Source organism: Hemitrygon akajei, chromosome 15 (genome assembly GCF_048418815.1).
Source record: "Hemitrygon akajei chromosome 15, sHemAka1.3, whole genome shotgun sequence".
Classification (NCBI taxonomy): Eukaryota; Metazoa; Chordata; class Chondrichthyes; order Myliobatiformes; family Dasyatidae; genus Hemitrygon; species Hemitrygon akajei.
In genome coordinates, this window is record NC_133138.1 from 47211591 (window position 1) to 47495131 (window position 283541).

The 283541-nt window shown below is 41.0% G+C and overlaps 5 protein-coding genes, 1 long non-coding RNA gene and 1 other non-coding gene across 13 annotated transcripts in view; 2 read left to right on the forward strand and 5 right to left on the reverse strand.

Annotated features, from left to right (window-relative positions):
* LOC140739591 (protein Wnt-8-like) overlaps positions 1-475 on the reverse strand; it is a 3428-nt gene extending 2953 nt beyond the window's left edge. Inside the window, exon 1 of the mRNA XM_073067990.1 lies at positions 446-475. Within this exon, the coding sequence (XP_072924091.1) occupies positions 446-460 (15 nt within the window). The 5' untranslated portion in view covers positions 461-475. The remainder of the gene's footprint in view (positions 1-445) is intronic.
* A 34655-nt stretch (positions 476-35130) lies between these two features.
* LOC140739321 (heterogeneous nuclear ribonucleoprotein D-like) lies at positions 35131-43355 on the forward strand. Its single transcript, XM_073067505.1, has 8 exons — positions 35131-35425; positions 35831-35999; positions 38119-38277; positions 40215-40346; positions 40426-40531; positions 40608-40781; positions 41020-41111; positions 43026-43355. Exons 1-7 carry the CDS (start codon positions 35256-35258, stop codon positions 41091-41093), a joined length of 984 nt encoding a protein of 327 aa, XP_072923606.1. The 5' UTR covers positions 35131-35255; the 3' UTR covers positions 41094-41111; positions 43026-43355.
* A 146-nt stretch (positions 43356-43501) lies between these two features.
* On the reverse strand, positions 43502-82297 carry LOC140739320 (5-phosphohydroxy-L-lysine phospho-lyase-like). 7 transcript variants are annotated; one of them, XR_012101602.1, is made up of 13 exons: positions 81873-82297; positions 78336-78454; positions 71148-71307; positions 59564-59638; positions 57977-58064; positions 57767-57883; positions 52897-52979; positions 52080-52305; positions 51400-51554; positions 51231-51320; positions 48650-48680; positions 46822-46952; positions 45603-45658 (listed from the first exon to the last, which is right to left on the reverse strand). XR_012101602.1 is itself a non-coding variant. In XM_073067498.1 (12 exons), the coding sequence occupies exons 1-12, from the start codon at positions 82289-82291 to the stop codon at positions 45624-45626; spliced, it is 1698 nt and encodes a 565-aa protein (XP_072923599.1). In that variant the 5' UTR covers positions 82292-82296; the 3' UTR covers positions 43502-45623. The 7 variants fall into 7 exon arrangements, 6 of the variants coding, with proteins under 6 accessions (XP_072923599.1, XP_072923601.1, XP_072923603.1 ...); XM_073067498.1 differs by lacking the exon at positions 48650-48680 and having other exon boundaries at positions 43502-45658; positions 81873-82296; XM_073067500.1 differs by lacking the exon at positions 48650-48680 and having other exon boundaries at positions 43502-45658; positions 82129-82214.
* Positions 69440-70942, forward strand: LOC140739322 (uncharacterized). Its single transcript, XR_012101603.1, has 2 exons — positions 69440-69812; positions 70772-70942. It is a non-coding gene; the product is annotated as an uncharacterized lncRNA (long non-coding RNA).
* Positions 82298-97915: 15618 nt separating the features above from the next.
* Positions 97916-243340, reverse strand: LOC140739323 (uncharacterized). Its single transcript, XM_073067506.1, has 18 exons — positions 243239-243340; positions 240927-241283; positions 235373-235442; positions 215701-215745; positions 193591-193598; positions 184934-184960; positions 161357-161383; positions 152715-152741; positions 150577-150675; positions 133080-133124; positions 117102-117191; positions 116750-116830; positions 114353-114406; positions 111889-111915; positions 108662-108715; positions 107523-107609; positions 103059-103097; positions 97916-99990 (listed from the first exon to the last, which is right to left on the reverse strand). Exons 2-18 carry the CDS (start codon positions 241206-241208, stop codon positions 99988-99990), a joined length of 1065 nt encoding a protein of 354 aa, XP_072923607.1. The 5' UTR covers positions 241209-241283; positions 243239-243340; the 3' UTR covers positions 97916-99987.
* On the reverse strand, positions 113912-113984 carry trnav-aac (transfer RNA valine (anticodon AAC)). The gene has a single exon. It is a non-coding gene; the product is annotated as a tRNA-Val (tRNA).
* A 4491-nt stretch (positions 243341-247831) lies between the features above and the next one.
* LOC140739324 (dual specificity protein kinase CLK4-like) lies at positions 247832-267882 on the reverse strand. Its single transcript, XM_073067507.1, has 13 exons — positions 267748-267882; positions 263277-263428; positions 262945-263197; positions 261726-261816; positions 261144-261210; positions 254055-254165; positions 252382-252548; positions 251528-251622; positions 251299-251428; positions 251137-251219; positions 249796-249875; positions 248442-248532; positions 247832-248306 (listed from the first exon to the last, which is right to left on the reverse strand). The coding sequence occupies exons 2-13, from the start codon at positions 263426-263428 to the stop codon at positions 248178-248180; spliced, it is 1449 nt and encodes a 482-aa protein (XP_072923608.1). The 5' UTR covers positions 267748-267882; the 3' UTR covers positions 247832-248177.
* Between the last annotated feature and the right edge of the window lie 15659 nt (positions 267883-283541).

Sequence of the window (283541 nt, forward strand, 5' to 3'; positions counted from 1 at the left end):
ACGACCAATTAGGCGAATGGTTGGGTCCTTATCGGCACCAGTAAGGCGAACGATTGATTTCGCACAACTTGTGAACCTCTACGGAGCCAGGTGTAGTAACACGTCTGGAATAATTACTATTCATACTGCATTCAGTTTTATGCACTTTAAAGTTCCAAAACATTCAACATGTTGGTAAAGTTACTACTAGTTTTTTTTAAATGAGGGGGTAGAAATCTTTCACCAACTAAAAAGCAAAGTGTTAGGGGGCGCGATGAAAGGTCCTTGCAACCTCGTAAAATATTACTGGCAATTCCAGTGATTAGTGGAATGCTGCTGCATCTGCGAGTGTACGAGATCCAATAAATAAAGTAACTTAAAAATCGACGAACAAAAAACATTTTAAAAATAGTTCATATTGTTTAAAGCTCTAATTCGTAAAATAATTCAAAATAGTATCACTCACCTTCGGTCCAGTCATCAAAAAGTTGTTTACAGACCTGTAACGAGAATGTTGTGACTGTTTAATTTGAACACTACACTTTTCCCTACACAATGAAATAAATTGTTAACTTGTTGCAAGGCGAGCTTACCATGATACGGCTGGAGTAACGAGCACCAAACAAGCAATTATTTCAGCGAGTTTCATCGCTTGTTAGGATTCTGTACTTTTTATTTATTCTTCTGGACTCAAAGGACCGAGCGTGGAATTGAGCTCTGAGGCAGCTGCTCCACTTTTTATATGGGGTGCCCAACGGTCAGGAAAATTACTTTTGTTGTAAATTAACCAGTTCGGAACCGAGAAATGTGTAAACAGATAGCGCAACCAATCGCAGACAAGAAAGGCCATATAATGAATTTCAAAAGGTTGTTGTTAGCACTTTATCACCAATAGTCATTTATTGAATCTTTCACAATGAAGTTAATCTCATGTCATTCCCTCATAAGATTTAATCCTTAATTAAATTAGTCACATTACAAGGTGTTTGTTTTAACTTTAAAATATATTAGCTTGTTTCGTGTTACGAGAAATCTTACTTGTTTCATCCTGGCAGTGTGATTATTGTAACAATTTACGCATTATTTTTCATTACTTTCTCCCAGTTATCTTTACTAGAAATATCGTTAATTGGGAATCATGTAACAACTATAGACAGGTTATTTAACTTGCATCTGGCAAGTGAGCGGAGTTGCGTATTGATTTAGTTTCGATTACACTGCCGAGGCTTTGTTCTACCGAAGAGGATTTGGGAGTCTACGTGTAATATACTACCCGTCTGGCTAAAAAATGCTGGAATTTTGTATATTTCCAGGCTTAATGGCGAATCCCTTACTCATTCTCATTTTGAAAGGGAAATGTTAAACTTGCAAACAACATGGCGCCCGTGTAGGAAAAATATACAGTTTAAGTTCTGGTACAGTACTGGAGTATTGAAAGTCTGCTGCTAAGATATCAAATTAATCAATTTATCTATTCGTGAGTTGTAACGGTCTCAAACTCAAATTCCCACATGCGCTGATCAACACTTATCCCAATCAACATATTAAGAATTGGCTGTTCCATGAAGAGATTGTAAGTAGCAACTTCTAAAGAAATTGCCCACTTGCCCGTATAGAATAAGAAAGTTACTTAGTTTTGTTACTCTGACAATCTTAAGCACGCTGTCACGCGCGACTCTAATTTTTAGATGGGTACATTACGTTTAATGCACTATTTTGACAAATTATATTAGAACGGTTATCGCAGCTAATTGGAGGAATCAGATTAAAGAACGTCGACCTGAAACTTGTCAATATTGCCAGCAGCTGATGGCTTTATTAGTTCAAATACAATTAAGTTTTAGCTAACGGTGCGAGACCATTCCAAAAGTAGTCTCACACAAATTGACTTCATGCTGGCTTCAACATAACTGTGGCCCATGTCAAAGCAACTAAAATGCTTGCGCTAAATAAGATTACAAACTATGCCACCATTAATAACGAATAGCTGGGACGATTGGTTTTCAGCGAATAATCAGGATCACGGTGAGTAACATGGAGATCTGGGGAACCTGGAGGGACAACATTTTTTCGGAGTTGTTCAATGGGCTGCATCTTGCTTTCTGGAAAAACGAAAGACCCCCCAAGTAAGAATTAGTTGGCCGTGATATACATCCTCGGGCTAGTCTGACATCTCTGGGATGCAGTAGCTCAACTGGATAATGTATGAAAATGTACTTCCATATGTACTCGCTTTCACGCCGCGAAACACTGCGCATTAGTTTGTGACTATACTTTGTCTGCAATCTTCCAAGTTTTATCTTGATTTTAAGATTACACATCAGCGTCGTTATTTTAAGATCTATTAATATTACGAAATGATTAACAATCAAATTAATGCATGTTCCACTAAGGCAGTTGATATTATTTACAAATTACGGCCTTAAACTCCCATAAGACTTAGAGATGAGTTTGATTATGTTTAACAGAGAAATCTACAGCACATTACAGACCCTTCGTCCCAGAATGTTGTGCCAACCATGTAACCTACTGTAGAAACTGCTTAGAATTTCCCTACAGTATAGCCCTCAATTTTTCTAAGCTCCACGTACCTATCTAATAGTCTTTTAAAAGACCCTATTGTAACCGCCCCTACCACTGTCGCTGGCAGTGCATTCCACGCACCCACCACTCAGAGTGAAAAACTTACCTCTGACGTTCCCTTGTACAGTACCTACTTCCAAGCACCTTAAAACTATGCCCCCTCGTGGTAGCCATTTCAGTCCTGGGAAAAGCCTCTGGCTATCCACACATTCAATACCTCTCATCATCTTATGCATCTCCAGCAAGCCACCTCTCATCCTCCGTGGCTCCGAGGAGAAAAGGCCAAGTCCTCTCAACCTATTCTCATAAGGCACGCTCTCCAATCCAGGCAACATCCTTGTAAACGTCCTGTGCACTCTCTCTATAGTATCCACACCCTTCCTGTAGTGAGGTGATCAGAACTGAACAGAGTACTCCAAGTGGGGTCTAACTAAAGTCTTATATAGCTGTAACATTACCTCGTGGCTCTTGAACTCAATCGCACAGTTGAAGGCCAACGTGCCATGTGCCTTCTTAACAGGAGCTTTGAGTGTCCTATGGACATGGACTCCAAGATCTCACAGATCCTCTATACTACCAGGGGTCTGACCATTGATATTATATTCTGTCTTCAAATTTGACCTACCAGAATGAACCACTTCACACTTATCTGGGTTGAACAACTCCAATTTTTGTGTCATCAGCAGATTTACTAACTCACCTTTCTACTTCCACATCCAGGTTATTTATTAACATCACAAAGAGGAGGGGGTCCCAGAACAGATCCCTACAGAGAACAGTGGTCACGGACCTCCATGCAGAATATGAACCATTTACAACCACCCACAACCACCCTTTGCCTTCTGTGGGCAAGCCAATTCTGGATCCACAAAGCAAGGTCTCCTTGGATCCCATACCTCATTACCTTCCTGTTGAGCATTGCTTGGTGAACCTTATCAAATGCCTTAGTGAAATCCATATACACTTCATCTACTGCTCCACCTTCATCAATGTGCTCTATTACATCCTCAAAGAATTAAATCAGGCTCCTAGGCATGACTTGCTTTTGACAAACCTATGCTGACTATCCCTAATCAGATTAGGTCTCTCCAAATGCTCATAAATCCTGCCTCATGATCTTCTCCAACAGCTTGCCCACCACTAAAATAGGACTTACTGGTCTGTAATTTCCTGGGTTATCTCTACTCCTTTTCTTGAACAAGGTAAAAACATTTGCAATCGTCCAATCCTCTGGTCCCGTCCCTATTCATGATGCAAAGATCATCGCCAGAGGCTCAGCAATCTCCTTGCTCGCTAGCCTGTCAGGGTCCGGTCCGAAACCGCGTTCCGGGTTTTGATCCGGTTCGAGGGCTCCGGACTCCGAGTCCTGCAGTTGTCCCTCCCGTCACCCGTGATCTAGTTAGGACCCTCCTGGTTCAAGGAGGCACACCTGTAACTCATTGAGCTGCAGGTGTTTATAAGGGGCCTTGGGACGGGGACTAGGCGGGTGGTCGTTTTGTTCTGGTTCCCGTTTTCCGCCGGCTCTGAACTCTGCTTTGCATTCTGTGATTCCGCCCGGGCTCAGATCTTCTCTTCATCATGCTTCTCTGCCCCGTGCCTGTACTACCAGGTTGGTCCGCTCCCCCACCGTTCTTCCCATGCGCTGGTCCCGCTTCTCCGCTCGTTTGTTTTGTTTGCGCGGTTGCGCTGTCTGCCGGCCGTTTCCGAATTTCCCGTTGTCACGACTGTTGTGTTGGTCCCCCTGGACCTATGCCTATTTCTACCCCTAGCCTCCGTCGGGAAGGTCCGGCCGACCTGCCGCTGCCTGGCGGTGGTTCCGCCCCGGCCTTCTCTTTCGCCCGAACCCTGGGATAGTGCCCCGCACCCGCCTAGGGGTTCGCGCCTTGCCCAGGCCTCCGCTGTTTCCGCCTGGGGGCGTCCCTACCCGGGACATATGCGGCCCGCCCAGGGAGGGCTCTCCGCCAGCTTATCTAGCCTGCCTGAACGAACCCCAACTTCGGGAGCCCGCTCCGCTCTGCCTGCCTAAACTCTGTCTACCTGAACCCCAGCTCTACCCTTTAGTGCCATGGCATCCCCATCCTGTCCTCCCTCTAGTACTTCAGTGTCTGCGTCCTGCGTTTGGGTCCATCCGGCCCTCTTGACATAGCCACAGTAGCCTGGGGTAAATCTCGTCCGATCCCGGCCACTTGCTGTTGAAGCGGACGCTACTGTTGTAACTTTAACCCATTCGTAATGGTAAGGTTTAATTCCGATTTGACTGGAACTAAAAATAATTTTAGAAACTAGATTAGAATCTTTCTGGGGAAAAATGCAAGATAGGGGATGAAATATACACATCGTCGGAGAAGTTGGATAAATATTTTATCACCAGTAATAAAAATGCGCAGTATGAAATTGTACCAAATATGTCGCTTCAAGCATTATTAGAACATTTATTCACCAACTACAATAGAACTTTTGCATTCCTTATATAGAGTGTAATTTAGAAGGGTCACAGCGAATTAGGTGCATTTTTAATGGTTGCATCGCGTAGTGAAAAATTGAATTCAAAATTCCATGACTGGCCTCATCTCGTAAACTTGTCATTCTGGTTCACTGAAGCATCTAATAGCACCTCCTTTAACCTCCCCTAGGAGAACCATGGCGCTATGTTTAGTCTTTATTTCATTCTCATTGCAATTTGTTCTCAAAGAATGCGCAAAAAGTTAATTGTTCTGTCAAATGCTAACGCGTGGACTGTCTAGGGCAGGCGTTGTCTGACTGTTTAGCCAATCGAGCGCCATCAACAGAATATCAAATATGAAGTCATCATGTTTATGGATTAAATAATTTACCATTGGGAAATTTTTCGGAGCTTTGATGGGTGGTGGTTTCAACGGAGGTCTCTTGTTTTCGCGTAGTTCCGGGATTCTGCTGAAGTAAACACAATAGATCGAGATCCACGTTCACTTTTATGAAACTCAGCTGTACAAATTTAATAACTTCCTGCCCGATATCCGCCATTAAAACTATCAACCATATTGCCTACGTTCTGTCTTTACCTACATTATCTCATCCGTCCTACAAACGAAATCTTCAACAATATTGTTAACTCAGCCAGAATTATATCAGCCTTTGTTACCGCGGAGTTCGGTTGTAGGGTGGAGAAACTAGAATACGAATTCTACCCGAGAGAATGCTACACAATTAGTGTGGTGACTTTCAAAACAAAAACGAAGCCCATCCATTGCCATTTTGATAAACTGGGGAATAATATTTTGCGGCTAATTTATCCTGGAGCGACAGTAGGATCTTATTGCAGATAATAGTTGCAAACCCTTTTGCCGATGATTGGAAAACGCTTCGGAACACAGGCCACAAAAGGTGAAAGTTTTATTTTATATACGTCACAAACTCTCACGATGCAGCACTCATGCTTCCATCCACTTTATATAAATTTTAAACACTGACAAGGTCTACAACTCTCTATCGTCCAATCCAATCATTTAAACCCGAGTTTCAGCCGTACCTGCCTTTAAATTAACACCTCTTTAATCTGTTTCAGTCATGTATCAAGATTAAACAGCTGAGTAAAAATGTTGAGAGCACAAAGTGTTTTACAAGCATATACAATTAAGCAAGCCGCGTTCCTACGTAGCCAAACTCGCACAGATTGTATTATAGGAAGTTATAACTTTGAAAATAATGGAATACTTGTACTTTTATTGAAATACAGGTATGCCAAAAGAAGTTTCACGCAACTGACCCTAGTTCGGATTTAACGCTCATCACCTGTTCAAGATAATTAAGGAAAGGGTTTTCATCTTTGCATTGAATTCTCAAATCGCTTTTATAGATGCACGGTAATTCTAAATTTTAAATGCCAAAATTTAGATATTTAACCTGTTCATTAAAGGTTTTAGATGCCTAGGTGTTATTATTGAGAGGAAGTCGATCTAATGTAATAGTCTCTACGCCTAACTAATACTTTAAACCCACCCTAGAATTCATAGTAACGAAAAGTGCGGTTCTGCCAAAATTTACTTCTGACTCTCACTTTGTTTGATTAATTGCCATGTAGATTTCTATCAGTATTTTGTGGGTACTTATCTCATTACGGTTTTTGTAAATGCGCCATTCTCCGCTCTAAAACGTTAAAAGTCGTTACACCAATTTAAAGAGGCCCTGAATTAAAGGGGATTGTGATTGATTTCAAAATTGATAATTATTTACATTTAAATTAAATTTCTATAGTTGTGAAGTGTAGTTGATACCTGTGGTTTACGTTGGGCGTCTTCAAAACTCCTACTCTAATTAAATTTTGCCATATTCAGACACGAATTTTCCATGAATTGAATTTATACGGATAATTATTCTTTTTTTTGGGCTCATCATATCCTTTGATAGTGAGGAACTCGCTATTTGAAACTAATTAGAAACGGCAAATCTTCAAGACTTCAAGGGAATCGCGGATCTCGAAAACCCCAAATGTGTTTCAAACAACACTTTATAAGTGTGAATTTCTATTCTAATCCCGTTAAAGCAAAGAAATTCTCTCGTTAGCATAAACTGTTCAAACGTGTTATGGGACAAATGGGCAGATTTAAAACTTGTTGCAGCTCAACGGCTGAATTTCAATATGATAGAACCTTTTCCATTCTATTGTGCGAGAATGCGGTTGATCATAAGTGTTTCCATTTCAAAGTTAACTTACGAATAGAAGAAAATGAAGTTTGTAATATGCACCGATCCATTCTGAAATATGAATTTGAAAAGTTAACGTTCTGTTTTTGAGATTTAATGGAAAAAATAATGGGAATAAGTATTCTTGAGTTTTAATTGGACTTCGACCAATTAATTACGCAAATTAATAAATCTAAGTATTTCTGATGTCCTTAAAAATTGTTACTAGTAATCATGCATTTGCAAAATAGAAAATTAGTATAGGTTATTTAGGACCTAATTTGTGGTATTGTATGCAGTTCTGGTCACCTACCCACAGGAACAGTCATCAGAGTACAGAGAAAATGTACACAGTTATAGGGAAAGGTTAGGACGTTATTCTCTGGAGCGTAGGAAAATGAGGGGTAATACAGATGTACAAAATTATGAGGGGTATAGAGAGGGTAAATGGCAAAAGGCTTTTCCCACTGAGGTTGGGCGAGACTAGGGGTCATAGGTTAAGGGTGAATGATGAAATATTTAATAGGAACCTGAAGATGAATCTACACTGTGTGGAATGAGCTGCCAGTGGAAGTGGTAAATACGAGTTCGATTGCAACGTTTAAGATAGGTTTAGATGAGTACATGGATGGGAGGGCTACGGTCCAGGTTCGGCACGGACTGGATATGCCGAATAGCCTGTTTCCCGATTAAAACGTTAGCCGTTGATTTTATGATAGAGAATCGTTTATATTTTTACTACAGCCGCTGTTATTTTGAGTTTAAACAAGCCAAAGACCTTATCCAGCAACATACCCAGCATCTGCAGGATCTCTTGTGTTTATGATTTTATCCAGTGTTCGGCGCTCATAGATTGGGAGTCCGGCTAAGTCCACTTGCCCAAGACTGTACTTCGTTGTCTGGAGAGATTGTTATATAGAATCGTGCTGCAGTATGTATTAAATAAATATGCTTACTGCCTGTTAAGCCGTTGGTATTTAGGAAGGCAGTGAAGGGCCTCCATCTGTCTGCCCTTGGCCATCTTCTCTATTGTGCCCCAAGTGTAGTTCAGGATCCTTATTTCTGTTGTCTTTGGCCTCCCGCGTTTCCTCCGTCCTTCGGAGGTCTAACGAAGTGCTGTTAATGATGGAGTTGGCCTCATCACGTGTCCATTCCCTCTCCAACGTTTCCTCATGATGATTGTGGCCATGCCCTGGTGATGCCACTGAAGGAGTAGGGGGTGGTTGGAGATCTTTCTTGGCCAAAAAATAGTTTTCCGGAGGCTTGTGGTGTGGAATGTCGATAGTTTGGCAAGGTCGCGCTCTCATGCGCCAGCTTCCGACCTGTGTAAGAATGTGGAAAGAGCGCAGCTCTGGTACAGCTTCACTTTGGTGTGGACGCTGTACTTGTTTGAACCCCATATGTTGTTCATTTATCTGAAGACGTTTCTTAAATAAATGTAGCGAGGGGGTCGTATAGCATAATGTAGTACCATCTGATGCTCGCCGTGTCAGAATCAGATTGTATGTTGGCGAGGACGGTAAAGTGTAAAGGAGGGTTAGGTAACTTAGGTTATCATCGGCATTGTAGGTCCTGAGAGGTAGGTCCTGCCTAACCTGGCGTTTGGTAGCTCACACACCATCTATGGAGGGAAATTAACAGTCGTCGTTACGGCCGAGATCCTTTATCAAACGTCGACTGTTCATTTCCCTCCATAGATAAGTGCCTGATCTGCTAAATTGCGCATTTCGCTTATGCTGCACCAAATTTCAAGCACCTGCAGAATTTCATGGGACTTGTGGCGTTTTGGAGGAGGTAGCTGCTTTGTTTTGTTTTCGCTTCCCGTACATCCCAGGCTTTGTTCCTGTGTTTTATTAGGAAAAGGCAGTACCTAAGGTGTAGTGTCAGCCGACGCTAACTAATTCCAAATGGCAAAATCGCACATCCAAGCTCCAACGCAATTAGTTGAAGGCAATATATGGGATATTATAGGAAATCCTTCCTTTTGGATGAGATGTTAAACAGCGACGCTATGTGGTACCTGCAGTGATGTGTTAGGGTCCTGGCTCTCCCTCCAGTTGAGGGGAATTCAGTGTTTCGGTCAGTGGACACGACTTCCTCAACCGCGGAGCCAGATTGGCAATTCGTATTATTTTGAAGGGGCACGTGTGAAGATGTTTATTTTAACCTCACATAATTAGGTAAGTCCATGAATGAGATCACACTCAGGATGGAGGAGGAATATCTTGCATTCCTTCTGGGTAGACTCTAACCTGATGGCATGAACACCCATTTCCCTAACTTCCGATAATTGACCCCACCCCTTCACCAGTCCCCATTCCTGTTTCCCTTTCTCATCTTGTCTCTTAACCTGCCCATCACCTCCCTGTGGTTCTCCTCCGCTTCCCTTTTTTCCATGGTCTTCTGTCCTCTCCAATCAGATTCCCCCTTCTCCCCCCTATCTTTCACCAATCAACTCTCCAGCTCTTTACCCTTCCCACTCCCGGTTTCACCCATTACCTGCCACTTTGTACTTCCTCCCCTCCCCCCACCTTCTTTCACTGATTGCTCCCCTCCCTTTCCACTCCTGAAGAAGGGTCTCAGCCCAAGACATCAACTGTTTACTCTTTTCCCTGGAGGCTGCCAGAACCACTGAGTTTCTCCAGCAGATTTTCTCATCTTTTAGATAAGTACAAAAACAGGAAATGTGGAGTTTTAAAAGTCACTTTCAAATAATCAATGGGATAAAATTTATTTGGTAAATACGTCATCTATTTGTGCCCGTCATTCCTTGATACAGTTCAAGGTAGTGCATCGAGCGCATATGTCTAAGGACAAATTAGCCTGTATCTTTTCCAATATTAATCCTATTTGCAATAGATGTAATATTGAGGTGGCTAGTTTTATACATATGTTTTGGTCTTGTATCAAGTTATATAATTTTTGGAAAGAAGTCTTTAAAACCTTATCAAAAGTCTTGAATTTGGATCTACAACTGAACTTATTTACAGCAATTTTTGGGATCATTCCATTGGAAGCAGGAGATAATCTTTTTTGGCTAGGAGAGCCATTTTGCTTAATTGGAAGGATTCTAATCCACCTACTGCTATTTATTGGCTTACCTCCATGTCCTGTTGAAGTTTAGAGAAAATAATAACTCGGACATTTGATACATCCTTTAAATCTGAGGAAACTTGGCAACCTTTTATTCAATATTTTCATATGCTCTGATCTATGGCCCTTCCAGTTACCTTTTCGAAGTGTTGGATTTGATCAGAAAGTTTTTCCTTTTTTCTTGCTTTCACTCTGTTTGAGCTGCCCAGTTCTTTTTTTTTGGTTTGTTTTTTTGTGTACATTTTAATTAGAAAAGTTTCTTTATCTTTTTTCTTATGAATAAGAGAAGAATCAATTATCTTCTTATATACTATTAGATTAATACTATATGATTTTGATCATGTTTATTTTACCTTTTGTATGAATTGTTATATATGTTTATATATGTGTACTCTTTTATTTAACTAATAAAAAGATTGATAAAGAAAGAAAAACTGGAAATAACACACAAAATGCTGGAGGAACTCAACAGGTCAAACAGCATCTATAGAAAGATGTTTCATGCTGGGACCCTGCATTAGGACTGGAGAGGAAGAGGGCAGAAATCAGAAGGAAAGTAGGGAGGGAAGAAGGGAAGTACAATCTGGTAGACCAGGTGAGGGTGTAGGTGGGTGGAGAGGGGAAATGATGTAAGAAGATGGAAGTGATAGGTGGAAGAGGTAAAGGACTAAAGAGGGGGAATCTCATAGAGCACTGTCGGCCATGGAAGAAAGGGAAGGAGGAAGGGAAATGGAGAGAGGTGATAGTAGGTCATAATGGTGAGGGAGAAGAGGTGAGGGTAATCAGAATGGGGAAGGGGAAAAGAGAGAAGGGGGGAGAGGAAATATCTATGTTCCCTGCTGTGGCCTCTTCTACACCCGTGAGACAAGAGGTACAAATAGATGGAGAGCCAGAATCTGTCTCCCATGGAGGGTGGTGGGGGTGTCTTAAAATGAAATTGATGAAGGTAGAGTAGTGGATGTGGTGTGTATGGATTTTGGTAAGTTTGACTTGGGTTTCTATGGTAAGCTCATTCAGTTGGTCAGTAGACTTGGGCCACAGGGAAACTTGGCTGCATAGATTCAGAATTGGATTGCCCACAGAAAGCAGAATAAGATAATAGATGGAGCGTATTCTGCCTGGAGGTTAGTAACCAGTGGTGTTCTGCAGTGGGTCATGTGGAACCCCTGCTGTTTGTGACTTTAAATATGTATACACACAACTTGGATGAGGAAGTGAAAGGGTGGGTTAATAACTTGGCAGATGCCATAAAGGTTGTTTTGTGCGTAGTGTAGAAGGGTGCTGTAGGCTACAATGGGACAATGATGGGATATAGAGCTGGGTTGAGAAGTGGCAGATGGAGCTCAATCCAGAGAAATGAAGTGATACACTTTGGAAGCTTGAATGCAGAGAAGATTGTTCATTGCAGTTAATATTGCTGTTCAATAAGACACTGGTTAGACCACACTTGCAGTATCTTGTGCAGATTTGGCCACATCATGGGAAGGATGTGGAAGGTTTAAAGAGGATGCAGAGAAGATTTACTAGATGTGGTCAGGAATAGAGAGCATGTCTTATGAATAAAAGTTGAATGAACTAGAGGTTTATGCTGTCGAGTAAAGGATGCTGAGAATTAACTTGATAGAGATGTACTGTATAAAATGTCAAGAGGCATAGGTGGAATGGACAGCCAGAAACTTTATTCAAGGTGGCAAAGGCTAATATGTGAACCTGAAGTGGGCCCGGATGATTTCCAAACTGGAGGAGCAGGGAACAGGCCACACTTGCCCCAAGTGCATAACACCTCATACCTGATGACCAAGCTTTTCCTGAGAACACTGAACCTGAAGACCAGGTTCTTCCCAGTCATTGAGAGGGAGTTTCCTCCCCACAGTCCTAATTTCTGATTACCTTCCCAATCTGCTCTAGCCAATACTTGTAGCACAGCTCAGCCCGTTCAAACCAGATCTCCAGCACCCTCAAGTGCTGAAAGGGATACTAGGTCAGTTGCACCAATTGGGGAAGAACATGGCCTCGTTTTTCCATGTGGTTAACTCTGGCCCTCGATGCCAACTCCAAATGGACGCAGATGCTGATCAATCTGCAAACCAACATTAGATTCAAGCTAAAGACAATGATATGTACAGAGTTTTCACTTGGGTCCCTACACTGCCTGGCAACATCACCCTTTTTTCTCTGGTCCTTCCTGATGGCTTTGGGAATGGCTCTATATGGCACACAAACAAGACAGGGAAGATCCTGTCAGTGACAGTTGGCAGCCCTGCCTGACTCTGGACTTGACAGGGAAGCTATCAATTTTTCACCCATTAACTTGGACTGCACTACAGATGTCTGTGTAGAGTAATTGGACCCAATTCCTGATTCCCTCCCCAAAGACCAGTTTGGAAAGCACATCCATCACGTATGCATGTTGTATCCTGTCAAAAGCTTTCTCCTGGTCCAAGCTGACTAGGCAGGCATCCAACCTTCTCCCTGTCCTGCACGTAGGTGATGGTGTCCCTGAGTAAAGTGCGACTGTCAATGGTCTTCCTTCCGGGTACAGTACAACATGGATTTAATCTGGGTTTAGCTTGTTTCCAATGGCCTTGGACAGGATCTTTTATTCTACATTCCATGGTGGCATAGCAGTGAGCATAATGCTAATACAGCTCAAGGCACCAGAGTTCAGAGTTCAATTCCAGTGTATTCTGTAAGGAGTCTCTGTACGTCCTCCCTGTGGAATGTGATTTTTTTTTTCCCCCAGGTGCTCAGGTTTCCCCTCTCAGTCCAAAGACATACCAGATAGGTTGATTGGTCATTGCAAATTGTCCTGTGATTAGGTTAGGGTTAAATCAGGTTTTCAGGGGTTGCTGGGGCAGCACGGCTTAAAGGGCTGGAAGGGCCTATTCTGCACTATTGCAAAATAATATTTTTAAAAATGAAATTTAACAGTGAAATGTGTCACTAATTTCTGACATCAGTCCCTTCTGCCCATTGTAACTGATGACCTCGTTGATGCTGACATGTTGTACTTTTCCAGTAGGCCCGGGCCCACCCGGTTCTACAGAACCAAGTATAACTCATCTGCTGGAGTTTTATTCGAGTCAGCTCCTCCAGGGGTCAGTAGTTGATCCATACTCTCCCGTTTGCTGTCGTCTGACACCCCTGTGATAGAGGACAGGAAGTTCTGGAAGGTTGTGGCCTTTCAGTTGTACAGATTGGCATAGAAGGAGCTGCAAATCCTCTATGTCCATCTGTGAGGATACTACTGATCTGTCCTCTTCCTTAAGGCTGTGGATCACAGAACTCCCACCCTCCCTCTGGTGAACATTTTGGAAGAAGTATGAGCAGGTTTCATCCTATTCCATGGTGGGGACTTAGAATCGAAGATGATTTTGAGGATTCGGTGGTGGATAGTTGGGCTTCACCTGTCGTAATTTCCTTTGACTGGAATTTTCACGGTTCCCTCTGACCCTGCCTTTCTTTCTGAGCCTCTTGAGGATGAAGAACTTCTTGCTGTTCCTCTTGGTCGCATCTCACCAGTGGTCAGGGAAATCAGAGGCACCTCCAGGTACTCCTATCTGCATACTCCCTCTTTAGTTCCTTAATGTTTTGAGGTCAGTAGCTTGATGTTCAGCTTCCATGTCCCCCTGTCTACCTTCTGGTCCTCCTGTTGAAGACAGGAGGCTCCAGAAGTCGATCCGGATGTGGGCTAAGCTGTCCGATTGTGACCAGGTGTTATGGGTGTTGCACAGCTTGATGACTTGAACAGTTTCCATCAGGAATTGGGAAGTGCATCAGAGTAAACTAACCAACAGGCTTCCAGTTGAAGATTCATTTCCCCCTTTTTGAACAGGAGTGGGATTTCCAGTCCTCTACTATCACCCATATACAAGGATTACTGGGATATTGTTATCTAATGATATCTCATGATATTTATCCTTGCTTCACTTGAAACCAGGGATGCAGCCTGCCTGGATGAGACAACTTGCTCATTTTTAAGCATTGTCTAAGCATTTAATAAATGACCCCAAAACTTTCCATACTTCTACCATTTTCCTTGCACCCGACTTTGCTAGTAAAGAATCTGATCATATGCTGGGGCATTTTAAGATAGAGGAAGAGCTGGTCTCTTAAAGAACATTAATGTGATAAGTCTCCAGGACCTGATATGAGTCTCATGTCATTGGTTGGAAAGCTATTGGAAGTTATTCTTATGGTTTGGAGTTGTGTGCATTTGGAAAGCAATGGCATTTTGCATGGGAGGGCACGTCTTTTTGTGATTTTTGAGAAGGTGAGAGTGATCAAGGAGGGTAGAGCTGTGGATATTGTCTACATAGATTTTTAATAAGGCATTGGACAAGATTCCTCATGGTAGACTCATCTAGAATATTATGATGGATGGGATCCATGGTGACTTGGCTGTTTGGATTCAGAGTTAGCATGCCCTAGCATAGAAGACAGATTAGTGATTCATGGGGATTATTCTGGCAGGAGCTCTGTGTCTACTGATGTTAGCAGGGATCCATATTGAGACCTCTGTTCTTTGTCTTGTGTATAAATGACTTGGATGAAAATGGGGATGTGCAGATGAGTAAATCTGCACGTGACACAAAGATTGGTGGTTTTGTGAATAGTGCAGAAGGATACCAAAGAATACAATGGGTGTTATTAGCTTAAAGAATTCAGCCCAACATCACAGGTTGAAAGGCTTGTGATGATCGATGCTCTATCAGTCTTCTGCACTGTCCTCAAAGCTTGCTTTCATACGCAGCTTTATATTAATAAACTTGAAATTTTTGCGTTTGTTTTTTAACTTGTGTATGGTTGAATACCCATTACTGAATTTTGTGCCATGCTTACAGAAAAGTAAATTGCTACCCTTTGTTTCTATCATTTAACCATCTCTCTATCCATGCTGAAATATTACTCATAAACCCATAACTGCAAATGTGTTGTACCCTTTTTATTTAGTGCCTTCATAAGATTTTTGAAAATCTAAATGTGTTGCATCTACCTGTTTTTCTCAAATACATTGGTTGTAATATCAAATTGAAAAATTCCTAATCTTCCTTTCATAAAACTGGGTTGACTCTCCAAACATATTATGATTTTCTAAATGTCTTGCTACCACATCCTTAATGATGGCAGGTTAACTGGCCTTTGGCTCCCTATTTTATCTCTTTTACCCTTTCATATATATTAATGTTACATTTTCTGTATGTTACTTTTCCAGAAATGTTGCTTTAAAATCTTTTCTATGTCTATTCAGCAGACAGATGTTATGTATATAGGATAGTTTTATCTATTTCCACACCCTTCATGCATGACACAAGGTGTACTCATGAGATTACTGGCTAATGGTGCAGTGGCATCGTACTGGATTTCCTGGGTCTGAATTCGGCCAGCTCCTTGCAGTTTCCATCTGTGCTGGGTTGAATATTGATCTAGCAACTCAGCCTTGTAAAACAAAACAGGTAAAAAATGCTAAAAAAAAATGGCAAGGTTGCCAACTGATGCGTCACAAGGTGCAGAGAGGAACAACAATCATGAGATTAGTATGTTTGAGATTGTTTTAACATCCTTTTATTTATATTCCACTAACTTCTGAAACCTCATCTACTTTGTCAAAGGTTCTCAGTTGGCCCATGAAATTTGTCTGCTCATTTACGGAACCATTCCTATTCATCCCTCAGAAATAGTTTGTACCTTCAAAGGTTGTTATGCCCACAATCCTGCACATCTCCCAGACAATCTATCCACTTATTCTACTGCTGGACTCTGTATCTGTGTGAGTGCCACAGGATATTCTGTACTCTATATAGCCTGAAGTGAAGCTAATAACTACTCACACTGAAACGGAGCTGATATTTGTGTCAGCGGAAGGCCTTCCTGAATGTGGTTATCCTGGGAACAAAAGAACACAATTTTTTGAATGTGATGTCTTGAAATCACTCACCTTCTCATAATTAAACATGTAAAGTGGATTTATTTAATGCTTTGCTTTATCAAGCTATTTATGTTGTATTTTTTCTATATTTTTTACAGTGTCATTGAATCAGTATCTCCATTTGGATATTCTTGTTCAGGAATAAGCAGGTAATACCAGGCTGGCAGTGTTTTTGGCTGATGTCCCAAACTCTGCTGTTTAGGCTACATAGAAAACCTACAGCACAATACAGGCCCTTTGGCCCACAATGCTGTGCTGAACATGTACTTTAGAAATTACCTAGGGTTACCCATAGTCCTCTATTTTTGTAAGCTCCATGTACCTACCTAGGAGTTTCTTAAAAGACCCTACTGTATCCGCCTCCACCACTGTCGCTGGCAGCTCATTCCACACACACCACCGTGTATATATAAAAAAAAAAAAAAAAAAACAACTTATCCCTGACATCTCCTCTGCATCTACTTCCAAGCACCTTAAAACTGTGCCCTCTCGTGTTAGCCATTTCAGCTCCGGGGAAAAGCCTCTGACTTTGAAGTTTTCTTACTCTATTGTTCCTTATTGATCCTTGTGGGACACGTCTGGCTCTGTTCAGCTCATTTATAACAAGGTCAATAATGCTATAGTGGAAGGGAGGTTGCTTTTAAATCCTGAGCAGAGATGTACTCAGTCATGTCAGTCCATAGCCTCCTCTACTGCCATGATGAGGCCACACTCAGGTTAGAGGAGCAACATTTGGATTAGCCTGCAACTGATGGCATGAACATAAACTTCTCGAACTTCTAGTAATTGCCCTACCCCCTTTCACCATTCCCTTTTCCCCTCTCACCTTATCTCCTTACCTGCATATTTCTTCCCTCTGGTGCTCCTCCCCTTCCCTTTCTTCCATGATTTTCTGTCCTCTCCTATCTCCCAGCCCTTTACTTCACCCTACCCCCTCTCTTGGTTTCACCTATCATCTACCACCTTGTACTTCTTCCTTCTCCCCACCACCTTGCTCTGACTTATCTTTTTTTTCCAGTCCTGATGAGGAGTCTCGGCCTGAAACATTGACTGTTTACTCTTTTCTATAGATGCTGCCTGGCCTGCTGAGTTCCTGCAGCATTTTGTGTGGGTTGCTTGGATTTATAGCATCTGCGGATTTCTTGCGTTTATACTCAGTGTGTCTGTGTCTCCTTAAAAGGAGTTTTAAGTGAAAACATCATTAAAATCATTGGGCACCATGGTAGCATAGCAGCGTGATGCTATTAAAGCTTGGGGCATTCCAGATTTTGGAGTTCAACTCTGGTGCTGTTTTGTAAAGATTCTCCCATTCCCATCCTCCCTGTAGAATGCCTGGGTTTTCTCCGGGTCCTCTGGTTTCTTCCCACAGTTCAAAGACATACCAGGTAGGTTAATTGGTCATTGTAAATTGTTCCGTGATTAGGTTAGGGTTAATTGGGTTTGTCACGTGTTGCTGGGGCAGCACAGCTCAAAGGGCCAGAAGAGCCTAACCGTGCCGTCTCACTAAATAAATAAATAAACATTTTGGGTTATGGCGGTGCTTTGGAAGGATAGATTACAGAGCTCCTCTAGGGAGGCTATTTGGGTGGAATTGAGGAATGGGAAAGGTGTAGTAACACTGATAGGAGTGTATTATAGGCCACCTAATGGGGAGCGTGAGTTGGAAGAGCAAATGTGTAAGGAGATAGCAGATATTTGTAGTAAACACAAGGTGGTGATTGTGGGAGATTTTAATTTTCCACACATAGATTGGGAAGCTCATTCTGTAAAAGGGCTGGATGGTTTAGAGTTTGTGAAATGTGTGCAGGATAGCTTTTTGCAACAATACATAGAAGTACCGACTAGAGATGGGGCAGTGTTGGATCTCCTGTTAGGGAATGCGATAGGTCAGCTGACAGATGTATGTGTTGGGGAGCACTTCGGGTCCAGTGATCACAATAGCATTAGCTTCAATATAATTATGGAGAAGGACAGGACTGGACCTAGAGTTGAGATTTTTGATTGGAGAAAGGCTAACTTTGAGGAGATGCGCAGGGATTTAGAGAGAGTGGAATGGGTCAAGTTGTTTTATGGGAAGGATGTAATAGAGAAATGGAGGTCATTTAAGGGTGAAATTATGAGGGTACAGAATCTTTATGTTCCTGTTCGGTTGAAAGGAAAGGTTAAAGGTTTGAAAGCGCCATGGTTTTCAAGGGATATTAGAAACTTGGTTCAAAAAAAGAGGGATGTCTACAATAGATATAGGCAGCATGGAGTAAAGGAATTGCTCGAGGAATATAAAGAATGTAAAAGGAAACTTAAGAAAGAGATTAGAAAAGCTAAAAGAAGTTACGAGTTTGGTTTGGCAAATAAGGTGGAAGTAAATCCGAAAGGCTTCTACAGTTATATTAAAAGCAAGAGGATAGTGAGGGATAAAATTGGTCCCTTAGAGAATCAGGGTGGTCAGCTATGTGTGGAGCCGAGGGAGATGGGAGAGATTTTGAACGATTTCTTCTCTTCGGTATTCACTAAGGAGAAGGATATTGAATGGTGTAAGGCGTGGGAAACAAGTAAGGAAGTTATGGAACCTATGACAATTAGAGGTGGAAGTACTGGCACTTTTAAGAAATTTAAAAGTGGATAAATCTCCGGGTCCTGACCGGATATTCCCCAGGACCTTGAGGGAAGTTTGTGTAGAGATAGCAGGAGCTCTGACGGAGATCTTTCAGATGTCATTAGAAACGGGGATTGTGCCGGAGGATTGGCGTATTGCTCATGTGGTTCCATTGTTTAAAAAGGGTTCTAGAAGTAAGCCTGGCAATTATAGACCTGTCAGTTTGACATCAGTGGTGGGTAAATTAATGGAAAGTATTCTTAGAGATAGTATTTATAATTATCTGGATAGACAGGATCTGATTAGGAGTAGCCAGCATGGATTTGTGCGTGGAAGGTCATGTTTGACAAACCTTATTGAATTTTTTGAAGTAGTTACGAGGAATGTTGACGAGGGTAAGGCAGTGGATGTAGTCTATATGGACTTCAGCAAGGCCTTTGACAAAGTTCCACATGGAAGGTTAGTTAAGAAGGTTCAGTCGTTAGGTATTAATGCTGGAGTAATAAAATGGATTCAACAGTGGCTAGATGGGAGATGCCAGAGAGTAGTGGTGGATAATTGTTTATCGGGATGGAGGCCGGTGACTAGCGGGGTGCCTCAGGGATCTGTTTTGGGCCCAATGTTGTTTGTAATATACATAAATGATCTGGATGATGGGGTGGTAAATTGGATTAGTAAGTATGCTGATGATACTAAGGTAGGAGGTGTTGTGGATAATGAGGTGGGTTTTCAAAGCTTGCAGGGAGATTTATGCCGGTTAGAAGAATGGGCTGAACGTTGGCAGATGGAGTTTAATGCTGAGAAGTGTGAGGTTCTACATTTTGGCAGGAATAATCCAAATAGAACATACAGGGTAAATGGTAGGGCATTGAGGAATGCAGTGGAACAGAGATCTAGGAATAACAGTGCATAGTTCCCTGAAGGTGGAGTCTCATGTAGATAGGATGGTGAAGAAGGCTTTTGGAACGCTGGCCTTTATAAATCAGAGCATTGAGTACAGAAGTTGGGATGTAATGTTAAAATTGTACAAGGCATTGGTAAGGCCAAATTTGGAATATTGTGTACAGTTCTGGTCACCGAATTATAGGAAAGATATCAATAAATTAGAGAGAGTGCAGAGACGATTTACTAGGATGTTACCTGGGTTTCAGCACTTAAGTTACAGAGAAAGGTTGAACAAGTTAGGTCTCTATTCATTGGAGCGTAGAAGGTTGAGGGGGGATTTGATCGAGGTATTTAAAATGTTGAGAGGGATAGATAGAGTTGACGTGAATAGGCTGTTTCCATTGAGAGTAGGGGAGATTCAAACGAGAGGACATGATTTGAGAGTTAGGGGGCAAAAGTTTAAGGGAAACACGAGGGGGTATTTCTTTACTCAGAGAGTGATAGCTGTGTGGAATGAGCTTCCTGTAGAAGTAGTAGAGGCCAGTTCAGTTGTGTCATTTAAGGTAAAATTGGATAGGTATATGGATAGGAAAGGAGTGGAGGGTTATGGGCTGAGTGCGGGTAGGTGGGACTAGGTGAGATTAAGAGTTCGGCACGGACTAGGAGGGCCGGAATGGCCTGTTTCCGTGCTGTGATTGTTATATGGTTATATGGTTATATATGGGTACCTTTTGATTTTTCTTTATCCTCGTAGAAGTGCAGGTACAGCTTAGAACTAAAATTTGTATTTTACTACATTTTCAGCACTAATAATATTCACGCCATTGAAAAACTAAATGAATCAAATCTCAAAATTTGAATAAATATACTAAGGTATTTTGTCACTGCTTAGTCATGATATTGTGTATATCTCAACATGAGAGAATTTCTTTCCTCTAGAACTGATATATTGATAGACCTTATTTTTAACTTTTCTGATTCAGATAACAATTTCACTTTTATTCACCCTGGGGGCTGAGGGGGGAAAAATAATGCACTTAAACTGTGGTGAGTAAATTTTGAAAATCCTATTTTCATTTTGTATTTCTTTGTTTTTGTAATGGATCATCAGTATGATATTTAACCTTCAAGCGTGTGTGTACATTTTGTACATTGCCTTGAGAAAGTATTCCACCTCCACAGCTCTTTTCACATTTTACTGTCTCATTTTCTAAATTTAAAATATATTGAAGCAGGATTTTTTGAAATAATCCACAAAACATTGTGCATCATGTCAAAGCAAAAGAAAAACTCCAAAACCTGTCAACAATTTACTAAAAATTAACCAAATTGTTAAAAACTATTCATCCCCTTTGTAATCACTACCGGTATTCTAGTTTTCCTCAAGTGCAATACTGTATACTGTGGCGACCCACTTTCTGCACAGGCGAACCGGCTCACAAATAGCCAGCGCGCGGGGGTGGGGGAGAGACTTTGGTGATGCACATCTGACGTCATTTCCGCCAGGAGAGGGCGGGCGCTAGGGATTAAATCCCGCCGCTGCGAAGTTTGAATAAACTAGTCTCGAAACGACTTACCGACTGCGTGTCGTTATTTCAGCGCTGTGTGTAGCACATGGCTACAATATTACCTTACCCGCTCACCCAGTTTGTAGATGTAGAAAATTGAAGAATCACTACTTTCAATGAATTCTTAAGAATGAATATCCTCTCTCTATAAGGTCTAAGTCTAGTAGATTTTCAACAGACCAAACCAAAATGAAGACAAAAGAGTATTAAAGGCAATCAGGGAAATGATAAAAGTAAAGCACAAAACTGGGGAAGGGTACAAGGTAATCTGAAAGGCACTGAACACACCTCGAAGCTCAGTGTAGTGCATGGTGAAAAACTGGAAAAAAATGTGAAGCCATAGCCACAGTCTATATCAGGCTGCCCCTCTAAACTTAGTCACCGGAGAAGAACCACTTGTAACAGAGGCCACTGTGACGTCAACAGTCACTGAGTGAACCTCTGTCAGTGGCTGCAGCTGGAGATGAAATTCATGTCTCCACTGTCTCTAAGGCCTTGCATAAAAAGGTATTTATGGAAGAGTGGCAAGGAAGAAGCTCTCCCTTTTAAAAAAAAACATCCTTGCCCATGAAGACTTCGCAACATGTCACTTAGAAGATACTGTAAAGATATGGAAGACAGTCTAGTGGTTGGATGAGACTAAAGTGGAACTTTTTGACCTTAACACTGTGGTACCTGTGGTGTAAATCTAATATTGCACATCAGCCAGGTAACACCATCACATCTGTAAAGTTATGGTGGAGGTAGTATCATGCTATGGGAATACTTTTCAGCATGAACTAGAAATATGGTCAGGATTGATGCTAAGATGAATGCTGCTAAGTTTTGAGAGATTCTGGCTAAAAACCTGCTAGCCTCTGTCAGAAAGCTTAAACTCAGGCAGAAGTTCATTTTTCAGCATGACAACGACCCAAAGCACACTGCCAGAGCAACCACGGAATGGCTTCAGATGAAGAAAATTGATGGTTTGGAGTAGCCCAGAGTCCTGACCTTAACCTGATCGGACATTTCTGGTAAGACCTCAAAATTACTATCCATCGCTGTTTCCCAACTAATCTGGCACAGCTTGAGCAATTTTGTAAGGAGAAATGGACTAATCTTGATCCATCACTTTGTGCAAAGCTAATGGAGACTTATCCGAAAAGACTACTGGCTGTAATAGCTGCAAGAGGTGGTTCAACTAAGTACAGAGCAAAGGGGGTGAATAATTTTGAACTGCTGACATTTCAGTTTTTGAATTTTAATTTTTTTATGCTTTATAATTTTCCTTTTTTGGGCTCTACTGTGAAAAAAGGAGCATGTGAGTCATAAAAATTCTCAGTTAAATTGATTAAAATTCCTCATTGTAATTTGTGTGAACAAAGGGTTGACACTGTACATGGCTGACCTGTAGCTCATCCCACTGACCTTAATGTCCAAGATATTTGGCTTAACATATCTACTGATTACAGTTTTGAAACTTTCAATAAGAGTCCATGGTCTTTTAGAAGAATTTTCCAGATTTCTATTACCTTTGTCTAAAGAAGTATTTCTTGATATCAGACCTGATCAGACTAGCTCCAGTTTCAAATTATATGGATTTTATGGCCAAAGACTTTATCTACCCAACACGGTTAAATCTTTTTATTGTCTTAAACACATGCATGTAATAATATCTTGGGTTTTTATTACTTGAGGGAATACAACCCAATTTTAAGCAGGTTGCCCATGTGATTCATGTATTTAAACCCTATATTAATTGTGAATTTGTCCTGTATCAAGGTACTTTATCTTGTAGTGCAAAACTAGATGTATTACAATTCTTGGCAGTGTAGAACTTCACAAAATCATGGAATGGTCACAATAGAGAATTTTTGAAACCTTTAATCCTTTGAAAATGTTTTTGGAGTTTTAATCAACTTTAATCTGTTACTTCCTTATATTCTCTTTTCTCCCCCATAGAAATAAATTTGTTCCAAGCCAGCAGATGGGAAGACACCATATCTTATGTCATTGTTTAGAAAAGGAGATGAGCAAAAGGTGGTTAACTATCAGCCTGTTAGCCTAAGGTCTGTAGTTGGGAAAATGCTTGAAGCTATCATCTGGATAGTAGTGATTCCAAAGGGCAGACACAGTATAGATTCCTGAAGGGCATGTACTGTTTGACAAACTTACTAGAGTGCTTTGAGTATACTATGAACACAGTGGATAGAGGATGCATGAAGTTGGGGGGTGATGAATTAGCATGGATAGAGGATTGATTAACCAATTCAAGGCAGAGAGGTGTTTCTCTGGTTGGCCATCAGTCGTGAGTGGAGTGCTGCAGGGGTCGATGTTGGGCCTGTAACTGTTCATGGTATACATTAATGCTTTGTAAGAGAGGTCTGAGTGTAAGTTTGCTGATGACACAAAATTGAGTGGAAAAGCAAATTATGCAAAAGGTGCGGAGAGTCTGCAGAGAGATATAGAAGGTTAAGTGAGTGTGCAAGGGTCTGTCATATACAATGTTGGTACATGCTAGGTCATCCACTTCGGAAGGAAAAATAGATCATATTTAAATTGAAAAAGACTGCAGATTGCTGTTGTGCAGGGGGGCTTGGGAGTGCTGTACAGGAATCACAAAAGTTTGGTTTTGCAAGTGCAACAGGTTAACAAGAAAGCAAATGGAATGTTGGTCTTTATTGCTAAATGGATTGAATTTAAGAGCATGGCATTTATATGGCAACTGTGTGCAATTTTGGTCTGCTTACTTCAGGAAAGGCTTAGGAGGCTGTGCAAGGGAGGTTCATCCTGGAGATAAGGTAGTTAACCTATATGGAGAGATTGAGTCACCGGGGCCCGTATTTGCTGGAATTCAGAATAACGAGACAGGATTTTATAGAAACATATAAAATTATGAAAGGGGTAGGTAAGAGAGAGGCAAGAAAGTTATTTCCTCCGATGGGTGAGACAAGAACTAGGGGACATAGTCTCAAGATTCAGAGGAATAGATTTAAGATGGAGATGAAGAGACATTGCTTTTCCAGGAAAGTAGGAAATCCGTGGAATTCTCTACCCAGAGCAGCAGTAGAGGCTACCTGATTAAATATATTTAAGATAGTTGGATACATTATTGCATAGCAGGGGAATTAAGTGTGTGGGGAAAAGGTAGGTAGATGGTGCTGTGCACGGTCTCAGCAGCCTCTCTGACTCCAATCAATGGTGAAATTTCTTGTCTCGTTTATCTTTTCTGTGATGATAAAAATACTGCTTATCATAAAGAACACTAGAATCTGCAAGTCGACCTCACTAGCGAGCGGGATAACAAAGGTGCTGTGTAGTTATGGCCTTGTGTGTGGGGCCTTGCTCCATGCTGTGACCTACAATGCTACTCAGGAAAGCAGACATCAGAACCGATGGGCGAAGACGCAGAAGCACAGTAGGCGCACCGGTATCTGAACGAGATTTAAACTGACGATTCTACTCTCTAATGTCCGATCGTGAGAAAATAAGAAGGATTATCCTGTCTCAGTGTCTGGGCCAACGGGAGATAAGGGACTGCTACAAATGTGGCTCCATGACACACTCCAGACTTGGCCATCCATTTAGAGGACTGATCTCCTTCTGGGCAGACAGAAATGCTGTGACCTCCAGTAGGAGGTCTGTGTGCCTTCATTAATAAGGTGAAGTGGAGGCCCTTCTACTTACGGAGTTCACTGCCGCTGTGATTGTTGCTTTCTATGTCCCTTCCCACCCCTGTGCTAGTGCTGCAGAAGAATTGCAGGAGCTTTAAGGCACATCTGCAACTTCAAAGCCACTCGCCCTGATGGTTTCTTAATGCTGCTGGTGGCTTCAATCATGCCAACTTAAAAACAGTCCTGCTAAAGTTCTATCAGAATATCAAGTTTGCTACCAGAGGAGAGGATATATTAGGCCTGGACTATATCAATGTTTGTGGAGCCTACAAGCTGCACCCACTGCCCTCACCTCATTTTCTGGGACCATTTTAATAATCCCTGCATATAGACCACTGGTTAAACATGTCCACCCATGTAACAGGGCGATCAGAACCTGTCCAGAAGCTGGCACCTCAGCACTGCAGGACTGATTTGAAAGCGCGGACTGAGTGCGCTCAGGGAGGTGGCTACCTATAATCATCATGTCAACATTGATGGATATGTGGGATTGGTGACTAGCTACATAGGAAGAATAATTGAGGATGTTATTGTGAATAAACACTACACTGCCAGAGCAAATCGGAAACCACAGCTGACTATAGAGGTCCGTGCACTGCTCAAGGATTAGGACAATATTTTCAGATCATGGAATAGGATGACTCCAATGTCAGCAAGAGCTGTGCTCTCGAGTGCCATTAGGAATGCAGAGCAAGAGTACTCACAGAAAAACTCAGACACCTTTGTGACACTAGGGACACACAGCGCATGCGGCAAGGTATACAAACTGTAATAAGTTACAAACCTACCCTGTGCATCAATGACAGTGACACCTCCCTTCCTGATAGGCTGAATGCCTTCTCTGCACAATTTGATGCAGTGAATGATGTGACATTAAGGAAAGCCCCCTCTCCCCCTGAGGAGCAGGCTCTCTGCCTGGTCACAGCAGAGGTGAGGAGCATCCTAGCCAGGGTAAGCCCACACAAAACTGCGGGGCCATTCAGCATGCCTGGTCGGGTGCTGAAGGACTGTGAGGCTCAGCTAACAGATCTTAATGGACATCTTAAATATCCCATTGTAACAGCCCACTGTCTTTGCAGGCTTCAAGGTACCCACCATCATTCTGGTGATGCGAACCGGCCTAAATAATTCCTGTCCAGTGGCACTGCCCTCAACAATCAGGAACTGCTTTGAGCGGCTGGTAATGGATCATATAAAATCCCACCTTCCAGCTACAATGGACCCTTTCCAGTTTACCTACCATTCACACTGGTTAAGGAGGGTGTACAGGAGTGAGATAAGCTAACTAGTGGAGTGGTGCCGCAGCAACAACCTGGCACTCAACATTCATAAGATGAAAGAACTGATTGTGGATTTCAGAAAGGGTTGGATGAAGAAACACATACCAATCCTCATCGAGGGATCAGAAGTGGAGAGAGTGAGCAGTTTCAAGTTCCTGGGTGTCAAGATCTCTGAGGATCTAACCTGGTCCCAACATAAAGAAGGCAAGACAGCAGCTATACTTCATTAAGAGTTTAAAGTGATTTGGCATGTCAACAAATACACTCAAAAACTTGTATAGATGTACTGTAAAGAGCATTGACAGGTTGCATCACTATCTGGTATGGAGGGGCTAATGCACAGGACCGAAAGAAGCTGCAGAGGGTTGTAAATCTAGTTCACTCCATCTTGGGTATTAGTGTACAAAGTACCCAGGATATCTTCAGGGAGCGGTGTCTCGGAAAGGCAGTGTCCATTATTAAGGACCTCCAGCACCCAGGGCATGCCCTTTTCTCACTATTACCATCAGGTAGGAGGTTTAGAAGCCCGAGACACACACTCAGTGATTTTGGAACAGCTTCTTCCCCTCTGCCATCTGATTCCTAAATGGACATTGAACCCTTGGACACTACCTCACTTTTTAAATATACAGTATTTCTATTTTTTGCACTTTAAAAAAATGTATTCAATATTGTCATTTAAAAAATTGGATAGATATATGGACAGGAAAGGAATGGAGGGTTATGGGCAGAGTGCAGGTCGGTGGGACTAGGTGAGAGTAAGCGTTTGGCATGGACTAGAAGGGCTGAGATGGCCTGTTTCTATGCTGTATTTGTTATATGGTTATATACATATACTGTAATTGATTTACTTTAATATTATTTTTATTTTTTCCTCTTCTATATTATGTATTTCATTGAACTGCTGCTGCTAAGTTACCAAATTTCATGTCACATACCAGTGATAATAAATCTGATTCTGATGATACCATAGCCTCAGCCCTCTACTCCATCCTGTCCCACCTAGAGAACCAATGTCTTATACACCAGGTTATTTTTCATTGACTTCAGTTGACGATCATCCCTCGGAGGCTAGTGGGTAAACTGTCCTCATTTGGACTCAACAGCCCTCTCTGTAATTGGATCTTGGTGTTTGTGACAAAAAGATCCTAGTTAGTTCAAGTTGGTAGCACCAGCTCAAGTTCCATCACACTAAGCACTGGTACCTGCCAGGGTTGCATGCTCAGCCCACTGCTGACTCATGACTGCCATGCCACAGCCAGCTTAAAATGCATCATCAGGTTCGCTGATGATACAACAGTGGTTGGCCTCATCACCAACAATGATGAGTCAGCATACAGAGAGGAGGTTGAGAGGCTTGTTAAGTGATGTGAGAACTACAACCTGAGGCTACCTCAACACTAGACAGGATAAATCTGTAACCAAAGCTTTTTCTCTTCATTTTGTTCCTCCATCCACACGGAAATGGCGTTTTCCTCCCCCGAAAACAGAGCTTTTCTAAAATTCCCTCCAGAGTGTGTAAATTTGATAACGCTGCATTGGGCAGAGTAGTGTGGATGGGGTAATCAGATATTTTTAAAATCGCTGTCATGACATGCTGGAACAGATGGCAGCATTTCATTGTTTTCTTGAACACAACCCCCACACAACCTCACAATTTTAGAACAGACAGCAACGAGACTGAAGCCAGAAGAGTTAGAAATGTACTCACCAAATACTTTGACCCATAACTTACTGAATAAATAAGTATACTCACTTTGCCCTGTTTTCTGTCCTTGTTTGTATGAAGGTGGTTTATTTATGCAAATACTTCTGACAATAGATGTGTAACAGCCTAATGTAACATTGTATGGAAATACAAGATAATACTGATGCAGATATGTTTTATACATTTATCAAGGTGCTTTATTAATGCAACAGAGTTAGTCAGTTTTTCAATGTTCATCGTCAGCTGGGTCATACTGTCTGTGAACCCTGTCGGTTGCCTCCAAGTGTTCCAGTATTTGTTTTTTTTAGTTTTAAATCCCCCTGCACGAGAGCCAACAGCTGTCTGGTGTTTGGCAATTTCCTTAAGTTTTTCTAGTCTGTAACTGCACAAACACGCACGTTCACAGCGAGATTTGACACCAAACATGTCACTTGTTTTCTGTAGATGTGTCCTGTGCATGCCCAGTAGAAGGAGATTTGCCCAAATGCCCATTTTAATGTGGACAGAGGTATTTTGAAAAATGCTTGGTGTGGACACCTATCGTTTTTACGTAAAACCGGCATTTTCAAAATTATCCAGTCTAGTGTGGACGTAGCCTGAGTCACAATGTGGACAAGACAAAAGAGATGATTGTGGACTTCAGGAAGGCACAGAACAACCATTCTCCATTGTACATCAATGGTTCTGCTGTAGCTAGAGTGAAGAGCATAAAGTTCCTTGGTGTGCACATAAATGCTGATCTACCCTGGACCCAGATAGAGTCCATAGAGGTGAGGCAAAGCGGCATCAACTTCATGGACCCTATACAGATTACAGAGGTGTTTGCTAGCCTGAGGCAAATCAGGGTGGATAAATCCCCAGGGCCTGACAAGGTATCCCCTTGGATCCTATGGGAGGCAAGTGCAGAAATTGTCGGGGCCCAAGCAGAGATGTTTTAAGCATTCTTAGCAACAGGAGAACTACCAGAGGATTGGAGGATAGCCAATGTTCTGCTTTTATAAAAAAAAAGGCTCTAAACTTAAACCAGGAAATTACAGGCTGGTGAGTTTGACATCAGTTGTGAGAAAGTTATTAGAAGGTATTCTAAGGGAACAGATACAGTTTTTATGTATTTGGATAGACATGGACTGATTAAGGATAGTCAGCATGGCTTTGTACATGGTAGATCGTATCTAATCAATCTTGTAGAGTTGTTTGAGGAAGTTACCAGGAAAGTGGATGAAAGCAAGGCAGTAGATATTGTCTACATGGAGTTTAGTAAGGTATTTGATAAGGTCCCGCCTGGAAGGCTGGTCAAGAAGGTTCAGTCGCTCAGCATTCAGGATAAGGTAGTAAATTGGATGAGACATTGGCTTTGTGGGAGAAGCCAGAGAGTGATAGTAGGGGGGTGCCTCTCTGACTGGAGGCCTGTGACTAGTGGTGTGCCACAGGGATTGGTGCTGGGTCTTTTTTTGTTTACCATCCAGATCATTGATATAGATGACAATGTGATTAAGTGGGTCAGCAAATTTGTGGATCATATCAAGATTGGGGGTGTAATAGACAATGAGGAAGGCTGTCATGGCTTGCAACAGGATCTGCATCAGCTAGAAAAATGGGCTGAAAATGGCAGATGGAATTTAATGCAGACAAGTGTGAGGTTTTGCACTTTGGTAGGACCAACCAAGGTATGTCTTACACAGCGAACAGTAGGGCACTGAGTATTGTGATAGGACAAAGGGAGCTAGGAATACAAGTCCATAATTAATTTAAGGTGCCGTCACAGGAAGATAGGGTAATAAAGAAGGCCTTTGTTGTATTGCCCTTCACAGATTAACATAATGAGTACAGGAGATGGGATGTTGAAGTTGTATAAGATGTTGATGAGGCCTAATTTGGAGTATTGTGTGCAGTTTAGGTCACCTACTTACAGGAAGGATGTAAATAAGGTTGAAAGAGTACAGAGAAAATTTACAAGGATGTTGCCAGGTCTGGAGGACCTGAGTTATAAGGAAAGATTGAATAGGTTAAGACTTTAGGTTAGGTGTAGAAGACAGGTATATAAAATTATTAAATTATGAAGGATGTAGATAAGGTAAGGGTATAGACAAGCAAGCTCTTTCCATTGAGGTTGGGTGGGACTACAACCAGAGGTCATGGGTAAAGGGTGAAAGGTGAATAGTTTAAGGGGAATGTAAGGGGAAACTTCACTCAGAGTTGTTAGAGTGTGGAATGAGTGGTGCATGCAAGCTCGATTTCAATGTTTAAGAGAAGTTTGGATAGGTACATGGATAGTAGAGATATAAAGAGCCAGGTGCAGGTTGTTGGGAGTGGGCAGTTTAAATGCTTTCTGTATGGATTAGATCAGCCAAGGGCCTGTTTCTGTGCTGTACTCCATGACTGACAGTGCCTCATTAGTCAAGAAGGCACAGCAGCATCTACATTTTCTGAGGAGACTGATGCAAGACTCCCCACACCCATTCTAACAACTTTTTTCAGAAGCACCATTGAGAGTGTTCTGTCTGGCTGCATCATTGTGTGATATGGAAGCTGTGAGGCATCAGACCACAAGACCCTATACAGAGGATAGTAATACCCGCTGTGAGGATCATCAGAGTCTCCTCTCTCTCCCCCCCACCCCGTTTGTGACACTGAGATCGTTGTATATGAAGGGCCCAAATCATTGGAGAGGATCCCTAGCACCCATCCCACAATCTCTTTGACCCAAAGAGGTACAGGAGCATCAACACTAGGCCTGCCAGACTGGGTAACAGCTTCTTCCCTCAGGCCGTGAGACTAATGACTGTCCTGCCACCAATGAGGGCTCGTTAAGACAGCGAGCTGTTGCCTGTATTTTTTTTCTGTTTACCTGTGCAGTGCACTACATACACTTCCAATCCTATTTTATTAACTTGTTTGTGGTAATGTTTAATATACTGTGTGTGATAAATGTTTTGTGGGTGCACCGTAGACCGGATAGATGGTGTTTTGTTTGATTGTATGTGTGTACAGTCAGATGATAACAAATTTGAACTTGGAAATAAGTCAAGTCAACATTTATTGTCATTTTGACCATAACTGCTGGTACAGTGCATAGTAAAAATGAGACAACGTTTTTCAGGACCATGGTTTACATGACACAGTACAAAAACTAGACTGAACTATGTAATAAAAAAGACACAAAGCTATACTGGACTACAGACCTACACTGGACTGCATAAAGTGCACAAAAACCGTACCGGCATTACAATAAATAATAAACAGGACAGTAGGGCAAGGTGTCAGTCCAGGCTTCGGGTATTGAGGAGTCTGATAGCTTGGGGGAAGAAACTGTTACATAGTCTGGTCGTGAGAGTCCGAATGCTTCGGAGCCTTTTCCTAGACGGCAGGAGGGAGAAGAGATTGTATGAGGGGTGCATGGGGTCCTTCATAATGCTTTTTCCTTTGCGGATGCAGCGTGTAGTGTAAATGTCCGTGATGGCGGGAAGGGAGACCCCGATGATCTTCTCAGCTGACCTCACTATCCGCTGCAGGGTCTTGCAATCCATGGCCAGTCCAGCCACAATCTTATGAATGGTGAAACACTCTTGAAGGCCTACTCCTGCTCCAATTTCTTATGTTATGTTTTATCTTTTTTAGTAGCTGAAATCCTCGGTTCTGATACCTTGTGATATGTTTTGAAACTGTTTCCAGGTATTTATCATGCTTTTTACAATAGGGTGATCAGAACTGCACACTGTTCTATGATATGTAGAAAATACTCTTTTTAATGCATCTTTAATGTCACAGAAGTCCCAATTCTTTTCATCAAAGCACTGTCATAGAAATTTGCTACAGTCATGTAAAGAGATACTGGGAAATACGTTTGAAAGGTTTGAGAAAGATGTGGTTTAAAATGCCATCATAAGGAAGGAACGAGAATGAGTGAAGCAAGAGGTTTAGGGGCTCCAGAACTTCATAAACTAGATCAACTATTTAGATGAGGGGATCAGATGACATATTTCTAAATTTGCTGACTGTATAAAAGTAGGTGGGATAGTTGGTAAGAATCCACAATCTCTGCTAATGGAAAATAGTGATAATAAATCTAATTCTGATGTAATGAGGCTTCAGAATGATTTAGACAAGCTACATGAGTGGGCAACAACTCAGCAAATGGTACAGTATGTAGAAAAAATGAGGGTTTCCTCTGCAGTACATTTCCTAAACAGTGATGTATTTAAAAATATTGTTGTTCTAAATGTCCCTGAAGATGCAGCATGCAATTAGGAAGGTTTGTTAGTCTATCAAGGATAGCTGTCAAGGAGTTTCTATGGCCTTGGTGAGACTACACCTGGAGTATTGAGCATAGCTTTGATGTGCGAAATAAGTGGGTAATCATTTAGGATTGAGACGAGGAAAGTCGTTTTCACCCAGGGGCAGGTAATCCTTGAGATTCCATAGTCTGCAGGACAGTGGTTGCTCAGTTATTTATTCCGTTTGAAATAGAGATTGGTTAATTAGCACAGGAAAATAGTAATGAGGTGGATGATCAGCTTTATCATGTTGAACAGCATATCAATCATGAAGACCCAGGTGCTTTCTCTCGTCTCTAGTTCTTATTTCATATTGACGTCATAGTCCTGGCATACACAATTATTCTGACTCCGTTGACTTCAATGGAACCAGGTTTCAGATGCCAGTTACTGCCATTCATAGGCACTATTTGTGCAAGCCCCAAGGACTAATTTCTACCCCTTATGTGTCAAACACATGAAAGGAAATGCTAAGATATTGGGCAAAAGATATTGTATTTCTATGTTATATTGACTGTCCTGTTGTACATACTATTTATTACAAGTTACTATACATTACACATTTAGATGGAGTCATAATGTGAAGATTTTTACTCGTATGTGAAGGATGTAAGAAATAGTCAATTTAATTCAATTTAGAAGGTAAACATGGGATATATAGTATAATCAGTGATTTCCCTTCCTCCACCATTGAGGCTGCCCCCACCTGCATCTCCATTTCCTAAACATCCACGCTCACCCTACCTTCCCACCACATTAACAGTTCCTTTTGTCCTTACCTACCATCCCATGAGCCTCCGCAACTTCCGCCACCTGCAAAGGGATCTTACCAGCTAACATAACTTTACCTCCCTCTCTGCAGGGATCGCTCCCTCTGTGATTCCCTTGTCAATTCATCCCTCCCCACTAACTGCCATCCTGGCACTTATCCCTGCACATAGCCAAAGTACTACACCTGCCCATTTTCCTCCCTCGTCTCCATTCGGAGCCCCAATCAGTCCTTCCAGATGAGGCTGCACTTTGTCTGTGAATCTGCTGCGGTTGTCCATGATGTCCGGTGCTCTTGATGTGGTGAGATCTTCATCAAGCCTCTCCCTCCCCTCTGCTATTCCCATCCTGGCCCCTTACCTCCTCTCACTTGCCTATCACCTCCCCCCAGATTCCCTGCTTTTCTCCTATAGTCCACTTTCCTCTCGCATCAGATTCCTTCATCTCTAGCCCTGTACTTTCCCACCCACCTGCCTTATTAGCTTCCAGCTACCCTCCTTCCCCTCCCCCCCCACCTTTTTATTCTGGAGTCTTTCTCCCCCCCCCCCCCCCCCCTTCCTTTCCAGTTCTGATGAAGTGTCTCGGCCTGAAAGGTCGACTGTTTGTTCATTTCCATTGATGCTGCCTAACCAGTTGAGTTCTTCCTGCCTTTTCTGTGTTTTGGATTTCTAGCATTTGCAGAATTTCTCATCTTTATAAACTCATGAAATTGGATTAATATACAAATGAACAAAATCAGAATTGGGTTTAATATCACCTGCATAGGTCATGAAATTTGTTGACTGCAGCAGCAGTACAATGTAATAGCGAAAAAGCTGCGAATTACAGTGTGTGTATTAAATAGTTAAACAAATAGTGCAAAATTAGAAATAAAAACAAAAGTAGTGAGGTGGTGTTCATGGGTTCAATGTCCATTCAGAATCGGATGGCAGAGGGGGAAGAAGCTGTTGCTGAATCGCTGAGTGTGTGCCGTCACATCTGTACCTCCTTCCTGACGGCAGCAAGGAGAAAAGGGCATGAGTGTGATGAGGGTCCTTAATGATGGACGTCATATTCTTGAGGCATTGTTCGTTGAAGATATCTTGGATACTACGGAGGCTAGTGTTCAGCACGGAGCTGACTAATTTTACAACTCTCTGCAGCTTACATTGATTCTATATAGTAACAACCCCCTCCACCCATACCAGGCAGTAATGCAGCCTGTCAGAATGCTCTCCACAGTACATCTGTAGAAATTTTCAAGTGTGGCTGGAGACGTACCAAATCTTCTCCAACTCCTAATGAAATATAACCGCTGTCATATCTTTGTACTAGCATCAATGTGTTGGGTCCAGGTTAGATCCTCAGAGAGACTGACACCCAGGAAGTTGAAATTGCTTGCACTTTCCACTTCCGATCTCTCTGAGGATTGGTGTGCGTTTCCTCATCTTACTCTTTCAGAAGCTTTGGTTTGACTGACATTGAGTAGAAGGTTGTTGTTATGACATCACTCAACTAGGTGATCCATCTTACTCCTAATGCCCTCTCGTCACCATCTGAAATTCTGCCAACAATGGTTGTATGGTCAGCAACATTATATGTGGTATTTGAGCTGTGCCTAGTTGCACAGTCATAGATGTAGAGCAATGGGCTAAGCACACATCCCTGAGGTGTGCTAGTGTTGATCATCACGGAGGTGGAGATGTTGTTTCCGATCCGTACGGTTTGTGGTCTACTGGTTAGGAAGTCGAGGATCCAGTTGCAGGAGGAGGTACAGAGGCCTAGGTTTTGGAGCTTTCCGATTAGAACTGTAGGAATGATTGTCTTAAATGCTAAGCTGTAGTCAATAAACCCCATTCTGACATATGTATTTGCATTGTCCACTTAAAATCAACTTCAAAAGGATAGAACCAAAGAAAATAAACTAGATAAAATGTACTGAAGAGTTAAAAGGGGGTTCACCAGATTTTGTTAAAAACGGAAGACTTTTTATAACCGCTACAGAAATTGCACTTCTGCATTGCGAAATATCATTTACAGCAGACTCAGAGAAACTTTATAAGTAACTTGTGCGGAGGAAATTTACTTTAACAAACAGGAAAACGTAATATTGATTTGTTGATCTGTGGAACCAATGAGAGCTGTGTTTATTGCGCGGTGGCAGGCACCGGTGTCTATATAAAGGGCCGAGAACTAAAGCGAATCCACACAGTTGGCAGTGGCGTCGCAGCGATCCGTGGTCGTTGTGGGAATTAATTCAAAGAAAACTCTTTTGTAATTCCCGGACGAGCGAAGGGGAAAATGACCGACGTGGAGCAGCAGCAGGTGAAGGGATCCCAGAACGGTCATTTTGAAGAGGGAGAGGGTCCGGATGCGGGCGAGGAAATGATGGCGGATGGAGCCGAGGCTCCTACGAGCGCCGAGATCGAGGGCTCGAAAATCAACGCCAGCAAGAATGAGGAAGACGCCGGGTAAGCAGGCCGTGGCCTAGCGATGCCCCATGCCGGCCCGGGCCCAGCACACCTTGACTTTGAGGCTGGGTGGAGAGGCCGGCGCTCGCATGCGGCCCTGTGGCGGTAACAGCATGGTGCCCCAGGGCACTGCCGCCTTCCAGCGCAAGGCGCAGCGCGGCGTTACCCAGCTCCTGGCTCTCGCGTAAACGAGCCGACATTTCTTGTTGGGTTTAAACAAAGATGCGGGAGAGGGCTTCCATCTCTGCCTCTGTAGAGGTGGCGAGCGGCCCTGCGCAGCCGGCGGCGGCTTCTTTTGTTCACTCGCTGCCGCATCTTTGTTCGCGCCATGTGCTTTCCTGGACTGGGGGAGGGGAGCAGCACACGCTGACAATTGCTAGTCTTTTCTCCCTCTGTCCCCCATAGGAAAATGTTCGTGGGAGGTTTGAGTTGGGATACCAGTAAAAAAGACCTGAAAGATTATTTTTCTAAATTTGGTGAAGTTGTGGACTGTACAATTAAGATGGACCCCGCAACGGGAAGGTCGAGAGGGTTTGGATTTATCCTCTTCAAAGATTCTTCTAGCGCCGATAAGGTAAGATTGATAGGCTTCGGTTGTATGTTTTTTTGCACATAGGATGAACTATCCAACACAAAGGTGAAAGGATTGTGGTAAAATGCAGTTAGTTGGTAGTTGAAAGTTAGTTGGGTTGTGCGGGTTTTATAATTATGTAAAATTCTGGAAGCATAATAGTTGAAAAGTGAAGTTGACATACAAAGTGAAGGGGACAACGTGGAATGCCAATAAGAATGCTTTGCCGTGTACATAGAAAGTCTGATGTAGATGGAAGGGTATTGTAATTTTCTATACAATTAGATCTCTGTAGTGCGTGGGGTCTCAGCCCGAAACGTCGACAGTGCTTCTCCCTATAGATGCTGCCTGGCCTGCTGCGTTCCACCAGCATTTTGTGTGTGTTGCTTGAATTTCCAGCATCTGCAGAATTCCTCGTGTTTGCTGCATAGTACAATTGTATTTCCTTGTAATATGGCGACCAGAAAAGTTGTGGCCTAACTAGATTTTGTGTTCTAGCATAAACTTTGCTATTTGGTGCTATGGCTGAAGGAAAACATCAGCTGTGCATTTTGATTGTACGTCTGCCCTGCTGTCTTTAAAGATCTGTGGACACATCATCAGTTCTGTATGTATCCAGGGATTTCAAAGAAAATGCGATTTTTTTTTTGGAGAAAAAGATGGTCTTAAAATGACACATTCAAGACCAAATGGAATAAATCCTTGAATTTTAGTAGTATTGTAGAGAATATTGCTGTCTGATACTTGAATGTATTTTTGAAGAGGCTACTGAAGCAGTAGCAGGGGAATGTGTATAGATGTTCATGTGGAGAAACTTGGCCAAAGTTATTGGGGTTATAAGAATCTTTGGATCTTTTTGGGGAAATCGGTAAGTGATAGTTGATGGCTTCAGAGTTGTATTGATAGGTTTGTCTTAATTGAGCAAATCAATTTTCTGCAGACAACATTGTAGAATTCTGATATCGTTACTGCTGTAAACACTAGGCTCCCTTTGAATGTAGATTTTGGCCTGCCTACCTAGCTGAATGTCTGGTGGGTGATGAGATTACTGGGACATACTCTGATTTAAGAAATATGAATTCAGACTTATTATCACTGCCATATATTGTAAAGTGTTATTTTGCATTAGCAATCCAGTGTAAAAGGCCAGTAATAAGTTTGTGCTCATGGACCATTTGGAAGTCTGATGGAAACTGTTCCCGAAACATTGTGGGTCTTCAGGCTCCTGTCCTGCCTCTCTGATGGTAGTAACAGGAAGAGGGCATGTCCCAGAGGGTGGGGGTCCTTGATGGGTGGACATCTTGAAGATGTTCCATGATCGAATTGGCTGAGTCTACGGCCTCCATACATGGTGGTGATGCAACCAGTCAGAATGCTCTCCACTATACATCTAGAAATTTGCATGTCGTTGACAGATCAAACCTCTTCAAACTGAACTCCTAATGATGTAGATTGGCTGTTGTGTCATCTTCATGATTGTATCAGTGTGTTAAGCCCAAGGTAGATCCTCTGAGATGTTGATGACAAGGAACTTGAAACTGCTCACTCTTTCCCCTGCTGACCCTTCAGTGAGGTCTGGTGTGTCCTTCCAACTTCCCCTTCCTGAAGTCCACAATCCTTATGTTGGTCTTGCTGACATTGAGTTGTGACACCACTCAATCAACCGGTCTTGTATCTTTGTCATCTGAGATTCCGCTAACAACAGTGGTATCATTGCAAATTTATAATTGGCATTTGACAGCCATACAGTCATGTAGAGATAGTGGAGTAGTGGTCTAAGCATGCATCCTTGAGGTGCGCCTGCTTTGATTATATTGTCAGTGAAGATGACATGTTTACTGATAATCATGTAAATATGTTTGGTTTTAAAAAAAACCTTGCATTCTGTATCTAAGCCACTCATTTTATGAAATGTCATTTTAAACAGTTATAAGTGAAAATAAACATTGAAATCTCCAGGGATACTGCTTGACCAATTTGGTGCTCTCTACATTTTCTGGTTTTGTTAGGATTTGTAATATCTGCAGTTTTTTGTTTGCTTTGATTACGGGTATAAGTAATGCTAATTCAAACACTTTGAACAAGGTGCCTTGCCTGTTTTTTTTTTGTGTATATATGTTAGGTATTGGAACAAAAAGAACACAAATTAGATGGGAGAGTAGTTGATCCTAAAAGAGCAATGGCCATGAAGAAAGAGCCTGTAAAGAAAATCTTCGTTGGAGGCCTTCATCCAGATACTCCAGAAGATAAGATCAGAGAGTACTTTGGAAGCTTTGGTGAGGTTGGTATTTTGATAACTATTTAAAATATTTTGTATTGCCCTTGAAAATGGGTTATAGGAATGCTTTATAGACAGCATGAAAAGCTGTTGGTGCTTTATAGCTAAGTTACAACGAGGCATTTTGTAATACTGACTGAAAATGTATCTTTCAGTCCCACTGCAGTAGTACCGACTAGAGTTGTAAACAGGTCTTCTTCCTGCTTGCAGGCAGTGACTAATGTGCTACTATAGGCATTAGTAGACTAATGTGCTACTATAGAACATTCACTGTTCACAATATCTCAATGATTTTGATGAAAGCTAAATTAAGTTTGCAGACAATGTAAAACCAGAGTGGGAGTGAAGTGTGTAGTGATGGAAAGAGGCTCTGATGTGATCATAGGCAATTGTTGCTAAATGTATGGCAGATGTATGTAAGGTAAGGCAGATGTGAGGTTCTCCACTTGACTCATAAAGGTAGATCATTACCTGAACAGAGGTAGATTTGATAAAGAAAATGTGCATGGAGACCTACGTTTCTTTATATACAGAATACAAACTCTACAAGGGTCTCAATGAGACCAAGATTTTGGAGGTTTAAAAGGGTTTCAAGGGTTTATTTTTTCCATCCTGAGGGGCTGTAGGTGTAAAAGCTATTAACAGGATGTTAGTATATAGACAAGCACTTGAATCACCAAGGTATTGGTTTACTCTTGTCAAATGTATGGTGAGAAATGTTTTGAAATGCATCCATACAGATTATTTCATCACATCAGTAGGACAAGAGGAAGGTAATAAAAGGATGCAGAATGTACTGTTATAATTGCAGCAAAAGTGCGGTGTAGAAAACAAGTCTAAGGCCATGATGAGGTAGATGTGAAGTCAAAAAGTCCTTAACATAGAAGAGGTCTATTAACGGTAGGTAGGCTGTCATTGAGCCTGTCCAACGCATTCAGGCTTTGAATCCCAACCCTCTGCCCAGTTGGGATGGAGTGGGGGGGGGGGGGTAAGAGGAGAGGAGCAAATTACTGGGTTGGGAGGCTGCTTTACTACCTAGCGACGGGTAAGCAGGAAAATAGAATTATTATAAATAGTGCTTTATGGACATGGTGGCTGAAGGACCTAATTCTGTGTGATAAAAGGCTTCTGACATATGGGGTTTTAGGTGCACTATTGCTCTTTATCTGAAAAGAATTCTTTTGCTGTGGAGTAAGTGCAACAGATGCATACAAGACTGATCCTGAGATGGCGGAACTAAAGCAAAAGAAGTGATTGGGTTAATTAGATCTATTAATGTTCACTGTAGCAGAATGAGAAGGGATTTCAAACTATATCAAGAAAGTACTTGAGACTTGCAGGATTAGGCAGACTGTATATAGAGAGTTGTTGCATTGTTCAGAATCTAAAGCTAGGGGCCATAGTAGAGTCCAGGAGGATTCCCACATAGTGATGTACCTGTTGTATTCTCTACCAGCGAAGGCAGTTGAGCCTAGTTATTAAATATATTTGGGGAGATGGATGCATTTTCTTGATTCTAAAGGAATCAAGAGATTGCAGAAATAGGAACAGTTTACTGAAATGGGTCATCAGTTATCTTGTTGAATGGTAGAGCCACCCAAGGACTGAATTTCCTACTCTTTTTTGTATTTTTAAAATAAGTTGTTTGTAGTACAAATTTTGCATTTGGAGTAGGTGTAGTTTTTTTCAAAAAATGGATTCTACATTTGAACCAGTTGTCAACAACTGAGTAAAGCACTTGGATATGCCTATCATATAAGAGGAGTGCTTTTGTGACTGTGAAATGTACCTTTTGGACAAAAAATAACAATTAATGCAAGTAGTCTATAAATGCATCTAATTTTCATCCATCCCTTAATAATTGTGCTAATACATTCAATCAGATGTAATGAAACTTTAGATATATATTTATCAGTGCTTTATTGGAATCTTTAATCAAGGTGGAATCAATTGAACTTCCAATGGACAGTAAGACCAATAAGAGAAGAGGATTCTGTTTCATCTCATTTAAAGAAGAGGAGCCAGTAAAAAAGATCTTGGAGAAGAAGTACCATGATATTGGAAATAGCAAGGTAGTAGCAAGAAAATGCATCTCTTTTCAAGGCAATTCTGTTGCATTTTTGATATTAAAGTAGGTTTTTGTTAAAACAGTGTGAAATCAAAGTGGCTCAGCCGAAAGAAGTTTATCAACAGCAGCAGCAATGGGGAGGCAGAGGCAGCTTTACAGGAAGGGGCAGAGGTAGTGGTCGTGGAGCTGGTGAGTTGCAAATTTATAGTGTTTTAAAGTGAGGGATAAAATTGTGTGCTTACATTTGTCTCTTACTGAATTTAAGGTCAAAGTCAGAACTGGAGTCAAGGATACAGCAGTAATTACTGGAATCCAAGCTATGGAAGCAGTTATGGTTACAACGGGCAAAGTGGCTACGGTACATATGGAGGCTATGATTATACTGGCTATAATTACAATAGTGGTTACTATGGTGGATATGGACAAGGATATGACTACAGTAAGTATATTCATAACTGCACTGCAGCAAAAGTTGATGTTGCAGAAACATGCATTTTTACATTTTTAATTTACTTAGCTGGAAATTACCTCTAGGTTTGTTCCATTGTTATTTCTGCACTAAATATTGAATAAAATTCTATTTTATTAATAAATTATGAATTTATTACTGGCTTTGTTTTAGAGGGGAAAAATTGCTTTTTGAGACAAGCCATTTAATCTAGCTTGTTTCTGTTCAGATCAGAGTAATGGTAGCTATGGGAAAGCACCGAGACGTGGGGCAGCTCATCAAGGTGGCTATAAACCGTATTAGAATGGAATCTGAATGCAGGTATGTGGAAATATAAGGTTTATATTGGAGCCTAATTATTAAAACACACATCCTCCTAGATATTTGTAGCATTTTTAAAAAGCTTATGACTCTAAATTGATGTTTAGAACAAGGCACTGGATGCCTTTGGAACAGGCTGTTGCAGGATTGGAAAGAGGAAAGACAGTTGATGTGCATTTCTTTTAAGTTTTCCTAATCTGTTGCAACAAATTAATTGCTTGCTGTAATAGTTAATTTTCAGATCCTCACTGAGTTGCATAACAGTTGGTGCAAATTTTGTTTTGTGAAAACTTGTATGGACGTAAATGAGAATTATTTGTGGCCAAATTAGTAGAGTTTGGCTATGTTTCATGTTGCAGTCTATTTTAATTCATGATTTTTTTTCATTTTATTGCAGAATACTGTGTATTCATGCAGTGCATAGAACATGATAGGATAGGAACCTACTACCACCAAAGTATAAAATAGTAAGCGTGCATATGGCTCCATCCGACTTACGTAAAATTCGCCTTGCGGAACGGCTTCCGGAACCGAACTCTTACGTAAGTCGGGAACTTTCTATACTAGGTATAGTGTAGCCAGAAACTTAAGGGTGTTCACTATAGATTTTAGAATGTTTTTAAAATAATTTGGATGGTATGAATTAAACATTGTATTTGTGTGCATGTTTGGGCCATTCAAAGGTCTAGCTAGTTAATATTGCTCAGCAACACATGCTTTTGACAGCATTTGATTTATTTTCATGACTATAATTAACATTGTCCCAATTTATAGCAGAGTAGACCACGCACTTTAATTGGTACATTGTACTGATGAGTAGAGTGTGAAGTCAACCTGAACCTTTTTTTTTGTAGAAATAAAACATTTTTTGTAGCAATTTTTTTAAAGCTTGGATTCACAACTGTTTAACTTCTGATGTGTTCTGCACAATTAGGTCTAAAAACCTTTTATAACTGTTTGGATGAACAACTACAACATTCTCCAGGTTTAAAAACATAGAGAATGTCACATGAAGATTAAGTTAATAACTTCATGTAAAATTAATTGGATTTATTGTCCCTGAGCAATGAAATGGACTTTCGAAGAACAGTCATTGCTGTGAAATTTCAACTATTTCACCCATAGCAAGATAAAGGACTGTTGAATCAGATCAGACAGCAAGTAAGTAGTTGAGAATTGCAAATAATACTGGTGAAGAAGTATTTGGTCTGAGCTTGTTTGCCTGTGTTGACTTGTAGAATCTCTACCTTGTCCGGGGTAATGTGTTGTGATTTTTTTGAAAAAATCATTGCACTTGATTACTATCTTGTCCAAAAATCATGTTTATTCCAGATTAGGTATTGAGATTTCAATAGTTACCAATGAGAAAATTGTTTTGTCAATAGAGTCCAGCGGAAGTGAGGGCAAGGCAAGTAAAAATGTTTTGAAACATGAGCAGAAAATACTGAAATATATTTGTTTTCAAACATTGTTGCTTTTGAGAAAGATACTTGTAGAGAGAGGATGCTTGTGTTAAGGTGATCTATTTGGTTGTCAGGCCTTCTGTCTGGATAAATTTGCATTCTGCACTTGGATCTATATTTCATGGAAGATCTTTATAATTGAGGCATGTGGTATAGTTCCTGCACCCAGATATTATCAATGTAAAACTCCTTAACCAAGTTTTTAAATGCTTACACTTTTATTTTGAAGCTAGCTTGGGAATTTATTACAACTACAATAAATCTTTTTAAAAGCTTTAAATAGTTCATAATTGGCACTTTATTAAATGGTGGGAGAGAGATGCTCCATTTGAGGTATATGGTAAGTTTATTTGTGATTAAGGGGGGCATATGAAACTATAAACATGAGGCAGCCTTGTTCCAATTAGATTTATTAATTTAAGGACGCTTATAGTTTTCCTTTGCTTTACAGGTCATCAACAGGGCAAAATCTTACACAAGTCCTCTCGATGCAACTGTGTTGCATTTGGGACTAATTTCTTTGAACTGTTTTCATCCTGGATGACTCCCCATAATGTACAGAACAGACTTGTAGGGAAACTTTACAGCTTTTAATTTTGTAGTCTGTCTTCATGTTGTACATTTCCTGTGATGGAAGTGTTTTTTACTATACTTTTTGGTACCCAATGGATGCTGATAATGTATTATGTAAGTTTGTATTTTACCTAAAATTACTGGATTTGCATTACTGACTTGTTTATTGGATTAGTCAAAGTTCCTGAATTAAAGTTCCTTTTGTGTATTTTGGTTGAATGAATTTTTTTTTACTAAGTAACTTTAAGGTGTCACTACCATTTGTATTTATATGCATTAGATAATAATTCAAACCTTTTACACTAATGTGTACTTTGACATTTGTAAGGAAACTTTCTGATGCTTGCACCTGTGTTGGGTGAATGAATGATTTGGAACTGTCTACAGATGAACAGTTGAGCACATCAATTTCAAAACTGGGATGATACAGTAATGTGAATATATCAGATGATTCTGCTAACTTCTGAAAACATCAAAATCAGTGTCTTAGACTTGCACACTTCTGTTCTTAAAAGAAATAATTGTGTGAAATCAAATATTTCACAAATCTTGTAGTTCTTCTTGCGTTTGTCATATAGTGGCAATCTCAGAAACGTAGAAAACCTACAGCACAATACAGGCCCTTTGGCTCACAAAGTTGTGCCGAACATGTCCCTACCTTAGAAATTTCTAGGCTTACCTATAGCCTTCTATCCATGTACCTATTCAAAAGTCTCTTAAAAGACCCTATCGTATCCGCCTCCACCACCGTTGCCGGCAGCCCATTCCACGCACTCAACACTTGAGTAAAAAAAACTTAACCCTGACATCTCCTCTGTAACTACTCCCCACACCTTAAAACTGTGTCCTCTTGTGGCAACCATTTCAGCCCTCGTCATCTAATATACCTCTATCAGGTCACCTCTCATCCCCTATCACTCCAAGGAAAAAAGGCTGAGTTCACTCAACCTATTCTCATAAGGCATGCTCTCCAATCCAGGCAACATCCTTGTAAATCTCTGCACCCTTTCTATGGATTCCACATCCTTCCTCTAGTGAGGCGACCAGAACTGAGCACAGTACTCCAAGTGGGGTCTGACCAGGGTCCTATATAGCTGCAACATCACCTCTCGGCTCCTAAATTCAATCCCATGATTGATGAAGGTCAATACACCGTACGCCTTCTTAACCACAGAGTCAACCTATGCAGCAGCTTTGAGCATCCTATGGACTTGGACCCCAAATTCCCTCTGATCCTCCACACTGCCAAAAGAGTCTTACCATTAATACTACATTCTCCCATCATATTAGACCTACCAAAATGAACCACTTCACACTTATCTGGGTTGAACTCCATCTGCCACTTCTCAGCCCAGTTTGCATCCTATCAATGTCCCGCTGTAACTTCTGACAGCCCTCCACAACACCTCCAACCTTTGTCAGCAAACTTACTAACCCATCCTTCCACTTCCTCATCCAGGTCATTTATAAAAATCACAAAGAGTAAGGGTTCCAGAATAGATCCCTGAGGCACTCCACTGGTGACCGACCTCCATGCAGAATATGACCCATCTACAACCACTCTTTGCTTTCTGTGGGCAAGCCAGTTCTGGATCCACAGAGCAATGTCCCCTTGGATCCCATGCCTCCTTACTTTCTCAATAAACCTTGCATGGGGTACCTTATCAAATGCCTTGCTGAAATCAATATACACTACCATCTACTGCTCTTTCTTCATCAATGTGTTTAGTCACATCAAAAAATACAATCAGCCATGCTGACTATTCCTAATCATACCTCTCCAAATGTTCATAAATCCTGCCTCTCAGGATCTTTTCCATCAACTTACCCACCACTGAGGTAAGACTCACTGGGCTATTTCCTCCCTTTCTTGAATAAAGGAACATCTGCAACCCTCCAATTCTTTGGAACCTCTCCTGTCCCCATTGATGATGCAAAGATCAGCAATCTCCTCCCTCGCCTCCCACAGTAGCCTGGGGTACATCTCATCCGGTCCTGGTGACTTCCAACTTGATGCTTTCCAAGAGCTCCAACACATCCTCTTTCTTAATATCTACATGCTCAAGCTTTTAAGTCGGTTGCAAGTCATCACTGCAGTCACCAAGATCCTTTTCCATAATGAATACTGAAGTATTCATTAAGTACCTCTGCTATTTCCTCTGGTTCCATACACACTTTCCCACTGTCACACTTGATGGGTCCTATTCTTTCATATCTTATCCTCTTGCTCTTCACACACTTGTAGAATGCCTTGGGGTTTCCCCTAATCCTGCCCTTCAAGGCCCCCGTGGCTCTCCTAATTTCCTTTTTGAAAGTGAATTTCACATATTTGTTTTTTAAATGCAAGATCAAAGAAAAAAATTATCAAATTTAATTAGGTAAATAATTGAAATTGTATTGAAACTAAAACTATAAGAAATGCATTAATGTGACACTGGTGCCATTTCCCCCCCCATACTGACTCAGCTCCAGAGGTTCAGTTGGCTTCTGTTGTGTCAGTCATCTCCATTTCTATAATAAATATTCAATAAATCTTTAATAGTTGGAAGCATAAACAATGTAATCAGTTTTACTGTAATTAATATTGCCTACTGATTAAAGAGGTATTCTTTTTCAATTTGGTACGTTAGCCTTAATAGCTAGCTAACTTTGGAGCTTTGAAAGGTAAACCTAATACTCATGAACATGAAAATGCCGTAAATGATGAATTGGTACTTATCAGAGCACCTTCCAGGCTTCTTGTCAATGGTTATTAAATTCAAGTTGCCCTAACCAACTTGGTTTTACATTCTTCATTCTAACCATTTGTTACCTACTCGTCCAAAACAGATCTGTACACTGCAGATTGAGTTCTGGTGTATGATCTGTATACATGAGCATATGACATGGATCACTTTGCAGATGTAATTCCTTATTTTGAAGATGGTGGATCTATGAACCTTTGTTATTGTATGTGACTTGACTAAATAGATCAACTGCAAACTTGAATGTAATCCATAAAGCACAATTCAAGTACTGTAAACTGTACTTTCCTACAAAGGCCTATCCATAAGACAAAGGAACAGAAGTCAGCCATTCGGCCCATCGAGCCTGCTCCACCATTTCATCATGAGCTGATCCAATCTCCCTTTTAGTCCCCTTCTCACCATAACCTTTGATGCCCTGACTACTCAGATACCTATCAATCTCTGCCTTAAATACACCCAATGACTTGGCCTCCACTGCCGCCCGTGGCAACAAATTCCATAGATTCACCACCCTCTGCCTAAAAATTTTATTTGCATCTCTGTTCTGAATGGGCGCCCCGCAATCCTCAAGTCATGTCCTCTCGTACTAGACTCCCCCACCATGGGAAACAACTTTGCCACATCCACTCTGTCCATGCCTTTCAACATTCGAAATGTTTCTATGAGGTCCCCCTCCCATTCTTCTAAACTCCAAGGAGTACAGTCCCAAGAGCGGTCAAATGTTCCTCATATGTTCCCTCTCATCCCCAGAATCATTCTAGTGAATCTTCTCTGAACCCTCTCCAATGTCAGCACATTGGAGCACTATCCTTGAGTTTCTTTCACCCAATTTCAAGAAAGGTAAAAGTGGAAAATATTACATAGCATTCTATTTTTAAAAAATCATACACTTGATGAGTGCAGAAGGTCATTCAGTAAAATACTTGCCTGTAAGTAGTTTGTCGAGTTTTTCCACAAGAAATTCAGCATCCTCAACAGTGAAACACATGGGGGGTTTAAACTTAAGGACATTTCTATCTGGTCCATCACAGCTCAGTATGATAAATTCTTTCTTGAACCTAAGTGGTAAATGAACAAAATGTTTGAGCTGATTTGATTCCAATGACATTTGCTGATTTTCTACAACCATTTTACTTTCATCCCTTATCCATTTAATGATCCGTTTTCCCATCCTAACTCTGGACTTCCCTATTCATGTTTCACTAATGTTACAAGGATGACCCATTAATAATACTGATTATTTTTATTGTCTCAACTAGCAAGCATGTAAATTTACAGAATAACTAACTGCTCACTCACAAGGTTTCCCTGACCCTCCATGAACAGTCAAAGAATAGAAAAGATAATTGGGGGGGGGGGGGGCGTTGCGGGGAGAAGGTCTGTTAGCCAGGTGTTCTTTGAGATCCTGATCTAATCTCAATATGCCTGATGGGTCAGCTGTATCTATAGTGGTTGGTCTCAGGTTGCCAGTGTTTGTGCCTGTGCTCCCAAACTTAGTCTTTTCCTATTAGGTCAATCCATGAATTTTCAATTTTGTTGGCTTGAGGTCATGTGACATGTGTTTTAATTCTCAATGGATGTACAACAGGGCTACAAGCAGTATCACTTTAACTTTTCCTTTAGCCTTGGGTGATTTTTTCCCCCCCCAACTCAAGCCAGGTTACCGAACAACTGGGCCCAGCCAACCAGATCACAGGCTGTTCCTTCTGCAAACCTTCCATTTTGTATAGTAGCTTCTTAACTGAGAATTGTCTCAAGTTTAGCAGATCATTAACAAACTGTCCATGTTCAACTGCAGAAGGTCACAGTGCAAGTATCAATTCACCAAATAGTTCACATAATGGCAATTGCAAGGATAGTCTCACAAAATGACCACCTCCATTCTTGCCACCACATGGCTTTGTTCGTTTACTGATTTGTAGATTGTGGTTCTTTCTGGCTAACATTTTTTGAAAAAGAGTGGAGGGCCTGCTGAGATGTTATATTGCGCATGAATTTCCAAAACAAAAAAAATTGCACGTGCACCTAACCTCACAGCTGTCATGTTTGGGTTCACTGTGCTAAGGGACTTGATGCTAGTATCAGTGACCCTGGATAGATCTTTTCAAGCTGTGAAAGGGCAGTGATTAACTGGATGTGGAGCAAATGACTTTAATTTCTGACTTGGGGATGGAAAATATTGCATGCAACAGAAAGGTATGAATGGTTTGGTTCTGCAAGTGCTATCTTTGCCAGAGTCCTGGTTACTTCTGATTTGTACTACAATCGGCCCTCCTTATCTGCGGGTTCTGCATGCACGGATTCAACTAACTACTGATCGGGAAAACCCGGAAGTTGAGAATTGTTAGCCTCGTGTCTCGTTCGTTCACTACGTGTGTTGTGAGCAATATGAAGGAGTTTCAGGCTGGTAAGGGATGGTGGGCTAGCTATATAAAGCACTACAGCCTCAAGAACTTAAGATCACAGGAGAATCGGGATCGGCTGATGCCGAGGCAGCATCAGCGTTCCCAGAACAGCTGCTATGATTGCATCTGTAATGAACATGTACAGACTTTTTTTTCCTTGTCATTATTCCATAAACAATACAGTATAACAACTATTTACATTGTATTAGGTATTATAAGTAATCTAGAGATTATTTAAAGTATACGGGAGGATGTGCGTAGGTTATATGCAAATATTAGGCCATTTTATATAATGGGCCCCGGAACCAACCCCCCCGCGGATAAGGAGGGCCGACTGTATTAACACTTACAAGAGGGTGCTTTAAGTACTCTTGTAAGTACCTGAAGGGTTGAAAAACAAGGAAATCTCAGAAGTGATTAATTAAAGTAAAGAACATTGTAGAGTGGTTAACATTTCAGATCAGTTTCACTCTCCACACATAGTGCTCAATGTGCTATTTCTAGAATTTTATGTCTGATAGGAAATGCTGAGGTTGGTAACAAAAAGATCAGAATAGGTGGTCAGTGGTCAAGGGCAATTGGAGAATTTATTTTTAATGGGGGATAGATTATTAATATCTGACTAAATGCAGCTGGCTGTGGTTTGGTTCTATAGATCTGGTCTCTTATGACCCAACAAAAAGTAGTAGTATTGAAATAAAATTTGTACCATTTATTCAACTAATTAAAAATTAAGGTGGGTTATTTGGAGTGAAATTCAATCTAAACTAGGTTCTCAATCCAATTGGAACTGTGAAGGTCTGAGAGGTGAATTAGCTTCAGTTCAGAGGGAAACATCATTCAAACTGGTAATATGACATGCCAGGTGAGAAATTTAATTTACAAAACATGTTAAAAGTACAGAAATCCATCAAGATAATGCCTAGCTTAGCTGAGGGGAGTAGTTAAAGATAATATGTAATCAAAAGAATGGGTTTCTAACATTGTGGGAAGACTAGTAGGTCCGAGTACTGGGAACATTTTAGAAGTAGGCAAATCAAAGTAAGAGCACTACTGAGAAATGAAATGTTCGTACTGGTGTCTGAAATTGAAATAATCAAGGCAAATGAGCTCAGTGTTGGCAGAAGGGAAAGAATTTATATTGGCAAATATGGAAATGGCAGAGAAATTACACCTCAGTGGAAATTACTAGTAGAGAACTGAGCACCCAGCAAGATTGAGGAATGGAGGCAAGTGGAATTAATTTAAAAAAATAGATTGATGGGCTGAAACTGTTAAATTCCAAGGATATAAGATCTCAATCCAGAATTTTGAAGGATATTGGATGCACCTTTTAAAATTCTTTTATATAGTCTCTAATATTTTCTGCAGACAGGGAGCAGCAAATGTGACTGCACTTTTTTTTTACAAAAAAGGAGGGGAAAATACTAAATGGAAAAACTATCAATCTGTTAACAAATGTCTGTAGAAGAGAAAACATTAGAATCTTTATTGAAAGGTGTAAAAATGAAACACCTAGAAAATAGGAGGATTGAGTGGCCAGCATTGGTTTAAAGATTGATTAATCTATCGGCATTTTTGAATACTTGTAAATCTTCATGATACTATAGACAAATAATGTACCTAAAGGCTCTAGCCACAAGAGTAAATAGGTAGTTTACCTTCAAATACTAACATTTTTAGTACATGTAATGGTGTATTATGAGTTAATGTGTCTGCTTAGGGGCTGCAGCCTGCAACATTTTTAGTGTTAAGATCTTTTATTAAGGCCTGTTTGTTAGGACAAAAGGAGCAGTTAAGCTTATAAATTTGAGCCAGTTCATGGTGTTCTGCAGAGGTCAGTGTTGGGACCACTTCTTTTTATGCTGTATATAAATGATTAAGATTATGCAATAGATGGCTTTGTTGCCAAGTTTGCAGATGATATGAAGATTGGTGGAGGGGCAGATAGTGTTGAAGAAATGGGTATGATGCATAAGGACTTGGACGTGGCAAATAAAATACAATGTTGGAAAATGCATGGTCATGCACTTTGGTAGTAGAAATAAACGTGTGGACTATTTTCTAAATGGGGAGAAAATCCAGGAATCTGAGATACAGAGGGACTTGGGACTCCTTGTGCAGAACACCCTGAAAGTTAACTTGCAGGTTGAGTCGGTGGTGAAGAAGGTAAATGCCATATTAGTATTAATTTCAAGAGGTCTAGAATACAAGAGCAAGGACGTGATGCTGAGGCTTTATAAGGCACTGGTGAAGTTTCACCTTGAGTATTGTGAACAGTTTTGGGCCCCTCATCTTAGAAAAGATATGCTGGCACTGGAAAGAGTCCAGAGGAGATTCACAAAGATGATTCCAGGAATGAAGGGGTTATTATGTGAGGAACGTTTGATGGCTCTGAGTCTGTACTCACTGAAATTCTGAAGGATGAGGGGGAAATCTCATTGAAGCCTTTCAAATGTTGAAAGGTCTGGACAGTAGATGTGTTAAGGATGTTCCCCATGGTGGGAGCGTCTAGAACAAAAGGGCAGAGCCTCAGGATTTAAAACAGAGATGCAGACAAATTTCTTTAGCCAGAGGGTGGTGAATTTCTGGAATTTGTTGCTCATGCGGCCAGGTCGTTGGGTGTATTTAAGGCAGAGATCAATAGGTTCTTGATTGGACATGGCATTAAAGGTTACAGGGAGAAGGGCGGAAACTGGGGTTGAGGACATTAAAACAAGGATCATCCATAATTGAATGGCGGAGTGGACTTGATAGGCCAGATGTCCTAACTCTTCTTATGTCTTATTGCCATAAGAATTTCATCACCCTAATGGGCAAATTTTAAAACTATAGGTGGAAAGTAATTACACTTAATTTTAGACATTCAAAAGAAGGGGGTTGAATCTGTAAACCAGAATGACATTTTCTCTACAGATATATTTGCAGTACCTTGCAACTAAGTACTGGGCTTCCTCAGTAGCTGGTGTCCTCTGCTGCTGATCTTTTACAAGCTCCACTCCGATAAATAAGCCAACACCCCTTTTTAGATATAAAAGAGCTAATGAGTCAATTTGACATCAAATATAATTAGAAATGATTTTATTGATCAGATCTGTACCTGACATCACCGATGATTGGATGTTTGTTTTTTTGATCATTTAGCAGATTCAGCAGGTAAATACCCACTTTTGTTGCATTTCCACAAAGATCTTCCTTTTCAATGACTTCTAAAACAGCAAGTCCAATTGCACAGGATACTGGGTTTCCTCCAAACTGTAATACAACAGTGACATAAGCTCTTCAGGTTGCTCTGTTTCACTCTTGACAAATGCTTCCCTTCCCACAGCACCTTTGGAGGACTGGCACACCCACCCAGATGTTGCATGGGATTAAAACCCTTTCTGTCTCAGATAATGTGTAGTGTAACATGTCCACTGATTAGCATGGATGAGTTGGGGTAAATGGTTTCTTGCCAAGCTGTACCATTCTATGAACATAACACTGAAGCTAATTGTGATCGCTAGAAAATGAACTGCAATTATAAAGCAAATGAGATTTCCTGCTCTGAATGATTCAGCTAAACGGCATAAACTCGAGACCCTGAAAAAGCAGTTAAAGGTCTTCAATTAATTTCAATAAATCAACACTCTAATTCAGGGTTGTTTTCTTCTTCTTATAACATATGCAAAAACTAAAGTTCCTAAGAATCAACCTGTGTAAGTTTTTGTTCAAGTTAGCAGTTTCATTTGATACTGATTAGTGGATTTTCTTTTGTAAATGTAGCTACACCACACTTACTGTATTAAAAAACTCCACTCCAGTTGCTGCAAATGCATCTGCAATTTCTTTGGTTGTAGCAACACAGGCTAAAGGATGCCCATTTCCTATGGGTTTCCCCATGGTTACAATGTCTGGGAAAAAATCATTTCCTTCCAGCTGGAATGCCCAAAAGTGCTTGCCAACTCTTCCAAATCCAACTTGGATTTCATCAGCAACAAACAATCCTCCAGCATTCCGAATTTGTCTGTAAGAGAGAAATTGATAGAAAGCACCTAGCCTGGCCATAGCTGTATAATACAAAGTAAAGAACAACTTTGCCTGGTCCCTCAAAGCAGGAAGATCTTAAGACCGTAAGAAACTAGAAGAAAGTTTAACTTCAGGGTCTTTTTTCCATCTTTTGATACTGATTTCCAGCTATAGCCTAAAATAATAAAACTGCCAAGTCTAGAACTACCCAGATAGCTTGCAGTCAAAAGGATATGCATTTTAGAAGTTTAAAAACTAGTTGGTTAGATAAATATTGTGAAATTGAAATGTTACACTTTCATTTTTCTTAAGTTTATTCTTTGAATCTTATGGTAGGTGTGAAGTGATGTCTTGCTTTTGAGGACTGTATTGATATACACTGAAGATGTTATTCAGAACTTACTGATTGTAGATCTCAATGGGCAGATTTTTGCATTAAAGTGTAAGGTAAGAACGTTAATCCCTTTAGAATACCAAGAGATTAAAGGGAAAAAAAATCTAGAAATATTTTGTAAAACTCTATAGAGAACAAAATGCTTTAAAGAAAGAATGTGAGGCCCACTTAGGTAAAGTAATATTAAGTACTTACTCTGCTACCTTCTGGAAATATCCTGTAGGTGGAATTATTTGACCTGCAACACTTGGTAAAGATTCAGCAAAAAATGCTGCAACCTGGATTGGTGGAAATTAAAAGAAATTCATTGTGAAATTATGAAAGTTGAAAATCAAGCACCTTTAATTCTTATACACTGTCAGTTATCAATTCTTTACATAAGTCATCTTGGTTATTTCCATAGTGGCTCATTGTGTGATGTGTGTGAATCCCATAAAATGTCTTTGTCCAGAGTTTGAATGAAGTGTCTGCTGAATTGATTGATGTTAATTGGTGCAGCATGAGGCACTATCAATTATCTCAAACATTGTGACAAATATCTGGGAATTTCTATTACTGCATTCCTATACACTGACTTGTGGAGAATTTGTGATCAGCACTCACTGACGACAGGATCATAGTCAACTCTTTGGGACATTTTCCAGATCATCCTGGGTCCCAGCTTTCATCTGTTTCTGGTAGCAGTGCTGCTTCCTGGATTTTATGGTGGATTTCCACGTCCAGTGATGTTCTGCAGGGAAAACTTGTTTCTGCTACATATAAATATTTGGGTGAAAGTGCAGGTCAGTAAACTTGTAGACAACGTAAAAATGGCAGAGTTGTGGATAGTGAGGAAGGTTGTCAAAAGAATACAGTAGGATAAAGATCAGTTGGAAATACAGTGGGGAAATGGCACAAGAGTTTAATCCAGACAGGTATGAGATGTTGCACTGCTAGTGGAGAGTATACTGTGGACAGCAGGATCCTTATGCACACTAATGTACAGAGGGATCTTGGGATGGAAGCTATCGGCAACACGAGCAGATGGTACAGAAAGCATATTTGCCTTCATCAGTCGAGTGGGGGGGGGGGATGCTGAGTATAAAAGTGAAGAGGTTTTGTTGCAGCTGTACACAATAAAGCCACATTTGGACTTTTCTGTATAATTCTGGTCATCACATTACAGAAATATATGGATATTTTGAAGGGGGTGCAAATAGTATGTCAACACAGATACTGTGGGCTGAAGGATCTGTTCCTGTGTGGTGCTAATCTATACCGAATGACCTTGCTGACACAAATCAGACATACAAACAAAAACCTTCCAAGTGATACCACTGACTGTTCCTACCCCACCTACCTATAGCACTTTACATGGATCATTACTTCTCATTACACCAATCCATTCTTAAGTCATCTCCAATACTCCTTTCTATTATAATCAAGGAGATGCAACATCTGCCCCTTCTCCTACCCACTACTGAGGAATCAAAGCTGCTTTCCAGGTAGGTCTCCTAACTTAAAATTCAGTGCTTGTAGCTGCAATGTGGCCTTCATTCCATTAGGGGCAACAAAGATGGAATGGGTTATTATTTTGCAGAATACCTCCCTTCAGTTTCATAACATGAACACAAGATTCTGGTCAGTTTGCTTTTAAATTCTCCCTGACACACCTATTTTAACTCCAATCGCAGCTGGAGGTAACATTTCATTCCAACAATGAGGGGCATGGGCAGGGCCATGATAAACTCCGCTGTAATAATAGAAAACTCCCACGAGTAGCATGGGATACTTTAATATTAAATTAAGTTGAAAAGCAAAAATACAGGAAGAAAAAATAAGTGCTGCTGATCATTTGTAACTGTAATCTTGCAGTCCGTCAGCGTGTACTTTTACACTCAAAACAAGAACTCTAAGCTAGTGAAAAATGTGTTAAAAAAAAAGTGTATATTTAAAAGCTATCAGTTCAACTATTCAGTCAGGAGGGCAAACATTTCCCACTTGCCTATACTGTATCAAGACATTGGATGCATCTATCTTTTCCCCAAGTTACGCACAATGCTGTGGCTTAGTGAATGGTTTGCAAAAAAAAACTACCTTGCAACAATTAGAAAAGCTAACATATTATAATTTATTGTGAGGCACAGTGAATATGTAAGTAGGAAGGTTATACTTAAGATACAGAGTACTAACTAGATCACCACTTGAGTTCTGCATCCAGTATTACTTTCCTTATTTAGAGGTTGTAAATGCTATGCCGAGGTTTACCAAACTAGTACCTAGTTATCATATAGTCAAAGGAGCTGGAATTTAGAAGAGTGAGTAAAGACTTGAATGTATTATATTGATATTTTGAGGGACAGACGTAGAGAGAGTATTGCCACTTGTGGGAGAATATAGAACTACAGGTCACTACTTAAAAATAAGGAGTCACCATTAAAGGCATAAGTGAATTATTTTTCTCTGAGAATTGCAGGTCTTTAGAATTTTCTTCCTCAAAGGGAAAGGAGGCAGAATCTCTGAACGGATTTAAGGCCAAGGTAGACAGATACCTGGTTTGAAAGGTTACTGATGGGAATGTGGAGCTCAGATCTTTCACAATCATATTGAATGGCCTGAGGGGATTAGTTTTCTATTCCTGCTCCAGAATCATACTGACAGCCCAAATCTCAGTCTGCTACAGGGTTCTACTGAAGCCCGAGGACAAGCAGCTTAAGCTTCTGGACTCAACATCAAGTACAATTTCCGATTATGATCAAAGCACCTTCTCTTGGATAACAAGTGCTGCTAATGATTCTGTTGCCATGTACAGCTCCTCCAGATAATTTATTTTGTTACCTGTACCATTACTGTTCACTCTTGCCCAAACTCCTGCCCCTTCACTCATTTTCTCAGCTTTTTCCTCCCCTCTGTTCTCACCCAGAGCATATCACATCTCTTAACCTTTTCCTGTTCTAATATATCTCTCTCCGCAAAAGCTTCTTGACCCAAGTATTTCTAGCTTTTCCTGTTTTTTTGTACACAAATGTGTGGGTAGTCATAGCTGACTTAACTAATCCTGCAAGTGCAAGAAGAACTGAATAATAGTTAAGAGTAAATATGATGAAGGGTCTCGGGCCAAAATGTCAACTGTTTACTCTTTTCCATAGATACTGCCTGGCCCGCTGAGTTCCTCCAGCGTTTTGTGTGTGTAGAGTAGTGGTCACCAACCTTTTTAAGCCCAAGATCCCCTACCTCAGCCTTAGTGAAAGGCAAGATTGACTCCAAATCGATTAGTTACATGTATGTGCACCGGGGCAGAAAAGACCGGAAGTAAAACCCTGCAACCCGGAAGTAGAAATAATGTATGAACATCAGAGGACACCACCCTTTTTTTTTTTGCACCGTGGACCAGTTTAATATTGGCAATATTCTTGCGGACCAACCGATTGGGGGGGGGGAGGTGTTAAACACGACTGGAATACAGCGATACTCGAAGCAGGTTCCTTATGTCCAGTCTATACCGCAATTTAGCTTACGTGGCTCTCAGCTTCTGTCCCGCTTGCTCACGTTTTTTCTGCTGAAAAACTCAACAGGTTTGTCCTTAAGTGCAGGGTGCTTGGACTTAAGGTACCGAAGCTGTTTTCAGTGCTTCATTGCCTCAATAGACAGCCTCCTGCCCGTCCGCCGCCAGATGCCTTGGCCAGGTGCGACTGGTCGTGGGTGAGGTGAGAGGACAAGGTCAAGGCTGGAGGTCCCCATGCCGGGGCCACGGCAGTCGCAGTCTGGAGAAAGCGACCAACCGAGCCAGAGGTGCGACAGGACCCCCCCCCCCCACCCCCCGTAGGATATATTGGCCGACAAAAGTTTGTTTCAGTTGGTCGCAGCGGGATAGCTGCTCTGCTACTTACGAAACCCTGAAACTGAATTAAATTGTCTGCCAATATTTTGACACCGGATTCCCCATGGACATTCGGTGTGCTGAACAGGTTTAGAGGCGGCGCCCATCTGTCCACGATCCAGGCCAGTAGCAACAGCACTTCCTGCCGGCCGCGCGAGGGTATCACTGTAGTTCAGTGACTGATGACCTCGCGTGGGTTCAAGTTCAACAGTGGGCGTGACGGAATGAGGAAAGGTGCAGCTGACTCACATCGTTTCCTCGTGGCCCAGTGGTTAGGGACCACTGAAGTACACTGTGTAGTGCGGGGGAGTAACACACATGCGCACTGGGCAGAAAGAACGGAACTAAAACCCCGCAACCCAGAAACAATCTCTCAACAGTATTTGTGTATTTTCATTTTCTTTTTGGGATCTACTGGGAAAGTCTCAAAGATCAACTAGTCGATCGCGATCGACAGGTTGGCGACCACTAGTGTAGAGAGTTCACAGCAGCCAGGAAACATGTCCTTTCAGAGTTGGAAATGTACCTCTACTGTGTTGGCAAACACAAAAATAAGATTGCATTTAATAAATGATAAATCTTTTGCATGAGCAAATAAGTAACCAGACGCACACAGGTACCCAGTGCTCTATGCTAATGGGGTTCCAATAACATGCAAACTAATAACATTAGTGTGAACATCTATTTCAGATACAAATTGTACTGTAATATTCACATAATTTAATCATGCATATCTCGATTAGGACTCCCGCCTGACTTTGATCTGAGTATGTGGTGGTGTCATGGTAACATGGTATTTTGTGATTACAGCTCGGGGTGTTGGAGTTAAATTCCGCTGCCGTCTGTAAGGAGTCTGTATGCTCTTCCTGTGACTACATGGGTTTCTCTGGGTGCTCCCGGTCCAAAGAGGTACCGGTTTGTAGGCTAATTGGTCATTGTAAATTGTCCTGTGATTAGGTTAGTGTTAAATAGATGGTTTGCAGGGTGGCACAGCTCAATGGGCCAGAAGCATCTGTTCTGCACTGTACGTACAAATAAATAAACAAACAGATAATAAACACTGCCAACATTTTGCCTGGAATCTGGAATGGGAAAAATAGGCAGCTATAATTCAGTGGGACTTTTAACCCCAGTTTTATCCTGTTAGTAAGGAAAATATCAGGTTCCATAATTTTAGGGAAACATTTTTTCTCTATTGTACCGTACCTTGTGATTTTTCCTTTCTATTTCATCGATAACTTCTTTCACCTCACTTGCATAGGCCGATGCTGGATCAGGATGATCTTCCCTGTACTTCCCTCGGTAGGTATCTGGAATAGGAACCTGCACAGATAATATATGTTTTTTACAACAGGCAATATCACAATATAAATATTCCAATAAATAGCAGCATTTAGTTAACAGGCTTCAACATACCACATGAACCCAATCCTTTTGTGGCCTCAGTTTCCTGAATTTGTAAGGACTAATGTCAATCAATGAATTAAGATGTCCATGGTAGGCACTTGAACACAAAAATATGTATTGGTTATGGAATCTAATTAGTGTTACATCAGGACAGAAATGTATTTCAATGCATTATACAAACATTACAGACTAGAAGCAGGGAACACACACAAACTGCTGGAGGAATTCAGCAGTCCAGGCAGCATCTATGGAAAAGAGTAGACAGTCCTCCTTATCCACGAGGGATTGGTTCCAGGACCCCTCGCGGATACCAAAATTCACGGATGCTCAAGTCCCTTATTCAACCTGTCTCAATGCGGTGGACCTTAGGACCAAGCGGAACCCCAGACCTTATTTAACCTGTCTCAGTGCGGTGGACATTAGGACCCAGCGGCAGAGATCTGAATCCGCAGTGTTTCTGTTCACGAAAATAATCACGATCACAATTGAAAATAAAGTGGAAATAATAAAGCGATCGGAAAGAGGTGAAACGCCATCGGTCATTGGAAAAGCATTAGGCTACATTGGTCAACGATCAGAACAATTTTAAAGGATAAAGTGAGAATGGATCTGCCCCAATGAAAGCTACAATTATTACTAAGCAACACAGTGGTTTAATTATTGGGTTTTGGGTTTTTGATCCTCCATATTAACCCAACACAGTGGAGAGCGCACTCGGGAGCGATCTGTCACTTCTGTTCCTAAGCCCGGCGCTGAAACATACGTTCATAAGTGTTTTATATGCATAGAAAGGTAAAATATATACTATATACTAAGACAAACGTTTGACTAACTGATGCTAAATAATACCGGATGTACCTGTTCCGACTTACTTAGTAAGAGAACTTATGATTTTTAAAATCCCGATCCACGATAACCCACGCACATCCTCCCGTATACTTTAAATCATCTCTGTATTACTTATAATACCCAATACAATGTAAATGCTATGTAAAATAGTTGTTATACTGCATTGTTTAGGGAATAATGACAAGAAAAAAAGTCCATACATGCTCGAACAACAAGTGCTGGAAGAGCACTTCTGGGTTTTCGCGATTCACGGTTGGTTGAATTCGCGGATAAGGAGGGCCGACTGTACAATCAGCATTTCGGGCCGAGACCCTTCATCAGAGTCATGAAGAAGGGTCAAGGCCCGAAATGCTGACTGTACTTTTTCCCATAGATGCTGCCTGGTCTGTTGAGTTCCTCCAGCATTTTGTGTGTGTTGCTTGGATTTCCAACATCTGCAGTTTTACAGTTGTTTGAGATTAGAAGCAGGAGTTGGCCTTTCAGTCTCTTGAACTTGCTCTACTATTCAATAAAATGACTGATCTGATTGCAACCTCAACTCCACACTCCATCTACACCCAGTACTCTTTCATCATTTTGCTTATTTTGTGTCCATTTCCCCTCTGCCTTAAAAATGTTTATAGCACTTTAGGCTCTGCAATGTAAGTGCAGTGCCATAAAAGAGAGAAGAACCAAAACTGAGAACTCACAGAAGAAAACTCATTTGTTCATGTATATTTACATATCAATTTATTTCAGGCAACTTACTTCTCGAGGACCACAATGTCTTCATGCTGGGTGTAATGTTGAGCCAGCCTGAGGGCAAGATCATTTGCTTCTGATCTACAATGTCATTAAAACAAAATAAAGTTAATTTTAAATATTACATCATAATAAATCGTTATTCCAGAAATTATCATGTTTCTTTAAAAAGTTAATTGTGCAATATTACATTCAATGAATACATTAACCATGATGTCACGTGGTTTTGCCATTTTTCTGGAGAAAAATCAAGGAATATTTTTAATTTTTTTCATTAAATTTCGAAAATTGGGCAGGAGCCACTTCTACTGGTTTGCCTCTTTAGCAACAATTCCTAAAGGTTCCTAATAATACATGCATCCAGTTCCTCAGGAGCCGGAAATTGCATGATCCATGTGCAGTGTGGGGGTGTGGCTTATTTGCCAGTCAAAAACCGCTTCTGCCATGTCGATTGTGACTGGTGGATCTGAAAACTGAAGCTACTCTTCCCATTGGTTGGCTTGTGTGCCAAAACACCTAGTGTCCAGATACAAACAGGTTGTACCCCAGGTATAAAGAATAACATGTGTGGGAGGTTTCCTCTCACTCTCCTCTGTCTCTAAAGCATGCTTCACAGAACCATTGGGAAAGCATGCTCTGTGTGCAATTTTCAACCAAGTACCTGTGTTGAATATTCAGTTCTGTCATTTGTTTAACATGGGGGACTTTAAATGCTTAGTAAAATTTTTTACTGTTTGTAAATACATGATTAATATGTTAATATATTAATATAATCATAGACTCCTCCAACTCACTCACCAAACCTGTGAACCTGTTTCCACAATACACCTCATCAACAGGGATGGGAGAGGTTCCGGAGGATTGGAGGGTTGCAGATGTTGTTCCCTTATTCAGGAAAAGGAGTAGAGATAGCCATCCAACAAGCCAGAGTTTTCAAGGGCATTTTCAACCTCTCACTGCTATGGGCAGAAGCTCCCACTAGCTTCAAAAAGGCAACAATTATACCAGTGCTTAAGAAGAATGTGGGCTGCCTTAATGATTATTGCCCAGTAGCACTCACATCTAGTAATGAAATGCTTTGAGAGGTTGGTCATGACTAGACTGCCTCAGCAAGGAACTGGATCCATTACAATTTACCAATTGCCACAATAGATCAATGGCAGACGCAATCTCAATGGCTCTCAATGGCTTTAGACCACCTGGACAACACAAACACCTACGTCAGGATGCTGTTCATCGACTATAGCTCAGCATTTAATACCATCATTCCTACAATCCTGATTGAAAAGTTGCAGAACCTGGGCCTCTGTACCTCCCTCTGCAACTGGATCCTTGACTTCCTAACCGGAAGACCACAACCTGTGTGGATTGGTGATAATATAACTTCCTCACTCACGATCAACACTGGCGCACCTCAAAGGTATTTGCTTTGCCCACTGCTCTACTGTTTGTATACGGATAACTGTGTAGCTAGGCATAGCTCAAACACCATCTACAAACTTGCTGTTGATACAACCATTGTTGGTAGAATCTCAGGTGGTTATGAGAGGGCGTACAGGAGAGAGATCTGCCCACTAGTGGAGTGGTGTCACAGCAACAACCTGGCACTTAATGCAAGTAAGACGAAAGAATTCATTGTGTACTTCAGGAAGGGTAAGACAAAGGAGCACATACCATTCCTCATAGAGAGATCAGAAGTGGAGAGAGTGAGCAGCTTCAAGTTCCTGGGTGTCAAGATATCTGAGGATCTAACCTGGTCCCAACATATCGATGTAGTTATAAAGAAGGCAAGACAGCGGCTATACTTCATTAAGAGTTCGAAGAGATTTGGCATGTCAACAAATATACTCAAAATCTTCCACAGATGTACTGTGAAGAGCATTCTGACAGGCTGCATCACTGTCTGGTATTGGGGGGGGGGGGGGGGGAGGGCCTACTGCACAGAATTGAAAGAAGCTGCAGAGGGTTTTAAATCTAGTCAGCTCCATCTTGGGTACTAGCCTACAAAGTACCCAGGACATCTTCAGGGAGTGGTGTCTTGGAAAGGCAGCATCTATTATTAAGGACTTCCAGCACCCAGGACATGCTCTTTTCTCACTGTTACAACAGACATTAGGTGCAGGAGTAGGCCATTCGGCCCTTCCAGCCAGCACCACCATTCAATGTGATCATGGCTGATCATCCACAATCAGTACCTCGTTCCTGCCTTCTGCCCATATCTCTTGACTCCGCTTTCTTTAAGAGCTCTATCTAACTCTTTCTTGAAAGCACCCAGAGAATTGGCAGAGCATTCCATAAATCCACAACTCTCTGGGTGAAGAAGTTTTTCCTGAACTCCGTTCTAAATGGCCTACCCCTTATTCTCAAACTGTGGCCTCTGGTTCTGGACTCCCCCAACATTGGGAACATGTTTCCTGCCTCTAGAGTGTCCAATCCCTTAATAATCTTATATGTTTCAATCAGATCCCCTCTCATCCTTCTAAATTCCAGTGTATACAAGCCCAGTCGCTCCAATCTTTCAACATATGACAGTCCCACCATCCCAGGAATTAACCTTGTGAACCTATGCTGCACTCCCTCAATAGCAAGAATGTCCTTCCTCAAATTTGGAGACCAAAACTGAACACAATACTCCAGGTGTGGTCTCATCAGGGCCCTGTACAACTGCAGAAGGACCTCTTTGGTCAATTCAACTCCCCTTGTTATGAAGGCCAACATGCCATTAGCTTTCTTCACTGCCTGCTGTACCTGCATGCTTACTTTCAGTGACTGATGTGCAAGAACACCTAGATCTCGTTGTACTTCCCCTTTTCCAAACTTGACACCATGCAGATAGTAATCTGCTTTCCTGTTCTTGCCATCAAAGTGGATAACCTCACATTTATCCACATTAAACTGCATCTGCCCACTCACCCAACCTGTCCAAGTCACCTTAACATCCTCCTTATATTTCACACTGCCAGCCAGCTTTGTGTCATCTGCAAATTTGCTAATGTTACTTTTAATCCCCTCATCTAAATCATTAATGTTAATTGTAAATGGCTGCTGTCCCAGCACCGAGCCTTGCGGTACCCCACTGGTCACAGCCTGCCATTCTGAAAAGGACTCGTTAATCCCTACTCTTTGTTTCCTGTCTGCCAACCAATTTTCTATCCATGTTAGTACCCTACCCCCAATATGCTGCTCTAATTTTGCCCACTAATCTCCTATGTGGGACCTTATCAAAGGCTTTCTGAAAGTCCAGGTACACGACATCCACTGGCTCTCCCTTGTCCATTTTCATAGTTACATCCTCAAAAAATTCCAGAAGATTAGTCAAGCATGATTTCCCTTTCGTAAATTCATGCTGACTTGGACCGATCCTGTTACTGCTATCCAAATGTGCCACTATTTCATCTTTTATAATTGACTCCAGCATCTTCCCCACCACTGATGTCAGGCTAACTGGTCTATAATTCCCAGTTTTCTCTCTCCCTCCTTTCTTAAAAAGTGGGGTAACATTAGCTACCCTCCAATCCTCAGGAAGTGATCTTGAATCTATAGAACATTGGAAAATGATTACCAATACGTCCACGATTTCTAGAGTCACCTCCTTAAGTACCCTGGGATGCAGACCATCAGGCCCTGGGGATTTATCAGTCTTCAGTCCCATCAGTCTACCCAACACCATTTTCTGCCTAATATGAATTTCCTTCAGTTCCTCTGTTACCCTATGTCCTCTGGCCACTATTATATCTGGGAGATTGTCTGTGTCTTCCCTAGTGAAGACAGATCCAAAGTACCTGTTCAACTCGTCTGCCATTTCCTTGTTCCCCATAATAAATTCACCCATTCCTGCCTTCAAGTGCCCAACTTTGGTCTTAACTAATTTTTTCCTCTTCACATACCTAAAGAAGCTTTTACTATCCTCCTTTATATTCTTGGCTAGCTTACCTTCTGTGGTGAACTACATATACCTGTCTGGACACGCCCCCCTGCTGACTGCTCCTGTGGCTCCTCCCACTGACAGTGGCCCCTCCCACAGACCCCGGTATAAAGGCCATTGGGGCCTGAGCCCTGCCTCTCAGTCTCCAGGATGTAGTGTGGTGGTCAATTGCTGCTTGTTCTTTCTTCCAGTCAATAAAAGCCTATATCTCACCTCACGTCTCAGAGAGTTATTGATGGTGCATCACCTTCCTACCTCATCTTTTCTCACCGTATTGCTTTTTTAGTTATCTTCTGTTGCTCATTAAAAGTTTCCCAATCCTCTGGCTTCCCACTCACCTTTGCTATGTTATAATTCTTCTCTTTTATTTTTATACTGTCCTTGACTTCCCTTGTTAGCCACGGTCGCCCCTACTCCCCTTAGAATCTTTCTTCTTCTTTGGAATGAACTGATCCTGCACCTTCTGTACTATTCCCAGAAGTACCTGCCATTGTTGTTCCACTGTCATTCCTGCTAGGGTATCCTTCCAGTCAATTTCAGCTAGTTCCTCCCTCATGGCTCCATAGTCCCCTTTGTTCAACTGTAATACTGACACTTCTGATTTTCCCTTCTCCCTCTCAAATTGTAGATTACAACTTATCACATTATGGTCACTACCTCCAAATGGCTCCTTTACCTCTATTTCCCTTATCAAATCTGGTTCATTACACAACACTAAATCCAGAATTGCCTTCTCCCTGGTAGGCTCCAGTAGAAGCTGCTCTAAGAATCCATCTCGGAGGCACTCCACAAACTCCCTTTCTTGGGGTCCAGTACCAACCTGATTTTCCCAGTCTACCTGCATGTTGAAATCCCCCATTACAACCGTAGCACTACCTTTGCGACATGCTAACTTTAGCTCTTGATTCAACTTGCACCCTTTATCCAGGCTACTATTTGGGAGCCTGTAGATTACTCTCATTAGGGTCATTTTGCCCTTACAATTTCTCAGTTCTATCCATACTGACTCTACATCTCCTGATTCTATGTCACCCCTCGCAAGGGACCGAATTTCATTCCTCACCAGCAGAGCCACCCCACCCCCTCTGCCCACCTGACTGTCCTTTCGATAGGACGTATACCTTGAATATTCATTTCCCAGCCCTGGTCCTCTTGCAGCCATGTCTCTGTTATTCCTACAACATCATACTTGCCAATTTCCAACTGAGCCTCAAGCTCATCCACATTATTTCTTATACTTCGTGCATTCACATATAATACTTTTAATCCATTACTCCCCTCGCTTCTCACATCAATCTCTGTTGCACTTGACCATACTCTCCAATCCCTTCCTGAGCTTTCTGCCCCTTTAATTCTGTTGCCTTTCTTAACTTTTCTTATTCTCTCTTACCCTTTAACTCCATCCTTATATTTCCAGTTCGTCTCCTCCCCCCCACTTATTAGTTTAAACACACCTGTGTAGCAGTAGCAAACCTGCCTGCCAGAATGCTGGTCCCCTGCCTGTTAAGGTGCAACCCGTCTCCTTTGTACAATTCATCCTTACCCCAAAACAGATCCCAGTGGTCTAAAACCCTGCTTCCTGCACCAGCTCCTCAGCCATACATTGAGATCCCATAGCTCCCTGTTCCTGCCCTCACCAGCACGATCAGGTTACCATCAGGTAGGAGATACAGAAGCCTGAAGGCACACACTCAGTGATTCAGGAACAGCTTCTTCCCCTCTGCCATCCGATTCCTAAATGGACATTGAATCTTTGGACACTACCTCACTTTTCTTTTTTAATATACAGTATTTCTGTTTTTGCACGTTTAAAAAAAATCTATTCAATATACTTAATTTATTTATTATTTTATTTATTTTTTTCTCTGCTAGATTAAGTATTGCATTGAACTGCTGCTGCTAAGTTAACAAATTTCACGTCACATGCCAGTGATAATAAACCTGATTCTGATTCTGATACTGAAATTATAGACCAGTGAGTCTTACTTCAGTGGTTGGTAAGTTGATGGAGAAGATCCTGAGAGGCAGCATTTATGAACGTTTGGAGAGGCATAATATGATTAGGAACAGTCAGCATGGCTTATGAGCCTGAGTGATTTTTTTGAGGATGTGACTAAACACATTGATGAAGGTAGAGCAGTAGATGTAGTGTATATGGATTTCAGCAAGGCATTTGATAAGGTACGCCATGCAAGGCTTACTGAGAAAGTAAGGAGGCATGAGATCCAAGGGTATATTGCATTGTGGACCCAGAACTGGCTTGCCACACAGAAGGCAAAGAGTGGTTGCAGATGGGTCATATTCTGCATGGAGGTCGGTGACCAGTGGTGTGCTTCAGGGATCTGTTCTGGGATCCCTACTCTTTGTGATTTTTATAAATGATCTGGATGAGGAAGTGGAGGGATGGGTTAGTAAGTATGCTAATGACACAAATGTTGGAGTTGTTGTGGATAGTGTGGAGCATTGTCAGAGGTTACAGCGGGACATTGATAGGATGCAAAACTGGGCTGAGAAGTGGCAGATGGAGTTCAACCTAAATAAGTGTGAGGTGATTCATTTTGGTAGGTCAAATATAATGGCAGAATATAGTATTAATGGTAAGACTTTTGGCAGTGTGGAGGATCAGAGGGATCTTGGGGCCTGAGTCCATAGGACATTCAAAGCTGCTGTGCAGGTTGACTGTGTGGTTAAGAAGGCATACGGTTTATTGGCTTTCATCAACCGTGGGATTGAGTTCATGAGCTGAGAGGTAATGTTACAGCTACATAGGACCCTGGTCAGACCACACTTGGAGTACTGTGCTCAGTTCTGGTCACCTCACTACAGGAAGGATGCGGAAACTATAGAAAGGGTGCAGAGGAGATTTTCCAGATGTTGCCTGGATTGGGGAACATGCCTTATGAGAATAGGTTGAGAGAATTTGGCCTTTTCTCCTTGGAGCGACAGAGTATAAGAGGTGACCTGATAGAGGTATATTAGATGCTAAGAGGCATTGGTCGTGTGGATAGTCAGAGACTTTTTTCCCCAGAGCTGAAATGGCTAGCACAAGAGGACACAGTTTTAAGGTGCTTGGAAGTAGGCATAGAGCAGATGTCAGAGGTAAGTTTTTTTTTACGCAGAGAGTGGTGAGTACATGGAATGGGCTGCCGGTGCTGCTGGTGGAGGCGGATATGGTAGGGTCTTTTAAGAGACTCCTGGTTAGGTACATGGAGCTCAGAAAAATAGAGGGTCACGGGTAACTCTAGGTAATTTCTAAAGTAAGTACATATTTGGCACAGTACTGTGGGCCGAAGGGCCTGTATTATGCTGTAGGTTTACTATGTTCTATGTCAATTGATGATTGGAGCTGATGTGATTGGCAAGTCTGTTGTCCAATTATATTACATCAAGAAGGAGAAATTGTAAATGCTGGACATGTTTGACAGAAACAGAATTGTGGTTTGGGTCATCACATTTCCCTGGGAAGAGTTGGAAATGAAACTAAGTCAAAATTTCAAAAATAGACAAAGTGGATGGTGAGAATTAAATGGAATGTAAATTAGTTCATTATTATCACATGTACCGAGGTACAGTGAAAAATTTGTTGTGCATACCGTCCATACATAACAGTTCACTGAGGTAGTGCAAGGTAAAACAATAGCAGAATGCAGAATAAAGTGTTAGTTACAGAGAAAGTGCAGTGCAGGCAGACATTAAGCCACAAGGTCATCAAGAAGTACTTTGTGAGGTCATCTTATGAATGGTCCGAGAGCACCATCTCATTATTCTTCTATGGCATTATTTATTTTTGTATGCACGTATATATGATTATGACTTTTTAATGTTTAATGTCTTGCAATTTTTGCTGCACAAAACTACAAATTTCATGACATATGTCAGTGATAATGAAGCTGATCCTGATTCAGATGGCCGCAGGCCTTGCTAGAACATTGATTGTGATGGTGAGAGGTGCCACAAGAAGGGGTATAGTCATTGGTGGAGATGGAAGAATGGACCAGAGGGAATGGGGACTTTGGAATGATGACGATGTCTGGTAGTGGCAATTAGGCTAATTGATTTATTTATTGCGAAGGCTGGTGTGGTGAAATGTGGAAACAAAGGGACCCAATCTTTGTTCTGGGCAAGTGGAGAAAGACTGTAGGTAATGGAATGGCAAAGGGCCCTGCCACTAAGGTAAAGAGAACACATAATGGGGAATAAAGGACAATATGTCACAGGCACAGATGTGGAAGGTATCATCATCTGAACAAAAGGTGGATAGAACTGAGTCCCTATATGAAGTGTGATGAAAAGGCAGGCATCTTTCCCTTCCTTCCCCTTTAGCATTCCAGAGATATTGTTCCCTCTACAAAATTCTAGTTGTTTCTTCTGTTTCCTGTTCCCCTTTTACTGCACAGCTCACACAACTGCAGACGCAGCTTCCCCTCTTTTGCCTGCTCTTCATGTCATCTGGAGATCCAAACAGCGATTTCAGGTGAAGCAGTGGTCTATTCATGCTTGCATTTGCCATTCAGCACACATTCTCACAACAAAAAACAAATAGATTGGGTGAATGTTCTTAGAACATCAGTTCAGATCAGTAGAGTGACCCTGAGCCTCCAGTCAAATATCACTTCAATGCTTCATCCCACTCCTACTCTCACTGTCTTCAAGCTTCTAATCTGTCCAACAAATCAGCATCCAGTTTAGTACATTACAGCTTTTAGTCCTTCATGCTGAGTTCAACTACTTCAGATAATTGCCATTCCAGTGATGTACCTCACATTGTCTCTTTATTCTCTTTCCTCCTGTAGTATCTAGCAAAGAATTTGTGCCCCAGCTGGTAAGGTGTACATTGCTTATTGTTGAGCAGAGTCCATACAAAACATGGATATAAAATTATTTACAGAATTATAAAGAATACATAGACTGTCAGTATCCTATTCTCACTATTAAAACATCTAGTACTAGAAGGCAAGTATTTGAAGTGAGGAGGGAAATGCAAGGTAAGGTTTTTTTTAAACAGAGAATGATGGGGGAAGATGTGGTGGTAGAGACCCATTTAAGATAGGCACATGAATATGCAGAGAAGGGAGGGATATGCTCGATATGCTGGAAAGAGGGATTACATTAATTAGGTGTCAATAGTTTAAGTAGTTCAGCACAACATTGTGGATCTGTGCAATACTGTACTGTTTTAATATAAAGGCTGAGAGTTTCTACTTTACAGTTGAATAAATTGATAGTATTTCCATAAAATCTACTTTCTATGGTTACTTACTGGATTTATGATTACTAAGGTAATGTTTTCTAGTATATTCCATGGTCTAGTTTCTTATTGAGGTGTTGGATGAATGGGGGGGGGGGGAGAGGGGATCACATGGTGCTTTAAATGGAGTTACAATTCCCAGTTCAATGAGGCTACACAGAGAATGACGAAGCAGGAAGGATCTGGCAACAGTAGAAATCAATTCCATTTCCAATATATACACTTGCCCGTTTTCCAAGGTTGAATTGAAACTACAAAAAAAACTTTGTATTCTTTTTTTTTTTACAGAAAACCAAGGAGTTTCAGATAATTTGTCATCTTGTTGACAGGATTGTTTGCCAATATGTGAAGGAGTTAAATACTGTTACTGAATGTGGGAAACATTTGGCTTGAAATTATAATGACAAGAATTTTTCTAGTAAAATCCATTATAATAAAACATGGCTCCTCCAATTAACTCACATAAAAGAGGATATTTGAAGTTCATTCTCTTGTCAATGGCCACCGAATTGATCTCAAATGAATGGTTTTATGATATAAAAAACCTGAACCATCAACTTTTAAAAGACAGTTGAACAGAGACATGGATAGGTAAGGTTTAGAATAGTGGTTGCCAACCCATCGATCACAATCGACTAGTTGATCTTTGAGACTTTCCCAGTAGATCCCGAAAAAAAAAAGAAAAATAAATACACAAATACTGTAGAGAGATTGTTTCCGGGTTGCGGGGGTTTAGTTCTGTTCTTTCTGCCCAGTGCGCATGCGCGTAGCTCTCCTGCCACGTGACTACACAGTGTAATTCAGTGGTCCCCAACGAGGAAACGATATGAGTCAGCTGCACCTTTCCTCATTCCCTGTCACGCCCACTGTTGAACTTGAACCCACGCGAGGTCATCAGTTGCCTAAACGCAGTGATACCCTCGCGCCAGGGATCACTATTTGGCCTCGGGTAACCGGTCGGCGAGAAGTGCAGTTCTTACTGGCCTGGAGCGCCGCCTCGAAACCTGTTTAGCACACCGAATGTTCATGGGCAGCCCGGTGCTAAAATATTGGCAGACAACCTAATTCGGGCTCAGGGTTTCGTAAGTATCAGAGTAGCTATCTCACTGTGATCTACTGAAACAAACTTTTGTCGGCTGATAGATCCTACAAGGGAGGCGGGCGGGCGCCCTGTCACGCTCCTCGCTCGGTCAGTCGCTCTCTCCAGACTGCGACTGCCACAGCCCCAGTACCCTTACCTTGTCTTCTCACCCCATACACAACCAGCCGCACCTGGCCAAGGCGTCTGGCGGCGGGCGGGCCGGAGGCTGGAGTTTGGGCCGGGAGGCTGTCTAATGAAGCATAGAAGCCCTCAAAACTGCTCCGGTACCCTGAGTCCAAGCACCCTGCACTTAAAGACAAACCCGTTGAGATTTTTCAGCGGAAAAAACGTGAGCAGCACGGGACAGAAGCTAAGTGCCGAGAGCCATGAAGACTAGTAAGGAACCTGCTTCGAGTATCGCTGTATTCCCGTAGTGTTTAACACCCCCCCCCCCGCCCCCCACCGTTAGCTGGTCCAAAAGAATATTGTCAATATTAAACCGGGCCACGGTGTAAAAAAGGGATGGGTACCCCTGCTGTTTATACATTATTTCTACTTCTGGGTTGTGGGGTTTTATTTCCGGTCTTTTCTGCTCCAGTGCGCATGCGTGTAACTAATTGATCTGAGCTTGATCTTGCCTTTCACTAAGGCCGAGGTAGGGGATCTTGGGCTTAAAAAGGTTGGTGACCACTAGTTTAGAAGTTTATGGGCAAAATGCTGGAAAATGGACTAGCCTGGTCTGGTAAGCATCTTGGTCAGCACCAACTAGTTGTCTAAAGGGACTTTTTTCCCATGCTGTATGACTCAATGAGCGGCAACAAGTTAGAAGAATGAGAACAAACTACAGTATATATTTTTCCACTTTGAAGCAAATGTTATTGTCAGAACATTATTGCTAATGGGTGCGTGCTCAGTTTCGGCATGCTTCTCTCACTAATCCAAGTGATGTGTTTTTTAAAGCTCACAGCTAAAGCATAAAGACAAACAGTCCTTTGCCAAGGTACCAACGAGCAATCCACAACAAGAAGTGACCCCCACTGATGCTACAAAGTTAGTGCCTTCAGGGAAGAGAGACCATACCTGCAAAACATTTTTGGAATTTAATAAAATCAACTACACTATCCTTGTCAATGTTTGTAATGAAGTTTGGTAATGTTTTCATTGAAGTAAGATACCTAGAATAATAGCAACATTTCAGTGACAATAGAATTATACCATGGATGCATTCAGAGTTACCAGAATTCATGAATTTAAACTAGCTACCATTTGAGATGATTAGTAATATTTTCACATTTTTTAAAAGCACGCTTAGCAAATTTCAAGTATTAAATTTTACCCTGAGTTCACAAAGTAGAAAGCCGATAGCTTCGGTGGCAGTGTTTCTGACAATTTCTTGGCGTACTGGACTATATTGTCGTGAAGAAAACGTGAATTTGTGTTCAGTATTGCCATTTGTGCTGATCCAGCTTTCACAACATCTGGGTGACAATGTCCAACTATGAAAGGGAAAAGAGATTGAAAGGTTAACATGCAGCTTTGTAATATTGGTAGAAAGCACACCAAAGTGCGAAACTGCACCACCATTTAATGGTGTTAAATACCATTGTGAGTCTCCCTTAAACTATTAGAGAAATTGACAGAGTTGACATTTCAGGTCTAGACCCTTTTTCAGGACTGGAGAAAAAAGTCAGAGTAAGAAGGTGGGGGACGGGGAGGAAGAAATACAAGGTGAACCGGGGGGGGGGGGGGGGTGGGGAAGTAAAGAGCTGGGAAGTCAATTGGTGATAAAGGGCTGGAGAATGGGGAATCTGATAGGAGAGGACAGAAGGCTATGGAAGAAAGGGAAGGGGGAAGAGCACCAGAGGGAGATGATGAGGTAAGGAGATAGAGTGAGAGAGGGAAATGGGAATGGGGAATGAAGGAGAGGGAGTGGGCCATCACCAGAAGTTTGTGAAATCGGTGCTCATGCCATCAGGTTGGAGGCTACCCAGCCGGTATACAAGGTGTTGTTCCTCCAACCTGAGTGTGGCCTCATCGCGACAGTGAAGGAGGCCATGGATAGATATGTCAGAATGGGAATGGGAAGAGGAATTAAAATGGGTGGCAGCTGGGAGATTCCGCTTGTTCTGGTGGACAGAGCATAAATGCTCAAGGAAGCAGTTTCCCAATCTACATCGGGGCTCACCAATATACAGGAGGCCACACCTGGAGCACTGGACACAGTATATGCCGCCAACAGTTACCTCACCTGGAAGGACAGTTTGGAGCCCTGAATGGCAGTGAGAGAGGAGGTGTAGAGGCAGGTGTGGCACTTGTTCTGCTTGGAAGGATAAGTGCCAGGAGGGAGATCAGTGGGGAGGAACGAATAGACAAGGGAATCGCGTAAGGAGCAATCCCTGCACAAAGCAGAAAGTAAGGGGGGAATGAAACATGTGCTTGGTGGTGGGATCCTGTTGAAGATGCCAGAAGACCCAGAGAATTATGTGTTGGATGCAGAGGCTGGTGAGGTGGTTGGTGAGAGCAAGAGGAACTTGGGGTGGCAGGAGGATGTGGTGAGGGCAGATGTGCGCAAAATGGAAGAGATGCCGGTGAGGGTAGCATTAATAGTGGAGGAAATCCAAGTAACACACACAGAATGCTGGAGGAACTCAGAAGGCCAGGCAGCATCGATGGTAAAAAAAACCTGAGTCGACGTTTTTGGCTGAGACCTTTGGGCAGGACTGGAGAAAAAAAAGATGAGGAATAGATTTAAAAGGTGGGGGGTGGGGAGAGAGGAACACGAGGGGATAGGTGAAACCTGAAGGGGGAGAGATGAAGTGAAGAGCTGGGAAGTTGACTGGTGAAAGAGATACAGGGCTGGAGAAGGGGGAATCTGATAGGAGAGGTCAGAAGGTCATGGAAGAAAGAAAAGGGGGAGGAGCACCAGAGGGAGATGATGGACAGGGAAGGAGATAAGGTGAGAGAGGGAAAAAGGGATGGGGATTGGTGAAGGAGAGGACAGCATTACCAGAAGTTTGATAAATCAAACTAATAAACCACTGCTCAGTACAAGAGGACATGGCTTTAAGGTAAGGGGAGGGAAGTTCAAGGGGGATATTAGAGAAAGGTTTTTCACTCAGAGAGTGGTTGGTGCGTGGAATGCACTGCCTGAGTCAGTGGTGGAGGCAGATACACTAGTGAAGTTTAAGAGACTACTAGACAGGTATATGGAGGAATGTAAGGTGGGGGGTTATATGGGAGGCAGGGTTTGAGGGTCGGCACAACATTGTGGGCCGAAGGGCCTGTAATGTGCTGTACTATTCTATTCTAAATCAATGTTCATGCCATCAGGTTGGAGGCTACCCAGATGGAATATAAGGTGTTGTTCCTCCAACCTGAGTGTGGCCTCATCACGACAGCAGAGGAAGCCATGGATTGACATATTCGATTGGGAATGGGAAGTGGAACTAAAATGGGTGGACACTGGGAGATCCTGCTTCTCCTGGCAGACGGAACATAGGTGCTCAGCGAAGCTGTCTCCCAATCTACGACCAGTCTCACCGATGTACGGGAGGCCACTTTGGGAGCACTGAATATATGACCCCAACAAGTGCTGACTCACCTGAAAGGACTGCTTGGGGCCCTAAATGGTAGTGAGAGGGTTGGTGTAGGGGCAGGTGTAGCACTTGATCTGCTTGCAAGGATAAGTGCCAGGAGGGAGATCAGTGGGGAGGGACGAATGGACAAGGGAGTCGCACAGGGAGAGATCCCTGCGGAAAACAGAAAGTGGGGGAGGGGGGAGGGTAAGATGTGGTTGATGGTGGGATCCCGTTGGAGATGGCAGAAATTCCAGAGAATTATGTGCTGGACACAGAGGCTGGTGGGATGGTAGGTGAGGACAAGAGGAACCCCATCCCTGAACTGAATACTGGAAGCTGGAAATGTGTACTAGAAAGACGGTGATCGTCTGAAATGGAAAGCATTTATTCACACTTCCTTCTAGGTAGTTGTACATATTTAGGGAGTCAGAGTCGAACTAACCACTACAAATACAGCACCCCACTACCAGTTTGTGACAGTAGCCACAGATAGTCTAGATTAAGTTTCTGGTCATAGGTGGCTCCATGGAAATTAATGAGGGCAGATTTGGTGATGGTGATGAGATTATTGTTTATGAAGACAGTCATTGCTTCATACTTGAATGACACAAATTTTACTTACCACTTATTAATCTGTACAGATTGTTACCTAGATATTTTTACCTGTGAGCATGGACTGCTTTGTTATGCGAGGAGTTGTTAATGGGATTAAAAATGGTGCGGTCATTATAAAGATCCCTACCTGACTTGGTGACAGAAGGAAGATCACTGATAAAACACTGAAGATGGCTGAATGTGCACTGCTCTGAGGAACTCCTGAAGTGATGTTTCTGGGCTTAGAAGCTGGACTCCCAAACCCACAACCATTTCTCTTTGTATGATGCCCCTTTCCTCTGACTACCCTTCACTGTGCTGAAAACGAAGAACTATTACAAGCAGGTTAAAGCAAAACAGGAGAATTCGATTTTTAAAAAAATCAAAAAACTATAGTCTTTCTGTTGCTGGATTTAATATTAGTTGCATTAGTTGAGAGAGTGGCCTAGAAATTAATTCACGCAACTCCTAGAATAGCATTGTGCATCAGAAAGCTGGAGTGACTCTCAAGATACACATACAGTAAAACACAGGAGGAATTCAGCTGGACGGGCAGCATCTATGGAGTAACTCTGACCATAGATATGGACAGGTGTCCACTTGGAAAATTGACTCCTCATCTTTTATCTACCCCAGAATTTTTCTTCCCTCCAGTGTGAGTTCACCTCAAATGACTTCTAGTAGGTATGCTAGAACAAAGTCTCTGTGATAAGAGTCTGAACAAATCAACGGCTGTTATTTACCCATTGAACAGCTGGACCTACTAACCCATCTCCCCTTTAAAGCACCACTCACACTGAACTCTTTGTCCCCACCGAATTCTCTGACTTCCTGCAAACTTAGGTGCACCCTCCTGGAATAAATTCTATGTGATGGGCAGGCACATTATAACTCTCAACCTCATGACCTCTATATCATTCCAGCTTTGTGCCATATCCCTCAGTCTGTTGCATTAGTGAATTTACTGAAGCTTTATTCCTGTGGAACAAAGGTTTTATCTACCTTTCCTTCAACCCAGAGGAGCCAAGTGTGCACAGGGATTTGCTTGTTGATCTGACTGCACATTCCTGTCTACCCACGGTAACTTTTCACTTCTTTGCTCATCAAGTATTTTTTCTGCTTCATCCTTAAAAGTACCAGATGTCAATTCCAATGTGCTGGAGAAAGGTTCTTCCAAAGAGTCACAGCTCTTGAGAGAAAAAAGTTTGGCCTTGTCTGGCCATTACATGGGTGACTCATAATTTTTAAAGAGGGACACCTTGTTTAAGGCTCCATCCTATTCCCAGACCCACTCCTCTTTTCCATATTTCTATGTAGATGCCCATTGTAAGTGTATTGGAACATCTTGGCTAAAAGTGCAGCTTATTCTGGTGCATATTTTTGAACCTTAATGTTGTCTGAAACGCCCTTTCAAGCCTCTCAGTTCTCAGTCTCAGAAGCAGTTTCAGTGACAGGTTACTATCGATGCAATGCTCCTCAGACAGGATGAAGAGGTCAATACTCCCCAATGCCATTAGGCTTTACAATTCTACCTCCAGGACTTAAGGACTTTTTAAAGCTATTAATGCTTTTTGAGACGGTGATTTAGATGCATATCATATTTTTTTACTGAGTTAAGTATTGTATGTAATTAGTTTTGCTACAGCAAGTGTATGGGACATTGGAAAAAAAAGTTGAATTTCCCCATGGGGATGAATAAAGTATCTATCTATCTATCTATCTATCTATCATTCTGCGCCATTTAAAGAAAGAATAATCAACTTGAATTGATTCAAGTACAAAATGCAGACATGGCAACGTCACCACCTGCTCATTTACACTGAAGTCCTCCTCACAAAACTGGGGACTGGGTAAATTCTTGCATTGATCAAACAACACCCTGGCAGTTGTACTGTCAGAATCATACCTCACAGTCTCCTTCATCACAAAACCCATGAAGTCTCGTGGAGTCAGGTCAAAACTAGGTAGGGATATCTGCTTCTCATTATCAACTACCATCCTCCTTTATCCGATCAGTCAGTGCTCCTTCATGCTGCGCAACACTGGAAACAGCAGGAGGTCTCAGTGGGGGCACTCCAATTCTTCACCAAGGTTTGGTAGCAACACAACAGGTGATCTGACCAACTCACAGTGAACGCAGCCACCAGACTGGATTTGTGAGTGAACCAACAGTACAGATAAACCGACTTGATCTTGACCTCCGCAACTGACTTAGGGCGTAATGTGTCCCTGACAGCATTTGTAGAGGTGATCACATACACTCGATAATCACCTTACACCCTGTACCTATAAAGTGCCACTGAGTGTATGCTTGTGGTCTTCTGCTATTGTAGCCCATCCACTTCAAGGTTTGATGTGTTGTATGTTATTTGAGTAACTGCCACCTTCCTGTCAGCTTGAACCAGTCTGGCCATTCTCCTCTGACCTCTCTCATTAACAAGGCCTTTTCACCCACAGAACTGCCACTCACTGGATGCTTTTTGTTTTCTGCAACATCCTCTGTAAACTCTCGAGACTGTTGTGTGTGAAAATCCCAGGAGATCAGCAGCTTTGAGATACTCGAACCACCCCATCACGCACCAACAGTCATTTCCATGGCCAAAATAACTTAGATCACATTCCTTCCTCATTCTGAACAACATCTGAATCTCTTGATCACACCTGCATGCTTTTTGTGCATTGAGTTAATGCCATAAGATTGGCTGATTAGATACTTGCATTAACGAGATGTACAGGTGTACCTAATAAAGTGGCCACTGAGTATAGTCCTCATGGAGACAATGTCCTGTTATCGCACCAAGGAAATCCTCCACTGCACTACATAGGTAAGACCATGAACAGATGTGGCATAGATAGGGTACTGTGGACCACAAGCAGCAGCAGAATATATATTATCATACTTTCTAACTTCATAGCGTGGCATTTTCCTCTTTCTACTGTTACTATAAACCAGGCTGGACTCCTGGCTTGAGGGTGAAGTGCAGAAGATCAAGCTGGGAGCAGCACCACGGCTAACCAAAAATGAAGTATCAGCAAGTCTGCATGGCTCACGTGCTAGAGCTAAGTATTTGAAAACCAGTGGATCAGACCGAAGTATCCAGCAATGCACAGTGGTGAAGTGAACAGCTAACAGGAGCAGTCTCTTGCCGTCACAGAAACTAGTCTCCCAGCACTAGATACAGTAAATGTCGTGAGACCAAACAACATCCTAGATGTGATAGTAAAGATCTGTACCTCTGTCTCAGCTATTGCAGTACAGTTATAACAGTGGCATCTATTAATCAGCTCAGTATGTTCCCATTACAAATCACAGGACGAATCTGATCCAATGTCAGAGCTGTCAACTGCTTCTTACTCACCACCAACCTGCTCGCTGATGCCCAATTTGGGTATTGCCTAGACAACTTAACTCCAGATCTCATCACAACCTTAGTTCAAACAGGCTGAATTCCAGAGTTGAGAGGACGGAGTGTAACATCCAGGTATTGTGGTGAAAGCTGAAGTCAATATACATTAAAGGGAAAGCATTCATGGGAGTACCTTCACCAGAAGGGTCGCACTGGTTTAAGGCAGCAGCTCACCAAAACAAGGATGAACAATAAATGCCAGCCATGACAGTGATATCCAGATCCCAACAAGGAAAATATTGCTGTAAATGTTTTATAACATATTAATTTTAATATTAGCGGTTCACAATTTGTTTTAATAGTTATTTCATTCTTATGCTTCTTCAGTTCCATCTATTCCCAACTTATCTCCTCCTTCAGCTTGATATGTCCTATGGCCTCCTTTTTGGTTTTTTAAATAATTAAGTTGGCTTTATATTCTTGCAGATCTCTCATCTGACCAATTTCAAACCTTTGCCATTTTTCCTTGCAGTAAACACTGGTCTAATTCTGATTCAGGGTAATCCAATCTGTCATTGCAACAGGATACAGGAGTGGGGGGGGGGGGTGGTGGGCAGCAGCCTCAAGACTCCCCTACTAAATAATGCTCCATCAACAGACTATGGCAAGGTCTGTTACCCAAAGAAAGCAAGATGATCGTTATTGTTTTTGATAGAAATATTGAAAAGGACTGTTCCTTCACAAATATGAAGTGCAGATAGCTGTTCAAGCACAAGGGTGCTCTACAACCAAACAGTCTGTAGTCAGTGTTCACACACACCAACGGAGGTCCCCTGGATCTGAGAAGCAGAGGCAAACCACAAATAACATGAATTCAACTTTTGAATAAGCTACGACTTTCTTACTCTGACACTCTGCACTGCACTGAGTTCTTGGGTAAATGGGAATGAATAGGTAACTTTCAGAGATGTGCCAAATTGTCATTCAAATAAATAATATTCTTACCATGAGCAACATTGTTAATACAGTCCAGGTATCTTCTTCCCATTTCATCATACATATACTGTCCACGAGCACTGACAATCTTGATTGGATCGTCTGGGAAAAAAAGCCTACAAAAAGGCCTGAAAAGAAAGTGCAGAGAATTATTTTCAAAACAAAATTTAATCTTTTTAGATATACTCTTATTTATCAATTAATTTTTGGCATTATATTTCTTTGTTCTGCATAACATAATTAAACTAAAGGTAAATTTTATATATGCTGTTTCCTTTCCGAAACAAATGAGTGAAATCAACTATTTTTTTAAATAACTAAGAACATTAAAAGGAAGCAAGAAACAAAAGCATTTAGAACAGGACTCCAGAGTTTAGTGCCTTGCCAGTGGTAGGGACAGCTGCCTCTGGAGAAGATTGGTGGCATTAAATTCAACGTATTTAAGGACTTCAGATAACTCAGTCAACATCTGAAGGTGATTACAGAGGTAAGGAGGGATGAGGGCATACATAGAGTGTGCTGAAAACAAAGATGACAATTTTAAAGCTGAGCTACTGCCTAACTCAAGTTCAAGTTAAAATTCAGGTTTCTTGTCATTTAACTATATACATGTATACCACCAAATGAAGCAACATTTACTCAGACCAAGTTGCACAACAGATAAAGTAATACTACCACAAATGGGAGTTTGTGTAGATCAGGCTGATGGGTGAGATGCTCAGTGGTAGGGTAAGGGCTGCAGAGAACTTTAGATGTTAAATATTCAAGCAGTAGATGAACTGAGGTAGGTGTGATATCACAGAGCTGGGAACTGATAACTTAAGGTACCAATAGCTTGGTTCAGTTTCAGACAGTTGCTTCTCACTGTATTCCTTGAGAGTTATTGCACTGTGATCATATCCATTATGCTTCTACAATTCACGCTGCACTTTGTGGAGCAATTTTTCATCTACTGGAGGCAGGCAGTGGAAGGTAACTTTAATTATGGCAGACAGCAAGGAGGCATGTGCGTTTATAGGAATACACATCCATCCACATGTACGGTAATGACCATGCAGAAATCCTGGTCTCCAGACACAGAACATGGAACAACACAGCACTGGACAGGCCATTTGCCCTATGGTGCTGCACTGATCTTGACAATGGATTATACTAAACCTCCTCCTGGGGATCACCCCTATCCTCCATTCACTTCATATTCATGTGTCTATCTTAAACATCACCAAACCCCAGATTCTACTACCACCCTTGGTAATACACTCCAGGCACTGACCACAGTGCGTTAAAAAACATTGCCGTTAAACTCCCCCCCCCCCCCCCCCCGCCCCCTTAGCCTTAAAAGTATGTTCTCTGCTGTTTAACATATGCTGGGACAAAGGTTCTGTCTATCTATGTCTCTGATCATTTGAAATACCTCTTAACCTCCGACACTCTAGGGAGAACAACCCAGGTTTGTCCAACCTTTCTGCAGAGTTCATACCCTCTAATCCCGGCAGCAACCCGGTGAAGCTCCTCTGCACCCACTCCACAATCTCTACATCCTTTCTGTTGTGGGATGACCAGAACTGAGTACAATACTCCCAAGTGCTGACCAACTAGTTTTATTTAGCTGCAGCATGACTTTCCAACTGTTATACTCCCCTCCCCACCAATGAAGGTAAGCATGCCATGTGCCTTCTTTACCACCTCATCCGTCTCTGGAGCCACATTCGGTGAACTATGGACCTGGACATCAACTCTGTACCTCAACTGCACACTTTCTTCTTTCATTTGACCTCCCAAAGTGCAATACCTCACAATTAAGCAGATTGAACTGCACCTGACAACTCTCAGCCCGTTTGTACCTAATCTATATTCCACTGTATTCTCTTATAATCCATAACTCCGCCTCAGCAAAGTGCTAATCCATCTATCAACTTGGGTCCCAACAGCAATCCTTGCAGACCACCACTAGCCATGGACCTCCAGCCAAAGTAACAGCTTTCCACCCTTCCTGTCTTCCTAGGGCAAGCCAGTTCTGAATCCAATCTTGCTACTCATCCTAGATCACATGCATCTTTACCTTCTGAATCAATCTACAAAAGGGAACTTTTCAAATGTCCAAACAGATAGCGTCCAGTGCCTTGCTTTCATCAAGTTCCTTTATCACCTCCTCGATCAAAGTTTATAAGGCATGGCACACCCTGCACAAAGCCACTCCGACTGTCATTAAGCAGGCCATGCAAATGTGTATAAATCACACTCCCCTGTGCCCGCTCCATTCGTTTCCATACCACTGACGTGGCTTATTATTACCTGGATTATCCCAGCTTCCTTTCTTGAACAGATCCACAGCTCCAATCCTCTAGGACCCTGCCTGTTGCTAGTGAGGAAACAAAAATCTTTGCCAAAGTATCATTTAGCAAGCAAATCACAGTATGGACTGTATGCAAATACTCTGGCAAGAAAATCCTTCATTACCCTACAGGCCCACTACATATGTTTTGTGAGAGTGTAGATGAACAAGAGTGAAAAGGATCAAACCCAGCTGTTAAAAATGAATACCTCTATATATAAAATTCAGTGTGCAGATGTTGTCACTGAGCAAAACACTGCAGAGTGCGAGATTTCTGCACACACTTGTCATTACAAATCACAGGGAAAACTGCCACTAAGTACTCATTTAATACCTCAGCCACTTGCTCTGACTCCATACCCTTGGTTACCCTATTTTTCTTAATACAAGTATAAAATGCCTTGAGACTCTCCTTAATCCTGCTCGCCAAGCACATTGCAGGGGTCCTTTTAATTGCTTGCTTCACCAATTTCCGGCGATACTTATATTCCACAAGGGCCTTCTTTAGTCAAATCTGTGTGACAGCTAGTATGCAGCGGTAAAAGAAAGCACATACAAGAAACCTCTATCTACCCTATCAACACCATGCCTCATGTGAAGGGCTCCAAAAGGAACTTGGGTTCTTGGACATGACGGCCTCATGGCGCAATCGGCACAAAACCACCAGCACACAGAACACAGCAGAGGGTATATCTGCGTCTGGGGGAATAGCCAGAAGTGGAAATGTCTTCACAGCCTGGCAATCACTCAAGAATCAGTAAATCTGACACGTCAGTGATTCCCCCATGGCCGCGCAGCCTCTGACCTCCAGCGGAGTTTGCAAGTCTCCCCAGTTGGCCTCGCTCGCAAAGACTAGTAGGGTTAATCGAGCATTCCAAATTACTCAGGTGTGGCAGAAAGATTCATGGAAATTGGAGGGACTCTCCAGGAAGAACAAACAAGCAGCGAATTGCAAGTGTAAAACGCCTTATTTCTGTTCGCCAACCACAGTTCATGGGCCCGAGTTGACGTACCAACAAGTCTTCTTTTGTATTTTTAAACCTAAAAAGATGGAATGAGTCTCCCTAACTCACAGCTACCTGTTTGTCAAGATGCCCCAAATCCCACCTCTCACGATGAAAATGGTGACAGATGCCCCTCTACTTCCACAGATACCTCCAGCCCACTCTGCGTCTGCGCACCGATAAAACCGCGCGAGAACAAGCGCTTACACAATTAATTTCTTACGAAGGGCCACGGTCTGGCTTTTATGGTAGAGTTCAGATGCCATGTTCGGACAGCTTCGTTCGTGCGACGCCGTACAATCGTCCCAAGCGAAGGAGCAGGAGCGCCGCAGTGCCGAGGGCGGTGTGTGTGTGTGTGTTGGCAAGGGCGAGTGAGACAGGCCTTGAATAGAGATCCGGGACTGTAGGGCAAACCCGGTCCAAGATCCACTGTTGTTTTCACCCCGATTCACAGACAATTTACCTCCAACGAAGCACCTCCGAAATGAAATGTTGACGGTTTCTTTTCCAAAGATGCGGCCTGACCTGCTCAGATTTCCAGAATTTTCTGTGTTTATTTTTTTAAATATGTAATTTAGCGAAGAAAGCCCCGCAGCCGAAACGCCCTCCGCTGGCTCAGTGAGCATTTTCAACGGGCCCTCTCTCCACTTGCGAACCAGATGGGCTTGGCAACTATAATCGCTGCGAAATAGTTTTTTTTTAAAAAAAGAGATAAATAACGAAATTAAAATGTCCCCGTTGGCTTGAGTTGGGGATAACTATGCCACTAAATCATTAGTTTATCTAAATATTCAACTCCTGTGCCAGAATTACTGGGGCTCAGTACATGGGCTATGCCCCTTTCTGACTGACCAATGATAGATAGATAGATAGATAGATACTTTATTCATCCCTATGGGGAAATTCAACTTTTTTTCCAATGTCCCATACACTTGTTGTAGCAAAACTAATTACATGCAATACTTAACTCAGTAAAAAAAATATGATATGCATCTAAATCACTATCTCAAAAAGCATTAATAATAGCTTTTAAAAAGTTCTTAAGTCCTGGCGGTAGAATTGTAAAGCCTAATGGCATTGGGGAGTATTGACCTCTTCATCCTGTCTGAGGAGCATTGCATCGATAGTAACCTGTCGCTGAAACTGCTTCTCTGTCTCTGGATGGTGCTATGTAGAGGATGTTCAGAGTTATCCATAATTGACCGTAGCCTACTCAGCGCCCTTCGCTCAGCTACCGATGTTAAACTCTCCAGTACTTTGCCCACGACAGAGCCCGCCTTCCTTACCAGCTTATTAAGATGGATCTGCTGGTCTTGGCTTTACACATCGCTCCTCTCTTATTGCCTACCTAGGTGGGACAGTAAACTGGAGTGATAATGTTACATTTCACACACATTTCCAGTGAATGCATGTACCATGCTTTGATGCAGAGTTGGTATTGGTACTCATGCCTTTCAGATTGGGTTTGCAAGAAGGCCAACATTAGTATGTAGAGGTTCAGGTGCACAGAAAGGGCTGGGCTTTCCCATGACAACTCAGCAGGTGATTTGTGTAGTCCCAGCAGCGTAAAGAAAAAATGAGTTACTTAATGGGCCACAGAATATCAGGATGGCATAATGGGAAAGAGGGAATGATGCTTGTACCATGTGAACGGTTGGTTCTCAAAGGCTAATCAAGTGTTGAAAGAATTTGGTAATTACAGTAATGGTAATTCAAACCGTTCTCTGCTCCCAAAGCTGTTCGCCATTCCGACGAGAAGATGAGAATTAGTGATAAAGAGGCTAATGTTACAGATGTGGACCAAAATAAGAAACTAATGACAAGCAAATTGATCCCATCTGAGAGATAAATGTGGACTAACAGGCCAGCACTGGAAGCTGAGAATGGAAGAAAAATTCTCAGCCACGCTACTCGTGACAACCCTCTCTAGACGGGTGCCAGTAGATTGGCCGATTATCACACAAACAAACAGTACGGTGTTTTGTAGCAAAGGGCCAAGACTTCGGAAGTGCCTTAATTTTGTGATAGGAGGACCTTAATTAAACCTCAAAGGTGTATAAGGCCTCAGTCCCAAGAAACTAGGTGAGATATATTTCAGAAAGATGCATGAGTCCAGAATGTTGTGAAGAGCAATTGCAAAGCAGGGGGCTTTATGGAGCAGTTGCCAGGGATGAGCTGGAGATTTTGTGGGAGAAGTACAGGGTAGGATTATTTTTGGTCGAGGAAACCAAGCTGTGGGGTATTTTGTACCCGTCATCTAGCCCCAAGGTGTCTTAACTCATTCTCTTGTCATTGAATTGGAACCAGTCAGTCAAAAAGAAAAATAATGTATGTTCAGAGTCTCTGAAATGTACCACATCTAGTTTCATTCTCTAAGCCCATGTTCTGGAGCACAGGTGCACAGATTTGTTTTGCCTTTGCCTACATTTTGTATTTTTTTTCCCTTTGCATATTTTTACCAAGCACCAGACAAAACTTTGAATCCTATCTCTTCCTTCTGAATAAAAATCTGTTTGCCATTATTCTTAAATTACAATCTATGATATACTTTATTAGTGGCTCACTAGCCATATTAATCTATCATTAAAGACCCCCAATCACCCAGGACGTGCCCTCTTCTCATTGTTACCATCAGGAAGGAGGTACAGAAGCCTGAAGGCATTCACTGAGTGATTCCGGAACAGCTTCTTCCCTTCTACCATCCGATTCATAAAAGGACTTTGAATCCACGAATACCACCTCACTTTTATTATTTCTGTTTTTGTATTATTTTTAATTTAACCACTTAATATACATATATACTTACTGTAATTGATTTACTTATGTTTCTGTGTTATGCATTGCATTGTACTGCTGCTGCTAAGTTGATGACATATGCTGGTGATAGTAAACCTGATTCTGATTCTGAAACTGATAATTTTTCTAACATTTTAAAACCACAAAATTAAGGTTCATAGAGGTTCCTACTTTGATATTGTAGTCTATTACTCACATCTGAAAGGTCATTATTTTAATCCTTTTGACACAAGTAGTTTATTAAGCATTAGCCCATGGCAGTCTTTTTTAGTTTTAAACCTCAAATTTAATTTCAGTTTAAGATAGTTACAATTTACCAGCAAAAACCCTTCTCCATGTTCTCAGATTTATACTCGATAAACCCCTGCATAAGTAAGTACACACCACTATCATTACTTTTTCTTTTGCACCATCCATCTCCTTAAAACTCTCTGAATCCTCATCAGCAAGTGCAAAAAGCTCATGGGACCTAAGCACAGTTTCCTTCCTTCCTTAAAATGGAGCCCTAAGCTAACTCTACTTTAGTACCCATGTCCTCCCCCCACCTTTCTAGGAGGTGGCTCTTTTTGTTGGTGCAACCTACCTTCTCTTCCTCTTTTAACCATTTTATTGAACTGCTGTACCTTATTTCCCTTCCAGCCTCCATGATAATATTGCAGCAGATCTCTTTACTGTTTATTTCACTTAAAATGTGACCACTTCCACTCCCTTCAACATAAAAATCAATTTTTGAACACTATGTTCTTGCAGCTACTTACCTAAGCAAAGCCTGTCTCTCTAGTTATGTGCTTTCTTGTACTGAACACAGGACCAAATTTAAAAAAAAAATACTACCTCAGGCTTTCAAGAACCACAAAATCAGAGCCAAGAAATATTGATTCATAAGCAAAATCCCCTTTGTCTTAATTCTCAAGTTTTACTTGTTCATGAAAAAAACCATTAATAACTGCTTTATGCTTTTATAACATATTACTTTGCTAACATCTATTAGCCACATCAAGACAGCCTGATCAAAATACTCGTTGTAACCTGAAATTGGTCAGATTATACTGTTCCTTTATATCTTTCCTGACATCGTCTCAGCACATGACCTATTCTAACAATACCTCTCCCACGTGTTTTCTGGGACAATGGCTGCCCTCACTCAGATTCAATTTTCCCCACCTATTTACGTAGCAGCATCTTCAATAATGGCTTAACTGATCCCCATTGAACTCTGGATTCTCCAAGGATCAACATCATTAATTCTCTTCTCCTTTCCAACTATTTCCTGAGGTTGACACCAACAGACTGCCACTACAGTGCCCTATCTGATACTGAGCTCAGACACCATAACTTTAAGGGTATTGGCTATAAGTAGAGGTTGGACAGACTTGGATAGTTTATTTTCAGTAACCTGCTGTACTTCCTCTGCTGCTTTCCTCCCATTTTTTCCAACTCTAGATTTAGTGTGTGGCTAGGCACAGCTCCAATGCCATATCCAAGTCTGCTGATGACACAACTCTTCTGGACCATATCAGAAGTGGTGATGAATCAGAATAGAGGAGGGAGGTAGAAAATTTGGCTGAGTGGTGTCATAGCAACCTCTCACTCAATGTCAGCAAGACCAAGGAACTGATTATAGACCTCGGGCGAGGGAAACCAGAGGTCCATGGGGCAGTCCTCATCGGAGGATCAAAGGTGGAGAGGGTTAGCAACTTTAAATTCCTGGGATTACTATTTCAGAGGACCTGTCCTTTGCAATTTTGAAGAAAGCACAGCAGTGCCTCTTCTTCCTCAGGAGTCTGCGGAGATTCAGCATGACATCGAAAACTTTGACAAACTTATGTAAATGTTTATTGACTGGCTGCATCTCAGCCTGGTATGGAAACACTAATGCCTTTGATTGGAATATCCTGCAAAAGATAGAGGATTCAGCCCAGTACATCACAGGTAAAGTTCTCCCAACCATTGAGCACATCTACATGAAATGCTGTCATAGGAAAGCAACATCCATCATCAGAAATCCCCATCACCCAGGTCATGCTCTCTTCTCGCTGCTGCCATCAAGTAGAAGGTGCAAGAGCCTCCGGACTCACTGCACCAGGTTCAAGAACAGTTGCTACCCCTTCACCATCAAGCAATTGAATAGAAGGGGATAAATACACTCACTTGCCCCATCATTAGAATGTTCTTACAATTAATGATCTCACATTAAGGATCCTTTATCTCATGTTCTCCTTATTTATTGCAATTTAATTTGTATTTGCATTTGCACAGTTTGTTGTCTTCTGCACAACAGGTAGGATGGTAGGATGAGTGAGGGGGTCCTGCGTAGGGAGTTCAGGGAGTTAGGTGCGAAGCTGAAGAGCAGGACCTCCAGGGTAACAATCTCAGGATTGCTACCTGTGCCACGTGCGAGTGAGGCAAGGAACAGGAGGATTATAAAGATTAATACTGGCTGAGAGGATGGTGTAGGAGGGAGGGCTTCAGGTTTGTAGATAATTGGGCCTTGTTCCAGGGAAGGTGGGATCTGTTCCGAAGGGACGGTTTACACCTGAACTGGAGCGGTACTAAAATTCTTGCAGGGAAGTTTGCTAGAGCTTCTTGGGGGGGTTTAAACTAAATTTGCAGGGGGCGGGGATCCAGAATGTGAGAGAGGATAGTGAGAGGAAGAATAAAGGACAGGTGGGGACTACACGGTTCTGGAATATTAAGTGTGTAGTAGAGGAAGGTGGGGCGGAACAAGTGATAAGGAGACTCGTGTACAGAGGGATGGTCTGACAGAACATGGAGTTAAATGTGTTGAAAGAATAAGTAAATGTAGGAAAGACAACAAAATTCTAGGGGCGTATAGCCCGATGGGAGTTCGGGGAGCTGGGTTAAGCACAATAGGCAGCGATTCAAACAGAGAGAGGAGAAATGGGTTAAAAATTCTATATCTGAATGCACGAAGTGTCAGGAATAAGGCGGATGAGCTTGAAGCCCAGGTGCGAATGGGTAACTATGATGTTGTTGGGATAACGGAGACATGGCTGCAGGGAGATCAGACCTGGGAAATGAATGTACAAGGGTATACGTGCTATCGTAGGGACAGAAATGTGGGCAGAGGGGGTGGGGTGGCCCTGTTGGTGAGGAATGAGATTCAGTCCTTTGCAAGGGGGGACATAGGGTCAGGAGAAGTAGAGTCTGTGTGGATAGAACTGAGGAACAGTAAGGGCAAAAGGACCCAAATGGGTGTTGTCTACAGGCCACCAAACAGTAGCATGGATATTGGGTGCAAGTTGAATAGGGCGTTAACATTGGCATGTGGCAAAGGTAATGTCGCAGTAGTTATGGGGGATTTCAACATGCAGGTGAACTGGGAGAATCAGGTTGGTGCTGGACCACAGGATAGGGAGTTTGTAGATTGCCTACGGGATGCATTCTTGAAACAACTTGTACAAGAGCTGACCAGGGACAAGACTATTCTGGATTTAGTGTTATGTAATGAACAGGATTTGATAAGCGATCTCGCAGTAAAGGAGCCATTAGGAGGTAGTGATCACAATATGATAAGCTTTTATCTGCAATTTGAGAAGGATAAGGGCAGCTCGGAGGTGTCAGTGTTGCAGATGAACAGGGGAAACTATGGAGCCATGAGGGAGGAGCTGGTCAAAGTTGACTGGACGGATAGCCTAGCAGAAAAGACCGTGGAACAGCAATGGCAGGTATTCTTGGGAATAATGCACAAGGTGCAAAATCAGTTCATCCCCCAGAGAAGGAAGGATTCAAAGGGGGGAAAGGGGCCTCAGTGGTTGACAAAGGAAGTCAGAGACTGCATAGCATTAAAAAAAAGGAAATATGACAGAGCTAAGGTGAGTGGGAGGACAGATGATTGGGAAGTTTTTAAGGAGCAACAGAACTTAACTAAAAAGACAATACGGGGGAGAAAAAATGAGGTACGAATGCAAGCTAGCCAGGAATATAAAGGAAGATAGCAAAAGCTTTTTTAGGTATGTGAAGAGAAAGAAGATAGTTAAGAACAATGTTGGGCCCTTGAAGAATGAATTGGGTGAAACTGTTATGGGAAACAGAGAAATGGCAGAAGAATTTAATGAGTACTTTAGATATGTTTTCACTAAGGAAGACACAAGCAATCTCCCAGATGTATGGATGGGCCAAGGACATAGGGTAACAGAGGAAATGAAACAGATTGACATTTGGAAGGAAACGGTGATGAGAAGACTGATGGGACTGAAGGCTGATAAATCCCCAGGTCCAGATGGTCTGCACCCTAGGGTACTAAAGGAGGTGGCCCTGGAAATTGCGGATGCATTGGTAATCATTTTCCAATGTTCCTTAGATTCAGGATCAGTTCCTGAGGATTGGAGAATGGTTAATGTTATCCCACTTTTTAAGAAAGGAGGGAGGGAGAAAACAGAGAACTATCGACCTGTCAGCCTGACATCGGTGGTGGGAAAGATGCTAGAGTCCATTATTAAGGATGAAATAGTGACATATCTAGATAGCAGTGATAGGATTGGGCCGAGCCAGCATGGATTTACCAAGGGTAAATCATGCTTGACTAATCTGTTGGAGTTTTTCGAGGATGTAACCAGGAAGTTAGATGGGGGAGATCCAGTGGATGTAGTGTACCTCGATTTTCAGAAGGCATTTGATAAGGTCCCACATAGAAGATTGGCGGGTAAAATCAAAGCTCAGGGCATCAGGGGGAAGGCATTGACATGGATAGAAAACTGGTTGGCAGATAGAAAGCAAAGGGTAGCAGTGAATGGGTGTTTCTCGGAATGGCAGGTGGTGACTAGTGGGGTGCCACAGGGCTCGGTATTGGGACCACAGCTGTTTACCATTTACGTTAACGATTTGGATGAAGGCATAGAAAATAACATCAGCAAATTTGCTGATGATACTAAGCTGGGTGGCAGTGTGACATGTGATGAGGATGTTAGGAGAATTCAGGGTGACTTGGATAGGCTGGGTGAGTGGACAGATACTTGGCAGATGGCATTTAATGTGAATAAGTGTGAGGTTATCCACTTTGGGAGTAAGAACAGGAAGGCAGATTATTATCTGAACGGTATAGAGTTGGGTAAGGGAGTAATACAAAGAGATCTCGGAGTCCTTGTTCATCAGTCACTGAAGGTGAATGAGCAAGTGCAGCAGGCAGTGAAGAAGGCTAATGGAATGTTGGCCTTTATTACAAAGGGAATTGAGTACAAGAGCAAGGAAATCCTCTTGCATTTGTACAGAGCCCTGGTGAGACCACACCTGGAGTATTGTGTACAGTTTTGGTCTCCAGGGGTAAGGAAGGACATCCTGGCTGTAGAGGAAGTGCAGCGTAGATTCATGAGGTTAATTCCTGGGATGTCTGGACTGTCTTACGCAGAGAGGTTAGAGAGACTGGGCTTGTACACGCTGGAATTAAGGAGATTGAGAGGGGATCTGATTGAAACATATAAGATTATTAAGGGATTGGACAAGATAGAGGCAGGAAATATGTTCCAGATGCTGGGTGAGTCCAGTACCAGAGGGCATGGTTTGAGAATAAGGGGTAGGTCATTTAGGACAGAGTTAAGGAAAAACTTCTTCTCCCAGAGAGTTGTGGGGGTCTGGAATGCACTACCTCGGAAGGTAGTGGAGGCCAATTCTCTGGATGCTTTCAAGAAGGAGCTAGATAGGTATCTTATGGATAGGGGAATCAAGGGATATGGGGACAAGGCAGGAACCGGGTATTGATCAGCCATGATCTCAAAATGGCGGTGCAGGCTCAAAGGGCCGAATGGTCTACTTCTGCACCTATTGTCTATTGCACTCTGGTCGATCTATCATTGATTCTGTTATCGTTAATATTCCATAGATTGCTGAGTACACCCACAGGAAAATGAATCCTAGGGTTGTACATGGTGTACTTTGATAATGAAATTTACTTTGAACTTTGAACAGTTCCCACCTTCCCCTTCCCTCCACAGACAGCCAGTTCATCAAATCTCTGATCACTCTATCATAACCAGCTCTGGTTTTATTCACCCATCATGTGTGCTTGTTAACCTACAATAACTCACTGCCCATGAGCTCTGCATATGAACTCTTCAAGTTCAACTTGAAATTTGATAGGGAGAAAGTAAAGTCTGATGTAGCAGTATTTCAGTGGAGTAAGGTATGAGAGAGGAGTTGGCCAGAGTAAATTGGAAGGAGCTGCTGGCGGGGATGACAGCAAAGCAGCAATGGCACGAGTTTCTGGGGAAAATGAGGAAGGTTCAGGATAGATGTATTCCAAAAATGAAGAAATACTCAAATAGCAAAATAGTACAATTGTGCCTGACAAGGGAAGTCAAAGCTAATGTAAAACTAAAGAGAGGGCATATAACAAAGCAAAACTTAGCAGGAGAATAGGAGATTGGGAAGCTTTTGAAAACCTACAGAGAGCAACTACAAGAATTATTAGAAGGAAAAAGATGAAATATGAAAGCAAGCTAACAAACAATATCAAAGTGGATAGTAAAAGCTTTTTCAAGTATGTAAAAAATAAATAAAGAGATCAGAGTGAATATAGGATCACTAGAAAATGAGGCCAGAGAAAGAATAACAGGGGACAAGAAGAAGGCAGATGAACTAAATGAGTATTTTGCATTAGTCTTCACTGTGGAAGACACTAGCAGTGTGCCTGATGTTGTAGTGTGTGAAGGAAGAGAAGTGAGTGCAGTTACTATTACAAGAGAGAAGGTGCTCAAAAAGCTGAGGGTACTAAGGATAGATAAGTCACCCGGACCAGATGAACTGCACCCTAGGGTTTTGAAAGATGTAGTGTTAGAGACTGTGGAAGCATTAGCAATGATCTTTCAAAAATCTTTGGACACTGACATGGTGTCAGAGAACTGGAAAATTGCAAAAATCTCTCCACTCTTTAAGAAAGGAAGAAGGCAGCAGAAAGGAAATTATAGACCAGTTAGCCTGACTTCAGTGATTGGGAAGATGTTGCAGTCAATTGTTAAGGAGTACTTGGTGACACAGGACAATGTAGGACAAAGTCAGCATAGTTTCCTCAAGGGAAAATCTTGCCTGACAAACCTCTTATAATTCTTTGAGGAGATTACAAGTAGGATAGATAAAAAGGATGCAGTGGATATTGTATATTTGGACTTACAGAAGGCCTTTGACAAGGTATCACACATGAAGCTGTTTACCAAGTTACGAGCCCATGTTATTACAGGAAAGTTACTAACATGTTTAGAGCATTGGCTGATTGGTAGGAGGCAGCAAGTGGAAATAAAACGACCCTTGTCTGGTTGGCTGCCAGTGACTAGTGGTGTTCTATAGAGGACGGTGTTGGGACCACTTCTTTTTATGCTGTACATCAATGATTTAGATGATGGAATAGGTGGCTTTGTTGCCAAGTTTGCAGATGATACAAAGACCTGTGGAGGAGCAGGTAGTGTTGAGGAAACAGGTCGGCAGCTGAGGACTTAGACAGATTGGGAGAATGGGTAAGAAAGTGGCAAATGAAATACATCCTTGGAGAATGCATAGTCATGCACTTTGGTAGTAGAAATAAATGTGCAGATTATTTTCTGAACAGAGAGAAAATCCAAAAATATGAAATGCAAAGGGACTTGAGAGTCCTTGTGCAGAACAACCCAAAGGTTAACTTGCAGGTTGAGTCAGTGGCGAGGAAGGCAAATGCAATGTTAGCATTAATTTCAAGAGGTCTTGAATACAAGAGCAGGGATATGATGCTTTATAAGGCACTGGTGAGTCCTCACCTTAAGTATGGTGAACAGTTTTAGACTCCTTATCTAAGAAAAGATGTGCTGGCATTGGAGAGGGTTCGGAGGAGGTTCACAAGGATGATTCTGGGAATGAAAGGGTTATCATACGAGGAACATTTGATGGCTCTGGGTCTGTACTCACTGTAATTCAGATAGATGAATTGATACCTTTCAAATGTTGAAAGGCCTAGACAGAGTAGATGTGGAAAAGATAGTGAGGGAGTCTAGGACAAGAGGGCACAGCCTCAGGATAGAGGGGTGTCTATATAAAACAGAGATTTATTACAACAGAGATTAAAACAGAGAAATTTCTTTAGCCAGTGGGTAGTGAATTTGTGGAATTTGTTACCACAGGCAGCTGTGGAGGCCAGGTTGTTGGGTTTATTTAAGGCAGAGCGTGATAGGTTCTTGATTGGACATGGCATCAAAGATTACAGGAAGAAGGCTGGGAATGGGGTTGAGGATGGGAAAAAAATGATCAGCCATGATTGAATGGCGGAACAGTCTCGATGGGCCAAATGGCCTAATTCTGCTCCTCTGACTTATGGCCTTATGTTTTAGCCTTTCATTTCCTAACTTTTTTCCTAGCCCTGTGACCATCTGTGTTCCATCAGCTCTGGGAAAACTTGCAGCTGCATAAAACTTTGGTTAGGCCATGTTGGAGCATTGTGTGCAGTTCTAGATGCTGCATTACAGTAAGGATATGGAAACTTTGGAGAGGACGAAGAAGAGATTCACCAGGATGTACCTTGACTAAAGACAGTAAGCTATAAGGAGACGTTAGACAGACTTGGACTGTTTTCTCTAGACTGTCAGAGGCCGAGGACTCATAACACAGGATTGTCTAAGGTACTAAAAGGCATAAATAGGGTTGATACTTCAAGCTCATTTTCCAGAGAGGACATGACAGATTGTAGAGAACATAGCTATGAAAGGAAAGATGAAAAATTTTAAGGAGATTTATGAAGCAAAACCTCTTCTTACATTAAGAGTACATTATTTATATTTGTATTTGACAGTTAGTTGTCTACTGGTCCTGTTTACAGTTACTGTTCTGTAGATTTGCTAAGTATGTCCACAAAAAAAGGATCTCAGGGCTGTATGTGGTGACATGTATGTCCTTTGATAATAATTTTACTTCAGAATTTGAAGTAAGTATTAAACTTACTTAAGTAAACCATTCTGACTTTAGAAATGTAGAACATAGAAGCTATTATTAATGCTTTTTGAGTTAGTGATTTAGATGCATATCATATTATTACTGAGTTAAGTATTGTATGTAATGAGTTTTTGCTACAACAAGTGTATGGGACATTGGAAAAAAATGTTGAATTTCCCCATGGGGATGAATAAAGTATCTATCTATCTATCTATCTAAAACCTACAGCACAATACAAGCTGTACCAAACATGTTCTTACCTTAGAACTACCTAGGCTTACCCATAGCCCTCTATTTTCCTAAGCTCCATGTACCTATCCAGGAGTCTCTTAAAAGACCCTATCGTATCCGCCTTCACCACAGTCACTGGCAGCCCATTCCACGCACTCACCACTGCGTAAAACATTTACACCTGACATCTCCTCTGTACCTATTTCCAAGCACCTTAAAACTGTGCCCTCTCATGCTAGCCATTCCAGCCCTGGGAAAAAGCCTCTAACTATCCACACAATCAATGCCTCTCATCATCTTATACACCTCTATCAGGTCACCTCTCATCCTCCATCGCTCCAAGGAGAAAAGGCCGAGTTCACTCAACCTATTCTCATAAGCCATGCTCCCCAATCCAGGGAACATCCTTGTAAATCTCCTCTGCACCCTTTCTATGGTTTCCATGTCCTTCCTGTAGTGAGGCGACTAGAACTGAGCACAATACTCCAAGTGGGGTCTGACCAGGGTCCTATATAGCTGCAACATTACCTCTCAGCTCCTAAACTCAATCCCACTATTGATGAAGACCAATACACCGTATGCCTTCTTAACCACACAGTCAATCTGTGCAGCAGCTTTGAGTGTCCTATGGACTCCGACCTCAAGATCCCTTTGATTCTCCACACTGCCAAGTGTCTATATTCTGCCATCATATTTGACCTACCAAAATGAACCACTTCCCACTTGTCTGGGTTGAACTCCATCTGCCACTTCACAGCCCAGTTTTGCATCCTATCAATGTCCTGCTGTAACCTCTGATTGCCCTCCACACTATCCACAACACCCACAACCTTTGTGTCATCAGAAAATTTACTAACCCATCCCTCCACTTCCTCATCCATGTCATTTATAAAAATCACAGAGAGTAGGGGTCCCAGAACAGATCCCTGAGGCACTCCACTGGTCATTGACCTCAATTCAGAACATGACCTGTCTACAACCACTCTTTGCCTTCTGTGGGCAAGCCAGTTCTGGATCCACAAAGCAAAGCCCCCTTGATCCCAAGCCTCCTTACTTTCTCAATAAGCATTGTATGGGGTATCTTATGAAATGCCTTGCTAAAATCCATATACACTACATCTACTGCTCTACCTTCATGAATGTGTTTAGTCCTATTTTATCATGTGCTTCAAGTACCTTGAAACCTCATCTTTAATAATAGACTCCCACCCACTGAGGTCTGGCAAACTGGCCCATAATTTCCTTTTTTTGCCTCCCTTCTTAAAGAGTGGAGTGACATTTGCAATTTTCCAGTCCTTTGGAACCATTCCAGTATATAGTGATTCCTGAAAGATCGCTACTAATGCCACCACAATCTGTTCAGCTACTTGTCTCAGTACCCTGAGGTGTAGTCCATTTTGTCCAGGCGTGTGGCACAGGCAGCAATTCTGAGGTTAGTTACCTGGAGGGCTTGCTTTTCAGCTTTCTACCTAACTCCTTATATTCTCTCTTCAGCACCTCATCACTTTTCCTACCCATGTTGTTGATACCAATATGTAGCATGACTTCTGGCTGTTCACCCTCCACCTTTAATGGACCTGATCTGAGACATCCTTGATCCTCTCCCTCTAATATCTCCTCCTTCGTATTAAGAGGATACAAGATTTTCAGAAGTAATTCAGAGGGGAATAAAATATTAGGGTGATGATATTGGTCACCGAGACCATCAGAGAGAACTACTGATATGTTAGAAAGATCATCAAATGAGACGGCTTACCTTGATCTAAGGAAACAAAAGGCAAACACACAGTTGGGAGTATACTTTAGACATCCAACAGTTCATTACAAATACAAATGCATAGTGTAGGCACATTTCTGACAACTGGAAAAACAGCACTGTGCTAGTTGTGTGGGATTTCAATTACCGGAATATTAGTTGAGATACAAACAGTCAGGTTTAGCATTCCGCAGAACTTCTTCAGTGAGTGTGATGGAGCTAGAAAGCAGCAATCCTGGATTTAGAATTAGCAATGGAAGCTGGGCAGTTGCAAGAGTAATTAGTGGGAGAGCATTTCACGCCAAGATTCTAAAAGTGACAGTGTGTTAATTCTACATCCTTCCCCAGGCTTGTTTCTGCAGCATGAGAGGAGTGGCAGTTTTGATGAGGTTGATCACATCCAGAGAATGTTTTCTCTTGTAGGGTAGAGCAAGGGGACACTTTTTTTTTGGAAAAAAAGACAGGGATAAGTCATTTCTTTTTCCTCTTTCAAAGGGTGAAGGGTCTTTAGTGGAAGCACAGTCTTTAAAAACTTTTATGGAAGAAATAGATAGCAATATGATAATCAAGCAGGTGAAAGATTATAATTAAATATATGGAACGTTACAAACAGATCAGCCACAATCTTATTAAATGGCAGAAAAGGCTAGAAGGACAAGTGTCCTACTCCTATTTCTAATTCAGATGTTTACAGTTTTCTGTAAAAATAGTTTGGAATTATGTTAGCATTTGACAACAATTTAAACTGCAATTAACACATTAGTGTTAACTGGACAATTATTCAGATTTTTATTTTAAACACTTAGAAGGCCTAATTGCCAATTTCTAAATACATTTCATGCTATAGAATACAAAGTCTTAATTGGTTTTTGTAGAAATCAATCATTATTGAAACAAACTAATTATTTGTAGATGTAGTTCTGAGGGAACAAAGCTCATCTTTATTTTTAGCTAATTTTAGTTATAACTCAAGTCCAACAGTAATGAAATTAACATCTATTACTTTGCATTTAAAAAAAACTTTTAAATGTTTAATGCACTATGATAAACAACAGCAAATATTTTTAGTGTTCTATGAACTAAGAAGCTACAAGATACAACATAAAAAAGGCTGTACAATATACTGATTATGACATAGTATGAGATTTATGCAAACCAACATGTATGTTGTTTGCAAGAACCAACTTGTCATTGGATAGCAAGATGCAAGCTGTCACCAGGGTTTGGTTCTGAGTATTTTATGGCTCATCTCACACAATCACTGCTACATACAAGGAATATTGACTCTGTATTGTGAGATATAAAATACCCATTAATAATGAACACTTGCTGTTCATCTTTAGTATTTTATGTACAGTGAGTTCCATTGTGACAAAACCAGGGTATACAAGCGAAGATTAAAAACAGCAAATTGGAATATCTTTATTTCTTATGTAAGACTTCCTTTGCAACTCAAAAAGTTTGATGATATATAATCCCATTTGATGGTTTGTTATCTTGCTATTTCTCATCTTGAGCAAGTTGTTCCTTCCATGGATTCTTGCTTTGAACTAGAGTAATTTTGAAGTTTTTAGATATTTATGCTGATCAGAATAAGAAACTGCATTCCAAGTTGTTAAAATACTATGAAGATCTTCTTAAGTATTTGTTCACTAAACAATCATTTTACCCGACAGACCATTTTTGAACATTGATGAGCACAGAATTGAAGCTTCTCAGGTGAACTTTGTAAGGAAATTCAATGTATGGATCTTTGGTAGATGTCTTAGCAACTTAGGTGAAAGTGTTTTCAACTTTTAACATGGTGAATATTTTGTTAAATGTTCCCTAGGCATAAAGCAAGGTGATAGGTTGGCAGACCGAATACAGGTTGAGTACCCTTTATCTGAAATGCTTGGGGCTGGAAGTGATTTGAACTTCGTACTTTTTCTGATTTTGAAATATATAATGAGATAGCTTGGGATCGCCATTATTTCTGACTCTAAACTTATGTACTACCAGTAAGCAGTCTTTGTCTTACACTTGTTCATCACAAATACATACTTAACAGTAAAAATTATTAAATATTTGTGGTGGCGTGTTGGGGAGGAAGCATTAAGAAGAAGGATGCCTCACGTCTTAATAAGCTGATAAGGAAGGCGGGCTCTGTCGTGGGCAAAGTACTGGAGAGTTTAACATCGGTAGCTGAGCGAAGGGCGCTGAGTAGGCTACGGTCAATTATGGAAAACCCTGAACATCCTCTACATAGCACCATCCAGAGACAGAGAAGCAGTTTCAGCGACAGGTTACTGTCGATGCAATGCTCCTCAGACAGGATGAAGAGGTCAATACTCCCCAATGCCATTAGGCTTTACAATTCAACTGCCAGGACTTAAGAACTTTTTTTAAAGCTATTATTAATGCTTTTTGAGTTAGTGATTTAGATGCATATCATATTATTACTGAGTTAGGTATTGTATGTAATGAGTTTTTGCTACAACAAGTGTATGGGACATTGGAAAAAATGTTGAATTTCCCCATGGGGATGAATAAAGTATCTATCTATCTATCTATCTACAATGAAGATAAGTGTGCAGGGTAATAAAAGCAACACAGCCACATTGGGAGAATACCCAAATCAGCTACTGAACAAACAACGACAGGCTTTCAGTCTCCACCTACAATGCCGTGGATGATCAATAGTTTATAGTACACTATATTTTTATTTTACTTTTTAAGGTTTTATGTAAGGTATAAAAACAAACAGTATGTAGTCTTTGTTCTGGTGTTAGATCTTCATCAGTGACAATCTTGTCAAACTCATCAATGAATTTCTCTGCTGCTTTGTGATCAGCAGATGCTTTATCTTTAAAATTGGTAAAATCTTAAAAATTTTTTATGCTGTGCCTTTTTAAAAAATTCTGCAAACACCCTGCTGAATATTCACAATTACCTTCAATTTTCAGTTCATCATGATAGATTTGTTCTTGATTAGCCAGGCCATCAAAGGGTATGGGGTGAAAGCAGGGGAGTGGGGATGACTGGAAGAATTTGATCAACCCCTTATTGGATGGCGGAGCAAATTCGATGGGCCAAATGGCCTACTTCTGTTCCTATATCTTATGGTCTTATGATAGGTCTTTGCTTGTTTTATGATCAGTATACCATTAAGTGGCACATCTTCACTCCGCCAATGAGGAATTCACTCATTCAATATATACTTAAGAACCGCAATTTTCACTTTATGCAGTGTTTTTCTATTTATTTAAATTAAATTCTGTTCATTTCATCCATGAGGTCACTTCTTAGAATTGTCTGATCTTAGACTTCTCAGACCTACGCATCACCCGGGAACCTTCCAGTGCTTTGTAGAACTATCCATTTATAATGGCATGTCAGCATGCAAAAATATTTTGCATTTTGGAGGTTTTTCTGCTTTGGATTGTCAGGGGTAGTCAACCTGAAGTACTTTAAGTCCGATTGAAGGATAATTTGGATAATTTCATCTGCTCCATACTAGACATGTCACACGAGAGCCTGTTCCTGAACCATTATTTTCAGCCTAAATTTGTTCCTATCATAATGAAATTGAGGCAGAGATAAGCTGAGAATCTGAAGAGATCTTCAACTTTAGAAAACTCTGCACTAAAGCAGCATTGTTGTTGATAAACAGTATCTGCTGATTTTTGTGGCCAACTCTTTATGAGATGAGAACTCTCACTGATGTCGAAGGTGGCAATGTGAATACAGCCAGAGGCTGATATACTCATACAACTTTAGAGCTGATAATTCAAAGGTGAAAAATTTCCCTAACTCCCAAGGCTTTTCATGAAGAATTGCAAAGATTGGCAGTATTTCCAGTGTTTGGCAGCTCTGAAAGCTCCTATATGTAACATAATCAAAATGATACAGGTATTGCAGAATGCAGTGCTGTTAATTGAACCATTAAGTAAAAGCAAAATCTGAGTTTATTTATAAAAAATGATCTGAATTAATCTTGATTAATATGTCCAGGCTAGCACTAACTGCAGTTTATATGATCATATTCCTGGAATAGGTCCAGGTGTTGATAAATATGGCCCGATCAAACTGGCAACTCCACTTAGAAGCAGAACAAGAGATGACACCGAGGAATACAACTCTCCAGCTATTCCTGAATTTGCCTGAATGGGTACAGGTAACATAAACATGGAAAGCTTTTCAGGATGGATATCGTATACATTTCCCTGACATTAAATGTACCTTTGAAAATGTTGTTTTGTAGCAATTGCATCTTCACATCAGCTCCATGCAAAATAACATCGTTGAGAGGGTCAAACACTCATTTTCATAATTAGACTCCCACTATCACAATGCCTAGAGGTATCTCCAGAAGTTACTAAAACAGTCTTCAATTGAAGTTATATAATGCACTAGTGCTTTAATATCCACAACTGGAATTGTAGAATATATATTTTTTATCATAGCTAACATGTCATTTTATTCTTTTCACTTTTAATAAAAATGGATAAAATGAAAATAAGGAATAATATTCTGTTCCATACAACCCGATCCTTGTCCAATATGCAAGGCTCAACACGTTATTAGTTGAAGTTCTGTACAATATGGTGAAGTGCTAGTAGAATGTACACACTCTTGCTTGATGATTAGTAATCACTGGGAAAGAAAACAAAATAATTGGTTATAAATACAAATTACAGCGCCTCTGTCCACTGAAGGTATTATCAGTCACCCAAAATTCAGGGCAAGTTGGAAAAACCCATTGACATTTCCATCGTGCAGAGAATCTGAATCATAATTATTTCATTAAGCAATACAGACTGGTCCCGGGTTGTGCTGAATCTTAGCCATGCCATCAATTAAAAATACATGAATGTGGCACAATCTTTGCACAATCCTCTCAAAATATCACTAATCACTTTTCATTTCTTTAAATGTTTTTAACTTGCAGTAACTATTGTATTGTAAGTAATAAAATAGCCATTTTACCAACAGCAACCTCCCAGCTAGACTATTAATAGAAATGCTTATTGAGGAATAAATATTCCTAGCACACTTTGGCTAACTGACCAGTTCATCCCCAAAGTAGTATACTGATTTTTATTTAGTACCTCCATCCTAAAGCAAGCAAGATTTAATGTCTCATCTGAAAGATGGAATCTGCACTTCCTTGTGCAGCACTGGATAGATAGTCCAGATGTAGATTTTTAAATCTCTGGAGTGGGATCCAGAAACCTCTGACATGAGCAGCACTTCCATAAACTGAGTGACTGCTGGGAAAGATAAATATTCAGGAAATAGGTAGATGGAAATTGGGCAGAAACCCTATTTAAGATTGCAAGCCAGCAGAAGATGTTTAAATGCTATTTTACATGCAAGTCTCTCCTTTAAGACCTAAAAATAGATGGGTGATCATTTGAATAAATAATTCATCATCACATTGTTCAATACATTTAATGATCAATAGTAACATGGGTTACCAGTGAAATAACAAAAACTATTTATTAAAACCTTGATTCAGTTTCAATTTGAGTGATAAGTACTCTAAGCTCAAATAAGAGTTGGAATTTTCTAATCTGCGTATAAGATTTGAAAGATCTTTCTAGTTACTTAGATATTATCCTTATACTCTTGCTGTTGCAGTTATTTTAGAATATTGCCATATTGCATAGAAGGCAAAACAAAAATAAGATTAAAATGCAAGGAGTAATCAATGTCAAGAATCCAGTCAAAATTAATTCCCTATTTTAAAGATAACTGTCCAAAGTTACCATAAAGTTTGATTTTATATATATCTGAATAAATTGAATTACATAAGCCTAGAACTTCTGAGTAACACCCACAAAATGCTGGAGGAACTCAATAGGTCAGGGAGAATAAAGAGTTGATGTTTTGGGCCAAGACCCTTCCTCAGGACTCATTCATGGATTATCAGGATTTCCAGCATCTGCAGAATCTCTTGAGCCTAGAACTTCTGTTACAGAAAATTTAGAATGAAACATGGCTGGGTACTTTGAGGGCGTGTGGATGTTTGATCAGGATTTCTGTGCAAATATCGGCTGGCGAGCATGTGAAGGTGACTTCAAAGAGCAGCAAATATTTGATCGGCACCTATAGTTGAAATTCCTCCATGCAGCAAGGCATGTGAATGCTACAAGCCTTAGGTTGGCCCTTAACCTGAGAACTGAAGCCTACACCAGTATTAGTGATAAAGTCTGTTTCATTTCCCAACTCCTGATGATTTCCTCAGATTCCCTGATGCCTCCCCAAATCACTCTACCTCTCTGATAAAAAAAATCCACCCCATTGGGATCTTTTCCTCAATCATATCTCCTGATCTCTGCCATACCCATGTCTATATGATTGTCCTCCAGATCATCACCTCCTCCTGCCCCCTTCCCTCCTCCACTGTTGCTTTATGAATAGGCTTGTACATGTGATAATGGAGTTGTTCACCAGTCCCCTGCTGGGAAGGATGGGTTTGAGGATCTAGAAAAGCTTTGCACAATGTTTGCATGTTTGTTGTACTGTGAGAAACTGCTGTTTTCACAAGTCAATGGGCATGAATTATCACACAGGCTTAAAAGAAAGTAAAGTTGCGTGCCTAAACTGCCTAGTAAGCTGCCTCGGTTTGCCACAGTACCACAAGTAGTTAACCTGGATCATCTGGTAGATAGACATAGGTGTGCTTTGCTGAAGTTACTACATTGAACAAGGTAAAGAGGTTAAAAACGCCTGCAGAATGAAACATGGTCGGGTACTTTGAGTTGCTGTGGATGTTTTATCAGGATTTCTGTACAAATGGAGGAAAAGGCATAAAAGGCTGGTTGATATAAGAGATAACATGAGAGATCTGTTTGATTTAGGTCCCATTAACCAATTTACTTGTTGCAGGTCATATCTGTGTTGAATAACCAAGGGAGTTTTCACTGTTGGATTGGTTAAGTAAATTTGAAAGGCCATTCCCATAACATGGTTGCAGTCAATCCAAAATGTTCATTGGCAATATCTTCCAGCATACAGGCTTTTAGACAGAATTGTTGATCCATCAGGAATTATATGGTGCATGCTAATTAGCCTCCACTGACGGGAAGGAAAAAGAGTTTGCCAGTAACTGGGCATTTTTCTAAACCTGTGCCCAATGGCATGGGTGTTAATAATGCCCTATTACCGAATACTCCTTGTAACATTACATTCTCTTCACACAACCTCTGCTGAATTACAAGCTGTAGTCAGTACATGGATTCACCCTTTATTTCCAGCACCCTTAGCCAATCCTAAGGCTTTTATCTTTGAAGTTCTTCAATGGGGTCACGGCTGATTGTATCATTAGCACAGTGATGTTTATTTAGTTCCATAGTGTCAATATAAAAGTAAGTGCAGATTGTACTTGAGATTGTCTCAAATAGCCTGAATTAAATCTACTCATTCTACTTCAAATCCTAAATGCCATGCAGTTGAACTAAAGATCAAATGACTTCATAATTCTCCCAAGAATTCTTTTATCAAGGCATTACCTTATGTAACATCTTATTTTATCCATTGCCTTTATATGTTTGTTTGAATTCACTAGATTTGGCCAGCATTTTGCTCATTCCCTTCTTGTACATTTTGAACAAGTCTTGACCTTCTGTTTAACACAATAGGCTCATTTTCAGAAAACGAAGAAATAACTTCGTGGTTCAACTGTTCCTGTTGGAATTAAGGAAGCTTAAGAATGTTACCTTGTGCCAACATCCTGGAATCGGCAGACCATCAGGGCCCTGTGGTGAAGACAGATATGGGAATGTAAGGAAATAATAGATTAACTGACCCTGATGAAGTCACACATTTTCTTTCTAAAACTCTTTATAGGAATCATTTGAAAACCATGCCATTTTCTGAAGACTATCTTTCAGAAAGATGTTTAGATCCTCAAGATAACCAGAAACCACTGAGAGCTGATCCAGCGTGCTTGTAAAGAGATCTGGTATTGGTGTTGCATGAAGTGCTTTGAGAGGCTGGTTATGGCCAGAATTAACTCGTGCCTGAGCAAGGAACTGGACCCATTGTATTATGCCTACTGCAACAACTGGTCTACAGTGGACACAATCTCACTGGCTCTCCGCTCTGCTTTTGAGCACCTAGTCAACAGCAAAACATACATCAGATTGCTGTTTATTGATTACAACTTGATATTCAATACTATAATTCCTTCAATATTAATCATTACATTTCTAAACCTGGGACTCTGTACCTCCCGGTGCAACTGGATCCTCGACTTCCTTATTGGGAGACCACAGTCAGTACAGATCAGTGATGACATCTCCTCTTTACTCACAACACAGGTGCATCTCAAGGATGTGTGGTAAGATCACTGCTTTACTCTCTCTACAATCATGACTGTGTGGCTAAGATAGCTCAAATGTATTCTATAAATTCACAGTGACACCACTGTTGTTAAAATCCTAGGTGTGGACGAGGAACGATCCAGGAGTGAGGCAGATCAGCTGGTTGTGTGGCGTTGCAACAACAACTTTGCATTCAGCGTCAGCAAGACCAAGGAACTGATTGTGGTCTTCAAGAAAGGAAGTTGCATGACCCCCCATCACCCAGGACATGCCCTTTTCTCATTGCTTCCATCAGGATGGAGGTACAGGACGCTGACCCTGTATACATATACATACATACACACGCACACACACTTACTTAAAGGGAGCCTTTTTCTGGTTGGCTGCTGGTGACTAGTGTTCCACAGGGGTCTGTGTTGGGACCCATACTTTTTTACGTTATGTGTCAATGATTTGGATGATGGAATTGATGGCTTTGTTGCAAAGTTTGTAGACGATATGAAGACAGGTGGAGGGGCAGATTGTTTTGAGGAAGTAAAGAGGCTACAGAGGACCTAGACAGATTAGGAGAATGGGCAAAGTAGTGGCAGATGGAATACAGTGTCGGGAAGTGTATGGTCATGCACTTTGATGGAAGAAATGAAAGGGCTGACTATTTCCTAAATGGAGAGAAAATACAAACTCTGAGGTGCAAAGGGACTTGTGAGTTCTTTTCCAGGATTCCCTAAAGGTTAATTTGCAGGTTGAGTCTATGGTGAGGAAGGCAAATGCAAGTTAGCATTCATTTCAAGAGAACCAGAACATAAAAGCAAGGATGTAATGTTGGCATTTTATAAATCACTGTTGCGGCCTCACTTGGAGTATTGTGAGCAGTTTTGGGCCTCTTATCTTAGAAAGGATGTGCTGAAACTGGAGAGGATTCAAAGGAGGTTCATGAAAATGATTCCAGGATTAAGTGGCTTGTCATATGAAGAGTGTTTTGATGGCTCTGGGCCTGTATTTACTGGAATTCAGAAGAGTGTGGGGTGATATAATTGAAAACTATTGAATGGTGAAAGGCCCTTGATAGAATGGATGTGGAGAGGATGTTTCCTATGGTGGGAGAGTCTAAGACACAAACATCAGAATAGAGGGGCGTTGTTTTAGAATGGAGATGAAGAGACATTTCTTTAGCCAGAGAGTGGTGAATCTGTGGAATTTGCTGTCACATGCAGCTGTGAGGTCAAGTCTTTATGTATATTTAAGGCAGAGGTTGATAGATTCTTGATTTGTCGGGGAATAAAGGGATACGGGGAGAAGGCAGGAGACTGGGGCTGAGAGGCAAAATGGATCAGCCATGATGAAATGGTGGAGCAGACTTGAGGGGCAAATGGTCTAATTCTGCTCCCATATCTTACAGTCTTATGATCTTACTGTAATTCACAGGTTTTTTATTATTATGTATGGCTGCAGCAAAATCAACAAATTTCATGACATATGCTGGTGATATTAAACCTGTTTCTGATTCTGTTAAACACATCACATTGTTAGTTGCAGGTGGAAGGTTGCAACGGGAACAGCAATACAGAAGACTATTGAAAGAAATTTGTTCAGCTCCAGCCTGTCGCTGAATCAGCTAAATAAACAGCCAAAAACTTTCAATGCCGCCAGCATTCAGAGACATTCAAAGACCATTTAAGCCATTTAAAATAATTCAAAGATGAATAAAGTTAAATACTTCAATATTTTTAAAAGCACTTAAATAGATTCGTTAATAATAAAAGTTAAGAATATTAATACAAAGCTTGATTACTTGCAGACAGCCTCCTTCAATGATATCAATGGAGAAAATCTCCAGATGCAAGATCTAACCTGGTGAAAATTATTCAGAGAATTGGGCCCAATTCATCCATGCCAACCACGATGGCCATCTGCACTAATCCCATTTTCCCCATATCAAGCCTGCAAACCTCTACTTCTTTCCTATCTAATGCCTTTTAAACATTGTAATTATATCTGGCATCTTGTTCCATATAATTACCACCGTCTGTGTGAAAATCCTGCCCATCAGATCTTTAAATTTCTCCTCTCTCACCTTAAACCTATGCCTTCTAGTCTTAGACTGCCCCACCACAGAAAAAGGATCTACTTACCTAGCTGATTGGGTCCTCGTGATTTTATAAATGTCTATAAATTCACTCCTCAGCTTCCTGTAATTCAATGAGAATAAACTCAACCCATCCATTCTATAAGTACAGGTCTCCATTTCAGGCAACATCCTGGTGAGTATCCTCAGCAGTCTTTCTAATGCTTCCACATGCTTCTTGTAGTGCAGTAACCAGAACTACAGGCAATAATCCAAGTGCAGCCTGACTAACATTTTACAGCTGCAACATGATGTCCCAACTCTGATGCTCAGGTGCCTCAGCATTTGAAGGCAGGCATGCTGAAGGCCTTCCTCATTACCCCGTACTCCTGCATAACCATTTTCAATGAGTATGAACTTGCATTCTGAGGTCTCTTTACATCAACATTCCTAAGGTCTGCTGTTTACTGTATACGTCCTGTTAGTAATTGCTGTCTCAAGGTGCATTACCTCACACTTGTCTGGATCAAGATCCATCTTTCCAAATGATCTATGTTCCTCTGCATCTTTTCATAACTTTCTATGCTGACTACCACTCCACCAATTTTTGTTAGCAAACTAACTAATCAGTCTACCTGCATTATTATCCAATTATATAAAAGACAAAATAGCCATGGTTGTAGCATCAGGCCCTGCAGTACGCTGATGGTTATGGCCAGAAAAACACCCCTCGACCATGACCTTCTTCTTCCCAAAACCAAGCCGATTCTAGATCCAATTTGCCAACACACCTTGGATCTACATGTCCTAATGTTCTGGGCTAGCCTTGGTCGATTTTGAGGTGAGGCAGGAATTGAACTCTCACAATGCTATGGTCCAAGCTGTTAGAAAGTGCAGGATTTAAGTTCTAAGATTACTTCTCTGAGATTCACCTCCTTTTTGATAACTGTTAAAGTTTATCATACCAACCCTTCAGTGTTAAATTTAGCTTAATAATATTCCAGTGACTTGGCTTGGATGTTTCATTCACCCTATAAGCCACCACAAAATTGGCAAATGTAATATACATGGAAACTGTATGCATGTCCTTCATCCAAATAAAGAAACGTTTTAACAGAAATTGTGGACTATTATAGTCAGCACCATTACAGCTAGTAGTATTATTTCCAGATGATAACAATAATAATTCATAAAAACAAGTGTTATTATACTGAAAGAACATACTGTGTAAAATGCAGAAATACTTTTTGAAGATAATGTCAAAACTGAAAGATTATGGCTATAGGCTGGGGCATTTTTCTGTTAAAAAAAACCTTACAGATGACCTAAAATCAATCTTTAAAATAATGTGTGTTTCCACCATGTGGAAGAATTAGGGCCTGCAGAATCAGGATAGTTAATTATAAATCTTTTGGTGAATTAAGGAAAAAGCTTCATTATTCAGATGTTTAAAGTCATTTCTGTTAGACCAAATCACAGCAAGCAACTTAGGTCCTTCATAAAGGAAATTGCATGAGATTACAAGGGAATAGAAGAAAATGCAGAAGACTATAACAGGGAGAAGAGTAATTGGGCTAAATAGCTTATTTTAGTGATAAATACATACATTAGGCAAATTCCATCAGGGAAAAAGACTTGTCAAAACCACTTCCCTTCTAATGGCTTATCTGGCAGAATAGTTAAGAGTGTTATCAATGTTTTACAATACAAACCTTTAAAAAAAAAGTTTTTTTTCCTTCAAACATTATAACTTCCTGAAGGATTTTCAGTAAGAGAGCACAGAAATCACGTACCACTGGACAAGGTTGGTCTAATCCAGGAGGGCCTTGATCTCCCTTCTGTCCCTTGGGCCCTCTTTTGCCTGGATGACTTCTTTCACCCTGTGAAGATAATTGTAGAGTGATCAAGAAATAAAGGACGACTTGTTTGTAATTTAAACTCAATCAAATGTAACATGGATGCTGCTTACTTCAGAATTCATTTATTGACATACACTAAATATGCATATTAATGTCTACTAATGGTTACAGTTTTATTATTTACCGTAATTTGCAGTAGTTGCAGCATATATTATTAAAATGTAGCTCAATTGATAGGGTTTGGACTTGCGTGGAATTGCAGTTTAGTAAACTGACCAATCAAGATTAACTTGCTCTCATACAGCCATAGAGTCAAAGAACACTACAGCACAGAAACAGGCCCTTCAGTCCATCTAGTCCGTGCTGAACTATTAATCTTTCTAGCCCCATTGACCTGCACCTGGACCCTAGCCCTCCATAGCCCCCATCTATGAACCTATCTAAATTTCTCTTAAATGTTCAAATCAAACCTGAATCCCCCACTGGCAGCTCATTCCATACTTTCAACACCCTCTGAGTAAAGAAGTTCATCCTCATGTTCCCAGTAAACATTTCACCCTTAACCTCTCATTCTAGTCGATGATTACTTTTAGAGATTATTTAGGGAACGGTATTTAGTGTTTTCTTTTAAATCAGTATTAATTCAAGTTGTCCTAGTCTTGGTCCTGCATCTGAAAATCAGATCTGATTCCAGCACACAATATCAGCTTACACTCTTGAGACGCAAAACCCAATCTTTCAGATTTTTGTAAAAACTCAATTGCACCATTCAAAATAAAAACTTTTTCCTGCTAATTTTTCATCCATTTTAAGGTCATTGGAGCACTTCTCTGTAAACAAATTAGCTAGGTCATTTCCCTATTTTACAATGGTAAGTGTACTTGAAAAACCCCTCACGGGTTGTGAAGCACATAAGAAAGTCCAAAGTTCATAAACATGGCTTTTTAATTGCAGATTCCTCTTCAAGTTGTAGTTGCACTGTCATTCAGAGCTGTGATGTTATTATCGATTAAAAAAAAACTTATTTTGTAATTAAAGTTATAATTATAATTTATTTTCATTGTATCATTTACCTTGTCTCCTTTTTCACCTCTGTTCCCCTTTTGTCCTCTGGGCCCTGGAAAACCCTGCAATATACGTAATTGTGCAGAATGCTTGAACACGATTAGTCAATATGGCGAATAATATCAGTCACATAACTCTCCGAAATGGAGTCATAGAGCTACAGAGCAAAAATAAGTTGTAATTTAATACAAATGTTCTGAATCTTTATAAATACATGGAGTTTAGATCTTTAAATAGTGGAATGTTTGAATACTGAGATTAAAATTGGAGGTTTTGCTTCAGGAATTTAACACACCAGGCACTTGGCAACTCTAGTCTGCTAATGAAAATGGTAGACACCAACAGATAATATGGAAGTGTTCTCCAGGGTTCAAGCATATGTCTTTGTTTAAGCAATGGCAAACAGATTGCATTGGACTACAGAAAAGTTAGTTAAATAACAAGCTGAGACTGTTTTTCTGGTCACAAAGGAGGTTGATGGGTTATTTTATAGGTTTATAAAATTGAGGTACATAAATAAACTAGATAGTCAGAAACTTTTTTTTGCCAGGGCAGGGTAGTGTAAAACTAGGGGGCATAGGGTTAAGGCGAGAGGGAAAGATTTAAAGGGAATCTGAGGGACAAGTTCTTCACACACAGGATAGTGGGTATAAGGAATGAGCTGCCAGAGGAAGTGGTACAGGCAGATACAGTTATGGTTAAAAGGCGCTTGGACAGATACACGAATAAGAAAGGTTTAGACAGATATGGATTAAATGTAGGCAAATGGGATTAGTATAGATAGATATCTTGGTTGGCATGGACAAATTGGGCTGAAGGGCATGTTTCTGAGCTGTATAACTATAAATCGATAAACTTAAGAAACAAAGTTAATTGAAACAATGCAGCTGGTATTTCCAGAAAATGCAAATTATGTTATGTTTCCCTATCTACTCTCATTTTTTAAAAACATAACTTTTTCCCCTTTTGGACAAAAAACTAACACCAGACTGTGGGGAAGCTTTATTTACGATGGCTTGGTGAAATGCTCTGTGTGCTGAGGTCAAAAGGGAATTCTGACTTTTGGCAAAACACTGACATACTGAATATAAAGTCTCCCTCACAAAAAGATATTCTGTGTCTGTAATAAGGTGAACTGCAGTTTGTTTTTATGAGGATAGCAGCACATCTGAATCTTGTTTGGCAAACCACAGGGAGTCAGTCAGTAAACATTCACTTTGGGTCCTCTATGACATCATGTGAATTAATTATTCTATAACCAGCATCCTCACAACATCTTCCATTATGTACATGTCATAGGAAATATTTTAATTCTTTGCTAGATATATTGTGTCAAAGTGAAAATCTGTACAGTTCCAGGTTTTTGATACAACTCTCTAAAAGAAGTAATTTCAGGTTGTATCGATTTCCAGAATCTGTTTAATTAATAAGCTTGTGTTCCAATTTAATAAATTACTTTAAACATGCAGACAGTATGGGAAAGTATTTAATTGGAGGAGGGCAAATTATAATGAAATTAGGCAGGAACCGGGGAGCATAAATTGGGAACAGATGTACTTGGAAGTGCATGATCAAAATGTAGAGGTTGTTTAGGAAGCACTCTCTGGGGGTTCTGGATTGTTTATCTCATTGAGTCAGGGAAAGGATGGTAGGGTGAAGGAACCATGGTTGACAAAAAATGTAGAAGATCTAGTTCCAGAAGAGGAAGAAGGAAGCTTACTTAAGGTTCAGGAAGCAAGGAACAGACAGGGCTCTGGAGAGTTACAGGGGAGCCAGGAAGGAGCTGAAGAATGGACTTAGGAGAGCTAGAAGAGGTCATGAGAAGGCCTTGGCAAGTAGGATTAAGGAAAACATATGAAGAACAGGATGATGGCCCAAGTGAGGGTTAGGACTATTCGAAGATAATAGAGGAAACATGTGCCTTGAGTTGGAGAAGATTGGGGAGGTCCTTAATGAATACTTTGCCTCAGTATTCATTATCAGTGAGAGGGACCTGGATGATTGTGACTACAATGTAAAATAAGCTGATATGCTTGAACATTCTAACGTTACTCAAAAAAAAAAGATGTGGTATAACTTTTGAAAATAAGTTCTAGTTACGAAGATAGATAAGTCTCCAGGGTGAGACGGGATATACCCCAGGTTACTATGGGAAACAAGGGAAAAGATTATTACACCCTTGGTGATAATCTTTGCATTTTCATTGGTTACAAGAGTAGTACCAAATGAATGGGACATGTTATTCCTTTGTTCAAGAAAGGGAGCAGGATAACCCAGGGCAATATAAACTCAGTGAGTCTTACATCAGTGGTGGGCAAATTATTGGACAGTATTATTAGAGACAGGATTTATGAGTGTTTGGAAAGCATAGTCTGATTAGGGATAGCTGGGCTGAGAAGTGGCAGATGGAGTTCAAACCAGAAATGTGTGAAGTGATTTACTTTGGAAGGTTGAATTTGAAGGTAGAATACAGGATTAATGGCAGGATTCGTAGCAATGTGGAAGAACAGGGGGATCTTGGGATCCACATCCGTAGATCCCTCAATGTTGCCTCACAAGTTGATAGGGTTGTTAAGAAGGCTTATGGTGTGTTGGCCTTCAATAGTCAGGGGACTGAATTCAAGAGCCACGAGGTAATGTTACAACTCTACAAAACCTTTATTAGACCACAATTAGAATATTGTGTTCAGTTCTGGTCACCTCATTACAGCAAGGATGTGGAAGCTTTAGAGAGAGTTTAGAAGAGGATTACCAGGATGATCCTGGACTAGAAGGCATGTCTTATGAAGATAGGTTGAGTGAGCTTGGGCTTTTCTCTTTGGAGGGAAAGAGGACGAGAGGTGACTTACTAAGGGGTACATGATGATAAGAGGCACAGACAGAGTGGATTGCCAGAGACTTTTTCCCAGGGTGGAAATGGCTAAGACAAGGGGACATAATTTTAAGGTGATTGGAGGACACTACGGGTGGGGGGGGGGGGGGGGGATTGTCAGAGGTAAGTTTTTTTTACACAGAGGATGGTGGGTAAGTGGAATGCCCTACCAGGGACATTTAAAGAACTCTTAGACTGGTGCATGGATGAAAGAAAAAAATGAAAGGTTATGTAGGAGGGAAGGGTTAGATTGATCTTAGAGTAGATTAAAAGGTCTTCACAACATTGTAGGCTGAAGGGCCTGTACTGTGCCATAAAGTTGTATTATTTATGCTCTATAGTATAACGTCAAAAGATACTTACATCTAATCCCGGTTCACCCGGTTTTCCCTGCATAAGAGAAAGGAATCAATTGCTAAATTTCAGGGCTAGCTATCTGGTCTTAAAGTTCAAAGTAGATTTATTATAAAAGTACATTTATGTCACCCTATACAAACCTGAGATTCATTTTCTTGTGGGCATTCTCAATAAATCCATAATAGAATAATAACCATAACAGAATCAATGAAAGACCACACCAATTAGGATATTCAACTACTGTGCAAAAGATGACAAACTGCGCAAATACAAAATAAATAAATAAACAAACAAACAAACAAGCAATAAATATTGAGAATATGAGATGAAGAGTCCTTGAAAGTAAGTCTATAGATTGTGGGAACATTTCAGTATGGGACAAGTAAAGTTGAGCAAAGTAATCCTCTTCAGTTCAAGGGCCTGATGTAATAACTGTTCTTGAACATGGTGGTGTGAGTACCTTCTTGAAGGCCTGACCTGGGTGGTGGGGTCCCTGATAATGGAAGCCGCTTTCCTGCAACAACACTCCATACAGACATGCTCAATGGTGGGGAGGGCTTTACCTGTGATGGACTGGGCCATATTTACTTCTTTTTGTAGGATTTTCCACTCAAGGGCATTGGTGTTTCCAGACCAGGCGGTGATGCACCCAGTTAATATACTCTCCACCACACATCTATAGAAGTTTCTCAAAGTTTTAGATGCTTGCTGAACCTTTGCAAACTCCTAAGGAAGTAGAGATGCTGCTGTGCTTTCTTCATCATTACACTTGTGTGCTGGGTCCAGGACAGGTCCTCCAAAATGATAACTCAGAGGAGTTTAAAGTTGCTGACTGTGTCATTTTGCACGTAAGTGTAATTATGAAGATTCTTATTCTTTGCCTCAACAAATTTGCTTTAAAACAGTAAATTTAGCAAGCCTGCATATGTCACAGCTAAAATTAAAGAAACCAACAATCCAGAATACTCACATATATAAGAGCAGGCTCACTACTCAAGCATTCCCAGAGATGGCCTAATTCTAAAATGAAGTTAGTGTTGGGAAAATGATGCTACTGTGCATTAACCTAAGCATCTCCTTATGCACATAGTACCAAATTTTGTGTGATATCGCCTGTGCGAAATATTTTATGGCTTTATGTAATTATTTAGCTCCCAATTCAAGTGTGCCTGATCAAGCTGAACATATCAAAGGAGTTTGCCATTGTGTTCATTTAAAATATTTCCAGATATTAAAGTTTGTATGTGAATTGTGCTGGAAAATAGCACTGAGGTAAAAGGTGAGCCATTAACTCGATCAATGATGGAGCTGGCTTGAGAGGCCCAATGGCTTACTAGAGTCACAGAAAGAGACCCTTCAACCCCTGCCAAACCATTTAAACTGCCTACTCCCTTCCACCTACACTGGGACCATAGCTCTCCATACCCCTTCCATCCATGTACCTATCCAAACTTCTCCTAAACATTAAAATTGGGCTTGCATTCACCACTTGTGCTGGCAGCTCATTCTACACTCTCAGGACCCTCTGAGTGAAGAATTTCCCCCTCATGTTCCCCTTAAACTTTTCACCCTTAACCCATGACCCCTGGTGGTAGTCCCACCCAACCTCAGTGGAAAAAGCCCACTTGCATTTATAACCCAATTTATAACCCTCATAATTTTGTATACTTCTATTCCTGTTCCTGTTTGCAATTTTATTGTTTCTTAATGGCGTCCACTCCTGGGGCAAATTGACCCAAGTTGTCTGTGTCATTTGGTGAAAACTGTAATCGGACTGGAGGTGGAAAAGCCAGTGACATGAACAATCCATGAATGAATGTTTCACTCGTAGTGCTGAAACGATCCGCGAGTACAGCATAGCTACAGCAAAACGGGTAGTGGGGATTATGCCTCGTAAGTGTTGCCACGCTTCCGGTTACGGTTTCAGGAATGAGGGAGAAAATCCACAAACTCCTTACAGGCTGAGCGGGAGTGGAAGGACGCGATGCTAATTGCTGAAAAGCAACAGTTCCGCACCGCCCAAGAAAACTGTTTCCGCCCGGTTTCGAACCGGGGACCTTTCGCGTGTTAGGCGAACGTGATAACCACTACACTACGGAAACAACCACGCCGGTGAAATCCTCTATCAGATAGAGAAATGCAGAAAGGGCACTTGCAACTACTATCTGAACACGACTAAACGCTTCCAGAGGTCAACATCTAGTGAAAGAAAGTTCTTTTTTAAAAGAGGGTTTTGTTGTGTCTTGGGTAGTGTCTAAAGCTGGAGTAAGGTTATGCGGCCTGCAACTATTGATTCAATTTTGCTCACAATGAAAACAGCAGCAGGTCTAGAACAGTGAGGGCAGACGGAGACTTGTCTGACCAGAGAAGAGTTCAGATTGGAAGGAGTGGGAAGCACAAAGATGCAATAATGCAAAGGGGACAGGATGAGCAGTTTATAGTTCTTGTATCCAAGAACTTGAATTCTTACCTTTTCTCCCTTTTGACCAGGGATACCTGGAAGACCCGTGGAACCAGGAGTTCCCTTTAAAAAGGACATGCCACATCATCATTAACTAATTTGTCTCTCATCTTCTACAACTTGCAAAACATTTTTAGGTCACATCATTTATTTACGTTCAGCATTACTAAGAATAATTATTGGATGCCTCCACACTGAGTAACTACATCAAACGGGTAAGAATCTCCCCTTGAAATGCACAGAAAGAAAACTAGACACATTCTGTAAAAGGAATTGTATTAGTCCTTATTATTTAAATATATTGCTCTAAAAGAGAGTTTATAAAAGGTTGAATTTTGCAAATGCTACTGATAATTTTAGTTTCATGTGCATATCTTTAAAATTTATTTGGAAAAATCCTTTTAAGAGCTGGCAGATTTTCCACCTTTACAAGGAGACCTCAAAGCTAGAGTGAGAATCTCCACTGACCAGACAAAATCAGAAGAGACAGCATGGTGGTTGACTAATGTCAGAGAATGGGCCAGGTAATCCAGGTGCCTTTGTGAGTCATATGGTGAAAGTCGAATGTCTGATCTTCCTACTGCCTCATGCTGTGTCCCTGATACACTGATGGTCAGAACTGGCTGACCTTTGTACAAGCAAATGACCTCTACTACAGGCAAAACACTAAGATCTTGCAGACCTTAGCACCTGAACTACGGCAGACCTTGCTGAATGAGACCCTCGGGAAGAACAGAAACTCTCTCATGGTCTGGGACTCCATTGGGAAAGAAAGGTTTTGCTGGAGATAGCTCAGGGAAGTGTAGATCTCCGAAGCAGCTTATACAAAATATGTCTGTAATTTCTGTTTACCGTATAATCCCCGAATCTCTCAATGTGTTTCTTCCCAGCTCTCTGTAAATAATGGAACCTCAAGACCCTTAATTTGTGTTTCCCTCAGGGCTCTGTAGAGATTAAGCTCCAAACCTATTGATGAGACTCTCCTCCAGAACTGTGCATTTATTGTGCACCAGCTCTGTATACAAAATCACTAAACCTTTCAAGGTGTCTCTCTGCACCAGTCATCTGTATACAAATGCCCCAAGCCCTTCAGTGAGTCTCTGCCTTAGTTTTCTATACATGTAACTCAAAATCATTCAATGTGTCTTTCTGAAGATGATTACCTAAAGACAGATCAGTGCACTCAAATCATTTCTGTAACACACAAGGTTTGCCAGACAAGCTGACTGCTCAGCTGTTTTGGGAGTTTGGAAAGGACGTCAAGGGGTGAAGGGACTGCGGATGTCGTGATTGTAAGTATGCAGTCAATAGCAAGTGAGCAGCTGACTAGATGATCTGACTCAACACATTGCTAAGTAGCATCGTACTGGACGACCAGTCAAGAATCTCCCCATAAGAACAGACACAGACTTTTTAGCATGACAAAGAAACACACAGATAAAATTCAACAAGTAAGAATGGGAAAACTAGTCAATAAAAGAATGGCTTTATTTAGTGAAAGACACATGAAACTGCTATAAAACTCGGTTAATCTGGCAGACTTGGGATACTAGAGTTGCTAGATGTCCCAGACAATCAGATAATAGTCTATCATTTCTCAAATGCACATTTCATTCACATTTACTTTAAATCATACATAGCAGAATAGTATTTTTTTGAGTGAACATAAAGAGTATGAAAAAGAGAACCAGACTGATTAGAAGAGAGTGCAGTCAACTGAAGCAAGTAGGTCTCCATTACTTGTGTACCAAGTGCCAATGCACCCCTCGTGACACATCAGTGAAACAATTGAGCCATTGGGGTGGGTGTGCAACGATTGTGTGTTTGATTGAAGGACTGCGCCGGGCAAAGGGAGGTGACCAGTGGATTACATTTTCCCCCGTGTGAGGCTGCAGTATTGAGAATTTCAAGGAAAAATGTCTAATTAGTGTTCCACTTTCATATTGCTCTCAGTCTTCTGTTTCTCCTCATGAGGAGATTATTGTTTAGCTCCTAAATTATTCTCCACCTCCATTCCTCTCCCTTGTGCACCACACCATCATAATTCTCAATATCCTTGTAGGCAAATACTGTTTAGACTTCTGATAGGCCATGATACTGTTTAGGCCATGTCAACACGTGTTAAATGTGCTAAATGCATGCAGTGAAGCATGAAACGTGGCACTGTGCAGATAGATCTGTGTTGGGTGTGAATACGTTACCGTTTGTATGTGCCGACCCATCCTGTCCCAACCCATTCCATTCCACAGAGTTAAAACCCTCTTCACTGAATTAAACTTGCAACTGCTTATGAACCAAAATCATTTTCTGTATTAACTATTCTAACAAAATAATAATATAATGTTTAGATGTTCAGACAAACTTCAGTTTTCCCCATTTATTAAAGAGAGATACTTGTTCACGTACCTGTACACCAGGGAATCCTTTATCACCTTTTTCACCAGCATCACCCCTTTCACCTTTAACACCTTTCAAACCTTGTTCGCCCTAAACAGAAAGCAGAAATAATCTAATTTATTTGCTGCATTAACCAGAGATTTAAAAATAGCAGAACTGTAATTAGGTAACGTTCTTTAGTGATTTTAGGAATGATGCACATCAAGAGTCAGCTTTAGAATAGGAGAGATAAATGTGGACAACCGTAAGAGAATAAGAGTTGGAAATTCAACTGGCTAGTGTGCTCAAAGGTGCCTACTATACTTTGCGTTATTAGTTACTCAAGCTGAAGTTATACAATTGTTTTGGGATTGATACTCACCGGTGGACCGAGTGAACCAGTTTCTCCTTTGTCGCCTTTCTGCCCTGGAATTCCTGGAAGTCCCAAGTCTCCCTTACGACCCACTATACCCTAAAATGTATGTGACAAAACACCAGAATTGGAAGCTCATGTTTACCTTCACAAGGAGGGATGTAAATATCAAGAGCACTGAATTTTCATGTTAGATCAGAGATTGCAAAATAAATCACGGGGGGGGGGGGGGGTGGTTGGTTGGCAGAGCATTGGCAGGCACCAAATGCCCATAGATAACTGGCCTTCTGGTCATTGAGTTGCTTGTTGGGGAGGTGGAGGAATGGTGACATTGCCTATTGGTAAGGGGGGCCGGATGTGATGAAAATCCGGCTCTCAGCAGGTTGGAAGATGCTTGTTGGGTTAGGAGAAATAATTGAAAGCCAAGACTGTCGAGGCGACTCTGTGCCTGGGAAGAACAAGGCACTTCTCTCACTGGTTTAACCTCTGACCAGTCAGGGTTCCTAATGTCCCCCTGCAAGTCTGACAAATCACAATTCCCGTAGGTGGAACAGGTCCCTGGAAATTTGAATCACTCTCATACTATTTTTTTACGATTATTTTAATTTTCCCAATGGTGTACTCATCTTTCTCCTAGTGATACTTAGATCAGTGCATATCTGCTTTAGCCAATCAAATGTACCAACTCTAACTGGACATACTGTAATACTAGAGATGTTGTCACTCAAGTCCCCATTCTCATCATAGACCACTCACCAGTGACTGCCTGCCCCTGTTAAGTGGAAAAGCAGCATCTTTTTTCATTAGGCATTAGGATGATTCTTCCCATCCACTAAATGATGAATTTTCCAACTCCATGTTATAGCTAGTTAACAGCAGTGCCAAAAAAGTTAATCAGCATGCCTACTGATTATTCTACAGAGCTGACCTTGGCTTTATCATGAACAGAGATTATTTCTCAGAGATGACGGCCAATCTATATTTATTCCTTGCATTGGAGCAAGTTGATAAAAGTGTTTTATCTCTGTTTTTTGGAGACACAAGGTGCTGGAATCATGAGTAAAGGACATACTGCTGGAGGAATTCAGCAGGTCAAGCAGTCTCTGTGGAGAAAGAGGGATTGGCGATGCTGAAGTTCAAAACCCTGCATCAGGATCACAAGTGTGGAATGGAGACAGACAGTATAAAAAGAGGACAGAGAGGGGATGGCACTGGAGCTGATAGCAGAGGAACAGGGTGAGGTGGGGGATGCTGGGTAGATGGAGCCAGATGGGGGAGGGTGAAGTTTTAAGACAGAAGCTGGTTGGTGATAGGTGGAAACAGATAAGAAGGCAAAAACTTGGGCAGTCCAATCACAAACAAGAGAAAATCTGCAGATGCTGGAAATCCAAGCAACACACAGAAAATGCTGGAGGAACTCAGCAGGCCAGGCAGCATTGTTTCGGCAGGGTTTTGGTCCGAAATATCGACTGTACTCTTTCCCAAGCTGTTGCCTGGCCTGCTGAATTTCTACAGCATTTTGTGTGTGTTGGCTCAAAAAATTGGGCAGAGTGAGGCAGGTGGGAGGAGTGGTAAATGGAGCCAAATAGAGGGGGGGGGGGGGGGGGAAGGTAGAAAAAGGTTGTGGAATCAAATAAGGGAGAGATGATGGGCAAATGGGGGTAGACAAGGGTGAAGAAACCCAGGTGACTAAATGTGCGGTAATAGGCACATGGACCAATGTTCCCTCTGAGGTGAGCGCGCACACACATCTTTTGCTCCTAGCACACAAAGGAATTTGAACTGCACACAAAGGTTGTCACCCTCTACCCCGTTGGCATGTTAAGCATATTTCCTAATCGTACACAGTCACATTTCCTTTTATGGTTTCTGACGTGGATGGTGTTGACAATGAGGAGTTTGCGATGATTTGTCTGCAGATTTTAGAACTGGCTTACAATACTGTTTTTATTGAAGAAATGATTGATTTCAGTATGTCAACTTCCAAAGAAGCAAAGGATGTGGAGTGTAAAAGAACCACCAGTTCATTTAAAGCAGAATGGCTTAATGGAACAGTAGAAACTGCTACACTGAAAACTCATGAGGTCAGGAACGTGCAGCTACGAGAGATATTTATGTACAATACAGAAACTGATGTTACCAGCGTGTATTGTCATGATGCAAAAGTTGCTGGAGAATTTGTAGGAACTTGACTTTTGGGAACTTGATTTTTTAAAGTGTTACCTAGCAAGCAGATCACATATGGATGGTGTGCAAAAGCTCCAGCAAGAAAATCCTTCATTACCCACTACAGGCCTGCTACGTATGTTTTGTGAGAGTGCAGATGAACGAGAGCAAAAACGATTAAACCCAGAGGAGATCAAAGTTCTTATTGACAAGTGTTTCACTTGCTGTTAAAATGAATCCCTCTATATATAAAATTCTTTGCGCACGTGTTGTTGTCACTGGGCAAAAAGTTGCACAGCACAAGAGTTTTGCGCACACTGGTCATTACAGATTAGAGGGAACATCGACATGGACCCAGGTGAGGAAGTGTAATTTGGGGCAGGTGGCAAGGGAGGAATTGAAAAGGTAAATGAAGGAAGAGTTGGAAGGATAGGAGTGGTAAAGGAACACGGAGTATAGAGACCTGAAACTAGAAAATTCAATGCTTGCATCATTAGGTTATATGCTTCCCAAGTGGAATATGAGGCACTGTTCTCCTAGTTTGCATTTGGCCTCACTGTTCAGGCTGCCAGATTTAAACGGCTTTGGAGACGGGCTGATTCAAGGCCAGTGCCCCTGACTGAGGCATCGTGGGTGAACACGGAACATTGGGAGCAGTGGTTTGGCTGCTGGCTACGTGTCCAGAGCCCCGAGCTCTCTGGGCACAGAGCTCAGACAAAGCAATGCAACAGACTTTTAACACCATAAATCAGTGAGTTGCTTGCTATGTCTCCCCTCTTGCTGTGAAATGGGATCACCTCTTTTTCCCTCATTAGGGAGAGAGAGAGCCTGTGGTATGTTGAATTACCAGGTGAACGAGTAGTCTTTGGGGTACTGCAGGTCTTTGTCTTTGTTGATGTTTTGCTGCACGCTTGAGTGATCAGTGGGGGGGGCACCGATAGTTTTTTTTGCTGGTGGGGGGTGATTGTTGCTTTGCTGCTGTTTGTGCGTGGGAGGGGGGAGCTGTGGGGGGCTTGGGGTTTTAACGTTTAACCATCCTTTGGGGCACTCCTCCATTTTCGTGAATGCTTGCAAAGGAAAAGAATTTCAGGAAGTGTATACATTTCTCTGACATTGAATGTACCTATTGACCTATCGCTCCAGAGGGAAAGGTTGGGGTAGAAATGGGGCGCGAGTTGAGACGACATGCAAGAAGACCATTATGAACAAAACAGTCACCTAATCTACACTTGGTCTCATCGATGTAGAAGAGGCCATATTGAGAATGTAACATGCAATTGATGAGGCCTCACTTGCAATGGGTGTTTATATCCCTGGATGATGGCCAGGGATGATGGCCCCCTGGATGATGGCCAGGGATGATGGCCCCCTGGATGATGGCCAGGGATGATGGCCCCCTGGATGATGGCCAGGGATGAAATATAGGAACAAGTGTTGCCCTAAGCCTAACACTCCTCTAGCTGTTGCAGATCCATAAACAGGATTGTACTGGTAGACCTGGAAGTTCCTGCCTGCTCCTACTCCACTGAATTTATCTCTTCATACATCAACACTACCTTGTCTCCTTTTGTCCAGTCCCTTCCCACCTACAAGTGGGACACCTCTCAAGCCCCCTGACAAAGTGACTACTTTTCAATGTGTTGCATAGGGGGACCACTGGGATGAAAGGTAAGGATGAAAAGAACTCTAATATCGTGTCCAGGGAGAAGGGGGAAGGGAATCAGTGCAGATTTGTGTGAAATTAAGGAGATAAGCATGAGAACTCATTCTACTATGGCAGAGGGGAAGCACACTTCAGTAAAACGAGGATAACTCAAACGTTCTACAGCAGAAGGCCCCATTTTGAAAACAGATGGGGCCGGGGTCGAGGAACTGTGCAAGTGAGATGGCTTCCTTACTGGAGGCAGAGTGGGAGTATAGTTGAAGAAGTTGTGGGAATTAGTGGGTTTATAAAAGTTCTCAATGGAAAGTCTGTATCCTGTGATGGAGACAGAGAGAAAGAAGTATCAGAGGTGGTGCAGATGCATTTGAAGGCAGCGTGGGCCGTGGTGAAGGTGGTGATGAAATTGATTAGTTATGCACAAACATACGAGCCAGCTCCTATGTAGTGATGAAGCTCTTGGGATGGTTCTGGAACAAACTCAAATCAAGGACTGTAGCAACCTGCAAACCAAAAGGCAAGCTACCTCTTTGAGAAAGATATGGACAACTCTGAGACCTTCCTGATGGAGATGTTGAAAGATTGGTGCTTTAGGGCCTAATGAGCACAAATGCCACATTCACCTCAGAATGTTATGGGAAAGGAAATGAACATTTTGTGACTAGAACTGAACATTAGGAATGACCTGGAAGTAATTTTTATCTGTCCCATCAAAATTTCTCTGAATTTAACAAAGCAGGATTGAACATTACTCTGGCAATCATGTGAAACAGCAGGGGATAGATAGAAGTTAAAATTACATCTTGGTACAATAAGGTGCACTCTTCAAAGATTTGGGAAAATGAGTAGAGGACATCTGGTCTATTTCATACCTATATCATCTCACCCATTACCACCAGAGAATACTTGATCTTGCAGAACAAGGGAAGTAGTCCATTACTTAAATGGTTAATCTTCAGGAGCACTGTGAAGATCACTCCTGATCTATGGTATTTGAAACCCTGGGATACCTGGGGCACCAGGAGGACCCTTGACAAATTGCATGTACGTTTTGGTAGAGATGCTCCTTTGATCGTCTTCCAGCTCCAGTGCATTGAAGGAAGAGAAAGTCAATGTTCATAATCCAGAGCAAATGGGCTACTTTACCCTGGATTGTGCTGAGCATTATGTATTGTTTGCACTGATATAAACAGGGTGGAGAGCATTCTATATTTGATGACAATAGGTAAGTCAAGCACAGCAGAATTTGTGCCCAAAAATGTACTCTTTTGGCGTAGTCCTTATGTGGTTGCTTCAAGCAAGGTTCTGAATTGGCCAACAATTACAATCATCTTCCTGTGTAATACGTAGAGTTTTCTCCCTCGAGTTATATTGACATCAATTTTGCTAAATCCTCTTGATGCCAAGTGTTGTCACTCTCTGATGGACTGGATTCCTATTCTCTTCACCCACCTCATTCTCCTCTCACCTCACCCTCACCTCCCTGAGGAGTTGACAATGACTTGCCGACTGTCCAGTAGTGGGTTTAGAAGGGGCTGAAGAGCTCTTCACCTGATCTGCAGACTCCTTCACTTGTAGGCAAGTGGTGCTTAAGGACACAGTGCCCTCCAGATGCTTGGCACCTGCATGTTCCTGTAATGGACTCAAGATTGTAGTGAAGCTGAGTGGTCCTACACATTGGCAAGCAACTGTCTATTGATAGCACTGTTGATAATGTTTTTCATCATCTTGTTGATAAAGAGTGGGGAGGTAATGAGTGATTTTTCTTGCTGGTTTGTGTGAACTGTACTTTCCACATTAGCCAGCAGATGGCAGTGTTGTAACTTGGCTAGAGGTTCATTTGGCTCAGACACAAGACTTCAACTTCAGGCCAAGGTGAATTTTGGGCTAGTGACTTTGATGCATCAAGTGTTGTCAGCATTTCTTGATTACACATAGAGTGAAGCAAATTGGCTAAAGATTGGCTTTCCTCGTGCAGGGATGATTCAAGGAACCAGAGTTGTTATTTATGCATTTATGCACTTTTTATTCCATAGCTGTACTTTAACATTATCATTTACTCATTGTATTTGTTGATAGTTGATTTTTGTTGCAAATTATGCCAACGTAGCTCGACAAATTCCAAACACATGTAAATGTATATGGTGATTAAAGTTGATCCTTAATCAACTTTAATGAAAGTTGATGAATGAAAATACATTGACCTTTTTTTGCCTATGCCACTTTCTGTCAATGTTGAAGATGGAGACATCTGCAAAGCTCCCTTGATTTGTTTTATAATTGTACTGAGAACACATTTTGGCAGAACTGGGTCTAGCCTTTTAGAAATGAGGCCAATTGTATATTTTCTTTGGAGCTGAAGTATTTCACAGGTCTAAACTAGCACACCTGTGATAAAGGACCTCTGCGCATGAGCGACAGTTACTTCTGTCTGCGCCAAACTCTCTTGTGTAATTTCAGCTTGTCATCAAAACTACTGACTTAGCTACTGCTGTTTGCCCAAATATAACATCATTGATATTAGGTTCCAGTTGAATTTAAAAGAAACATTTTTGGAAACCATGAATGGGGCAATTTCACACTTAAATGTTACATTTTGTATACTTAAGAATTTACATTAAATTTGCTTGTGTGTTAAATCGTACAGGAATCTGGCCGAAGGCACTAGGTTCATAAAGGAATGAAAACCAGGGTACTGAGACAGATTCTTCTGTAAAACAGATTAATGACTAATGGCCTCACCTGGCCTTTTGCTTCTGGTTCCAAATTTCTATGATCTTGGAAAGTGCTCAATTGAAGTGATCCTGTAATCTCTTTATCATCTGATCAGGTGAAACATTTTTTTGCCTGGAACTGTCATAGTAGCATATGTATCAAGGGGCATCTCTAAAAATAGAGGCTATTGCTTTCGTATGTTCCCTTAAGGCCTCATTTTGAGCAGACTCATCCCTCTATTGCTCTCAACTATATTATTTGAATATTAACACCTTAAATCCATTCTGGCTCATGTGACCTGGAGTTTAGAAATAGGGAAGTATTGTTACAATTATGCAGAATTTGGCAAGACCACACCGTACACTCTGGTACACTCTGAACAGTTTGCCTCATTATTAAGAATAAATATAATGCCATTGAAGAGAGTACCAGAGAGATTTGCTAGGCCCGGTCCTCGGATGAGAGGGTTGTCTGAGCATGAGAGACTAAAGTAAAACTAAATCCATTATTCTTTGGAGGTTAGACAAATGAAGGGTGATCTTACTGTAGCACAGAAGGTCATTAAGAAAACTCACAAGGGTAGATGTCAAGATGTATTCACTAGAATGTCAAGATGTAATCACTAGTGGGAGAATCTTAAAGAGATATAGCTACAAATTAGAGTCATAGAAAAGTACAGCACAGCAACTGGCCCTTCAGTCCATCTAATCTATGCTGAACCATTTAAACTGCCTATACTCATTGACCTGAACCAGGACCGTAGCCATTCATACCCCTACCATTCATATAGCTATCCAAACTTCTCTTAAGCATTGAAAGTGCACCACTTGCACCAGCAGCTTGGACCACACCGTTGCAACCCTCTGAGTGAAAAAGTTTCCCCTCATGTTCCCCTGAGACTTTTCACATTTCACCCTTAACCCTTGACCTCTAGTTGTAGTCTCATCCAACCTCAGTGAAAAAAGCCTGCTTGCATTTACCCGATCTATACCCCTCAGAATTGTGTGTACCTCTATCAAATCTCCCCTCAATCTTCTAGTTCCAAGGAATAAAGTCCTAATCTATTTAATCTCCCCTTCTAACTCAGGTCCTTCTCCAGACCCAGCAAAATCCTCGTAAATTTTCTCTGTACTATTTCAACTTTATTTATATCTTTTCTGTAGGTAGGTGACCAAAACTGTACACAAAACTCCAAATTAGGCCTCACCAACATCTTTTACAACTTCAATATAACACCCCATCTCCTGTACTCAATACTTTGATTTATGAGAGCTTTCTTTATAACCCTCTCTACCTGTGATGCCACTTTCAATGAATTATGGACTTGTATTCCCTGATACCTTTGTTCTACCACACACCTCAGTGCCCTGCCATTCATAGTACAAGACCTACAGTGGTTGGTCCTACCGGGCCAACACTTTGCATTTGTCTGCACTAAATTCCATCTGCCATTTTACAGCCTATTTCCCCAGCTGGTCCAGATCCCACTGCAAGCTCTGACAGTCTTGCTCGCTGTCCACTACACTTCCAATCTTGGTGTCACCCACAAACTTGCTGATCCAGTTAATCACATTATCATCGGGATCATTGATATTCGTGACAAACAACAACAGGCCCAGCACCGGTTCCTGCGCACTCCACTAGTCACAGGCCCCCTGTCAGGGTGGTAAACATCTACTACCACAGCCTGGCTTCTCCCACAAAGCCAATGTCTAATCCAATTTATTATCTCATCTTGAATACCAAGTAACTGAACCTTCCTGACCAATCTCCCACTTGGGACCTTGTCAAATGCCATGCCATCAAAGTCCATGTAGACCACATCCACTGTCTTGCCCTCATCAACTTTCTGGGTAAGTTCCTCAAAAAACTCTGTAAGATTGGTTGGGTATGACCTACCACGCTCAAAGCCATGATGACTAGCCCTAATCAGTCCATGTCCAACCAAATACTCATATATCCAGTCTCTTTAGGGATTTCCAATAACCACTGATGTCAGGCTCACCAGTTTATAATTTCCTGGTTTATGTTTAGAGCCTTTCTTAAGCAGCAGAACAGCATTGGCTATTCTCCAATCCTCTGGTACCTCACCTGTTGCTAACAATGATTTAAATATCCCTGCAAGGGCCTCAGCGATTTCTGCACTTGCCTCCCCCAGGGTCTGGGGGAACGCCTTGTCAGACCCTAGGGATTTATCCACCCTAATTTGCCTCAAGGCAGAAAACACTTTATATTCTTTAATCTGCAAAGGGTCTATGAAGTTGATGCTACTTTGCCTTGCATCTATTGACTCTGTGACCATCTCCGAGTAAATACAGATGCAAAAATATCATTTAAGATCTCCCCCATCTATCTTGGCTCCACACACAGATTACCATTCTGATCTTCCAGAGGACCAGTTTTGTCTCTTACAATCCTTTCACTCTTAATGTATCTGTAGAAGTCCTTCACCTTGTCTGCAAGGGCAACTTCATGCCCTCCTGATTTCTTCCTTAAGCATTCTATTGCATTTCTTGTACTCCATAAGCACCTCATTTGTTCCTGTCTGCCTATACCTGCTATGCACCTTTTGTTCTTAACCAGGGCCTCAACATCTGTTGAAAACCAAGGTTCCCTAAACCAGTTATCTTTACCTTTTATTCTGACAGGCACATACAAGCTTTGTACTCTCAAAATTTCACTTTTGAAGACCTCCCACTTACAAAGTACACATTTGCCAGAAAACAGTCTGCCCCGATCCACGTTTGTCAGATCATTTCTGAAACCATCAAATTTGGCCTTTCTCCAATTTAGAATCTCAACCCAAAGATTAGACCTATCTCTTTCCCTAAATACCTTGAAGTAAATGGCATTATGGCTTCGTAATTACTAGATGCAGAGTGTTCCCCTGCACAAACTTCTGTCACCTGCCCTGCCTCATTCCCTAATAGCAGATCAAGTATCACACACTCTCTTGTCGGGACTTCTACATACTAATTAAGGAAATTTTCCAGAACAAATTTGACAAACTCTTTTCCATCTAGTCCTTTAACAATATGGGATTCCCAGTCATATATGTGGAAAGTTAAAATCACCTACTATAACACCCTTATGTTTCTTTCAACGGTCCGTGATCTTTCTACAAATTTCTTCCTCTAAATCCTGCGGACTGCTGGGTGGTCTGTAATATAGCCCCATTAAGATGGTCGTACCTTTCTTATTCCTCAGTTCCACCCGTAAAACTTCACCAGATGAGTTGTCTGGTCTGTCCTGACTAAGCGCTGCGGTGCCATTTTTCCTGACTAGTAATGGCACCCCTCCTCCTTTAATCCCTCCCCTCTGTCGTGTCTAAAACACCAGAACCCCAGGATGTTGAGTTGCCAGTCCTGCTTCTCCTGCAAACAAGTCTTACTAATGGCCACAATATAATTCCACGTGTTTATCCATGCCCTGAGCTCATCAGCCTTTCCTACGATATTTCTTACATTGAACTATACATACAGCTCAGGACACTAGTCGCACCATGTTCAACCTTTAGATTCCTGACTTTGTTGGAGATCTTAGCAACATCTGTCTCCACAACCCCTCTGATAACTGTTCTGACACTCTGGTTCCCATCTCCCTGCATCTCTAGTTGAAACCCCACCATGCAGCACTAGCGAACCTTCCCGCTAGGATATTAGTCTCCCTCCAGTTCAGGTGCAAACCATCTCTTCCCTGGAAGAGAGCCCAATGATCCAAAAATCTGATGCCTTTCCTCCTACACCAACTCCTTAACCACATATTAAACTGTATAATTTTCCTAGTTGTGGCCTCACTAGCACGTGGCATGAGTAGCAATCTTGAGACCACAACCCTGGAGGTCTTGCCCTTTAACTTATCACCTAACTCCCAGAACTCACATTTCAGAACCTCATCGCTCTTCCTACCTTTACCATTGGTACCTACATGGGCCCTGACCTCTGGCTGTTTACCCTCCCACTTGAGAATGCCGAGGACTCGATCCAAGATGTCCTGGACCCTGGCGTCTGGAAAGCAACATACCATCTGGGATTCTCATTCTCATCCACAGAACTTCCTTTCTGTTCCCCTAACTAATGAATCCTCTAACACCACAGTGTGCCTCTTCTCCCCCACTTCCCTTCTGAGCCACAGAGACAGAATCAGTGGCAGAGACCTGACTGCTGTGACCTTCTTTTGCTAGGTCACCCCCCACCAACAATATCCAAAGTGGTATACCTTTTGTTGAGGAGAATGTCCACAGGGGTATTTTCCCCTTTCTGACTGTCACCCAGTTTCCTGTGTCCTGTAACTTGGGTGTAACTACAGTGCCTATAAAAAGTATTCACCACATTGGAAGTTTTCATGTCTTAATTGGTTTACAGCATTGAATTACAGTGGATTTAATTTTTTGACACTGAGCAACAGAAAAAGTCTCGCTCGCATCAAATTGAGGACAGATCTCTACAAGGTGATCTAAATTAATTACAAATAGAAAACACCAAATAATTGATTGCATTAGTGTTCACCCCCCCCTTTAATAAGACACACCAAAACAGCACTGGTGCAGCCAATTGGTTTTAGATGTCACATAATTAGTCAAATGGAGATCTGTTTTTGAAGACGTGTGTGAAGTCAAGGAATTTCAACTGATTGTAGTATAAATACACTCTTATCTAGAAGGTCCAACTGCTGGTGAGTCAGTATCCAGTCAAAAACTACACCATGAAGACAAAAGAACACTCCAAGCAACTCTGCAAAAAGGTTATTGAAAAGCACAAGGCAGGAGATGGATACAAGAAAATTTCCAAGTCACTGAATATCCCTTGGAGTACAGTTAAGTCAATCATCAAGAAATGGGAAGAATATGGCACTGCTGTAAATCTGCTTAGAGCAGGCTGTTCTCAGAAATTGAGTGACCATGCAAGAAGGGGACTTGTGAGGGAGGCCACCAAGAGACTATGACAACTCTGGAGGAGTTACAAGCTTCAGTGGCTGCGATGGGAGAGACTGCACATACAACAACTGTTGCCCAGGTCCTACAACAGTCACAGCTTTATGGGAGAGTAGCAAAGAGAAAGCCACTGTTGATAAAAAAAACTCACATGAAATCTTGGGTAGAGTTTTCCAGAAGGCATGTGGGAGATGCAGAAGTCATCTGTAAGATGGTTCAATGGTCTGATGAAAATAAAATTGAGCTTTTTGGCCATCAGACTAAACACTATGTTAGGCGTAAGCCAGACACTGCACATCAAAAACACACCATCCCTCGCATGAAGCGTAGTGGTGGCTGCATCATGCTGCGGGGATGCTTCACGGCAACAGGCCCTGGAAGGCTTCTGAAGGTAGAGTGTAAAATGAATTCAGCAAAATACAGGGAAATCCTGGAGGAAAATCTGATGCAGTCTGCATGATAACTGTGACTTAGGGAAAGATTTGTTTCCCAGCAAGAAAATGACCCCAAGCATAAAGCCAAAGCTGCACAGGAATGGCTTGAAAACAACAATGTCCCGGAGTGACCAAGTCAGAGACCAGACCTCAAAACAATTGAGAATTTGTGGCTGGGCTTGAAAAGGGCTGTTCACTCACAATCCCCATGCAATCTGACTGAGCTTGAGCAGTTTTGTAATGAAGAATGGGGAAAAATTGCAGAGTCCAGATATGCAAAGCTGATAGAGACCTATCCACACAGACTCAAGGCTGTAACTGCTGCCAAACGTGCAACGACTAAATATTGACTTGAAGGGGGTGAATATTTATGCAAGCAATTATTTTGTGTTTCATATTTGTAATTAATTAGATCACTTTGTAAAGATTTGTTTACACTTTGAAACAAAAGGGACTTTGTTGATCAGTGTCAAAAAAGCCAAATTAAATCCATTGTGATTCAGTGTTGTAAAACGATAAAACATGTAAACTTCCTAGGGGGTGAATACTTCTTAAAGTCATCGTACCTCTCGATATGTCCTGTCTATCACCCTCTCAGCCACCCGAATGATCCGGAGTCCATCCAATTCCAGCTCCAACTCCTTAATGTGGATTGTTAGAAGCTGCAGCTGGATGAACTGCTCGTAGTTGAAGTTGTCAGAGACACCAGAGGTCTCCTTGCCCTCCCATATCCCACAAGAGGAGCATTCCACTATCCTGCCTGGCATCTCTAGTGTTCTAACTGAGCAAATATAAAGAAGGAAAAGGAATAAATAAACAGTGGGGGATAAAACCTAGCTACATCTTTTCGCTTTCTTGGACTGAAACCTCAAAATCCCCACTCTGCCTATTCCAAAAAATGGTTGCTCCACTTGCCCCTGCCTTATGTTAATTGTTTTCTTGCCGATTAATCCCGATCGTTGATTGGCCACGGCTCAAAAAGGTGAGTCGATGCTTTAAGTACTCAGTCAGCGAAGAGCTACGTCTTCTCATGCTTGGATCTCTGATTGGCCGCTGCTCGAAACACCAAAGTGGCACGAGTCAATGTCTTATGTACTCAGTCACTGAAACTGAGTAAGCTATGTCTTCTCACACTTCAGATCTCAAATTAGAGTGCGATCATTTAGATTGGACAGAAGAAAATGCTGGAAATGCTGCAGGTGTTGGAAATTCAAGCAGAACACACAAAATGCTGGAAGAACTCAGCAGGCCAGGCAGTATCAATGGAAAAGAGTAAACAGTCAACGCTTTGGGCAGAAGTGTCGACTGTTTACTCTTTTGCATAGATATTTCTTGGCCTGCTGAGTTCCACCAGCATTTTGAGTGTGTCAGTTAGCTTGGAGGTGCATAGGAGCTTCTGTGGAACCTGCTGAACCTCTGGAATTGTCTACCCCAGGGTGCTGTAGAAGCTAGAGCAGTGGTGGTATCTGAAGAGCATGTAGATCATTTTTTGTAAGGAATTGATGGCTATAAGGAACTGACACAGACAAGAATTGAGACTTTAGGCGGATCAGCCATGGTCATGTTAAACGACAGGGCAAGCTTGAAAGGCCTTTTTCATGTTCATAAACACCAAGCTTGCAGATTGGTTTTCAGCCATTGTCTTGCACTGTTCAGGCTTTTGTAGACACAAAGCATATATTTCACGATTAGCATTTTTACACATTGTTTCTCCTGTATTCAAGCCTGAAGTTGAATGCAGGAATGCATATTGAAGTTGCTGTGAGGAACTGCATGCTTTCCAGTTCACCCTACCACAATGAGTATATAGTTGCATTCAATACTGAACAACTCTTTGTCATTTTGGGCAGCTCCAATTCATTTCCATTGTTACCAGTGTATCCCTGGTGTTTTTAAGTCTATAGTGAACATGCAGAGTCTTCAAATTATAATGCAGGACACATAGAAAACTCTTAAGAGGCAAATGTGGCTCATTTGAGCTTTTTGGTTGCCACGTGCACAAGACATCACATGGTTAAATAGGTCATGCAGTGACGTCATATGCATATAATCACCGCTGATAACAGTAACACTGATGTCACATAAAGCCTGATCAAATGAAGTTGCATTAGTGAATTAGAAGCATTTTTTGACAAGCTGGTACTTTTATAGATGCTCAGTGATAATTACTGTATTCCGCTTGTATCTAAATAAATTAATATAAATAACCAGAAGGTCATAATTGAATTTGAATATTGGTTTTAAATGATTGTATCAGCAATACCACCACATTGGTGTAGAATTAAATGGGAGGTGTGGACAAAATATCTGCACGATTAGGTGAAACCTGTAATTAAAAAAAGGGGCCTTGAAATCATTGTAATAGCAAACATGTCAATAAATTGCCTTGATCACTTGATGTAAAGATTCCAATTTTATGGCACATAGATGCTTATTGAATTTTTCCAAAGTGTATTGCCCCTTTTGTTCTTCCTTTACCTTTTTCACTCTTCACAAACATTTGTAACAGAGGAGTGGTAGTAATTAGACAGTACGGGAATATCAATTTAAACCACAAAGCTCAAGCATGGTTGAGATAATCTCAAAATCTCTGTGATCAAGTGGCTCAACATGAGCAAGAAGGAACAGACCAAGCACAGCAACAAGCGGGAAGTGGAGAAGTTTCCAGAGGACATGGGGCCACAGTAATGCACATCTCATACCTCCTTCCATGTATTTGCTCGCTTGATGCCAGGAACGCATCCAGCACACAACAGGCGATCAGTGACTTTTCACTGGTTGATGAGGTCCAGCTGCTACCTTTGGCTCTTCGGAGAAATGCCTGGAGTACTAATTGGTTATGTAACTAAACAGACCTCTGATTAGCATGCAAGACCAGCTGTGTCTCACACAGGCTTCGCACAATATGCAGGGAGACTATCATTAGCCCATTCCTTGCTGCACTTTAGGATTAATCTTCTGAAGAATTTTGCAGCAGAGAAAACTGTTTGAATGCATTGTCTGATAAGATTATGGCAGATGATTCAATTGTTTTCAAAAAGGGAATAGATAAATATTTGAGAAGGATACCAATTATAGTTTGGTAAAGATCAGAGAAGCAAATCTAATTGGATATATCTTTCAGAGAGACTGATTTTGACATGGCAAACACAGAGAAAATTGGTTTATGTATTAAAGGAATAAGATGGATCATGTTTCCACATATCACAAATTCATAATGCATTTTCAACCTATGGTATAGTTTGTGTATTAAGAAAAAAACTACATCTCCACAGTAATTGTCATGATCTTAGGTTATCTTTAATCTTATGATGTCCTTTTAAAGTGTAGCAACTATTGTAATGTAGGCAATAAAATATGTCTATGATTTAACAAAATGCATCTAGGTTCAAGGTTTTCAGTCCTTAATTTTCAAAGACCACTCTTCCAGTTTTACGTCCGCTTCAACTAAACTGGTGTTTGCTTTGCGTTAATGGCTAGAGTTCTGTGTTAGAAATTGTTAGTTTAAATCACACTGCACAGAATTGAAGATCTAACAGCAGCTGACATTCCAGATCGAGTTAAAGTTGCATTATTGAGGATGCTGTCTTTGTGATTTAAACCAATTCAAAGAAAAAACTCAGGGGGTTTGGCATTATCCACTGACTACTTATCCTTAACAACGGTGCTTTTACAACAGATTTCACACATATTGAGTTTTCAAAAGGTAAAATGCTTTATAAGAATGTGAAAGTAAAATTTCAGATTGATGTGACACCACCATGTATGTTATTTCTAGTGTATGTGTTTCGGCCATTACAGACATTATTATTTTCACAATTAAGTCAATTGCTAATTAACATCAATAGCAGAGGAAATCTTCTCCCTTTAATAACTTAAAGATGTCAGTAGATTTAGTGAGCCGGGCACTGAAATTGGTACTGAGCAGAAGAAAGGACTGGAGAAGGGTGTATGATGAAGCTTAGTGATGTTACGTGGCTTTAGAAAGTAACACCTACACAGGTGTCTTTTTCTGACAATTTGTTCTGGTTCCCTAAATAATCCTGAAAATGAACATGATCAGAAGAACTATTACTTACATTTAATCCTGGAGTTCCACTTTCACCTTTCATCCCAGGTTCACCCTGAAACATATTTGATGAAACCTTTATTAAAATCAATGGACAGCAGGTTTAAAATTAAATACAGTCATAGTAAAATACAGTCTGAGCCCTGCCTAGTCTCACTGTCCATGGTTTGTGGCAGCTTCCAGTTACCTTTCTCAAGATGTGGAAGGCTGATCAGCACTTAAACAGGCAAGTAGGATGAACAAATTTAAAGAAAGTTGAAACAAAATTAAATAGTTAAAAAATAAATTACATTGAAATATTGTTAAAAGCCAAAGAATAATTCTTCTAAACATTAAAAATAATGTAATATAAGTGAAACACTGACCCATAATTATCTTAAATTTAGTAAATGACGTACAACAATCAAATCATATACAAATGTTTTTGCCTTTCAGAAAATGGTTCTTGACATATCTCCAGTTGAAATTGAATCTGAAACAGTAATTATGTTTGCTGCTGCACGTTTTTGTAGCACAAAAATTAGCTTGGTTGTTCTGAGAAAACTGTGGGTTTTGCAAACAACTGGTGTTGCTTCTATAGAACCTAGCAAAACATTCTGAATACTTTCAGTAAAGATGGGATATTGGGCAGAGTATTAAAGGAGGAAATGTATTGGCATGGATAGTGGATTGGTTAACCAATAGAAGGCAGAGAGTTGGTATAAATGGGTGCTTCTCCGGTTGGCAGTCAGTGATGAGTGGGGTGCTGTAAGGGTCAGTGCTGGGCCCGCAGCTGTTTACCATTTAGATTGATGATTTGGAAGAGGGGACTGAGTGTAGCTTAGCAAAATTTGCTGATGACACTAAACTGAGTGGAAAAGCAAATTGTACAGAGGATGTGGAGAGTCTGCAGAGGGATATAGATAGGTTAAGTGATTGGGCCAAGGTCTGGCAGATGGAATACAATGTTGGTAAATGCGAGATCATCCACTTTGGAAGGAATAATAGAAGAGCAGATTATTATTTAAATGGTGAAAGTTTGTAGCATGCTGTTGTGCAGAGGGACTTGGGAGTGTTTGTTCATGAATTGCAAAAAGTTGGCTTGCAGGTACAACAGGTTATTAAGAAGGCAAACGAAATGTTGGCCTTCGTTGCTAGAATTCAAGAGCAGGGAGGTCATGCTGCAACTATACAGGGTACTGGTGAGGCTGCACCTGGGGTACTGTGTGCAGTTCTGGTTTCCATACTTGAGGAAGGATATACTGGCTTTGGAGGCAGTGCAGAGGAGGTTCACCAGGTTGATTCCAGGGATGAAGGGGTTAACCTATAAGGAGAGATTGAGTCGCCTGGGACTATACTCTCTCGAGTTCAGAAGAATGAGAGGGGATCTTATAGAAACATACAAAATTTTGAAAGGGATAGATAAGATAGAAGTAGGAAAGTTGTTTCCATTGGTAGGTGAGACTAGAACTGGGGGACATTGGCTCAAGATTCAGGGGAGAAGATTTAGGACGGAGATGAGGAAGAACTGTTTTTCCCAGAGAGTGGTGAATCTGTGGAATTCTCTGCCCAGGGAAGTAGTTGAGGCTTCCTCACTAAATATATTTAAGAAACAGATAGATTTTTACATAGTACGTGAATTAAGGGTTATGGGGAAAAGGCAGGTAGATGGAGCTGAGTTTATGGACAGATCAGCCATGATCTTATTGAATGGCGGGGCAGGCTTGATGGGCCGGATGGCCTACTCCTGCTCCTATTTTTAATGTTCTTATGAAACCAAAATTGTGATTGAAATAGTATGTGTTGAAGAGGTCTTTGAAAACAGAGAGAGAACTGAAGATTTAAAGTTCTGCCATCTTTGGTGGAATAAGGACTACAGTATGGAAGGATGGAGAGTATAGGTTGGAATATTGTTCCTGGGGAAGATTATAAATGTACAATCAGGTGTTCCAACACTTCATTTTCAAAATCAATACCCTTGGTTTTGGGAAGGCGAGTGGTTGGGGATATGTGATATATAGTGCAGCTACTATGAGGTGGGAAATGGGGAGAATTGGTTCAAATGCTGATTTTACGATCGTTTCTGTGTTAACAAAATAACTGAAGTGAATTTGACCAACTAGACTGACATCCCTTTGCAATCCCAACTGAGGCAGGTAATCAAAATTAGGAAGTCACCAAAGGTGATTAGGGAACATACAGTGCCCAACATTGATTGACATCTAGCATAAGGTGTAATGTTGCTGTAAAGAGTCGTCTTCAGCTTCATCTTGGATGGTTTGTTGGACATTGTGTATAAAAATTTTCCATATTAAATCATATTCACAGATAAACAAATGAGCCTTAACCCCCTTCCCCCACCACCACCCAAAGAAAGTTTTAAAAGTTCTGACTGTGACCTCTTTGGAACAATCTTGCTGGGCTGGGAATTAGAAATCACATTAGTAAATCTGATATGAGGCAAGAACTGAGTAAAACTGCCACAGTTATAATGCCAACAATTTACAAGCACAAACTTGAGCAGAATAGCAGTCATCCTTTTGGGATGTGTGTCTTCATTTTAAAATAATTAGAAAATTGCTTGTTATCCAAAGGGATTTCACCCCATGACTAAATTAACTGAAAATGTAAATTAACAGAATTCCATGAGGGCCGAATGAAATATGAAATACTCACAGTTTTAGGTGATCAGTTCTTAATTATGGTCCAAGTTAGTTATAGTTATCGGCCATCAGTTTCATTGGCCTCACACACCAATGACATAATATAGGCCAGTCAGGAAAACTGCAACTTTTCCATAATATATATATCGATCTGGAACAGTTTCACATGAGTGCAAACACCCTTCATTAACCTAACTGCAAATGGCTGGGTAACTGAGACCCTTTCTGGTTAAGTTGGAGGGTATCTGGTGCAGTGTTCAGACCATTATAGATAGGTCCACTTTAAGCCACTGCTTGTTGTCAAGTTCGTCACCATTACAGCCTGGCTTGTTCATGATTTTAACCATTTTCCCCCCATCTAGCAACCCTGAATTCACCTCACTGTCACAACCCAAATCAATGTGCAGCTTTAATTCAACTGCTTCAGTCTTTCTGTGTGGTCCTGTCCTTCCTAATACTGATGCAAAACAGTTTTCTTAATGATGTTATAAATGACAAGGAAAGTTTACTGCAGTGTGAATATTCTGCAGGATGTTTCAAACAATTTGCTGTAGAAAAACATTTCTGTTCAGCAAGGATTTCAAGCTACTTAAAATATACTCTCCTTTCACTATTCCCATGTTGCGTGAGATTTCAAGGGATTGTTTGAAATACTTAAGGTGACTTTCTGAATCATTGTATTTAAGGCCAACACACAATTTTTAATTTCACCTCTATCGGTTCTTTAATTTAAATCTTCGTCTGCATACTTTGAGAAGCTATTTCTCTTCATAGTCTGATTCTTATTGCACTGTTGACCATTGAGCGGCTGGATGAAGACTCAAGTTACTACTGCTAATAACGGAATGCTGGGTGGACCCATGCCAGAAGCAAAATAACATTTATATTTTCTTGCTTAAATTAGCAGTGGATTTTTTAAAAAACATAATCACCAAAAACATCCTCCAATTTCAGAAATGTCACTGCAGGTTACCTGAAACTCTAGCCTTCTCATTTGGGATGTGGTTTTGTGAGCAGACAGTCAAATAGAGACACATGGCTATAATTTTCAATTATTTGTACCTTTAGGATTCAACCTCAGCTTAAAGAAGCTTAGATAAATAATGCTACTGACAAGAATGTTTCCATATTTTCACAATTTAGATTCAGTTGACAATAATCATATCATTCTTTCTGCTAATGCTACATACAGTATACATTGGAAACAATCTGTGTTCAGACACAAATAATTATCTGAAGTTCAGCCCAAAAATGTACAGCTTAGAAATGCCTTTACAAGTAAAGCAGTTTATAAGTTTAATTTATGCAATCCAAGCTTTAAAAGATTCAAATTCCTTAGCATCACCATTTATCAACTCCAAATGGACTGATTAGAAAATGTGGTGAATTATCAAATTGCAAGTCAGAAAACCACAATTAGAGATCTATTATGATTATTTACATTAGTAATGATTAACCATAGGGAGTTTCAGAGTCAAATTAAATTCAGACTCATAGTATACTAAATAGTCTATTCAGTGCTTTATATTTCATGTACTAACTCGCATTCTATGGCAACATGAAATCTGTGCCGATTTTCAACTAGAAGGCATCAACTGCCACACGGGAAAGAAAGGCAAATGGTCGTGGCATGTCCAGATCCGAAAGAAGCTTTGGGCATTTTATTTGCATATGCAATATAGCCATTTTGACAATTCCCACACCCTGTCCACTACTAAGACTTTCTCCACTATCAGATTGCTTTGTCTGAGTGAGCAAGTACGAGGCACATTCAATAAATGAGAAAGTCCTCCTACACAATATGTGTGTGTGTGTGTGTGTGTGTATATAGACCATAACAGACCCTGACTTTATCATTTCCTATCAGAGTCACCTTATGTACAGATACTCCTGTACCTAGCATCTCTTTATGGACATACAAGCTAATATTACATATTTATTGTGTTTTTATTGAGTTCTTTGTGTTTATTTTGTTTTTTATGCTGCATTGGATCCAGAGTAACAACCATTTTGTCCCACTTGGCACTCGCGTGCTGCTGAATGACAATGCACAATCTTGAGTCATAGAACAGCAGATGTTCTCATCCTGCCAGCGTATTTCAATTGTCTTCTCCCTGCAATCCACATTCTCGCCTCAGCCTTTTGATTTCTCTTTGGACCTGACCTCGAATATCCCCTCACCGTTCTTGTATCCCTCCACCCCAGTGCCTGATACTCTGTCCAAGTCTCCACTTCCCACTCGGAATACTGATCATGGCAGGTGGACTGGGAAAACCTACGAGATGGGGAATTTCTAGAATGCCTACGAGATGGCTTTTTAGAGCAGCTTTTGTTGAGTCCATTGGGGATCAGCTACTCTGGATTGGTTGTTGTGTAACGAACTGGAATTGATTAGAGAGCTTAAGGTAAAAGAACCCTAGTGGAAAGTGATAACAATATGATCAAAAACAAGAAAAAATCTGTAGGTGCTGGAAATCCAAGCAACACACACAAAATGCTGGAGGAACTTAACTGCGTCTATGGAAAAGAGAACAGTTGACATTTTGGCTGAAACTCTTCACAGGGACTAGAGAAACAAAGGTGAGGAGTTAGAGTAAGAGGGGAGGAAGAAACAAGGTGACAGGTGAAATGGGAGTGGGAGGGGTGAAGTAAAGAGCTGGGAAGTTGATTGGTAAAAGAGATACAGGGCTGGAGAAGGAAGAATCTGATAGGAGAGGACAGGAGGCCACGGAAGAGAGAAAAGGTTGGAGGAGCACCAGAGAGAGGTGATGGGCAGGTAAGGTGATAAAGTGAGTGAGGGTAAAAGGGATTGGGACTGGTGAAGGGGAGGGCATTACCAGAAGTTCGAGAATTGATGTTCGTGTCATCAGGTTGGAGGCTACTCAGAATATAATATAAGGTGTTGCTCCTCCAACCTGAGTGTGGCTTCATTGTGACAGCAGGGGAGGCCATGGACTGACATGGCTGGATGGAAATGGGAAGTGGAATTAAAATGGGTTGCTACTGGGACGTCCCACTTTTTCTACCTCACTACCCTTTCACTACTTCTGTTTTTGCACTATTTTTAATTTAACTGTTTAATACACATATATGTATATATATGTAAATCAATTACAGTGTGGTGAACTAGATATACCTGTCTGACTGCTCCTGTGGCTCCTCCCACAGACCCCTGTATAAAGGTGACTGCGGCCTGTTGCCCAGCCTCATTCTCCAGGATGTAGTGTTGTTCATTCTTCCAGTCAATAAAAGCTGATACCTTGCTTCTTACGTCTCAGAGTGAGTTATTGATGGTGCATCATACAGTAAGTATATACTGCTATCACTAAGTTTCACAACATATTCTGGTGATATTAAACCTGATTCTGATACTTGGATAGATTAGGAGACTGTGCAAAGAAGTGGCAATGGAATACAATTTCAGGAAGTATACGGCTGGTAGAAGAAATGAAAGGCTTGACTATTTTCTAAATGGAGAAAAAAATACAAAAGACTGAGGCACAAGGGGACTTGGGAGTCATTGTGCAGGATTCCCTAAAGGTTAATTTGAAGGTTGTATTTGTGGTGAGGAAGGCAAATGCAATGGTAGCATTCATTTCAAGAGGACTACAACAAGTGTATGGGACATTGGAAAAAAAGTTGAATTTCCCCATGGGGATGAATAAAGTATCTATCTATCTATCTATCTATCTAAAAGAAAGGAGGTAATGTTGAGACTTTATAAAGCACTGGTGAGGCCTCACTTGGAGTATCGTGAACAGTTTTGGGCCCCTTTTAGAAAGAAAGCACTGAAACCGGAGAGGGTTCAAAGGAGGATCATGAAAATCATCCCAGGATTTGATGGCTTGTCATATGAAGAGCATTTGATGGCTCTGGCCTGTATTCACTGGAATTCAGAAGAATGAGGGGTGATCTCATTGAAACCTGTCGAACGGTGAAAGTTCTTGATAAAGTGGATGTGGAGGGGATGTTTTCTTTGGTGGGAGAGCCTTACACCAGAGGACACAGCCTCAGGATAGAGGACCATCCTTTTAGAACGGAGATGCAGACGAATTTCTTTAGCTAGAAGTGGTGAATCTGTGGAATTCTTTGCCACAGGAAGCTGTGGAAGCCAGGTCTTTATGTATATTTAAGGCAGAGGTTGATAGATTCTTGATTGATCAGGTTATGAAGGGATATGCGGAGAAGGCAGATTGGAGTGAGAGGGATATTGGATCAGCCATGATGAAATGGCAGAACAGACTCAATGGGCCAAATGGCCTAATTCTGCTCCTATATCTTATGGTTCTTATATCTGCAGTGAAGTGAGTTAAGAATACTCATGAATCAGGAATGCAGGGTTTTTTTTATTGACTCCAAAAAGGGAATAGAGGACCAGTGCAATAGCAGGTGGTGAGGTAGGAGGAACAGAACTGCATAATGCACGTTACTGAGTTGGAAGCCCCTGCCATTACGATGGTAGGATAGTTCACTTGTATCCTTTGCCTTGATCCTTTCTACTGCAAACCCAGGTTCTGTATCCCTTTGTTTAAAATTTCTCGTGAAAACGCTATCAGAATGCTTGCTACAACAAATCTCAGCCTCTTTAATGCATGCATGGAATGTAGCTTGAATGGCATGTACTAGTATTTCATGATAGCCTGGCTGGTGATTATCCCAAATTTCATGGCCCTTTTGCTTTCAATTAGAAGCACATCTGAGTCAATCTTTGTAAATCACATTCTCCCCACCGCCAACGACATCCAGTGCTTCCACAGCACTGTGAAGCTGCAGGTTTTGCTTTTCACAAAAGGACTACTGTTACCATCTTCTGTTCTCCAGTTCCTCTAGTTCAGAACACAAAGCTTAATTTTAGTCTCACACTGTTTGCCAACCTAATGTTGTAGGCTGGACTTATGTAGTCAAACATAGTAACATAAGGTGCCATTGCTGAGACAGTAGAAAAATGGTTGGAAAATTTATTGCAATGCCCACCCTATGGTACAATATAGAATATTATAGAATGTACTTTTATGCTTCACTCGCCTGTTTTAAATTGATTTCTGAACATATTCTCCCTAAACTACTGTAAGTTCATTGCGAGAACTCCTCAAGTAAACATTTCAGAGATACAGACTAATTCTACACAGCTGCATTTTATTTACCTGAAAATCGCTGCATTGGATCCAAAAGCACAAACATTTCATTATGACAAAGGCTAACTGTGGGCAGCTGAACTTTTTAAATACTCATTAAATCAAAAACATTCTGATAAGTCCTGTTGGATTGAAAGAATAGCAAGCAAGGGGGATTCCAGAACTTATCTTTCAGCAGAATAAAGTAGCAAGAATGTAAGGAAAATGTCTGTAAAGTAATATTCAGCATACATACAAGGCAAAATTGCAAAATTTTTACGGTATTTAAAGAGGCAATAAAAAGTGAATTTAACATCTTTCTTGGGCAAGACCAATCTTGTGATTCTGAGTACTTGTAATTTTCAACACAAGCTCTCTGCCAAAGCTATGGAATGATTTGCTCACTGCCCCAGCATTCTTGAAGGAACCAGTCACTCAGGGATAAGTGGGCAAATTAAATTAAACAGTAAATTAACTATATTAAAGATTGCTATTACTTTTCAAATATTGCTGCAGCAAGCAAACCACATGGACAACAGGAAAATATGTGACTGAGTAAGGAAGCATGAAATGGAATCTTAGGCAGAATTGCTCAGAAACAGAGAGCCAGTAAAGTGAGACAACTGCACATTTTTAATAATCCTGCACAAGGAAATACAAGGCAGTTCAATCTTCTATTCACTGTTAATGGCATTTTACCACAGGAATGTAGTGGTTTATACACCACTGCTGGTTCAGGTTACACCACGGCAAACTGTGAATAGGCCTGGTAACTTACGCTTCTGTGTAAGTTTGCCATGGAGGTTGCCAGCTTGCCTTAAAATGCAATGTATGTCCTTCTAGGAAAGGAGCATCATATCTACCTACTCCTATTCGCATGCGATGGTAAATATGTAGCTAATAAAACAGGGAATGAAACTGAAAGAAAATATTGGCATCAGTCTAAGCTTTGACAGTAAATGACTCCTTCCTAAGAAACAGGCTGCTGTAGTTAAAGAACAACCTGACAGAGTACAGGCACCCATTGGTACATACTCACCTCACTCATACTTCCAGAAAATGTTTACTGGCTGTGTGCTCCAGTGCATGAATCCTCTGCCAGTGCTCCTGCCACAGTGAAACAGTGACCTCATCCTCTCAAGGCTTGGAACGCAGTGAGCCACTGGATCACTGTACAGAGGCTGCCACTGTCGGGCAGGCAGTCAGAGCCCGAAAACTTTGGTCACATGTTCACCAGTGGTCACTGGGGTGAGCTGTGTAACGGCACAAAGGGAGGGCAAGGCCACGGCTTCTATCTTATCCAGCCAGAGATTGCAGACTCAAGCCAGCTCCATCACGGGTACAAACTTCCCCAACATCAAGGAATCTTCAGAAGGCAGCATCCATTATTAAGGACTGTCACCATCCAGGGCACGTCCTCTTCTCATTGCTAATATCAGGGAGAGGTACAGGAGCCTGAAGATGCACACTCAACATTTTAGGAACAGTTTCTTCCCCTCCACCATCAGATTTCTGAATGGTCCATGATTCTGGTTACAAGGCAGACCGCAGGATCAGGGTGCTCTGTCAAAGCACGGAGCGCACGCTCACATGCTGACCAGGGTGTAGCGCGGAGCCCACAGCTCAACCCTGAGGAGACTCGCCTTTTGATCAGATCACAGGCAGCCTTTGGACCTTACCTCAGTGCCTCACTTCCACTGAGCCTTGCAGTGATCAGAGCACTTAACCTTCCTATTGCAGCTGGTAACAGCCGAGCCCTCAACCAGGCTCCCAGTGGAACAGGGGATGGAGCACACTTTCCATCAGACTTTTGGATAAACAGTGGTGTCATGATGCCTGTCGATATATAGTGCTATATTGGTGAGCGCTCATCAGTCTCCATCACTGGTGGGAAATTGGCATGCAAGAGTATACAGAACACTTGGAAAATAGCAACAAGATAGACAAATCAACTTGGCAGCAAGGTAGCATAGTGGTTAGTATGATGCTGTTACAGCACAGTGACCCAGGTTCAACTCCACATCTGTCTGTACATTCTTCCCCTGACCCCATGGATTTCCTCCGGGCACCCTGATTTCCTCCCAAATTCCAAAGGCACGAGGATAGTAGGTTAATTGGTCACATGGAAGTAATTCGGGTGGCACGGGCTCATTGGGCTAGAACGTCCTGTTACCATGCTGGCTCTCTCAATAAATAAGACAGTGATTTCTGGAAGGCAATCACCATCGGCATCTTTTTGGAGTTTTTGTTTGAGGTTAAAACTGATCGAATACATGAAGGGAAACCAGTGGATATGTAGCGCTGAATTCTCAGAAGGCTTTCAGGTAATTTTTAGTCCAAGATAATATATTATATCCCAAATATTGCCCTTTAGTTTTATCCTGATATGTCTAGCTATTTTAGAGTTCTGTAATTTTCATTTGGTTCCTCTTTCATACTTTTGAATTCTAACCAGCAAATCTAATCTCAATTCATTAGACAATATCGCCAACTCAAGTATTGGTCTGGTGAACTTCTGGTACCTCCCTCTAGAGTTTTATATCTTATATTTGAAGCACATTTTTAGACTTAAGTATGAAATTTTGGAGGATAATTAAAACTCACAAGTATCTTTAGAACAGTTGATGACATAACTCTCTACAGAATACATAAGACATTCTCCATTTTACATTCATAAAGCTAATGAAAAATGGTGCTCATTACACAAAGTTAAGACCCATGCACAATCAGTAACTGCATTTGGCTCTGCTGGGCAAAACCATGAAGTTAAAGCCGAGGCTTTTGAGACACCAAAGCAGAAGTGACGGGTGAAACAAATAAAATCTAACAACGATATAAAAAAAATCAAAAGAAAACCATTTAACTGTGTGTCCATAAACACAAGAGATCCTGCAGATGTTGGAAATCTAGAGCAAAATGCTGCAGGAACTTAGCAAGTCATGCAGCATCTGTGGAGAGAAATAGAGTCGACATTTCAGGCTGATGCCCTTCCAACAGCATTGGAGTTAACTGTGTTGTCGGACGTGATAGGCACCAGAGCAAGTTATGTTCTGAAGTACGTAATTCTTTTGATGTTTTGTTTTATTCTAATGCTTATCTTGATGTTTGTGATTGGTAATGTTTATTATTGTTACATGTACTGAGATACAGTGAAATGCTTTTGTTTACATGCCATCTAGACAGATCATTCAGGCAAAATGACATTGCGTTAGCGCGAAAGAAAACACGCAGAATGCAGAAGGTAGTGTCACAGTTACAGAGAGACTGCAATGCATTTGCATTTGCAAATTGCAAATAAATGAAAGGTCATTGATCAGACAGATTGAGAGATCAAAAGTCAATGTGGAGAATTATGGTTAATACATTTTTAATAAAAAGCATATTTGGTGATTCTATTAGTTAACATTCCATCCAAGTTTCCTTGAATGTTCATTCAGGATTGGAATTACAGTGCATTTTTCCTGATTTGCTGATTATCTACTCTTCAGTTCCCTAATCTAAAGTGTAGTTGTTTAGCTTTGAGACAAGTGTGCCAATTTGGAAGGAGACATGAATATTTAAAAACCTGGAGAATTAATATAACTAAGGTTTATCTTAATCTTAATCAGACCTTTGTGATTAGCCTCTGATATTGACATCTCTGCGCCTCACACCAACAATCCCCTGGAGGAAGGATTGGGCATACCATTAACCACGAAAGTTACAGACCAACCACGTACTGCCACTACAGCAGCATGTGGGAAATATTCCCTATCTCCCTCGCCATCCACAAGGCACATCATGATGAACCATCCATTTGGATAAGCTTCAAGCTACCCCTCTGTAGGTGCTCATGCTTTGATGCAGATCTCTGGAATTCTGTGCCTGAACCTAACTGGGTTTTTTTTTAAAGCTCATTTTTCCTTTTTTAAGGTGCTCCTTGAACAGTCTTCTGATTTTCTGCCCTAATATCTCCTCAACACCTGACAATGATCCCCACCCCAAGTGCTGTTGTACAGTTTCAACAACGATTCATTGATGTTGGTAGCTTCCCAATGCATGTTAACTGCAACTCAGCTCTATATTTCTTACACTTCTTATTGCAGTGAATTTGGACTATTTCACCCAGAATTATTTGTGAATGGGCTGCATTGCCACCTGGCTAAATATCCACAGGTTGGTCTCTAGCACAAATTCTCTCTTCGGTCACTGTTTAAGGCACTCTGGCATTCCACCTTGTTCCAAGCTAAACTTCCATCCAACTTGACAAAGACTTTCTATTTCCACTCCCTGCCCCAACTCAGATTCCAGCCAACTTGTTGAAACCTTCATCCATACAGTTAGAAGGAAATCGTACACCCAAGGGGGAAATCATCAGGGTGCAAAGACAAGGTCAAGGAAAATCCCATGAGATTCCACAGGTAAATTGAGTGTAGGAGGGTGGCTAGGGAGAGAGTAGGTGCCCCTAAGGACCAGCATTTCTATATGGATGTGCAGGTGCAGAAGATAGATCAGATGAATGAATTTTTCCATCAGTTTTTACGATGGAAAAGACCATGGAAGTTAAGGAGTTGAGGCAAAGAGCCATGATGTCTTGCACCGATATGAATGAGCAAAGACAAGATATTGGCAGTCTTAAGGCACGTTAAAGTGTATAAATCCCCAAGGCCCGACCAGATCGTCCTCAGACCTGATGAGAAGTTAAGGAAGAAACTGGGGAAGAATTATCACAGATGTTTGCATCAGCTTTAACCACAAATGACCTTTTGGATGACTGGAGGGTGGCTAATAAGGTACCATTGTTTAAGAAGAACAACCAAGTCAAAATAAGGAACTACAGGCTGATGAACCTGACATCAGTGGCAGGTAAGTTTCTGGCGGCAATTCTGAGGAGCAGGATCTACCCGCATTTGGTTAGAACAAGGACTAATTGTGGATATTCAGCATGGCGTCGTGTCTACATAGAACGTAGGTATCTACAGCACATTACAGGCCCTTCGGCCCACAATGTTGTGCTGACCCTGTAACCTACTCTAGAAACTGCCTAGAAATTCACTACTGCATAGCCCTCTAGTTTTCTAAGCTCCATGTACCTATCCAAGAGTTTCTTAAAAGACCCTACTGTATCTGCCCCCACCACCATCACTGGCAGCCCATTCCACGCACCTACCACTCTCTGTGTGAAAAATGTACCCCTGACATCCCCTCTGTACCTACTTCCAAGCACCTTAAAACTATGCCCCCTCGTGTTAGCCATTTCAGCCCTGGGAAAAAAGCCTCTGGCTATCCACATGATCAATGCCTCTCAACATCTTATACACCTCTGTCAGGTCACCTCCTATCCTCCATTGCTCCAAGGAGAACAGGGCAAGTTTACTCAACCTATTCTCATAAGGCACGCTCTCCAGATTGAGGAAATAGTGTCTCACAAATCTGTTGAGCATTTCCTGAAAGAGGCAACTAAGCAGATTAGTGAGGACAGGACAGTGGGACAGTGGATATTATCTATATGGACTTCAGCAAGAACTTTAACAAGGTCCCCTTTGGAAGCTCGTCTAGAATGTTAGATCACAGGGGATCCAGGGAGAGCTGGCTAAGTGGATACATAATTGACTTTATGGTAGTAAACCAACGGTGATGGTGGAAGGTTATTGTTCAGACTGGAGGCCTGAGACTAGTAATGTGCCACGGGGATCAGCTCTATGCTCATTGCTTTTTTTTTATTTATATAGGTGACTTGGATGAGGATTAACAAGTCATGCTCGCAGGTTTGCAGACGACATTAAAATAGATGATGTCATAGACGGTGAAGAAGGATACCAAAAATTGATCTTGGTAGCTATATAAGTGGGCCGAGGAATGGCACATAGAGTTCAATTCAGATAAATGCAAGGTGTTGCATCTTTGAAGTCAAACCAGGGTGGGACTTTGACAGTGAATGGTAGGGATCTGGGGAATGTTATAGGAGAGGAATCTAGGAGTACAAGTGCTTCGCTTGTTGAAAGTGCCATCACTGGCAGACAGATTGTTGAAAGAAGAACGCGGCATGCTGGCTTCCCTCAGTCAGAGCACTGAGTATTAAAGATAGGATATTATGTTGCTGTGGTAAAAGATGTTGGTCAGGCTGCCCTGGAACATTGTGTAGAGTTTTGATGACCATCACAGAGCTGAAAAGGGTGCAAAGAAGATTTATGAGAATGTTGCCAGGACTCAATGGCCTGATCTATAGGGAAGGCTAGGACTTTATTTGGAACATATGAGACTGATGGGTGACTTTATAGAGGTGTATAAAATCATGAGGGGCATAGATAAGTCCTTTCCAAAAGACTGGGGAATAAAAAAAGAACTAGATGGCATAGTTTTAATGTAAGAAGGGAAAGATTTAAAATGGACCTGAAGGAAAATTTTGTTACACAGAGGGTCGGTGCATATGGAACGAGCTGTCAGAGGGAGTGGTTGAGGCAGGTACAATAGCAACATATACTAGGCTTTTGGACAGGTACATGGGTAGGAAAGGTTTAGGGAAATTTAGGTCACAGGCAAACAGTACAAAGTTGTAATGGAGGCTAAATATTTGCAACACTTGAAAAATCATATAAACACAGTTTTAATGTGCTTACATTGCAAAGCATAAACTTGAAAGATTGTACGTGTTTGGTTTGATTCAACGGCTTTTACAAATCAGCTTTGAATAAAATTGCAATACCTCTGCAAGAACTTTCAAAATAGTCTTGAAGGCTGGAAGGGAAATAGAATTAGCCACAAAACAAACAAGTCTGTATTTAATTTAGGCTTTGCTGTGACCAGTCAACAAGTCCTTCAAGAACAGATTGTTTCATTCAGTTAACAAACTTCCAAAGGATCATGATGATAATTATATTATATCATTTCTGCAGGATGCCTCTGTAAAATATGATTCAGATGTGTGGACTTACTGAAATGAAAGTTCATGAAAACAAATACAGTATGGCATGCAAGACATAAAATTGCAAAGCTCACTCCACTTTTCAAGAAGGGAGGGAGGCAGAAGAAAGGAAGTTGTAGGCCAGTTAGCCTGATCTCATTGGTTGGGAGTTGATTGTTAGGGATGTGGTTTTGGGGTATGTGGAAGCACTTGATAAAATAAGCCAAAGTCAGTATAGTTTCTTTAAGGGAAAACCTTGCTTGACAAATCTGTTCAAATTCTTTGAGGAAATAACAAACAGGATAGACAAAAGAAAATCGGTGAATGTTGTGTATTTAGATTTTCAGAAGGTGTTTGACAAGGTGCAACACATGAGTCTGCTTAACAAGATAGGAGCCCACGTACTACAGGAAAGATACTGGCACGGATAAAGCATTGGCTGATTGGCAGGAGGCAAAGTGTGGGAATAAAGGGAGCTTTTTCTGATTAGCTGCTAGTGACTAGTGGTGTTCTGCATTGGTTGGTGTTGGGATCACTTCTTTTTATCTTGTATGTCAATAATTTGGATGACAGAATTGATGGTTTTGTGGCCAAGTTTGTGGATGATACAAAGATAGGTGGAGCGGTGGGTAGTGTTGAGGAAGCAGAGAGGCTGCAGAGAGACTTGGACAAATTAGGAGAATGGGCAAAGCTGTAGCAGACGGAATATATTGTCAGGAAGTGCATGGTCATGCACTTTGGTAGAAGGAATAAAAACATAGACTGTTTTCTAAATGAGGAGAAAACTCAGAAATCCAAGGCATGCAGGATTCTCTAAAAGTTAAATTACAGGTTGAGCTGGAGGAGAGGAAGACAAATGTAATGTTAACACTCATAAGGAGGACTAGAATATAAACACAAGGACATAATGCTGAGGCATTATAAGTCACTGGCGAGGCCTCACTTTGAGTATTGTGAGCAGTTTTGGGCCCTTTATTTGGAAAGGATGTGCTGACATTGGAGGGGGTTCAGAAAATAATTGTGGGAGTGAAAGGCTTATTGTATGAGGAGCGATTGATGGCTTTGGGACTTTAGTCACTGTAATTTAAAAGAATGAGGAGAACCTCATTTAAACCTATCGAATGTTGAAAGGCCTAGAGAGAGTGGATCCGGGGAGAATGCTTCCTATGGTGGGGTAAGTCTAGGACTAGGGGACACAGTCTCAAAATAGAGGGACGCCCATTTAGAAAGGATATGAAGAGGATCCTAGATGGTGGTGAATCCGTGGAATTTGTTACCAGAGGCAGCAGTGGAGGCCAGGTCATTGGGTGTATTTAAGGTGGAGATTGTTAGGTTCTTGATTAGTCAGTGCCTGAAAGGTTATGGTGAGAGGGCAGGAGAATAGGATATGCGGCAATGATGAGATGATGGAGTAGAATCGATGGGCTGAATGGTTTAATTCTGCTCATCTGTCTTATGGTCTAAAATTATGCTATTTATAGTAGACCAGATTTTAACTCTGCCCAATCATCTGAACTGAAGTGTACGTGGGATGCACACGCCTGCACGCTGTCATCCCAACCAGACTGCTCTGTGATTTAGAAGTGTTGGCCATAGGCCAAAAGGACAACCTAAGAACAATCTAAAGGGGCAGTTGAGTACTAGGGTATTGGGCTCTAAATAATGGATACCCAGTTGCAGGCAAGTGGATCACCAACATTTATTTGTAGTTCTGATTATCCAGGGGACTTTGCTGTCTCAATTTCACACATTTCTAACTTTCTAGCCTTTTCACCATCAGTTTGCTTCCATTATTGCTGGGTTAATTTGAATGAAGGAAGATTTGCAGGATAAGACTCAGTGTAGAGCAGCCACTAGCCCTGTTGGAAGGCAGATGAGGTGCACTCATTGCAGAGCTATTAGTCTGTTGGGCCAAAGGAAACAGTTTCAGTCCCTGCAGCAACTTTTTGGGACATTCTACCCACAGAGATCAGGGCCATCCATATGTGACAGCCTAAGTCTTTGCAGATCTTCTCCATTTGGTCTTCCCAAAATAATTTTAGGGATTACAGTTACATCTCCCTAGTCCTTAAATCACTGCCAAAATACCTGTTCTTAAATGTTCACCTTCTCTACTAATGCAAGAAAACTTTAGCCATTGTATCAATGGCAGGCCTGCCTCACATCCAGAGCAAAATTGACTCACACGTTTTGGTATCAGGTGCCGGAAAACCAGCTAGAGCATTCATTAACAGAGACAAATACCTTTTTATTAATGAGCAGATACTGAAGGGTGAGAGAAAGAACATCATGCCCAAATGAACACTTCTCAGGCTTCTAGCCAGAGAGGAGTTTATTCGTCATATACACCAGGAAAGCACTAGATCCTTTTTCAAAATCATGCAAATTTCTGCATAATACCTTGCTGTCATAATGCACTTATCCTTCACCTTTCTACCACTGCACCACTCTCTCCAATCCCCAACCACTTTCCCTAGGTTTGTTAGACAAAACTGTTGCAAAATCATTTCAGTTATTTACCGGCCTAGAACTCATGTCTTATATAACCTGGATTCTATGCATCACCTATCAAAACTGGTCAAAATTATTATTTAATGACTATAGATAAATGTGAAAAATTGGTCTACAGCAATGGCACAAAATAGGCTACTTACTGCACAGAACTACAAAATTGGAAAAGTTTCAAGTAGTAACTAGTTAATTATCAGTCGCTTTTGTCACCATCTGTCAGGAAAATGTAACACCCAAAATTGTTATTATTTGTTAACCATTCAAAGTGAAATCTGACAAGTAAGAAAATTAATTACATAAAATGTGCTTCATAGTCTATATCTGCAGTGTCACATGACAGGTAATAAACTTCCTTACGGGAGCTCCTGGAAATCCACGTGGGCCATCTTTTCCTGAGACTCCTGCAGAACCTGTTGGACCTGGAGGACCAGCAGGTCCAGTGTAACCTTGATCACCCTACATAACAAAACAAAATTAGTAAAGAATTAGCACTAAACAAGTATTACATATTGGGCAATAGAATAAGGAGAGGCAACATGAGCTGAACGATAATATTTTAAAGAGAACCCTAGGGGTATAATGCACACAAATCTTTGAATCTTGCAGGACAAGATGGAAGTGCTGTTAAAAGAGGAAATGAGGCTCTTTGATTTATTATTTGAAGATTAAAGTACAAATGCAAGGAAATTAAGCAAAGACATCAGTTAGGGTTCATCTGGAGTGTGGCATTTAATTCTGGCCTTTACACTTAAGCGAAGATGAGGTTTGCTAGAATATAATCAGTAATGATGGATGTCAATCATATGGAGAGACTGGACAAGTGGCAGACATGTTCGTAACCAACCAATGCTGGCACTATGGTACAATTCTTTTTGTTCTGCAACATTTTGTGGTTAGGAAAAGTAGTACAACCAGATGTAATAGTAAAAACCCTAGGACTGAATGGCCAAAGGAGGGAAAAATGAGCCGTGGGGAAAGAGAAAGAACAGTTTAGTTAGTGGTGGGATGAATGGCTACTTGTGTTTATTCGCTTGTGACTTGGATGGCATTAACATCTAGTATTTTCCAATTGTCCTTTAAAAGGTGGCGGTGAACTACCGGAGTCTCTAAAATGAAGCTGACTCCCACAATACAAAAGGGTAGGGTGTTTTAGCATTTGACCCAGCAACTGGAAATATATTTCCAAGTGAAGATAGTGTGTGACTTGAATGAAAACTTCCAGGTGGCAGCATTTCTTGCACCTGCTGGCCTTGTCCACCCACTTGCTAGAAGTAGCATATCTGGGACATCCTGTTGAAGATACTGTGCACAGGTACATTGATGCATCGCGTTTTGGTGATGGTACACACTGCAGAACAAAACCCCAGGGTTAGTGAGACTGAATGTTCAGGATGGTGGACGCAGTAGTGATCAAGCAGGCTGCTACAGTCTAGGTGCTTTTGAGTTTCTTGAGTGTTTTGGAAAGTACTTATCTAGACTAGTAAAGATAATATCATCTGACTATGATTACCATCTTTCAAATGGAAGAAAGAATTTCAGGAGTCAGATGAAGTACTTACTACAAAATCAGTACTTAATCTGCTCTTGGAGCTACAGCACTCAAGTGGCTAGTTGTCAAGTCACACTTAGATGTTGATGGAATTTGCTGATGGTAATGTCAATGAATGTGAAGGTTAGGCAGTTATATCCTGTCCTGCTGCAGATGATGGTGCCTGATTCTTGGGTGAGACAAATGTTACTTCAAGAATATTTAATCTATTGAAAACTTAAAAAAAATTAAACAAGATGAATCTTGAAAAAGGATCGAAACATCAGTTAAAGTCGATTATTGTACCCGGCTGTAAGTCTGAGAGGAATTTATTTGTCAAGATTAATCTTATTTGTCTAAATAATTGCAACTTATTTTAATGATTATAGCAAAATAAGGGAAAGGGGAAAAATAGAATTTAAATAAAAGTTTTGATTTTCCTTTCCAGATGACCCAAAGAGCCCAATGAAATGTAGGCTTCATTGCAATGCAGGAAATATAGCAGCTGATTTATACCAGCAACTTCACTGAAGTTGCAATATTGTATTCAGCAGGTAATATGTGAGTGAGGCTGAATAATTAACCTTGGCTGGACTACATGGAGAATCCTACAGCCTTTCTTCATAACAATGGTATAGCAGAAAGGGAGCAAAGGTTAGGTCTGAAGTTCAGTCCAACATTGCAGAATTCTCCCAGCTTTTTCTGTTCAATTCTGACATTCTCTGAAAAATCATCTATTTCTGGCGTACTAACAGATAAGCAGCTAAATATCTTTTCTCTACTGGTAGCACATTTTATCCCAAAACGTTAAGCAAGAATGGATCATCATACTAAAAGCATTTCAATGATGAATATTTAAAAATTCATTGAAATTGAAACTTGTTTATTTTTATTAGAAAACAAAAATATCAAGATTTTAAAGCACTGAATAAACCAAGAGGTTTTTAAAAAATAAACATTATTCTACCTTTTCTCCTTTTGATCCAGGAAGGCCCTAAAATAAAATAATTTCTGTGGGTTAATGCATATTTTACTCAATTCCTCATTCAACCATCCTTTCTGGACACTCTATGCTAATTATTTGTCATCAACAAGATGAGGCTGCTAGGACTTGGAAATAAAACAAGTTTTCCTTCTTGCTGCCCAGTGACACAGATACAATGTTACATTATGTGCAGAATAACATTTCTTTCACTTGATTAGGAAACAAATAGCAGATTTAAGGGAAATTAATGAATGCTGCTGAGGGATCTGGATTGCCTCATCTGCTTTCAAGCATATACTGTATATGTATTTATTATAAAAAGGAAGAATACATGAAGTTAAGAGTTCGAGTAAGCAATGTAGATGGGACCACAAAATGACAAGGACAAACTAAAGGACCATGCAAAACTAATCCAGGTAGAACTTAATCTGGAAAAGTGTGGAACCTTCCTTTTAGAATTTGAGATAGATATAGTGATTTTGAATCCGAGAGACTGTGAGCTCAGTAGTTGTTAAGGAATGGGAAAATTTATATCTTCATACACCAAACAATAAAGCAATGATGCAGAATGTGTTGACAAAAACTCATGGAATAATGCCGTTTTTTTATTCTGTCAAGTGTGTTGTACGTAGCCTTCTTCAGACAATCAGTATGTTAGTCTGTAGTACTGTTTTCTGTGTAACACAAAGAACCTTGGGAAAGATTTGCAGGCCTATACCACTGGAGAAACCAAATGCAGATAGGGTTACCGCTTTGCTGGAGGGATTTTGACTGTCCAGTTCCATGCTATTTTAACTCTCTGTCACACTCCCACTCTGATCTTTCTGTGACCTGTGGGACTGTTATAATGTGGTTCAGAAATAACACATTTACAGCCTCTGGAGTCAATACTGAATTCTCTAGCATTGGGCAGTTTGTGTTCCATGTTTATTTCAGAGCTGGCTACTTCTGCTGCACCGCCAGGGAAGGGCTTTTCCCTTTCCACTACAGCATGGCTACTGCAGACACACCACAGCCCTGCTATTTGCAATATATTATTCAACTTTGTCTGCCTTATCACCTCCTGAATGACTGGATAATCTAACAATACATCCCCACAACAATCCTGGCATCACCCTGTCACAAGTATGTCCATTTGTCATACAGTTCCCTCATTTTCTCTACAACTTCAATCTCCTTCCCAGTTCTGACAAAGTATCTTCGGCTTTATGTGTTAATTCACTCTCTTTCCACGGATGCTGTCTAACCTGCTTTGTTTCAGCATCTGCAGGTCTTTTGATTTCAGTGGGATTGATAACCTTCATTTGTTTGTATGTTCACTTGTTATTAAGATGGTTAAATTGTGGTGAACTACATATACCTGTCCGGACTGCTCCTGTGGCTCCTCCCACAGACCCTGCTGACTGCTCCTGTGGCTCCTCCCACAGACCCCTGTATAAAGGCGATTGAGGCCTGAGCCCGGCCTCATTCTCCAGGATGTAGTGTTGTTCATTCTTCCAGTCAATAAAAGCCGATATCGCGCTTCTTACGTCTCAGAGTGAGTTATTGATGGTGCATCATAAATAAAACCACAAACGGCAGTGTGGTGTATCACTTCACACTGTGGCATGCAACACAAACTTCTTCACTTACCAAATATTGCATTTTTCCAAAGGATAATTTCTCAGTGAAGTTACACAATGGTACAAGTTATTAATTAATGAACAAAATATCTGTTTAGTTTGATAAACAAAATTACTTATGGATAAAAAGGTATTTTAGCTCTTGGCAAAGGAAATTATAATGCATTAATGTACATTTATCATGTAAGTGCACGCCTAGCATTCTGAATACTTCTTTCCCCACAAAGGAATGAAACAATTATTATATCACAAAATGTTTACACAAGGGGTAAGATATAAAGTTCATTGAATCTGCATTTCCCGGATGGAGTAGTTTTTCCCAATGAAAGGGTCTTTGATGTACATACTCACCACCATTGGGGAAGTACCCAGGTGCTGGGAAGGGAAATGCTGAGGCTATTCAAGATTGTGTTGATCAGATTACTCTTCTGAAAGAGCATCCCTTCAATCACTTGATGAGGCACAGAAAGATGGTGGTTAATTTACCTCCTCGTTTTTTTCTGTCACTTTCCTAATCTTTCCATTCCATTTCTTAATGCTTCTTTTTCTGGGGTACTGCATTTATCCTCTCTGATACACCCCCGTCTCTGTTTTTCCATTGTTAATGTACGTATTTGAATACCACTTTGGTTAAGGGGATACATTGTTTAATAGAGTTGCTCACTAAGAATCCATTTTCCCTGTTCTAAAACGATTGCCCTCCATTTCTTTAAATGTTGTTGTTGGTTAAACAAAAGGCACAAAGAAATTAAATAACTAATGAGATAAGTCTTGAGACGACTTGATCGAACATAATCTGGCCTGTTAAATATGGCCACTGGTTTCTCTGTTTAACTTCACTTCCTCAAACATTGCTGCAAGTATCCTAAAACTATATGTGGATGTAGTTCACCATGATGCACCATCAATAACTCACTCTGAGACGTAAGAAGTGAGATATCGGCTTTTATTGACTGGAAGAATGAACAACACTACATCCTGGAGTATGAGGCCGGGCTCAGGCCTCAATCGCCTTTATACAGGGGTCTGTGGGAGGAGCCACAGGAGCAGTCCAGACAGGTATATGTAGTTCACCACATTGGAACACATTAAAGAGTCAGCAGGTTGCTGTTCGGGGTTTATCTATAAATTTACGTTCATTAAGTGTTGCTGAATTTGGCTCACTGAAGTTTTTACAGAACCACATTCAGAGAAAATGCAGATTTATTGCTACACCACTAAACAAACATATGAGATAGTGAAATTAAGGAAAAATGAGCCAGCCAACATTCTGGCTACAGCCTGAAGCCGAGTGCACTAGAATTAGCCTCATTTCTAGACTGTTACAACTACAATGATGATATTTACCTAACCATCTGGAAAACAGTCCAGATACACCCTATCCTCAAAAAAGCAAGACAAATTGAACCATCTGATTAACACACTGTGATCCATTCACCAGCAAATCATAAACAAAGAAACAGAAGAGGACTTAATTATGCTATAAAGGAACTCCTACTCACTAATAAATTGTTAAATGATGGCCAGTTTGAGTTTCTCTACACCAGAACTAAATATAGACTTGATCCAAACACGATAAGAGACCTGAATTCCTGAGATGAGTTTTGAGTGACACTCCTCGACTCCAAGGCTGCATTTGAACAAGTACAGTATCAAGACGCCTTAGTAAAATTATAGTCAATAGGAATTAATGAAAATCCTTCAAATATGGCTGAGATCGTACTGTAACACAGCAGAAGGTATCTATATTTGCTGGAATTTCAATTACAGCACAAAGACATCACTGCAATGTCATTGGCCCAACTACTTTCATTCTTTTAATATCCTTCTGTAAGGTCCAAGAGGGAGTTGTTTACTGCTGATTGTGCAACAATCAAATCAATTTGCAACTCGTCAAAAAATCAAAGTTAGTTCTTACATCAAGACCTGAGCAACCTTTAGGCATGAGCTTATCTGTAGCAGGTAACAAATGTACCATACCAGGCAACGGCCATCCCCAGCAAAGGTACCTTGATGTTTTATCATCGAGAGCTTTGGAAAATCTTCAGGCATCCACACAATTTGGATTGACACTTGGTTAGAAACTTAACTGGACATTATACTGTGGCTATTACAGCAGGTCCAATTCTGCATATTCTGTGATGAGTGACCTACAGTACTTCACTTCTCAAAGCCTTTCTACTATCCATCAGGCTTGACAGGAATGTGATGAAATGCTCTGCATTTTTTGCATTAAAGAAATTAGCTAACTGGAGGGGACTCTACCCAATAATAACAAAAAACGTGAGCTTAAGTGGAGTAGCCATTTTCGAGTGGTCATTGTGAGAATGGGCCAGTGTAAAAGTGGAGACTTGAAGCTTTGCCTAGAAAGGCTTCTGCAGGGAGGAACAGGTGATCAGGGTTTTAAAAGTTTCTTATCCATCCTTAGCAGTTTACTCAGTATAGGCAGTATGGTGGTTCGGGTAACAGAATGCTCCTGCAAGCTGTGGGAGGTCAGGGAACCTCACGGTCTCCCTCATGACCCTATCTGTGGGAAGTGCACCCTGCTGCAGCTTCTGGGGGTCTGAGGATGGCTTAGATGAGATTTACCCAAAGCACAGGCTTCTGATAGATGGGCGGCCACCAGGAGTAGGAAGTGTGTAGTCATTCCCCTCACTAACAGATGTGCCTCTTTGGAAACAGTTGAGAGGGACCTTCTTTCAGAGACTAACACACTAGACAAGTCTCTGGCGCTGAGGCTCAGTTTGACAGAGTGATAGTGATGGGAGACGCGTAGCAGGTGAGAGTGGGAGGGGTCTCTGTGGCAAGAGGTTCTGTGGCTGCCAAAGGGACACCAGGATGGTGTGTTGCCTCCTCTGTGCCAGGGTCAAGGATGTCTCTGAGTGGGTGCAGAACATTCTCAAGAAGGAGGATGAAGAGGCAGAGCTTGTTGTCCATGCTGGTACAAACGACACAGGCAGAGCAAGGAAAGATATCCTGCAGAATGAGTACAGGGAATCAGGTACAAAGTTAAGAAGCAGGACCTCGAGTGTAGCAATCCGGATTACTCCCGGCGCCACGTGTCAGCGAGATGAGAAATAGAAGAATAGGCTTGATGAATATATGACTGAGGAGCTGGTGCAGGGGTCAGAGATTCAGCTTCTTTCACCATTGGGACCTCTTCTGGTAGAGGCAACGTGTACAAATGGAAAGGTTGCACTTAATCGCAGAAGGGACAATATTCTTGCAGGGAAACTTATTACTGCTACACAAGAGGGTTTGAACTAGATGATCGGTTGGGGGGGCGGGGGGGGGGTAACACTGAGCAGAAGCAAGTCCTGCGATAAAGCATTAACCAGCAGGAGGGACAGGAATACTTATTTAAATCCCATTTATTTCAACATATGAGGATTAACATGTAAAGTGGATGAACTCAGAGCACGGATTGGCTCTGGGGACTGTGATGTGGGGATGTATTATAGACACAGTCCTAATAGTCACTGGGGATTTGAGGAGAAGGCATGTAGAGAAATTGCCCATAATTGTGAGAATAATAGGGTTGTATTAGTGTGAGAGATTTTAAAGTCTTTGGTATTGGCTGGACCATTCAGAGTGCTCAGGGCCAGGATGGGGCGGAATTTGTGAGATGAACCCAGGAAAGTTTCCTTAGTCATTATACAGAGGACCCTACTCAGAAGGATGCAGTACTTGACTTCCTCTTAGGGAGTAAGGCAGCGGAATAACTAAAGTGTTTGTCAGGGAGCACATGTTAGTCAGTGACGATAATTCTATTAGTTTTAAAACAGTGATGGAAAAGGATAGGACAGGTCCACAAGTTAGGGTGTTAAACTGGAGCAGGGCTAACAATTCAAATTCATAGGCCCTTTGAGCCACGCCGTTCCAGCAACCCCCAACAAACCTAATTAACCCTAACCTAATCACAGGACAATGACCAATTAACCTACCCAGTATGTCTTTGAACTGTGGGGACAACCCACACATTGCACAGGATGGATGAAAAGAGACCCTTTACAGGATTACAGGGAGATCTCAATCAGCTGGGGATGTGGCAAATGGACTTCAATGCAGCTAGGTGTGAAGCAATGCAGTTTGGAAAGTTGAACTAGAAAAGGACTTAGATTACAAATGGTAAGGTACTAAGGAGTATAATGGAAAAGAGAGATGTAGAAGCACATCCCAAGTAGACAGGCTGGTGAAAAAGAAGTTTAGCATGCCAGCTATCATCAGTAAGGACAATGAATACAGGAGTTGGGACATTAGATTGCAGTTGTGTAAGTCACTGGTGAGGCCACACTTAGAGTGTTGTATACAGATTTGGTCACCCTCTTATGCGATTAAACTGGAAGAGAAAGAGAGCAGAAAAGATTTACAAAGATGTTATCATGACCAGAGGACCTGAGTTGGCAAGCTAGGTCTCCATTCCTTGGAATGTAGACCAATGAGGGGCGACCTTGTTTAAGTGTTTAAAATTCAGGGAGGCTTTCATAAAGTGAATGGTAGCAGGCTTTTCCATGCATAGGGGATTCCAACTCTAGGGGACATAAAATTAGGGTGAGAGGGGGAAGATTTGCAAAGGATTCGAGGGTGGTGAGCATACAAGATCATGGCTGATCTGGCACCAATATGACACTTCATAAAACACCGTAGCCCAGAGTAAAATTGCATGCGCTCTTCAATTCAGAAAGACGAGGCAATCTGATGTCAACTTTGCTGGAAAACTCACAAAATTTTTTCTCCTTTCATAACACACTTTTACAGGGTATTCTTAGCAAACTTAGTACATTTGACCCCAGATTTTCTTCCAATTACATATTTAGTCATTACTAATAGGTTTTCACCACCAGAACATCATTTTACTGCATCACCGGTTCCTCAAACTCTTATCCATGCCTTCTGTTACTTCCATTTTTCATTGTTTCAACATGGACTGGCCTCCTTTGGTCTAACCTCTGTAACATGAAGTCTGCCTTCTACTTCCCCTCTGCTGGCTGTGCCCTCCTTTTTAAAATCCTGATCCTTGTTTTCAAATTCCTCCCTAGACTCACCCCTTCTGGAGTTTTATTGTATTTAGTGCACTAATGGATGTCACAGTTAGTTCTAACACTCCATTAGAGACTACAAAAAAAATCAGAACTTTGGAAAAATTGACCTAAAAAATTAGCCTTAAAAAATTTAGGGTGGTCTCTGATTGCTATACTAAATGTGACTTGAGTTGCTCCAAGTTGCTAAGGTTTTACTGTCATGAAATATGGGAGGTGAATTACTGCCTTAAAGAGTCCTCAAAGGACAGCAGCATAAAATGTGGGAACAGAGGGAAATGCCTTCAGTGTGGGTGGCAACACTCCTTCTTCCCAAGATCACCCTTACAGGCTGAGCCATATGCCACAAGTGCCTTCAATCCAAGGGACAAGCTCACTGTTCAGGCAGAGGCCACAATAGAACTGTACTGGGGAAAAATGCTACGAAACCTCGCAGTGTGTATACTTTTGAAAATTCAGGCAGGTTACAAAACCTTAGTGTCACAGTCAAATCATGACCCTTCTGACCTGCAGCGGGTTTTTCTCCTTGTTTTATCAGGAGTAGATGTTATTGCTCTGACCTCCTTTGGTAAGGCAGAGAAGAACATGGTCCAGGTTGATGACATCATCATGAGCATGGAAGACGCTGCAAAACGTACAACTTGCTGAGGTGAAAGGTGAACAGAAGCGCCTGATCCAATTTCCTGATGGTGGGAATTCCACCAGAAATGGGCATTGTTATAGTAAGGAATGACTCAAATATAGGAAGGCCATCAGATTGGGAAAGATTTTTATTAATATAAGGAACACTTACTTCAGACTGTACAACGTAGGATTTACTCAGATTTGGTCCTCACTTGGTAAGCAGAAAGCAGGCCTCACCGGCATTGTCTGCTTGGTTATTAGAGGCCTGCACTGTCTGTCCAGCTCATTATTTAGTGCACTGCCCAGTTTACTTGTTAGATTAAGGGAGGAACTTCAGAACATCTTGCACCTGATAGTTTTCCTAAATAATCACTTCCATTTGAAGTGTTACCAAGCAGCAAAATTTCTATGACAAAATTTCTATGGCTTTGATAATTTCTTCTTGTGTACCAATCCCTGAAGGCATATTTTTTCCTCACTCTCTGAAACAAGATTTGCCACATTTCCTAACTGAGAAAAGCTGGAAGCCCTAATAAGCTGATAACTCAAAAGGAAATGATAATAGCCCTGAATAAAAGGCAATCAAAGTAATGAAACAAATTTCTGCATTACTTCATTGCTCTTCAGAATGTTTAAAGCAGTTTTATAATCACATCCCATGATGAAAACTGAAATCTAATAGATTGACAGGTGGTTTGTCAAGAAACAGCGAAGGATGAATTCAGCTGCAGCTACACGCTATTCCATGAGTCAAACTCTCAGGAGGATAAAAGAGATCTTTTTAAAAATAGTTCTGGGTAAATGGTCTTCACCTTTGAAACTATTTTGAACATTATCTCTTTCCAACATCTTTCCCAATGTTTTGAAGCATATAAAGTACTGGACCCAGAGAGGGGTCAGAGAACAGATGGAGAAAATGAAATGTAGCAAGAGAGCTCAGCAATACCAGAGACTGTCAGCTGTGTACTGTTTGGTTTGCTCTCATGTCCCTGGAGTTCAAACAATTACTAATATTTTTCTATCTTACTTTAATGTTTAGTTATAAAGGTCTAGATTTAAGGAAACCTACTAAATTTGACACGAGGAAACAATATAATGAATAAGATTAAGAATACACCATTAACACATTGAGATTAATATTAACCTGCCACATTTCTGGTAAGCAACAGAGAGGCATCCCTGAGAAATGGAAATTTTGAGTAAGGAAATACTTTATTTTCACATTGATTTTTATTTACTCAAACTTAACTATAATTTCCTATTTCCCTGCTCTCTCTATATCAGGTAACAGAAAAATAAGGCAGGATTCTTTTGAACACATATACCAGACGGTACCTACTGGTTTTCCATCCAATCCAAGAGGGCCCTAGAATCCAAAACCAAAACAACACTTTAGGATGATTGGATTATTTAATGACCAAACATATATCAGCAAGGCTAAGTACATAAAGAACTAGGAAATAATAAATCGAGATGATTTTCAGTTTTGTACTTTGATAAGTACTATAAGTAATGAAATTAAGTACAATGTGACATTATTCAAAAACATTAAAAGTGCAATTTGAAAAGATTCTTCTGTATGCCAATTTCATGCAGATGGATTTAAAAGGCTGCAGTTGCATGAAAAGCTATTTTTGGCACCTATGAAGAATAATTAAGTAGTGTTAGTAATTCCATTATCCTTTAAAGATTTTATTAAAATAATTTTAACATGTAAAAAGAAACAAGGATTATCATTGATTATGGTGGCTGAAAAAATGATTAAATGTTTTCTGGTTCTTTTGGATCAGTGTCATGCCAAAGCAGAAAGCCAGTCAGGTATTATGCTCTGCTACATACCACTGTCTGAGAACTCTGTCACACCATATGTTAGTGAACACGAGGTAATTATAAATGTGTCACAAATTTCCTACTATTTTCACTCTTCACCATGACACATGGATTGTCAGTAAGAAATAACATTGTGTTCAGAGTGAGTTGAGGAGAAACCCAGAGCAAGAACTGAAGAAGAGTTTGCACAAGTGATTTAAGAGTAAAGCCATACACAGGTCCAATCAGTTCAATGAAAATATGGAAGATATATTAAAAGGAGGCAGAAGATCAGCAACTCCTCCTGTTTCACAAATTCTTGAATTAGACAGTTCAGCAATATATCATGAGAATCTTTATTTCTTCACCAGGATTACTGCAATGAACTTCCTCAAACCAGTGTAATTTGCAACTATCTTCTACTTGTCTCCCTGTATTAGTCTGACACTTACCTCCAAATCCCTGCCAGCAGGAGGCACTTTTTTTCTAGTTGCTGAATTAGGATACATTTTTTAAAAAACTACAATACAGTATTGCCTAAATAATGGTTTCAGCTACATAAATATCTATGAGAAGCTTTAGCCATTGGAATAGAAATACTTACTCTTGGTCACTAAATGGAATGAGACACAGTATACACACAAGTGCATATATCATGGAAGAATTTTTACACAATAATCACACCTGGAAAATATATAAAAACTTTGCTGATTGTGTTCTGCACTCCACTCACCTCGCTACAGTTAATGGCTAAGCCTTGATACAAGTATTTGCAGGGTATTTGATTTCCAGGGCCATTACTGTCAAAATGTTCCCTTCTCACCTGACATCGACACGCAGACCTCAAAAGGTAATTGAATAAATTTGAGGAACCAGAAACCTAACCAGCTTTCTCATTGTAAGCCAGCACCCAGTAAGCAGTTATATGAAGTTAACTAATTCAGAACAAGGTTTTTTTCTGGGGTCTTTGTGGTTTAACTTGGTATTCTCAAAAACCATTTAACAAGTCTGCTAAAAATTTCTAACTGGGAGAACTTTGTACAGCTTCCACGATTTTGTGTTATCTTTATGTGCACTATTGAACCTGAAGCCATACAGCAATGGAAGTTAAATTGGCATCTGATTATCATGATAAAGTCAATTAGTGATAGATTATCAATTGAAAGTTTATCCCTGAAATGATTATGTAATGCTTAAAAAATCTTAATACAAGGAGGTTAGAATCAAAAATGATTCTTCATGGTTATGTAACACATTAGGTACAGTATAATTTTAAGAGTAGTCATCACTGACAATCATATCATCTAGAAGTCACCATCCACAATTGCCCACCGCAATGAAACAGACATTTCTAATCTCCCATTACTCCTATTGCTCAGGTACAAATGGTTTGGTATGTGGGCACTGAGTAGAGGGAAGCAGGTTAAAGTGGAAGACAAGTTAGTTTCATATCACATTCTCGCATCTTAACATAACTCTAAGAAACCACAGAAGTCTGAGAAAGAAGATGTACATATTCCCAAGAGCTGCATACAGAAGTTAGACTGGTCATCTGAACCCAAGCCACCAGGTCCTAGTCTGGTCTGTTCATGTTTTGTTATCTGTCTTCAGAGTTCAGAAGGGAATTACACAATCTGGACTAAGGTCAGTTCAGTTCCTTGCAGGAGATTGCTCAGCCTTGTGAGGAAGGAGATAGAGGAGGGAAAGAGCATCATGATACTGGGATAAGATGGATTTAATAGACGGTGCAGTGCTTGGTTTCTAAGTTTGCACATTTGGAAACATGTCTGCATGTATTTCCCTTTTAATCTAAACCATCGCCATTCCCCACCGCAGCATCCCTCTAGAAACACACTCAGCTCTTTATTTCTTCTTCTCCCCATGTCCCCATCTCACATTCTCCTACCATAATGATGAATTCAGGGTAGTGAACCCAGGTGGGGAGTAACTGGAGATTTGTGAACAAAACAACGATGAGAGTTTATTCACAGAAGAATGAATGAATGAATGAATGAAATTAATTTTTTTTGAATGAAATTAATTTATTTTGGTCAGTACAAACATAACAAAAAGCATCATTTACAACAATGATTTCATAAATTAGAAGCTTTCTGTATGACGCATGGCTCCGGGGTTGTACCTCCAATGGGTTTCTTTTTTTCCCTCACTTTTCTTGCTTAGTAGGGTTTTTTTTAATTCACAAAAATTTTCATTCTTTAAGATAATTTCTTCTTTTTTGAGGCATTATAAGTGTTGTTACTTCGATGTACCTGCGCTATTTTTGAATAATACTAATAATGAAAAGATTTGAAAAGATGATTTCGTAACTATGATTTCATAGGAGAAAATTACAACAAAAAACATAAATATTCTTTAAAACAGACCTGAAGGGTGTAGGCCCAAGCTACAGCTTATTATACCTACCCCTCTTACTTCTCCAACAACATATTTATCAACTAACATACATAGGTAACTCAGGAAAGGACAGCACTATGGAAAGGCTAGTGAAGACTGAGTGTCAAGGGCTCAGTATATACAACTTAAATAGTATAAGGTTGCAAGAGAAACCCGCAGTTACTAATAAACAGCACGAAAAACTTCAGAACAATTAACAGGTGACAAATCCATAAATTAACGATATTCAGGTGAAGCAGAGCAGCAAGGTCTGGGGCTCTCATGGACCTCCGGCTGATCCAAAGGGCAAGAACTCCCCCCTATGGCAGACTCCTGATGGCCCAGGGTGATCAGAATGGTGGTTGTGAAAGTCATGGTCCAAAATGTCCTGGATGGAACCCAGCACCTCTCCTCTGTACCATATCCTTCCTAGTCTACCATGTGTTGCATCTTGCCACATACCATGCGGGAGCCCAACAGTCACTGAACTATATACACCAGGTTCCATCAGTGATACAGGGAGGTGGAGGAGGCCTCGAGACAGAATCCAAGAGGTTTAAGATGGGACACGTGAAACGTAGGGTGGATGCACACGGCGTGCGGTACCTTCAGACAATAAGTAGCAGAATTGATCCAGCAAAAGATCTTAAATAGATTGATATAAGGGGGGAGCCAACTTCTGACATTTGACTCGTATGGGGAGCTCTTTGGTTCATAGCCACACTTGCTGTCCAGAATAAAATGATGGACCTTGCCCTTTCTGATGGTTAGCATGGCATTGGTGTCGTTGAGAAATGGCCAACATGGTTGCCCTGGCCTTTGACCATTTGTCCTGCATCTTTGAATTAATTGGTCAGTTGACAGAGCACCCACCTCAGATTCCTGCACTGGAAATAATGGAGACTTATAGCTAAATTGGCATTCAAAAGGTGACATTGCTATGGAAGAATGTTGGAGAGTATTATGAGTGAATTCAGCCCAGATCAAATGGTCACTCCATGCTATAGGATTCCCTGAAACCAGGCACCTTAAGGTTCTCTCCAAATCCTGCTCAACTCTCTCAGTTTGCCCATTGGTCTTCAAGTGGAGGCCTGAGGAAAGAATTGCAGAGGCCCCAGTGAGATGACAGAAAGCTTTCTAGAATTTAGATATGAACTGGGGACCATGATCCAAGATAATATCCTGAGATCAAACCATGTATTCAAAAAATGTTCTGTAGCAAATCGATAGCACAATCATAATCCCAATGAGGTGGAAGTGTGGTGGCCCTCTTGTTGCTAAATACCTCCAGCAAATCAGAATAATCAGGGGTACTTGAGAAAATTCAGGTGAAATAGGATCTGGCTCCAAGGAATCTAGAGAGGATCCAGGAAAACTGGGAAGCAACTCAGAAGTTCCTGCAGGCAACTCGGGAGATAAACACGATTCAAGATTCAAAAACTTTATTATCATTCTAACCGTACATCAGCTCTTCAGGGCAGAATGAGACAGCGTTTCCCAGGAGCAGTGCAATCATAACATAACAAACGCAACACTAAATAATAAACATAACAATAAATAGTAAAACACAACAGCCACATGTCAGTTAAAAACAAGTTATAAGTGTCCAGTGCAAGTTAAAAGTGTCCAAAGCAGAGTCAGGTAGAGCAGCTATTTAGCAGTCTGACTGCCTGTGGGAGGAAGCTGTTTAGTAGCCTTGTGGTTTTAGTTTTGATGCTCCTGTAACGTTTACCTGATGGCAGAAGAACAAACAGTTCATGGAGAGGGTGTGAGGTGTCTTTAATGATGTACCATGTCTTCTGTAGGCATCGATTCTGAAAGAGGTCTTGGACAGAAGGTAGGGAGACCCCAATAACCCTCTCTACTCCCCTAACCACCCTCTGCAAGGCTTTTTTGTCAACAGCACTGCAGCTGGAGTACCAAGTTGTGATGCAAAAGGTCAGCACGCTCTCAACCACGCCTCTGTAGAATGTAGTTAAGATGTTAATGGGGAGTGATGCTTGTTAAGGTTGACCACCCTGGACGGAGCAACTGGACCAACTGATCAGAGGGTTTTGGAAAGCCAGCCAAGGATGACCAAGAGTGAGTGAAATCTCAGGGGAATGGATAAGATAAAATTGAACAGATTGCACATGCCAGCTATAGTAAGATTGAGAGGAGAGGTAAGAAAACAAACTTGCCCCGGCACCAATGGTCTTCCATCCAGAGCCGTGGTGGAGAGTGACTGGTCTGGATGGGAAAATAAGTCGTCTGCTCAGCCCAAGATCTAGGAAATTGCCCAGAGCATCAAAATCAACAAAGGCTCCAAGGGCATGCTGATGTTCCTTCCACGATAAAAGAGAAGGTAGCACCACTCCTGAAGTAGCAGAGCCAGGAGAAAAATTAGAGACTGTCACAGTCCTCCCTTTCCTGAACTGTCCTGGGAGTCTTCCTGATATTTCAGGGTAAGAAGAGCGATAATGGTCAGCCTCTCTGCAATAAAAACAACACTTCTCTCTTCATCATCTCTCCCATTCAGAGTAGTTCTGCCTAGTTACATTTCTTCCTCAGGAGGAGGAGGTGGATGGAGGTCTGGGTGAAGTCATTGAATGCAGGGTCGAAGAAGACATTGAATCCGGGTGAAGGAAAGTTCTTTGGGAAAATTCACCACATCTTTCTTGCTTCCTTTCAAACAGTCAGTCATCAATCTGGATTTCCAGGTCTATGAGACTCTCCAGATCTTCAAACGGTCTCTGGCTGCTAAAACATCCTTAAGGTCACTATTAGGACCCTGATGAATTATGGTGGTCAGTGCCTCCGTGTTCTAACTCCTCTCTGCAGCCAAAGTGCAGAATTCTCTAGAGTAGTCCACCACAGACCGTACTTCCTGTTGTAGACAGAGGGGCCTATTGGCTGGCTCCTGACCACTGGTGGGTGATTGATAACTCCTGACCACCAGTGGATAAATAGAGGGGCCTATTGGCTGCCTCCTGATCACGGGTGAGTGATTGATAACTCCTGACCACCAGTGGGTGATTGATAACTCCTGACCACGGGTGGGTGATTGATAACTCCTGACCACCAGTGGGTGATTGATAACTCCTGACCACGGGTGGGTGATTGATAACTCCTGACCACCGGTGGGTGATTGATAACTCCTGACCACCAGTGGATAGATAGAGGAGCCTATTGGCTGCCTCCTGACCACCGGTGGGTGATTGATAACTCCTGACCACCAGTGGATAGATAGGGGAGCCTATTGGCTGCCTCCTGACCACCAGTGGGTGATTGATAACTCCTGACCACCGGTGGATAGATAGAGGAGCCTATTGGCTGCCTCCTGACCACAGGTGAGTGATTGAACACCCTCCTCATTGTTCCAGTAAAGAGATCTACTTTGAAGCAGGTGGGCAAATTCTTCTCCTGTAGTGCCATTGCCCAAAAGAGGACCCTGCCCAAATAAAGTGGGATGATGTATGCCTCCTGACCTCAATCTGAAGGGGACCCAGAAAGCTGCAACTCAAATGCAAAGGTGCATTATATCAAAATGCCCAGCAAGACATGGGATTACCATTGAACCAATACGTTTAATGCTCCTTCACAGGTGTCAGAGAAATCCATGGCAGGAGTGCTCAGAACTAGAACCAATCTCGGAAGAACATAAATCACGCCCACTGGACTTGGAGAACTTCTACAGCGAGGTTAGTATCTCCTGGAGCATGTGTTCATGTCTCCTTGGCGGGTCAACGTTGTACACATCTGTCCACAGCCAGCTAGGTCCATGATGCCCAGTCGTGCTGTAAATATGAACTCAGGGTCGCGAACCCAGGCGTGGAGTAACTCGAACTTGAGTATAAAACACCGACGAGAGTTTATTCACAAAAGAATCAACAAAGATACACAGATCACTTGGTATGATTTTCTTTTTATTTATTCCTTTATGGGATGTGGGTGTCAGCATTTATTGCCTATCCCTAGTTGCCCTAAATGGTTACTATAGAAAGGCTGGGTAAAGACTGAGTGATGAATGCTCAGTGTGTGTAACTCAAATAGTACAAGATCGCACGAGAAACCCACAGTTACCAATAAACAGCATGAAAAATCTCAGGGAGCAATTAACAGGGAAAACAATCGACAATGAGGTAAATTAATGATGTTCAGGTGAAGTAGAACACAGAGGTCTGGAGGTCTGGGGCTCTTGGGGGCCTGCCACTGATCCAAAAGGTTTATGATGCCTGCTCATTACTCACAACACATAAATAGAAAACCTCGACTTAAAGTCTTGGGAGAATCGGCCCAATCCAGAGACGATGAGAAAGCTGGGCTTGCCACCACAAGCAGCAGGTGAGGTAACTGGCTCTAATGCATTAAAGGGACAGCTAGATAAAAAGAATGCAATGGAGAAAAGGATGGAGAGATACGTTGATGGAGTAAAAATATTCTGGAGGAAGCTCATGCACTGTAGAGCCTGCAGAGCTGATCTGTTTTGGAGTAATAAGAAATGTTTTTTAAATTTTATATTCACACTCCTTCCTCACAGTACTCTGCACTTGCCTCGATATTCATCTTCTCCCTCCCAATTCAACTCACTCAGCTGCTTCCACATCACTCAATCCATCCAGTATTTGAACAAGCGCAGCAAGTCACTACTCACTTGCAACACACTGTTATCCCCTTTCTGCAAGAGGGCACAGCCCCAGAATACAAGGATGTCCCTTTAGAAAAGAGATGAGGAGTTTCTTTAGCCAGAGGGTGGTGAATCTGTGGAACCCACTGCCACAGACAGCTGTGGAAGTCAAATCATTTCTTGTATTTAAACCAGAGGTTGATAGGTTCCTGGTTAGTCAGGGCATCAAAGGGTACAGGGAGAAGGCAGGAAAATGGTGTTGAGTGGATAATACATCAGGCATGGTAGAATGGCGGTGAAGGAGACTTGATGGACCAAATGGCCAAATTTTACTCCTATCTCAGATGGTTTTATGATCTTACACGGAGGTGGGGTGGAAAGAAGTCAATACTGGAAAGAAGCAGTAATCCCCCACCATGCATTTAATTTTATGCTTTCTCAGGTACAAATATTGGTTAAGATTGCATTTTTCACGGCCAAGTGTTCTGGCTCACTTTAAGATGTGTTTTATATGTTCATCAGCTCCTTCCAGACTATCCTGGGATGAGGCCAAACCTGTTCTTGGGAAAAGTTATTAACATCATTACATGGATAGACAAAGTCAATTAACTGAAACCATAGTGTGGCTTTCACAGTAAAACTGGCTTATATACGTCACCTGGATGTCAAGCTCAGACTGTTACAAACATGTCTTATAATTTGGTGAACCATTCAAGCACATACTTTTTCCTATCATCCTTTCAGAGGAGGATTAGGATGGCATGGTTAGGAAATAACTGACTGTGGTGAGTCAGTCTCCTGTGACTTGCTGAGAAAATAATGGCTGTTCCTAGGTTACAAAATTATTTCAACTTTGTACCTGTTTCTGGTTGCAGCATAGAGGAAGACTACTTAGGAAATCATGCCTGTACAGATCTTCTGAAAGAATTAGTCCCACTGCCCTGTTCTTCCGTCATTGCCATGCAGACATTCATTCCCTACTCAAGTAGTCAATTTTCATCTGCACATTCCCCTGGATCAGCTTCAACGATTGATTCAGCCACCAGATTCCAGATAAAATAACCATATAACAATCACAGCACGGAAACAGACCATCTTGGCCCTTCTAGTCTGTGCCGAACACTTACTCTCACCTAGTCCCACCAACCTGCACTCAGCCCATAATCTTCCATTCCTTTCCTGTCCATATACCTATCCAATTTTTTTTTTAAATGACAATATCGAACCTGCCTCTACCACTTCTACTGGAAGCTCGTTCCACACAGCTACCACTCTCTGAGTAAAGAAGTTCCCCCTCGTGTTACACCTAAACTTTTGTCCCTTAACTCTCAACTCATGTCCTCTTGTTTGAATCTCCCCTACTCTCAATGGAAAAAGCCTATCCACGTCAACTCTATCTATCCCCCTCATAATTTTAAATACCTCTATCAAGTCCCCCCTCAACCTTCTACGCTCCAAAGAATAAAGACCAAATTTGTTCAACCTTTCTCTGTAACTTAGGTGCTGAAACCCAGGTAACATTCTAGTAAATCTCCTCTGTACTCTCTCTATTTTGTTGACATCCTTCCTATAATTCAGTGACCAGAACTGTACACAATACTCAAAATTTGGCCTCACCAATGCCTTGTACAATTTTAACATTACATCCCAACTCCTACACTCAATGCTCTGATTTATAAAGGCCAGCATACTGAAAGCTTTCTTCACCACCCTATCCACATGAGATTCCACCTTCAGGGAACTATGCACCATTACTCCGAGATCACTCTGTTCTACTGCATTCCTCAATGCCCTACCATTTACCATGTATGTCCTATTTTGATTATTCCTACCAAAATGTAGCACCTCACACTTATCAGCATTAAACTCCATCTGCCATTTTTCAGCCCACAAATAAATGGCAGAAAACTAATACTCCTCTCATTCTGCCTCAGAAAGGTGACATCCATTATTAAGGACCCCCACTGTGACATCTGGATCAATATTTTCTAGAGCAATGACCCGGCCACCCCCCCTTAGCACTACATACTGATCTGTAGTCTGTGCACATGCTGTTGTCCATGCATGTGCATTGTTCGCACACTCTCTCTCGTTGCAATGTGAATACACCAGTTAAAGCCATCTCCCGTGTGTGTGCTTTTACTTAATTGATACGTAATTGTGCACAGGCAAAACAAATGGGTAATGAGTACAAACCTGAATGTCAGAGAATATAATGAATGGCACCGACAGTTATGGGACCAAACAGCGAGTGGTAAACAGCATGAGAAAGTCATCACAGACACTAACAAAGGCATGAATAGTTGCCTGCATTGTGCACAATGAAAGATGTGCTGAATTTATAGTGAAAATAATGTGGTGATGCCTTCAGGTGGGAAAGTTGATGAATTTGATAGCATTAATAAAGGCTGGCAGTCACATCTCGAGAGGTTTGTAATGTGAACCAGATTCACATTCTGATCTGTGATCAGATCACAAAACCATCTGGATCACAATAGATGTCTCTGGTATAAAACTGAAAATAGAGCTGGATACATGGTCTGTTTTGTCTATAATTCCAGAGGCTGACAACAATAGACTGTTTTGTAAGATACCATTAGAAAAGACCTTAGTGACGCTGAAGACCTACATGGTTGAAAAATGTCTCTCAAAGGCAAACTGAAAGTAAGTGTGGTGTATGGAGGCCAAACACAACAGTTTGAGCCTTATGTATTGAAAGTGGAGGGTCAGCACTTTCTGGATGTGAATGGTTGAGAAAAATCCAACTAGACTGGCACTCAATCAAAGCTCTCAGTGTGGCATCAACAGGTAACGGCAGCCCAGAGACTGGCACAGATACTTCATGCTAATGAGAAGGTACTTGAAAAGGGGATTGGTAAACTCAACGGCATCAAGGCCAGAAATGAAATGGATGAAACAGCAGCGCTGACATTCCATAAAGCGTGACCAGTGTCTTTCGCACTGCGTTCTAAAGATGATGGTGAACTGCAGAGCCTGGAGGTATCTAGAATTCTCTCCAAGGTTGAGTGGAACAATTGGGCCATGTCCATTTCCCCAGAGAACAAGGAAGGGAAGGCCGGAGCCGTTTGTATATGTGGGGATTTCAATGTGAATGTCAGCCTGGTGCTGCGTGCTGTGCAGTCTCCCCTGACATGAACAGAATACATTTTTGCATCTTTGACATGTGGGGAAAGGTTTTCAAAGATTGACTTGTCACAAGTCTATCTGCAAATGGAGATTGAAGAGTCAAGCAGGAAGTTCCTCACAATCAACACTCACAAGGGACTGTTCCAGTATAATTGTCTTGTCTTTGGCATTGCATCAGCTCCAGCAATTTGGCAAAGAGCAATGGACCAAGTGCTCCAGGATATCCCCAGGAACACAATGCTATCTTGATGATGTCATTGTGACTGGCAATAATGATGAAGAGTACCTCCAGAACCTTGGTAAAGTGCTTACCAGGCTGAGTGAGTATGGTCTGCACACGAAGGGAGAGAAATGTGAGATTTTCAAGAATGAAATCTGATATTGTGGATATGCCATTGACAAGCAAGGCTTTACATAAGTCACAAGAGAAGACTGAAGCAGTGCTACAGGCACCCAAACTGGAAAATGTGTCACAACTCAGGCCTTGTAAACTACTGCCACCAGTGTCTCCCAACTATTGCTACAGTGCTGCATCCATTGAATGCACTGTTACAAACAAGGGCAAGGTGGGAATGGTCAGAAAGATGTGAAAGAGCATTCAAGGAAACAGAGACTAAATACATCTGATGAAATGCTCACCCATCCCTGCCCATCAGACACATCCCCTGATGGCGTTGGAGCCATTCTGTCACACATAAAGAAAGATGGATCTGAATCCCGATTGCATTTGCTTCAAGATCGTGGATGAGTGCAGAACACAACTATGCACAGATCAACTGAGAGGCCCTTAGTCTAGTATGAGGAATAAAGAAGTTCCACCACTACCTCTACGGACAAAAGTTTATGCTAGTGACAGATCACCAGCTCCTTGTGTCCATTTTCAGTCCCAAGGCGGCAATTCCAGTGATGACTGCTACCCGGTTACGATGTTGGATCTATTTCTAGGAGCCCACTCTTATGACATAGAGTTCAAGGGTACCAAACAACACAAAACTGACCTTGCTTCCCATATTGGTGCCAAACAAGACCTTGTAGAGTTACAGTTGTACCGTTTGATAACTGACAATTCTTTGGAGTCATGTTTTCCAAATGTAGAAAATGCCTTGCGCATCTATTTGCCACTCATGGTTACCAACTGCAGTGGAATACGCTCATTTTCAAAACAGAAAAGGATTTAAAATGAACTAAGGAGCACCATGGGTCAAAACAGATTGAACAATCTCACTCTAATGAACATTGAACATGAACTTCTGCGTGAAATAGACATTTCCAGTATCATCAACAAATTTGCTCATGCTGAATCTAGAAAATGTAACTTTTAAATTGTAGTTTTGTTACTTTTGACATTTGAAATTGATATCTACATGTAAGTAATACTATTACTGAAGTGTCAGATATTTGTATTATCTGGCTGTATAGCAAATGAAAAAATTGAATTACTTTACTATGCAAGTAAATAATTTATGTTGTTAATACTTATGTGCATTTTTAAAATTTAGGGCCCCTTTATAACATATGATACAGGCCCCGCACTAGCTTAATCTGGCCCTGACTACTACCACCAGTTTCTCCCAAACATTGCAATAGTGCTGCATCGATTGCATGCTGTTACAGACAGGAACAAAGTGGGAATGGTAAGAAAGATGTGAAAAAGCATTCAAGGAAACAAAGAGATTAATAATATCAGATGAACTGCTCACCCATTGTGACCCATCCCTGCCCACTAGACTGATATGTGATGCATCCCTTTATGGCACTGGAGTCATTTTGTCACACATTCGGAACGCCTGATTATGTTTGCTTCAAGATCGTGGATGAGCGCAGAATGCAACTATGCACAGATCGACTGAGAGGCCCTTAGTCTAGTATGAGGAATAAAGAAGTTCCACCACTACCTCTATGGACAAAAACTTATGCTAGTGACAGATCACCAGCTCTTTGTGTCCATTTTCAATTCCAGGAAGGCAATTCCAGTGATGACTGCTACCCAGTTACGACGTTGGATCTATTTCTAGGAGCCCACTCTTATGACATAGAGTTCAAGGGTACCAAGCAACACAGCAATGCTGATGGCTAGTCACGTCTTCCACTGTTGGCAACTGAAGAAGAAAAGCTTTCATACTGTGATCCAGAAGTGTTCCACACTGCATTGATGGACCAGTTGCTGGTAATAAATTCCAAAATACAAAGGGGAACAAGAAATGACCTGACATTGTCAAAAGTCTATGATATCACCATGCAAAGATGGCCAGCTCGTGGTAACCCTATGTTTTCAGAGTTCTCAGTGAGATGAGACCAACTGTCGGGATGTTAAAGAATGCTGATGTGTGGATCTTGTGTTGTGGTTCCCTCTAAACTGCAACCCAGTGTGTTAGAGAATTCGTGTGAAGGACACCTGGGTACAGTCAAGATGATGAGTCTTGCCTGGAGCTACGTGTGTGTGGCTGGGAATAGATAAACAGATTGAAGACTTGGCCAAAAGCTGATTGGGATGCTATAAGTTCAAAATGCACCCCCACAGACACTGTTACACCCGCGGGAGTGGCCGTTGTCACCATGGCAAAGAGTGAATATTGACTTTGCTGGGCCATTCATGGACTCCATGTCTCTGATTGCTGTGGATGCTCATTTGGAGTGGCTGGAGGTTATACCAATGAAGTCAACCACCTCAACAAAGACTGTCTCCGCTCTGAGGACTATCTTTGACAGAAATAGCTTACCAGAACAAATTGTGAGTTTCAAGGGACCACAATGTATGTCAGAAGAATTCCAACTGTTTATGAAGAAAAATGGCATCAGACATTTGAAGCCAGCTCCTCACCACCAAATGGGGTTAGCTGAAAGGCTTATCCAAACCTTCAAAAAGTTCATTACAGCAATGGACAAGGATGGCATTTTGTACAGCACAAGGTGGACAAATTCTTTTTTGTGTATTGGAAATCTGTTCATGTGATAACAAATTGAACACCTTCAATGCTGTTCATGAGCAGCAGGAATCTGAGATCTGGCATAGACCTCCTGAAACCAGATCTTCAGAGGGAAGTACAGAATAAACGGTTCAGCTACTTGCCAAATGAAGCAGCACAGAGCTTCAAAATTGGACAGGAAGTCCTAGTGCATGATTTTAGAGAAGACAAGTGGACACTTGATAGGATAGCTACAAGAACTGAACCCTGATGTACATAGTTGACATTGGAGATCAGACATGGAGACATCATGTTGACCAGATACTGGATGCTCAACTGAAGGACATACCTAAGTTGACTGCATCCAACAAGACGGACACATTACAGTCACCGGACTTACCTCTCAGTGATGATCATGTCACTGACAGCAATGTGACACGGAAAACTGATAATGTTGTCTTAGACAAGCTGTTGCCACTGCACAGGTCCAGAGGCACTATCCTGATAGAAACAGAGCACCACCCAAAAGACTGAACCTTTAGAACTATAAAGTTAGTTACGGACTGTTATTGTGAAAGCATGTTTATTTGGAATATGGATTTATGAAAGGGAAATTTAATTTTTTGTATGTATATAGTTTATGTTGTGTTTATCTAAAGAGGGTGGAAGTGTGATGTATGGATCTATTTCTTTTAGAGCAATGACCTCCCCCCCCCCGCCCCCCCCAGCACTATGTATTGATCTGTTGTCTGCGCAAGCGCTGTTGCCTACACATGGGCATTGTTCTTTCTGGCTCTCACTGCAATGTGAGTACACCAGTTAAAGGCATCTCCCACATGCGTCCTTTTATTTAATTGATATGTAGCGGAGCACAGACACAACACCCATCACCCAGGACATGCCTTCCTCATTGTTACCATCAGGAATGATGTACAGAAGCCTGAAGGCACACACTCAGCAGTACAGGAACAGCTTCTTCCCCTCTGCCATCCGATTCCCAAATGGACATTGAACCCATGAATACCACCTCACTACTTTTTTAAATATATTATTTCCATTTTTGCACTACTTTTAATCTATTCAATATACATACATACTTACTGTAATAGATTTATTTATTTATTTTATTTTTTCCAAATCATGTATTGCATTGAAATGTTAAGATAACAGATTTCCAACATATGCCGGTGATAATAAACCTGATTCTGATTCTATGATGCAGTCGGTCTTCCCATGAAAACTATTTCTTCTTTTTCATTCTCTAATAAATCAGAAGGATTGTGACAATTTTAATGGGTGGCATCTAAAATGCCATTTATAATCTAAGCCTTATAAACTTAGGTATAAAAAATAAAGAATGCCAAGTGAATTTCCAGGTTTGACTGTTATATTTGACAGTAACTGACAGAAAGGGAGTTAACATTTGAGGCAATATGGGGAGGAGGCACAAGACTGATGTAATAACTTCATCAATGTGTTTGAGACAACAATATGGAGACATACTGTACATATACATAATAAATTCAACTTCTCATTCAGTGACATCTATATGGCAAGTTAGATCATTTCCTTTATCGTCTGGCATGTTAGAATAAGTAGATATCACAATCCTTATTATAATTAATTGCTCCTTTTTTTTGAGTTTTCTTGCTGATTTCAAATGGCGTTATTAAGCAAAGAATCCTAACAGGAAACTTAACATATCCTTCGAGTTTGTGTTTTTCTAGTTTTCACACAGAATCTCACACTTCATTCCTGTTCAATATATTGTGCCATAAGAAAAATTCTTAAAGGTAAGAATTCTACCTGAAAAAAAAAACCTTTCATTGAATGTTCACTGAAAACTATCCATCACCTAATTGCTTTGAGTGATTTGTAACGATGATAAAATTAGGGCAGTTCTTTAATGCAGACTTCCAGTAGAGTTTGGGTAATAATTCCCAAAATACCATCTTTCTATATTGATAGCAATTATTCTCATCAAAATATTACGACAAACAGGATTGTTGTACAACGCAACTGGGAAATTTAAAATGGGCTGTTAGTTTTATGTTACACCAAGCCTGTTTCAGATTTTGCCCCTAGGCAAAGCATCTGCATTACTTCTGTTATTGTTTATTTTTGTGCACAGTACCCAGAATTTTGAAGTATTGTATCTCAAGGCCAGCCTTTAAGAGTAACCAAATAAAGATTTCTAATTCAAGTCTGTCCAATTTCTGTGGCTCATTACCAGGGTAGCATTCAGCCTTGCAGGATCATTAATGTTTTTTTCTGTTTTAGACAGTGTGCCGTAACCACAGATATGATAATGGTCTTGATCTTTTTCATGTCTTCTGCCAAGCTTTATCTTTAACAATGCTCTTTAATAGCAAGGTCTGCACTTGCCTAAATATTTGCATGTTAAAAAAAAAAGCATTTCCGAAAGTTAACTGTTTATAGGGATTGTTAACTCCCTGTATCCACTAAAAGCTTAAAGTAAGTTAAAATCCAAATTCTGCACTTAATTCTCAGTTCAGGATGTTTAAGTTGCTTTAACACGGATTTAATCCTTGTTTACAAAGTACTGGCCTGGTTCAGGCACTAGACACAACAATACATGTGTGCTTTAATGCAAGTTTAATAGCCTACTAAACAAAGTATATAAGGTCAGACACCAGCAGATAAGCACTCCAAAGATAAGAATTCCAAAAGGCAGAATAGAGAAAAATAACAGGCCACATGAATGGATTTGAATGGATACTCATGCACTAATTTGGCACTCTTAACTACGGATGAATTTTGCTCTCTCAGTTGGGTGCACACAGGCAGAGTCTCAAGCCTACAAATTTGGTCCATGTATGCACATTTTTCTTGTAGAAATCACACATAGAAGCAGAATTACTTTGTTAAATCACACTAATGATCATTTCTGGTGAAATTACACCCACTGAGGAACTGGACCAGGCACTTCCATGGCTGTCATTATTCTGGTTTCAGTCAAGCATCTGACTTGGCCAGCACCGTGTAATTTCTGCATTGAGCATGTTTTATAGAAATATTGTGTGCAATCTACAACTTTAACTAATCATTCGCAAATAAACTATGTCGCAGTGAGACGGTGAGTAAAGGGTCAGCACTGTAACATCAATGTCTCACACACAAATCCTAACAATTTGGATTATGGAACCTGTGTCACTGGTGCTCCGTTCACTCTGCACAGGTTTTTTGTTTAAATCAACACTGAGCAGCATATTATGATCAATTCACAACTTGTGCTGTTTTGGGGACACTTGTGGCATGAACACTGCATGGAGAGTTGGAGACACAAAGATTTCCCTGTCCCCATCCCTCAGCTCCATGGCGTCCCTTTCTGTCTGGGGGTGCTGAGGGGACACTTCTTTAAGGTGACTCTTTTCTCAGAAGTCGTAAGCTCCTCAAGCAGCCGGGGATCACATGGATCCTATTATAACACACTACTGTGTGTAAAATGTTACACCACTGCTGTTACTATCTTGTATCCAGCTTCTCATACCTTTGTGGAGCATTGTAACTGGTGTTAGTGCTATGCATTTGGCTACTGAAGCACAGCATTCTCAGACTCTGTTGGCTGTTGACTCAAAGGACACACTTCACTGAATGTTTCAATCTTTTGATGTAAACAGAACAATTGAAGCTACTTTTTTAAATGCACAAAACTTATTGGTACACTTAGAAGAGGTTCTCAATCCTTTCCAAATTTTGATAGTTTCTTCAGTGATTGTCACTTGAGGACACATAAAATTAACTAAGTTCACAACAAAATTAATTTTTACCTTGAAAAGAGTCACAGTTTGGAGTTCGGGTACTTTTTTTTTGTAAAGGAAAACAATACTTGAATTGCTCCAGATGGCTTAGACCTAGCTTTCAATTGAACCTAGTTACAGAACAAGTTTGGAGGAGCCCCAAGGGGAGACTGGTTTCTTTCATGCCAAATTTCCTGTTGAGTATAAACAGTGCAGGTAGAATACAGAGAAACAGGAACAATGTTTGCATGTTTTTAATCAGCAATTAGATCAAAATTGCTTTAACAAACAAGGACACAGAAAATCTATTTTTCTTCTCCCTGTGGATCAAGGATGACTTCAGTTTCATGGGTTCTGGAGTGGCTAATGTAGGAACAGCTGGCTCTTTTACAGATGGGACAATCAGAGTCTGACAGGGTGAGTGGGGAATCTACCAGTAAATCCAGGCATCAGTGATGATGCTGAATTTTTTAAAGGTGTTAACAATATCCTTGAACTTTTTCCTGTTTACTTAATGTTCTTTCCCCAAGACAGAGCTTTGAACAGATTAACTGTTCCAATAGTCTGATGTCGGACATGCGAACCACATACCCTGGCCAATGTAGTCAAATGAGTGCAATTCAAGCCCTGGTGCTCAGATTGTTGGGCTGTGAGAGGACACTGATAATCATTAGCTTATTCTTGAGGTGCATGTTATACGTAGTTCAGGCCTCAGTAGTATGAAGTACAACAATGAATGTAACTGCCAAGGATGATAAGCTTTGTTTCATGTCTAAGATGTTGAACTTCAAATGTCTTTTCCATCAATCGACCTAAAGCTGAACTGGGTGCAGAAGGCAGTTGTGAATCTCATCACCAATGTCTGCCTTCACCAGATTGTGGTCCATGATTTCCAGGGTATCACCATGAACTTTACTGTCAGGCAGCATTATGGTGCAGCAGAAGCAAGCTGGTCGAGGACCTTTGTCTTGCCAGTGTTGAGCATATGGCCCATCCTCTTGCTGGGTTCAATGAAATACCGTAAGCAGCCAAAGAAGGACATCAGAACAGAAATGGACTGAAAACTTAAGGTCATCCTTGGAGATGTCCCACAAAGTCATTGCTCAATCTACATTGGTTTCTCCAATACAGATGAGCATTGAATGCAGCCCACTACATTGGAAGAATTCTTTGTACACAGGCATAACTGCTCCTGCTCCACCACAAACCTTCTTTACTTGACTGAAACTGAACCAGTTCTCATTTGAAAACCTTTTCCTGTAACTACCTTTTTTCTTAAAATGGAAGTGTCCCAATGGAAACAGGCATGGGTTTAAGTGATACCTGTTTCTCGGTGGGGTACAAGGAATAGCCTTTGTTTCTTTCCTAATCATGGCCCCTCCCTCACCCAGTTTTCTAGTATATAAGTGAATGTATAAGTACTACTTTCTGCTTTTGTAATTAAGTTACATCAACTTTGTTACCAATTTCCACTCTACTCTCAGATTCTAAAGGTCAATCACTGCTTCATCATTAATTTCTATTTCACACATTTAGCTTTGTGACAATGTCCATTAACATCCCACAGACTTTGTTGACAGGGCTCTCAACCAAATTTCCTGCATTTCTCTCCTACATCCCTCCATGACCACTTAGAGTGAGGATGGGATTCCTCTTGAGTACTCTCCTTTCACATTCAGCCAATTATCCTCTGTGATTTCAGAATTCCTCTTTTATGATGCTCCCACTGGACACATTTATCCTTCCCCTTTCAGCTTGCGGTTGAGATGGGGTGGAATGAGAGATCCCTCATTACTGCTTTCCAGTGTGGGCTGAGTGCAGGGATTCGACAACATGAGAACACAGTGTGTGACGAGCAGGACAGTCTTGATGACCTGATAAATCTGCCTTCCAAATTGCCAACCAAGCATCTGAATAGAGCAGAGAAAGAATACCCCAGGCTTCCTACTCTTTAGATCGCTACCTCCATGCACTCCCTTATCACCCAGTATCCAGTACACGAAGGAGCCTTTACAAGTGAGTTGTATCACCTATCACAGGAAGAATGAGATCAGAGCAGGAGAACGGGTTCCTTCCTCTACTGTGCCGATTCAGGACACTTCCGGGCATTATGACCCAAATATCCAGTAAATCAGGGTACCTGTCAGCAGGAAGGGCAATTCTGATGGGTCGATTCTCCCTTCAAACATCTTCCCCTAATCGTGTAATTCTCCCAGCTTCTTTGATGTGGGGGTCCCAGACCCATAAGCCTCAGGCACTTATTGACTCTGGGGCAGCCAGGAACCTCATGGATATCTCTCCGGCTCAAATCGAGAGACAACATTGACATTGAGGCTCTGGATGGTCATCTGCAAGATCCACGGAACCCCTCCAACTTGTGCTTGAAGGCAACCACAGGGAACAGCTCTCCTATCTGTTCATTTGCCTGAACTGCCCCAGGTGCTTTGCCTTCCCTGGGTATCTCGATACAACCCATCGATTGACTGTTCACTAAGGCACTTCAAGAGAGGGACTGACATGTCTGCCTACCTGTCTGGGTCCAGCTCAAATCCCTGTCAGCATATCCCCTTGTGCCAACTGCCAGTGTGGACCTGTCTGCTGAATATGTTGACCTTCTTGAAGTCCTCAGTAAGAAGACCACCTCCCTATCTCCATACTGGCCACACAACTGAGCCATTGCCCCCTTACCCAGAACTAGACCTCCTGGGGACAGCTACCTTCCATCCCTGATCCTGAAAAGGTGCCAATGGAAGAATACACCAAGGAGGCATTAGCCTTATGGTTTATCCAACTGTCAACTTCACCAGCAGTAGCAGGCTTCATTTTTGTAAGCCAGAAGGATGACTAGCTCATCCCTGCATTGATTATTGGCCCCTTAGTGAAGAGCCTCTACTCTCTTCCTCCTGTGTTTGAACATCTCCAAGGCGCAACCATATTCTCCAAGATAGACCTGCACAATGCTTACAAGATGGTTTGTATCTGAGAAAGGGACGAGTAGAAGGCAGCATTCCATGCCATCACTAGCCACTATGAGAACCTCATGATGCCATTTGGTTTGGTTAATGACTCTGCTGGTTTTCAGAGCCTGGTCAACAATATGCTCCGGGTCATGTTAAAACAGTTTGTTTTCGTATATTTGGGTGACATTCCTGCTCCTGCCAGGAACACATTCAGCATGTTTGGAAGGTTCTCAGATGGTGCCGCGAGAGCAACCTTTATGCTGAGCCAGAAATGCGTGAGTTCCACTGAGAGCAGGTGTTGTTCTTGGGCTACCTCCTTGCTCCTTCCACTGTTCAAATGGACCCATGTAAAGATCAGGCCGTCACAGAGCGGCCAAAACCATCTACAGTCAAACAGGTGAGGTGCTTCGTGGGGTTTGAAAATTTTTATCACCACTTCAGCAGAAACTTCAGTTCCACTGCCGCCCACATAAATGCACTCAACAAAAAAGACCTCTACAGGATTCCTATGGACAAGCGGAGGAGATCAAGCATTCTCAGAACAAAAGCAATGTCCTGCTGCTGCAACATCCAGACCCATTCCATCTATTCATCAGGGGCGGACGTATCAAATGTCGGCATTGAAGCTGTCCTCTCCCTGCCCTCTTCAGTGGGTAATCAGCTGCACCTCTGTGCTCTTCTTTCCCGTCCCTTGACTCCTGCTGAGTGTAATTACGATGTTGGGAACCGAGAACTTCTGGATGTCAAGGAGGCTCTGGAAGAACGGCAACACTGGCTAAGGGGGGCAGATGCCAAAGCACTCAACTCCTGTCAAGCTTGTCGGGTTCTTTACCTCACCCGGTTTAACTACCCCCTTACCCTACCTTCCCAGCAGCAAGAATACCATGTCTGGTGTCCTGCTGAAGGGTCTTGGCCCAAAACGTCGGCTATACTCTTTTCCATTGATGCTGCCTGGCCAGCTGAGTTCCTCCAGTATTCTGCGTGTGTTGCTTGGATCTCAGTGTCTGCAGATTTTCTCTAGTTTCTGATGCTCTTTCCCACCAGTTTGGCATCTCTGAGGACAACGCCAATCCACAGTCTATCCTTTTTCACTCGTGCATTGCTGCTCTGGGAAATAGAGGTGGAGGAGATGGCTGCCCAACGGTCGGATCCAGGCCCAACCAGCTGTTTCTCCTGGCACTGTGTTGGTCACTCTTCCTGACTGGTTGGCCATCTGGGAATTCAACAGCTTCTGAAATTTATAAAGAGATGATTTTGGTAGCCGCCTATGTCCCAGGATGTCCATGACAATGTCTCTGTCTATCCCACATGTGCCTAGAAAAGACAACATGTCAGCGCCAAGCAGGACTGCAATGTCCACAGCCTGTGCCTCACTGCCCCTGGTCCTGCCCTTCGGTGAATTTCCTTGTCAGATGGAAACATTACTATTCTTGTGGCTGTGGACTGTTCTCCAAAGCTGCCCACTTCATTGCTCCCCCCAGACTCCAGTCGGCTCACGAGACTGCCACCCTCATGGTTCAGCAGATGTTCAAGCAGCATGGTCTCCTTCAGGACATCATGTCTGATCGAGTGCCACAGTTCATGTCCCATTTCTGGAAGGCTTTCTGTTCTCTTTTGTGAGGCACAGCCAGCCTCTTGTCAGGTTTCCACTCCCAATCTAACAGTCAGTGAATCAGGAATTGGAGACAATCCCCTTCCAACCCCATGACCTGGAGCTCTCAACCAGTTTGGGCAGAGGTGTCCACAATAACCTCCAGTTGTCCTCCACTGCCACGTTCCTCTTTGAATACCAGAGGGGATTCCAGCCACCACTCTTCCCTGACCAATAGACTAATGTGGGAGTTCCTGCTGCTGAACAGTTGATCCAACATTACAAGCACACACTGAGTTTGGCCGGGGCTTCTCTGCTGGCCTGGCAGGTTGATCAGCTCCATCAACAGGTGAGGCCTCTAAAGCCAGGGTAGAAAATCTGGCTGGTGCATGCAGATCTTGCGCCAGTTGGCCCCATGGTACGTGTAACCATTCGCTGTGGAGAAGGCCTTCAACAGAATCTCATTTAGACTGAGCCCACCATAATCGATGAAGATTCTCCCAGTGTTCCAGATTTCTCTGCTCAAGCCTGTGACTTCCTCCCCCCTTGCTCCAGTCAGCCCCTCCCTGCTTGGCGGACGGGTCTCTGGCTATTCTGTGCAGTGCTTCCTGGCATCTTGCCAGGTGTGGGGCAACATCCAGTATCTCCTGGATAAGGAAAGGTATGGCCTTGAGGAACGTTCTGGGGTTCTGGCCTATGACATCCTGGGCAGGTCTATCATCTGGGACCTCCAGTCTCTGGCACCTCAGGAGGTGCACCTAGGGAGGGGGCCCTGTCACAACCACTTGCTCCGCTACAGAGTCTAAATACTGTTGGAGGTGGGCAGCAGAACGTGGTGGGCCTGTTGCAGCCCATTAGTGTTTCATTGTGATTGTGTTTAACCCCTTCCTCTCATTTCAGTCTTGTCAAATCTTGACCAAAAGCACAGCAACATCAACGCTCCCTGCTTACCTTTGCCCTCATTCCAGGAAAGACGACGACCGTTTAGATTGACGTCGTAAAGGAGCAGTTTTTGGTATTAAGCTGCTGCTTCCGAGCTAGATGGTCAGCGTCAGTTAACAGCCCTGCTGCCTGGTGCTTATCGTTTTCCCTTTAATTTTGTGCAGTTCTTATTAAAAGTTAGTGAATTGTTCATTGCTTCAGTCACTCTCCCTCTGCAATTAATGGTCAAACACATCTGTGCATTCAGGGAATATTAGGCTTTGCACTCAGTGGAGATCATCAGGTTCATCTGAAAGCTTGTATCAAACTGAGCTGACAGGTATCATTCACTGAAAAGATGGGAAACCTGCAAACCTGACTAGCTTATACGACCACAATACCTGCTACTGACGACACGAGGAGGAGAGGAATCCCCTTCTCTTTAGTAAGAACATCTGTCATATAGATTGAAATTGTTGTGTTTGCTTCATAAGGTTTTCACAATTATCTGTGAATGAAATCTTTTCAATCTTCTGTTGAAATTTTAAGTTAAAAACTACACAGATCAATTAAGAGCAACAGGAAATAAGGCACAACTATTATCCTGCATCAGTTTCAATTTAATGATAAAAGTTATATGCTCTGGAGGATTAGTCAAATTATCAGATAAGAAAGGTTATTTTAAATCATGTTTATTTAAGTATGAATATCATTCCTGTTAGTTTGATGAATCAGTTGAAAATGAATATTGTGCCATCTCTCTTTGATTTCATTGTAAATGCAGAGGATACAAAACAAATTTAAATGTAATGGTCATTTACCGGATAGCCATCTCTTCCTGGTTCTCCCTGTGTTGGGGAATCAATCATAAAAGAAATAGAAAGCAGTCAAATCTTAAGTTATTTTTTCTTCTGCAGCCCAAAAGTAATTCTTCCCTAAAGTTAAATGACAAATGAAACAAATATTCCTGATGCATATCTCAAATGACAAATGTTAATAAACCTTGATGTTCACCAGTTTAGCAAAACTTTTCATTCATAATCTCCAGGCCTATAAAATCTAAACAGCAAAACTGAAGGGAGGGCTGACAGGATTGAATTAGCCAGCATGTAAGAGCTAGATTGCCAGGCCGCAAGAGCACTTGTGCCCACAGGGCTTTGGGTTGGACAACCCTGCTTCAAGGCTTCAGTTAGCCAATGCATATGGCTATGAATAGACGCGGTATTTCAGTAATAATCTGCAGTAATCATTTGCTTTTAAGTTCTCCCACCAAAGCATACAAATAATAATAAAATGTGAATCTATTTGTTTGAAAAATATACATAGACAAAGGAGATGAGGTTCCTTAACTCAGTAGACCCAATCAATTCCGTAGCATCCACCACACTTACAGGGAATCCTAAAAAAAAAGCAAATGGGGAAACAATCAATCAAGATATCAAGAATGTGTTACTTCTGTTAATTCTGTTTTACTTTCTATTTGGCAGAAATCTGTACAAGAAAACATACATAGTGGTAGAGCAAGATTCCTTGTAGACTTCTTCTGATAGCAGAAGCCCGAATTTTACAACAACTAGGCTTAGTAGGATAGCAACACTCACAAAATGCTGGTGGAATGCAGCAGGCCAGGCAGCATCTATAGGAAGAAGTACAGTCAAAGTTTTGGGCCGAGACCCTTCGTCAGCCTGTACTGTACTTCGTCAACTGTACTTCTTCCTATAGATGCTGCCTGGCCTGCTGTGTTCCACCAGCATTTTGTGTGTGTTGCTTGAATTTCCAGCATCTGCAGATTTCCTCATGTTTGCGTTAGTAGGATAGAATTTTACTGTAAATGTTGATATCTCATTCTTACATATAGATGCAAAAACATTTCTATGGATAAATACGCAAAATGGAGAATAAGTGCATGTCTGACAAACCATATAAAGTTCATCAGGCTATCCAAGCTGGTCAGCCTATCTGCTGGATGGAAGGCCTTTGAAGGGGCATTAGGGGCACAAAGCAGCAAAAAGAGCCACTCTAATGTTTCCTGGCAAACACAAAATGCTCTTAATGACCTTGCCACACCAGCCAACAGGCACTAATAATGAACAAGGTCTCACTGAATGAGCTCCAACGCCTCTTCCACAGGCTCTAGGTTTCCATGAAACTGCTGCCAGTAGAAGTGGCTCACCAGTGATGTGCATTGTGTCAGAGTAGCAGGGCTACTGGGAGACGGCAGCTGCAGACCATCAGTATGGTATCTCGAGCTGATATCTCAATCAAGCAAGTAGCATTTAGTATGTATAAACCACCTTTATATATGTTACAAGATTACATACAGCTTTTAATTGTATACTGCCATTAATAAATTGCTCCTACAACACCAACTTTCCATTTTCTGAAAATATAAATCGGTATCAAAATAAATCAAATGCCTAAGACAAAATCTTATTTTTAATTAGAATATTTTAAACAAAAAATTGTATTCTACCAAGCTTAAACACATTTTAACAAAGTCCTGGTAAGTAGCTCAGTTGAATGTTTGCTAACTTTATTGAAGTATGAAAATCAATTTCACATTGACATAACATTGCATTTCACTCTCATATAGTAACTAGCTAAAAACTACAATGTTAACCTGTAGATCATACAAAACGTATTTAACTAATCAGAGTCAGATTACTGTTGTACTGTTGTGTAACACTTGATGAATCAAAACAGATCTGGAAATCATATAGAGGGCTGTGTTTACACAAAATAATAATCTGGAAATTCATGCTACGCTTCCCTGCTGGTATTGTGTGGTCTCATTCAAAATGCCAATGCAAATCTGTTAAGGACAGGAATGCAATTTCCTGTTCCCACAGACTGAATATGTTGGATGCTAGCATCTCCCATTTCAAATCCATGTTCAAGACAATTATTTTTGGATATAGTCTAACATCTTTGTGTTAATTTCTTCTTACTGCCACAGACAATACCAGATGGCACCAGAGGTTCATTGTTGTATCCACTAAAACTTCACTTAACCTAGAACTAGCCAACCGCTCATTGTGAGTGAAGAGCACTACAGAGGGACAGTGTTACATCTCTCAAGGTTGCTGGAGAAAGTGATGGGTAGGAAGAGGGATGGACTAACAAAGGAGTCATGGAGATTGTGGTCCCTATGGAAAGCAGAAAGCGGTGGGGGTGGGGAAGATGGAATCACATTGTAGTTGGCACACGTCAAAGAATAATGTGCTAGATGTGACTCGGCTGGAAAATCTGCGTAAACTCCTGCAGCTCCCTGCCAGAATAAGGTAAGGCTGTGAATAAGTGAGCAGAACCTTCAGCAATAGGCCTGGCTCATTTGTGATTTTTAAAAAAGGCAAAAAGAGACAGAAAGCACAACTCCTTGAATATCAAAGTCCTCCTCCAGACATGACAAATGACACAAATTACAATAGTTATGTATTTGCTATTCCCTGTCTCTTGAATATTACTCTCTAGGAGTAATACTCACAAAATGCTGGAGGAACTCTGTGGAAAAGAGTATTGTCAATGATCCTGCCAAAGGGTTTCAGGCCAAAATGTCGACTACTCTTTTCCATAGATGCTGCCTGGCCTGCTGAGTTCCTCCAGCATTTTGTGCACGTTCCTCCGATTTCCAGCATCTGCAGATTTTCTCTTGTTTGTGATTGGATTACTCTCTGGGTTCTACTTTCATTCCCTGTTCTCTTCAATGAATTTCAGCTGCTGGCTGCTTGCTCACTCTGCTAATTTATTCATGTAGCTCTACAATCTGTCTCACACATTTGTTACTTTCCCCTCAATCAGTAACATGAAGATTACAGCACAGATTCCCCTCCCTAATGTTCAACAAACTTGGGGGGAAAAAATCACTTTCTGTCTCCCAATCATTCCTTGATTTATATGAATTAACAATTTAGGCACTTTAATATCCCTTGATTTCAGTAACAATTCCCTTTTCAAATATTTTCTGAAATCCTATCTGCCTTATTTTCTTTATTTCTTCAGAACCCACAAATAGGTTTATAAATTTATCAAATCCACATTTTTTGCTTTTCTAAAACATTTCAGAATTTTAACCCATATAATAGAATCAGCCTTTCATTCTTGTACAAGGCCTCACTGAGGTTGGTCGCTGTTGGTATAATGGGGACTGCAGGCTTGCACACCCTGCAAACAGAGACCAACCAAGGTTTACACTGTGGCAAAGAGAACCTGAGTCTTAGTTAAATCTGCACTTCGGATGAGCAAGATCTTCATTGCAGACATTGCAATCGGGCCCAGAGTGTTGAAAACCTGGCGCCACAAAATTTCATACCAATTCTTCATTGTGAGCAGTTCAAATTGGATTTTTAAATAAGGTTACTGTCATAAATACCGACCACACTTTCTGAAAGCAATGATAGTTTAATATACAGTGGATTCTGGTTAATTTGGCACATCAGATACATTTTGGCCCAATTAAGCAGCCACCCCAGTTAGCCAAGTTTCATGGAAATAGTTGATGCACCATCAATAACTCACTCTGAAACGTAAGAAGCGAGGTATCGGCTTTTATTGACTGGAAGAATGAACAACATTACATCCTGGAGAATGAGGCCGGGCATCAGGCCTCAATCGCCTTTATACAGGGGTCTGTGGGAGGAGCCACAGGAGCAGTCCAGACAGGTATATGTAGTTCACCACAATAGTTCAAATGAGTAACAAATTATGTATTTAAATGAAATACATAATAAATTAGAACTCTACCTAAACTACTTCAGTACTATAAAACTGTATTAGTTTGTAGTAGTTAGCGGAGGAATTCATTCAGTTTACGCTGTCATGTTCCTTTGATTGACTGTAAATAAACAAAATCAGTGCAGTCACCGATTGCAGATGGTGGACTGCTTTCAAACAGTGCTATCAACAATTGCATCCTCCAAATTTTCATTTTGACTGTAACACCCAAGATGATTATTGATACCTTCAAATTCTTCACAATTCCTAACTTGTTGAAGAGGGAAATCATTTCATTTTCACTTCTGGCCATTTCCAGCTTCTCCAAGCTTAACGTTTGAAACCACAGTGAGCAAAACAGTTCTGAATTGCCTTAACGTTTATTATTCACCAACTATCAGCGACAAAAATTGCTGCCATTTAAGCACAAGCACACAGGTGATGCTATTGAAAAACCATTCACTCTAAGCATGGTACATTGTCTAATGGCCATACGATTAATGCTAGCTAGAAGATGTTCAGAAACAGTCTCCTTCCCCAATTAAGGGACACAGTGTCCCAAATAAACGAAGGGAATCCCGGCTATTTTCTTGATTTGTTTTTGTTCTTTAAGAGTTGTTCCAAACAAGCTGCTACCCTGATTAACCAATGGCCCAGTTAACTGGAATTCACCGTACTTGTTTCCTTCATTTGTTGTGCACTATTTTAATACGTTTTGCTTTTTAATTTAACCTTGCAGTATTTTTATTTGCTGCAATTTAAATATGGTTGAAGTGAAACATTTTCTTGTCTTTAATGGGGCTGTCTGATTTTCCTTCATCATAGCTTCTGCCTGGATATGCGTCACGCTCCGACTGTAAAGATTAAAACTTCATGCTCCTTCCATAACGTTCCCACTTTCTTACTGTGGGAAGTTCACATCTCTTTTTGAAGAAAACAATCGGTTTTGGTTATTTAAGCACAGTTTACTTTCATCTTTGCTGCCAAGCAATATGTAGAAAAGTAATACGGGACCGTAGAGTCATACAGCAAGTCATTACAGAAGATAGACAGGTTTTATTGTGGGGACCTAACAGTCTGCCTGATTTTCTGCTCTATGATCAGATGAGTCAGCGGAAAAAATTTCTTTTCAAACAGGTATGTCATTCTTTTAACATTCTACCTCAGTAACATCACATTGTACATGTAGATAATCAAGTGAAAAGACTGCTACACTGAACCCAAGTAACAGACGTACCATAACTAAACTGGAATATGAAGTTATTACACTCTCCTTTTGCATATGCCAGTATGAATTAACATAATAATATCTTTTTAAATTGGTTACTCTTAGCATTAAATGTAATCTGAGAAGTTTTACTTCAGAAGAATAATGTGTACTTCAAGAATGCAAAACTGACTACATAACTATGTTCCTTTTACTAAACTTACAATTACTTACAAACATACAGATCTTAATCATTATCACTGCTCCCTATTATTGAGGTATACAAGGGGCGGCATCTCTCACTGATAGAATATACAAATAGACAGGCAAGTTAGGAGTTTCTATTCTACTTATCCTGCTTTTTCAGAAGCTGTACTATTCACCGACCAAATGCCGAATACTATCCTTTGCCTCTCTCCTGGCGAGACGCTTGATCCTCCTTAGATGGAGAGATGTTGCCCCGCCCACTCATGCGCAATGGCTTAACGACATTATGGCCTGCTTGGACCTCGAAAAAATTCATTATTCAGTTCTTAATTCGGATCTAAAGTTCCATAAGGTCTGGGGACCTTTTATTGAGTACTTTCATAACCTTCCTCCTGACTAGGGTTTTTTTTTTCTTTTTTTTTCGGTCCCTTGCTTTCAGCTCCCTTTTTTTTTCTGGTAGTAGGCATTATTATCCTCTGTTGCTAAGTGTATTCACAGTCTGGGAGTCTAACTGTCCGGACTTATACTCTTTATACTGTGTGGTGGTTGGTCTGGAGTTGTTTTTTTTTCTTGTGTTGTGGGGCTTGGGGAGGATACTAAGCTTACTTGTCTTTAATTTAGGTGCTTTTTTGTTAAATTCTCTTCCTTTGTAGCATATTGTTATTGTATGCTTAATCTTAAACAGGAGCACTGTATTAATGCTCCTCATTGGGATTTGGGGTTTTTAATTTTGTAAAATGTTTTGAAAAACTAATAAAAAATTTTTTTAAAAAAGAAGCTGTACTATTCAGATTCAGCTAAGCTGCCTCTACTGAAACACACAAACCCAAAGTTGCTGTAATTATGCGATAGATGCCCACTGAATAAGAAAGAGAGATTTAAACTTTGTCAATTCTAGAACAAGTAAAATTTTATCAGAATAGTAATTGTTTGGCCGAAAATTTAACTTTTACAATGATAATTCCTACAGATTTATTTTGTTGGCAACTTACAACAATAAAATAAAATATATATTTAAGACACATTTTATTTTTATCTCATATAAACTATATTTTTTTGTCTCTATTCTGTCCAGTACATGATTTACCATTGATTTAACCATCTTACATTTTCTGGTTTAAATCTTTGTTCTGATTGGTTATAGTGCTCACTTGCACATATTCTTGATCTTCTAATGAAAGTGATTCACTTGCAAGGATTTCATACCACATCATTTTCTGGTACTAAAACCCCATACTAGGTCTGTAGGCAAGTGTGAGAGTGATGTACGAATGCTGTTTGTGCAGCACTGACTACAAGATCCATACCATCATTTGGAGATTTGATACTTTAAAGAGCAGGAACATCAGAACTAGGGACCTTGAACAATAGTTAAATTGTTGTGAGTCCAAATACCTACTCAAGAATCCAGTTTAATCTGTTGCAAGAATCTTTAACTTTTGTTGACCAAGTTTAACTACTAACTAAAATATTCGGATTAAGTATTTCTCCTCAGTTCAGTTGTTACCTCTACAGTTTAGGACTTCACTGGTGAATGAGTGATGCTTGGTAGAATTCAAGAAAAGCTACTCAAAACTAAGACAAATCAGCTCACATTTTCCCTGAGGTAGAAATGTTATTATTGATTATGCAAGCATACAAAGGAGATTAGCATTTTAATCAGTATTCAAACATGACTATCCAAAAGAAGAATTCTCAGGGAATTTTTCTCAGATTATTTTGCCAGTGCCTTTGTAATTCTCCCAACAGTTGCTATTGAATACCAGTTCAATAAAACCAACACACAAGGAGACAAAGCAGCAGTTTTTAAAAAGGAAAGAATGTACTAAAAATGGGATTTAAAAAGGTGAGTTGGCTAAATCATCAAGCTACTTCAATAATTGAAGAGGTATTTGACCACTCGACAGTAACAGCAGTAATTACAAATAAGTGGTGAGTGAACTTAAGGTCAAGGAAAATTTAAGGCAGACTTTTCTTTGAAAGTACTTCTTCCATGATTTTCTTTGGCTTTTTTGTTTACATATCAGTTTTCTTCACAACACAGGGAGCCAAGGCCTCCCTCCATTCTTCTTGTACCAGTTGATGGATGATAATTATGAGAAGGTATCAGTATGGCTCCACTGCAATCAGCGGCAACTTTAAAATGACCTGGGAACTCTGACCTTGGAAAACCATGTTAGAGCGGGGAATTAACACCCCCAACATCTGAAATGTTTCCCCTGGGCCCTTTGCTTCCCTGGCCAGTTTGAACCTGTTGCCCTATTGCTCAGTCTATTATTTTTCTTTGTAAAGGTGGGGGCACTTTAAAATAAATGTACTCGCTTGGAATTTTCTTTCCCTTTCAAGAGAGTAATTCTATATTCCACATGGTTAACAAGCTGTTAGGAATAGAGGCCGGGGAACATTAGGTGTAGTGTGCAACTCTTGGAAGTTGGGGATTTCTCACGCTCTGCAATTGATGATACAAGCTCTTAAACTACTATCACAAGAAAATGGCAACTCAGCCTATCTTAATTTTACAAACAAAAAAAACTCAAGTGCCCTGATTGTAGAACTCAATAATTTCCTACTTGATCCATCAACTTTATTCTTCCACTATTCTATCTATAAATTATCACTACACATTTAAGCAAATTGAGGACATCGAGGGACGCCATTGTTCGGGATCATTCATGGATGTGGTGTCCTAGCTGTCTACGAGATACTCAAGCCAGGGCAGTGCAATATGGAGGGAAAGCTGTTGCCCCTGGCAGCAGGCTCCCCTCTCCATGCAGCTGATGAATCTAAAGGAACTGCAGAGACCAATATGGTTTGGTACCAGCAGCATTGCAGGAGTTGCTAGACATGTTGAACTCAATGCAGAACTGCTTTAGGGGCTCTAGCTCTGGATTTTTCCTTGGGTTTTACTGCCCAAGCCTTCCCCAGGAATGGGTATGGCCGCAAGGGAATGGTGGTTTGAGATCAGAGTTTTCCTTCTCTTAGATGAGCTGCAACCATGTCTGATAAAACCTATCTGCCCAAAGTGACTGGTTTTAGGGTGTCTGTACCCTCAATTGCCCCTTTTCTTGTCAATAGAAACAGTTCCACCTAGCTTAGTAGCTAAGCCACATATGAAGGCCAGGAGCTGAACTTGGTTGTCAGAGGCTATAAGAGACGCACGCTATTCGGAGCATTTAATAGGTAGTGGGAGCTTATCCCCAGTAGCCCCCACCCACCGCCAGCTACGACAACCTTAAGGAACCTGAGGACATCAGCCCTAAAATTAAAAGTTTACCAACATACTTTCAAGCGTTTCATAGAACATAGAAATTTACAGCACATTACAGGCCCTTCGGCCCATAATGTTGTGCTGACCCTGTAACCTACTCTAGAAACTGCCTAGCATTACCTTAGCGCATAGCCCTCTATATTTCTAAGCTCCATGTACCTATCTAAGGGGATGACAAAAGACCCTATTGTATCCGCTTCCACCACTGCCGCTGGCAGTGAATTCCACGCACCTACCTCTCTCTGTGTGAGAAACTTACCCCTGACATCCCCTCAGTGCCCACTTCCAAGCACCTTAAAACTATGCCGCCTCATGTTAGCCATTTCAGCCCTGGAAAAAAACCTCAGGCTATCCACACGATCAATGCCTCTCATCATCTTATACACCTCTATCAGGTCACATCTTATCCTCCGTCACTCCAAGGAGAAAAGGCCAAGTTCATTCAACCTATTCTCATAAGGTATGCCCTCCAATCCAGGCAACATCTTTGTAAATCTCCTAGAAGTTTCATTAGAAGTTTGCTTAAATGTGATATTCTAGAATATCTATTTTGACTCTATCTCCACTGACAAAGGCATACAAGATCATCTCTGAATCCAAGTTGAGAAACTGGATTCTATGGGGGCACAGCAGTTAGTGAGATGCTATTTCAGCTTGGGGCATCGAAGTTTGGAGTCCAATTCTGGCACCGTCCAAGAGGAGTCGCTGTACGTCCTCCCTGTGGAATGTGTGCGTTTTCCCTAGTGCTCCAGTTTCCTCCCACAGCCCAAAGACCTATTGGGTGGGTCACTTGGTCATTGTAAGTTGCCTTGTGATTAGGTTAGGGTTAATCAGGCTTGTCAAGGGTTGCGGGGCGGGCATGGCTTTTAGGGCTGGAGGAATGGAAAGTAGAGAGACATTCAGCTCTCTCGTTTTTATGCAACTCAACTCCAATTTAGGATATCACTTTCTTTTCTGCAATGCCTCCAGAACTTGAGTGTCTGCCTAGCTTCTTGATGGACAGCTAAATAAAAGCAAGGATATAATGCTGAGACTTTACAAGGCAAACTGCACTTAGAGCGTTCTAAGCAGTTTTCCTTGGGCCCCTTATCTAAGAAAGGATTTGCTGCCATTTGAGAGGGTCCAGAGGAGGTTTACAAGAATGACTGAGAGGATGTTGTCTAGGATCATAGGGTACAGCCTCAGAATGCAAGGACATCTCTTTAGAACAGAGATAAGGAAGAATTCCTTTAGCTAGAGGGTGGTGAATCTGTGGAATTCTTTGCCACAGGTGTCTGTGGAGGCCAAGACATTGGATATACTTAAAGCACAAGTTGATAGCTTCCTAATTAGTAAGGGCAAAGTTACGGGGAGAAGGCAGGAGAATGGGGTTGAGAGGGATACCAAACCAGCTGTGATGATGGTGGAACAGACTCAGATTGGCCTAATTCTGCTCCTATGTGCTTTGGTCTTATTTGCATTAAGCAAGTTCCATTCAGAATGTAATACTGTTTGCTTATTAATTTTTAAGTCATGATTAACTTGATACTTCAATATCAATTAGCTTTGTTGATTGTTATTCTGTCTTGCTAATGATCAGCTCAAAGATTTTAGGGCATCTTTTAACTTCATTTTTCAAGAAGTTTTGTTTCATTTTCCCTTTAGCTACATTCAATTCTTTTCAAAGTTTCCCACTTTTTATATAAGAAAATAATCTGATATCTCTATGACCACTTAAATCATATATGTCAAACTCAAGGCCCAGGGGCCAAATCCGGCCCGCGGTGGAATTATCTTTGGCCCGCGAGATAATATCTAATTACTATTAAAGCTGGCCCCAGTAATCGAAGCGCCTATGGCGTATGATATGGCTAATGCTGAGTTTATTCAGGTACCAGGTTTTCAGGGTTTTTAGTGTTTATTCGGCAGTCTTGCTCGGCAGATTTCTTCATAAGAAACGGAATTTGTAAAGTGAAACACTTTGTAGTTATAGCAGAGACTGAGACACATGAGAGCAGGCTGAAAAAACGGAGGCAACGAAAGCTGCGTTCGCCCACGTCCGACTGATCCGGCCCGCATGAAGCTGCATTTTGCTCAATCCGGCCCGTGACCTAAAATGAGTTTGACACCCCTGACTTAAATAATTGGGCTGAACTTCAAATCTAGTGCTCGCAGTAATAGTAGAATTTACCTGTGTGACCCTAAAGAAGTTCCAGTTCCCAATGTTGTTGGTTTGACTCAGCAATGCTATCCACCAGTGAGAAGCCAGTGTTGCTGGCTGTCCAGGTAGCCTTCTCAAGGAGCCCAACAGGGTTTACCATGTTCCACAGACTTCCCAGGTCTCAAGTCAGAAACCCTGCACCTTGGACTGGTAAACATTCCACAAGCATGGCATAGCCCTTTCATATTAATACATTTCATATTAATAATTGATTCTGGGGAAAAGGAAAGTAGTTATATTTTTATTATTTGCTTAGGTTGGTTTTAATGATTTAAATTGATATATTGTATGTTTCTTGGGTTTTCAAATGCAAAGAAATCCGTATTTTTAAACAGTATTTTTTTTTTTTTTCAAGCTCTAATTGTTATTGACTTCATCCAAGCTGATGATTTTCATAATCTCAAGTCTAAGGGCATGTGACTTCCCTTCATGCCAAAAGAATTTAAAGAAGGCACTTCTCTATCTCTGCTGAGACAGCCCCATGCTACAATTTACTGTGCCAACGTGCTAGCAGCTTAGCCTCTTTCCCAGTGAAAAACCTCCCCAGAGGTGGGGCAAAAACAGGGAAATGCTGTGACGAACCATGGCTGAGGAGCAGAGGCCAGCTATTTTTGTGGTAAAAGAAAATCTCTCCCATTTCATTCCACTGTCTGTTTGGAATTCAATGTAAAGAGGTGTGAAGCTGGAGCATTATCTAAGGCTACGTCCACACTAGACCGGATAATTTTGAAAACGCTGGTTTCGCGTAAAAACGATAGGCGTCCACACTATGCGTTTTAAAAAATATCTCTGTCCACATTGAAACAAATATTTTGGCGAATCTCCTCCTTCTGCACATGCGCAGGACACATCTACCGAAAACAAGCGACATGTTTGGTGTCGAATCTCACTGTGAAAGTCCGTGTTTGTTCAGTTACAGACTAGAAAAACTTAAACGACAGGCAGCTGTTGGCTCTCACGCAGGAGGACTTAAAAGTAAAAAACAAATACTGGAGCGTATGGAGGCAACCAACAGGGAGTTCACGGAGAGTATGACCCGGCTGACAACAAACTCTGTTGCATTAATAAAGCGCCTTGTTAAATGTATAAAACAAGTCTGCATCAGTGTTATCTTGTATTTCCATACAATGTTACATTAGGCTGTTACACATCTATTGTCAGAGAAGTACTTGCATAAATGGGTAAACCACCTTCATATGAGCAAGGAAAGAAAACAGGGCAAAGTGAGTATACTTATTTATTCAGTAAGTTATGGGTCAAAGTACTTAGTGAGTACATTTCTAACTCTTCTGGCTTCAGTCTTGTTGTCGTCTGCTCTGAAATTGTTAGGTTGCGTTCAAGAAAACAATGAAATGGCGCGCTGCCGTCTGACAGCGTTTTCAGATTTCTCCGGTTACCCCGTCCACACTGATCTGCCCAAGTGGCGTTTTCAAAATTACACACCCTGGAGAGCGTTTCTGAAAAGCTCCGGTTTTGGGGGACGAAAACACCGTTTTAGTGTGGACAGAGGGTAAAAATGAAGAGAAAAAGCTTCGGTTACGGATTTATCCGGTGTAATGTGGACGTAGCCTAAATTTACGGGAAATCGGAAGTAGAAAGTTTTAGATGTCAACATAGAACAGTACAGCACAGGATGGTGCAGGTTTAAGATGGCACAGAGACTGCTTGTTGGTAGCAAATAATACTACCTTATTAATCACACACTTTCATGAAAACTATCATTGCAAATAATAGCCTGTAACTTCCCCTTTAGAGTTGAGCCTTTGAACTGCCTGTATGACCTGGCATTTTTGCGGTGTGAACTGAAGTTTCGAAGGTGCAGGACAGTTGTGCTTGGTGTGTTTGGGCCGAACCCCGAGGCAGTGGGGCCCAGGCCTGAGAGTAAAGGAACGAGCTAATGTTTGACTATTGCTGGAGTGGACTTTGAGGCAATTCAATGCGGCAGAGTCGAGGTGGTGGGGCCCAGGCCTGAGGGCAAGGAAAGTCCTGAGGTTTGATTGATTTAAGCGCCAACGTGATTTGGAAAAGTTGGGTACAAGCTGAATTGAGGCAGCGGGGCCAAAACCCTATAATGTAGCGGTGGCAGGGCATGGGTCTGAGAGTGAGGAAAGACTTGAGGTTTGGAGGACTAATGTACTGGGCCAGAGGCGAGGGATGGGCCAGTTCAGCTTGCTGCTCCATGAGGTTTCCTCATCTCTGTGCTGAACTGAGGCTGTGGCCTGCAACTAACGGGCCACTGGGTCAGCCGTAGTGCTGACTGGCTTTGCAGTTGTGGACTCACTTCTGTGAACTCCAGCTGCCTGCTTGCATGATTTGTGTTTGTTCTGCACATTGGGCGTTTGATGGTCTTCTTTCTGTTTAATGGGTTCCATTGGGCTTCATTTGTTTTGTGACTGCCTATAAGGAGACAAATCTCAAGGCTGTATATAGTATATATACTTCCATAATAAACGTACTTTTTACTTTGAAATGATGGGAAAATGGAAGAACAAAAATATTAGAAGTCACCATAGAACAGAGAACGATACAGCCCTAGATCAGGCCCTTTGGCCCACAATGTTGTGCTGAACCAATTAAATTAGTAATGAAATAGCCAAATAAACTACTCTTCTGCCTGTCCAATGTCCATATCCTTACATTTTCCTCACAGTCACGTGCCTATCTAAATATCTCTTAAAAGTCTCCAATGCTCCTGACTACCATTACCTGAGGCAGCACATTCTAAACACCCACAACTACGTGTAAAACCATACGTGCCCCTCACATCTCCTTTAAAATTATCCCTTCTCACCTTAAGCGCATTCCCTCTGGTACAGGCCCAGAGCCTGGACTGACACCAACTTACTGCCCTCTACTGTGCCTATTGTCTTGTTTATTATTTATTGTAATGCCTGCACTGTTTTGTGCACTTTATGCAGTCCAGGGTAGGTTTGTAGTCTAGTGTAGTTTCTTTTTACTGCATTGTTTTCACGTAGTTCAGTGTAGTTTTTGTACTGTTTCATGTAGCACCATGGTCCTGAAAAACATTGTCTAGTTTTTACTGCGTACTGTACCAGCAGTTATGGTCAAAATGACAATAAAAAGTGACTTGACTTGACTATTAGACATTTCAACCCTTGGAAAAGATACTGTCTGCCTACTCTGTCTAAACAATCGGTAAAGTTCCCGTGCCTTGTTTGGCACTTTGGGTGGCAACCTTGCCATTTCTTTAGCGCCTGTCTGTTTGACGAGGCTGAGTTGCTAGCTTGATGCTCAACCTAGCACGGATGGAAAATGAACACGGAGCTGCCGGATTCCATCCACTCGCCCTGAAGTCTGGTGCAGATGCCACTTCTATGACTCTCAGTCTTATAAATCTCAGATCTCCCCTCAGTCTCTGCTGCTCCAGAGAAAACAACTCTAGTTTGTCCAACCATTCATAATAGCTCATGCCCTCTAATCCAGGCAGCATCCTGGTAAACCTCTTCTGCACCCTCTCCAAAGCCTCGACATCCTTTCTATAATGGGGCAACCAGAACTGCATGCAATACTCAAGATGTGGCCTAACTAGAGTTTTATAAAGTTGCAACACAACTTCCTGACTTTTGCACTCAATGCCTTGACTAATAAAGGCAAGCATACCACATACCTTCTTAAACACCCCAATAACTTTTAGCCACTTTCAGGGAGTATGGACTTGGAAGCCATCAACACTGTTAACCATCTTACCCCTAGCAGTGTACTGTATCTTTACATTTGATCTTTCAAGGTGCAACACTTCACATTTGGCCAGGTTAAACTCCATCTGCCATTTCTCCAATCATATCTGCAACTGACCAATATCCCAACTGTATTCCTTCCCACCCTTCTATGCTATCCGCAACACCACCAATCTTTGTATCATCTGCAAACCTCCTCACCATCTATATAATCATCTAGGTTATTTATATACATCAAAAACAGCAGAGGTCCCATTCCAGATTCCAGACCCCTAATTAAAGCCCTCCAATTAGAATGTTCCTTTGACCACTACCCTGTCTTCTACGGGTATGCCAGTTCTGAATCCAATTGGCTGATTCGCCATGAATCCCTTGCAACTTAACGTTCTGAATGAGCCTCCTATGAGGGACCTTGTCAAAAGTCTTACTAAAATCCACATAGACAACATCCACAGCTCTACTTTCATCAGTCACCTAAATGACCTTTGCACAATTCACCAAAAGCCGGTGGAGAAGTGAACTATGTATTCAAAACACCATGGAATGTTGGAATTTACCTCAAGGTTGTTCAAATACAGTAGCAAGGAACTACCTAAAATGCTGTATTTGAGTTTATGTACTGTAACTAAGGTTAAGGAACCCTTAGGGAACAGTGATCACAATATGATCGAGTTCACATTGAAATTTGACAGGGAAAAATTAAAATCCAATGTGTTGGTATTTCAGTGGAAAAAAGGAAATTACAATGACATGAGAGGGGAACCGGCTGAAGTTGACTGGAAAGGGACATATGCAGGAAGGACAGCAGAGCGGCAATGTCTATTGTTTCTGTGAAAAATGAGGGAAGTGCAAGACAGATATATTCCAAATAAGAAGAAATTTTCAAAGGAAAGAAGGACACTACCATGGCTGACAAGTGAAGTCAGAGCCAAAGTAATAGCAAAAGAGAGGGCTTACAAGGAAGCCAGAGCTAGTGGGAAGGATTGGGGAGCTTTTAAAACCTTGCAGAAGGAAACTAAGAAGGTCATTAGGAAGGAAAGATGAATCATGAAAGGAAGCTGGTGACTAATAGCCAAGAAGATACTAAAAGCTTTTTTAAGTATATAAAGGGTAAAAGAGAGTCAAGGGTAGATATAGGACCAATAGAAAATGACACTGGAGATATTGTAATGAGAGATGCAGAGATGGCAGAGGAACTGAATGCATATTTTGCTTCAGTCTTCACAGTGGAAGACATCTGCAGTATACCAGATATTCAAGAGTGTCAGGGAAGTGAAGTTTGTGCAGTGAAAATTACAACTGAGAATGTACTCAGGAAGCTTAATGGTCTGAGGGTGGATAAATCTCCTGGGCCTGATGGAATGCACCCTCAAGTTCTGAAGGAAGTAGCTGGAGAGATTGCGGAAGCATTAACAACAATTTTTCAAGAATCGATCAATTCTGGCATTGTACTGGATGACTGGAAAATTGTAAATGTTACTCCGCTATTTAAGAAGGGTGGGAGGCAGCAGAAAGGAAACTATAGACCTGTTAGCCTGACGTCAGTAGTTGGGAAGTTGTTGGAATCAACTGTTAAGGATGAGATTACGGATACCTGGAGACACATGACAAGACAGGCCAAAACCAGCATGGTTTCCTGAAAGGAAAATCCTGCCTGACAAACCCACTGCAATTCTTTGAGGAAATTACAAGTAGGGTATACAAAGGAGATGCAGTAGACATGGGTACTTGGATTTTCAGAAGGCCTTTGACAAGGTGCTGCACATGAGGCTGCTTAGCAAGATAAGAGCCCATGGAATTACAGGGAAGTTACTAGCATGGGTGGAGCATTGGCTGGTCGGCAGAAAACAGAGAGTGGGAATAAAGGAATCCTGTTCTGGCTGGCTGCCGGTTACCAGTGGAGTTCCACAGAGGTCGGTGTTGGTACTGCTGCTTTTTTATGAAGCATGTCAATGATTTGGTCTATGGCATTAATGGATTTGTGGCTAAAGTTGCCGATGAGACAAAGATAGGTGGAGGAGTGGGTAGTGTTGAGGAAACCGAGAGACCTGCAGAGACACTTAGGTAGTTTACAGGAATGGGCAAAGTAGTGGCAAATGAAATACAATGTTGGAAAGTGTATGGTCATGCACTTTGATAGAAGAAATAAATGGGCAGACTATTATTTAGAAGGGGGGAGAATTCAAAATGCAGAAATGCAAAGGGACTTGGGAGTCCTTGTGCAAGATACCCTAAAGGTTAACCTCCAGGTTGAGTCAGTTGTGAAAAGGTGGTATAGAATATAAGAGCAGGGATGTGATGTTGAGGCTGTATAAGACACTCTTGAGACCACACTTGGAATATTGTGTACAGTTTTGGGCTCCTTATTTTAGAAAGGATATACTGACATTGGAGAGAGTTCAGAGAAGATTCACGAGAATGATTCCACGATTGAAAAAGTTACCGTATGAGGAACGTTTGGCAGCTCTTAGGCTGTATTCCCTGGAGTTCAGGAGAATGAGGGAGGATCTCATAGAAACATTCTGAATGTTAAAAGGCCTGAACAGATTAGATATGGCAAAATTACTTCCCATGGTAGGGGATTCTAGGACAAGAGGGCACAACTTCAGGTTTGAAGGACATCCATTTAGAACTGAAAAGCAGAGAAATTACTTTAGCCAGAGGGTGGTAAATCTGTCTAAGTCAGAGGCCAAGTCATTGGGTGTATTTAAGACAGAGATAGAAGGGTTCTAGATTAGCCAGGGCATCAAAGGGTATGGGGAGAAGGCAAGAGAGTGGGGATGACTGGAAGAATTGGATCAGCCCATGATTGAATGGCAGAGCAGACTTGATGGGCCAAATGGCCTACTTCTGCACCTATTATCTTATGGTATCACACTTCATGATGAATTTTATGGAAAGTTTACATAAACTTTGTATGCCCTGAATTCCACAGACTGTGTGGAGATCGAATCTAAGAGTTAAAATAATAAAGGAATTCAATAGGGTACATATACAGAAATTATTTCCTCAGGTGGAGAACACAAAGTAAAGGAATATAAACTGAGCAGAGCCAGACAAGAAAGGAGTCTTTTTCATACAGAGCAAAAATCTGGAACACTTTCTCCTCTAAAATAAACTTCCGCAAATTAAATCACTAACTTCCATTTATATAACATGATTAGCATGACAAAAATATCAGAATCCACTTAGTGTTATTAAATAAGAAAACATTTATACCTTGTCATATAAAGAGTCATAAGATATATTTGCTGAGCTTCTTAAAGGAATAAGGAGGTTGTGAGGCAAAGAAAATTAGAGTAGGAATTTCATAGCTCATGGCTTTGGTAGTTGAAGGCAAGACTATTAATAGTGGAGTGCTTACATTTGGAGAGGCTCAGGAGACAAAAATGGGAGGAATTCAGGTTCATTGGAGGGTTGTAGAGGTGGATAAGGAACAGGGAAAGTCAAGCATGTTTGAATTTAGCACATTTGAATTTTAAAAGCTGGTCAGTGCCATACAGGAAAACGAAGATAATGATGATGGGTGCACAGGACACGGAGAAAGTTATGAAATGGGCAGTATATTTACACTGTAATATGAGAAAGGTCAGCCAAGAATATGCTGAAGTAGTCAAATCCAGAAGTCACAAGGTATGGCTGAGTATTTCAGCAGCTGGTAAGTTGAAACATTGGCAGATTTGAGCAACACTACAAGGTGGAAAGTGGTGGTCTTATTAATATTATTGATATAACCTGGTGCAAGTTGTGACAGATGCCAGAGAAAGTAGAATCAGTGACAAGGGAACAGAGCTTGTGATGGAGATTAATGATGCTGGCTTCAACTTTCTCAGTGTGTGATTGGAAAAATTTTGAATCTAACCATCCTTACATAAAGTAGACCGTGAAGGGGCAAAAGACATTCTGGTGAAGATTGCAAGATCAGTATACATGATAAAAATTGTATTTTTTTTGGATGATATCACTGAGGGGCAGCACTTTGATGAGTGACAAAAGGTCATAAACTTTGACCACCTTAGTCTTTATATTTGTGACTGATTCTACCAACTCACTGGTGAGCACATTCTTCCTGCAACTCCCTTGATACTGGCATTGTTCTGAACTATACAATGTCTTCAAAGGGAAATACACAGTTTTTATAAAAGGGGAATAGAACACTACACAACAACATAGATAAATAAATCATTAACAACACAAAAACAGGAAACCCTGAGGTAAATCCGTGGCTGACACCAGAGGTAACTGTGCACAACTGGAGAGAAGAGAATGGAACCAGGTGAGTACAATTCTATCCAACTGGACAATAGTATGGAATTGACAGAGCGGGACACCATAATCAAAAACATCAAAAGTTGCTGCAAGGTCAAGAAGGAATATATTACAGCAGTCACACATTAGTAATTTTGAACAAGACTGGTCAGAGACATTCAAATCTAATAGTTGTGGTAAAGGTGGATCTGAGAGGCCACAAGAAGATCAAAGGTTATAGCAAGGATAGGAAGGTTGGTTTTGAAAACTGTGAAGGTTAATGGTTGGCTTTCAATGGAAGGGATGATTTCAGAAGCCCTGAAGGAGAGCAATGCTACTAATGGAAGGACAAAATAGAAAGGATAATTATCCCACTCCAATCCTGTGCTCTCCGCAGAGTTTAAGTACTAACAATGAAAGAAATTCACTGTTCATAATTAGCTAGTGTGTTCTGTCACTCTGCCACAATGAACAACTATTTTAATGACTAATTATTTTCAACTTCATTCAAAGCCATTGAGTATTGCTCGGTAGTGTCATAATTACTATAACCTAATGATAGCTTCTGGCTATTATTACTGGAATGTTTATGTTAACAACACAACTGATAAAGATAAATGGTTAGAATTGGATTGAGTAATGCTGTTTTTTTGCCTGCTGCATGATCCAACTAGTGAAAAACAGAATTCTGAAAAATTGAGGACTCCAGAGTTGCAGTCTAATATTTGTTCTCAATCTTCCATGTATTTAATATACTAATACTTTCCAGAAGCCACTTGATTAATTTTCAAAATGTGTGCATATGACTTGCACCGTCTACAAGCCATCAATGTAGAAATAAGCATTCTAAAGTCTTTTGAGGTCTACTTATGCATGACCAGAAGGAAGTCTGCCTACACAGGTTTAGGTTTGCATTGGGAACCTGACTTGGTTATGCCTCTTTTAAGATTAATTTCCTTTCATGCTATCCCAACCATCTCTAGGCTTACAATGTGCATTGATTCAGAGGCCCTAGTCACCGATCTCTTATCTCAATTTTCCCCTCATGCCAACTTGCAGCCCTCCCAGTAACTGATCATAAATTTCATCAACCTCTGATCATAACTTCTCCAAACCACTCCTGCAACAATCAATCCCTCCAGTTCCCCTCCATACTCAGTTTTTAGCCCTTGCCCTGAACTATCTAGTAATTAAGACCAATCAGATTCTCTTATGAACCCCTTCCCTCCCTTTTAAACTTGCAAGCTTATCTCACCATTTTGGACCTCTGCCACAATCAGGGCTCATCTAACTTCCTTCCTGCACTCTGCAATGGAGAAGTATCTAAAGAAATGACCCAAGTGTACAGGACTGATTCTTTTCAGTCCTGGGCCTCACTGGCTATGACCACGCCAGTGCAATACCCTTAGATAAAATGTTTGCTGGTCTGGGTCAAGCCATCTGCCTAATGCACCTTTTGGGGCAATGAGCATCTTTAAGCTCAATGTTTTTTTCTGCATATATTGAGAGCTTTTAATTATAAATAGGAAACAGCAATAAATGAGAGCCAATATATCAAAGACCTGAATGCTCTTTCTCAAATCCAGCTGAAATGTGGAACCAATTAAAATTTTTTTTTTGCTGTTACCAAGTTCCATATTCACTGTAATATATCAGACCATAAAAATAGCATTAATAGACTTCTAGTCAGAGGAGCAATCCCAAGTCAACATCAAAAACTGGGACCTAAGGAAGCAATAAAACCTATTTTTGAGTTTTAGGTTACAAATTTTAATTAATTCACCTCATCCTCCACTTGTTTTTGGCAAATTAGTCTTGAACTTCTCATTACTTATGCTGGCTTGTATGGTGTAATAATTGGCTTAACTAGTGCAAACACCCACCCAGTTTTAAATCCAAATTGTGTTCCCATTATTTTGTGAATATTAAAAACCTATGATCAAAGTAGATCCTGACCATTATACTATGTCCACAGACATTGAATCACAATCAGGAGTTATTGCTAACTGTATGTTTGCAGGTCTTCAAGGAGCCTTTGATTCCAAAACATCCTATCAGTATGTCTGAAGCAAGAGGGTAGCCAGTGAAGGAGTGAATCTCTTTAGGAAGCGAAGGAATAAATCGCTGTGTTGAGCCAGGTGACACGGGCAATGTCTCAAATGAATATTTATCATCTGTATTCTCCAAGATTGAGCATTCAGGAAGAGGTACATAGATGACATGGAGCAGAAAGTGTTAGATGTTAGAAGATGCAGAAGCATTGATGAATCTCCAGATGTTTAAGGACTGAGTGAAGAGCCAATGAGATGGCATCTGCTCTGGGCCTGTTGCTCCAGTAGGCAAACTAGAGCGGAACCAAGGTATCTGATATGTTTCATCACCAACCTCTGAAAACACTTCATCACTATGGATATGTGCAACTTGGCGATCGTCCTGGAGGGCAGTTCACCTCGTGCTTCTTGGGCACCAGTGCAAATGACGCCTGCTTGAAGCAGGTGGGTACCACACTGTGCCAAAGCGAGAGGTTAAAGAACAAGTGAACACAGCAGCCAGTTGGTCAGCGCAGGTCTTTAGTATGTGGCTAGGTACCCCATCCGTTCCAGACGTTTCTGAGGATCCATCCTCCGGAAGGCAGCCCGCATTTCAGCTTCAAAGACTGAGATCAGTGGATCATTGGGGGGATGTGGGGGTTTGGGATGGCTTCTCCATGTTCACATGGTCAAAGCCAGCATAAAAGGCATTGAGCTCATCTGAAAGCGAAGCCCTACTGTCTCCCATGTCACTTGGTTCAACGTTGTAGGAGGTGATAGCAGTCAAGGCTTGCCACAGCTGTTGAGTAACTCTCATTGATTCAAGTTTGGTCCAGAATTTCCACTTGGCACATGAGGTGGCTTTCTGGAGACCATATCTGCACCTCTTGTAGTTTTCCTGGTCACCAGATCTGAATGCCTCTGATCTGGTCCTCAGTAGATCTTGGTTCATCCAGGGCTTCTGATTGGGTTTAGTGGAGACACATGCATCTACAGCAGCTTTAATGAAGCCCTTTATAACCATGGTGTATTCACTCAGATCCCTATATGAGTCCTTGAACATGGCCCAGTCCACTGACCCAAACCAATCCTGTAATCGCTCCTCTGCCTCCTGCAACCAACTCTATTGTCCTAACCTCTGGAGCCTTGCTTTTTAGGATCTGGCTTATGCAGGTAGAAGGAGAACAGCCACGTGATCTGATTTACCAAAATGTTGTCTGGGCAAGGAATGGCAGCCATTCCTTATCTTATTATAGCAGTGGTCTAGATAGGACCTCTGGTGCTAGAGTTTATATGCTGGTGATAACTGGGCAGGGTTTTCTTCAAACAAGCCTGGTTGAAGTCTCTGACTATAATTTGAAATGCATTGGGATGGACTGTTTCTTGCTTAAGAATCTGCATTTGCTCTTCATTGCCAGAGCGACTTTTATGCCATGAACATAAATAAAAAACAATAAAAGCAGAAAATGCAGGTAATCAGACAACATCTGTGGAGGGAGAAATTGATTAATGTGTCCAAGTCGATGAAGCTTAACCAGCACTGGCATATTCTACTTGAAAGTTATAATAAAATGCAGTTAAATAGTAGGGACTACCCAATTTACTCAACTCGCACCCAAAGTTCTGCAATCTTTAAGCAATGAATTGTGCCCAAATGATAGGTGTATGTCAGAATCTACACATCTGAGATGCTGCAGCAAGCTTTTCACTGTATCTGTACTTCACTATGCTTGTGCATATAACAATAAACTCGACTTGACATGTGTGAGCAAATGCAGAGGAAACACCATGCCTTGCGTCGTTGGGTACCTAAATCCATTCATCAAGTTATTCTACATATACAATATTCTACATGTACCCTCTGATCTACCAATAAGGGACCTACGTACTTACACAGCTGGCCATGTATTACGGGGGGTGTTAGAGCCCTTTCTTGTAGTGTCATGACATGGATTGCATTCGATGCCTTGTGCTGGGTACGTGACTGGAGCTGGGTCAAAGTCGGTAACACCAGCGGTCAGAAACTTGTTTAGGTTTGAGGCTGGAGCAAAGTCTAAAGGGTTTGTATGCTCAGCTTGTTACAAACTGTAATAGTTGCTCTATCCAAGGGGGGTGCGTCATTGGCAGCAGCATCAGGTGGAATCCAGGGGAAGACCTTGCCCCTGTCCCTCGGGAGAAAATCAGGGCTTAAAATATTTAAGAAAATAATTAAAACAGAACTAAATAGTCCCAAATTCATTAGTAACTGACAGAATAACCACATAGAAATTAATATCCTGTGTATCCCTAGTAAGATGGGGACATTTTTGTGAATAATGTCATTCATACAGGATACCTTTCTGTTTTCTTATTAACGCTAATACATGTGAACCATATGTATCATAATAGGTAACAGAAATGTCATTATAAATGGGTATGAGTAGTGTTACTTTTCCAAATTGGCTACAGGGGTTTTGTGCCCAAGGACTTAGACAGACAGAACAAAACAATTACATACAAGAAAGACAGCTTCGGGCATAAATAACACAGATTAGAGTTGGGCAATTGGTCCAATAAATCTGCAGTGGTAGTTGTATCAGTGATGACAGGAATTCTGCCAAAGATGATTTACATTGCATTGAAAGGATTGCGTGCGAAGCTTGAGCTGACAGTTTTATCGCTGTATCAATAGGTGTACCCGTCAGGCTCACTGAAAACCAGAAAAGCACAGCTGCATTTAGGAGAAAAGAGCACAGTTGTACCGCATTCAAGGGTAGCATCTCTTACTGCTGGTAGAGCAATGGCTTTAATAACTTCATAAGGATTCAGTAAATCCCAATCGACTTGATGCCAAACCTAAGAATTAATTTACAAATTTGATGGATGATCAAAATTAGACCATTAGACCATTAAACCACAAGACATAGGAGCAGAATTAGGCCATTCAGCCCATTAGTCTCTTCCACCATTCCATCCTGGATCCCACTCAACCCCATACACCTGCCTTCTCGCCATATCCTTTGACACCCTGACCGATCAAGAAACTATCACCTTCTGCCTTAAATATACCCACAGACTTGGCCTCCACCACAGTCTATGGCAGAGTATTACACAGACTCACTACTCTGGCTGAAAAAATTTCCTTTTACCTCTGTTCTAAAAGGTTGCCCCTCAATTTTGAGGCTGTGCCCTCTAGCTCTAGATACCCCCACCATAGGAAACATCTTTTCCACATCCACCCTATCTAGTCCTTTCAACATTTGGTAGGTTTCAATGAGATCCCCACATATTCTTCTAAATTCCAGTGAGTACAGGCCTAAATCTGCCAAACGCTCCTCATATGTTAACCCCATTCAGTCCCAGAATCATCGTCATGAACCTTCGCTGGACTCTCCCCAATGACAACACATTCTTTCTGAGATATGGGACCCATAACTGTTGACAATACTCCAAGTGCAGCCTGACTAGTGACTTATAAAGTCTTAGCCTATGTCCTTGCTTTTATATTCTATTCCCATTGAAATAAATACCAATGCTGCACTTGCCTTCTTTACAGCAGACTCAGCCTGTAAATTAACCTTCTGGGAGTCTTGCATGAGGACCCCAAGTCCCTCTGCACCTCCGATGTTTGAACCTTCTCCCCATTTAGATAACAGTTGTACTATTGTTCCTTTTACTAAAATGCATTATCATACATTTCCCAACACTATTCCATCTGTCACTTTTTTGTCCATTCTTATTTGTCTAAGTCCTGCCGCAAATCATTGCTTTTTCAGCACTACCTACCCCTCCACCTATCTTTGTATCATCCACAAACTTTGCCACAAAGCCATCAATTCCATTAGCTAAATTATTGTCAAACAACGTGAAAAGCAGCGATCCCAATACTGACCCCAGAGGAACACCCTAGTCACTGGCAGCCAACCAGAAGCCTCCTTTATCCTCACTCGCTGCCTCCTGCCAGTCAGCATTCCACTATCCATGCCAATATACTTCCTGCAACAGCATAGGTATTTACCTTGTTAAGCAGCCTCATGAGTGGTACCTTATCAAACATCTGAAAATCCAACTAAATCACATCCACTGCCTCTTCTTTGTCCACCTTGCTTGTTACTTCCTCAAATAACTCTAACAGATTTTTTAAGGAAGATTTCCCTTTGCAGAAACCATGCTGACTTTGACTTATTTTATCATCAGTCTCCAAGTACCTCGAAACCTCATCCTTAATAATGGATACCAAAACTTTCCCAGTCACTGAGGTTAGGCTATTGGCCTATAAGTTCCTTTCTTTTGCCTTCCTCCCTTCTTAAAGAGTGGAGTAACACTTGCAATCTTCCAGTCCTCCGGGACCATGCCAGAATCAAGTGATCCTTGGAAGATGATGACCAATGCATCCGTTATCTCTCAAGCAACCTCTCTCAGGGCGCTGGGATGTAGTCCATCTCGGCCAGGTGACTTATGCACCTTAAGGCCTTTCAGTTTGCCTAGCACTTTTTCCTTTGTAATAGCAATGGCACTCACTCCTGCTCCCTGACACTCACTGACTTCTGGCATATAGCTAGTGTCTTCCACAGTGAAGACAGATGCAAAGTGCCCATCAAATTCATCTGGCATTTATTTTGTCCCCATTACTACCTCACCAGCATAATTTTCCAGTGACTCTCACTTCCTCTTTTACTCTTTATATAACTGAAAAAACTTTTAGTATCCTGTTTTCTATTATTGGCTAGTCTGCCCTCATAGTTCATCTTTTCCCTTACAGCTTTTTAAATGGCCTTTTGTTGGATTCTAAGAGCTTCCCAATCATTCAACTTCCCACTCACTTTTGCTACTTTATATGCCCTTTTCTTGGCTTTTATGCAGTCCTTAACTTCCTTTGTCAGCCATGGTTCCTACCTCTGCCATTTGAGAACTTTTCCTCTGCGGGATATATCTACCCTGCTCCACGGTAGAGATCGTTAAGAGCACCAAATTTCTTGGTGTTCACCTGGCGGAGAATCTCACCTGGTCCCTCAACACCAGCTCAATAGCAAAGAAAGCCCAGCAGCCTCTCTACTTTCTGCGAAGGCTGAGGAAAGTCCATCTCCCACCCCCCATCCTCATCACATTCTACAGGGGTTGTACTGAGAGCATCCTGAGCAGCTGCATCACTGCCTGGTTCGGAAATTGCACAATCTCGGATCGCAAGACCCTGCAGTGGATAGTGAGGTCAGCTGAGATGATTATCGGGGTCTCTCTTCCCGCCATCACGGACATTTACACTACACGCTGCATCTGCAAAGCAAACAGCATTATGAAGGACCCCACGCACCCCTCATACAATCTCTTCTCCCTCCTGCCATCTGGGAAAAGGCTCCGAAGCATTCGGGCTCTCACGACCAGACTATGTAACAGTTTCTTCCCCCAAGCTATCAGACTCCTCAGTACCCAGAGCCTGGACTGACACCTTACTGCCCTATTGTCCTGTTTATTATTTATTGTAATGCCTGCACTGTTTTGTGCACTTTATGCAGTCCTGGGTAGGTCTGTAGTCTAGTGTAGTTGTTGTGTTTTTTTTCTCTGTGTTGTTTTTTTACATAGTTCAGTCTAGTTTTTGTACTGTGTCATGTAACACCATGGTCCTGAAAAACGTTGTCTCATTTTTACTATGCACTGTACCAGCAGTTATGGTCGAAATGACAATAAAAGTGACTTGACTTGACTTGACTTGCATCTTGTGAACTATTCCCAGAAACTTCAGCCACCTCTACTCTGCCATCATCCCTACCAGTATCCTCCTCCAATCCACCTGGGCAATCTCCTCTCTCATGCCTCTGTAATTCGCTTTATTCCATTGCGATACTGATACATGTGACTTATGCTTCTCCCTCTCAAATTGTAGTATGAATTCAACCATATTATGATCACTGCCTCCTAAGGGTTCTTTGATATTAAGCTTCCTATTAAGATCTGGGTTATTACACAGCACCCAAAATAAGACAGCCTTTCCCCAAGAAGGCTTAAGCACAAGATGTTCTTAAAAATCCATCTCATAGGCATTCAACAAATTCCCTCTCTTGTGATCTGACACCAACCTAATTTCCCCATCCTCTTGCATATTGAAGTCCCCATTACAATTGTGTCCTTACCCTTATTACATGCCTTTTCCAGCTCCCTTTGCAATCTCAACCCCACATTTTGGCTGCTATTTGGAGGTCTATATAGGATTCCCATAATGGTTTTTTTACCCTTGCAATTTCATAACTCCACCCACAAAGATTCAACATTCTCTGACACTATGTCACCTCTTTCTAAAGATGTAATTCCATTTCTTACTAACAGAGCCACACCACTGACTATGCCTTCCTGCTTATCCTTTCGATGCAAAGTATACCCTTTGTTGTTTTTCAGGACCATGGTGTTACATGACACAGTACAAAAACTAGACTGAACTACGTAAAAAAAAACACAGAGAAAGCTACACTAGACTACAGACCTACCCAGGACTACATAAAGTGCACAAAAACAGTGCAGGCATTACAATAAATAATAAACAGGACAATAGGGCAAGGTGTCAGTCCAGGCTTCGGGTACTGAGGAGTCTGATAGCTTGGGGGAAGAAACTGTTACATAGTCTGGTCGTGAGAGCCCGAATGCTTCGGAGCCTTTTCCCAGACGGCAGGAGGGAGAAGAGATTGTATGAGGGGTGTGTGGGGTCCTTCATAATGTTGTTTCCTTTGCGGATGCAGCGTGTAATGTAATTGTCCGTATTGGCGGGAACAGAGACTTTCTTCCCACTCAGAGACACTCAGTAAGTGTGTAGACAGTGTTAGTACCCAAAGAACAGTTATATCACGGCCTAACCAGAAGCCCTGGCTGAATGCAGAGGTGCAGTCACTACTAAAAGTCTGGGATGCTGTTTTCACATTCCATGACAGAACTGCTCTCAGAGCAGCTAGGAGAAAGCTCATCTTAGATGGGCATTACTGACTGTACAATGAAGAACAGTGTTGACGGTACTAGAGATACGTCCCTCCCTGACACTCTAAACAACTTTATGCACACTTTTGAGGCATGCAGCACAACACCGGCCACGAAAGCTGCCCTCCTCCCAGGTGAGCTGCCATTGTCTGCAAAAGCAGCAGATGTGAGAGGGACTCTGCAGAAAGTCAATCCAGCCAGACTAGACAACCTTCCAGACTGAGTACTCGGGGAGTGTGCTCACCAGCTCACTGATGGCTTCATGGACATCTTCAACATCAAGGCTGCTGTCATGTGTGGTACCTTATCAAACATCCTCTGAAAATCCAAGTAAATCACATCCACTGCCTCTTCTTTATCCACCTTGCATGTTACTTCCTCAAAGAACTCTAACAGATTTTTTAGGGAAGATTTCTCTTTCCAGAAACCAACAATTTCTCAATCACTGAGGTTAGGTTAATAGGCCTATGATTTCCTTTCTTTTGTCTTCCTCCTTTCTTAAAGAGTGGAGTGACATTTGCAATCTTCTAGTCCTTGAGGACCATGCCAGAATCAAGTGATTCTTGGAAGAAGATGACCAATGCATCCGTTATCTCTTCAGCAACCCCTCTCAGGACTCTGGGATGTAGCTCATCTGGTCCAGATGACTTATCCACCTTTGAGTTTGCCTAGCACTTTTTCCTTTGTAATAACAATGGCACTCACTCCTACTCCTTGAATCTCCTTATATCTTTGCCAGAAAATAACCTATCCCAATTCATATTTGTCAGATCCCTTCTGCTACTATTAAAGTTCTTCAATTTATTATCTCAACCCAATGACTGAACCTACCCATCTCTATAATTCCCTTGAAACTAATAGCATTGTGATCACTAGATGTGTACACAAACCTCTAAACCCGGCCTCTAATAGGAGATCATACTCTCGCTAGTTGGGAACACTATGTTTTGATTAAAGAAACTTTCCTGGACACACTTGACAAACTTTGTCCCATCCAGCCCTTTTACAGAATGGAAGTCCCAGTCAATAAGTGGAAAGTTAAAGTCACCTACTATCACAACCTTATGTTTCTTGCAACAGTCCGTCATCTCTCTACAAATCTGCTCCTCTAAATCCTGCGGACTTTTGGGTGGTCTATAGTATAGCCCCATCAATATGGTCATACCTTTCTTATTCCTCAGTTCCACCCATAAAACCTCAGATCAGCTGTCCAGCCTGTCTGAGCATTGCTATGACATTTTCCAAGTCTAGCAATGCCAACCTTTCCTCTTTAATCTCTCCCATTCTACCACCCTAGAACACTAAGCTGCCAATCTTGCCCCTCCTGCAACTGTCACTACTGGCTACAATGTCATAACTCCACATACTGATCCGTGCCCTAAGCTCATCTACTTTTCCTACAATACTCTTTCCACCGAAATATACACAACTTAGGACATTAGTCCCACCGTGCTCAAACTTATGATTCCTGACTTTGTATTTTAGGCTTTGCAACATTTTTCCCCACAACCACTCCACTATCTGCCCTGGAGCCCTGGTTCCCATTCCCCCTCCACCTCTAGTTTAAATCCACCCTCCCCCCCTCCAACCTTGCAGCACTAGCAAACATTCCCACTAGGATATAAGGATATTAGTCCCCCTCCAGTTCAGTTGCAAACTGTCCCATCTATGCAAATCCCAACTTCCCCAGAAGAGAGCACAATGATCCAAAAATCTGAAGCCCTCCCTCCTGCAGATCTCTTTATGCATGTGTAAACTGTATGATCTGCTTACGTCTGGCCTCACTGGCCCCTGGCACGTGTAGCAATTCTGAGATCACAACCCTACAGGTTCTGTCCTTTGATTTAGCATCTAACTCCCTGAACTCAATTTGCAAGACCTTGTCAGCCTTCCTACCCATGTCATTGGTACCATCATGGACCACAGCCTCTGGCTGCTCACCCTCCCACTCAAGAATGCTGTGGACTTGATCTGAGTCATCTCTGACCTTGGTACCCAGAACATCCGGGAGTCTTATTCTCATCTATAGAACCTCCTGTCTGTTACCCTAACCGATGAATCACCTATCGCTACAGCTCACCTTCGTCCCCACCTTTTGTTCTGAGACAAGGAGCCAGATTCAGTGCCAGAGACCTGACTGCTGTAGCTTTCCTCTGCTAGGCCACCCTCCCCCCCAACAGTATCCAAAGTGAAATACCTCTTATCAAGAGGAATGGCCACAGCCATTCCATATTGACTGCCCATCCCTTTGCCCCTCCTGACAGATACCCAGCTACCTGTGTCTAGATCTTGAGTGTAACTACCTCCTTAGATCACCTGTTGGTCAATCCCTCATCCTCCCGAATGCTCCAAGTTTATCCAGTTCCAGCTCCAATTCGTTAGAAGGTCTGAAAGAAGCTGCAGCTGGATACACTTCTTGCAGTTGCAGAGGTCTCCCCGCCTTCCCACACCCCACATTCCACTATCCTGTCTGTCCCTACTGCTGTAACTGTGCCTCAAGAAAGAAAGAATTAAACAAAAAAAACCTACCTCTCCAGCACCCGCTTATTAGGGTCATTCCTGGACCTGCCTGCTTGGCTAGGAGGGGATGGAAAGGACATCTGGCAGTACGTATCGTCCTTGCACTCCACCTGGCTATGCTTTGCCTCATCTCCACAGTGAAGGCAACCCTACAAAAAACTGACAGGCTTGTTCTGAGCAGCCGTCACCGAGCGTGGAAGAAAGGGCAAAGATCTCAAATTCTTTACTTTGTTCAATTGCTGAAATTGCTCACTTCCTGAAGAGGTGACTTTGGCAGCAGCAATTTATTTCTCCTCTTCTGACTTACCTCTAGGGCGCTGCAAGTGTACAACCATTCAGACCGAGGTCACAGACACAGGAAAGGGGTAAAAAAAATGGCTACATCTAAAATGTGGAGAAAATGCCTGCATTAAACAGAAATACCTGTAGGAGAGATTTGAAGAACAAACTGCAAAATCAGGTTCAAAGCTGTTTTCTTCTGAGAATGGCAGGAGAAGTCATGTAATTCACCACACCATATGTACATGCCAAGGAAAACAGTAATTCGAATACAAAACTTACCAGTGGCTCCTCTTCTTCCTGTTTTGCCTCGCTTCCCTGGGGGACCTAAGGGTAAAGATCGAAGAGAATCAACTTCTGTTCACTGTTGGATCTAAGGAATGTTTTCTTTAATTCCATTATCGAACCCTGTGGCATTTCTCCCTTCAGAACTGAATACTTTCAACTAGAGTTACAGTACATACCATCTGGCTTCTGCAGACTGCAGAGCAGGTACTCTGTTGATTGTGCATTCCTGGGAGTTATAGCTAAAGTTTATTATCATAAATTAGTTTGGTCAAAGAATGGAGAATTGTTTGTAAACATCAAAATTATAACTAAACTACTGCTGCTCACAGATGAATCTCATGAAGGAAATTTTTAATCTGCTCCACCTTCCAGAAACACAACCCATGGAATTCCTTACAAATGCTACTTTCTACAGCAGTTTTGGCAAAATAATCATAGAAAAGCAGTATTAGGTCTCAAATATTTTCTGAACATAGTAAGTGGACAAGAAAAAACCTTTCTGCCACTGAAAGTCCATTTTATTGCCAGCCGAGGCAAATTCTTCAAAGTAACAGATTACTTGTAATTTGGCTTTGTTTTAACTTCTTTTAATCAATCATTTGTGTTTTTTTTGTTAAACGTGACATAATTATGTGCAGAAATCTATCCTCAGCTAAATGACGGATCACAGTCGATTCAGCCTATTTACCAACATATGGTGTTCATCTAAAACATATTATTGAACACCTATGCAGAATATGTAAACCAAACAACAACAAGTTCACAGAGAGATGATGCAAGTTCAGATTCCATATGGACTGAAGCTTGTTCACCAAATTATTTTGTCACACTAGCAAATTGCAGAGCAGTTCACTGGAAATAATTTTTCTTTTCGCTGGTAATGAAAGAAGCTAATTTTCCACTAGGAATCCCCATTTTCCTGGGAGAGAAACCCACAGTTAAAACATGGGATACAAATGGCACGTGGATGCTGCCCGAAGTCTTAATTTGTGAAAATCTCACTGTTTGATGGGCTGCTGAGGATTTTTCTTTGCATTTAATTTTTCATGCTTTCTGTGGTTATTACAATTTTTTATTTTAATATTGTAATTTTTGAACTTGATAGAATTGAGTATGGTAAACCTTTATATGCATAATTATTTCAGTTTTGTTTTATTACAAATTTTCTTTTCAAAGGTCTCTTTTGAGGCATCATTCAGTTGTAGAGACTTGCTGCTGTTTAATATCATAATTATTACTGTCTATTTGCATTTCATTTAGTTTCAGCATCTGGCATTACGTTACAATCATTTTGATAGGATGGGGGATACACTTGGGGTGGCAGGTTGGAGAAACATTGCTACCAAAGGAGGTGTAAAGTGCTTCTTTCCTTCGCTAGTCTGCAGATCACCCTGGGGCGAGGTGTAGTACCTGCTTCGCGCCCCCCCCCCCCCCCCGAATCAGGGTCACGTGAAGCCATGGGAGCAGGTGGTGGATAGTTGTATGAACAGCTACTGCATGTCACAAGGCCTGGTTATGCGACCACTGACACCAGGCAGAAAATCTTGGAAGAGTATTGATAATGGTTGGGGTCCCCATCTGTAAAGGCATTGCCCAGAAGAAGGCAATGACAATGGAGTTTTGGCCTGAAACGTCAACTGTTGACTCTTTTCCATAGATGCTGCCTGGCCTGCTGAGCTCCTCCAGTATTTTGTGTGTATTACTTTGATTTCCAGCATCTACAGAATTTTCTCTTGTTTGTGAGAAGGCAATGGCAAACCACTTCTGTAGACTAATTTGCCAGGAACAATCATGGTCAAAGACTATGATCGTGCACGTCATACAACACAGTACATAACAATACCGATGGGAGATACAGTGTGTACAAAGAGAGGTTCCCTCCAGTTTTAAAAATATTATATCGCTTGGTAGAATTGATTCCAACAGGGTGTGAATCATAGTGGTTGCAGTGTAACAATGTTAGACTACAGGTAAAACTACAGTCGGAATTCTGAAACTAAAATATAAACATCTGTTTTCAGTGGAATATTTTGTATGAAAATATTCGAATATGTTGTGATATTATCTGAGCAAATTTGTTTATCAGACAGGAAGAAACAAAATTGGAAAAGATAAGAGCCAAGAAATTTGGATGCATTCTTTTTCCCTGGTTACTGATCTGAAAACCAATTACTGTATTTCCAAAGGGGAAAAAAAGCTGTGGCCGTTAACACATTGAATTGTGTCACTCTGTAGGGTGCTCTATAAAGGGAAGCAGGAACATAGAAGCGTGCATTGTTGCTTCAGACAGTGTGAATGATTGTCAGGAGTTGCAGTTGACTGGATCCACACCACAGGATCGGGTTTGGGAAATCCTGCTGGAATTAGGTGAATAATTGCAACAATATTCACAAAACACCACTGTGTGCTGTGGAAGAGGGAATAAATGTTTAGGGGGTTGGATGGGTTGCCATTAAATGGACTGCTTCAAGCAGGTTGGAATTAAGCTTCTTGAGCGTTGTTCAAAGTACTGAAGGCTGTAATGTGCATAGTTGGACATTGAGCCTGCATTGGGCTTCATTGGAGCATTGTAACAGGCAGAGGACAGAGGAGCAGGATGAAAAATTGAAGTGACTGGCAATAGGAAACTCGGGAGTCACCCCTCCAGACTGCAAAGCCATCTTCCAATTTGTGTTTGAATTTTCTACAATAGAGGAGACTACATTAGAGTACAAAGGCATCCATCAGTGAGTTCCTCACCATCCAGGACATGCCCTCTTCTCATGTCTGCCATTAGTGAGGAGATGCACACTCAACACTTCAGGAACAGCTTCTCCCCTCCACCCTCAGATTCCTGAATGGTCCTTGAACACTACTTCACTATTTTGCTTTCTTTATGCACCACTTTATTATATATTCCTAATGATAAATTATAATTTGTCTTGCCCTGTATTGCTGTTACAAAGCAACAAATTTCACGAGATACCCTGGTGATGATAAAACCCGATTCTGATTCTGACATTGTGAGCATCAAATGGAGAAGACGAAAGTGGAAGTGGTGAACTTCACCTGTAAGGAGCTTTTGGGCCTACTGTTTGGTGGAAAGGGAAGAGATAAAAAGAGAGTGATAAAAAAAAACAAATAAAACAAAATGTACACAGCAAAATATGGAATTTCCAAAGCACTCAAATGATTACCTAAAGGAATTCATTAAGACAATTGGAAGTGTGTGATGGTAGTTAGCAACCTGCTGTGAAAATATATGATGCCACTTTTAAAATAACATAGAATGATTTCAGTATAAATTAGTTCAGGGAAAATGAGTTGAAGCTCAAAGAAAGAAATTAATATTTACAATTCGTAATAATAATTTAACATGGGTTGAACCTTGAATGGGTCATAAATTGACTTGCTGTGGACAGGAAGTAATTTACAGTAAAACCCATGTATGCACCTATTAAAAGGCATTTGAACTATCTGAGCTAAGATGTAGCAGAAATGGGCAAATGATGACAGTAAATACAACATACAGAAATGTAATATACAAAAAGTATCCTGGCCTATGCAAGGAACAACATCGTAACATTGGTGTATGAATCTATTATGCTGCTCTTCATCTCACAAGTAACTTCACTTAAAAATGACTCTGAAAATCAAAATCCAGAGCAACATAATCAAAAGTTGCAATGTAATTAAAATTAAAAAGAGAAAACAATAGAAAGAGAAAGAGTGTCTGGTCTTCAGGTCTGCCCCATCATTCAAAACAATCATGATTTTTGGTCCCAGCACTCAGCCCCTTTTCTGTCAATTCCACAAAGCCCTCAATTCTCCAATCTCCCACAAAATATCTACATCCACTTTAAATATTTCCAGTGATCTAGCCTCCACAACTCCTTTGCTTAAAGAATTTCAGAGATTCCTGTCATTCTGCAAGAAGAAATTCCTAGAGGTCTCAGTTTTAGAAGAGATCCACATTCAACTATCAAGGGCACAACTTCAAGATTGGAGTTGAAGGACGTCCATTTAGAACAGAGTTGCAGAGAAATTACTTTAGTCGAGGGTGGTACATCTGTGGATTTTATTGCCATGAGCGGCTGTGGAGGCCAAGTCATTGGGTGCATTTAAGACAGAGATAGATAGGTTCTTGATTAGCCAGGACATCAAAGGATATGGGGTGAAGGCAGAGGACTGGGGATGACTGGAAGAATTGGACCAGCCCATGACTGAATAGCGGAGCAGACTCAATGGGCTGGAAGGCCTACTTCTGCTCCTATATCCTATGGTCTAACTCTGTCCCTTGTTGAGACTTTTCCATTGGTGCAAACATAACAATGTCAAATTTGTCATACCTTCCTTAAGAATTTATTTCAAGACCATCCCACTTTTGTCTAAACTTCAAAGAATACTTATCTGTTTCAGTCATTTCTGAAAATAACAACTTTCTTATCCCAGCAATTCTATCCAAACTATTTCCATGTCAGGATCCACTGTCTCTTTAGCAATACTCAATATTGCATTGATATATTCTTGAATAACAATGCTATCTCTCCTCCTTTCCCATTTTGCTGATTTTCTTAGATCACTGAATAACTTGGAATATTGAATTCCTGGTCTTAGATAGCCTGTAACTGCTCTAATAGTAAGTAAAATCAAACTGACTTACCTGCTTATGCTGTTAACTCATCTATCTTGTTACAAATGAAGTATTCATTCCAGTGAAGAGCCATAGTTTTACATGTTACAAGTTTTGCTCTAGATTCACTCTCTCCTGCGCAATTTTTCATATATTTCTGCCTCTTCCTATCAGGCTTGGATTTTCATTCTCCGCTGCCATTCCAATGGCACTGGGGCCAATACTTCATCAATCAGAATCTATTTCTCCCACACCAAACTTTGATTCGCTTGTTTACTTCTCTAATTATATTTAGCCTCTGGAAATCTGGCTGTCGCTCAGGTAGTAATCCAGAGATTATGATCACGCATCATTGTCTTGAAGATTATTCATAATCTCTCAGCAAAACCAATTTGTTCAACGTGGCCATGTTGTTTAAGAGCACTCAGCCAAGTTCCACCTATTATGTCATAGGCATTTAGCCAATGAGAGGATGACATGCAAAAACAGCATTAACACCCTCATTCCCAGAAATGTATCCTGATTGATAATAATCTAATTGTCGGAATCACTAGCCAGCAAAAGATGTACACCAGCTTGTAGCAGAAAAGATAGACAATGGCTGAAGATCCCAATACGATAGAGCAAAATGTAGTACAAGTGCCTCTATAGATATTCCAAAGCCATCTTAGGAAAGTAAGAGTTTCTGGTAATGAAGTAATAAGAAGTGCATTTGAAAAGAGTTCAATGATAATGGGCAATTCAAGTGACCCCACAGCTGTTATGCTTGATTTCTACATGATTGTGGATAATATTTGATTGAATATTTCAGAGGAATAAAACTTAATTGAGTAGTAGAGGATGATTGAGGCATCTTGGCTCAAAACATCAACTGTTCATTTCCCTCTTTAGATGCTGCCTGACCTCCTGAGTTCCTCCATATTCTTATATGTGTTGCTCAAGATTTTGATCATCTGCAGAATCTCTATTGGTAGAATAGTGGACCAAGATTGAGGGTTTTATTGTTTTTTTGTTCCTAGCTCCACAATGCCAAATTTTAACAAAGGAACAGGAAAACTTTTCTGAAGCAACTAATTAATTTCTGAAATCTGTTTAAGTACTTGCCCATTTATATCCAAAGAGCTTGATTTAAATTTCTTGCAAATGCTAGCCCTCAGAGCATTGTTACTGTGTTTGCATCAAACAATGTTATTAAACAATTTCTCAAAAGACAAAAGAATCTAAATTTATATTTGATTGCTAATTTTCAGTTGGAGTTAAGCTAACTGTTTGATTTCATTCATTAGTGTACATTTGGAAGTGTGTGCATGTTGTTCTGTTCAGTACGTCTTCTCATTTACAAGGCCAGTATTACAAGTACAAGTATTCAGGAAGCAAAATACCATTGATCAGAAATCATTAATATTTCTGAGTGTCCATTAAAGAGAATTCTATACACTTAAGAAACAAATCCAAATAAAACCGCATGAAAATGAATTATCTGAATTCAAAACAGTAGTTAAAATTGTACCCAGTGTCTCCAACACTGATATATTATAAAACAGGAATACAAGTAAAAGGAAACAGAATAAAAGAGAAGATGAACAAAAAATGGATTTGACTAATGCTGTCTTTAAATAGTACTAGCAAAAATTAAATGGAAGTGGCCAACCTCTATTTCCATTATCACCTTTTGCTTAACCTTAATTTTATTTGTAAAAGAAACCAATGGTGTATTTATGCCCCAACCTATCCATGGAGAATTAATTTTATAAGATGAAGTATTGGTTTGAATTAAAGTCAAATATTCAGCATTCTCAAAGATTGGCATTAATAAGAGACACAAACATTATAACTAATACCAAGCCTAATATGTCTTCAAAGTTTGCTGATTTATTTTTTTAATATGCATGTTTGGAAGTCAAATTGTTCTACTGCTGGAGGCTCAATCTTGATCTTATTATTTGCTCATGACATACCATGACTCAGCTCAAGTCAATTTCTTAAGCCACTCTGCTGAGTATTTTATTACCTGATTTGCATTTAACAGGAAGCTTCTGTTAAACTTGCATCTTAAAATGCTTGAGAAAGATCAGCAACCATATCCCCTGTAAAGTGAATAGTAATGAGAATCTATGACCTAAAAAGTCTTGAATTATATTTAACTACTAGTGTCCTGACGAAGGGTCTCGGCCTGAAATGGCAACAGTGCTTCTTCCTGTAGATGCTGCCTGGCCTGCTGAGTTCCACCAGCATTTTGTGTGTGTTGCTTGAATTTCCAGCATCTATAGATCTCTTCGTGTTTGAGTCAAAAGTATTTTTGAGCTTCAAAGTGCAAGATAAATTAAGTAGCTTGTTTTAAAACAATGTGTTCATCAGTTTCCTATTTGGTTTTATAATAGTTGTTAATGTTAATCTGTGATTTTTTGAAGTGTTGTATTCATGTTAGAAACCACCTTTCATTACCCTTTAATAATTGTAAATCTTTATTCTAAAAAATAAAAAAGATTACATCCTTCTTGTAAATGGGATGGAAACTCCCATTCAACCACACACTTAGAATAATTTCTATGATGGAAAAGGCACAAGCTAGAAACGTGCTTTTGTTGTCTAATAGGGTTGGTGTGTAGCAGTATTTTATTAAATATACACCCAGCCATACATTCTTCTGCGTTTCAGGGTATGTTGAAGAAATACCTGGTCTCAGTTTTAGCCACGTGCATTTGATTAGGCTGCGACAACATAATCTTCCACTTATAGAACTCCATGTCAGTACATTCTCTTATTGAAAAAGACCCAATTCTTGATGTGTAAGAAATTGTTTAAGAAGGCACAGCTGAGCTAAGGCTACTTGTTACCTGTTCTCGATACATCTTCAGACTTGTTTCAGGTTTTAGAAAAATTCACTGACAATTGTATTTACTAAGCCTTTTCCTGCATTTAACATCATTGTTACAAACAGTCAATTATTCACAAAGGACTTTCTAGTGAGGATTCTACATCCATCCAAGAAAGAGACAAGCACAGACTGTAAACTTCAAATTCTTGCAGAGGTCAGACCCATACAAACCAAATGGGTTGCACCTCAACAGAACGGAGGGAATTATTGGGGGATCAGAGGTGGAGAAGGCCAGCAACTTTACATTCCTTGGTGTTATAATTTCAGAAGTGTTGGCACATGGCCAAGTGGTTAAGGTGTTAGTCTAGTGATCTGAAGGTCACTAGTTCGAGCCTCAGCTAAGGCAGTGTATCGTGTCCTTGAGCAAGGCACTTAACAACACATTGCTCTATGGCGACACTGGTGCCAAGCTGTATCGGCCCTTGCCCTTCCCTTGGACAACATCGGTGGCATGGAGAGGGGAGACTTGCAGCATGGGCAACAGGCGGTCTCCCATACAGCCCTGCCCAAGCCTGCACCCTGGAAACTTTCCAAGGCGCAAATCCATGGACTCCTGAGACTAACGGATGCCTATTATTATAATTTCAGAAGATCAGTCCTGGCTCCAGCACATAAATGAAATTACAACGAAAACATGGGAATGCCTCTACTTTCTTATAAGTTTGTGAAGATTTGGCATATCATTTAAAACTCTGACAAACTTCTATAGATATGTGGGGAGTACATTGACAGGTTGCATTATGGCCTGTACAGAAACACCAATGCCCTTGAATAGAAGTGCCCACGAAAAGTTGTGGATACGGCTCAGTCCATCACAAATAAAGCCTTCTCTCCCACCACTGAGCACATCTACACCGAGCGCTGTCGCAGGATCCATCATCAAACCCCACCACCACCCAGGTCACGCTCCCCAGGATGAAGGTACAGGAGTCTCAGGACCCACACCACCAGATTTAGAAACAGTTATTACCCCTTCAACCATCAGGCTCTTGAACCAGAGGGGATAACTTTACCCAACTTCACTCACCCCATCACTGAGATGTTCCCACAACCTATGGACTCACTTTCAAGGACTATTCATCTCTTGTTCTTGATATTTATTGCTTGAATATTATTCTTTTTGTATTTGCACATTGTTACCTTTTGCATATTGGTGGGGGTGGTCTTTCATTGATTCTATTGTATTTCTTGTATTTACTGTGAATGTCTGCAAGAAAATGAATCAGGCTTGTTTATGGGGACATAGGTACTTTGGTAATAAGTTTACTTTGAACTTTGAACATTGCTGTCAGAGCGGTTGAGTTTGATCATACGATGGAGGAGGGTTTAAATTACAAGTTGGGTGGAGATGGGAATCGAGTGTAGCTTTAGAAAAGAACAAAGCACAAAGGATAGAGAAGGTAAGATAACATCAGAGTAAAATGTAGCTCAGTATTAAATCATACAGTATCTTAGCGTTTCATTCTCCCTTAACAGAGCAAGTTTACTGTGGAAAGTATGGTGTCAGAAAGCTTCGAAAATAAGATTAGCATTTGATATTTAAGAAGTTTTTAATTACAGCAATTAAGTGCCTGGTCCAGATACTTTTCAGTAAATGAAAAGAAAAAAATCTGCATATAGTGGAAGCATTAAATAAAAACAAAAATGCTAGAACCACCAGGCAAGTCAGATATCATCGGTGGACATGGAAACTGAATTGATGTACCAGGCAGAAGGAACTGGAACAGGAAGAAAACAGGTTAGTTTGAATGCACAGGGCGAAAGTGTTAGATAACACAAAGAGAACATTTCTGATAGGGTTCGGTCAAGGTACTGTTGAGATAAGCTTTTGATATTTGGTTAATGAGGGCAGTTAAGTAGAGAGAGGAAAATAACATTGAACAACATAAAAGCTGTGTTATTAGGAAAGTTGTGAAGTGCGGTGTAGTTGGAAACACTCAGCAGATCTGTCAATAGAAGTGGACAAGGAAACAGAGCCAATATTACAGATGAATGACAGACTACAGAACTGGCCAGTTCTGACACAGAAACTGAGTTACCCGAGGTTGCTGAATTTGATATTGATTCACAATGTCACCTTGGAGAAACCGAATGTAGCTGGGTGACCATGTTACAGAGTACCTGCTACTAAACTGTAGAGATAGCACCGAGCTTTCAGTTGACTGGAACTTTAATTCTCCATCCCACTCCCGCCCTGCTCTACATGTCTGTGGCCTTCCACATTGTTATAAAGAGGCTCGACGCAAGCTTGAGCAATGGCACCTCATCAACTGGGCATGTTATAGACATTTAGATCCAATGGCAATCACAACAGTTGGGTTCAAAATGATAAAGTCATGCAAGTTGCAGTTGGCTACAAGACTTATTTTGTGAGGCCAAAGGCTATCTGAATATTAGGGAATAATTGTCTTTGCAGTTCAAGAACAGCTCTAGAATCACACGATGTCTGAAGTATCACAAATATTCCCATCTCTACTTGAACATTAGGGAAATTTACTCATAAGTCAAACCTATATAACAGCAATGTCTGTAGCTTTCCACTCGAGGAATCAGCACCCCAGCAGTGGAATTTACAAAAACAAAATGTGGCATATGTAGCTACTGCTTCTGCCAAAAATGATGCTAAAATTAAATTCATATCACCCCATGATGCTTGTCACTGCAGACAGTAGCTGAGGCATAGTGGCAAAAGTTCTTCCTGCAACAGGTTTCAGATCTCTTACCACTTACTCAGAAAATTGCACTCTTCAGAAATGTGGAATATTGCTTCTGAAAACTCTTGGAAGTCAGTCTCTCACTGCCAAGGTTCTTCTTCACTCTTCTTTTGACCTCCACTTTTGAGAGTGATCACACCTTCTTCTCAGTCGTACTGGAGGCCCAATAGTTAAAGCCAGCTATATCCAGCCAAACACACTGCAAAACCTCTGCTATCTTCAACACTGTAGTGTATTTAATATCTCAGTAATATTGTAAATATTATTTGATTAAGCAAACATCATTATGGGTTACATGTCAGAAGTACATGCATGGCATACACCATCATGCCACCAGTCATGTGTGAGCATCTCACTAAATAAAAGAGGGGGAAAAATCAAGACAACCAATTGATCCTGGCTCTTGCATTTTTCTTACTTAAACTAGTGCCAGTATTACTGGCGTAATGGGTAAAAAAAGCATACAGTTTGGTTAGATTTTTATCTGCTCCAACCAAACCAGCCAAAACAAGCTTTGCTGATATCATGAATGTACTTCAAAAACATTTAGAGTTGAAACCATTATTGATTGTAGGACACTTTAGGTTTCATAAGGAGAATCAAAAGGAAGGTACTCCATTTCTGCTTATGCGACTGAATCGAAGAAAATGTCCAATTGTCCAAGCATTATCAGTTCAGTAATGGGCTTAATGATACACTGAGAGATTGTTTCATTTATTGAACCTTACAAGAAAGCATTCGAAAATGGCTCCTAATTACTGTATCAATAGAAACAGCAGTCAGGAATGTAAGTGAGCGTGAAGTCTAAACGGAAGCGTCCCTGTCTGAACAAATTGTGTTACCATTGTAGCAGGTGCTCACATACACCAGATCAATGCAGATTTAAATGTGAAACTTAGTAGGATAAATGCAACAAAGTAGGACACATACGAATAGCTCGTTGGGCACACAAAAATAAATGGGCAGTACATCGAAGAGATGAAGCTAAAAAGTCAAGTTGCAGTTTCAAAAGGAGAATAATCTGCATGCTGTTGATGAAAAATCTGATAATAATGAGAGGGGCACAGGACTGAATAGCCTTCAGATGTAAAATATGAAAATTAACAAGAGACAAGCAATAAGGCTTACATCAGCAGTGAACGGCAAATTAATTAAAATGGAATGGATACAGTTTCAGTTATTCCACAAAATGAGCTTGAACGGTATTTCAAAGACATTGAACTGAAACCTACACATATCCAAAGAACTTATACTGAAGAGATGACTCCTGTGGGAATGACATTTGTAACAGTGAAATGCAATAACCAACAAGCCACTTTGGGCTTGTATGTGATAAAAAACAGGAGGGCCAGCATTGTGGGGGCGTGACTGACTGAGACAACTACATTTTGATAAAGATCGATCCACCATTTGCACGCCACACTCTGTGCAATAGTCAACTGAAAGTGAATTAAGAAAGGTACTGGATGATGCTACAGCAGTGTTCAAGGATGGCTTTGAACAAATCAAGCAAACAAACCAAAATTATCAAGGGTAAAATAGTGTTTAATGAAAATGCCACACGAAAGTTTTGCAAAGCATGTCTGACTCCTATGTATTCTTTAAATCAAGCACCACTTACTGTGGTCACACCATTGACGCACAGGGACTACACAAGTGTGCTGAGAAAATTCAAGCAGTGGTGGATCGACCAAAGCCAAAGGACGTGTCACAGGATTTTAAAAATTACTATAACCAGTTCCTGCCAAGCCTGGCTACTGTGCCCCTCTTCTTGAACTCAATACTACAGATCGAGAAGAAATGACAATGAAAAAGCAGCATGACATGTCTTTCAAAAAGGCAAAGGAAATTGTGACATCAGACACTGTACTCACACATTATGATCCACATCATCCAGTGAAGCTTGCTTGTGATGCCTTGGCTTATTGTATAGATGCAGTCATGCAATACCTTTCCTTATCACTGCAGAGAAAACTTATGCTCAACAAAGCGGTCCCCCAATTTATGACATGTCTCAACAACGTAGAAGAGGCCACATTGTGCGCACTGGACACAACAGATGACCCCAGCAGATTCTCAGGTGAAGTGTTGCCTCACCTGGGGCCCTGAATGGAGGTGAGGGAGGAGGTGTTATGGGGCAGGTATAGCACTTAAACCGCTTGTAGGGTCAAGTGCCAAGAGGAAGATTAATGGGGAGGGTCAAATGGACAAGAGAATCACAGAGGGAGCAATCCTTGTGGAAGTGGAGGAGGGGGAGGTAAAGATATGTTTAGCAGTAGGATTTCCTCCTTGCATATCACAATGTGGCCCACTCCACAACCAACAACTCACCCGCTATGCTGTTCCTGGGTCATCCCTTGCGCTCACGTTTAGAGCTCCTCAAACCCAATCTCAGAAAGATTATGCAGACAAACAGCTGAGACAAATTGAGGGCTGGTTCGATGTTTCACGCCTGGACCGGCAGTCCTGGTGAGGGACTACAGAGGTGATCAAACGTGGGTACTTGGAAAGATTAAGGACACACATGGTGGAGATTACATCTGAGGTCATCTAGAGATGACACATCGAGGACAGCAGAGTCAATTGTTCGAGAAGAAAGCTGTCCAGAGGTGTCAGAACCACTTCCTGCAGTCCCAGAATCAACTCCTACAACCTGAAGAGGAGGCTGCAGAACCTGAGATTGTTTCACAGCCACGTCTCACCTGCCAGCAGGGTGAACCCCACCCCCCCCCACCCTTGTCAGGAAAGGCATTATCCCACAAGAGTAAGAATTCCTCCACAGCAACTAAATCTTTAGGTCTGAATGGGACAATTAAAAATATAGTATGCTGTGAATGTCTATATACAGTGCCTATAAAAAGAATTCACTTCCCCCCGGAAATTTTCATGTTTTATTGTTTTACAACATTGAATCACAGTGGATTTAGCTTGGCTATTTTGACACTGAACAACAGAAAAGACTTTTTCGTATCAAAGTGAAAGCAAATTTCTACAAATTGTTCTAAATTTATTACAATTATTAAACACAAAATAATTGATTGCGTAATTACTCGCCCCCTTCAAGTCAGTATTTAGTAGATGCACCTTTGGCAGCAATTACAGCCTTGAGTCTGTGTGGATAGGACTCTATCAGCTTTGCACATCTGGACACAGCGATTTTTTCCCCATTCTTCTTTACAAAACTGCTCAAGCTCTGTCAGATTGCATGGTGATTGTGAGTGAACAGCCCTTTTCAAGTCCAGCCATAAATTCTCAATTGGTTTGAGGTCTGGGTTCTGATGTCTTAAGCCATTCCCATGTAGCTTTGGTTTTGTTTTTGGGGTCATTGTCTTGCTGGAAAACGGATCTTCTTTCAAGACGCAGTTCTCTTGCAATCTGCATCAGATTTTCTTCCTGGATTTCCCTGTATTTTGCTGCATTTACTTTACTCTCTACCTTCTCAAGCCTGCTGCAGTGAAGCATCCCCACAGCATGATGCAGCTACCACCATGCTTCACGGTACAAATGGTATGTGCAGTGTTTAGCTTATGCTGGAGGGTCTCGGCCCGAAACGTCAACTGCACTCTTTTCCATAGATGCGGCCTGGTCTACTAAGTTCCTCTAGCATTTTGTGTGTGTTGTTTGATTAAGCATTCTTTGTTGTTTACATAATTCATTATGGGTTATTTGTAAAACTAAGCGAATGGCACACGTCATCATGCCACCACATGTTATGAATGCCTCACTATTAAAATAGGGAAATAAATCTAAGTAGGCATTTCATCCTGGCTCCTACGTTGCTCGTTTGATTAGTTTCTGCAGTTACAAAACATAACAAGCACTATTCAATGCAACGATCTTTCTGCAACAGACTGTGCAAAATATGTTCAGGTAATCGACGATCCCTCCAAATTGCAGATGTTGTTCAGACGTGCATTCCTGTATGTGGCTTGCTCTGACTTCTACGTGATTGTACACGAAGCTACTTCACAGGAAGGCATGGCAAATGTATGAACATCATTCAAGGTTTTTGATTGCTCGGTGCGTTTCACATGAAAGAAGTGATCAAACGTCTCATCAGGCGCTATCAGTGCTACACAGCTCCATCATGTTTACTGATCAAATTTATGCCACAATTCCAATGTAAAAAATACACCTCTAGAACAGATTTCAAAGCCATTCAAAAGGGGGGAGGGATCACTGAACATCTTGGTTGAGGTGCTACCACTCTTGATTAGTTTAAGGAAGGTCTAACTTGGGCATCCATGAATTGGTGTGAACTAATTAGCAGCAAAATATTATAGTGCCATGCCATTTCCTTCATTTCCCCTATCACCTCCAAGCCAGCACATCAGTGATAAAGAACACTGAAGCAACACTGGCTTACATTAAGAATACTGAATTTACAAGGAAGTAGTATATAAATGCTGTGTAACGGCAGCAGAATGCCACAGACAGATTTAAACAACCACATAACCAAAATTAAACCATGAGATTAATACTCAGAAGGCTTGCAATATCAGGTTTGCACTGTGTAAAACAATTAAGCAATTCACAGGCAGGGGTTGTACCATGAACAACCTCAAAAGCTGTGTATTCAGCCCTGCACACAAGCACAAAAGACAGACTTGAACCATTTAATACCATCTCAAGCCACAAATCACCTCAGCACCCTCTCAAAGTCTTCACTCAAGATACCAGGCTTTAGCCAGGTTTATTCACACAGAGACCAAGTGAACCAGCACAACATTACGCTATTCCAGTACTGCCAGCACACTGACCTCCGTGGCAGGCAAATTGCCCAGGTATGTGCTGTCCATCAAACCAGGCCAAATCCCACTAAGACATCTTTTACCCCTCAGATTCAATATAAATACAGAAACATCCTTTATTTAAGAGGCGAGGTGACAAAATAACTGGAATCAAGGTGCCCTAATAAAACCAAGTTCTCAGTAATGAGGGAAAAAAAACAGTTCAGTGACTGCAACAATACCTGGTACAAAGGTGGACATTTCAGTTGTTGGATCCCAAACAGCTCATTGTCAGGACAGCATTTTGAAAGCTCTGCTGGTAAGTTCTCATGGCTAATTTTTTGCTAATCAGTGAATATCCAGGCTGGAGTTGACAAATGGCAACATGATAATAACCATAAGAAATGCCAGTCAATTACCCTTTTCAGCAAAGCGAACCTAGATACCTCCCATTAATAGCCAAAGGCAATATCTTCAGCTCATCTGATATTGAAATCCTCATCTATGCCCTGTTCAAATATAAACTTCCCTATTAGAAGGCAAAATGGAAGAACTTGCTGCTATCCAACTGATCAACAGATGTCCAAGAATCTAAATATCTATTCCCTCCATTACTAGTATACCCTGACTATAGATTATGTTATGAATAAATAACTGTTTGTTTGTAATCTAGGCATGCAGGTAATACTGTCAAAACATCTTAACATATTCTGTGAAGGAAGAGTAGGTAATGTTTTTTTAAAATTAAATATAGTCTTTCTTACGGCTTCGCTGACATAATTAAATATTCCTGTGCACGGAACTAAGTCTGTTTATTATACACAGTATGATTAAAAATAGATATTCACAAGTAATTTAGATCACACAAATTCAATTAACAAAATGAATACAAGAAGATTAGATTAAATGTTAACATTAGTTTTAAATTTAAGGAAGAATTTGTTCAGAATCAATTTCTTTCATTTTAAATTAGCTGTACTTCTACAAACCCTCAATTAAACAATTAAGCTTACTTACAACTTTACTTCAGTTCATATATTTTATTGTCTTGTCATATTTTTCTATAATATAACAATTTACATTAATATTTCTTAATAATGAGCTTGTCTGGCATATTGTCTATCACTAGATCTGGCTGCACTATTACATTTTGTTAAGACCACCCTTTTTTTTAAGGATCATCCAGAAGAGAAAATCACAGCTTGTTTTCATCTTGAAAGAGAATCTTGCACTGACATAGTGTTTTGATTCTCCTAGTGATTGGAGTCACACAGGAACTGTGCGCACTTACTTCTTACCAACTTTGTTGCACGATATTTGCTGGCAGAGTAATAAAGGAGGGAAAAAGTCTGATGTGTAGTTAAGCTGCAAGAGGAACTGGACATTAAACAGTGAAATATACAGAGGAGGGAGAGATTCCCTTTTATAGTTGTCTAATTAGAACTGACTTAGACTTGATAGTCAAGGAACAAGATACACACAAGCTCTGGGTTTTGAGGCTGCTTCATTATGCAAAGTTGATAAGGATGACAATGGTAGTAAGAAAGTTAAAATCTATGCTCCAGGGTGTTCCCTGATCACTAAGACCTTTGTGATGTTCCTTGTGAGCTTCCATTATTTTTCTGCTTCCAAAGCAACTAGGTCCTTCTCTTTGTAAGTGTTTTATGACCAAGAAAACCTAAATGGAATTATCTACTTCACAAATGCAACCAAATTATTGTCAATAATGTGCAACTTGAGGCTGCAAATGCTTTCTGTGGCACCCGGTGCATGTACAGTACTGTAACCATGATTATGTGCAGGATGTGCCGTCTAGTGGCAAAGAGTGGCAAAGCTTACAAACGGACTTCACAATTTATAATAATGTTCCTAAATTCAGAACAAATTCAGTCTTCTAATCAATAAGTGCACCAACTAAATAGAGGCCAGTTTGAGTTTACAAGTAATATTTGCAACTGTGATGCAGGTCAATGTGGTTGATATGAGTAGCGGTAGAGGGTAGAGGGTGAAGAAGAGTACACTAATTCAAGATTGTTTAAGGTCCATTTCCAGTGCGCAAGTGTAAAGAAGAATGAAGTAATTGTTACTCCAGATCTAAAGCAGCACAGAAAAAACATAATAAGATAAAGAACACAATAATAATAAAAGAAACTCAATAAATATAAATATAATGCCCAACCAACAGTGTGGACAGTAGGGTCAAACTATTTTCATGGTTAAGTCACATCAAGAAACAGTTGCTATTGGAAAAGTGTCAGTAGTCAGCTCATTAACTCTGGGGCAGACTATGCGTTACAGAAACAGCCCTCACATGCCATATTGGTTAGATAGGGTCCAGCATTTTGAATTACCCGACAAAATGACTTCAAGCCACCAAGATACAAAAAAAGCTAACATAGGCCATCCCTAGGTTATGACACCTGACATATCGAGCTCTTACAAAATTAAATTTTAAAAATTAACATATGTACATATATTTGTTCCTATAAACAATAGAAAAGAGTTTTCTCTCTCCACTTTTAGTAATTGTACTTACATATCAGTCTTGTGTGCTTTAGATGCCATTCATTGTAATACTCTGGAAGTATAGTTACCATATCAACCGAGTTTTATGCATTTTCTGACTTACAGACAACCTTGATTTATGGACGCTTGTATATCAGAACCTGTTCATTACCCAGGGATAGCCTGTATCACTAAAGCACTGCCACATTTTTAAAATATCCCATCTGGGCAGAACTGCATACTTGGGATACTTTGCTCATTTTAAAAGAAGGGAATAGATACGGAAATGGTTTACATGTAAAGTACACTCTCTAACCTCTTCTTCTCCTTTCACTGATGTAACACAGTACACCATATCTTTTATCTTCATTACTTCAATAGAACAGAATGAACTTTATGAGCAAAGCACAAAACCTATCCCATTATTCTCCCTTTTACAAATAAGTTATTAACATGCCCTCAGGCTCTCATTATGTGATTAAATATCATTGAACAGTTGGTTTCAAATTTGATTTAAAGTGAAATCACTCATACATTAACCAAGCTCGTGGAAATATTGGAAGTGGGGGGAGGGTGGGTTTCAGATTTGTGGAGAATCTAGAAAAGTGCTGATGGCTAGAAATTACATCTGTTTTTTTTCCTTCAAGCTCAAGTCATACCATTTCCATTACAGATTATCAAAATAAATCATTGTCAATGTCAAAATTAAGCAGCATCTGGATCACAATTGGTTCCACCTTTGATTTGTGCATAAAGTTCACTAAGAGGATAATGCAGACTTTATGTTTTAAATATGTATTTTTCTCTTTGGACTATTCTTTTCATACATTTAAAAAGGTATCTGCTAATAATCAAAATAAAAATAATGAGATACATTCACACATGTATCATTGAACTCCACTGACTTAGTACAGTTGGTAGCAGTGCTCTTTGCCGCGCCACTGTACTGACGTATTTCAGTGTTCAAACAGCTGTAGAAGGTAGACCATACACAAAGGCTGACACACAGGTTCGAGAAGGAAGAACTTGCTCAAGGAATTTGTAAAAGGATGTTGGTGATGAAGCACTGAGTTTCAAGGGTTAAGGATATACATTTTCAAGAGAAAAATTATGTATGCATTTTAATGCAATGGATATAGAACAGGGAAGGGAAGCTCCTTCCGATGTCAGTTTGCACAAAGCAGGGAAGGATTTCAGATAATAATCAAATTTTTGGGACAAAAATGTAAGTGGATTTCATAGTTTGTAAAGACACCTTTGGGGAGCAGAAACCAAATAAAGAACAAATCAATTATACTTTTAATCTTCAAATTATGAATCTGAATTTCATCTTATTTTTTATTTCACCTTGATTGTTCACTTGTTTGAATGTCTTTCAGAAATAAAAATATTTTTAAAACTCTGGCTTAAATGAAGCTATAATTACAGGAACAATCTATTGTCTAAATCAAACATAGCAATCAACAATAGTTCAGTTAGAAATCTGATTACTCAGCTCTCTTAAAATATTACGTTTCAAACCATACTACTATGTCCTAAACAAGATTATCTCTCAATAATAACATCTGGTTAATGATAACTACGTTGAGTAGCTTTGTCGAGCACCAAATCTGAAAGGCAACAAAAGTAATTATATGAGAATAGTTGGGATTGATTTTTCTCCACAACCCTAATCTATAATCATTTTGGCTTTCATTTTCAATAGCTGACTCAAAAAAAAACACATAATGGATGGATAAAGCCTGCTGGGGGTCTCCATCTGCACCACCCCGAAGACTCACTTTTCAGGCTGCAGTCACCCTTTTGGCAGCAAGAATCTGAGGACGGCCTTGGCCGTGACCAAGGGAGATGGGCAGTGGAGTCAGGTGGAAATCTTGTCTGCTGCAACACCATCAGCACGTAGCCTAGCAGTTAGCACATCGCTTTATAGTGCCAGTGACCAGAGTTCAGTTCCCACCGCTGCCTGTAAGGAGATTGTACTTTCTCCCTGTAACTGCGTAGATTTCCTCCAGGTGCTCTGGCTTCTTCCCACCTTCCAAATACATATGGGCTAGTAAGTTAATTGCTTACATGGGTGCAATTGGGCACTACTGGCTCATTGGGCCAGAAGGAGCTGTTACTGTGCTGTGTATCTGGATTACATCAAATTAAAATCTGATTTCACATAAATAAAAGGAATGTGCTGTGGTCTAACTGAGCAGATACTACAGAAGAGAAGTTCACTCACCTGGTGGACAAAGACATTCAGATGAAACTTCTCGAATTGTCCTTATTTTCCCAACTGTGCTAGTTAACTCCTGTGGAGATATTAATGGTACAGTAAAATCTACTTACTGTGATTAAATACAATGATTACTTGTGCTTGAATCATAGCTTCCTAAACTAAACTACAAAATGTCTTGTTTGCTTGCATTTGATTCTATTGTAATAATCAGTATGTTATGCTAATCAGTTTCAGCTTTCTATATTGGTTAGTTTATCTGTGATGTTTTCATTGCTTAGAGACCAGAAAACCTTTTCACACTACTCCATCTGTAACTTTTTCTCCATATTCATATAGTTTTCCCTTTTTGCACTCCTGCTATACAAACAATCAACAAAATATCAATAATATGCAGCAAATTCACAAGCAGGAAGAAAGTACTCCATGTGCAATATGCCAGTTGCATATGGACTGCAGCCCTGCTGAACCGCCTGGCAGTAAATTAAACTGCAAACCAGGAAACAGCACAAAACCAGAAAAATGCTGCTCAGCCACTGTCCAGCTGTTCATCTGCACGTGTTAAGAAGTGGATGTGTGCCACATCTAGATTTATAAATACTTTAGAGTTTAATTAATTGGTCAGTAATGCTTTGAGGTTAAATAATGATGTTCACTTGCACTTTAAGTAGCTTACCGATGCACTAATCATCATGTTGAGCAATTAAAATGTTATTATATTTTAAAATTCATTCCTACTGTTTCTCCATCTTTACAAGTGGACTGATATTTTACTCTCCACTCAAACCCCAGAATTCCCTTCAACCAATTTGGACTTAGATAGATATTGAATGTTTTGATCATCAATAGTGATTTTATTAATCAAAAAAGGTAAAATTAGAATCTTTCACATTCAAGACATCCCAGAGCACATTACAGCCAATGAAGTACCCTTGAAGTGGAATCACTCCTGATGCAAGAAATATGGTACAAATATGGAGATGACAACCATCCACAATGTGATAGTGGCCAAATATTTAGTCCTTTTGATGTTGACTGGTATTTGTTTAATAGCCAAAATATCTGGGTTAACGCCACTACTCTTCTTCAAAATAATGACAAAGAATCTTGGAGAGGAAATGGGGCCTGCTTAAACATTTCATTTGAGAACCAAGTGTTATTATCTCCTCTAGCAATCATTTAAATACCCAATCAAACTGATTAATGTGACTGGTTTCCACTATATTTGTAAGGTACTGATTAAGTCTAGACATTAATGCTAACTCAGAAGACTTTGAATTAAAAGTACCCAACAGACCCAACAATTTGTTATCATCAACTTGCAATTATGGAGCATGGTTTCGTTAAAGTGCCAAGACACTTCACAGAAACACATGTTGAAGAGATGTCAAACCAAACAAGAACCGAAATCTTATCCACCAAACAGAATAACTCATAGAGGAATAATCAGATGTATCAGAAGGCTAAGATAACAGGATCTATGAGGAGTGACCAGAACCTTCTGTCTTCTGGGGTACTAAAGGAGATAGAAGTAAAGATGCTGTTGATTACAGAGAGGATTTAAACACAGCCTCCAATAATGGAAGGAGGGATGGGAGAAGGAGTCAAAAGGTGTATTGTGTGAAAGAACAGATTCAGAAGATCCTAGGTTTATCGTGACATTAAGGGATAGAAAAAGGCCATGAAGAAATGAGTGAGTGGATAGGTTGCTCTGCTGTACCTGCCAGTACATTACAGTTTGTGACAACATTACAAAGAATATATAAAAAAAGCTGTTCTACTTATGAACATAGCATTAGATCCTCTTTTCTGGTTTCAGGTTCTATACTACATCAATCCTAAGGATATCCACAAAAATGAGATTATCAGGTAGATTAAATACTAGGCAGATAGTCACCCACGTGGAAACAAATTATGCTGGGAAAAGCAACAGTGTGGAGCTAGAAGGTCTGATGGATCAATAACAGGGATCAACAGTAGAGTTTGGGGGATTGCAATAAGGAAGGGGGGGGGTGAACAACATCTAATTTATGAAAATATACTGCAAATAATTAGCCGATTATGTTTTGTACTTAGATTTTTAACGGAATTCTAAACATGCATCACATAAAATAGTACAAAATGGAATAATGATGTTCATAATATTTCAAAAGACACTGGATATGCACTTGAATCACCAAGGCATAGCAGTCCAAGGACCAAGAGATGATAAGAGGGAATAGTATCAATATGTAGTTAATGGTTTTTATTGATATGATGGTTTATAGATATGATGGTTATATATAGTTAATGGTTTATATATAGTTAATGGTTTTTATTGATATGATGGTTCATAGATATGATGGTTATATGTAGTTAATGGTTTTTATAGATATGATGTTTTATAGATATGATGGTTATATATAGTTAATATTTTTAATTAATATGATGGTTTATAGATATGATGGTTATATATAGTTAATGGTTTTTATTAATATGATGGTTTATAGATATGATGGTTATATACAGTTAATGGTTTTTATAGATATGATGAGCTGAAGAGCTTTCTGTACTGTATAGCTCAACAATATCTTGCTCCATGATCAGATCGCTGACGTCTGAAGATTATTCTGAAGCAAACCTGTGGAGCAACAAACCCTACGTTGTTGAGGAGCATGGAATCAATGACACAGCATTTGCATTCTCAAAGTTTGCCAATAAGTTCACAACATAATGATGGCAATAGTTTTACAGTCAATTCAACCACAAAAACATTATTACTTCAAGTATTCAAACAGATAGAGGGATGAGGCAAAAAGAAATGCTAAATTAATATTCTAATTCTCTCTACACTTTCTACACACATTCTTCCCATTCACCCCTCCCTGCACTTTGCTCATCCTTATATCTCCTCCCTTGTCACCATTTGGAGACCAAAACAACTTGTTCAGGTGAGGTAGAGACTCACATGCACCGCTTGTCTACTGAATTCGGTTCCCTTGATGTGGCCTCCCCTATTTACTGTATATAAAGGTAAAACTAATCATAGACTAGGTGGGCGTTCTTCAGAGCACCTGCGTACTGTCCACAGTAGCCAACTTTCCTTCCCATTCCTATACCAACCGTTTGTCTTTGGCCTTCTTCGCAGCCATAGTTAGGCCAAACACAAACTAGAGAACAACACCTCCTATTCCACTTGGATAATCTCCCATAGGTACAGTTTAATAATTCAATTTCACATAACCCAAACTCAATGTTCCTTTCTTATTCCTACTGGTCCACCTAATTATCTCATTTGCTTCACCTTTTCCATTCTATTTCTCCATCAAATCCACTCATTCATATATTTTAATGGACAAATTCACTTTGGAGAGTGCTACTTTGACATTATTTATCCTAGCCATTTCCTTGTATTGCATACTCTTATTATTGTGTTCCTTTTTCTCCCCATATGGCACTCAATTTATATGGCACTTTTCTCCCTATCAATCAAACATACTGATAGATAATTACCAAACTTTGTGCCAGAACAATCCATACACTACTCAGACATTTTTGTAAACATTCAAAATTATTGTAATTAGCTTTTAGCTGCCATTATGCAATAATTAAATTATTATGCAATACTTAAATTACAACCGTATACTTAAAGTTGTTTAACCATCCTGTGAGGGAAAACTGAAAAATGGCATGGTGTCTTTCTGACTTCAAAGTTCTGTGACTGAGTCTATAATTATTGCATTCAGCAAATATCGTATATCATGCTTTCATTCTTTGGGTTAAAAATAGACCATATCAACGTAATTCCCACAAAGTGCTGTCAGAACATTAATACTTGACTACTTGAGCCTCCTCTGCCATTCAATATGATAATTACTGGTAGCATACCTCAAATCCATATTCCCACCTGTTCCCTTAACGTTCAAACATCGAAGGGGCTCAGCCTTGAACAACTGAGCATCCACATTCTTCTAATATACAGAATTCCAAAGATTCTCATTCGTTTGTTCCAAGAAATTTCTTGTTATCTCAAATGTTTAACCTTTATTCTGAAAATATGTTCCCCAGAGGCAGATTATCCACCTTGTTAATCTCTTTCAGAATCTTATACGTTGCACTGAGATTACTTCTCATTCTTTTAAACTCAAGTCAGTAATGCAAATTTTATTCAATCTCTCCATTTAGGACAAGGTTTCATTCCAGGAATAAATCCAGTGCGCAACTGTTTCTCGTCAATCTGCACAATTCATTAACTACTTAACTGTCTTCAAGTACAGAACATTGCATCCATATATCAGTTAGTGTACATTGAGGTTTTTATGAGCATTCTTTTCACAAAATTGATTCACTTTATAAATGCAAATTGGAATCATTTCAAACAAGTGATATGAACTGAGGAAACAGTTTAAACTACCAAGTATAAACTACTGCATACAAAATAATGTGATATGAAACATTTACATGAGGTTATGTTTATTGCTATTTATAAGTCAGAAGCAAGCCATTCAGCTCAACAGGTCTGTGATTCCAAGGCACCCTCCTCTTACTTTATCTCAGCTTATTAATACATTCATCATTCCTTCTATATTTTTCCTCCTTCATGTACATTACCAACTGCACTTTAAATCTGTCTTCAACCATTCCATATGGTAGCCCGCTCCACGTTTGAATAAAGAACATTCTCCTAATTTATTTACTGCATTCACTCTTGAACTCACATAAAGGATGCAAGAATCCTAATCTGATTTTATGCAATTCCTTCAAAATTTACAGCATGAGAGATCAATTTTTCAATTTTTTTTAAAAAAAGAGTAAGATAGTCTTTCAATAATGATGCCATCACGTAAATCAACCATCTCTGGCCAGATATCTCCCTCTCCTTTTTGTAATATGGATATCAAAACCCAGAACAGCTGGTTGATTGTGGTCCAATGGTGATTTTTTAATGTTTTCCTCTACTTTTCGATGTTGCGTGCTTTTAATTTAATAATTAGCCTCAGGACACATTAGTATGCATTGTTAATTTTAATATTTCTTTGCTCCTCTTGCTCATTTAGGTTTATTTTCTGGAAGGTATTATCTTACTCTGAAATCCGTGCCCATTCTGCAAGTTTTTTTTCTGCAGTCATCCTCCAATTACTTCCCTTTGATACGACTTTCTCCGTACGTTTAAAAATTATTATTTAGAAAACGTTTATGGAAAATATTGGTAATATTTCTAATCCAGTCTGTAAAACTAAGTATAAATTAATTGCATTCGGTGTTTTATTTAAGTCGCGGATGTTCAGACAAAACGGCAATCTGCTAAGTAGATACAAATATACCTGTATGAATACGACTGACGCAGTAACAATAGGTAAAGCTGCAAGAGCAAACTTAGCTGTTGCTCTTATTTTGCAAGCGTCAAGCATTTTGTTTCATTGCAAAGAAATGGGAGAGAGCGAAATGAATGCAGCTGGACTCACGGCCAAGAACGAAATACGGGAGGAAAGTAGAAAGAAGGCATGTTATACCCAAATCTTGCTAATGAGACACATCTCCTACACCCTCAGTCACTCTGAATACTTATTAATTAATTTACCTCCTGAAGTTTGTCGATCCTTTTCTGTAGCACAAACAACAAATCTGCATTGTCTCGCGCTGCTTGCAATGAATTGCTTCCGTTTTGATTTTCCAATAGCTTTATTTTGTCTTGTAAAGCTGCCATTTTAACATTTAATAACAAACAAAATCCTACAGAAGCGACTGATAACAGTAAATTGACTAGTGTAGGCAGTGTCCTTAAACAGGCTGCGGGATCTGATGTGGGTACCAATTGTTTTTTGCATTCTTCAAGTCTGAGTGACTGATGATTCTTGCCCATCCTTCTGCTGCGCCAAACAGAAATGCTTCTTCAGGTTTAAAAAAAGCTCTAGTCAAATATAAATAAATCCTGTCTCTAGAAAAACAATAACAAGAAACAATTTAAGCTTTCTGGCACTTTATACCAAAGATCTCGCCGTTGCCTTTCAGTATGCCCGCGATCCTTAACGGTTGTATGTATTCTCTCTCGCTGAACGCACCGTTCTTTTCAGAAGATAGAAAGTTTTAAGTTTGTCAAGTTCCAACAATAAATGACTTGTCTGCGATTAGCCAAAGTTTAAAATAAATGGTGCAATAGATTCTCCACCTCTGTTCCCTTTGGCCAGATGTAGAATATTTACATGCGAAGTTAACTTCCCATAATGAAAATACACCACGCCTACCCTGTGCTGGCACACATGTGAAACCACGCAACTTCACAATACTCTCGTTCTAGAAACGTGCATCAACTTAAACCGTTTAGCAAATGTACGAAACCAATTAGGGTTCCGGAAATAGCTTGCAAAGGGCATAACACCGTAGAAACCCCCAAAAGATAACTTCTCCCAAAATGAATGTAACAAAACTGCACACCTTCCAACCAAATTTACCTTTCTCGCGTGTTGACAGGGATTCTCACTCATCCGCACATACAGAGTGAAGGGGGTAAAGTAAGAGGTTTGTGTTGCCCAAGCTTGTTGAATCCTCTCGGTGACACCCCCCTCCTCCCACGCAGTCATTTTGAAAAACACTCGGAAAATTAATGGATTCTGCGCTACAAATAATTTTCCGCTCAATTATAACACATTGTTACAGCATTTCGCCTCTTGGTTGGAGACCGCGGGACTGTTGGCTCGCGGTCGCCCTCCACCGGCGAGTTGAAGGGAACAGGTCGGGAGGGAGGCATCCTTCGCCCTTCCAGCAACCCGTCAGGCCGAGCCTGCGACCGCAGCGAAACTGGGGGCGGTGGGGTAAGAGGGATTAATGCGGGTCTCAGCGGCGGTCAGTTTATCTGCTCTCTTAGCAGAATCTGATTGGTCCATTAAGTGCTGGTTGAATTTTATAGTTATGGAATCATGTGGTACTTTTTTAAAAAGCCTTTGGCAGGCTTTACTGAAGGAAACCACAGTATTTTTTGTTCTTCAGTCACTGTTCACTTTTTTTCTTGATTGGATCATTGGTTACGGGGAGAAGGCTGGGGAGTGGGGCGAAGGAGGGGAAAAAAGGATCAGCCATGATTAAATGGGCCAGATGGCCTCATTCTGCTCCTATGTCTTATAGTCTAATATACATAAATTAATACCGAAAGAAAAACACAAGTTGATCCATAAAATTTGTTCCAGTTAACTTTGATGCTATACTAGCCAATATAACATTTTCCATTTAAGATTAACCACAAAGGGAACAGTATAATGCCATACAGATTTTCAGTATATAAGGAAATTCAACCCATCATATCCATCCAGATTTATCATTTGTTTGGTATTCCACTTCTTGGGTAAATTTCTTCACATCAACTCTCATCCAATCCTTTCACTAATCAAGTTCATGAGGTCATTCAGATACAACATGAAAACAAACCCTTCAATCCACCAAATCTCTGTCAACCACTGACTTTCCTCAGTTTCAACCCATACACTAGGGGCAATTTAGTGGCCAATTTATACCTTTGGGATTTTGGAAGAAAAAGAGCCCCTGCAGGAAACCAGCTCTCGAAGAACGTGGGAAGTCAACATGTGCAGTTGAACTTAGTTGACTGACCCAGGTCTTTGGCGCTGTTCGACTGTATCGAAGTTGCTTTCCCATTACACTTCCCTCATGTTCACACCACATGCAAGTCTCTTTTGTTCCCAAGTAAACAATCTCCTTATAACTATCATTTCCCAATAGTGGTACCCTCTCTTGGGACAAAACCTTGGTTGGGTGTAAATATTTATTTCTTTAGAGATATGCAGCGTGGAATAGGCCATTCGAACCGCGCCACTCCACTACCCCCGATTTAACCATAACCTAATTACAGGGCAATTTACTATGACCAGTTAACCTACTAACCGTACGTCATTCGACCGTGGGACGAAACCGGAGCACCTGGAGAAAACCCACGCATTCCACGGGGAGGAAATAGACTCCTTACAGAGGACTCAGGGATTGAACTCCGACCTCCAATGCCCCGAGCTGGAATGGCGTCACGCTTATCGCTACGCTATCATGGCACAGGTATGATAAAATAATGAAGACAAAATATATATTGCTCAGCAACTTTTGTTCTAATGGAAGATGATCTACTGTAATATGGACTCTGTTCATCTGTATTGTTGCTGCCTGACCTGCTAATGATTTCCAGCTTTGTTTTTAATTTTCTTTGTGATACAAATATCCCCTGGAAATTTGTCCATTTGGTTCCCCCTTAAGACATTCTTGAATCAAAACCGCGTCAAAAGTCATGAATCAGAGTAAACTAATGTGAGGCCAGAATGATTGTTATTGTCTGCCACTGAAATATTCTGTAATTAATTTCATGTGGGATCGCTCAGAAAATGGCAAAGAATGGCCTTCCTGCCACATTCATTTACTTGCCATTTCTTAAAACATAATACTTATTATTTTGTTTTACTTCTATCATGTTTCCACCAGGAACAAGGAAAATCATCAGTGTGCAGACCATGTCCAAGATGCCAGTCTAATTTGAAAATTATCTTTCCCTATTTCCTTAACTAGGGAAATTTTCATGATTGGACCTGTACTGTAAGATGGATCAATGGAATTTAACCCAGGAAAACAAAGTTATGCACTTTGGAAGGACAAAGAAACCTAGGATATACAAAAGGAATTAAAATAAACACAATAGGTGGAGTAGGCCACGTGGCCCTCAAGCTTACTCCGGTTTTCAATTTGATCATGGTTGATCTACCTCAGACCTCAATACATTGCTTGTGCGAGGATCCTTATAGCTCTCAATTCCCTGATCTTTCAAAAATTATCTCCACATAGTTTAAAAGTGCTTCCTCTATTTGCTGATAAAACATTACCATGGACCTTTTAAACAAATAAGCATTCTGGATCACCTGCTTCAGTCTTAACAGACCCAACTAGCACGATTTTGCATGGGATGCAATAGCTAATATTTGATGTCAGTCTAATTATGCCAATAAAAAGCACTTCCCTTTCTTGAACTCACATATTGCAAGACTGTCTTGATTTTGTATTTTTCTTAAATTTATCCAAATGCAGGCTAATCCCATCACGATACCTTGCCACTTGATAGTACAATGTTAAATTCAACAGATCTTATGTCAATCAAATCTTATTGTTGGATCTGAGACTTGATATCAGTTGAGGCACTTTCACAAAAGGGTGTTGAAGACAATTTAAAATTATTTATTTAAAATAACTGTTTCAAAACAGTTGGCGTCTGTATGAAAGTCAAAGATGAACTCTGATTCAGTGTCTCTGCCAAAAGTCAAACCACCACCCAGTTTTGCTTCTTGCTATTTACTCTAGATAGAGCCTCTGCACAAACTAGTTGCCAACTAGACTCACTTACTCATTGGAGAATTTACAGGTTGAGACATACAGGTAAGTCCTGCATTGTCAGTTCTGGCAATGTTATGATAGTCATGGGAGATATTAACATGCAGGTTGATTGGGAAAATCAGGTTGGTAATGGATCTCAAGAGTTTATTGAATGCCTAAGAGATGGATTTTTAGAGCAGTTTGTTGTTGAACCTACTAGGGGATCAGCTATACTGGATTGGGTGTTATGTAATGAACCAGAGGCAATTAGGGAGCCTATGGTAAAAAAAACGCTTTGGAACCAGTGATCACAACATGATTGAGTTCCACTTGACATTAGATAGGGAGAAAGTGAAGTCTGATGTAGCAGTATTTCAGTGGAGCAAGGGAAATTACAGTGGGATGAGAGGAGTTGGCCCAAGTAAATTGGAGGGAACTGTGGGCAGAGATGTCAGCAGAGCAGCAATTGCATGCGTTTCTGGGAAAAATGAGAAAGGGGCAGGACATGTGTATTCCAAAATACTCAAATGATAAAATAGTACAACCATGGCTGACAAAGGAAGTCAAAGCTATTGTAAAAGTAAAAGAAAGGGCATACAACAAAGCAAAAATTAGTGGGAAGATAGAGGACTGGGAAGTTTTTAAAAACCTAGAGAGCTGCTAAAAAATTAGAAGGGAAAAGATGAAATACAAAAGCAAGCTAGCAAATAATATCGAAGTGGATAGTAAAAAGTTTTTCAAGTATGTTAAATATAAGAGAATTGAGCAGATATAGGACAGCTAGAAAATGAGGCAAGAGAAATAACAATGGGGTTAAGGAAATGGCTGATGAACTAAATGAGTATTTTGCATCAGTCTTCACTGTGGAAGACACTAGCAGTATGCCTGATGTTGTACAAAAAAGCTGGATGAGCTCAGCAGGTCCCGAAACATTGACTGCTTCTTTCAACAGATGCTGCACGACCTGCTAAGTTCATCCAGCTTTTTTATACGTCTTGATTTGACCACAGCATCTGCAGTGTACTTTGTGTGATGCTTGATGTTGTAGTGTTTGAAGGAAGTGGGTGCAGTTATTGTTACAAGAGGAGCTCAAAAAGCTGAAAGACCTAAAGGTACATAAGTCACCCGGACAAATGAACTGCACCCATGGGTTCTGAAAGATGTAGTGTCAGAGATTGTGGTGGCATTAGAAATGACCTTTCAAAAATTATTGGACTCTGGCATGGTGCCAGAGTACTGGAAAATTGCAAATGTCACTCCACTCTAAGAAAGGAGGAAGGCAGCTGGAAGGGTATAGACCAGTTAGCTTGATCTCAGTGGTTGGGAAGCTATTAAAAGTCAACTTTTAAGGATGAGGTGATGAGTACTTAAGTGACACAGGACTAGATGGTACAAAGTCAGCATAGTTTCCTTAAGGGGAAATACTGCCTGACAAACCTGTTGGAATTCTTTGAGATTACAAGGAGGATAGAAAGAAGGGATGCAGTGGATGTTGTGTATTTGGACTTTCAGAAGACCTTTGACAAGGTGTCTCACAGAAAAGCTACTAAGATGGTTAGAGCATTGGCTGATTGGTAGGCAGTGAGTGTGAATAAAAGGATTCTTTTTTGGTTGGCTGCCAGTGACTAGTGGTGTTCTACAGGGGCTGGTGTTAGGACCACTTCTTTTTATACTGTGTATCAATGATTTAGATGAAGTAGATGGCTTTGTTGCCAAGTTTGTAGATGATACGAAGATTGGTGGATGGGCAGGTAGTGTTGAGGAAACAGGTAGGATGCAGAATTTAGACTCGTTTAAGAGAATGAGCAAGAATGTGGCAAATGAAATACAAAGTTGTAAAATGCATACCAGAAATAAACATGTGGACTAGTTTGTAAATGGGGAACGAATCCAAATATCTGAGATGCAAAGGGACTTGGGAATCCTTGTGCAGAACACACTAAAGGTGAAGTCAGTGGTGAGGAAGGCAAATGCCATGTTAGCATTCATTTCAAGAGGTCTAGATTACAAGAGCAAGGGTGTGATAGTGAGGCTTTATAAGGCACTGGTGAGGCCTCACCTTGAGTATTGTGAACCGTTTTGGGCTCCTCATCTAAGAGAAGATGTGCTGGTATTGGAGGTGGTCCAGAGGAGGTTCACAAGGATGATTCCAGGAATGAAAGGGTTATCATGCAAGGAATGTTTGATGGCTCTGGGTCTGTACTCACTGAAATTTGTAAGGATGGGGGGGGGGGGGGGGGTGAAATCTCATTGAAACATTTCACATGTTTAAAGGCCTAGACAAGAGTAGATGTGGAAAGTATGTTTCCCAGGGTGGGAGAGTCTAGGACAAGGCACAACCTCAGGATAAAGGGGCACCCTTACAAAACAGATGCAGAGAAATTTCTTTAGCCAAAGCATGGTAAATTTGTGGGATTTGTTGCACATGCAGCTGTGGAGGCCAGGTCGCTGGGAGTATTTAAGGCGGAGATTGAGAGGTTCTTGATTGGACACGTCATCAATGGTTACGGGGAGAACGCCAGGAACTGGGGTTGAGGAGAGAAAAAAGTATCAGCCATTATTGAATGGCACAGCAGACTCAATGGACCTGACGGCCTAATTCTGCTCCTATGTCTTAAGGTCTATAAGAAATCTGCCCTTATAGAAGCACAAATCAAAAATTAAAAAATCTGGGATATGAACAGCCTGTTAAAGTAAAAACCGTTTTACCAGCCCTAATTTCTTAATGCACATGATGCTCGACATGGTTCCACATTACAGAAAATCATGCTACATACCATTTTATAGGAATGCACCCACTAACACCCCTCCACCAAATTTATGGTGGCTTTGGCATACAGGAAGGTTGACTGCTTCCCAGGTATCTACCAATTGAATTTAATTTTATCTGTTTACACATGAAGTTGTACATAGTAGTAATTGCCAATTAATAGAAGGCTGAAATAATTAGTTTACAGAAGACATTTTCTTCATATTATGCAATTACATCAAGCCTTTAACTATTCTTGAAATGTGTTTTTTGTAAATATAGAAAATTCAGAACTTTAAATATATCCAATTTACTTTGATCATTAAAACAGCTTCTCTGAAACTGATTATCATTTCTTAAAACACAACCAAAACAAATCAGAATACAATAAAAATTACAACTTTATTGCACAATGTTAACATACCAATTATTGAGGTAGTTTAATACAAAAACCTTCAGTTTAAGAAAATGCTTACCAAACTTTCCAATAATTGCTGTACTGTAAAGCAACAGTGGCTCCAAAACAGGTCAGCACATGCCCACATGACAACACCAAAAAAATGGCATCTTAGTAAATTTTTACTTTACAATATGAACAATTTTACAACACTTCCATTTTAATATTTACAATTTCAATGCAGACTGACACAGTCTAGTCATTTTCCTATTAAGAATGTCAAATTAATTTACAAGTTGTACAAAACTTCATTTTGTCAGCCTTGACCCTTCTCAATGTGTAAAAAATGGATGTTGCAATGCTTGATCTAGCCGTATTCTTTTTGAAGGTTCATATGTCATCATCTTTTCAATCAAGTCAAAAAGTTGCTGATGTTCAGCCATCTGGCAAGTCATATATTCCTGAAAATAAAATATTTAGATAGTATTTAAATATATAGCAACAAGTAGGCCAAGTAAAGCTTCAAGATTTGGCAAAGATTTATATTGCATCTGAAGGTCAAGAATAGGCCACTTATAAAAGCCTTCTGTACCTACCTTCAAAGGTTTGCAGCGCTTCCTAACATACCGCCCGGCAGAACTATGTTCATCCCAATCTAGCTGCTCATGACGAAAATATTTGCTCTTCCTATAAAGAAAGAAAGCTACTATTACTTTTCCACACATGTATGACTCAAGTTACCAGATAAGTCTGGAAAATAGCTAGTGAAATATACCTGCATTCAGAATTATGACTTGTTGGTACATTCATGTTTTGAATCATACGTTACTTAAATACTTCCAAGATCACACATAGGGTAAATCTATAGCAGTAATGACTGTTTGCAAATACAAGCCAATTAGTATGGCCTCTTCTGGTTCTAGCCACTAGGGAGGATGTACCAGAGGCTGAAAAACCATGTTCTGAATCAGCTTCTTCCTATACTTTTTTTTACATTATGTAATTTATAGCAGTTTGATGTCTTTGCACTGTATTGCTGCCACAAAGCAAATTTCAAATCATGAATATATATTAAAAGCTTCGTAACAAATTTGATTATAATTGGTTGGTTTGAATCAACTTTTTAAAAAAAGGTGTCATTCCATACGTAATAAGAGTACCATCAGCTGTATCTAGTTGTCTTACAACAATATCTGGAGAACAATGGAAAATTCATTGCACTGTGTAAAGATTCTGTTACAGGTGGAAGGGAATAAAAAGTTTGATAGTTTCTCTACTGGACCACACTAAGCAATCATCAGTAACCCCTTCAATTAACATAGGTGAAATTACTTTCTTCCAATTCCAAGGGTATATTATTCTTGGAATTACTGCAGATGCCCCCAATATGAAAGTAATAAATAAAAATGTCAATGTTATGCCAATAAAACCCATAATACTTAACTGCTATCCTTAGGAGATAGTGATTGCCACAGTTCATAGGATAAAAAATATCAGTACAGTTGCTATTAGATGGCATCAAGCTATTTTCTTGCCAACAGCAGTTGGATCAAATAGGTTCCTAACCCATTTTAGGAACAAAAAGTGCACAATTCCTAAGAAGCATGCATACTACATACAAAATTCAAAAGGACAAGGATAGAGGACAATTTAAAGCCCAGAGGAAAACCGATCAGTTTTTATTAGTACAAAGGCCTCAATATCAGGAAGTTTAGTCTGGTTATTGCCCTCAATAACCAGGCTAACCTTCCTGATAATTACAGTTGTTTGTAACACTGCACAATGAATTTTCCATTGTTCCTTGGGCAATTATTTTGGCAAGTTAAATCACAGCATTTCTTCAAACATTGAAAGGAAAATGTGTATAAAAATAAAATTTATGGAGCTCAAAAAATTAACATAAGCAAACATTTACTTCAGACCAAAGAGTCATTGAATAAAAATAATTACCTTGTTCTATTAATCATACTAGCTGGAATAGGCCCAAGTACTCTTTCCATCATAGCAAGATGCTCCCGGCTATCATGTGTCTGAATAAGGAAGGCAAAGTATATTAAGCTTCTAGAAAAAGCAGTGGATTATAGTGCCTTCTGCTATTCAATAGTATCATGGTTAATCTCTTAACCTCAATGTTGCTTTCTATACCAATTCCACATTCAGATTCATTTAATATCTAAAAATATCATTGCTTCACGATTCATTCACTATCCATTGGACAAAAACATTTATTCTCATTTCAGTTCGAAACAAATGGTTCACTCTTATTTTGAAAGTGTGATCCCTGATAATACATAGCCAGCTAGGGAACATTATCTATACACTGAAACAAACTTTTCACAAGGTCAATGAGATCTCATTCTTCTCAACCCTACATTAAAAAAGACCCATTCTATTTCTTGCCCCAAGCATAATTTTCCTGTAGAAAATCCTAATTCATACACAACTAAGTACTGCCTTACCAGGACCCTACTTAATTTTATTGAGACATCTTTACCCTCTAAGTCAGAAGTCAAAACTGAGGAAGGACCAACAAATTATAGGACATGAAAAACATACAGAATGGACAAATAATTTTATCAAATGAAGCTCACAGATAGATACAAGTTGTACATTTTGGAAGATATCACATTACTTGTAAGCTAAATCTACATGGAATAGAACACTTATCAAAACTGCTATAAACAGAAAACAAATCAAGCACATGTAGATTTCTAGGGAGAATAGAATAGAAAAGCTGCAAACTATTCCAGTTGCCACATGACAAAAAGGATGTGGGGATTCACAAGGATGACAAATGCTCTGCAATATACATGCAAAGGACAGAGGCTAGGCCTCTTCACTTCAGCAATGGCCCAATATAAAGGTCTTGATTGCAGAAGTAGAGAATCTTTCCTCTTGTGAGAAGATCACAAGAGAAGAATTAAAGACTGCCACCAAGAGCTCCAAGATGGAGTTTAGAAGAAATAGTTAAGTGGCGAGAACTACCAGTGAACAGACTGGTAAAAACAAAATGGGAACATTTTTTGTAAACACAGCGAAATATGAATTTTTTAATCTACTTACCCAAAGAGATGTAGCGAGACTAATTCAGCTAAACACAAGCATGGACTGGCTCGCCCAAATAGCCCCTTTATGTATTGGATATCATAGGCAAGTATTTTTTAAACTCTACATGCACTTGGATGTAATTCCCCATACAAGAAACATTAAAATCATTACAGATTAAAATTACCAGGGATGTTGATATATTAAATAACTATTTCCCCTAGAAAAGAAGGATATGTTTCTCACCTGAAACAACGTCAATCCAAGATAATATTCAATTAATATACATCCTATACTCCAGACATCACATGGATGCGACCATCCTAGTTCTTGAAAGAAAATAAAACATTCATTAATAATAGCTCAGAATATTTAACGAAATTCAAGATAATTATTTAACATACTAACCTAGGATGACTTCTGGAGCACGGTAATGTCTAGTAGATACAACAGTACTGTGATGCTCATCATCAAATGTTGCACTACCAAGATCCACAATTTTGATGTCTGGATTTATCACTGTTCTGTCATCATGTTTCTATGATACAAGAATCAATTTTCCAATTAAAACAGCTAATAAAAACAGAAGTGAAATGAACTACTAAATAAATCACATTGCTTAGAAAATCTGACTTACCGTTTTACTGTTATATTCTATGTGATATTCAGAATTCACAAAAAGAATATTTTCAGGTTTGAGGTCTGTGTGGGTAAGCTTGTTCTGATGCAAAACTAGAAAGAAAATTTGTATACAAGTTTGAGTAGCAGAAACCAAATTGCTTGCTAAAATTAAAGGGAAACCAGCTGCTGGGAAAACATTTTAATTAAAATATATTTTTTCTTTATAGGAAGAGATTTTTATTTTAAATTTATAAACCACTATATTTTGAAATTGCGACAGTAAGACGAAATATATTTTCTATTTTACCCCCCAAAAAAAACTGCAAGTCTGATCATTTGGATGACTGTCCAAGTAATCAGAATTGCTCTTCAAATAACAGTACAAGATATATTGTTATCACTTTACTCATGTCTAAAGCTGCAATCTTTTTGGACATTGTATAATTGCATAGCAAGCCAATTGAAAACAATGTTTCAAGCCCCAAAGCTGACCAATGATTGACTCAGAATGAGAGTATCTTTAGACAAATATAACTTTATAAATCAGTTTTTACTTTATATTTTTAAAGCCATAAGTTGTAAGCCATTACTCCACTAAAATCCAAATCCATAATACTTGAACATTAGATCAGGTTTAGTAATTTGCACTCAATCACATCGGTCAAGCATTGAAAGAAGGGACTAAAATAAAATATACGATTTTTGAAAGAGTGTAATACATAAAACACTACAGTTTGCAAGTGGAAAGATGTTTTTACATACAGAATATAGATTTACATAAGTACTAATTCAAATCAAACACTTAAAACAGAGTCATGCCATGAAGTAATTTCCCATCCACACAAATTTAGTAATACACGTTTTACTCACAATTCAAGGCATGACAAATCTGATAAGCCATATGCTTGATTTGATGCATTGGAAAAGGCATGAAACTGTTTTCCTTTAAGAAATCATAGGTACTGAGTCCAAGTAGTTCAAATCCAATGCAAATATGTCCATGATGATCAAACCAATCCAGTATTTGCACACATCCACTGTAAATTAGAATATTCACATTAGAGTGTTAGAAAATCAGCTATTTTGGATGCAATCCACTGAATAACTGTCCAAAGAAATAAACAAACTACTCAATTTGGAGTGTGCATTTCTTAATTCCTCCTAAAGGATTAATGCTTGTAAAATGAACCTGTCAAAACCACCAGGGTAAAAGCAACAATGGCAAACAGCCAACACTGCATTGCAGGAAAAATTCTTACATTTTCCATTCTTTATTTGCTCTCAGAATGGAGCCCTGGAAGAACAGAGAATTTACCAAATTTTGGTGCAAAAACCTGGGGAACACCAAAATAAACTCACCTCCTATTGCTAAATTAGTTTGAGATTATTTTCCTACGTGTCCTCAATACTATGTCCTGCAACATCTGAAGCCAGTCTGTGATGTGGGACTTGACAAATGCCTTACTAAAGCCCATGTAAATTACACCTACTACCTTGTCCTCTTCAATACAGTTTATTACCTCTTAAGGAATTCAATCAAAATGGTCAGACAGGATAAATCCTTGACAAAACCAGACAGTGTTTAGTCTCTGCATTTCTAAGTCTTATAAACCCTCTCCCTCAAGATTTCTTCCAGCATCTTCACCACCAGTGGTATCAGGCTCAGTGTTAACAAACTTAAAAGGATTCACATTAGCTCCTCATTATAATGAATTAATTATCACACAAAATTAACAAATGGGTAGCACAAGGATTGAAGAATGTGGTTGGTTTGATGCTACCAATTACTATGCAGCCATAGTACCATAAAAAGAACCTTCCTGTAGCAGAGCTCTAAGTCCTTCTGCTTCAAACTGCTACACTGTACATGGCACTCAGTTTCAGACTTACGAGTAAAAGAATATCTAAGGTAAAACAGGGAAATAAATTGAAGGGGTAATTGGAACTTAAGGCTCATCAAAAATACTTAATTAAATCTAAATTGTCTAATACTTTCTGGGACAGGTGCTTCATCAAAATCACTGTCTTAAAATCCAAGACAGTTGGAAAGTTTAAACTATTCATTATTTGCACACAACAAAGTGTGCCTAAAAATTTGCACCTAACAACTGATGTTTCAGAGCAGAGAATGCTGGTTCAGTTGAAGCATCGGAAAGCTTTCATTCTAAGTTTTTCTTGAGGTTAATGTATCCTGCCGCGTTATGAAGACACATCCAACAGAATAACTGATCACTGAGGCTGTCCAAGGAACGTTATAACTTGGCTAACAACCTGGCTGAATTATGGTTTCATAAGAGTGAGCATTTCTTAAAATACAACTCCTGCCCATGTAAACAAAACTCCAAGATATATGCAGAGACAAAATAAACACTGAATTACCAGAAGAGGCAAATTAAAGAACCATTTACACTCTAGGTATGAAAATATAGACAAAGACAATTTAAGTTGCGGAAAAAGAAACTACTTCTGAATCTGGCTTATTCTTTAATACCAGTTCTGCCTGTAGTGAATACTACCAGCTGCTCATCAAAAATTGTACTTACTATGCATCGGCACCTCTGCTATGCAATTCCTCGAGTACACGTACTTCAGAGCGAGCAGCTTCACGGTATCGAGCAATGTTCTTTATGATCTTCAACGCAACATATACTCCTCTAAAAGAATAGCAATGTACCATAAAGGTTAATTGGCCTCAGAATAATGTTTATTTAACATTTAAAAAGTGTCAATCTACTACTGTTTTTAATTACAGTTTAGAAAGTAGGTGGGGTATTAACTATGGACTGTTTTCAAACTATTCTTCGAATTAAAATTTGGCTTTAAAATTGCGATACTGTGGCGACCCACTTCCCAGCGCACTTGAACCAGCTCACAAATCGGCGTGTGCCGGCATTGAGACCAGTCCCAAAAAGGGGGCCAAGTCTGCTTCACCAGCAAGGGGAAAAGCCCGCACGCGGGATGGGACTGTGAATACACGCCCCCTACAGCATTCCCGTCCGGAGAGGACGGGATCAGGAAGGCTTTAAAGCGAGGCCGCGAAGTTCGAATAAATCTCTTTTGCAACTGCAGCTCATCGACTACGTGTAGCACACCGCTACAATTGGTGACCCCGACGGCCCAAACGATATTTGAGCCGAAGATGAACGACGCCGCATCTGTTCATGCAGTTTCGTTAAAACTGCCAAGCTTCTGGACGCTGTGACCTCACCTATGGTTCCAGCAAGCAGAAGCCCAATTCCACATTCGGCAGATAACCTTGGAGGACACACGTTACTACTATGTGGTGAGCTCCCTCGACCAGGAAACAGCAGCCCAGGTTGAGAAGTTCATACAGTCTCCCCCAGCGGACGGCAAATACATGGAATTCAAAGCCCTGCTCATAAGGACTTTCGGACTCTCACGGCGCGAGCGAGCTGCCCGCTTACTGCACCTGGATGGTTTGGGAGACAGACCGCCATCGGCTTTGATGAGCGAGTTGCTGTCCCTGGCCGGAGGACACAAGCCCTGCCTCATGTTTGAGCAGGCATTCCTGAAGCAGCTGCCCGAGGACATACGCCTGCTGCTGTCCGACGCGGATTTCAGCGACCCCCGGAAGGTGGCAGCCCGGGCGGACTTGCTGTGGAAAGCCAAGGAGAGTGGGGCGTCCGTCGCACAGATCACTAGACCAGGCCCGGCAGCAGAGCCCACTAACCCCAGAGGGAGGGGTGAGACCACCAACAATGGTGCTTCTACCACCAGCGGTGGGGCGCAGAAACCCGCCCTGCAAGTTTCCAGGAAACGCCACGGCCAGCCGCCGCTGATGGCTACGGCGGCTGGCCATCGGGATAGCCTCCTGTATGTGTGGGACAAGCGGTTGGGACGCCGCATTTTGGTCGACACCGGAGCCGAGATCAGCGTCTTACCTCCGACGAGTTACGACACCCGCAACAGGGCACCGGGTCCCACCCTGAGGGCCGCGAACAGCAGCACAGTAAGGACCTATGGTGCGGCTACAGTTCGGCTCCAGCCAGTTCACGTGGGACCTCACACTGGCCGCCGTAGCCCAACCGCTCCTGGGTGCGGATTTTTTGCGGGCTCACAGCCTACTGGTCGACCTGCCAAGGAAGAGACTGGCCCACGCCGAGACCTTTCAAACGTTCTCCCTGGGTGAAGCCCAGTTGCCAGCCCCACACCTAGACTCCATCACCCTGTCCGACAACGACTTCACCAGAGTCCTGGTGGATTTCCCATCGGTTCTGGCACCGCAGTTCACAGCAGCCATGCCCAGACATGGCGTACAGCACCACATCCCGACACAGGGACCACCCCTCCACGCCCGTGCTCGAAGGCTTCCCCTGGACAAGCTCCGACTGGCGAAAGGGGAGTTCAAGAGGATGGAGGAATTGGGGATCATACAGCAGTCCAACAGCCCATGGGCCTCCCCCCTGCACATGGTGCCCAAAGCATCAGGGGGCTGGAGACCATGGGGCTGGAGACCATGCGGCAACTACCGCAGGCTGAACGAGGCTACAACACCGGACCGCTACCCTGTGCCGCACATACAGGATTTTGCAGCAAACCTGCACGGTGCACGGATCTTCTCCAAGGTGGACCTCGTCCGGGGATACCATCAAATCCCGATGCTTCCGGACGACGTCCCCAAAACGGCACTCATCACCCCTTTCGGCCTTTTCGAGTTCCTCTGCATGCCATTCGGCCTAAAGAATGCCGCACAGACGTTTCAGCGGTTAATGGACGCAACCTGGACTTTGCTTTCATCTATTTGGACGACATCCTCATAGCCAGCAATAGTCATCAGGAGCATCTGTCCCACCTCCGTCAACTCTACGCCCGACTGAGTGAATACGGCCTGACAATCAACCCGGCCAAATGCCAGTTCGGGCTCAACACCATCGACTTCCTGGGCCACAGGATTACTAAAGACGGGGCAACCCCTCTGCCTGCTAAGGTAGACGCAGTCCGCCATTTCCCCTGACCCAACACAATCAAAGGCCTTCAGGAATTCATGGGTATGGTAAATTTCTACCACCGCTTCCTCCCTTCAGCTGCCCGAATCATGCAGTTTGCCCTGATGTTGGGTAAGGGCAAGGACATTACCTGGGACGAGGAGACCGCCACCACTTTCCTTAAAACGATAGAAGCCTTGGCAAACGCCGCGATGTTAGTGCACCCCAGAATGGACGTCCCTACCGCCCTCACAGTGGATGCATCTAACACGGCAGTCGGTGGGGTGCTGGAACAGCTCATCGAGGGTCGCTGGCAACCCCTGGCGTTTTTCAGCAAACACCTGCGACCACCCGAGCTCAAATACAGTGCTTTCGACCGGGAACTGTTGGCGCTATACCTGACAATCCGGCATTTCAGGTACTTCTTGGAAGGTAGGCCCTTCACCGCGTTCACAGACCACAAACTGCTTACCTTTGCGTTCACGAAGGTGTCCGATCCCTGGTCGTCCCACCAGCAGCAACATCTGTCCTACATCTCTGAATACACGACGGATGTCCAGCATGTCTCGGGAAAGGACAATGTCGTGGCGGACACTCTCTCTCGCCCTACCATTCAAGCCTTGTCCCAAGTTACAGAACCGTAGTCTCTGGTTTGCAGCTCCAGGACCTCCCTGTAGGCCCAGGTGAGAGGACCCTACTCTGTGACGTCACCACCGGCCAACCCCACCCCGTCGTACCGGCAGCCTGGTGGCGGCGCATTTTTGACTCCATTCACAACTTAGCGCACCCCTCCACCAGGACAACCGTCCGGATGGTCTCCAACAGGTTCGTTTGGCACGGACTCCGCAAGCAGGTCAGTGAATGGGCCAAAACGTGCATGAACTGCCAAATTGCCAAGGTGCAGCGGCACACCAAAGCTCTGCCGCAGCAATTCCACCCCACCCACCGGCATTTCGACCACATTCATGTGGATATCGTGGGTCCCCTGCCAGTGTCGCGCGGAGCGTGGCACCTCCTGACTATCGTGGACCGGTTCACAAGATGGCCAGAGGCGGTCCCGCTCACCAACACCACCTCCGAATCTTGCGCCCGGACACTGATCGCCACCTGGGTATCTCGCTTTGGTGTACCGGCCCACATTACCTCCGACAGAGGCGCCCAGTTCACCTCCAGCCTGTGGTCAGCTATGGCCAGCCTTTTGGGGACACAGCTGCACCACACAACTGCTTACCACCCACAGTCGAACGGACTGGTGGAGCGTTTCCACCGTCACCTGAAGTCGGCTCTCATGGCCCGCCTGAGAGGACCTAACTGGGTGGATGAGCTTCCCTGGGTCCTGCTCGGAATCCACACGGCGCCCAAAGAAGATCTGCACACCTCGTCAGCCGAGTTGGTGTACAGCGCACCCCTGGTCGACCCAGGGGAGTTCATACCAGCCCCAAGGGGGCAAGAGGAAGAACCCGCAGCAATCCTGAGCAGAATACGCGAGAGGCTCGGTAACCTGGCCCCCATTCCCACTTTGCAGCATGGGCAGAATCCGACCTGCATACCCAAAGACCTGCTAAACTGTAAGTTCGTTTTTGTACGACGGGGCAGACATCGGACAGCACTACAGCGGCCCTACGAGGGGCCGTTTACGGTGATCAGAAACAACGGGTCCACATTCGTGCTGGACATCGGGGGGGGGGGAGAGAGGAGGTTTTCACGGTGGACCGACTCAAACCGGCCCATGTGGACGTGGCGCAGCTGGTCGAGATTCCGGCACCGCGGCAGACCTCCCAAACTGAGTCCGGCCCAGACTGTGGACATTGGGGGATGTATCGCCGATTCTGGGGGGGGGGTTATATGGCAACCCACTTCCCAGCGCACTCGAACCGGCTCACAAATCGGCGTGCGTCGGCATTGAGGCCAGTCCCAAAAAGGGCGCCAAGTCTGCTTCACCAGCAAGGGGAAAAGCCCGCGTGCGGGATGGGACTGTGAATACGCACCACCTACAGCATTCCCGCCCGGGGAGGGCGGGATCAGGAAGACTTTAAAGCGAGGCTGTGAAGTTCGATTAAATCTCTTTTGCAACTGCAGCTCATCGACGTGTCGTTATTTCAACGCTGCGTGTAGCGCACCGCTACAATACTTCTGATTTTTGACTTAAATAGACTTTAAAACCTTATAAGCTTCATCCTTAAAAGCTCAACAGAATTTTGCACTTCACAGATATGTAATCATTTTATAATTAAAATATGAAATCCAGACCACAGTGGTCCACAAGTCAAGGAATCTTTACTACCCCACCTCACTTCAAAACAACACTGATCACTAAATCAAACTTTATTCAAAGATGAATAATTTTAAGGTTTTCTTTTAAAAGATTGTTGTTGAAACTGTGTTCATCATAAATGGGATTTGTGGCAGGCAATACTAAACTGCTTTCATATATGCAACAGTGAAATCTGCAAGTGACCATCAAATACGCAAATTGTCTTTAACTACAAGCTATTTTAAAATGTTGCCCAAAATTTAGATCTATAGAAAACTGTAGTTATGTGATTGAATAAGCAGACTGTCAAAACACAAAAATCAATTCAATTTGGACCTAATAGCCAACTTTCAGAAAAAGAGAATTTTACTTTTTTTAAAATGGCAGAGTCTTGATGGAAGTGCCTGGAATTTCATGTAAAGCTGTCAGTGAATTCAGAATTTGTACCTGGGCATTTGTACCATAACTCCCTTGCAGCAACTCAATGGAAGGTTTTAACTACACTCGATATTATACTTGGAGGTTAACTGGCAAAGTGGCAAGTTCTAATGGTCACACTGTATACCAAGGCTTATTGGAGAATGAAAGATGACAAGGGATGAAACCAATTATATATTTATTGTATACTTTTTCAGCTGAAGTATTTTTAACTGTTTTAAGCATTTTCATTTTATGATTTAAATTCAAATGCATTGAATTTTATTAGATTGTAAATATTTTTGAAAATCAGAAACATTCTGACAGCTGGCTCAGTAGGAAAAAAATTACCTTTCATATGACATTATGGTTGGGGCCTGCTAATGTAAAAAAATGTGTGCAGTGAAAGACCAGCCTCATGACTTCTTCATTGAGAAGCAAACAGCTTCACTCAGCAAGCTGCTCTAAGATCCGTAGTAAGCAAATACAAGTTTAATTCAAATGGCAATGGCATGTATGAGTTGCTCATCACACCCATAAATTGCAGGCTAAAAAATTTGCTTTCAAAATAGACTTCCTTCCTTATCAATTGCATGTTCCTAACGCATTAAAACCTTAGAAGTGGATTATCTGCTTCTCTTTGTCCCATCTCCTTTGTTATTCTAACTTGTCTTCACTGTTTCCTTCAGGCACTGCTTCATTCAATGCTTGATTTGCTGTACTGCTAGAACATTTTAGCAAATGCTGTACTGTCCATTTTTATAATAAATCATTACCTATTGAAGTTTATTGTGCTTCCCAATATTCAGTAATTCAATAGAGTCTACAGTCGGCCCTCCTTATCCACGAGGGATTGGTTCCGGGACCCCTTGCGGATACCAAAAAACGTGGATGCTCAAGTCACTTATTCAACCTGTCAATGCGGTGGACCTTAGGACCCAGCGGAACCCCAGACCTTATTTAACCTGTCTCAGTGCGGTGGACATTAGGACCTGGTGGCAAAGCTCTAAATCTGCAGTGTTTCTGTTCACGAAAATAATCACTATCAAATATAAAGTGTAAATAATAAAGTGATCGGAAAGAGGTGAAATGCCATCGGTCATTGTAACAGCGTTAGGCTACATCGGTCAATGATTGGAACAATTTTAAAGGATAAAGTGAGAAAGGCCCTGCCCCAATGCAAGCTACAATTATTATTAAGCAACGCAGTGGTTTAATTATTGGGTTTTGAGTTTTTGATCCTCCATATTAACCCTCCACGGATGGAGAGTGCACTTGATAGTGGTCTATCACTGGATTGAACTTGGGAACTTCTGTTCCCGAGCCAGGCACTGAAACATACATTCTTAGGTGTTTTATATGCATAAAAAGCTAAAATATAATCTATATACTAAGACGAACATTTGACTAACTGACGCTAAATAATACCGGATGTACCTGTTCCTACTTAGTCAGTAAGAGAACTTCTGATTTTTTTTTGGATCCCCATCCACGATAACCCACGTACATCCTCCCGTATACTTAAAATCTCTAGATTACTTATAATACCTAATACAATGTAAATGCTATGTAAAATAGTTGTTTTACTGCATTGTTTAGGGAATAATGACAAGGAAAAAAGTCTGTACATGCTTGAACAAGTGCTGGAAGAGCACTTTCATGTTTTCTCGATTTGCGGTTGGTTGAATTCGCGGATGTGGAATACACGGACAAGGAGGGCCGACTGTACTTAAGTGGTTATAATAGCAATGCCTGTCCTCTTATCAAGTGAGTCAAAATCCACATAGCTTACTTTACTTTCTCAATATGATTGTTGCCAAGAGATATTGCGTTCTACTTTAAATTACCTTATATTACTTATTTGGCAGTAGCTTCTGACATCCACTTTCTTAGGGTGGTTTGGAAAGAAGCTGTACATTACAATATTGCAATCTAAAATTTACTCTGGCAGTGCCATGGGAAATGAATATTTAACAAGGTTACAAACAAATTAGAGGATTGATAAAAACACTTACTTTTTCAAATCAAAACATTCGACAACTTTTCCAAAAGCTCCTTCACCTAGATTACAGATTATTTCATCTGGATGGGAAAGAAAAGCACTTTTAAGAATATGCACCAAAAAAAATTTCTTATTCAAGGAATACACACAAAACATTAAAAGATTACAAAATGCTAAATGGCTAACATTTGAAATTTAAGCAATTTTACGCTATTAATGGTCAGGTCTAAAAATACTATAAGGGTAATCCTAATACTGCCAACCTATGAAATAAACTTTCAAATTAAGTAACCCTTACTCCAATTAAGTAGAAAATAATACCACCCCGCCATTCACCAAAAGCTAAACCATTTTGAAGATCTGCTGGACTTTTTTTTTCTGTATAAGATTAACAGGCTAACTTCAGAATAATATGAAACACTAAACTTCAAATGCTTTTTTAAAATTACGTTTGGCTCCAAGTATGAAATACAAGGTTTAGAATACATATTCATGAACCACCCCCAAATATATAATGTCCTCCTCCCTCCCGTACTATTCCCAAACTATGCCTTTAAAGTGTTCTGTAATAAGTTGTTACAAAAATATTCTATACATCTTGCTTTCAGTTTGTCTCCAGTGTGATATACCAGATGACCCTCCTCATCATCCTCAACATTCTTGGTTCTCCTCTGGCGGTGACTCTTCTGTACACGATAAGTAGTCAGCAACATCATCCAGCCATTGAAAAAGGATAGTATTTCGGAACAGAACACACCATTCCCCAGGAGAGGATTCAGGTATTCATATATACGCCAATCCACGAAAGGCCACGGTAGGTTGACGGGTGCAAATTCAAATTCAATCCCCAGAAATTCACATGGCACACAGTGTATGTTACAGAAGAAAAACATGGCAAGGAACAGATTTTAAGATAAGATGCTTCTTGAAATTTTCAAAGCAATAAATGCATTAATACAAAATTCACCAAATTAAAGTTAATAAAAGACATTAAGTTCAAAGCATGTTGGAAATTACAAACAAAACATGGGGAAAAAGTGCATTCTGAGGGGTTGAAGATATTGCACACCTTGGATGCAATATGTGTCACAACTAAGGCTTCCATCATTGCTTGGGCAGCGGGGTGGAGGATTCTGTAAATTTATCAATAATTTTGAATTGTAGGGCGAATGATTTTTTTTAAAACAGCATAAATGATCGGAATGAAAATGATACAAAAATGATCAGATTTTCAAAAACAAAATGGCCATTGTGGAAATTGGTTTTAGCATTCTGAAGGAGTGGCAGAACATATTGAATTGACACAGGCGCAGGCAGCATGATGACAGAATGTGTTTAATTCAACAGCATACTGCCACATTATAGCAACAGAGCAGTTATGATACATAGATCATTAACACCAGTTCAATTGCCTGTAATTAGGTAACTCCTTCTCAGAATGACTGGCATGGTATGAAAACTATTAGGATTAAAAAAAGGTCTTACTTCTCTAAATGGGCTCTATATCTATTACTTTATTCCTAGGAACTTCTCACCAGTAAAACAATATCATAATAAAAGACTGGTAATTTTCATTTTTTTCTATTAAAAACAATTTTAAGACTGCCACTGGTAACTATATGCACAAATACTTTTTTAAAAATTCAATAGAACATTCCTAGATTGCTCTTTCTATAGTTCAACAACTCAGATTTCAAAACCAAATGGGATTCCTTCCCTATCCCCAAAACAGATGCCTAAACTTTTTTTAAATATAAAAACAGAAATATTTAAATACCCCCAAATCTGTCAATTTCAAATAAATTCATTCTTACCGAGTGTGAATGATTACTTGAACCAGAGTGATGTTTTTTAGGCCTATGTCTTTCCCGGCTACTTTTTTCATTCCTTCCACTATCACGTTTGCCTGACTTGCTGTAATTTTGATGACTATAGCAGTAGCGCTGTTGTCGGCATTCTCTGTTGTGACAGCCATTCCTATATTCCATTTTGTACCCATCTCTGTATTCATGCTTTCCGTCATGGTAATCCATGTGCTCATTAACAGATTTTGTTTCCAAGTAATGGCTATAAAAAAAACTTACTAAATTACCAATCTTAACTATTGTTGCAGAGACTTCACAGGTTGTACACATGCATTACTTACTTGTCTGAAGGACGATGGCGCTTGCGCCGTCTATTTTCCCTTTCACTGCTGTGTGATCGTTTTCTGCGCTTATGACTACTATAATAGTCACGGTGGTCCCAACTCTCTCCACTGCTCCAATCGGAACTTCGTGTACATTTTAAATGAGGCATCTACAAATGGTACCAATACAGCTGAATTCATTACAATGTTTACATTATTTACATTATAATTTTATGACAATAAATTGTCTTTTAAATAATGAGTTTATAACCAATATATTCCAATACAAAGCCAACTTACAGGAATACAAAAACTTATGCTGTCAGACTGAATTCAATCACTAAGATTATAGTAGACTACACGTACTTCCTTTCTTATCTTAATAACCATGCTTACTCTAGTGGAAGCTGAAGTCCTCATGCATATATCTATCACCACAGTGAACAGCTGGTTTCATATTTTCTTATGAGCACCAGCTCACGTAAAATACAGCAGCATATATGATGCACACCTCCGTCTCTGATTAATTCTGGACCCAGAGAGCACCAATGACATTATTATCCTGCTCTAATCTCTTCATCCATCACTGGTCCTACAAGTTTTGGACCCCATTTTTGAGAACTGTGAGAACATTTAGTAGTTGATCAGCCATGATCTCAAAATGGCGGTGCAGGCTCGAAGGGCCGAATGGTCTACCTCTGCACCTATTGTCTATTACTGAGACTATGCCATAACCATAGAAAACTGACTTTCCAACCCTTCTCCTCTCCCCCCAAAAAACAGACCACTTGATTTAAAAAAATGGACAAATCCAGTAATATTAAGTTTTGCTTTTGTTCTGGTGTTTAAAGAAACAGAGATGATACCCCATTTTCAAATATTCTGCACACCTTAGGGTTACATGTCCCACTTTGGCCTAGAATAGGGGTAGCAAATTTTGAGATTTGAGCAGATTAATTTTGTTCAATTAATTCTGAAGAGATCATTGATGAATTGGTAACAATAATCACAAACTTTAAGGGAAAAAGACGAGTCCTGTTAATTACTTGTATTCGTTGCTTTACTATAAAGTATGACAGATTGAAATAAAACATTTTAGAAACCTGTTCAAAATTATTAAACTTTAAAAAATTTTAAAAGTAAAATTTCTAAAAAGCATGGTTATTGTGTCTCGTAACACAAGAAATGTGAACATGAAATTACAAGTTTTGGTCCATAAGCTTTTAATTACAGGTGGTGGTTTAAAGAAAGAAGGGTGGCACTGCATTCTACTTGACAACATGATGTTTTGCCAAAGGCTATAAGCTTCTAGAAGCTACAAAATGTACGCATCTCTCTTTTAATTTTGCCTAAGATTAGCTGACAACAGTTCAACACCTTCAATCCAATTCCCTGCAGAAATTAAAAAAAAAGAACTATTTGTGAAGCAAATTCCACAGGATCAGATTAGGCTAATTGGCCTATGTTTTATGGTCTACAAATCTTTGGTAATCAAATCATTGAGAATTTGATGCTAGATCAAAATCAGAACAATTTACATTGAAATAATATTGTATTGATAACATGCAGGATAAGTGCTTTACATCTGATTACTGTTACAATGTAGTCAATGCCAGAACTTCATTAACAATTTTCATAGATAAAATGATCAAAGACTGGATAACTTTACTCAGCCCCACACTGAACGGATTCCATAATATATGGACTCACTTTTGATGACTCTACAACTTGTGTTCTCAATTTTTGTTAAATTTGATTTTCTTTTGTGCATTTGAACAATTTGTCGTTTGCAATTGGCTGATTGTCCATCTTTGTGAGCAGTTTTTCATTGATTCCATTGTGCTTCTTTGTATTTACTGTGAATACTGGCAAGAAAATGAATCTCACGACAGGAAATATGACATTTACTTAGACAAGAAACAACATTGAATTTTCATTGTGTTTTATATATATTGCCACTTAAGAGAACATTTAGGGCCGCAATTTTAATGATTTGTCCAAATTGATAGTCTTACAGTGTGTCAGTTCTCCTCAGTGATGGTTTAAGAGGTCGTAAAATATTCATAACCTGCTTCTACATTTAATATGACAAATGACCTTTTACTTCAATGCTTTCTTTCACCACTCCACCTCTCTCATTTAAGTTTTCTGGAGCTATATTTCAGGAATGGCACTTCAATACACAATTTTCAAACCAAGAGCAACTTTAATTGATCACAGGTTTAGAGGTGGAATTTGATACACCGCTATTATCATATGTGTGCTGTTAACACATATATTTATCCTGTTGTCTATATGATTCTTATACATTAGATAGAAAATTTGATGACTTGGAGATACTACATTAGTGGAATAAAGTAAAAGCTTGCAAACTACTTCTTTCAGGCCCTTCCCCCAAAAAGAACCCATGATTACATGTAATTTTGGATTTTTTTTTTAAAAACAAGATATCTGAGGATACAGAAAGAACATCAAACTGGGGACTTGCTTAAAAGTAAATATTGCATTAACTACACAAAAACAGTATCATACCCCTTGTTCTGAGCCAGTTAATCCTTCCGTGTGATAGTCATTTAATTCAAAGATCAAGAAAATAAAGTACTAACCCAGAAATTTTTTAAATTTTGGCTTTTAAATCTTGTTTGAACACAGAAACTGAAGTACTTTGATGAAATAGATGGCAGTGATGAACCTCAAATTAAAGATGCTGCAGAAGCCTAATCTGAGAGAAGCTTGTTTTTATAAAATCTGGAATTGCTGCAATGCATTAAAAATTCACAAAACATTGAGTAGTGCATGCGAATTAAACCACACCTTTATTCAGAACATTGGATTATGAGACCATTAGCATGACTGATAGCTGTGTGGAAATGTTTACTGCTGTCTTTTAAACGATGCCACTGTCTGCAAATGAACATAAAATGGCCACCGAAAGTAGATGTCCCTTCCAGCCAACGCCAATGAATTTTTTTTTCTGGTCGAATATATATTGCTGTCTACAAGTTAATTTAAAAACGTTTCGCCAAGTCAGAACCACAATTATACACAAAGGGTATAGCTGTGAAAAATACAGGGATGTCAGTAAAAAAAAACATCGATACGGCATATCTCTTTCTAGTAAACTTATTAGGCTCACGTTGCGAAATAAAAATGAAGCGCATCGAAAACAAAATGGAAGATATCGTGCGTTTGCTTTGTCAAAAGAAAGCACAATAGGATGAGTATTGGGCAGGACTGCATAGCCAACTGTGCAATTTGGCCCCTCGGACCCGAGTCAAGCGAATTCTATGATATACTGAACTAAGGCAGCAAACTTCCAATGACTTCTCGTTTTCACACTAGCCACAGCTGGAGCATTTTGTGCAAACACCTTCTTTAGAATGTGATCATCAAACTTGATTAAAAAGTTAACACAAGACCCATACTATTAGATATTTTAAGGTAAGTTTAGACTGCTTCTCAAGGTCCTGATCAGATAAACATTGGAAAAGGCGTTGTTCGTAGAAAGCCTCAGGGCAGTCAGGCATAAGGCCCAAGTTCTGCCACTGCCTCAGATCTCTGCACTCGACGCAAAACTCGCAATGATACTCGGAGGCCAATACTAACCACGCAGCCGAAGAGGCAAGCGCTGCTGGAGGTTTACGCAATGTCTCTAAAGGAAGAGAATTCTAGATGTGGCCGAAGGCAGTCACCGACCACGATTCTTTTGTTACCGATGACAAAAAAATGTTGTACAATGCTTATTTAGAACTCATCCAACAAAAAAGCCAAGATGTACACAACTGATGTATTTCAAGTTAGATACTCAAATGTCTCTTTCCGGAAGGGAAGATATCAAAAAAAAACTTACAAACTTCAGAATCTGACTAAATATATCAGAAATACTGTATGATTTTCCTGGTTCTTAATGAAGAAGAAATATCGAAGCATTATCGGGAAGGAAAACCCGAGTTAATTGTCAGCTCTTCCTCCGCGATTACCATCCTCTGCAAACTAGCCCCCGGAACACAGAATGCCACCTCGTTCACAACAAAAAACAGTATGTCCCATATTATACCGAATCGACATGTTTAATTCTAACAAAATTACGTCCCTGGTAGAATAAACAAACAATAACACAACCCCTGAAAAACATCCATCGAACCACTCCCTGGCAGATCTCGCCCGGAGGGGGAGGGGGAAAGAGACGGCGCCATTTTGTTGAATTGCCTGCGTTTCAAAGCTACGCCTGACAATACATTTTCTCCAACAATAAAACTAAAAGACAGATACTAGAAACAGTATCAGTCGGTGAAGCATCTCTCTCCACGTTATGTCAGTAACGTCTGCTACAACGGACACCGAGGAAAGGGTCGTGTTAACGCCAGAATAATAGAGACAATCACGCCCCCCCCCCGAAGAAGAAACCTTCCCGGATTTAAATAGTTGTCAAAACGGGGCCTCAAATAAGCCAGCAGTAGTGAAAACAAACCATTCTTGATCATCTTACCTCAACAATGCCGCAAATGGAATAAACTAAAGACACACAAATAAAAACAACCTCCTGCACAAAATGGTGGACAACACTTCGGCAAGAGAACAATCAACAATCTACATCAGCCGTTGACGCACTTCCTGTTGGGCTTGGGGGCGGGGTTTAGGGCCGGACTGCTGACAAATACTGGCAGGGGTTGGCTGCCTCAAGAGGACTAAACGCATTGATGAGCAGGCAGATGAGCCACTCCTCTGTCGCTGCTGTACTGTATCTGTTTGTTAAATAATACTAAAGTCCATTGTAGTTTGAAAATTTTAAAGGAATAATTTATTGTTATAATACTATTTACATAATACCCAGTTTCTCTGCTAGATGAAATGCATTTATCTAGATTTCAAAACTCCAACCTTGACATTAGCCTCATGGCCTCTTCTCTATTGCTTATTGGGTCAATGTTCCATTAAATAGGTGCAACCTTGTCTTAGAAAGAGTATTAATGTGTGACCAAGCAAAATGACATAAGTTAACAATATTTTAGAAGTTAAAGCTCCACATTTGATTAGTAAAGTTTGTGAATCCTGTAGAATTTTCTCTATTTCTGCATAAACATGACCTAAAATGTGATCAGATCTTCATGTAAGTCTTAAAACTAGATAAAAGAACCCAATTAAATAAATAACACAAACATTTATTTGTTTACTTATTTGTCCATTTATTCGTTGAGAAAAGTGATCCAATATTACATGCATTTGTTGGAAAAAGCATGCGAACCTTCACTTTCAGTAACTGGTGTGACCCCCTTGTAAAGCAGTAACTTCAACCAAGTGTTTCCAGTAACTGTTGATCAGTCCTGCACATCGGCTTGGAGGAATTTTAGGCCATTTCTCCTTACAAAACTGCTTCAACTCTGGGATGTTGGTGGGCTTCCTTGCATGAACTGCTTGCTTCAGGTTCTTCCACAACATTTCTATAGGATTAAGGTCAGCACTTTGACTCAGCTATTCCAAAAATGAATTTTCTTCTTTTTAAACCATTCTGTTGTTGATTTACTCTTCTCTTTCAGATCATTGTCTTGTTACATTATCCAACTTCTAATAAGCTTTAGGTGACTGACTACTACACTGACGTTCTCCTGTAAAGTGTCTGAAACAATTTTGAATTCATCGTTCCTTCAACGATTGCATGCTGTCCAGACCCTGAGGAAGCAAAGCAACTCCAAACCATAATGCTCCTTCCATCATGCTTCAAAGTTGGATGAGGTTTTGGTGTTGGTGTGCAGTGCCCTTTCCCCCCAAACATAACAATGTGCATTTCTGCCCAAAAAAATCAACTTTTGTCTCATCTGTCTGCAGAACATTGTCCCAGAAGCATTGTGGAATATCCTCATGTTCTTTTGCAAAATTGAGACATGCAGCAATGTTGTTTTATTTGGAGAGCAGTGGTTTCCTCCATGGTGTCCTTCCATTAACCATTCTAGTTCAGTGTTTTTCTTATAGTGACACATGACAGAGACTTTAGCAAGTTCTAGAGATTTCTGCAGGTCTTTTGCTGTTACCCTTGGGTTCTTTTTCACCTCATTCAGTATTGCACATTGTGCTCTTGGAGTGAACTTTACAGGACACCCACTCCTAGGGAGAGTAGCAACGGTACTGAGTTTCCTCCATTTGTAGACAATTTCTCTTACTGTGGACTGATGAACACTCAGGTCTTTAAAAATGCTTTTGTAGCCTTTTCCAGCTTCATGCTTCTCTACAATTCTTCTTCTAAGGTCCTTTGAAAGTTGTTTTGATTGAGCATGGTGCACAGAAACAGACCTTTCTTGAGAAGAGCAGGCTCTGTCAGTAACCTGACTCTGTGTGTCTTTTATATAGGGGAGGGCACTTCTGCAACCCACATCTCCAATCTTATCTCAGTGATTGGGACACCTGACTCAAAATAGCTTTTGTAGAAGGCATTACCCCAGATGTTCATATACTTTTCCCAACAAATACATGTAATATTGGATCATTTTTCTAAATAAACGAATGAGCTAGTATAATGTTTTTTATGTTATTTATTTAATTGGGTTCTCCTTTTCTAGTTTTAGGACTTACGTGAAGATGTAATCACATTTTAGGTCATATTTATGCAGAAATAGAGAGAATTCTACGAGGTTCGCAAACTTTCTGACACCATTGTAAGTACACGCTACAGAGTATTTTTGCTTGCTTGTCAAAGGTTAAGAGGGGACCATTGATGACTTCAATCTCAATAAAATACTCAGCCTTAGAGTTTTTATTTACTGGTGGCTCAGAAGTACAAATCAACTGATATAGGCTCCCACTGTACATGTTCTGCAAGTCCCTAACTTTCCTAAATTTCTAGAAGCTGCTGCAGATTTCATCAGTTCATGTACTCTTGCCAGGGAGTTTCACTGGCATTGTTATTACTGGATGAAATAGTTTTGCCTGTCTTTTGTTTCTAGAGCTGCTTTTCCTCCTAAACTTAAAGGCTTACATGCACATTTATATACCTGCTTTTTCATTGATGACCTCACCTCTGTGAGGTCTAACTCCTTTGCCAGATTTACCAAGTCTAATTTGGTAGCCGCCCCTAGCGCCCCCGGAGTCGGGTTTCTCATAAATTCATCCACGTCCATCTTTGCTGGTTTTCTGTCTGGCTACCTGCGTAACCAGATTCAAGTTTGGACTTACAGCCCGATTCACTGGCCCTCCTCTTTGGTTTCAAATCCCGGACGAGCCCCCACTTGTTACGTTCCCAGTAACCGGGTGACTTACCATAGAGAGGTCCGCTGAAGTCTGATGGTACTATTTTCAAACGTTTTTTATTTATAAAGGGGCACAAACGTATGGTTAATACAAAACATTCAGATCATATACGTCGTCAATACTCAATCTAAAGCACAGGTATAGTAATAATCAATCAGAAATAAGCTCTATCATTGTCTAGGGGATAATACTGAGTCCAATAGAATATAACAATCACTCATAAATCTGCAGGCTTTTCCGCTTGGAAGCCGCTGGCATTTCACGTGTTGGAGAGAGAGGATTGGTGAGAAAAAGGAACACTTGCCCGTCGTCTTTGCGAAGCAAATCCCGGTTGTTAGTTAAAACGGTTTTCCTTTGGTTTCAGCCACAGACTCCCGATCCGGAATCTAACGCACGTGGCTTCCTTCAAAATGGCTTCCCGCTCCGACGGGAAGCGCTATCGTGTCTTCTTCGTGTGTCTCCTTGGTGCGTCTGAGGGGCCGCCTCGACAGCCCACCTTTTTATTGGGACTTGCAGGGTTGTAGCTGTCAATCAGGGTGGGGTGCGGCAATCTTTCCCCATCACCCAGCCCACGTTGCCCTGAGGGTTTGCACGTAGTCCAGTCCTCATTTCACAAAGGTGTCTCCAAGAGACAATGGCTATGTCCATGGCTTTTGTCTGGCTGAGAGGCCAGACCACATTCCAAACCTTAAGGCTTCTCTCTAATCTTCCTGAGTCCAATTTCAGCACGTCTCTCTCTCTCTCTCTTGCGATTCTCACAAAGGAGGGGGCTGGGGTCATAACACTTACATGCACATTTTATATAGCATTTATTACCAGGCAGCGAATTGCTGTTCAGAGATAAAATCTGTTTATACATGGAATATAGTGTGGCATCCAATAAATACAAATAATATGCCTATGCCTATGCTAGCATGTTCATCCCTATTCATTGTTATAATAGCATAACAAATCCTTCTCAACATATTTCCCTTATAATTTCTAATACATTAAAAAATTTATTATTTTTTAACACTTTTTCAGTTGTATGTCCTTAAAACAGATCGGTAGTAATGAGTTCAAGGGGTGGAACACAATAGGGCGTTCCTATGAAACCATTTGTAAGCCGAAATGTCGTAAAGCGAAGAAGCAATTACCATTAATTTATATGGGAAAAATTTTTGAGTGTACCCAGACCCAACAAATCATACCAAATAACACATAAAACCTAAAATAACACACACACATATAGTAAAAGCAGGAATGACATGATAAATATACAGCCTATATAAAGTAGAAATATTGTATGTACGGTATAGTTCACTTATCAGAATCGGGGAGACAGCGAGCCAAAATCGATTTGGAGAAAAAAATGGATGTACATGCACATGCATGTACGCGCCTACGCATGTACATGCATACACAAGTACATGCATGCGCACACAACTGCCCGCACAAGGCTTCACAGTCACGGTAGTCTTTCTCGGGGAAAACACACGTAAAGAGCGGGCCTCTTTTTTTCGTAAAAGCGAAAATCCTCTTTGGTTAGCGGAAACAGATACTAATGTAGGTCTTTTGTAACAGCGAGCTGTCGTAAAGCTAATGTTCAAAAAATGGGGGCCACCTGTGTAGTGTCATGACCTCAGCCCCCTCCTTTGTGAGAATCGCAAGAGAGAGAGCCTTACGGTTTGGAATGTGGGCTGGCCGCTCAGCAAGACAAAAGCCTTGGACATAGCCATTGTCTTGGGAGACACCTTTGTGGAATAAGGAACTGGACTACGTGCAAACCCTAAGGGCAATGTGAGATGGGTGATGGGGGAAAGATTGCCTCACCCCCACCCTGATTAACATCTACAACCCTGCCAGTCCAGATAAAAGGTGGGCTGCCGAGGCGGGGCCTCAGACGCACCAAGGAGACACACGAAGGAGACACGATAGTGCTTCCCGTCAGAGCGGGAAGCCATTCTGAAGGAAGCCACGTGCGTTAGATTCCGGATCGGGAGTCTGTGGCTGGACCCAAAAGGAAAAACCGCTTAAACTAACAGCAGGGATTTACTTCGCAAGGACGATGGGCAAGTGTTCCTTTTCTCTCTCTCCAACACGTGAAACGCCAGCGGTTCCCGAAACGGGGAAGCCTGCAGACTTTGAGTGACTCTTATATTTCATTGGACTCAGTATCCCCTAGACAACGATAGAGATAATTTTTGATTGATTATTACTATACCTGTGCTTTAGATTGAGTTTTAACGATGTATATGATCTGAATGTTTTGTATTAACCATACGTTTGTGCCCCTTTATAAATAAAAACGTTTGAAAATAGTAGCATCAGGCTTCAGCGGACCTCTCTATCTTTGCTGGTAAGTCACCCGGTTACTGGGGAACGTAACAAGTGGGGCCTCGTCCCGGATTTGAAACCAAAGGGGAGGGTCAGTGAATCGGGCTGTAAGTCCAAACTTAAATCTGGTTACGCAGGTAGCCAGACAGGAAACCAGCAAAGATGGATGTGGAGGAATTTATGAGAAACCCGACTGTAGAGGCGCTAGGGAAGGCTACCAAATTAGACTTGGTAAAACTGGCAAAGGGGTTAAACCTCGCAGAGGTGAGGTCATCAATGAAAAAGCAGGCAGTGCGAAGGGTCATAACTCAGTATTACATTGGGAAGAAGGTGTTTGCAGCTGAGGATTTGGAAAATATCCCCGAAAAGAGATTAGCGAGTGGGACAGATCAGTTAGAGTTGGAGAAAGTAAGGTTGGAACATGATCTTAAAGTAAAGCAGCTAGAAGCAGCTGAAAAGGCTGAGGAACGGGCTGCAAAAGAAAAAGAAAAGGAAAGGGAGCAGGCATTCAAACTAAAGCAGCTAGAAGCAGAAGAGAAAGAGAAACAAAGGAGCCATGAATTGGAGCTGGACAGGCGAAGGCAAGAGCGAAGAGCTCAAGGGGAAGAGAGAGAGGAGGGGTTTGATGTTAGTCGGGCGTTGAGGTTGGTCCCCCCCTTCGAGGAGACGGATGTTGATAGTTATTTCTTGCTTTTTGAAAAGGTGGCAGTGAATCAGAAGTGGCCCAGAGAGCAGTGGGTGGCGTTGTTACAAAGCGTGTTACGAGGGAAAGCACAGCGGGCATATGCCGCGTTACCCCCAGAAGGGGAAGGGAATTATGACCAAGTAAAGGAGGCCATTCTCCGAGGTTACGAGTTAGTACCTGAGGCGTATAGACAAAGGTTCCGAAATTTAAGGAAAAGGTGGAATCAAATGTATACCGAGCTAGCCCATGAGAAGGGTGTGCTCTTGGACCGTTGGTGCACCGCGGAAAAGGTGGCCGAGAATTATGGGCGTCTCAGGGAGTTATTTTTGATTGAGGAATTTAAAGGTTGTGTTCCAGAAGAGATCCGGATGTATTTAAATGAGAGGACGAATCAGTCCATCTCAGAAATTGCTAGGTTCGCAGATGAATATGCCCTAACCCACAAGACAAAGTTTTCCTCGCCAAAAAGTTACCCGAGAGACCGTCGGAATGGTAGGGAGAGCCCGCCGGCTGAGGCAGAGATCCCGCCGGGAGCTAGCAGAAAAAGTGAGGATAACAGGCAGGAAACCTGGAGATTTCCTGGTTTAACCTGTTTTAATTGTGGAAAGGTGGGTCATATTGCATCTAAATGCTTTGCTCCGAGAAAGGAGCCAGAGAGAGAGAGAGCAGCGATCCCTATCAGGCGTGCAGTGGTAATCAGAAAATCGGCAAGAGGGTCCCAGGGGAGCAGAGAGCGCGAGGGGTCGGAGATTTATCTGTCACCCTGAACCGTGTCTGTGAGGAAGGGGGACCCGCTTATTTGGAGAGACACGGGGGCGGAGCTATCATTAATTAGCCGTAACGTATTACCATTTGGACCTCCGACGGGCGAGGTAGCCCTGAGAGGCATAAGAAACTGGACCAAGGTAGTGCCTTTGCATAGAGTCTTTCTAGATTGTGAGTTGGTGTCGGGACCAGTGGAACTGGGGGTCCTGCCGGAGTTGCCGGGGGAAGGCGTGGACGTCCTTCTGGGTAACGACCTAGCGGGTGGGAAGATTGGAGCAGCCGTGAAGCTGAAAACCCAGCCCGTGAGAGTTGAGGCCCCGCCCATAGAGTCCCCGAGCTATCCCGCATGCGCGGACACTCGCAGCCTGTCGAGAGCGGCAGCTGAGAAAGCGAGCAGTTTAAAATTGGCCCAGACGTCTTTACCGACCCTGTGCCACGAGGGTTTCGAGGGTGGTAAAATGAGGAATAGTAACGTAAAAGGGGATAAAGGAGAGAAGGGAGAGAAGGTAGATCCTCCCTTAGCGAAGAAAAAGGTCCTAGAGGTAGGAAATAAAGATGAGAAACAGATAAAGCTGTTAAAAGGTCTAGGGTTGGACCTGGATGAGTCTAAAGGTGTTCCCGATAATGAAATGAGGGCAGTCCTCGATGAAAAGGATGCCATTACCTTGAAGAAGTCTGCTGGGTTGGCAGATGAGGTTGTTCCAGCCCAAGGGGTTGAGTTTACTTCGGAAGTGAGTTGCCCAGAGAGTAACTGGGAGGATCAGGGGAAGTTAGAATTTGAAAAGGGTATGGGTATTGAAAGCCTGGAAGAGGCCAATGCCCCGTTTGAGTGTGTCCAAGATGGGGAGGCCCGTGGTCCTAAACCTAGTCACGGAGCTCAGAAAAAGTCTGAGGTATTTGACTCGGCTGGACAAGACGGCCGTCCTTTTGGATCAGATAGACTTGGTTCGGGAAAGAAGGTGTCTGTGCTGACGGGGGTGTTCAGAGTTAAGGTGGAGTTTACGAATGGGGAGATAACTGTTGTTGTGGAGGAGAACGGTAAATCTGTAGTTCCCAAATCGAATGGAAAAGAGTTAAAGTCTAGATTGATGCCTGCGCATCGATTACAGGTTGATTTGGAATGTAAAGGGGCCTCACACGCTATTGTTATTCAAGAAAGCGCTGTGAGGAAGCCGAAATTTAAATGCGGCCGGAGAAAAAGGTTCGAACTAAAACACATCAGCCTGTATGGGCTTGACAAAAGGGTTAACTACCTGTGTAGCATTAAAGAATTGGGCGGAAATTCCCATGATGGACTAGGTTGGGGACACGGAGTTAAGAGAATAACCCTTGTGGAAAGGAAAGGCGGGAGAGTACCTTGCCAAATTACTCAAGTTTCCCACGGGGGGACTCCCCGGGAAAGAGGCGATGGTCAATAGAAGTTGTCATTTTTAAACAGCGACGCCGGTTGTACGGGTTTGCGCCCAAAGCCTGTGAATAATAAAGACAACCCCTTTGGAGACCTGCCGGTGAAATAACACGACCGAAACGATTAGTATTTGTATAAACTTTTGTAGATGCACCTAAGCTAAGATCACACCTCCTTAGTTGTGTTGCTGAAGAAAATAAATAAAAATAGGTGGTTATTGAGCTGAAGTTTGATGATACCAGACTTTAGTACGGTACGTGATGTTAAGATATTAAAGAAAGGGGCACTGTAATTGTACTGACTGGAATGTATAACGGTAGTACTCTGTGAAGAGAAAAGCTTGTGTAGTATGTTAGAGTCCAAAAAAAAAATCCTGTACCAACTTGTTTTTAACCGCTGGTAAAAAACTTTTAAGAGGGGAGGTGTCATGACCTCAGCCCCCTCCTTTGTGAGAATCGCAAGAGAGAGAGAGAGAGCCTTACGGTTTGGAATGTGGGCTGGCCGCTCAGCAAGACAAAAGCCTTGGACATAGCCATTGTCTTGGGAGACACCTTTGTGGAATAAGGAACTGGACTACGTGCAAACCCTAAGGGCAATGTGAGATGGGTGATGGGGGAAAGATTGCCTCACCCCCACCCTGATTGACATCTACAACCCTGCCAGTCCAGATAAAAGGTGGGCTGCCGAGGCGGGGCCTCAGACGCACCAAGGAGATACACGAAGAAGACACGAAAGTGCTTCCCGTCGGGACAGGAAGCCATTCTGAAGGAAGCCACGTGCGTTAGATTCCGGATCGGGAGTCTGTGGCTGGACCCAAAAGGAAAAACCGCTTAAACTAACAGCAGGGATTTGCTTCGCAAGGACGACGGGCAAGTGTTCCTTTTCTCTCTCTCCAACACGTGAAACGCCAGCGGTTCCCGAAACGGGGAAGCCTGCAGACTTTGAGTGACTCTTATATTTCATTGGACTCAGTATCCCCTAGACAATGATAGAGCTCATTTTTGATTGATTATTGCTATACCTGTGCTTTAGATTGAGTTTTGACGATGTATATGATCTGAATATTTTGTATTAACCATACGTTTGTGCCCCTTTATAAATAAAACGTTTGAAAATAGTAGCATCAGGCTTCAGCGGACCTCTCTATCTTTGCTGGTAAGTCACCCGGTTACTGGGGAACGTAACAGTAGTAATTGACAAATTCTAAAAATGACATCTGTCACTGCTTGTACTTTCTCAGCACACTTGTATAATGCTTGTGCATCAATGGTGTGACCCCAGTAAGTGATGCCTGGTCTAAAGAATTCACACTTGTTTTGTCATGCTCTAACAGTGAGATTTTGGAGATGTACCTTGTCACCCTCATTGGTAACAACGATTTTATCATTGTGGTCCATTTAGTTTTGTCTGCCTGACATTCTCTCTGTACTTGTCCTACTTTTTTAGCATTTTATGCACGTTTCACCTTTAAACCTGCATTGGTCTGGTATATGAGCGACCAGGCCACAATGGTAACACAATTTGTTTGGCCAGACATGGTTCCGTTTAGACATTCATGCTCCTGCTCACTATCATTCCTGACTGCAACTTAATTGAATCTTTGGCTGCAGTTTCCTTTGATACAGCAATTTTAACTGCTTCTTTTAAATGTGATTTGTGCTTCAGTTAGGAGCCATTTCTGAATGTTTTCTTGTAAGGTTCCATAAGCTAAATGATCTCTCAGTGCATCATTATCCCCTTCACTGAAACGGCAATGCCCAGACAATTTCATGGAACTCAGCAAAACTGACACTTGTTTTTCATCGCCTATTCCATTTGCTTTAAAATACTGCTCAATTCACTCAGTATACATCATCCAGTTATCTGTTGTGCAATCGAACACGCCTATCTTTCAGATGTAGCCATCCATTTCTGCTATTTATCTATCTATCTATTTATTTATTTATTGTTATCATCTGGTACTCTCTATTTATGAACCCATGAATTTGGTCCATCTTCTGCCTTTTTTATAACTAGATGTCTTTCTCCCCATGCGAAGAAAAAAAAAGTCTTGCGCTTCATTTTTTAACAAACGATTCACTGCACTTCAACAAGTAGGTAATCGACTCGGGTTCATCTTAAATGTACTCATTGCCACTGTTATGTTTTGTAACTCCAAAACTAATAAAAAAAAGGGGAGACCAGGAAAATTATTACTTTTAGTGAGGCACACCCTTATGACATGTTGGCACAAAAACATTTGCCATTCACATACTTTTACTACAATGAACTATGCAAACACCAAAGAATGCTCGATCAAACAATATATCTGCAATATTACTTAAATATTATTGAAATATTAAATACACAACATCCCCATAACATGTATTTGGATGTAGCTGCCTCTGCTTGTGGTGAGTCGTTACATTCTGTTGTAGATGGAGTGGCTGTTCCTTCTATTGTAGAAGTTAAATACTTGTTGTTTACCTTACTGTGGCATGAGCATCATCACTATTGCCTATTTTGCCAATTCTGATGCAAAATAAAAGGCTGCATGTGCTGGAAATCAGAAATAAATTGAGGTGATACTCAACAAGTCAGGCAGCGTCCCTGAGAAAGAAACCAAATGAATTTTTCAGCTCCACGACCCTTCATCAAAATTTGTAATGCAGGAATTTGTGTCAGTTGTTGAAGGATGAACCGTGATTAGTTGATAGTGAACAAATCAGTCCCATGATATGCACGGCCTGAATAGTATTTTGCAAACTATCGTTGCTTTCCTTTGCGGGTAATTTTGTACACAGGATGTTGATGCTCTTCACTCTATATCTTTGTAAATCTCATTGTAGTAGACATCTGATCTAATTCTCAGCATGGTTTTTCTATACTTTCCTGGACTTTCTGAGTAATTCTCATTATATCTTTCTGGACCCATCCCATCCATCACATTATAATCCATCTCATCCCAAAACGTCAACTGTTTACTCTTTTCCATTGATGCTGCCTGACCTGCTGAGTTCCTCTAGCATTCTGTGTGTGTTGCTTGGATTTCCAGCATCTGCCGATTTTCTTGTGTTTGCTTTCCATCCCATTGTTCTCTCTGTTCATTTTATCTTTTCAAGACACTCCTGAGTCATGTTTTGAGGATGCATTTCTAATTCCTCGTCTTTCTCAGTTTGTTCTATGATCATTGGTGTCAGAGTTCCCTCTCTCATCTTGTGTTTTTGCTGTGGTAACTGACATTGTTAAGCAACTTCAAGATTTAGGATTGTTTTATGTCTTTTCCAGTTCACAAGTATAAAGGAGAACAAAATAATTATTACTCTTGATCCAAGGCAGCACAAGAAAACACAATAAGATAAAGAATACAATAATAAAAAACACAACAATTATAAATACAGTGCACCCTATCCTCGTTATATGCAGAGTTTACGTTCCTCACAGTCGACGCATAATGTGAATAATTATTTAAATGGAGAAAACAGGGATGCGTTTTGGAAGGCTTTCTAAATATGTTTTATCTGTAATTTATTCACATTTTCATACCAATACGGCACAAAAGCAGTACCACAAGGCAACATTCATACTATATTTCATCAATTTAAGGTGATATTCAATGTAATAAATCAGAAAGTTAACATGATAGGGTGTACAGTACTCAAAGCCTTAAGAACATGAGGGTTTAGTGAATGGTAAACTAAGAGAGGCTTCATCTTACAGTCTCCTTTGGCATTGGAACACATAAGCAGAGTCAATCTATCCTTTGCTGCCTTGAAACCTGATGCAGTTTTTTCATCCTTACTTATGAAAGTGCGTTTCGGCATATGCTCCCCAAAAAAACCCGGTCTCGTCTGCATTAAACATCTGCTTTGGTGCGATGCCTAACTCAGCTATCATAGCTTGCAACTGCACAGGGTAGCGTTCAGCAGCTTCGTGGTCAGCACTAGCTTGCTCACCACGCACAGCTGAGCTGTGAAGCCTGTGATGATTAACAAACTTAGAAAGCCATCCCCTACTTGCATTAAAGCTAACAATATCACTTGACCCTTCCTCACTAGCCTCTGAACAAAGGTGACCATAAATTTCCAAAGCTTTCACACGAAGATGATCGGAACTAAGTGTTGTTTTTCTCTTTGTTTCATGCTCAATGTACAAACTCAACATTTTCTCCATTTTTGGCATAATCAGGTTATTGTTATTTTGGTAACGATCTTTGAAGACACTTGTGGTGAATCAATCACTGCACTTGTTATTTTCTCAGCATTTTTCTTTATGTTTCTGATTGTGGACTCACCCAGGTCAAAGTAGCGTCCCAGAGCTGTTACCTTCACCTGATGCAGCCCTGTTTATAATTTCCAACTTTTTTTCAAGTATTAAAGCAGTTTTCTGCCGCTTGGCTGATGGCCCAGAACTTGACATTGGACGCTTAGGAGGCATAGTTAAATATTTCAAGCACAAAATCACTGCACCGTAGGTAGAAGCAACAAAAATTTAAGAACGCAAAATCGCACATCCATACGTTGCCAAAATCAATGCGAGACTGACCGGAGTGAGACTGTGAGGCGTGTGCACGTGACTTGTATTGGCGGGAAAGTAGTGCTCCTCACATAACTGTGAGTTTTGGATGCATATAAGGAGAAGTAGGTAGAAATAGGTTCCTCACATTACTGTGAATCTGCATTGCCTGAAGACGCATATAACGAGGATAGGGTGTACTTAAGATAGTTTATGTACATAGATCGATTGTATATACATAAAGTGACACTAGGTAAATAACTCTATAAAGTAGTGGTGGAGGTGTTGGTCAGCCTTACTGGTTGGGGAAAGCAACTGTTTTTGAGGCTGGTGATCCTGGTGTGATTGCTATGTAGTCTCTTCCTTGATAGGAATGAGACAAGCAGTCCATGAGCAGTGTAGTTGGATCCTTCATGATATTACTAGCCTGTATACTGCACTTTTCTGTATACATGCCTTTGATGGTCAGTAAGCTGGTGCTGGTGATGTATTGGGCAGTTCTGACTACCTGTGGTGCAGCCTTCTTGTTTGCCACAGTACAGTTTCCACACCAAAGCAGTGATGCAGCCTGTTAGGATGCTCTCTGCTACACACCTGTATGAGTATTGATGTGCACAGTCTAGCTCTCTTCAGCCTCCTCAGAATATAGAGGCATTGGTGAGATTTCTTGTAGGATGAGTTCTGGGACCATGAGACGTTGTGCAAGATGTGTACTCCCAGGAGTGTGAAACTGCTCACAGTTTCCGCTCCAATGTAAAGCGGGGAGTGCGTGCTGTGAGTTTTCCAGAAGTTGATAACCATCTCCTTTGTCTTGCTGACACTGAGGAAGAGGTTATTTGACTGGCACCAGGCCTTGAACTCTTCTCTGTAGGCCGTATCATTGTTGTTGGTGATGAGCCCCACCACTGTGTCACTGGTGAACTTGGCACTGTGATTGCTTGGGTGTTTGGTTGTGCAGTCAGGTGTGAGCAGAGTCTACAACTATGGGCTTAGCGCACAGCCCTGGGGGGCACCTATGTTGAGGATGATGGAGGGAGAGGAACCTGACTATCGGAGGTCTGTTGTTTAGGAAGTCCAACACCCAATTGCACAGTGGTGGATTTAGATTGAGGGGTAGGAGTTTGTTCACCAAGCCCTGTTGGACAATAGAGTTCAATGCCAAATTGAAATCCAGAAAGGGCATTCTGACATAAGTGTTCTTATTTTCCAGTAATGTCAGAATCAGGTGCATGATAAATGCTATGAAGTTTGTCATTGAGCAGCTCTATTGATAAGTGTACTGGTGAGTGCTCAGTGTGGTAGGAATAGAGCCTTTGATATATGTCATGACCAGCTGTTCAGAGCAATTTGTGACAATTGGCATCAGTGCCACTAAGTGGTAGTTGCTTAGTTCTGAAGGTGTAGACCTCCTTGATACTGGGATGGTGGTGGCTGATTTGAAGCATGTTGGCAAGCAGCCTGGATGAGTGACGAGTTGAAGATGTCCATGAAGAAGCCAGTGAGCTGGTATGAACACTCCCTGATTACTCAGCCTGGGGTGTTGTCTGGCCTGGCAGCCTTATGCGGGTTGACTCTGTGCAGAGTCCTTCTCACATCTGTTGGTGTTGCAGACAATTGCTGCTTACCAGGGAAGGGAATAGCTTCCAGGCTGGCATGGTGTTGCATGTTCTGAAGTGTGCATAACTGGTAGCACTATATCTTTCAGAGTAAAATCAGCATTTTCAGGCTTTGGAAATTATCTTTGCAGTTTTACTGGTACTCTGCTTGCAGCTCTGTTTTGGACATTTCCTACAGTGGATTTCCTTATGTGGAGATAGGTGTGGAACTTCTTGAATCCATATTAGACTTCCTCTCTGTTTCTGCTGATACATGTGCTTTTGAATTAAGCCCTATCGGCTTACCATTTTGTATTAGGGCTGCTTCCAAGTTTTTAAAAGAAGTAGGTTTTTGTTTTGTTAATAGTGTGAAAGGTACAACTCATACAGTGCAAACTGTCCCTTGTATTTGTAAAAACACTTTTTTCATAGAATTATGAACACTGATATTCATATTCTTCCTTCATTAGTTCTTAATAGCAGTTAGATTCATCTATGGCTTATATTCTATTTATTTTCATAGTATAGGCGACATATTTCTAAACAGGGATTACAGCACATTTGTGAGTGAGGTAGTATAAGTACAAATATTATACCCTTGCTTACAACACTATAGACCTACAGATAGTAACTTTCAACATGTGTTTTCCAAGCCTTAACCAAGCCACAATCACGTGCAGCAGTAATTAGTTGACTCTGGTCTTAAAACTATGCCTGCCCTGGGATAACGATTTAATGCTTTCACCCTCTCTATGCCCATCATTATCTTCTATTACCCCCATCAGGTCAGCCTTCAAACACTATGTTCCAGCGATAAAATCCTGGTCTATACAACCTCCTCTTGTAGCTTAGGCTGCCAAGCCCAGGCAACAGCCTGGTATTTAATTTTCCACTCTTTCCCATAAAAGGATGATCAAAACTGTTCACAGTGCTTCAAGTACAGTCTCGGCAGTACCTTATATAACTGCAACATAACTTCCTAATGTCTACACTCAGTGCCAGCATGCCAAATGCCTTCTTTACCATTCTATCCATCTGTGACTCTGTTATCAGAGAAGTAGGTCCTCTGTTCCGTAACATTCAGGGTTTGTCGTTCACTGTATAAATCCTACCCCGGCTTGACTCGCAAAATGCAATACCTTACATTTATATCTGTATTTGCCAATCCTCGGCCCACATATCTTGCTGATTGAGATCCCCTTGGAATTTTTCATATCCTTCCACAATGTCGAGAACAACATGTATTTTGGTGTCATTCATAAGTTTATTAATCATGCCTTATACATTCACATCCAAATCACTTATATAAATTATAAACCACAAAGGTCCCAGTACTAGCTCCTGTGGCACACAACTAGACATAGACCTCCAAGATATAACTTCTGATTGTCATTGTTGTGTACTTTATATTTCAGTAATATTTGAGTGATATTGAAAATATGTTATTTGATTAGGCACTCTTGTTTGTTTAAGTAATTCATTATGGGTTATGTGTAAAAGTACGTGAATGGCATACGCAATCACACCACCACGTCATATATGCCCATCTGGATTGAAGTAAAAATGAAACTTCAGACACGCATTCCAGACGCCCTTGTTTTAATTTTGATTAATTAATGTTTTGGAGTTACAAAACATAACAGTGGTGATGAGTAAATTTTAAAACATCCCTGAGATAAGTATCTACCTGTTGAAGTGCAGTGAGACGCTCGAGTTAAGAAAAGCGCAGTGAGAAGTTTGAGTTAAAGAAGAGCTCAGCATGTTTCATTCACAAGAGG

What these genes read in the sequence shown, in the direction of transcription:
- LOC140739321 (XM_073067505.1), top strand. Translation starts at nt 35,256, where the DNA reads ATGACCGACGTGGAGCAGCAGCAGGTGAAGGGATCCCAGAACGGTCAT. An exon ending in AAGAATGAGGAAGACGCCGG is followed by an intron (nt 35,426 to 35,830) that starts GTAAGCAGGCCG and finishes TGTCCCCCATAG; the next exon opens with GAAAATGTTCGTGGGAGGTT. An exon ending in AGGTAGTGGTCGTGGAGCTG is followed by an intron (nt 40,532 to 40,607) that starts GTGAGTTGCAAA and finishes ACTGAATTTAAG; the next exon opens with GTCAAAGTCAGAACTGGAGT.
- LOC140739320 (XM_073067498.1), bottom strand. Translation starts at nt 82,291, where the DNA reads ATGCTCACTGAGCCAGCGGAGGGCGTTTCGGCTGCGGGGCTTTCTTCG. An exon ending in TAGAAAGGAAAAATCACAAG is followed by an intron (nt 52,980 to 57,766) that starts GTACGGTACAAT and finishes CCACCAATCCAG; the next exon opens with GTTGCAGCATTTTTTGCTGA. An exon ending in GAGTGGAGTTTTTTAATACA is followed by an intron (nt 51,555 to 52,079) that starts GTAAGTGTGGTG and finishes GTTGTATTACAG; the next exon opens with TTTGGAGGAAACCCAGTATC.
- LOC140739323 (XM_073067506.1), bottom strand. Translation starts at nt 241,208, where the DNA reads ATGGGCAAGAATCATCAGTCACTCAGACTTGAAGAATGCAAAAAACAA. An exon ending in GGATCGACAAACTTCAGGAG is followed by an intron (nt 235,443 to 240,926) that starts GTAAATTAATTA and finishes ATATCTCCACAG; the next exon opens with GAGTTAACTAGCACAGTTGG. An exon ending in TTGGATTGGATGGAAAACCA is followed by an intron (nt 152,742 to 161,356) that starts GTAGGTACCGTC and finishes ATTTTATTTTAG; the next exon opens with GGCCTTCCTGGATCAAAAGG.
- LOC140739324 (XM_073067507.1), bottom strand. Translation starts at nt 263,428, where the DNA reads ATGCCTCATTTAAAATGTACACGAAGTTCCGATTGGAGCAGTGGAGAG. An exon ending in CGCCATCGTCCTTCAGACAA is followed by an intron (nt 263,198 to 263,276) that starts GTAAGTAATGCA and finishes TTTTTTTTATAG; the next exon opens with CCATTACTTGGAAACAAAAT. An exon ending in GAATGTTTTGATTTGAAAAA is followed by an intron (nt 254,166 to 261,143) that starts GTAAGTGTTTTT and finishes CTATTCTTTTAG; the next exon opens with AGGAGTATATGTTGCGTTGA.